General features: G+C 45.8%; 3 protein-coding genes across 5 annotated transcripts; 1 reads left to right on the top strand and 2 right to left on the bottom strand.

The window, feature by feature from the left end:
- Positions 1-69,067: 69,067 nt before the first annotated feature.
- Positions 69,068-88,270, bottom strand: DDX56 (DEAD-box helicase 56). Its single transcript, XM_088443205.1, has 14 exons — positions 88,134-88,270; positions 85,067-85,228; positions 84,067-84,221; positions 83,808-83,978; positions 83,427-83,517; positions 82,551-82,792; positions 76,207-76,341; positions 74,739-74,852; positions 74,549-74,643; positions 72,505-72,581; positions 71,998-72,087; positions 71,287-71,392; positions 70,607-70,701; positions 69,068-69,376 (listed from the first exon to the last, which is right to left on the bottom strand). The coding sequence occupies exons 1-14, from the start codon at positions 88,182-88,184 to the stop codon at positions 69,287-69,289; spliced, it is 1,674 nt and encodes a 557-aa protein (XP_088299331.1). The 5' UTR covers positions 88,185-88,270; the 3' UTR covers positions 69,068-69,286.
- A 2,074-nt stretch (positions 88,271-90,344) lies between these two features.
- TMED4 (transmembrane p24 trafficking protein 4) lies at positions 90,345-99,362 on the bottom strand. The gene is made up of 5 exons (XM_088443340.1): positions 98,944-99,362; positions 96,943-97,043; positions 95,940-96,065; positions 95,173-95,319; positions 90,345-92,178 (listed from the first exon to the last, which is right to left on the bottom strand). The coding sequence occupies exons 1-5, from the start codon at positions 99,089-99,091 to the stop codon at positions 92,029-92,031; spliced, it is 672 nt and encodes a 223-aa protein (XP_088299466.1). The 5' UTR covers positions 99,092-99,362; the 3' UTR covers positions 90,345-92,028.
- On the top strand, positions 99,046-215,604 carry OGDH (oxoglutarate dehydrogenase). Of its 3 annotated transcripts, none has more exons than XM_088443338.1 (23): positions 99,046-99,107; positions 161,303-161,558; positions 172,441-172,629; positions 177,609-177,711; positions 191,360-191,475; positions 191,600-191,754; positions 194,449-194,595; positions 194,819-194,909; positions 195,448-195,627; positions 195,709-195,837; positions 196,646-196,825; positions 199,043-199,195; positions 199,320-199,422; positions 199,683-199,811; positions 199,883-200,033; positions 200,932-201,059; positions 201,700-201,878; positions 203,574-203,645; positions 210,726-210,851; positions 211,307-211,379; positions 212,096-212,259; positions 212,600-212,754; positions 214,041-215,604. In XM_088443338.1, exons 2-23 carry the CDS (start codon positions 161,337-161,339, stop codon positions 214,159-214,161), a joined length of 3,066 nt encoding a protein of 1,021 aa, XP_088299464.1. In that variant the 5' UTR covers positions 99,046-99,107; positions 161,303-161,336; the 3' UTR covers positions 214,162-215,604. The 3 variants fall into 3 exon arrangements, with proteins under 3 accessions (XP_088299464.1, XP_088299463.1, XP_088299465.1); XM_088443337.1 differs by lacking the exon at positions 99,046-99,107 and adding an exon at positions 150,152-150,257; XM_088443339.1 differs by lacking the exons at positions 99,046-99,107; positions 177,609-177,711 and adding exons at positions 150,152-150,257; positions 177,279-177,372.
- Positions 215,605-288,358: the final 72,754 nt, after the last annotated feature.

The raw sequence follows: 288,358 nt of genomic DNA, 5'->3' as shown, positions 1-288,358 counted from the left end.
GGCTTTCAGTGTGTGTAAGTGTGTCTGTATAGGCTTTCCTTGTGTGTGTAAGTGTGTCTGTATAGGCTTTCAGTGTGTGTAAGTGTGTCTGTATAGGTTTTGTGTGTGTGTCTGTATAGGCTTTGTGTGTGTGTTTATAAATGTGTGTATAGGCTTTCAGCATGTGTCTGTATAGGCTTTCAGTGTGTGTAAGTGTGTGTCTGTATAATGCTGACTGAGGAAGCCGCCGAATTGAGAGGCGGAGAAATGCGTTTTATATCAAGCATTGCCAACTATTACATATCCACTCTGTTCATTTGTGTTCTCCAAGGAGACATACATCTCCAATCTCCGGAGATAAGGTGATCCAACTCAGAGCGGTATTGCGGACTTATTGTCAGGATACCAGGTGACGTCGATAGAGCCTGCCAAACACACGCTCAGAAGGTGAAAACGAGGCACAACCTCCGGGGGAGAGCGATTTAGCCACAGACTTAGGCAGCGGACTGACGGTCTATTGGATCGTATACACCTGCAGGCTCACCATCCCAGCTGCCGAACACATGCTAAGAAAGAGCTGATGAGGCACAACCTCCGGAGGAGAGCAATTTAGCCACAGACTGGCAGCGGGCCTACGGGCTGTTGGATCATCTTAACCCGCGGGTTCACCATTCCGATAAAGGATCTAATTTTTCTTTTTTCTTTTTATATATAATTTTTCTTTTCTTCTTTTACCACATGGCCATGGGGGATAATTGTTAATAACTGCACACTGCAGGAGCTGGGAAAGAGACCTCTGACAAATGCACAATTAAGCAATTTTTTACTGGACTGATGATTTCCCTGCATAATGAATAATGTGTGTATTTATAGTTCAATAAGAGCAATATTAGTAACATCATAAAAATCAAGTTATTTCAAACCTAAAGTTGCTTTAAAGTCGATCACAGGTGAAGCAGTTCAATTATCCAATACAGAGAACAAGTGCTATTGGAAAGCTTTGCACTAGATTGACATTTTTTCAATACTACGTTTCAAATCTAAAGAGGATTTTATTTACAAAGTATCTGCTTAAAATTACTGCTTAAATATTAGATACAATTCTATTGGTGACAATTTTTGAAAGGATAGTATTCTCCCTTGCAATAAGAGAGATCTAACTTTAATAACAATTATCTCTGGTTATTGAAATAATCTTATAAGGGAATTTTTTCACTATTGTTAATTTTTAATTATATAATTTTTTATTTTTATGTGTGGTGTATGATGGAATTATTAACTAAATTGTATTAAACATTGCTGGCCGGCAGTTGATGTATATGTATGTATGATTGACACTGATAATATATTTTTTATATAAATATTGTTAATAAATATAAATTGCTAATTTCAGCCCTCTCTCTCTTTTTTTCTTCTTTTACTTATTCAAGGTCAAGAGGTTTTTTGAGTAGACCCCTTATAGAGAGCTGCAGATTCAGCAATATATATATTTATTTATTTATTTAAAAAAAAAAAAAAATTATTTATTCTATATTAGATTAGCGCCGGGTACTATATATTTTTGCTCTGTGTCTGTATAGGCTTTGTATGTAAGTGTGTGTCTGTATATGCTTTCAGTGTGTGTGCAAGTGTGTCTGTATAGGCTTTCAGTGTGTGTGTGTGTGTCTGTATAGGCTTTGTGTGTGTGTGTGTGTGTCTGTATAGGCTTTGTGTGTGTAAGTGTGTGTCTGTATAGGCTTTCAGTGTGTGTGTATGTGTCATGGTGTATGTGTGTATATGTTATGGTGCATGTGTACATGTGTCAGAGTGTGTGTAAATGTGCCAGTGTGTGTGTAAATTTGTCAGTGTTTGTGTGTATGTATATGTGTCAGTGTGTATGTATGTGGTGACCCCTTAGAGTATTCGGTGAGTGCGCAGGTAAGTATATGTGAATGGTGGCCTTACATTTGACTGCCTTTCTCTCAACGGTTGCTTCACTTGGTTACTACTTGTAATGTGGTTAGCACTTACAGTATTACAGCAAGACACTTTATACCATCAACACGGTTTATTTTATTCACAACTGAAACTTTTGCATTCAAATCGATTAGAGTACTAACAATGACAATTATTTGCAGGTGTTATATATCCTATACGTATAGAGTAAATACACCTAACAAGGCTTGGTATTTTATTTTGCTGGAACCGCCTCTACTTTCGATAGTAATATCTGCGGAAAAATGGTTAACACAATGCAATATATACGGTTCAAAACATAACCTGAATACTTGACCCCTAAAAATAGTGAGTAACCCTGAACAGCTGTTCAATAATTAGTCAATAGTTTACTTAAGTCTGCAAATGGCTGGCCAGCTAACTCTGGGCCTGATTCAGACCCGCTCGCAAGCGGGTCGATGTTGGCCCAGTGCGCATGCACACGACGGAGGCGTTCCCAAGGGCAAGCCTACCATCTGGGGCCGGCCCCACTGACATCACAAGTGATGTCAGTGGGTGGACTTCTTACTCTGTAAGAGCAAGAAGTCCACTGGGACTTGCGGCAACGAGACCCTACCACAAGGGTCTCGTCGCAAGCCCGATGGTCGCGATGGTCTTGACCATTGCGACCATCATCCTGGCCGCTCGCTATGCGAGCGACCAGGAGGCCACTCTAAAAAAAGAGAAGGACGGCCCTGATTCAGATCGAGTGCTCTGTCAGAGCGTCCGGCTCTGAATCAGGGCCTCTGGGTCTCATTCAGACCCGCTCGCGAGCGCAGGACGCTCGCAAGCGGGTCGATGGTACCCAAATGCGCATTCGCACAAAGGAGGGAGCTCCGTCATGCGCATGCGCGAGACCCGGCGAGCGGGGTCTCGCACCAAAGGGGGCGTGCTGTCGATGTTGAGTGACAGCACGCCCCCTTTGGTGGGCGGGCTGGGGGCGTGGCTCCCAGACGGAGGCGTTCCCATGGGAACGCCTACCGTCTGGGTCCGGCCCCACTGACATCACTAGTGATGTCAGTGGGAGTGATTTTGGCTCTGATAGAGCCAAAATCACTCCAGGGTTTGCGGTTACCGAGACCTTACTGCAGGGTCTCGTCGCAAGCCCGATGGTCGCGATGGTCTTGACCATCGTGACCATCATCATGGATGCTCGCATAAGCTGTGGGTGGTAACCCACAGCTATGCGAGCGTCCAAGAGGCCGCTCCAATATTAGGTAGGAGGGCCCTGGTTCAGAGCGAGCGCTCTGGTCAGAGCGTCCGGCTCTGAATCAGGCCCTCTGTACGATGGTGCACTTTTGATGACTAGCTGAGGTAATAATGGTGTAAGTAATTTTACTTTGCAACTGTACTATATCCTGTAGCTTTCCCTTTCTCGCTTGTAAGCTTCCTGTTCATTAGAGGTTTGGTTGAACACAGCAAGAGTTAGTTCGGCTCTGTGTTGGTTAAACTGTTGTTCCCTATAATATTGCCAACTCTCCCTATAATCTCTTGCCTTTTTAAATGTTGCATTTTCTCCTGTATATTTCATTTTATTCCCACCTGTGAGATCACATATGAGTCATTTCATGTGATTATATGTTTTTAAGTATTTCTGTTGCTGCACTCATTCTGCAGCATTACAGATTGGCATCTCCTATTTTTGCATTTTTTATCTGTTTCTACTTATAAAGTTGCAATCTATGTGACCGCCCAATCACACTTGTGATTTATATGCATTCACGTTCCCGATGTTGCTGTAATCACGTGACAGTATAGATAAGCATTTTATTGTCATTCCAATGTTCTTATATTATTATCATTCTCATTGTTTTAGATCTACTTGTGAACACTGTGTATTAAACTGTATTTTTTCATGATATAGTGTACAGAATTTTTGGTTTACTGGGCAGCGACAATTTTTGTGACATCCCTTTCATACTTACACACACCCACTGAAAGCCTATACAGACACACACTTACACACAAAGCCTATACAGACACACACAAAGCCTATACAGACACACACAAAACCTATAAAGACACACACTAAAAGCCTATACAGACACACTTACACACACACAAAGCCTATACAGAGAGACACACACACACAGCCTATACAGACAGACACACACACACAAAGCCTATACAGACACACACACACACAAAGCCTATACAGACACACACACACTGAAAGCCTATACAGAGACACACAGCCTATACAGACACACACACACAAAGCCTATACAGACACACACACACACAAAGCCTATACAGACACACACACAAAGCCTATAAAGACACACACAAAGCCTATACAGACACCCTTACACACACACACACACACTGAAAGCCTATACAGAGACACACACACAAATGCAGCCAGCAGCCCCCACATAAAAAATTAACACCCCCCTCCCCTCCCGCGGCAGTTTAGCTGTCCAATACATCCCACCCCGAAAACTTACCTGTGGTGAGCGGGCAGCGGCGATGGAGAGCACCGGGGAGGGAAGAATCACTCCTCACCTGGCGCAGATGACAGCTCTAGTCTGGAGGAGGATAGAGCTTGGTAGGAAGTCTGCCTAGGAGGTGCTGCGAGCCTCCGCTGCAGCTCCCCCTACAGGCAGCCAAGCCAGCGGCATGCTAGCAGACACACTTGCCTGCTCATTAAAAAGCATACTCTGGACAGAATGGATCCTCAACAAAAACAAGTAAATAAAAATAAAAATTATATAGATAAGTCTAATATTTTTGTCTGTAAATACAATAGTTGTGCATGACGGATTAAGAGTAATTTTAGTCAGAACTTGAAGACACTACAGAAGGACCCTCTTTTGAAGCCCAAATTGGATTAAATGCAACTGTTATTTTTAAAAGAGCAAATAACTTAAAGAACATACTAGCCCCAAGTTTTTTTTTTAAATAAAATGAATAAACAAAGAGCTGTGAGTGACTTTTTGAGTTTAGCCCCAAAAGCAACTGGGTGCTTCAAAATAATGTAATCATACTCGTTGCATCAAATGCAATTTTATTGGACATAGAACTATGGGCCTGATTCAGACCCACTCGCAAGCGGCTGTCCGCTCGCAAGTGGGTCGATGTTGTGCACTGCGCATGCGCTCGACGGCGGGAGCTCCGTCGTGTGCATGCGTCAGACGCGACGAGCGAAGGACTTTCCTTCGCTCGTTGTGTCTGATCAAAGGGGGCGTGCTGTCGATGTTGATTGACAGCACGCCCCCTTTGGTGGGCGTGCCGGGAGCGTGCCTCCCTGACGGGGGCGTTCCCAAGGGAACGCCTACCATCAGAAGCCGGCCCACTGACATCACTAGTGATGTCAGTGGGAGTGATTTTGGCTCTGATAGAGCCAAAATCACTCCGGGCCTTGCGGTTGAAAAACTCAACTGCAGGCTCCGGCTCGCAGTGGCGATGGTCGCGATGGTCAAGACCATCGCGGCCATCAAACTGCACGCTCGTATAGGCTGTGGGTGGTGACCCACAGCTATACGAGGGTCCAGGAGGACGCTCCATAATTATGGAGGGCGGCCCTCATTCAGAGCGTGCGCTCTGCTCAGAGCGTACGGCTCTGAATGAGGGCCTATGTCTTTAAAGCTAAAGACTCGGAGAGAACATTTCCAATTAAATCATTTATAAATTGCAACAGTACGTATATTATATATTTGCTTGAATGTTCATGTAAATTGCAATATATTGGACGCATGACAAGGTCCCTGGATCAGATTTTGTGAACACAGGAGGACTATCTTCAACTGGTATGATAAACACAATGTCTCTAGACATTTTAGTCTGGTTCATTCTCAAAATCCTGTAGGTTTCAAAATTGTGGGAATTGAACATGTTGCCCCAACCCCGAGAAGGTTCCGTAGACTTTGCATGCGGGAAGCGTTCTGGATACATACACTACACACATACTGTTCCCAGAAGGTTTCAACAAAACAATAGAAATGGATTTCTAAACTATAAGGGGTTGGAATGCGAATTTGATATATAATTATTGTTTTGAGCTTCAACCATAGGAGACCTATGCAGTACATGGATCGTGATATGATAATTAGTGTTAGGTCCTATAATTGTTCTTTGTTTTGAATTTGATTATGCGATTTGGAACTGAATTTATTGTCAGTCTAGAGTTACTATGATTACTATTATATTAGTATAATTTTTATACTTTTATTTGTTATTTTTTACAGTGAGAGATTCTTGTGTCTTTTCACCAAGAGATATATGGAGTAGATTCTATCATACCTTGGAGAATGGGTTAAATTTGTTAGAGAATTAGGTTTGATCGAATGAAATGCTAGAATGTGAGTTAATTGGACCATGAGGGCTTTAATTAACCATCATGTTAAAATTGTATTCATATATCTATTTAATAGTATATTTCTATATATATTTTATGTTTTGAATATTGTGATGATTATTGAGATATAAATATATATATATATATATATATTGTGATAGGATCACTGGTAAAGTGGTCTGTGGCAGGGACATTTATCCCAGATTCCTGTCCTATGTGTTTAAAATCCCCAGGAGAAAGTCTGCAGTGTAGCAGGCTTGAGTTTCGGCTTTTTGAAAAGCCAGTTTGGGACCTGGGGGTTGTGGGTGAGAGGAGAGGGAGGGCTCCACCCACGGCCACACCAGGTTTTGGTTCTCGCAGCCTGGTAACAGGTTGTTAGTTTTCCACCTGAGAGTGGCCAATATAAGCCTAGTGTGTTTAGGGCTGATTGTCTCACCTGGGAGAGCAGACAGGGAGTTTGCTCAGAGACACTTGGAAAACCTATCTGTGAGTACTGTGCTGTGCCTTGGTTGCTGGCGAGGGCATTAGGCCCTGCCAGGTTCTGGTAGTGAGGGAACTACGTGTGAAGTTAGTGCCCCGACAGGGCTAGGATTTACGTTTATGTTTTCTTTGTGTTATTTCTGACATTGTACAATAAAGACTGGCGCCGACCAGCTTGTACTTGCATCCAGACTGGTGTGCTGCTTCCCTGCTGCTGTGGGTGTGTGTAAGGAAGGAGACCTCTACCCAGGAGAGGGACCCCCTAACCTAAACTGTGTCACAATATATATTCATACTTGCTTTATATATTATTTCTGATTCCCAAGGCTGCTTTGTATTTTTATCTCAGGTAATGCTGCACATACTGATGTGCCCATTTGTAATTGATTGATTGACTAGGTGTGGTATAAATTAGCTGGTCTCATGAGGGAGAAACATCACACTGCCTTTTGAAAAAAAAAACCTGGGAGAGGGGAGAAACGCGTCAAGGTCCAACCTTGTGGATTGCTTTGTCAGCCTGTTTGCCATTTGTCACTCGAACATGCAATTGTGTGGATATTTGTGGCCTTCTATATTTCCCGGACTACGCTTTACAGGGAGCAGCAGTACAAGTGGAGCCGCTGGAAAGTATTATTTCATCACTTCCCTCTGGTACCTGGGGTCTCTGTAGGTGCTAGATATACTGTGCTGGGCACTACATTTCCCAGCATTCACATACCTAGCGAGGTCTGTGGCTGCTGGTGCAGTGCGACCATAGACAAGACGCCAGAGCGCAATACAAGCCGGGATTTTCCATCATTGTGCAAGCCACACAGAAGACTCAGGGCCTGATTCAGACCCCTTCGCGAGCGCTGAGCGCTCAAAAGAGTGGGTCGATGTTGGCCCAGTGCGCATGTGCACGACGGAGGCGGCTCAGTCGTGCGCATGCGCGAGACCCAGATAGCGACAGGCAAGCCGTCACTCCGGGTCTTGCTACAAAGGGGGCGTGCTGTCGATAGTGAGTGACAGCACGCCCCCTTTGGTGGGCGTGCCGGGGGCGTGGCTGCCCAGACAGAGGCGTTCCCATGGGAACGCCTACCGTCTGGGGCCGGCCCCACTGACATCACAAGTGATGTCAGTGGGAGTGCTTTTGGCTCTGATTGAGCCGAAAGCACTACAGGGCTTGCGGCAATGAGACCCTTCCACAAGGGTCTCGTCGCAAGCCCGATGGTCGCGATGGACTTGACCATCGCTACCATCTTCCTGGCGCTCGCTATAGCTGTGGGTAGACACCCACAGCTATACGAGTGGCCAGGAGGTCGCTCTAAAAATGAAGACGGGCGGCCCTGATTCAGAGCGAGCGCTCTGTCAGAGCGTCCAGCTCTGAATCAGGGTCACTGTGCCGGTCTATACAAGCATTAAGGAGCCTGACGATTTGGAACTTCACACAGGACACTTATCAACAGTCTCTACAATTGGTGTATATATGGAATACGGTTGTATTAATGCACAGGTTATAATCCGATACCATCCGACATATATGTCCCATATATCTATCTGGGACGTTAATTGTGCATAATAATGTATTATCTTTCATCATATTATTACCGATGGAAATATTTTATACTGATTATTAATGTGTTTTAAAGGGATGAACTGCAGTTCACATGTATGTTGAATAAATTATTCTAATTGTTTATATCCAACAGCCTTGGGGATCATTGTATAGTTGTTGGCGCAGACACTTTCACTATTTTGCTGGCTAGTACATGCCCAGCAAACGACCCCGACATGCCCGCAATTTGGCTGGAACTCCCTCTAACCACCCACAATACCATGTGGCTGTGACACATGCGCACACCACCGATATAATCACTCAACTGCATAAACATCGGAATAGCTTTCACCTCTGAATCAGGCCTACTATACACATTTAGTTCTGGTCACACAATGACCCATTACTTTTCTCTAAGGGCCTGATTCTGAGCCGCACACAAAAACACACACAGTAGTGTCTACTGACGGTCGCCCATCTGCAAATTAATGCAAATGCTATTACAAAATCTTTCCCTTGTGTATATCCATTCAGCTGTGCAAGGACTAAGGTTGCCAATTTTAGTGCCCGTGCACACTGTAATACCAATTACTGCATCCGTACTCCACCATCGGTCACACCATCAAAACTTGTACCAGCCCCATGGCAGATGCAGTTTTTCGGACTCTGGCCTCCTGCAGTGTCTCCTCCTGACCACGGCCCCCTATGTCTGCACCTGTGTGTCTGGGAAAGCAGCTGCTTGCAATGACACGCCCATGACACAACCAAAACACGCCCACTGAGTGGCCCATTTTTGTGTGCACTACCAGCCACCATAATTTTTCCGCCACCTTTCTGATACCATCTGACCCAAACGCAACAGCACCTTTGACTGTACACTCTGTGTAATGTGCGCACCATGGGGGTTTTCAGAAAACTGTCCACATGCGCAAACAAATCGCTCAACTATGTGACAATCGGCATCTCGCATGAATAAGATTCAGGCCACAGAAAGCCACTGTAGCTTATGGAATATCCAGGATTATTTGTCTATACAAATTTATAAATTTATAGCAAAAATAGTAGGAAAGAAACCCTTATCCGCAGGTATATATGTCTTATCGGATATAGGCCCTGATTCAGACCCACTCGCGAGCGGCTGTCCGCTCGCAAGTGGGTCGATGTTCTGCACTGAGCATGCGCACGACGGAGGGAGCTCCGTCGTGCGCATGCGCCAGACGCGACGAGCGAAGGAAAGTCCTTCGCTCGTTGTGTCTGATCAAAGGGGGCGTGCTGTCGATGTTGATTGACAGCACGCCCCCTTTGGTGGGCGTGCCGGGGGCGTGCCTCCCTGATGGGGGCGTTCCCACGGGAACGCCTCCCGTCAGAAGCCGGCCCACTGACATCACTAGTGATGTCAGTGGGAGTGATTTTGGCTCTGATAGAGCCAAAATCACTCCGGGGCTTGCGGTTGAAAACCTCAACCGCAGGCTCCGGCTCGCAGTTTCGATGGTCGCGATGGTCACGACCATCGCGGCCATCAAACTGCACGCTCGTATAGGCTGTGGGTGGTGACCCACAGCTATACGAGCGTCCAGGAGGACGCTCCATTTTTATGGAGGGCGCCCCTCATTCAGAGCGTGCGCTCTGCTCAGAGTGTACGGCTCTGAATGAGGGCCTTAATCTTGAAGGAAATATAAACCCCTATGAGTACTTTGATCTAGTGGTATTTACCATTGCAATTCTGAAAGAGAAAAGGGGGTGCTATCGCTAACAATTATTACAAATTATAAACAATTAGACAAAGACAAGAGAATTGTCATTAATGAATGCACATTTATTAAAACATAACTTTATTTGTATGTTAATTAAAATATAACCTAAGGAAACAAGACAGTGAAATATAAAAGAAAGTATATGTGTACATTCAAAGAAGGAAAATAAGTCCTTTACGGGACTTCTGTGTGAATTGGACTAAAATCTTGGAGTGATATGCGATATTCCAACAAAGGCTATATTAAATGAACAGAACTTATACCCAATATATATATATTTATTAGAAATATATATGTGTGAGTCTCAGTTTTAATAATTTGTTCATGGGACCGTGATTCAAATCATCTCAGAAAAACACACAGTCAGATGTAGACATAATAATAATGGATACAGTTTTGTCTGATTCAGGTTCACAATGATTGTTACATTTAGAATTATCGGTAACTTTTGAATCCCCAGTTTGCATTCAAATATCTATATCTGTTTATTTGTCCAATTAGGATTAGATTCTCCACCTGTCTGTCATATGTATTTATACATACAGAACTATGCAGCTTAAACGTGCTATTCACAGTCAGGTAAAGGGTCAAGTGAGAGACTTTCTGCAGCTCAGTTAAGATCATTTTTATTGCATGAGTCGCTTGAAAAGTTATAAAGTTGCAGTTTTGTCTGACAGGGTTGATGTAACAGTTAAAAACTCTTCTCAGTGTCATCTAAGCGTAAACTTGTGCCAACAAGCAAATACTTTGCTTCAGAGAAACGATGGAAATAGTTACTGTGTGAGAGTACTGTGTACCTCTTTACCTCTCTGGATCTGGAACAATAGTGGAACCTGTATCGATCAGACCATTCATTCACCTGGATCCGGTAAGAGACATAGCACAGGGCATATCCCTACTTACCTGAAACTCTTGATTTTCTGATACTTACCTTTATCCAAAAACCTACACTATACTTACCCGAGTATCACAAATGGAAATAAGTATACGATGCTTAGATAGAAAAAAAAAATAACTATAAAATAAACTTGATATGGCAAAAAAACACAATTTCAGCTGTTGTTTAAAAAAATATAAGTTATTTTATTTTATTTATTTCAATGGGACTTTAGAAGAAAAAAAATATCAATTATTAATTTAAAAAAAAAGAGATTAGACATCATTTTAGACAAAAATTACTTTTGTAATAGTAGATTTTTAAGTCGCGGTGACTTCTTAAGATGTATACGCAAAACATTATTGTCACAAAACCAAAAATCACTAAAAACTTTATTACAACTGCCACATTTTTTTTTACTAATGGATACTAAGGGGGCACTGTATAAAGGGCACTGTATAAGTGGCACTACTGGTGGCACTGTATAAGTGGCACTACTGGGGGCACTGTATAAGGGGCACTGTATAAATGCCCCTTATGCAGTGCCCATTAAAAAATAAAATTAAATGAAAGATAAAGTTATAGTTGTCAATTTTTTTAATATAAAATATATTATTTTTCTGCAAGAGAACATTCTTAGCAAATACTGTATTCACTTGAGAAGTACTGATATCCAGTGTTGTAACTAAGGGGGGGGAGGGTCGGCCAGCTCGTGGTACACTGGGGGCACTGTATAAGGGGCACTACTGTGGGCACTGCATAGGGGGACCATTACTGGGGGCTCTGCATAGGGTGACACTACTGGGGGCACTACATAGGGGGTACTGTATAAGTGGCACTCATGGGGGCACTGCATAGGGGGACCATTACTGGGGGCACTGTATAAAGGGCTCTACTACAGGGGACATTGCATAAGGGGCACTGCTACTGGGGCCATTAAGGTGTATAAGGAATGGAAAGAAATGTTCCCAGAGTGACAAGTGTCATGTTGACATGCCCCAATTTTTCAGTGGCCACGCCCATTGTGGCATGGGGCCATACCCACTTTTCCGGCGCACTTGCATATTTGGGTAGTGGGGCTCAGTTTTTTAACTTGCCTTGGGCTCCCAATACCCTAGTTACGCCACTGTTGATAACATTTAAATGTGCATATGTGCCATGTTCTCCCAAATCGTGGCGTTTCATTGTCAGTTCAGTTCTAACTCCTTATTACTATTAGTAAATGAATTTTCCAGCTCAAAGTGACCTTAAACCGTACTTGCAGACTGGATTTTCGGGATATACTCTAGTGGCAGCCTATGCCATCACCCTAGCTCCTGCTTCACTTTCTCCTGCAATGAACGGGACAGGTCCTTGGTGACACAATACATTGTTACCTTCCTCAGAGGGGGTTGGGCTCTGATGCCGCAATTTGGATCATTACGGTTCCTTAAATGTCCTTTGGACTTCCCCTTCTAGACAGTGGCGTCCCTACCTGTTTTGACACCCGGTGAGGGTAGGGATGGGCAGCCTTGTAGTGCGCATAGTTGGAAAAGAGGGAATGGACGGGGTGTGGCATCGCAGGTGGGGACGTGGCCTGGCGACCCAAACCCATTTTTTGTTACCTTGGGGGTACCGGAGATGCAGACTGTCCATGGAGACCTTTTTGTTTTGCAATGCCGGCTCCCTCATTGTTTCAGGAGCCGAGTGCTGCACGTAATGCTACACTGCAACACCCGGCTCCTGTCACTGAGGAGTCGGCACTTTGGTGACACCCGGGTGCGGTCCGCACACCCCGCACCTCCTTGTAACGCCGGAATTTCAATCCCATTCTGATACAACACATAAGTGTAGCCTTAACTGACCAACAGCTTATTCACTAAAAACAAACTACATCACGAGGTATGAGGCACAGAGTGTCTCAGGCCAAATACAGTGTATGCCTATTGGGTCAGACCACAGACGAGTCCATTTGATGTAGAATGTTTATCTAAATACTAGAAATCTAAAAAAAATATCAAGCCAATATTAAGGATATTGTAATTATAGTATCTATGCTACATTATTTTACAATTATCATCACAAATCATTATCACTCATGTTATTTTAAATTTAGTGCATGAAAACATAAAAATGCACCTTAAGTTTCCGATGACATCTGTAAATGACCCCACATTTATGATTGTCAGTACCACAGAGTACCAACTTCTTCTGTAGGATAGCATCCTGCTTTCAAAGTGTTAATCAGCAGCAGCCTGCTTCTGTGATGTCTCAGTTCTGGGCGTGTCCTGTTGTAAGGTATTGTGATTTGCGAGCTGTGATTGGAGGTCAGGTAGGGTAATATTGGGTGACGTTGTATGGGGTGACTGTTATCACCTCCTAGAATTCTGTTATTGCTGATTGGAATGATATGTATATCCCCACCTCCTGGTTTGTGACACACAAACACTATCTGTCGCTCTCTCTTTATCAAATTGAGTTTCTCTGTTACCAAACACAGGCACTATTGTGTATTAATATCTCTCTGGATTCCAATACCTGATATTAGCTGAATTGTCAAGGTCAATATGTGCAAAGGGCACCACAGCTTTAAGACAGTTTGCATTTAGCCCATGTTATATAATACATATATATGTATAGAACTGTAGATATATATATATACACAGTATATATATACATACACACACACATATATATATATATATATATATATATATACACGACAGGCTTAATCCACGGCACTCAACCATCTGGGGTGCCCTTGGCATGTGACCACACCATCTACATAAAAAATATCATACAAACTCGGCACTCACATGCTTTTCAAACTGCAACTCCTTTGAACATAGGGAATGTTGGTCCCAAAATATTGCAATAATTTGTTAAGCTGACCACCGCTTCACGGTCATTCCCATCTGGCCAGCCCCTACACTGATTCTCAGATAAATAAACTTGATCTGCCACCTTTGGCTCAAGCTTGCATACATTTTAAACATGAAACTGGGTCCTGCCTTAAAGAGACAGGACCACACCCAGGGCTATCAGTTAATAAGCACCTGGAAAAAGAAAAAAAGTTTGTCTTACATTTGAAAAACAGGGTGCCCTAGCTAGTGTGACCACAAAATTTAAATAAACGACTGGCTTAATCCACGGCACTCAACCATCTGGGGTGCCCTTGGCATGTTTCATGTTTAAAATGTATGCAACCACATATCCAGAACCTCTTGCAGTCCTGTCGTCTCCATCTTAAAAGTATTTCCAAGATCAGACACTATCCCACACAGGATCCTACTAAAACCCTCATACACTCGCTGGTCATCTCTAGATTGGATTACTGCAACCTCCTCCTATCTGGCCTCCCCAACTCCCATCTCTCTCCTCTCCAGTCTGCCCTCAATGCTGCTGCTTGGCTCATCTTCCTCTCCAAATGCTCTACATCTGCCTCCCCTCTCCTACAAGCCCTCCACTAGCTCCCCTTCTCTTTCAGAACACAATTCAAGGTTCTCACACTCACTTACAAAGCCCACACCCAATCTTCTCCCACTTACATCTCTGATCTCCTCTCGGTTCGCTCTCCTGCCCACCCTCTTCGTTCAACTAATGCATGTCACCTGTCATGCCAACTGATTACTTCCTCCCTCTCCCGCCTCCAGGATTTTGCCCGTGCTGCTCCCCACCTTTGGAACTCTCTCCCTCTCCCCATCAGACTCTCCAGCTCTCTACAATCATTCAAATGGGCTCTCAAGACCCACTACTTCATTAAAGCCTTCCAGCTCTCATCTTGACTTGCTGCTACATGTTCCTTCCTCCCCATCTACCCCATCTGTGTCACACCTGTTTGTCTGCCCCTCCCTTTTAGAATGTAAGTTCTTACGAGCAGGACCCTCTACCCTCTTGTGCTTCTCCCTACTTTACTTTCATCTAATTCTCACTCCCCACTAGGGCACCACTTGGTAACATTTGGCAGCTTACGCTCTGCTGCTTATGTGGGTGTTATGGGCGCTAATACAGCAATGTATATTTTCCATGACTTTGTCCTGCATTGTGTTGTATTGTACTGTAAGTCACTGGTCACCTAGTTGATTATGTACTTTGTAAGGCGCTGTGGAACACTTGTGGCGCCATATAAATAAATGATAATAATAATTGTCCCAATTCTCAGACCCTGAAAGGAAAGGTTTCACATATACAACTAGGCTCAGTACATTACTTAAAAGAATATATGCTTATTAATATACATTAAAATATATCTCCTTGATATCATGATAAGGTGAAATATATTAATATTACAGAAAGTGAATAAAGTTTGAAAAAATGTGCTTATTTAAAAAATATATTAAACCTTTCAATGCTGTGACTTCTGTCTTTTAATTGTCATTTCTTGTTGTTATATTTATTTATGATCAAAATGGCCTTATTTTGTTTATATGAGTTTCAGTGTGTAATATCCTTCTATATAAACAGTACTCTTAGATCTCATATACATGGGAAGGGTACTTCAGTTTTTTCATATAAAAGCTATGGTCCTATTTATACAATGTTGCAAAATTGTTGCCCATACACTTCACATTCATATGGGCAACAATTTTGCAGCATTGTATAAATATTACCATAGATTTTATATGAAATAACTGAAGTACCCTTCCCATGTATATGAGATCTAAGAGTACTGTTATATAGAAGGATATTACACACTGAAACTCATATAAGAAAAATAAGAGCGAGGAGGAGGGACCCGTCTGCCTTCACAAAGTAGGAATTAGGCAAACGATTCCCCCCCCCCCCCCCTGTAAAATGTTGCTGACATAAATAAAGGATAATAAATCAGTCATCTTTTTACTGCTACTCAATAATGGTGAAACAAGGAAACAGAAGAATCAGAAACTGTTGTTGAGCACGTATATTGCTGATTCAATATCTATCTATATCTTATACACTGATTCAGCATCAGACTAAACAGTAACATGCCAGGTTTTCACCCATTAACTCCTTCTGTATGTAGTAAGCAATTGATTAATTCTGTGGACAGAGAAAGGATATATCCCTAAACTATTAACTAATATACAAGCATTTTTATTATGCTGGGTACACACTATACAGCTGCTGCTGTATGTGTACACCCGTACATGCTTGCCGATGGACAGATATGACATATCTGTCCATCGGCTGTGCAGCACTGCCAATGCGATATGTCTGTGAATGACATATCGCAGGTACACACTGGCCGATGGGCAGCAGATATATTGGCCGATCAATTGATAGGTCAATATATATGTCAGTGTGTACCCAGCTTTAGGCTCATAACACTGTCCCCAAGGCCAAAAACATGATAACAACAATAATAACTGTATCCAAGTTTAAATATTTAATTGCTTAAAAGATAAAGAGCAAATGATAACAGTTAACAATAATCATCAAGGACACTGTACTTCTGGGCTGGTGCATCTAACTTTGTACTGTATTACTCAACATAATAATACAATCGCATTCTAAAGTTTCACGCAGGAATAATTAATTACTATTACAACATAGTGGAAAAACTGAAATTTTAGGGTAATTTTGTCAAGTGTGGGGTAGGTGTATAAATAAATAAATAAAAATGCGGCTTTAAAAGTTCACTTAAAGAAATGAGACATGTTCAGGGTTATGCAGTCATTATGTTGACGTTTAACATGTCGGTATAGCTAAACTGTCGTCAGTGAAAATGTCAGCATTCAAAGTGATGACAGTCCCTGTTCTGCTGATGGCAGGGTCAGCTAATGCGGGAAGTTCAACATGTTGGGAATCCTCGATTCACAAAATATGGTTGGGATCAGCAAGTCAGGGATATTAAACATGCATTTTTTCCCTGATCAGCTGATGGATCGCCGATTTGTGGGTTGGAATGGTAGAATGGGGAATTGTGGCGCTGGTGTATGGAGCGCATTAGGTTTAGGGCTAGGCTGTAGTTAGGGTTAGGCTGTGGTTAGGATTAGGCTGTGGTTAGGGTTAGGCTGTAGTTAGGGCTAGGCTGTAGTTAGGGTTAGGCTGTGGTTAGGATTATGCTGTGGTTAGGGTTAGGCTGTAATTAGTGTTAGGCTATAGTTAATGTTAGGCTGTGGTTAGGGTTAGGCTGTAATTAGTGTTAGGCTATAGTTAATGTTAGGCTGTGGTTAAGGTTAGGCTGTAGTTAGTGTTAGGTTGTAGTTAGGGTTAGGCTGTGGTTAGGGTTAGGCTGTAGTTAGGGTTAGGCTGTGGTTAGGGTTAGGCTGTAGTTGGGGTTAGGCTGTAGTTGGGGTTAAGCTGGCCACACACTAAACCAACTTTCATCCAACCAGTCAACTAGTTGATTGGTTGGAATGAAAATCTAGAAAGGTATGAAAGCAAATGAAAATCATCAATTTGCTCCCAAACGCCGGAAAATGGACAAAAACTGTTGTTTGAACAAATTGTTTAGATCAAACATTTAACAAACTTGTCTGACGACCATTTTCATCTGTTTTCTGGCATTTGGGAGCAACTTGCTGATCATCATTTACTTCCATTCCTTACCAGATTTTCATTCCAACCAATCAAATAGTTGGATGGTTGGATGAAAGTTGGTCTAGTATGTGGCCAGCTTAAGGCCTGTGCCCCCCATAGTACTGTCAGCCATCTTTGCACTGTGCTCCCCCTAGTCCAGCCAGCATTCCCTGCCCTGAGCCTTCCCCTAGTCCAGCCTTCCCCTAGTCCAGCCTTCCCTGCCCTGTGCCCCCGGGTCCTGCCTTCCCAGCCCTGTGCTCCGCATGTCCAGCCTTCCCTGACCTGTGCAAATCCCCCACCATGTCTAGCCATCCATGTGCCCCTAATAGGCCCAGTCCTCCCTGTCCTGCACTTCTCCTTCCTTCTGGCTTTTTATGTGGATCTGGCTATTTCAATACTTTTTATGTGGATCCGGCCTTTTCAGTGTATATTGATACCATGCGCATACCACCCTTACCTGGCATGCGGCCTACTAATTGGTGACTATGCGAGGCATTCTGACAATCCCCCACTTACCATGCCTTGTGTACCGTTCTTTCCCCGCGTACAATACTGTGACAATAAAATACAAAAGACAATAAAATACACCATCACAAAAAGCTTACTGTACAGAGAAACAACCATTCCATGTTTCTTTCTTTCTTTATTTTTTTACGTCTCCAAGCCAGAATATATCCACAGATATACAGAAAAACAAAACAAAGACAGACCCTCACCCCCTCTGTCACCATCACCTATTGGAGTTTCCCCTGCCCACTTGGGTGCCCCTTGAACCGTACTCACCTAAGACCTTTTCCTCTCCCGCTAGGATGGGTGGGTGGGTGTCCCTGGCTGCGGGAGAGAGGTAATAGCGCTCTACCGGTTATGGACACTTCTTTTTAACCCCTTCTCCGCCCCCCTCCCCTGCTGCCAGCCCCACTGCCTGCCACTGGCCAGCGGGGCTAGTGAGGTGCTAAAAGAGGAACCGGTCTGGTCCCCCGTCATCCCCCCCCCAGGGATTCGCGCCTAGCGACCCTCCCCCCTATCCCGCTGCGGTGGACATTTCCTGGCGCCTTCGCCCCTGAAAGATTTTGTTTTGCAGTGACATGCAAAAAGGGCCACGTAAAGTTGTCCATGAGAAAAACTGCCTCCACTTAGGTCAATCCCAGCCTCATTAAGTGTCTGTCCCTGTGCTTTATTTGTTGTCATGCTAAAGCAGACTCTAATGGTGCATACACACGATCAGATTTTTTCTTCAGATATGGACGATAACGATTTAAAAATCGTTCAGTCGTTCAAATCGTTCAAATCGTTCAAAACTTTGATCAAATCGTCCAAATCGTTCAAATCGTTTAATCGTTCAGTCGTTCATCTGACAAATCTGACAAGTCTGACAAATCTGACAAATCTGACCGTGTGTACGCTCCATTATGGAGCATACACACAGTCAGATTTGTCAGACTTGTCAGATGAACGATTGAACGATTGAACGATTTGAACGATTTTACCAAAGTTTTGAACGATTTGAACTATTGAACGATTTTTGACTGCATTAAAATGAATGGAATCGTCCAAGTCTGACTGCAAACACATCAGATGTCAGATATCGTTATCTGACAAACGGGAACGCGCATCGTTGATCGGCCATCGTTCAGGCATGTCAGATATGAACGATTTTCCTTCAGATATGAACGACTGAACGATTTTTACATCGTTATCGTTCATATCTGAAGGAAAAATCTGACCATGTGTATGCACCATTAGTGGTAATTGGACTCGTTTGAAATTAAAGAATCATTTTTCATATACTGTAAATGACATAAGAACGGTAAAAAGAAGGGAAAAACTTACATTTTGTATCAGTAAACAAAGCTTATGTCAACTTTTCTGAAGCAATCAGATAATCAGGCCCGTATTCAATTTGAGGTGAAAAGCCGGAATCGGCGAAAAAGTTTCGCCGATGACGTCATTTCCCCAGGCAGAAAAGTATCGCCGTATTCAATTTGAAAGACTTTCCGCCTAGGTGGAAAGTCAGTGCAATGTAATAGGCAGAAAAGTTTCGCCTATGAATAGCAGGCGAAAAAAAGTGCAGAATTGGGGTTTAGGGGTGCAACGATGAGGGAACCCCCCTGGAGCCTTCAGACAGTCCCCCAAAGGTAAACTGCATCAAACTTTAAAAAAAAAAAAACACTTAAGAACACCCCAAAAAATCACTTTCATTTTGGGGGTGAAAAAAAATGTTGGGGGACAAAGTTAAAAACTAGCGAACTAGACTGTGGGGGGTCCCCAAGTATGCCCCAGGTGTTTTTTTCATTGCAGGGGCTTGCGGCAGGTGGATTTTTCACGATTTTTTTAACTTAACTTTAACAACTTTAAAATATGCTGACCCCCATTTTCAAGTACCCCAAATTTGCTGGGATAAGTTATTTTCTGTAGAAAAAAACCCTCCAGAATACTATTCTGCACCACTTATACAAAAACGCTATTTATCAACTATTGAGGCCGTTTAAAAACAAAAAATAACCTCAGCAAGCCAAATCGGGGGTAATCATAGCTAACCCCATATCAGAGCATCTTTTGGGGGGTGTCAGGCTGATTTTCCCAAATCTGACAGGACTTTCCGCTTGTTGAAGTTTCGCCGGGTCCCGTTTTCGCGTACTTTCAAATTGAATACGGGGCTACGCGGGCACGCGCTCGATACTTTTCCGCCTGCAAAACACGCGATGTAGGTGAAAAGTCCAGGAGGCAGAAAAGTATCGCGGGTCCGCTCAAATTGAATACGGCTCTCAGTATCAATCTTTAATGGTTTAGGCAGTGTAAGCCAAGAAAGCGCTCGGACGTCCATTTTTTCATTGGCTTGCTTCACTAAAATCGTCACTGCTCGGCTCCCTTTTGTCTTACATTAATGTTTCATACATCTAAACCTTCCTCGACAAATGTTCTATAGAATAGTTGAAACTGCATCAGAATCCGTCCAGTGGTTCTCTAGATTAGCCCAAACAAACAGACAGACGCCTGCCAGATTTATGTAGAATTGATGCTGCTCTCTCTCTCTCTGGAGCTCATTCAGAGTCGGTCGTGAGCGCTGAGCGCTCACGACCGACTCGATGTTGCCCCACAGCGCATGCGCATGACGGAGCCGGCTCCGTCGTGCGCATGCGCGAGACCCGGCTAACGACGGGTGATCCATCGTTAGGGGTCTCGTCGTAGACGGGGCGAGCTGTCGATGTTGAGTGACAGCTCGCGCCGTTTTCTGGGCGGGCCAGGGGCGTGCCTGGCCAAACTGAGGCATTCCAGTATGAACGCTTGCCATTTGGGGGCGGCCACACTGACATCATCAGTGATGTCAGTGGGGAGCTTCCTGCTCGATCAGACCAGGAAGCTCCCTGGGGCTTAAGGTTGACAAGACCCTACCTTAGGGTCTCGTCGTAAGCCCCGATGGTCGCGATGGTCTTGACCATCACGACCATCACCCTTGTCAGTCGTTAGAGCTGTGGGTGTTAACCCACAGCCTAACGACCGTCATGGAGGCGGCCGTTCAGGATGCAAGCGGCCGCCCTGTTTCAGAACGACGACCGCCTCTGAATGAGGCCCTCTATATTTAGTATAGATTGTGTGTGTGTGTGTGTGTGTGTGTGTGTGTGTGTGTGTGCGTGTGCATGTGTGTGTACGTGTGTCCACCTCTGCCCCATCCCCCCGAGTTAGGCGGGGGCTGCCTATTTTTTCATTACCAGAAACCGACAACATTCTGATGGCAGCCCTTGCTGCCAGCGCCAGTATTTCTGCTTGCAGCCTCTTCAGGTGGCGAGCAGAAATGTGTACATCTCTGAACCAGGGCCATAAGTGCTGATTCTGAGTTGGAGGCAGCAGTGACGTTCCTCCTTTGGTTGGCACCCCCCTTGTGACTCCCATGGGAGGCAGAGGCAGCTTTGCCGCAGTTCCGTCTGCATCTTTATGCTAATGCTGTGGCCAATTCTATTCATACCGAGATGCCTATTTGCAGCAGCACTAAGCTGCCTTGGTGCGTCTTTGGACGCAACATTGATCGCATCATCAAAGCTTGTACCAGCCCTACGGCAGGCGCAGTTTCTCCATCAGAACATGGCGCCCTGTGCCAGAGCCGCTGCATTTATTAGATGTGCCATGCCACATTACCTCCTATGAATTCCCACTGTAATCTACAGCTCTTGTTTCCAGATTCATTTTGCATCACCCTGCGATGACCATCGGGGCTCAGACGCATGCGCAGACTTACAACAGCGCCCGTTTGCTTGCGTATTGACACTACCTCCACCTCAGCATCAGGCCCATAGATTGTAAGCTTCACACGGAATGGACTGATGTGAATACGTAAATATTCTCTGTAAAGAGCTGCGTTATTAATATGTACAGTGCATCCAGAAAGTATTCACAGCGCTTCACTTTTTCCACATTTTGGCCCTCATTCAGAGCCGTATGCTCTGAGCAGAGCGCACGCTCTGAATGAGGGCCGCCCTCCATAATTATGGAGCATCCTCCTGGACGCTCGTATAGCTGTGGGTCACCACCCACAGCCTATACGAGCGTGCAGTTTGATTGCCGCGATGGTCTTGACCATCGCGACCATCGCCACTGCGAGCCGGAGCCTGCGGTTGAGTTTCTCAACCGCAAGGCCCGGAGTGATTTTGGCTCTATCAGAGCCAAAATCACTCCCACTGACATCACTAGTGATGTCAGTGGGCCGGCTTCTGACGGTAGTCGTTCCCTTGGGGACGCCCCCGTCAGGGAGGCACACCCCCGGCACGCCCACCAAAGGGGCCGTGCTGTCAATCAACATCGACAGCACGCCCCCTTTGATCAGACACAACGAGCGAAGGAAAGTCCTTCGCTCGTCGCGTCTGGCGCATGCGCACGACGGAGCTCCCGCCGTCGTGCGCATGCGCAGTGCACAACATCGACCCACTTGCGAGCGGACAGCCGCTTGCGAGTGGGTCTGAATCAGGCCCTTTGTTATGTTACAGCCTTATTCCAAAATGGAATAAATTAATTTTTGTCCTCAAAATTCTGCACACAATACCCCATAATGACAATGTGTAAAAAGTTTTTTTTGTGATTTTTGCAAATTTAATAAAAAAAACCCCACTAAAGGTGCATACACATACCCGCTTTTTTGGAACGATTATCGTTAAACGATATCGTTTAACGAGAAAAAAAAATCATTCACTTTCTGAGTCAAACGATGAACGATTATCGTTCATGCATGTTCACGTTTGTAGTTTGTAATTTGTAGTTCAGTCAGACTTGTCAACTCAATGATTTTCATTAAGGGAATATGCAAAAATTGTTTGTAGTTCCAAAAAATCGTTCATTACATTGACAGATAATCTGACAGAAAATCGTTCATAACATTGTTCATAAAATCGTTGGTAACAAAATCGTTGTGTGTGTATGCAGCTTAAGAAATCACATGTACATACGTCTTCACAGCCTTTGCCATGAAGCTCAAAATTGAGCTCAGGTGCATCCTGTTGCCACTGACCTTGAGATGTTCCTACAGCTTAATTGGAGTCCACCTGTGGTAAATTCAGTTGATTGGACAGGATTTTGAAAGGCATACACCTGTCTATATAAGGTCCCACACTTGACAGTGCATGTCAGAGCACAAACCAAGCATGAAGTCCAAGAAATTGTCTGTAGACCTCCGAGACAGGATTGTCTCGAGGCACAAATCTGGAGAAGGGTACAGAAAAATATCTGCTGCTTTGAAGGTCCCAATGAGCACAGTGGTCTCCATCATCCATAAATGGAAGAAGTTCGGAACCACTAGGACTCTTCTTAGAGTTGGCCGGCCGCCTAAAAGCGAGCGATCGGAGTAGAAGTGCCCTAGCCAGGGAGGTGACCAAGAACCCTATGTCAGAGCTACAGCATTCCTCTGTGGAGAGAGGAGAACCTTCCAGAAGGACAACCATCTCTGCAGCAATCCACCAATCAGGCCTGTATATTAGAGTGGCCAGACGGATGCCACTCCTTAGTAAAAAGCACATGGCAGCCCTCCTGGAGTTTGCCAAAATGCACCTGATGGACTCTCTGGTCTGATGAGACAAAGACTGAACTCTTTGGTGTGAATGCCAGGCGTTATGTTTGGAGCAAACCAGGCACTGCTCATCGCCAGGCCAATACCATCCCTACAGTGAAGCATGGTGGTGGCAGCATCATGCTATGTGAATGTTTTTCAGCAGCAGGAACTGGGAGACTAGTCAGGATAGAGGGAAAGATGAATGCAGCAATGTACAGAGACATCCTGGATGAAAACCTGCTCCAGAGCGCTCTTGATCTCAGACTGGGGCGACGGTTCATCTTTCAGCAGGACAACGACCCTTAGCGCACAGCCAAGATATCAAAGGAGTGGCTTCAGGACAACTCTGTGAATGTCCTTGAGTGGCCCAGTCAGAGCCCAGACTTGAATCCGATTGAACATCTCTGGAGAGATCTGAAAATGGCTGTGCACCGACGCTTCCCATCCAACCTGATGGAGCCTGAGAGGTGCTGCAAAGAGGAATGGGTGAAACTGCCCAAAGATAGGTGTGCCAAGCTTGTGGCATCATATTCAAAAAGACTTGAGGCTGTAATTGCTGCCAAAGGTGCATCAACAAAGTATTGAGCAAAGGCTGTGAATACTTATGTACATGTGATTTCTTAGTTGTTGTTTTTTTTAATAAATTTGCAAAAATCTCAAAAAAACTTTTTACACGTTGTCAGTATGGGGTATTGTGTGTAGAATTTTGAGGACAAAAATTAATTTATTCCATTATGGAATTTAATAGCTGTAACATAACAAAATGTGGAAAAAGTGAAGCGCTGTAAATACTTTCCGGATGCACTGTAGGTGTTATGTGTAATAATAATAGTCATATAGAAGAAATAATAGTTAATAAAAAAATAAAGCATCTGGAGCACCTGCAATACAATAGAACAAGGAGTAAGGAGGATTAGTTAAAAAATGCGATGAAGAACAGTATTGGGTACCAACAGCTGGTAATGACGATTTCTGTAATGACTGTCTCCTTTTTCATGTCTCCACCCATCCATACTACACCTCCGGTGTCTGCAATTGCTGTCGTCAATGGCTGCTTTAATAACGGTGGCTGACAGGGTCAGATTGGACCACAGGGGGACAAGTAAAATCCCTTGTTGCCTCCACTGTCTGAAAGCTACTCCTCCTCCTTTATGGCTTAGGGCCCAGACTGTGGACTCAATTAATACAGTGTTACTCTATTAGTAGGTCAGTTGCTTCGCGGAGCAGGACCACGAACTGGTGACTGACATGGGTCCCTACCACTGCATTCCCCCCAGTGGGCTGTACATCGCCCAGTCTTACACTGGTGGCTGACAATGCTTCTGCCTTATAGTAGTCCTTCACTCTCCTTCCAGTAGCAGTAGCAATTGTTATTCTACTACTTTATATATCAAATTGCAAGATCATTTGGGCAAAGCCCTGATGCCCTCAAAGTACAGCAGTGCATAATATGTTGATGTTCCAAAGAAAAGATGAAAATAACTATATCTTCCAGTATGCACTGGCAGCCACTGACTGGAATGACATTTGTGGTTCAAGTGGTTATGGCTGCCAATAGCTGGCAGTAGTTTCAAATTTAGGTTAGGCAAATCAGCTGTATAATCCGCAATCAACCTGTGAGCAACCTCAAGACAGCAGTTAACACTTATTTCTGCTAGACCCAGTGGACATTTTACCCAGGAGAACAGACCACGTGGCACAACTCAGTGGCAAACGCAGGATTTCTAGAGTGAGTGTGGCCTGTCCATGAAGAGGGCAGAATTACCACTTATCCAGCTTTAATATGCATCATACAAAGTGTATTGTGTGTCATAATTCCAGCATATACAGGACCAGCAATCACAGTAAGCCATTAAATGCGGCATTAGGGCCATCCTGCCTGAGCTGAATGTTTTTATTTTAGATGTGGGCACCATTACAGGGCATGGGAGCAAGTCCGGGAGTCTGGGGGAGCAGCAGAAGAACCTAGCACTGTCCTGGACATATATGTAAATATTGGGCTCTATAGCAGCACATCCCTAACAGTGCATGTTTTCCAAATCCCCTAATTGGTGCACAGGTGTATTTATCACTGGCTGATACATGTTAAAAGATCCACAGGTGGTGCTAATTATTTAATTTATGATACTGAGAAAAACATACAGTGCTAGTAAAATGCCATTATAATACTATTTCCATTGTGGTCATGGTGTGGGCTGGGGACGGGGGTTTCCAGGCAGACGGACCCCCCCCCCCCCCCCCCCTGTGTTTGCCTATGCAACTACGGTTAATTGAATTTTCTGTTAGTTTCACATACAACTTTCCTGCTCAACAAGCCTTATTCTGTTTGCACAAGGTGTTGCTGTCAGGTCTAAGCGATTAGCAGTGACAGTTTTACACATGCCAAACAGTTAGGAATGCTTTCAGAGTTAACTGAGATTCCAGTACTGAATCCACAATGCTGGGATTATCTGGCCATTTTATCTTCCTGATACTGGAAAATTGACTGTTATACATTGATCCTGGCCTTTCCAGTAGCTTTATTTGGTTTAAATAAATAAACTAAGCAACTAGTGGGTGAGAGGCACACCCTTTTATTATTAAGGTGCACAACCCCGGCTGCAGACTCTTCACTCCTCTACCTTACCTAGTGTGTACTCGCCTACTCTCCTGGAATGTCTGGGTGACTCCCAAATCTTGGTTGACTTTTCTGTAGGCCCAAAAAATTATGCAGGTCTCCTGTGAGGGAAAAGGGGTGACTCGGCTTGCTTAATGACATGGTTGCACTAAATTGCATTATAGTTGCTCCGCCCCCCACTTTATAGTGCCGCTACCCACAGCAATTGTAGCACCATGCACAGCACCTCCCAGTTGGCTGCACCATGTCTCCCTACACCTCCCACCTGACTGCCCCCTCCCAGAGGGGATAGCCTGGATGTCAGTACGTAGGTCTCTACCTCTGTGGAAAAGACTGAGCTCAGTGTATGCTTTTGGAGGGTATATACAGTAGTGAATCCAAATCTTCAACAAGCCAGTAGTGGTCAAACTTTTTCTGCCCTGCTACCAGTCCAACTAATGCTGAAACCCTGTATCAGCACTGTCAAGGAGAGAAAGCCAACACTGTCCTGTATCTTCACCTTTTTAAACCCCTCTCACATTCCCACAGGTGGGTGGCATCAGATGTATAGTGTCTTACACTAAGGGCCGGTGCAAGGTTTCTGGGTGCCCTAGGCAACATTTCACCAACCGCCCCTGCTCCCTCCAATTCGTAATATGCCACTCTTCAGTCTCCCCAGTTAAATAACATGCCACACAGCAGTGTCCCAAATTCATAATATACTATATAGAATATTACACACAAGAGCGCCAAAATCATAATGTACCTTATAACACTGCCGCAAATTCATAATATGCCACACAGCTGTGTCTCAAATTCATTATATGCCACTCAGCCATGAATTATGCCATTCATTTTTTTTTTGTAGACTCAGCGGCGCCCTTAGGCGACTGCCTGAGCTTGCCTAATGGTAGCACCGGCCCTGCTTACACTCACCTTTTATTTGTATTTCCACTAATGTGCGGTTGCCTCACCAATACTTAGCCATCTTGCAGGCATCCTACAAGATGTGGCTTCAGCATATCTGCTACAGCAGGAATTGAATCAGTGGGACACCTGTTGCCAGTGTATAGGCGCAACATCCAGGACGCATATTATACAAGTAATAGTACACAAACACTGGGCATGTTTACACAATAATAACAGTGTGTGCGACCCAGCCTGGCATCATTTTAAAATTATACAATGAACATAAAATCTATTGAATTATGCTTCTAAGCATGTGTCTACAGCCTGCCCCTCTCTACCCTCACAGCAACCCAGCCAATGGGCGGAAGAAAGATGTAATACCTACCACTGATTTACACAGTTGCCACACACACAAAATTGAGACCAATCCCCTCCCTCCCCTTATAACTCTAACCCACCACCACTCTTCTGTGCATCCAGCGGTGAATGTCCCACCACTTCTGTCTGCCCCTGTCAATCCTTCCAGCCTGTCCGTTTGAACGCCGTTTCCTGGGCGTGCATAAATTAGCCACTGAGACGGCATACGCAGCTTGAGTACTCACTGCGTTCAACAAGACTTGCAGTTTCTGCGTCTGGTCAGACCTGCTGTAATTCTGCATGGGGGGCCGATGTTACTCAATGTTACTGATGTATATGCAGGACTGAGGGCTAAATTAAGTAAGGAACACAGTTGCGTATATGCATGCAATCGGTCGATTAATTAGCACTGCACATGCATATGTATCGTAGCTTGCGCGCGCGAGCCAGGCACTGCGTTCAGAATTGCGTACACAGAATCTTTACAGAGTGATTGACAGGAAGTGCCAATTGTGGGTGGCAATGGGGGGGTGGTCGGGCAAACGCAGGAGTGCCAGTACGTTTCAACGGTTTTACGTGGGCATGCATAAATTAGCCACTGCACTACCAGACGCTGCCTGAGGACTCATAGCGTGCGCAGAAGTTAGCAATTCTTGAGCAAGGTCTGTGCTTCCTTAACTGTGCCTATGGGTCCGATGTTACTCGATGTTACCGATTGTTTCGCTATGTTCCCTTAGTATAAGGATGTGAGTAAGGGGAAGTGGGGGTCCTTATGTCAGGCTGTGTACGCAATGTGAATGCACACATTTAAATATAACCACTGATATTAGCAACTGTGGTGCGGGCGTAAACGCAGAATTGCGCTACTTACTGAATCAGGCCCTGAAGAAGATAGTGGTATTGGGCGTCTCTGTGCGATGGCTTTGCGATTGCATTCATTAGCATATTTTCGCAGCAGACCTCCGTGCAATACAGGCCTCTTATACCCTGACTCTCTGTTATTTCTAAAAAAAACTTTTTACCAAATGGCCCTTACCTAAATATGATGAGATCATGTTGATTGTTAGAGATTATTACTCATTTTTCTCCTTTTGCTTAATTAATTGTTCTCATGTATTTGCAAGGATTCACTTTATTTAAAACAAACTACCTCAGCATAAACTTTGATACAATGACCACACAGTGAATTACTAGGAGTTAATTTTGATGTATTAATATTTATATCGAATCAGTTACTCTCTGACACCAGAGACATCAATTACATTTTCATTCCTATCAGACTCCTTTCGTGTCCCACCTGCGATCTAGTAATTTCTTTGTTCTCTGTCCTATGCACTTTGGTGTAAGACGGTGAACAGGGTAAACGAACGGTGGCAATAGGGGCGCATTACTGGTCTTTTGTCTCTAAGGGTTACTGTGGGGTGCATGTCTCTCCAGGGGCAGAACTAAGGGAGACAATGGAGGCGCTTGCCGCCGGGCTCCAGCTATGAAGGGGCACCTCCTCCATTGTCCACAACATATTCATCCTGTAACTATGTACCCGGAGTATACTGTCACGGCCACCCAATAGAAGACACACCTTCCCGGCACCTCAGAAGCCACCATACACTAGTGGAGAGCTCCATGTCCGACCACCAGCTGCTGCCTTCCTCTATCTATAGCCTGTCTGCATTATATTACAGTGTCAGTGGCTGTGACGGGGGGTACCAAATTATAACTTGCTTCCGGGCGTCTGGGATTAATTTACCCCACTGTGTCTCTCACTCCCCACCCTATGCCCTAGGTAAGGTGGGCAGCAGCAGAACTGTACAATACAGGTCTCTCACACCCTGACTTTCTTATAATCTTTTACAACTATCTCTTTATGCATTATCAATTGGTATTAACCATTTGTGAATAAATAACCCCTAAGATATCGCTAAGAGAAGAATCAATCTCCTACTTCAGTCAAGAAAGCAATAAGAATATCTTAATATAATAATTTTTCTGTTCCTGTGTGTATTTTATTGTCATTGTTGTCACGACCAGGGTTTCGCGGCGTGGAGGTTTGCGGTCATTACCGTTGAGGGCGCTGTGGAGCGGACCTTCTGTCGGGGGAGCTGGAATGTGGAGACTGGCATTGGTTGTACGCAGAGGTCTGCCAGCATTGGACCATCCTGGCAAGGGTAAGTCTAGAGGTATCTCTGTGTCACAGGTGTCTGGGCACCGCCATGTTGTCTTTGGCCATGTGACATAGCAGGCCAATCGTCTGTACGTCACCTGCTCTCTCTGGCCTATCACGTTCCGCTACTGGGTACTTAAGGGTGTTTGGAGCTCCCTGTAGTTGCCAGTGCAACATGTTCACAGCGTAGCTGTGAGACAGAGTTCTCTGCGCTTCTGTACCCAGACTGGTGTTCCGGTGCTAGCTTTAGCTCCTTGTCGGTCTCTGGCTCCCTGCATTGCCTTGCTCTCCGCTCAGTTAACCCACTCCTGCCTGCACCACTCTCCTCAGTTCACGCATCACAGCATTTCTGGATCTCCATTTCAGCCAGCATCACTGCATTACTGGATATCCCCTTCAGTCACTATTCAGCAAACCAGGATTTCCACTTCACTCCCACAGTTCATCTGGATTCATCTCTGCCACTGATCTGGACATTTGTTACTCTCATTCCCTGCAGCTCCCTTCAGCCACATATATCAGTTTATTTATTACTGGACTTTAGTTTATCTTTATTCATATCTGCAAACAGCCACATTAAAACAACCCAACTTTCAGTTTAAACCTGTGTCTGCTCCTGTTTCCACCCCGGGTCTACAACAAATACAGACTCTGACAATTGTTATGTGTTATATGTATTTGTATATGTAATTTTCTTATGTTTAAGTCTATTATCTTTGCACATATTTCACCATTTTGAGGATTAACTCCTGTTAGCGTGGAATGCTTAATTGTGTATGTCACTTTAAGAGTGATTTTAAGAGTTACATAGACCCTTGGACAGTCTGAAGATAACAAGATAGAAGATGTTGACCAAGATGGCAGGCGAGGAACACAACAAGAATATGCGTCATAATGTCATATGTTTATCTTATCTATATGTCCAGCCAGTATTGGGGGGCACAAACAAGTTGTTTGTGCACATGCATAAAGCTGACTCATGGTGACTAACCTTTTCAGACCCCTATAAATAAAGACGCACAAGAGACCATTCTCCAGAACGGTCTACGCAGTGCTATGATGTGTAACTACATCGTTATCTGTGTCTGGTTTGTTCTCCAGCCATGGTTGTCTGTTTGTCTGCTTGCTTTTTCTTGTAACGTAAGCTACTGCTGATTCCAGATACATTGAAGGAAGTAGTACAGCTCTCAAAACTACGCTCACACTTTTCTTTTAAACACAATATATGTACTTATCTAATCTTTATTTATTTTGTAAGTCAATTTTATTTAATTCTTTGAATAAATTAAAAGTTATGTTTTATTCCAAGATCTATACAGACTATAAGAGAGCTCCGCAATAGTCTTGTAGGTCATTAATTTGATCCTTTGTTTGTAAAACTGTTGTCGCCAACTCTGAGTAGCACCACCAATTATCCCACTATATTTTGATCCTTAGTACATCTTGAGGAAAAAATTTTTGAAACCATTTTGAATCCTTGTAGTAGCTATACCAGTACGGTGGTATATCCCCTGGACCTCCGTCCATTCCCCCTCTATCTCTCCTTTTGATTATAGTATAGCACAGTTGCACAAGCTCTGACCTTACTCAGGAATTGCTAACTTCATCGTACGCTATGAGTGCTCAGGCTGCGTACGGCATCGCAGTGGATAATTTATTCACGCCCCTGTAAGGGCGTTCAAATGCACTGGCATGCCTGCGTTTCGCTGACCACCCTTCCGTCACCACCCACAAATGGCACTTCCTGTCAATCACTCTGCAATGGGTCTGCGTAGTCACTGCGATCGCAGTCCCGGTCGCAGTGGCCGGTTCACGCATGCGCAGTATGCAACAATCGGACATTTTTTGCTTGGGTCATTGGCGTTGCGATCGGTAGTGAATCAGGCCCAAATTGTAGATGCACATAAATATGCCTCTTAGGTGCTATTAATCATACCTAAAAAATCGATGGAGGTAATTAGGTTTAGAACTTGCATGGAGTTCTACCTAATTACAAGAGGAATTCATCATTCCTCCTCCCTATAACTATCTATTTCGAAAAGCTGTCATTTTTGCGATGACAGCTTTTTGGGAAATAGATACTTTTCCCTGTCTACACTAACTTACCACAGATGGAATCCGTGCTGCGCAAGCGCTGTTACATCTGTAAAACCAGCGCATGCGCAGCACTACCTACAGATGTGGTAATTTTGTGTCCCCTCCCTTCTCCGCATTCCTCCCCCCCATCCCCGACTTACCTGCCCACTGCAGCGCCTCCGGCTCCGGTGTCTGCTCTGACACGTGGCCTCCCAGCAGACCACAGTACAGTTTAGAAAAAAAACTTTATTGTGTTCTGCTGGGAGAACACAGTGTCCGATCAGACACCGGAGCCAGAGGACGGACCAGAGCGCCGGAGGGAGCTGCGGGGGACCTGCACATGCTGACACAGGTAATGTTACCTGCTGTACACCACCTCGCAGTGGCGGATAGTAACTCCATCAAATTCCGAAAATACATAATTTTCGGAATTTGATGAATAGCATAATTTCCACATCCCCATACTAATGTACTAATGTATGGGGAGTGTGGAAATTAACGCAGGGGGACTTAACCAGGAGATATCAGTGATATCTCCTGTGTTAAGTGTCATCATGAATACTAAAATAACGTTACTTAAGGAAAATGTCCATAAAATAGTTATTTTAGTGTTGATGAATAGGCCTCTAAATGTTTTAGAATTGGGACGTGGCCAATTTCCAAAAAGATGCGATGACTTCATCAGGCCCGGCCAAAGCCTAATTTTTTGGGTAATCGAATATAAATTTTGAGGCCCCTCAGTGGAATAAACAATATTATACACAGATAAAGCTAAAGTGCTATGAGGCCTATATATCAAGGCGATTTCTCAACATATTATGCAGAAACTACTAAACTAGTGTATGGTATTGCACAGCCGCAAGGAAGAATGTCAGTCATGCTGCAGCTAAGGGGAGACTGCAAACGAGCACGCGAGCCACGTACTGCGCACCATCGGAGATGTACGCAAACCATCAGAATTAGGCCCTAAGTGCCTAATGCTAACTATTGGTGCAGATCGCAGTCCCCGTCATTCATTAATTATCAATGTGAACTACGATCTGACCCTTACGTACCAAACTCCAAAAAACAAAGTTTACGATTCCTTTACCGTAGTCTTTGAAGAAAGGAGAATGGCACTGTGCAGAGAGGCAAAACAGACAGGCAGTCAGGAATATAGAAGTTTTATTAAAAGGGTCAAAGGATAGTGGACCTCATTAAGACCCGGTCGCAAGCGCTGAGCGCTCGCAACCGGGTCAATGTTTTGGTCCTGCACACGCGCAGCGGCCGCACTGCGCGTGCGCAAGCCCCGGAGCAAGAGAGAAACTCTCTCGCTCCGGAGGTCACTACAAAAGGGCCGGCTGTCGATGTTGATGTAGGCGGGGTGGGGGGGTGGTTTCAAAAACGGAGGCGTTCCTTAAGGAAAGCCTACCGTTTTGTGGGTGGCCACACTGACATCAGCAGTGATGTCAGTGGGGAGTTTCCTGCTCGATCAGAGCAGGAAGCTCCCTGGGGCTTCCGGTTACCGAGACCCAACCTTAGGGTCTCGTCGCAAGCCCCGATGGTCGCAATGGTCTTGACCATCGTGACCATCACCCTGGTCGGTCGCTAACTGTGGGTGGTAACCCACAGCTTAGCTAGCGACCAGGAGGCCGCACTAAAAAAAAGAATGAATGAGGGCCAGTGTTGTTATTCCTATCACCCCTGCACCCACCTTGTCTATCTCTCAGACCTTCTTCTTTGGGGCCCCCACCAGGACACAGATCATCAGGAACCTGGTGGGCAGTGGGGTATCCACTATTTCCTGGGGTGGAAGAGACCAGAGCTGGTACCAAGCAAGCACGGACACAAGGGTCTCACCCCCCATTGTGCTAATGGCCAAGACACCGGGCTGTGTGACAGGGGACAATGTGCTGTGGGGCTGTGTGACAGGTTGAGCACCGGGCACTGTGACAGGGGGCGGAGTACAGGGGCGCACCAGGATGTGTGACAAAGGTATATTACAGTGAGGGCATGATATTACAGACAGAGTGGCATTACAGATGGGGGTATTACAGATGAGCTGATTTCCCAGCATCAAATTCTCACCACCACCACTACTGCTCAGTCCGACCACAGCGCCAGGACCCATCCGTACAGCAGCCCCTTTCTTACTGTAGCATACTAATCATCCACGTACCCAGCACAATGGTCGGGCCAGCCCTGGATTGCATCACAATTGGGGCATGGGTGCATCAGATTATTGACCCCTCTTTTCACCCCAACTTCTACTACTGTCCCCTACATAGGGATGTAGTTAATAAGCCGGCAGTCAAAATACCGACCTCGGGCTTCCCGACTGTGAAATCCCGGCATGGGACTGATGATAGGCGTCCAAATACAGATGCTTATCATCAGCCCCACGCCGAAATCCCGACGCCCGACATAAAGATTGCAGGTAAGCCGGGCGTCGACAGAGTCTAGCCGCAGGGGGGAGGGTTAGCATTAGGGACACCCGGGGGGACTTAGGTTAGACCCCTCCAGGGAGGGTTAGGTTCAGGCTAGGGAAAGGGTTTTTTTTTTGGTCAGGCACCACCGGGGAGGATGTTAGCTTTAGTGCCCCCCCGGGTGGGTTAGGTATAGGGTGCAAGGAGGGGGGGTTAGGTTTAGGCACCCCTGGGGGAGGTTAGGGTTAAGCACTGTGAGGATATGGGGTTCTCTCAATCACCCAGACACCGAGCAGATGAAACAAAGTGGTGGTTTAGTTTTCACGGCACACAGAGATAGGTAATATGCAATGGCAAGGGGTAAATACAGCGAACAGGCAATATGCAGGTAGCAGTCCAGACTGAGCCAGTCTCAGTAGGGGATAAAGTTCCAGGACAAGTCCACCAAATAGCTAGAGACACCCAGTCTCGCACAGTAGACACTATCGCAGTTCACACAGAAGTGATAGAGTATACATCCACCCAAGCATTTCCGGGATATCACACAGTCGAAACTACCACAGTTCACACAGCAGTGATAGAGTTCAAGTCCACACCAGAGAACAAAGATCTCCACACTGGAGTTTCCAAATGTATACGTCCACACAGGATTGGCGATGCGTTACACTAAGCACCTTGGCAGAAATTCCCTTCTTAGCCAAGGTCAGTGACTAACATGCGGAGCTCCCTTCGGTGACCTCTTTTGAAACCTTCCAATTTCCCACGATATTGTGACCACCCAGGGGAGTTGCACTGTTTCCTGATTGGTGCAGGTCCCTTATCCTACAACTTCCTCCTACCTCCCCCAGATATTACTTCCCTGACAAACACCTGCTTGGTTGGCTCCATACAGTCTGCCAGACTACAGTGAGAGACAAAGGCAGGCAAATGGAAGGAGGTGTAAGTCCTGAGTGTCCCCTGCGGAAGTGGAAATTAACCTTTTGTTCTGTGAGGTGTTACATTGCTCTACTGCAGTGGTTCTCAAACTCGATCCTCAGGACCCCACACAGGTCATGTTTTCCATGTCACCCAGCAGGTGCACAGGTGTATTCATCACTCACTGACACAGTTTAAAAAATCCACAGGTGAGCTATTTATTTCACTTGTGATTCCGTGAGGAGACATGGAAAACATGCACTGTTTGGGGTCCTGAGGACCGAGCTTGATAACCTGTGCTCTACTGGTTATGAATAAAACAGGCATATGGACAAGGCTAAATATCAAGGGCTAAACAGTATTAAACATTACATTTCCTCACATTATTACAGTATATAATATACCTACTAATGCAAAAGTATAAGTCCTGTGAATGAACACACATACACTAGCAGCTGGATAGGGGAACAAAACGGGTTAAAAAGTTCATTAATCACTGCAGGGAATGAGATGCTGCAAATACATTTTTAACACTCATCTCATTTCGTCACATGCACTAAGGGGGGAGGTTAGGGTTAGGCACCCCTAAAGGAGGGTTAGGGGGGGAGAGGGTTAGGGATAGACAACTTACCTTCCCCATCAGGATCTTTATCTGCTGGCCTGGCATCAGTATTTCATCCCCCGGGCTCAGGTCCGGTGGTAATTCATACCAATCCCCCTACATATACTCCTGTGTTCCTTCGCACCATGCATAGCAGTGCAAACTTCCTGCAGTATGTGATTTCTTTTTAATGAAACAGAAGAATCCATATGAATATTATATTAGTTTGTGGTGTGAGCTCACTCGCTAGTGAAGGGGGTAGTAGGCACCCTCCATGGTGGTGCATGATAATAATCGTATTGTCCTCTGTTTAAGCTGATATAGATTGAGTTTGCAGAATATCAGAATGTGGTCTTTATTAGTTGCTGTAACATTTGGTCCATATTTGATTAATTAGTAAAATGTCAGTATCACCTCATACTTAATTGATTGCATAATCAATAAAGAGTATTTTGGCCATTCGAATAGCCTTTCTATTTTTTATAGCATTGATAGATTAGCACTGATTGTAGTAAAGGATAAAGTTTTACTATGCAAATAACAAAGATAAAAAGTCTCTATCAACAATAGGGTAAGGTAAAAATAATAAACTGTATACACCAGAATAATATAGTAAGAAAATAATTTAAATGATAACTGCACCCAAATAGAAAATGTAATGTATGTATAATACTAGCAGCTGATGAGCTGGTTATTCTGGGCACGCGACATAAAAACACAGTTCTCTAGAACACACAGTGCCAACATACAATTCCCAGGAATTACTAATTACACCACATATATACAATACTCCTCCCCTCCTAGAGAAGAAACACAACATGACAAACACAACACAACACAGGGCTTGATGCACAGATGTAGGATAATTTCGCCGGTGCTGCATCTTTGTACACAGCGGCCATGCAAAATTATGCAAAAGCCGCAGGAGGCGTCTTCAATAAAAAGATGCCCACTGCCGGCTTCTCTGACCCACTGTAGGGTCTGAAGATGCAGCATCGGATCAACTACTGAGGATATCCGGAAATATCACGCTGCCAGGAGCAGGTAAGTTGGCTTTGGCATGCCCAGAAAACGGACCGATACTTATGTAAATCTTCAATGTTTAATGATCTGCATATGCGTAGGAGCTGCACTACGCTTGTGCAGATCTGATCCTATGACGTTGGTCGCAGTGCCCTAAAAACGGCAAATCGCTGCTCCATTGTAACCACCGGGTATAGACACTAGGGTGTCAGCTTGATTTCCCTGGCGGCTGCTCCACCACCGGGTATATACATTTGGGGACTGGCTGATTTCCCCCCGAGCTGCTCAATTGAATCCGCTGGCTAAACACACTAGGGGGCCGGGTTGATTTCTAAGGGGATTGGCTGGAGGTGGAGAAGTGCCGCTGTAAGTACCTTTACCCAACGGCTGCTTCATTCTGCAGCTGCTGGTTACAGTGAGGGGACAGGCTGGATATGCTGGGGGCTGCTTCTTTCTGCAGCGCCGGGTAGGGGTGTCACTGGGCTGCCGATCAGTGATTGCCACATCCGGAGGTGCAGACACAGGGAGTTTCAGGGGGCCCATGTGCAGACTCATTGCGAGCCCCCTCCTCTCTCCGGCAGTCCCACGGCGCAGCACTGGCAGTAGATTCTGAAATAGTGACAGAATCTACTGCGCATGTGCGAGTCTCCGGGAAAATGGCACCCACGATGTTTTCCCGGGACAGTGGAACTGCGCATGCGAGAGTCACCAGGAAAATGGGCGTCATCACTTTCCCAGTGATTCTTGCTGCTCTGCAGCACCTGCTCCGTGCTGCAGAGCAGCACTATGGACAGGTAAGTATAAGACTCTATGGGTGCATCCATTATAGATACGCCCCTCTGCAGAGGGGCCAGGAGTTCCTTGTAAGAGGGGCGGCTACTGGAAGATTATCTTCCAGCACCCGCCCACTGGGAATTTCTGACTGGTCGCATCAGATGCCCAGCCTGGTGTGGTTGCATCCAATGCACCTCCCCGGTGCCTAGACCTAACCTCCCATCTAGTGCCTAAACCTAACCTCCCCCTCCCTGCACCCTAAACCTAAATCTCCCCCCTTAGTGCCTAACCCTAACCCTCCCCCTAGGGAATCAGTATGATTTACCGCCGGCCGCACGCGGTTCTAATCCCAACAGCGGCAGCCCGGCAGAGGTCAAAATCCAGATCGTTCTTTCTGGTATCGCTAACCTAATTCCCTACTCTAACCCTAACCCTCCTTTAGGGGTGCCTAACCCTAACCCCCCTTCCCCTAGCTTAGCCCTAACCCTCCCGGGGGGGGGTGCCTAACCCTAAATCCCCCCCCTGGGAGCCCCTACCCTAACTCTCCCCCCCCACGGCTGTCCGCGCCTGGCACTAGACTTACCTTTGATCGGTATGCCGGGTGTCGGGCTCCCGGTGGAGGTCTAATGACAGGCATCAGGATTTCGACGCCTGTCATTAGTACCTTGCCGGGATTAGACAGTCGGGAAGCCGGCGGTCGGGATTTCGTCCAATGGCTTCCCGACTGCTTCCCCCCCTAGTGCCTAACCCTAAACCTAACCCCCGATACTTTGGAACATGACACTGTCTGGACTCTGGCGCCCATAGGCAAACGCAGAGGGAGTTTCTGGTTGCCTGGAAACCCCCACCTCCCTAGCCCATGACCACAATACAATTTTACTGGAGCTGCATGTATAAAAGATCCCCTCAGTATCACAAATGAAATAATTAGTACCTCCGATCTTTTAAAATGTGTCAGTAAGTAATTAATACACCTGTGCACCAACTAGGAGATCTGGAAAATATGCACTGTTAAGGGTGCACTGCTATAAACCTTTTATAGGGTTAATTATAATTATTGTATAACATACACTATCCAGTGCATAAGGAGACCAATGTGTACATGTATGTCCAGGGCTGGTGCTAGGTTCTACTGCCGCTCCCCCAGACTCCTGGACCTGGTCCAATGCTATTGAATCGTGGCTACATTTTAAATAAAAACATTCAACTCAGACAGGATGGCCCTACTGCCGCATATAATGGCTTACTATGATCGCTGGCCCTGTATATGTCAGAGTTATGACATACACCGCACTTTGTATCAGACATATTATAGCGGGATAAGTGCTAATTATGTCTTCTTCTCAGGGGTTAAAGTGGGGGTCACTGAATAAGAGACACTACCACTGTGGGCACTGCATAAGGGGCACCTCTCCTGGGGGCTCTGCATAAGGGGCATTACCACTACTGTGGGCTCTGCATAAGCAACACCACTACTGGGGGCACTGAATAAGGGGCACCACTACTGGGGGCACTACCACTGTGGGCACTGCATAAGGGACACTACCACTACTGGGGGCACTGCATAAGGGGCTCCACTACTGATGGCACTGCATAAGGGGCACCACTATTGGAGACATTGAACAAGGGGCACTATCACTGGCACTGCATAAGGGGCACTAACACTGTGGGCACTGAATAAGGGCACTTCCACAGTGGGCACTGCATAAGGGGCACTACCACTACTGGGGCACTGCATAAGGGGCACCACTACTGAGGGCACTGCATAAGGGGTACTACCACTACTGAGGGCATTGCATAAGGGGTACCTCTACTGGGGGCACCACTACTGGGGGCACTGTATAAGGGGCACCACTACTGGAGTCACTGCATAAGGGCACTACCACTACAATGGACATTGCATAAGTGGCACTATTGCTGTGGGCATTACGTGTAAGGGGCACTACTGCGGTGGGCATTGTATAAAGGGCACTGCTACTGTGGGTATTATGGGCCTGATTCAGAGCCAGACGCTATTTGCGCTCGCTCGTTCAAATAAAGGGGCCGGCTATTTAAATTCAGCGCTCGCTCTTTGCGGTCTGTTGACGCCTCTATGTCTGAACGAGCGAACGAAACATGTGCTCGCTATTTTGTAAAGACGCCCCCTGGCCAGGCGCATCATACGTCATCTCCGCAATTTATTAGAGTAATCGAGTACATCGAAAGGCGTCTGAACTGCTCGCAGTGCTTGTAGTTGGATTTTCCTACCACAATCATGTGAGCAGTTCAGGCTAAAAGACAACCAACTGACGTGGTCGATGACGCTGCTTTGTAAATTATGCACACCCTTAAAACGCCTGTTTTGACCGTTTGGCACGCCTGCGTTCGGATCTCCACTCCCCATTTTCAAGCACCTTCCCCTGTTACCACTCACAAACGCCTCATTCTGTCACGCAAATTAGTAGGCATTCGCTATTTTGCGAGCACACGATTTCCGAAAGCACTGACTGGTTGGCGCATGCGCATTACAACCCATACGCATGCGCAGATGTGCGAACATCGCTCGGAACGAACGAGTGGCCGCTTACGAGCGGCTCTGAATCAGGCCCTATGTGTATTAGGGGCACTACTACTGTGGGTATTGTGTATAAGGGGCACAAATGTGCCATACATGACTAAGGGACACTACTATGTGGTGTAATGTGAATCAGGGGTGAATCAAGATTGTGCTACTGTGTGGCGTAATTTGTATTGGGAATACTATTGTGTGGTCATGCCCCTTTCTTTCGAGACACGCCCCTTTTGTCGCCGCATGCCTATGGCGCGCTGTCCCTTTTTTTAAAAAAAAGCGCTGTGGGGGTGAGTTCCTCCACTTCTCTAGGACCACTTTAAGCACTGCCTCTTCTGGACTGTCCACGCTCACTCTAAATCAAGTATTTGGAAACCCCTCCCTAGAAATCCTGTGTTTGCCCCTGGCACCGGTATTTAGACCGTCGGTATCCCGGCTGTACTTAATAAATACTGTCTAGAAGCTCTTTGTTCAATGAGAGCCATGCGGATCTGCAAATATTTGCCAATGCTCCTGTTTGGAGGGGTATCTTTTGCAGTGCTATAGGGAGGCATAACTATGCGCTGATGATGATGATGACCTTTGGAAAGTAGCAGTATATAATGCCTATGGAAGGCGAATACAATTGGTGTGTATCTTGTGAGCCAAAATAAGCTTTTATTTTTATATTTTCAATCCTCTGCCGACATGCACTACTCCCTCACGCCTCACCCATCATTGGAGTGCAAGCTCTCCGGGCTACCAGCGTGCTGCTGGCTTATCCCTCAGTACACATCATTAGAGTCTCTGCATCCAGTACACAGAGCCTCCATGCCTTGATAAAGGGACAGGTGGTCCCGAAACGCGTTGGAAGGAGAGGAGGCACCAGACTGCTGTACCCTGGACAGAAGAACGTGGCAGGGAGGTAGAGGAGGATTCTGGATTAATCTTCACCCATATTTACCTTGCACACTTACCTCCTGGATCTGGTAAAGCAGCCGCCTGGCAATACATTATATTTAATTACCCAGAGATATTCTGCTGCTATTACGAATGTGATATACATCTATTCATTGTGAGACCGTTTGCTGCTATTTGAATATCTGAATATCGTGGATTATAACTCATTTTTTAAACATTGTATTTTAGTCCGTTGATTTTTTATTTAATTTATGCAATTTATGCATATTAACCTTTTTCTATGTGTTTATGGTATTATACCATCACAATAAGAAGATGCTCTTTTAATTAAGGGTAGCGCTTGAGATTAGATACATATTTTTTTATATCGATTTGTCTTTAGGTGTGAGTACACCTTTTTTCTAATCTTGAGCTGCTCTCCCTTACTACGCCTGCAGCGCTTCTAGGTCACCTTCATATATATATTTTTCATGTAATCATCTAAATTCTGCCTGGTCTTATTGCACAGACATGCACAATAGCACAAAGCAGCTAACCTGCATTAGGATTCACAACCATGCTCTACACGAGACACTGATGCAAACAGCCTGCATTATAAGTTGTCACAGTTTGAGAGATTTTATATATATTTATAGTTATTGCTTTCTTTATTTCTTTATGTACTTATTAACTTTCTTTACAACCACTTAAGGTGGTGTCCTTTAAATACACTATTCTGTGTGTCATTTAATACAGTAGATAGGAATTAAATTGCATCTCATTATACTATTTATTAATTTTTTAATGAATAGCATTGCAATGAAGACTGGTTATTTGTATTAGACTTTGATTTGTATTAGATCGCTGCCAAAAGGCCACTAATTATTAATAAAAATAATTCATTTACCAGCAGGCAATTGCAAGAAAGGGTAATACAATGGAAGTTATTTGCTATGTGTAATATCAGTATTTGATTAGTCTGATGAACCTGTCACATTTTAACCACTTTTATCTGCAGAAATGAACATATTTGGGATAAGTAGAGACCATACGATAAGTAGGGACTATAGAACATGATCAGTAGGGAGTGGACTATAGAACATGATCAGTAGGGACTATAGAACAGAAAGTAGCATTGTAAATGTATTGATGGACACTGCGGGGAACTTCTGTATATTAAGCCTTTCATGGTAATTGTTTGCCCACATTGTAGATTATTTCTAATATCACAAAGTTCTGCAATGTATGGACCATTTAATATATGTTTGCAATTTTATTTAAATTACTTTATAAGTTATTGGAATATGATGTTTTCCATGTGCCATAGTTGTTTTATGCAGCTCTGATGCTCAGCGTAAATAGGGTGCTTAGACCAACCCTTCCTTATAAGCCGCGTCCAAGTCTTGGGTTTAGCAGATCTGAACAGAGGGTCCCCAAATACAAGAGTGTTTAGCACATACATGTGCAACAGCCGGACACAGATGCTGACCTGGTGCCATGCGGATGTTGATACAAGTATCGGGCACCAGACCATCTCTTATGCAAAATAAACAACTTTATTTACAGGACTCTTCCTCCAGCACATGAACCTGGATGGATGCATAACATATTTACATATATACCACCATTTTCATCCTGTATAAATCATGGTTTCACTTTCAAGCACATCACCAGTGATTCTAGCACAATACTTTAGCAGATGTTACTTTGTACAATAAAGTCTTAACTTTGGATGTCACTTCTGCTAGTGCCACAGTTGGTTTACTAATATTAAGTCCTAAGATGTAGCATTACCCATCACTAGTGACATGCCATGGCATACAGGTTGGCTTTTGTTGGACCAAGTCACTGAAAGGTCTCTGTGTTAGCCGTGGTTTCCGTGCCCTGTGATCGTGGAATAACATCGCGTGTATTTCGTGGGATATTTTCATGAAGCGCGCTCCCGATTCCCTGCAATTTAGGCAAATCGTGGATGCTCTGCGTTAATTCTGCAATGTGCGGCTTATGTAAAGTGCATGTAAGAGTGGAGAGATCATCCTGAACCCCCATAAAGGAGCACAATAGATAGCAGGACAGTGTAGAGGCTGATTGTGGCCATATTGGAGGCAGCTAAATGGTTTCAGATTATGGATTTTTACAACTTTTAAAAATGATGGAAAAAAATGAGAGCCAGCAACTGCATTTCATCAAATAAATGTGTCCAGGGTACATTAAAGTGTCTCTATAGTGATTTTTAAGGGTCTATATATAATTGTGTAAAACAAAAATGCAAAAAACACTTGTAGCTCCCATCTTCATGTTTAAAAACCCCTTTCCCATCAATACAACACCTCATCATACATGTCCCACATACACAGGCGTGTGCAGGTGCCATGCACAGGGGGTGCTCCTTTACTTCTTCCCCCTCTGCCGGGTCATGGACTACCCCTCTCCCCCTCTCCCCAGGACATACACTTGTCACCTGGACTCACGTGGCCGTCCAGCTACAGTGGCAAACGCAGGATTTCTAGAGGGGGTTTCCAAATGCTTGATTTTAGAGCGAGTGTGGCCGGTCCATGAAGAGGGCATAATTACCACTTATCCAACTTTAATATGTTACATACAAAGCATATTGTGTTGCATAATTCCAGCATATACAGGACCAGCGATCACAGTATGCCATTAGATGCAGCAGTAGGGCCATCCTGTCTGAGCTGAATGTTTTTTTTCAGCACCATTCCTGAGCATTGGAGCAAGTCTGGGAATCTGGAAGAGCAGCAGAAGAACCTAGCACTGCCCTGGACATATATGTACATATCGGTCTCCTTATGTACTGGATAGTGTATGTTATACAATAATTATAATCAGCCCTATAAAAGGTTTATAGCAGTGCACCCTTAACAGTGCATGTTTTCCAGATCTCCTAGTTGGTGCACAGGTGTATTAATTACTTACTGACACATTTTAAAAGATTGGGGGTACTAATTATATCATTTGTGATACTGAGGGGATCTTTAAAACATGCTGCTCCAGTAAAATTGTATTGTGGTCATGGGCTAGGGAGGTGGGGGTTTCCAGGCAACCAGAAGCTCACTTTGCGTTTGCCTATGGGCGCCAGAGTCCAGACAGTGTCATGATCCCGGGTCCAGTATCCCGACCGAAGGTAAGTATCGGGGGTTAGGTTTAGGGTTAGGCACTAGGGGGGGAAGCAGTCGGGAAACCGACGGATGAAGCCAGGTGCCGGGCGCGGACAGCCGCGGGGGGGGGGAGGGTTATGTTAGGGGCTCCTAATTAATTATTAACCCTATTGATGGTCTATAGCAGTGCACCCCTAACAGTGCATGTTTTCCACATTTCCTAGTTGGTGCACGGGTATATTTATTACTGGCTGACACATTTTAAAAGATCCACAGGTGATGCTAATTATTTCATTTGTGATACTGAGAAGAACATGCAGCACTAGTAACATTCTATTATATTACTATTTCTATTGTGGTCGTGGAGTGTGCTGGGGAGGGGGGTTTCCAGGCAGACGGATAAACCCCCACTGCGTTTGCCTATGAGCTATGTCTGGTTGAGAGGTGTGGAGGGGGACGTGCCGAAGCTGCACTCCCTGTGCCGACGTCTGCACATACCTATACCAACATTATTACACCCATTTTTCTGCTTTTTAGAGAAAATCACTTGAAAATGACCTGTCTTTGTTTGACAAATTATGCTATTTAAAACCTCTTTGGGAAGGCTGTCCCATGGATACTGCAATGTGTCCCAACATTTTTGCCTTGAAATAAGACTCTTTGAAAAAGCCCCCATTGAAAGGGGTGAAACGCGTCAGCGGATTTCCCCTAACTACACGGCACCACCTACTTGTGGACAATCCTTATTGGATCCATCAGCTGCTCCATTGGCAACCGTACATTTCTCCGCACAGCGGCACTACAGGGAAATACTGGCCTCAATAATCCAGCCGAGTAACGCTATTGGGTAAGCAGAAACGAAGGGAGACTGAAGGACTGCTGATGCAAAGTTAGCCCTGCTCTGACACCCGCTCACCCTGACTGGAGAAGCCGGCTCTCACTGCACACAGCGGCGCTGTATCGCTGGACTTATATTATGGACAGCCGAGCATTCTTAATAGCATAGCAGAAGCCAAGGGAGTTTGTATGGTAGTCTGTTCTCAGCCAGCCCAGCTGTAGCATCAGCTCACCCCGACTGGAGAGGCCAGCTCCTATTGCACATTGCGGCGCTGTACTGCCTGATTTCTACCACGGACGGGTACAATTTAATTACAGCGATATACAAATATCCAGCTGGCAACATTTTGTATGACATCTATTTGTCTTTGTGGTGGACACATCATTACCATTCCAATTGGATTGCTTTGGGTATCCAACCTTTATATTGATTTCAACTATTGATGTCATATTATGCACAAGTAGTTTAGTGGTTTCTAGTGTAGATTTATATGATCAATAGAGGTTTATTGTTTCAATGTATTTTACATTTTATTTATTGTGAGATATCTCTGTTTTTATATTAATGTGTATATTTTATTATTATTTATTAATAATAAAAGACTAAAAATTTAATAAATAAATTAGTTTATATTTCCCAGTTTGGAGCCATGACTGGTTCTTGTATGCATGTGAATTCTGCTACCTCGCAATAGATTTTTTTTATATTAGCGCAGTCTGATACAAATTGTATTTTTGAAATAAGGATTTTTACCTAGTTTGGAGGTATGCACTAAAATCTGGTTTATCTCCCATTGAGTCCCTTGGAAACTTAGGCCCTCATTCAGAGCCACTCGTTAGCGGCAGTACGCTCGTTCCGAGCGATGTTTGCACATCTGCGCATGCGTACGGTTTTTAGTACGCATGCGCGAACCAGTCAGTGCGGCCAAAAATCGTTTGTACGCTATATAGCGAGTGCCTGCTATTTTGAGTGACAGAATGAGGCGTATGTGGGTGGTAACAGGGGAAGGTGCTTGAAAATGGGGAGTGGAGATCCGAACGCAGGCGTGCTTAAAGGTCAAAACGGGCGTATTATGGGTGTGCATAATTAATACAGCAGCGTCATTGACCACGTCACTGGGTTATTTTATAGCCAGAACTGCTCGCAAATTTGTGGTAGCAAACACCAACCACAAGAATAGCGAGCAGTTCATACGCTGGTCGATGTACTCGATTAATCTAATAAATAGCGGACATGACGTATGGTGCGAGCGGCCAGGGGGCGTTTTTAACAAATAAACGAGCGTATGTTTTGCTCGCTCGTTCAGACTTAGAGGTGTGAACAGACTGCAATTTGCGAACGGATCATTTGAATAGCCACCCCTTGTTTTTGAACGAACGACCGCAAATAGCGAACGGCTCTGAATGAGGGCCTTAATGTGGATTTCTATTTTAATAGCAAAAAGTTGTGACAAAGTGCAAAAAACCTCCACGCAATATTAAGCCCTTTAAGTAGATTCTATACCAATCTACCCCCTTACTCACACCTCAGGGCTGCTGGAAGGCAGCTTTTATCTCAATGCCTATTTCTAGGTTCCTAGGTGAAGTGACACATTGTTCCGCAGTACTGTGCCAAGAGTGATCTGCGTTGGATAGCAAGGGCACTGATTAGCCATTCTGATTAACTTATATTTCCACTTGTGGTATGTGCCGCATTGGTATTCGCTAAATTTGGGCTGTTGCTGCATTAATTGGTGGCTTCTCCCAATACAACAGCGAGTATACTAGTTACACTTGAGAGAAGATGGTGTGGGTACCAAAAGAAACGTATAGGTGCCAATGCACAATTAATATGCATTTTGCAGTGTACTTAATAAATGACCTCTAAGGTATTTTGGACCTACACCAAGACCAAATACAAAGGTTTATTATGCCACATGCAAAGTCTAGAAACTCTGGAAACATCAACATTTTTAAATATGAAAACAGCAACCTCATGAAGAAAATGAGATGTGATTTTTAACATAAATCAGTGTGGCAGGCTATATATAAGAAGGAGCTTTGTAATAACCAATTTCCGCAGTGTCATGTGACTACAAGGGTAACCACAGTAACATGGCACATGAGGTAGTGAGCAGAGAGGCTTTGGAACGCCCCTTTAAGCTTTGCATGTAAAAGCATCCCCTCTGTCTTCACATGACATGCTGAGAGTCTGTCCAATGTGTCTAACTGGCAGCCATAATTGCCTACCACCCAGAGTGATTTTGAAAAAGAGATAATGATAAGTAGGATGACAGCTAAGAACAAGTACAGTACATGATTAAAAGGTACATAATTGCTGTTTAAAGAAAAATAATCTTCTATGTGGGATTGCTGCTTTAAAGAGCTGTATAGTATATATTTTTCTTATTTTGAATTTCTGTTATCTATGTATATTTCCTGCATATTCTAAATTAATAAATACAACAATAATAATAAGCATGTTCAGTGAATGTATCTAGGTGAAAGTCTTCAAGACCCAAAAGACCCAGAATTCTGCCTACAATCTGCCATGCTTAAATAAACCTGCACAGCAGCACATATTGTTCCTGTATGATATATTTAATTTTGGCTGCCATACTAAATGAATGGGGAAATGTATAGACACATGCACAGTGGGCTGGCTCATAGAGGTTTCAAACCAAGAAAACAAAATCTTGGATAACTGGACACAACCAGGCCCGCTGAGAGCCGCAGAGGGGCCCGGGTAATAGGGGGCGTGGCCTAATCGTGGGAGGCGTGGCCACGCCCCCTGCCCCCCAAAAAAAGATATGCAGCTCCGCGAAGAGGCGCAGGGGAGGGGGGCGCTCTGTGCCCCCTCAGCCCTGCTCAAAGCCAGGGGAGGCGCGATCAGTGTGATCGCTCCCCCCCACAGGCATAGGAGACTGCTGTGGCTGCTGCTCAGCACGCACGAGCAGTCTCCACTGCAGCTCAGCACACGCTGTGTGCTGGGCTGCTGTGAGGGAGGGGGAGCGGCGCCGGACCCGGGCCCCCGCCGGGCCCCTCAGGAAGCCCGGGCCCCGGTAATCTGTACCTGCTCCCCCCCCCCTCTCGGCGCCCCTGGACACAACACTACACACACGTACTATACACGTACTATACAAAACTATTTTCTTTGTGATAGCCAACAAATTATTTGTCACGCTTTAATATTGAATAATCATTACGTAATCACTGAGGCAGTACTTTAGGGGATCACTAGCCATGACTAGACATGTATATTATTACAGTATAATCATTACATTTGTATGAACTATAATCAGGAACATCTTATCTTATCCCACACCTTATCAGCAGCCCTGAAATCTGATCTATACTGAATACATATACTTATACATACGCAGTTAGAATCTTAGTACCTTGCATCACGGAACAGTGTATTTCGTTGTTTTCACTAAAGCGATTTATGAAGAAAAAAAATCTTATAAACTATATATTGCTCATAGGTGATACAATACAAAATGGTCATGCATAAAGTAATGGTCTCACTGTACAGAAATGTATCCCATAATTCAGACACAATATGGAACTATAACCGGCTTGCAAATATCTCATATATGATGATCATCTTAAAATCACAACATTTGCCCAGCTTAGACTAATTGTATAGATTTTTGTTATTGTGTAATAAATTGGTTTTACACGCACACACAGATAAACAATTTGTTGAACTGGTCATTCTGTGGGTATCTTGCATTTGAATTCCATATTTTAGATTAATCCACTGAAGTATTGTATTGCACCTAAGATGGCAGCCTCCTGTATAATATGGTGTTGACTGTAAATGTAAAGCAATAAAACTTTCTATCGTCAGATGATAGATGTGACCCATAAACTTAAACTAAACTTAACTAAAATAAACACACAAGACCAAGTTATGCCATTTAAATTAATTGGTCAGCTTTATTTGGTTACATAGTAGGTAATGTGGCAGGAGAAAGAGCGGCAACTAACCAGCGTCCACTTGTCATAGGCCAAAAGTATATTACAACTTGTGAGGGCCAACTATCCCAGACAAGGGTAGGTGTGATCTTAAAACTTGCAAGGGCCAACTATCCCTTCCAGAGCAAGTGATGTGGCCCCAACACCCATGCCAATGCACTATTCATCCTGCTCGGTCGAGAGGTGCCGCTGACCCCAATAGGGTGAAATCAGCCTATCGGTGCATTGAAGGGGTGCGCACCGCTATTACTGCCGCAAGATGGACGCTTCAATATTGCCGGTCTTTCCCTGCTATGAAATAAAGCCGACACAAGACACAATAGGGGAGGGAGGGTGGGAGATCAAATTCAAAGAGGCAGATTTTACCACAGCAAATTCCCTACACCCTCTCACTTAAATACGCCCCTTAACCTATCGCCCTATCACATCTGCCTACCTGCTGTCAAACAAACAAATAAACAAACAAACATCTTTAACTTTATTAACCCCCTCTATCCCCGACTAGAAGTTTATGTGCCGTCGGTTCTAGCCCTAACCTCAGTTATATATTTTGTTCTCTAGGAGAAAAGCGCTATATAAATAATAATAATAATAATAATAATAATTATTATTATTATTAATATGATAAAATACTACGCAGTATCCCTTTAAAATAAACATTAGAGCTCTGTGATAAAGTCAATGAAAGCTGGAAAGAATAACCGGTGGCCAATGCAATAACTTCTTAATTAGACCATAAATATGGTGTGATTCCATGTAATGTGCAGCTATTAGAATTTGCAAACACACAATTATGAGCTTGATAGAAGCCAAGGTCCAACAGACACAAATTTAAGGTCAGACTGACATTAAAAGCAAAATGGCACATACAGTATCTTCTTATTGCCGTGAAGCTATGCGGTATTGGTACGGCCATACTCTTTATTGCTTAATTATTATATAACCTTTATAGTGATGTGTTAGTATGGGTCTAGAACTTTTATAACCTTTATAGTGATGTGTTAGTATGGGTCTAGAACTTTTTATAACCTTTATAGTGATGTGTTAGTATGGGTCTAGAACGTTTATAACCGTTATAGTGATGTGTTAGTAATGTATGGGTCTAGAACTTTTATAACCTTTATAGTGATGTGTTAGTATGGGTCTAGAACGTTTATAACCGTTATAGTGATGTGTTAGTATGGGTCTAGAACTTTTATAACCTTTATAGTGATGTGTTAGTATGGGTCTAGAACGTTTATAACCGTTATAGTGATGTGTTAGTATGGGTCTAGAACTTTTATAACCTTTATAGTGATGTGTTAGTATGGGTCTAAAACTTTTATAACCTTTATAGTGATGTGTTAGTATGAGTCTAGAACTTTTATAACCTTTATAGTGATGTGTTAGTATGGGTCTAGAACGTTTATAACCTTTATAGTGATGTGTTAGTATGAGTCTAGAACTTTTATAACCTTTATAGTGATGTGTTAGTATGGGTCTAGAACTTTTCTTTTAAACATATTATTTACAAATCAGTAGTCACTGAAGTCAGAACATAACATACTTGCCTACTTTTGAAAAAGCATTTCAGGGTAAATTGTGAAAGCAGCACCTATGAGCGCGGCGATAAAGTGGGCGTGTACTGCTACATCTGAGAGGCGTGTCATAAAATTGATTTAAATCCAAATGTAAATGAGCCCCCAACACAGTTAGCAAAATCTATTTGTTGATTAAAACACACTGATACTTTTCAGAAAATGCATGTAGCCATTGGGATCATTGTGCCTTATAACCAGTGCAGGGAAATGATACTAATGATCCCATTTGAATGTGCATATCTCTGTTTATTTGATATAGCAGCTTTATAATGGGGGTAAGGTTCAATCAGGGAGATCGCTAACCCCTCAAGGGAGTCAGGGAGATTTCTGCTATTTCAGGGTGTCTCCCTGACAATCAGGGAGAGTTGGCAAGTATGTAACAGACACAGTGATATATGTGATTAATCGGTCAACATGAGCTGATATTCTCTTACTCAATAGTGTGCAAAATACAACAATTATTGAAGTTTGCATTAAATTTACAGCAATACTTACCTTTTTTTCAGCTTTTAGGTTATCTATGCTTTATTTTCAGGCATTTACTATTCAATGTAAGGAAGACAGATTCAGCACCATTTTAGTAATATAAAAAGATAAGTGCCTGCTTGGGTCCAAGTCAGTAGACCAACACACAAACTTGTAATCCTGTCTGACCTATTTGCAAAGGTAGAAGTCTTGTAGGTGGGAATGAGAGGTGGATAACAGAGACTAGGGCCCCCATTTATTAATGATCGCTATTGCAATGCGATCTGGGGATGACATTACCGCCCATGATCACAATGCAATATGCGATCATAGCGCCCGGATGTATCATCCGGCACACGCAGGGAGAGGGATTTCGACAGGTACCCGTCCCTGCGATGTGCCCGGAGAGCTGCGAGGACAGCTGTGCCTGCACAGTCACAATGACTTCACACGCACGGGCGCCAGAGCCGGGGAGAGTTCTGGTGGAACCTTCCGCCGCCGGCTGATTATGTGTGGTGAAGCCCATAGGCTACAGCGGCTAATGCCATCTTCAGATGTTGGTAATTTTGGCAGCATTGCATCCCTTATAGAAACCTATAGTGGGTGCGGCTGCCTGCGGGAATGGAGGAATCACAGCAGGCTTGCTGACAATCTGGCTGCTTCTTCCAGGAGGAGGCAGCCAGCACGGCACAGCGGTGGGGGGGAAGAGGCGTGATACGATTTTGAGAGCAGGATGGGGCTTGGCTGCGTGATTGCATCATTGCGGTCCCACCACCCCGCTACACAAGCCGAAGATTACCGGCATTGTGTAGCCGGGGGCGGGGCCACGATGACACAATTCAGCGTGAATCTCATCATCAGCTCCCCCGAACCAGTCATTTAAACAAGGTGGGAGCGGATGCCGACGGGGCGGTGCGGGCGGGTAGCGCCGGCCGGGAGACTTTCCCACTCTTCCAGGCAGGGGTCGTGAGTGACACCCAATTTTCGGGAGGGTCCCGACCATGTCAGGAGGGTAGGCGAGTATGGATCACAGAAGGTGTCGGAGATACCTGCTACGGTCCCTTAACTTAATATTTGAGGTTAACCCCCGAAAAGGTAAATACATACAAGAGAACGGTAGGATGAATTTTTTAAAATGAGATCTGTAATGTATGAAGGGGTGGTATTGCTGACTGCTTTGCAGATGTGGGTAAGTGATTTGAATCGGATTCTTGAGGACTGGGAGACCAAGTGTAGGAAATTGCAAAGTGATGCAGCAAATGTTGAATGTAAAGGTGCCTACACACATAGCGATGTGCTCACAATCCGACATCGTGCACGATTTCCCTTGAAAACTCTCCTCGGCGGCTCTGCACACGATTTGGTGTTTGCAGTGTCCAATCTTCAAACGATCTATCGTGCATCCAGACATTTCTCCAGTGCATTGGGTCCCAGATTGGCAGATCTGCCCTACAGCATGGCAGATCTGATGATGCGATGTACGACCAGTGGGGACGCGCATCGCATCGTGCGCGTGAGTGGGGACTCATGATTTATTCACGATTTGGGCATATTTTACATGATCGATCATTCCGATGCGTCGGAATCGGCCAGATCATGTAAAATATCGCTATGTGTGTAGGCACCTTAAGTCTTCCAAAGGTACTTAAGATGGATTGAAGCAAGGATAGATGGGCGATGGAAATGCCAGTTAACAGGATGCTGCAGTGGACAAGGCGGTTTGTTAGCATATTGTGGAATAAAAGTGGCGGATTCTGGTAATGTGGAAACAACAGGACTGAGGGGTCTATTTACTAAGCAGTGTTAGGAGACAGAGTGAAAAGTGAAAAGGTGCCAGCCAATCAGCTCCCAACTGTAATTTTTCAAACACAGAATGTGAGATGGCAGTTGGGAGCTGATTGGCTGGCACCTTATCACTTTTCACTCTGTCTCCTAACACTGCTTAGTAAATAGACCCCTGAGAGAGAGACTGGATGAGGGGAATAAATCAGAGGGCGGAGTCAAGTGTGACATCAAGGCAGTGACCTGGGAGACTAAGGAAATTGTAGTGTTATTGATAGTGAGAGAGATTTGATGAGAGGAGGTGACTCTGGGAGGAGGCAAAATAATAAGCTCTGTTTTGGACATGTTGCATATCTCCCAACATTTTAAGATCCTAAGGAGGGACAGGTGTTGCGCGTGGCCTAAAAGGGGGCGTGGCTAGCACAAAAGGGGTGGATCCTATAGAAAACTGTGCGGAGCCTCGCAACTTCCCCCGTTTTTGTCACTTTGGGGGAGTGCCCAGCACTCTCCAAGATGCTGGGCAGCGCCCAGGCAGTCCGTACACATGAGAACAGATGCCGTGAGCACCCTGCGCCGGCCCGGTACATAGAGCCCTGTCATCGCACACGGCTGCGCCGCACACGCCCGAATTTGGGGGCGTGGCCTCATTTCCATAGGCCACGTTCCCTGCGTGACGTTATTTGGAGGCGTGCCTGCATGGCACGCCTCTAAACAACGTCAGGCTGGGGGTAAAGCCCAGCATTCCGTCACTGGCTAGGCTTCCCCCAGCCCTCTGCCACCAGTGCATGGATGCCGCGCGCAGCATCCATTCACACTCCGAGGGTCCGGCACCACCACACAGCTGCGGCGGTGGGGGTCCCCAACCTCCCGATTTGACCACCCATGGACCACTTCGGAACAGCGGGACAGTACTGTCCCGCTGAAATCAGGATATTGGGGAAGGGTGCGCCCTCTATGAGTGGCGCCCCTGTGCGACCGCACTGGTCGAACACCCCTAGAGCCGGCCCTGTGGCATCTGTCCTTCTCCTGCACACCTGCTGCTCTGCTAAGCAGAGTGGCGGTTTGTGCTCTCCCCAACTTCCCCCCCACCGCGGGACACTGCGGCCCCCGGGTGGGACAGCGGGCCAGACAAATGGGACTGTCCCGCTGGATGTGGGACAGTTGGGAGGTATGATATTGAGCTATAACTGGCACTGGAGCATTCAATGGAACTACATTTCCTCCAGTGGTGCTCAGCAGTGTGGGAACATGTTTGCAGCTAGCATTATGTGTGCTGTGCACTGGCTGTGGTTTGGATTGTCAGAGATTATAGGCTTAATACAGAGTTGGATGAAAATTGGGTGGATTTTGTTCAAAAGAGGCATGTATAGGATAAAATGTATATATACAGAAATGTATGTATCTCCAGATGTAACCGCATCAGGGTGTGCCTCATATGCTAACACTTACACCTGCAATATAATGGGCCTGATCCAGAGGTGGACGTATAACTGTTTAAATTGGTTTATGGAATTAAAAAAAAATAAATAAACATATTTATTAACTATGCAGGTGCCTCTTTAGCTGTCTTTTACTTGGACTGATATCTCACATCCAGGGGAGTAGCGAGGGTGGTTCTAGTGGAGCATGTGCTTCGGGTGCCAAAATGGACAGAGGGCGCCATCCAGGATTCTGGAATTCATGGGGCACTGCACAGTATTTTGGCCGCCTGTTAGTTTTATCTCGGTTTGCTTGCTCTATATCGTAAATAAATTACGTTTCTGAGATCCGTGTCTACATTTTATGCTCCCTCAAGCTGCCCTGATTACCTCCCCTCCAGCTCTCTCTCCTCTGTAATCGTCTTCTGTCACCTCCTCTTTCCTGTCACATTGATTACATTCACTTCTCATCTCTTTGATTGCCTCCCCTCTCCTTTCTTATTGGATTTTGTCACCTCCCCTCTCCTCTTTGATCCCCTCCCTCCTTCTCTCCTCATTCATTCATTGTGCTTCAATGGATTTAAAAGTGACATATCTGAGGTAAAGTCCTAAACTTCAATTATTAGGTATAAGATTAAACCAAATGTTGTTTGAAAGGTCTTTTAAAACATATTAGGAGACTTAAAATAATAATAATAATGGTGGTAGACAGAACATGGTTAGTAGTACTCACATTAATATAGGTGCAATGTATATTTGTGAAGTAGGAGCATAGCTAAGAAGGGAGCTTCCTATAGGTGTTCCCACTCCAGTGATAGCTGCTTGTGGGCAGTAATTGCAGTAATAAGCTGTGCACCCTGTGGAATCTCACTCTAGCACATGTATTCTGTCAATTTAAGTTAAATGACCAGAATATATAATACAATCTCCTCTATTGACTAATTACAATGATTCAAAGGAGATAAAAGCTAGATCCTAGGTGCTATACATAAATATAGCAGTGCCAAAGCAGTGCTAAAGGAGCTACCCCTTAATGTAGTGCATCACTGAAGCATTCTATTCCCCAATGGGGCCTCAATGCCCAGCATAATACTGCCACTGCGTTTTTTCTCTTCACTTCAATATTCCCCCGCAGGCTTGTCATACCCCACTGGCGCAGTTCATTACAGGGGGGGCGGGCCCTAATACATGCACTTTCTCCAGGTGCTATGGTTCCACGTTGCTCCTCTGCTCACATCACCTGCTGCCTGGCTGAACTAAATGGATTGGGCATCATGTCAGCCGGGCAAAGTAAGCCCGGGCAGAGTAAGCAGATTAAGCATCACGTCAGCCGGGCAAAGTAAGATTTGAAAATAGTGGTTTAAGTGAAAGAAGCTGCGCAGTGTGAATGATTATTGGCATCAGTATGATTAACAAATACCAAATAAACCTTATTAATATGTTTAATTAAAATTAAATAAAACCATTTATAAGTGATAAGTTACATTTATTTAACTAACATCTGTCCCTTCTCAAGTAAACTTTATTTTTGAGCATTTGTGTTGTGTGGATGAGTTAGGGCCCAGCAATGATGCTATTGATTACCAGTCCATGAGTTGAGGCACAAGAATGCAGGGGTCATATGAATGCATACCATCAGGATTCTAGTGTCATTTATTTATAGACACACTTGCCTTCTCTCCCGAAACAGCCAGGAGCATCCCGAAAATTGGGTGTCGCTCCCAGCACCCCAAAAATGCACACTGAAAGCAGAAATAGACTTTTGTTTCTTCACTGTGCCACGGTGTCAGGGACTCTCATCACCAGTCCAAAACATTAGTACATCTGGTAAAAGGAAATCCCTGATCAGTACACAGGCTCTATTTTTCTATCTTTTATACCTCTTTTCCACCAAAAACCCGGGTCCGACCTGGGTTTTCAGAAATGGTTCCAAACCCAGGTCAGGCACGGTTTACACAGCACCATCGATCTGGGTAATTCTCAGGTCAGCCCCGTTCACACTGAACCTTGGTCTGCCCTGCTAAACTTGTGAGTTCATAAAACGTGGGAGGTGACTGCTCCACAACCACCAATCAGCTCATTTTAGGCATGACCCAGGCAAGATGACCCGAGTTGCGCCATTTACACTGCACAATTACCTAGGTCCATCCTCAGTTCGACCCTGGTAGCTACCTGGGTTGGATTGCCGGGTCACTTGACCCGGGTTATTTTTCGGGGACCCTTTTACACTGAGCTGCGACCCGGATAGACCCAGCAATACCCAGGTATTCGCTTTGGTGTCAAAAGGGTATAACTTACCTGGAAAATGAGTACCTTTATCTATCTTCCTGCATACTGAGGGACGCCTCAGTTATAGTTTTCTTAATATATACTGTATTCCATTAAAGGATTGGTTGGTTCTGTGGTGATTCTGAATTGTCTAAGCATTTTCTTTTTATTTACTACATTGGTAGGCTTATGTATTTAAAATTTTCACCATTTGAATAAATCAATTACTTGCATTACAGCATAAGGATTGGGTCTACCTGCTAGAGATTTGTGCTCATATTGTCATTGAGTTTGTCCATACCTGCGTGCTTGGATATACACCCCTCTTATTATAAATCAAGGTCTCACTGATTGAATTATACTAAGAATCAATACTAACTACTGGTTCAATTTTCGATATATGTGCTCTATATTTGGTTTATATATATATATATATATATATATATATATATATATATATATAAAGTAAAGGATGCCCCTATTTTGCGCTATGGTGTCAAGAAATTACTGTACCTCCAGTGGAACCCCTGTTAGTGGGAACCTAACATATTAGATAAAACAAACAATACTTAGAGGGTGCAATTATCATCCGGATATTATTACTCAGTTTATAAAATACAGTGGCAAACGCAGGATTTTGAAAGGGGGGTTTCCAATACTTGGTTACAAAACCAATGGCGAAAAATCTAACCACATACAGGCAGCACTCCTCGGGTACTCAGTAATCAATACTCAATAATCCAAGTTTGTTAATCCATTACTGTGCAACGTTTCAGATGAATTTATTACATATTTCATCAATGCCTTGACGAAATATGTAATAATTGCATCTGAAACGTTGCACAGTAATGGATTAACAAGATTGGATTACTGAGTACCTGAGGAGCGCTGCCTGTATGTTATTGTATGTTCAAGACTGAGCGGTCTGCTTAGTTCTTAGGATCTGCACCCCGGGTGTTGAACATTTTTATTTGGAGTCTACTTGACTATATTTATATGGAGCTTTTCAGCTCCTTGAAGAAATAAAAAGGCGGCACCGCAAACATATACAGTGACATATACACGCACACAGATGCACACACTGACACAGACTGCACTGACACAGACACACTAACACACACACTGCACTGACAAAGCCTATACACACAATGCACTGACACAGACACTAACACACACACACACTGCACTGACAAAGCATATACACACACACTGACACACATATACACTGACAAAGCCTAGACACACACACTGACAGACACTGCACTGACAAAGCCTATACACACACACAGAGACTGACACACACACTGACAAAGCCTGTACACACACAGAGACTGACACACACACACTGACAAAGCCTATACACACACACAGAGACTGACACACACACTGACAAAGCCTGTACACACACAGAGACTGACACACACACACTGACAAAGCCTATACACAAACACAGAGACTGACACACACACACTGACAAAGCCTATACACACACACACACACACACACACACACACACACACACACACACACACACACACAGAGACTGACACACACACTGACAAAGCCTGTACACACACACAGAGACTGACACACTCACACTGACAAAGCCTACTCACACACACACAGACTGACAAAGCCTATACACACACAGACTGGCACACTGACAAAGATCACCCTCCCCCCACATGTAAAAACATTACACCCACCTGTGGTGAGGCTCTGGGAGAGAGCGCTGGTCACTGTCACGCAGCAGGCTCCGATGTCTCAGCCTCCAACAATGCTGGTGTGCTGTGCCCTATGGGAACTGCCCGGGAGGAGCTGTGCGCAAGCACTGCAACTCCCCCTACAGGCAGCTCAGCCAGGGACAGTTGCCGGGCTCACATGTTTTAAACTAAAAAAAATTATTGTTAACAGGGCTGCGATGGAGTGGCGGGCAGGGGGGGTTTCTAGGTACTCGGAAACCCCCCCTGCGTGCACGGGTGAAATAAGTGTCCAATTTTGTCCTTTTTAAAAAACCAAAATCTCTTCTTTTTAGAGGAATTATTGTCCGATATTGTCCTTTTTGATGGACCTCTTCACTTTAATAGAGACTTCAAGCACAGTTGATAGTAGATTCCATAGGCTCCCAATAGTAGCTTTTCTAAAAAAGACCCACTCACTAAAAGAGAACACCCAAGTGCGGCAGTTCCGGGTTCAATGCCCGGCAACTAACTGGCTTGCGTTCCAGCGATCACATGCTCGAGGAAATCTCCGAAGATATGTCAGAAGGGAGAAACCTGCCGTGAAGTTTTACCCTATAAGGGGAAACAGCAGGACAACTAAATGTTATCTTCCACTGCTTAATCTTTAACTGTGTAAGCAATTTTACATATTTATGTAATTTTTATGTCATTTGGACAGTCAATTGTTTTAATAAACACACTATTTATCATACCTAATAGTAGGCCATTGGGACATCTCTTCGGTGTTCTCTTTTGGCAATTCCTCTAAAAAGAAGCGGTTTATTTAAAAAGGACAAAATTGGACATTATTTTATAAACTGAGTAATAATATCCGGATGATAATTGCGCCCTCTAAGTATTGTTTGTTACATATATTTTTTTTTATATATATATATTTTTTTTATTTACATTTTTTGAGTGAGATGTTAGGTATTGACCCTTCCATATTTATTTGCACTGCTATGATTTATTTCTCATATAATTAGTTACTGATTGATTACATAATTAGACACTGATTGTTTGTAACACCAAACAGTGTTGTCATTTTGTACTGCCCTGGTTTTGTTTGTGACAGATGATTATTACCAATATTTGTATTTATTTGCGCCAGCACTTTATAACTATTGTTGTAATAGTTTATGATCCATATTATATAATTGCTTATTGAACTGTACCCATAGTAGCAATTCATTTGCTGAATTTTTGGTTTTATTTATCACAAACTATAGTCCCATATATTCTTTTGTATGGACTAATTTTGCAATTAACATCAGAACTAAGGGCCATATCCAATTAGCCCCAAACACTGTTCGGGCGCTAATTGATCCCCGCGATCGGCGAAAAACGGGGATTTTTCGCTGATTATCCCCGATTTTCGCAGATATTTTTTTCTCCCTATCCTATTATTTTGGGTGAAAAAATAGGATAGTTCACCCGTTAACAGATAGGAGCCGCGATAAGCTCGCGGACCTATGTGTTCTCACCCTATGTGTTTTTGGGCGAAAAATCGGCACTTATCGTGGATTATTTCTTAGGACACATCTGGTCCCGGAAAAAAAACCCTGATAAGTGCCGTTGTCAGGCCGACTTCGGGGCTAATTGGATAGCACCGAGCGAGCTAATTAGCTGCAGTAATTTACCGCGGCTAATTGGATATGGCCCTAAATATTTTATGGTATATGCTGCATGATGTGAAATAATTTTTCATTTATTTATTGAACATTTGTCGCTGTTTAATGCAAGTTGACAACTTTCTCAAGGACTTTGTATTTTGATCTTATGATTAGACTATTTAGACATATTTTTGCTCATATGTACTGTATTTGTATAATTCTCTATTATTTATTGATTTATTATTCCAATAATTTTAAAATAATGAATTAAAACTTAATTTTAACATATTTTCTTGCAAGGTGTGCCCCATACATAGGAGTATTCTTTTTATTTCTCTGTGTTTTTTCCTTATCGGGTAATTTGACTCCTTGGGAGCACCCTTACAGTTACCCATATTTTTTATATATGGTACTGGGATATTATTCTAATTGACTTCCCTATAATCATCTTCATCTAACGCTTCCTTGTGCTATGGTTTCACAACCTTTAATCCCTTTACCCACACACAATCTATATTCCCTACCACATGTGCATACATACACGCTATGGCTAATAATATGTCAGAAGCTAATTAACCCACCAGTAAGTTTTTAGAGTAATGTTGTCAACCGAATCACCTGGATAAAACCCACGCAAACATAGGAGAATTTACAAACCCCACACAGATAGGGCCTTGGTCAGGAATTTAGTTCATGAACTCAGGACTGTGAGGCAGTAATGCTAATCACTATGGTAATCATGCTGTCCATTATGAGAACGTTGTGAGGAATTAATGACATATTGAATTAGAACCAATAAAATACGAGGTATGTCTATAAAATAACGAGAATGTGATTCCACCTAGTAAACAAAGCAATCAGAACCGGTTCTAACTGCATACGTAGTAACCTTGAACTTGTCTGAACCTGCATGACAAGCAGCAACACCATATGACGTTCAGTTGATTGTCAGTCGCCATTTAATTTCGTTGTGTTTTCTGTAGAGTGCCGAAAAAATGCTAAGTTTAAAAGTTGAACGTGTCAATTTGAAATTCTTAGTAAAATTGCACAAAACACCAACAGAAGGTTTTCAAATGCTTACTACGGCCTATGGGAATGACTGCCTGTCTCGTGCGTGTGTGTTTGAGTGGCACAAAAGATTCAGCGAGGGACGTTAGAATGTCGAAGATGATGAACGCCCTGGATGACCTTGCACTTCAAGAACCGAAGAAAATGTAGAAAAAATCAGTCAGATTGTTCGAAAAGACAGCCGACTCAGTGTTCGAATGATAGCTGAATCTGTGAACATTGACAAAGACACCGCATGGAAAATTTTGTGTGAGGATCTTAGCTGACGAAAGTTTGTGCAAATATGGTTCCAAGGGTTCTCACATCAGAGCAAAAGGAACGTCGCAAGGAAAGTTGTGTTTACATTCTGCAGCAACTTGACGCGGATCCAAACCTGTTTCATAAAGTAATCACTTGTGATGAGACCTGGATCTTCCAGTACGATCCTGAAACCAAGAGACAGTCAATGCACTGGAAAACACTGTCATCACCAAGAATGAAAAAAGCTCGTCAAAGCAAGTCAAAATTCAAAGCAATGCTTATTGTTTTTGTCGATATCAAGGATGTAATTTTGCAAGAATGGGTTCCAGAAGGCACAACAGGTAACCAGCATTATTACAAGGGAGTTTTGAAAAAGCTGAGAGAGAGAGTCAGAAAGAAACGGCCGCAACTATGGAAAGATGGTTTCATTCATCATCAGGACAATGCGTCTGCACACACAGCACTTTCTGTGAAGCTGATTTTGACCGATAATCACATTACTACACTTGAACATCCTCCATATTCGCCCGATTTAGCACCTTGCGACTTCTATCTTTTCCCAAAAGTTAACTCAGTGCTTAAAGGGACACATTTTCAATCAGTTGATGCTGTAAAGAAGAAAACGGCAGATATGTTGAAACAACTGACAGAAACAGATTTGCTCCATGCCTTCGACCAATGGAAAACAAAACTACAGCGATGTATGAGTGTAAATGGGGAGTATATTGTAGGGGACAAACATTAAATTTGTAATACCAATAGTTAAAGAGAAGTTATTTAATCAGTCTCGTTATTTGACATATCTCGTATATTCGTGATTAATTCAGATGTTTATTGGCTGCTGACTTTATCTGGTTTGGATGAATGCATCTGGGTCGGCAAGCCAAGGACAGAAGAATATTATCTTATCTCCTTCCATCCTCCTTATTGCCTGTGGGATAGTACAAGGTGAGAAAGCTAGGGGTGAAGCCAGGAGACTGACATGATCCACAGAGATCTGAAAGGGAGCAGATAACTTGTTAGCAATGACCAGCTTATCAACATTAAACTGAATAGATAGCAAATGCTAAGGCCTCGAAAGGGGCAAAGTGTGATATTATTACATTTTATTTATAGGGCGCCACAAGTGGTCCGCAGCGCCATACATACAGTAAAGGGTACACAGAACATTACATTACAATACAGTAACCAAAATATAAACAGAACACAAGTAACAATTAGCAACACAATTCTCCATACACAGTACAGCTCTGAAGGTGAAGGCTGTCATAGAAGTGCTAGAGAAGAAGGCTGTGAGAGAGTGGGGAGGAGGACCCTGCTCCTAGGAGCTTACAATCTAGGGGAGAGGGGAGACAGACAGATGACATGAGGCATGAGTGTGTAGAGGGGGACCTGAGTGCAGGAAGTAAGCAAGGTAGAGATGGCTGAGGCAGGAGGGACAGAGACCTGGTAACATGGTTATGTGGTGGAAGGGTGTGCTTTGGTGAACAGGTGGGTTTTCAGTGCACGTATGAAGCTCCGCAAGGTCGGGGAGAGCCTTTTCGAAGCTCATTCCAGTGGAGGGGGGCTGCACAGGCAAGTAGAAATTAGAACTAGAAAGCATTGCAGCTTGAGGCAGTACCGGGGTAATACCTGGGAAATGAAACACTGTGGCTGATACATTAGCATATGGTATGGCAGCACGGTCATCATAGTCATGTATAAGGACACTGGACTGACCATAATTTTGGCTAATGGTGTGTTAGGCATATATGCTAATGTAGGGACTTGCAGAGATCGGAATCCCTTGATGACGGACACCAAGATTAAATGTTTTGATCAAAATATGAACAAAATCCCCATGCTTATATTCCCTAGACCAGTGGTTCTCAAACTCGGTCCTCAGGACCCCACACAGTTCATGTTTTGCAGGTCACCCAGCAGCTGCACAGGTGTAGTCATTACTCACTGACACATTTTAAAAGATCCACAGGTGAAGCTAATTATTTCAATTGTGATTCTGTCAGGAGACCTGCAAAACATGCACTGTTTGGGGTCCTGAGGACCGAGTTTGAGAACCTGTGCCCTAGACACACACAGATATGCAGTACTAGTGACAGCGCCAACAACAACTATCTTTTAGTTAGGACCAACATGGCTACTAGAGGACAGTGATTATTCCTGGATAGCGAAATCTGTGCACTGACGGGAGCAGACAGCTTCATAAAAGAAAAACCTCACTGAGCGCGATATCATTATAGGCTGTTGCTGTGCACACTCATCACACCTGGTAATACTAATTCATATTTTTGAGTTCCTAGGTGCAAAAAGATGAGGGATGATCAATCCGTGCAGGAAGGTGATATGGTCAGATGAATCATCCTTCACTATGTTCGTGACGAACAGACTAAGATAGAGAAGTAGATAGGAAAATGAATAAAATCAGTGTAATGATAATTTATCTATCAAAGCACCAATTTGTTAATAGAAGTCCTAACAGAATTTGATTTCCATGACCATATTAATCAATGGCAAAAACTAAGAAAACCTCATTTAAACTTACGTATAAAATACAGCATGATTCTCATTCCACAAATTCTTACCACCTTTCTCCCTTAAGGCTCTGTTTATCACAATCCGCGTCTCAGATGTGGCTGGGATGTGATAATATCGCCCCAAACTCGCATTGCGATATTTTAATACATTGCAAGGATGTATCAAAGATCGCACGCAGGGACAGAGCTTGCGAGGAAACTCTATCCCTGCGAATCCTCCCTGCACTTCTCAAGGTACTTTTCCCAAAAATATCCTTGAGACTGTGCTTGCGCTGCTGCCAGCTACTGTTACCCCCCACCCCCTGCTTGTACTTACCTTGGTGATCAGTGATCTCTGGCAGGGCCGTAGCTAGGGTAGTGCGGCCGGTGCCATCACACAGGGCACCACAGGTCAGGGGGCGCTGTTTGGGCCTGTCAAATTTCTGTTTATTATCATTCTTGCTTGTAGCTTCCTCTTATTTCATCCCCAGCATCTCCTGGCCTCTCCTATCTCTTCCCTGGCCCTTCCCCATGAAGCCATGGCCCTTTTTTGGGTGCATTATGTCCCTTTGAAAAATGAGGGGGGCGCCAATGCTCTTTCTGGCACAGGGCACCAAAAAGTTTAGTTACGGCTCTGATCTCCGGGCTCCTGCTCTGTGACCCCGGTCAGCTGATGTGTGTTGTAAACTGAGATGCTGGCTTCCAGCACACATCAGATGCAGGGTCACAGGGGAGGAGCTCACCAGATCAGCTGACAGGAGTCACAGAGGAGCTCACCAGATCAGCTGACAGGAGTCACAGAGGAGCTCACCAGATCACTGGACCCTGGATGTAGGTGTTTTTTTTTCTTTTCTTTTAATATATATATATATATATATATATATATATATATATAGTATTGGAATCAGCTTGTGGGCTATTTAGACACACAATGCTGATCACAGGAGTCGGTAAAATGGGGGAATGCCCTAATTACGCCATCTCCAGGTGGTGTCATTATCACAGGGCTTCCCCAGTTATTTTTTTACATTTAGTTAATCTGAGCAGATCGCATTTCCCATTACACTTATGGGAAATGCGTTCTGATTACTAATATATAATGGTATATTTAGGGTTTGTAGGAGAACTTTGCGAATTCTCCTACAATTGTCTTTCAGTACATTTAGGTGGAACTAAAATAATGTGAAAAGGGTGGGAAAACACTAGTTTTAACAAAATTTTAGTAAAAATAATATTGATAAATATGCCCATATATTAATTAACGATTTACACCTAGTGAGTTATGTAGCCACAAGTCGGGGAAATGTATTACCGGTTACCGAGGATTACAGCACATTTTTACTCTTACACTCACCGGTCATTAACTACATTTGCCGGCTGGACAAGGTCGCAATTCAATTCTGAGTGATGCTGGCCGTGTGCTGTTGGAATGCTTCTAATGGTGGACCTCCCACCACAATAGGATGTGCACTTCTCATTGGGGGCAGTCAATATCATCCAGGGTATCCATTGGGGGCACATGCCTGTCTAAAGCACAGAGTTCAAAGTACAAATGGCTATTGACGGTGTCATGACACGGCGGGCCAATCAGGAAAGAGGTGGAGCTAAACAGCGAAACAGGGGGCAGGGCTAAGGGGATAATACTATTGCTGCTTCTGTGCCATTGATGGTGGAGTATCATCAATCTTTAGCTCAGTGTATGATGTCTTCAACATGATCGGGAGGTCAGGGAATGAAATTGTCAAGCCGGACATCAAAACCCAACCTCCCCATGCAAGAGCATTTGAAGCAATTCATTGGCTAATGCTCCTGCATACAAACTATGAGATTTCCAGACTGATTATACAATTATTGGCTAATAGGCCCGATAATTGTATATTGTGTACCAGGCTTAACTCGTTACCAATATGTCAATTTTCATAATACATGTTAACCCACTTTCTATATTCTTTGAAGATCTGTGAATGTACATATGCACACGTTGATCAATATGAAACCTTTCCATAGCCCGAGAGGTTTGACTTTGTAATTGCATTTGATGTAGAGTGAAGCATAAGCTACTGCTGTATGTTATCAGCAACATCAGACTTTGGGGGGGAATTCTCAAAGTGGATGCAGAGAACAATCTGGCGCAAGTGTTTGATGGTTTACCTCTGCACATGGGTCTGATCCGTATCGATGGTTACCGGACAGAGACGCAGATTGATATTACCTGGCGATCCCTGCAATTTTGATGGGCCTGTATGGGTGGTTACTGGAGGGGTGGTCAGCAGTTTTGGGCATGTCGTTGTCAGCATCTAAAGACGCAGTTGTACTGACACCGGCTGCCACGGTCGGACAATCTGCACTTGCTATAGTCGGGTGCAATGTCCGATTGTGTGCCTTTATACTCACATTGGCAGCATCAAGCTGCAGCTGGTGCGCATCTCAATAGAACGCCAATCGACCACGGCATTTCCACAAACTCGCAGTAGCAGCTGCACCAAAATATGCAGCCAATACTGCTTCCACATCTAATACCACTTTCAGACAAATTCCCGGCTTCAACCCAGGACACTGAGAATGGGTTTACCCTTTCGCACATGGGTGACGACCTGTGTTATTCCCTTCACACCGGACCTGGGTCTTGCAGTGACCCGGGTCTTTGGCATTCAGTGGGCGTTTGGAGATGATCTCATATTGTCCCCGGCCAATCTGTTTGGTTTAGGTGTGACCTGGATCATACCTTTCACACTTGAGCAGTCAACGACCCGGGTTGCAAGTCCCGTGAAAAACTCTGCTAAAAAGCGGACTGTCAACCTGGATCAGACCCGGGTCTTTGGCTTATGTCCGCAAGGGTTATTAATCACCCCCTCTGAGAGGATGACTGTGGTCTCCTTCAATAGTTATCTAACCCTCGCAACCAGAACTTTTACCTAAAATGTTTAAATGCACAGATGTGGACAAATGTGTTGGTATCCTTACAGCTTCATTCCTCCTGAAAACTAATGTAATTAAAAGCTATTGTCTCAGCTATACTTGCTGCCTTTTCTGATGCAACGAAACTGTGAGGAGAAATAGATTGCTTATTATCCAAAGATATACTAAAATTGCTTGGACAGATTTGTTGGTACCCCATAGAAAGAAGGAATTGGTTATTATAATGATATTTCAAACTAATTTCTTTATTAGTTAGCATCGCACGTTCTCAATCTTCTAATCAGTCATTCAACCAATTAAATGGAGAAAAGTAGTCACTCTGCTGTTTGGTATCATTGTGTGCACCACAGACACGGAACATGGCCCAGAGGTAAAGGCTATAAGATCATCTCCAAGCAGTTTGATGCTCCGGTGACTACAGTTGCAAATATTAAGAAGTTTGGGACTGTAGCCAATCTCCCTGGAAACGGCGGAAAGAGGAAAACCGACCCCAGATTAAACAGAAGGATAGTGAGAATAGAAAAAGAGCCAAGGAAAACTTACAAAAGAGATACAAGCTGAACTCCAAGGCCAAGGTATGTCAGGGTATGATCACCCCATCAACTGCTTTTTGAGCGACAATGAGCTCCATGAGAGAAGACCCAGACGGACTACACTTTTGGAAAAACATAAAAAAGCCAGACTGGAATTTGGCAAAATGCATATTGACAGGCCACAATGCTAGTGAGAGCATGTCCTTTGGACAGATGAGTCAAAACTGGAACTTTTTGACAAGTCACATCAGCTTTCAAAGAAAAGAACACTGTGGAACATGGAGGAGGCTTGGTTGTGTTTTGTGGCTGCTTTGCTGCGACACAATGTGCAGGGCACAAAGAAATCTCAAGACTATCTAGTCATTCTGGAGCGAAACATACTGCTTAGTCGTAGGTCATGGGACCTCCAAAAGGACCCAAAACACACATCTAAAATCACTCAAGAATGGATAAGAACAAAATATTGGATTATACAGAAGTGGCCTTCTATGAGCCCTGATCTGAATTCTATGGAACATCTATGGAAAGAGCTGTAACATGCAGTCTGGAGAAGGCACCCGAGACAGGGCCGGACGGATTTGCAGAGCCGCACACAAGCGGCTGTGCAAATCTGTTCATCTCAGATGCAAAAAGATGCGTCAGACACCCCCTTGCTGCATTTGCGATGCCAGCACTGCGACAGACGTCGCAGGCTTGCATCACCATCGGGACCAATGGTCGCTCTTTCAGAACCTGGCCTGGTCCCACCCGGAAAAACGGAAGCGACACGTCTGTTTCCAGGAACGACAACCAGGCATGCCCCCGCTCCACCCCCCCCAAATGCCGCAGCATGTCAATCCTCGGATGAACGTACATCTCTGAATTAGGCCCGTTGTTTGATCAGGAAGAATGGGCCAAACTAACTGTTAATATACTGAAAAGAAAAAGTGAGAATTCTAGGTGCACTCCAGGAGGGTATACAGTCGGGAAGCCGGCGGAACTAATCCAGACTGCCGGCTTCCTGTCTGCTTAATCTTGGCGAGGGTTAAATGACAGCCGTTAAATCTAGACGCCTGTCATTTTACCGATGCCAGGAGACCGGCGCCCCGATCAAAGTGATGCAGAGCACGGACAGCCGCGGTTTAGGTTATCAGTTTCATTCCCTAAACCTAACCATGGCCGGCGGTTCGATTCCCGGCAGTGACAGCCCGACAACAGCAGAGTTTCCTGGAGGAAACCGGTATGATTTACCGGCCGGCGGTTCAAATCCCGACGGCGGCAGCCCGAAAAGGATGAAAATCCTGATTGTCCCCAAGTAAGTATTCACTAACCTATTCTACCCCCTAATCCCCCCTTTCCCGCTGCCTAAACCTAAGTCCCCCCCGGGGGGTGCCTAACCCTAACCGCTCGCGGCGCCCGACATCCCTTCGATCAGGATGCCGGGCGCCGGTCTCCCGGCGTCGGAGAAATGTCAGGCATCTACATCTGTGTATTCCTTTTTGTTACAATATGTCATTCTTTTTAGATAGTGTTACTAATAATATCCAAGCAGGCTATTGGCACAATCTACATAATAATATGAATAGTAAATTATCCATGAGCAATATAGCCTGCAGCATAATATAAGATTATGTAAAAATGATACTGATTGTCATGTACAATACTAGGCTTTTTGAATGATTGACACAAACACAGTCCATGGAGATTTTAATTCACCAGTTTCTTACGTTACTCACCTTTTCTTGTTTTAACATTTTCACCAACATGTCAAGTACATTGGATGTGATATCCTTTAACAAATAAATATTAAAGGTTATGTTTTAAGACATGTAACAATACTCACTAAATATTGACAGAGCATATTTGTGATAACCCTGGAGTGCTCCTATAATTCTCATTCTTTTCAGTGTATTATGAGGATTTAATGATTTAGGTGGCACCACACACTGCTACAAATGGCATAAGTAAATATTGAAGCCATAAATATCAGTATCCCAATACATTATTAATAGGGAAAAGGAGTTTCTGAATTAATAACGATTACTTGTCAGTGCAGGACAATTTTCTTGCTTGAAGTGATTGCCTCTAAAGGTTGTGCAATAGATAAGGGTCCCATCATTTGTGTCCATGCCATTTTCGTTTTATTATTTAAAATATTCTGCTAATGATGGCTAACAATTACTTTTATCACTTTCATTCTGTCAGAAAAAAATATGTGGGTTCTTTTTTTCTTTCGTGGAAGGGTACCAACAGGTTCGTCCACGTCTGTATACTATACTGTATATACTTCTGAATGTTCTTACAGCTGTATAATAGACGACAACTTGAATTTTAGGGATGGCTAAAGGCACCAAAAATTGTATATTTAGGAATGACATTACTAAGCAGAGGGAGAAGTCACAGAAAATTATATATATATTTATTTACAAGGCACTTTACAAAGTGATACTAAAATCTTCTTTGTCCGGCACTTTAGGGTGTTCTTCGGCCAGAACAAAAACCATGTACCCCATACAATAATGAGCGCACTCAGGGGTTTTACATCCGAGTACAGACAGAAGTCCTGCAACAAGTCCTGTATCTCATCCACCATTCTGATGGCCGACGATGGGGGAGTTTACTCAGGACTGCCCTGTGCCTTTCTTGGTGGCCGCCTTTCTGTTCCCCTTTGCGTGTTTGAAGGTTCGCAGCGGGTTCTGTGTCTTCTTGAACTGTGAGATGCAAAGAAAAGAGATTTTAAAGATTACAAAAAAGCCCTCATTTTAAGCAACTGCAGTTGTCCCAAATCTTAGTTCTCATTAGTAATGGGCGCACCCACAGCAGGTAATTGTCAGACACACTAAGCAAGTGGCTGTGATTTCATAAAGGAGTAGAATATCTATCACAAGCAACACTGGCACAATGTACTTTGGTGATAGTATGTATACTGCGCCACCTAGTGGTTGGACGACAACAAATTACATGCAAAGACATTCTAATTATTTCCAATGAACTGCAAGATGGAATCTATTAGAGCAGTGGTTCTCAAACTCTGTCTTCAGGACCCCACACAGTTCATGTTTTCCAGGTCACCCAAGCAGGTGCACAAGTGTATTTATTACTGGCTGACACATTTTAAAAGAGCCAGAGGTGGAGCTAATTATTTCACTTGTGATTCTGTGAGATCTGCAAAACTTGCACTGTTTGGGGTCCCGAGGACAGAGTTTGAGAACCTGTGTATTAGAGTGTAAACAAAAATCTCTTTGTGACGATACATCCAATTAATCGTGGAAGGTGTTAACAACTGTGTAAACAGACCTGACCAAATTTCCCCTGCTGGGATGTGTCTATATAAATAGGTTTATTTCTTAGCCTAATGTCATGATTGTTCTGTGTTCAGGTGCAGAGACACCCAGTTATTTATTCTCAATCTAACCCACTGGACCCCAACAAGACGTAGACAGCCATTATTTAAGGTGGGAATATTTGGAAGAGAGATGAAAGGGGGCCATTGGCAAAGCCTCGTTCCTTCTACTTCCTGCCATTACACCATGGCAATTGGTTATTCATTGTAGGCCCCAATAACTAATGACTGTGTTGGCTAGCCCCACCCACTTACAACTGAAGGCCATAACAACTAATGACTGAGGTGGCCCCATCCACTTACAACTAGCTTATAAACATTGAAGCAATGAAAAAAAACAAAAAACAAACAAAAAAAAACACCTCTAAATATGTTTTTTCTACATCTGAATGTAGTCATAAAACAGTTCTGGGTTATTTCCATGGTTTCCATATTAATTGTTCATGAAAACCTGGTAAAATATATGTTTTTCCTAAGTTCATGCCCTTGGAACATAACCAGATCAAATAAACGATCTCCCCTATTATAGCTACACACAAGATGGATGTAATGGTCACATGACTAGGGAGAGTGCCTGTGAGAAAAGTTACGCTCCCACCTTTTTAGCTGGGGCTTTGGAGGGTCCCGGCTGCATTCTCCTCCTTTTTCTTTTCCTCATCAGAGGGTCCACGATGGAGCGTAGGGAAGGTGGGACTGTGTGAGGCAGAAACAGTCACATCACAGCGCATGAGGAGGAGGTGGTGGTTTTAGGCAAGAATATCATTTAATACAAATAAAAACAATGATACAATGAAACAGGAAGTGGCAGCGTTGGGGATTGAACCAATATTCATGAGAATGCACCTTACAAATTCACCAGTGACATCTGGGAGGCTCCCAATTCTATATATAGACCGGTGCACGCTACAGGTGCTTTATACCTCAGTGATGTCCCCATGTCCTACAGAACCGAATACTGTAAGCCAGTCTATCACCTCCATATAAAACCACATTGGGGTGGGGGGAAAACTGGTGCATTATCTAGAATCTGCAACCCATGGCAACCAGATGTCTCCTCTGAATGATACTAGAGGAACTACAACCTGATTGGGGTAAAGCACCTTTTGCAGTTACATGTACACCAGTTTCCATGGGTGAACCCTCTATGGTGCACTGATGCAAATTCAAGATGCTTTGCTCTACATATCAAGTAAATAACATAAATTAGGCCACTGTGCTTAAACCCGAAGGTTCGTGAATGGGGACTATAAGTAGCACATAATAGAAGCCCGCACATACTCAGATAGTCAGGAACATTTTTCAGGTGAGGCTTGACTACTGCAGGGTGTAGTGCTTTATCATGCCGTAGGAGATTAAAGTCCCGGGGGTTGTCCTCGAAATATGTCTGCAGGAAAAGGGAGACAGGAGTTAGACGAAAATAAACCAAAGCTATGCAATACCTGGGAACCTGGAATCCCTGCCAGCATTGTGTATATACTGTACCAGGAGTTAGGTCATGTGATTGTGTGGATCTGTAAGTCTGTATTATGCATTTATAGGAAGTTACCAACCACACTGGACAGCACAAGATCATAGGAAGTGTGTGAAAGCTGTGTGACCGCTCACACGAATACAATGGGTCGGCTGAGGTACACAAACATGGAGCTGTTCCATCTCGCATCACTCACTGTGTTCTGCTGATAAAAGGAGAGTGGTGCCAGCATTGCAGGAGGAAGCAGGTGTAATGTGCTGCTGTGTAAGGTCAGAGTGACTGAGTCAGGACTTACAGCCGTGAGTCACCAGGTAAACTCAGCTGCTCCCTGTGCACAGGACGTACAGAGGTGTCTGACCAGAGGCTCCTACATCCGTGTGATGTACAGGAATAGGTCAGTGTATATGCTGCCTCCCATTGCACAGCTCCATTGATAAATACAGAACTGGTGTCTGAGGTGGTAAATTGGGCAGACAGAAGATGTGTGCAGGGGTGGGACACTAAAAGGTGGTCCTGACCTTTAGTTTCTCAGAGTTCAGCAATTCTTCCTTTATCTCCTTTAGACGTGCCTCCTTTATGGCTTGCTTGGTCACTGACCTCATTGCATCCTATGGGAGAGACATCGCATGAACAAACCAAATCTCCTAATGCAGTCACTTAACTCCTACGTGGTACATGTGACTACAGCTGTACACTATAGTGGTGTAACTTCCATCCCCTGTCCTGCATATACAGTGGGAGAAGTGACAGGCTCAAAAGGAGGAGTCCCTGCCAGATATTACTGGTAATAAATGGCTTATTTTTGCTTGCAATGTACCATATTATTCAGAAATGTGCACAAAGGGACCTTGTGCTCAACTGAATCTGCCCCAATGACTACAATATAAAGGGAGATTCTCCATTACACAACAGTATTCCCTAAAGTACCTGTGTTATTAACATTGTTTGATTTCCACCTAAACAAGCCCCACAGAACCGGAGTATGTTATGTTCTATAGATGATCCTTGTTTTCGGTCATACTCACCCTACAGCGGTAACGGAACCCTTCCACCTCCTCCATGCGGAACCTGTAGGAGCTGAGTACACACTCCTGAGAGGCACCTGTCGAAGGAACAATAAGGAGAAGGGATTATGTGATGGGATCCGAGGTTAGGGAACAGGCCTCATTTTAAAGCGGCAATCTGTTAGAAGGCTGGTTTTGCCTTATAACTGATTGCCTCTTTAAATTTAGTGGCAAACTCCCCAAAATCACGCTGGTTCCCTAATCTCAAAACCTATTACATAGCCCCCATTTTGTAAATGCTATATGTTTCTTTATGTGAGCACTCAAGATATAGGTAAAATATTTATCAAATCTTGGAGACAGATAGTTGTTCATAGCAACCAATCAGCTTCATGTAAAAGGAGTTAGAAGATGATTGGTTGCTATGGGCCATGTCTCCACTTTCTCTCTAAGGCCCGTATTCAATTTGAGGCGAAAAGCCGGAATCCGCGGAAAAGTTTCACAGATGACGTCATTTCGCCAGGCGGAAAAGTATCGCCATATTCAATTTGGAAGACTTTCCGCCTAGGTGGAAAGTCAATGCAATGTAATAGGCGGTAAAGTTTCGCCTATGAATAGCAGGCGGAAAAAAGTGCAGAATTGGGGTTTTGGAGTGCAACGTTGCGGGAACCCCCGTGCAGCCTTCAGACAGTCCCACAAAGGTAAACTGCGTCAAAAAAAAACAAAACACTAAAGAACACCCCAAAAAAATCACTGAATTTGGGTCCAAAAAAAAAAATAAAAATGTTGGGGGACAAAGTTAAAAACTAGCAAACTAGACTCTGGGGGGTCCCCAAGTATGCCCCATGTGTTTTTTCATTGCAGGTGTTTGCGGCAGGTGGATTTTTCACGATTTTTTAAACAACTTTAGCAACTCTAAAATATGTTGACCCCCATTTTCAAGTACCCTAATTTGCTGGGATAAGTTATTTTCTGCAAAAAAAACTCCTGAATACTATTCTGCACCACTTATACAAAAACGCTATTTAGCAGCTATTGAGCCCGTTTAAAAACACCAAATACCTTCAGCAAGCCAAATCGGGGGGTACCATAGCTATCTCCCATATCAGAGCATCTTTTGGGGGGTGTCAGGCTGATTTCCCCAAATCTGACAGGATTTTCCGCTTGTTTAAGTTTCGCCGGGTCCCGTTTTCGTGCACTTTCAAATTGAATGCGGGCATGCGCGCGATACTTTTCCGCTTGCAAAACACGTGATGTAGGCAAAAAGTCTGGGAGGCAGAAAAGTATTGCGGGTCCACTCAAATTTAATATGGTCCTTGGGTTTAATAATTATCCTCCATAATCTTAATTAACAGGCTGCCTGTTTGTTCACAATTCAGAGCTAATACTAACACCTGTACAATCTGTCTCAATTGAGGATTTTGCAAGGGTCCAGGATAAAATATAAATTGCAGAAAGTTGTAAAATTAACAAAGTCTAAAAGCATCCTAAATTAGAAGTAATGTAAGAAGGTGAGGGGTGCCTACAAGAAAACTTTAAATTAGGGATGTGCAGGCTCGGATAGGTTCGAGTTTGCACGTGGAGTTCGGATTTTTCCCTCCAAAAAAACGGAACTCAGAACGAGGCAAAACGTCATCTTACATGGACGAACATCATCATTCCTGGTCTTTTGTCCAGGAATGATGATGTTCGTCCATGTAAGATGACGTTTTGCCTCGTTCAGAGTTCCGTTTTTTTGGAGGGAAAAATCCGAACTCCACGTGCAAACTCGAACCTATCCGAGCCTGCACATCCCTACTTTAAATAAACCATTGTGTTAAACTATTGCATTATAATTGCGATTAATGGGAAGAGATTTCTTCAGAGTAAACTTCCTCTTGGCATAAGATATATAATAATAATAATCAGTAAAGGCTGCACATTACCTAAATGGGAAATTTAGTGTAGACGTAAAGTTGCAAAATTGGCTTTTTCATTATGGGTTAAGTGTGAAGACAAGAGAACTGGAACTGTACACTAAGATAGACAAAATAATTATTCCCGTTTGTGCACGCATCATACTAACCTCCACCTAGTGCCTCCTCTATGTCGGTCAGCAGGGGGAGCTCTATGTGTGCCACGAATGTAAGAACCACACCTGGGTTATTAGCACGGGCTGTCCTGAAATGAGAAGGATTAGTGAGACAAGGGAAAGAGAAAGGTAGGAGGAATAGGAGATACAGCTTACATAGGCAACTGGCCTCCCTTAGACATACCTTCCAGCACGGTGAATATAGGAATCAACTGACTGCGGGAAGTCAAAGTTTAATACAGTAGAAACGTTTTGGAAGTCTATTCCCCGGGACACGCCGTATTCACTGTCCTGACCTCTGAAAAGAAAGTAAGTTGCTGAGCAAGTGAAGAACGATGTGTACAGGACCACTAAACTTAATATACAAGTTAGCTATTATTAATCAGCTACTGACAACATTTACTATTATATGACCAAAACACCTAATAGGAGACAGTATCCCAGACTTCATGTCAGTAATCCCACTTAATTGGATGAACAATCAGACATTTCTAGCCATAGTGGGGAGAACATGAGGGATTAAAAAAAAAAAAAAAAAAAAAAGATTGCGGCACATGTTTGATACGAATAAAAACTTAATCTAGGTAAGGTATGGCAGCTGCATGGCAGGCTCAAGGTTAGATGCAGTGTGAGAATAGGTACAGCAGAGAGGAGGGCAGGACAGGATAGAGGTGGCATGTATAACGTGTGCAGTGTGAGAATAGGTACAGCAGAGAGGAGGGCAGGACAGGATAGAGGCGGCATGTAACACACATGAAGTGTGAGATTAGGAACAGCGGAGAGGAGGGCAGGACAGGATAGAGGCGGCATGTAACACACATGAAGTGTGAGATTAGGAACAGCAGAGAGGACGGCAGGACAGGATAGAGATGGCATGTATAACGTGTGCAGTGTGAGAATAGGAACAGCAGAGAGGAGGGCAGGACAGGGTAGAGGTGGTATGTATAACATATGTGCAGTGTGAGAACAGGAACAGCAGAGAGGAGGGCAGGACAGGATAGAGGTGGCATGTATAACGTGTGCAGTGTGAGAACAGGAACAGCAGAGAGGAGGGCAGGACAGGGTAGAGGTGGTATGTATAACATATGTGCAGTGTGAGAACAGGAACAGCAGAGAGGAGGGCAGGACAGGATAGAGGTGGTATGTATAACATATGTGCAGTGTGAGAATAGGAACAGCAGAGAGGAGGGCAGGACAGGATAGAGGTGGCATGTATAACGTGTGCAGTGTGAGAATAGGAACAGCAGAGAGGAGGGCAGGACAGGATAGAGGTGGCATGTATAACGTGTGCAGTGTGAGAATAGGAACAGCAGAGAGGAGGGCAGGACAGGATAGAGGCGGCATGTAACACACATGAAGTGTGAGATTAGGAACAGCGGAGAGGAGGGCAGGACAGGATAGAGATGGCATGTATAACGTGTGCAGTGTGAGAATAGGAACAGCAGAGAGGAGGGCAGGACAGGATAGAGGTGGCATGTATAACGTGTAGTGTAATAAAAACAGTGGAAAGGATTGCAGGACAGGATAGAGGTGGCATGTAGCACACGTGTAGTGTGAGAACAGGAACAGGACAGCAGGATAGGACAGGAGTGGGATCTATCATAGCACTGACTGAAAAGCACAATGTAAATTATATAGGATTAAGCTCTCACTTTACTCCTCTTCCTCCCTTTTTCTTGCCAGCCGACTTCTTTCCCTTCTTTTCCGTGGGGTCAGATAATGATTGTTCATCCGTTGCAATAATGTAATCATAGAAGCCCTGGTTAAACTGGGCAATGATGTGACACCTGCAGGACAAAAACATTCATTGACATTACACCACCAAAATGTAGAAAGAGACTCTGCCAGCCACCTAGAACCTCATTAAATAGTCTAGAATTAAATAGTTTCATCCAAAAATGAAAATTCCATTTCAGGTGGTGTCATTTGAGTAAACGTTGGACGCACTCAGGGCCGAATTAGCAATGGGGTGGATGGGACTACAGCTTAAAGTCATCACATAAAAAACAAGAGATATGGTAAGAACTTACCTTTGTTATCTCTGTTTCTACTAAGTCCATAGGGTCCACAGGGTTGACTTTGGGGGTATAGCTGGATCTGGATCCACGGGCACCACGCAGTTAAAGCTTTGCTGCTCCCAGGATGCACTTGGGTCCGTCCTCCTCTATACTTCGCCCCTGAGCCACAGGCACCTCAGTTGGTAAGCAGCCAAGGCCGGAGGAGGAGACTAAACAGAGAGAAGGAAGACTGGAACACAAGAAACCATACTCACAGAAATGGGAGACGGAAAACCGGTGACCAGCCACACAGCCCATATGAAGCCAGGTGCGTCAGGGCAGGCGCCCTGTGGACCCTATGGACTTCGTAGAAACAGAGATAACAAAGGTAAGTTCTTACCATATCTCTTGTTTTCTACTTCAGGGTCCATAGGGGGTCCACAGGGTTGACCTTGGGGATGTCCCAAAGCAGTTCAACTAAGGGCGGGGACGCTCCTGTGCTGAAAGGAGTACCCGGCGCCCAAAGGATGCATCCTGAGAGACGAAGGTGTCAAACGCATAAAACCTCAAAAACGTCTGAATTGAAGACCAAGTGGTCGCCTTACACAGCTGAACAGACGAGGCGCCACGTCTAGCAGCCCAAGAGGGACCCACAGAACGAGTGGTGTGAGCCTTAACAGAGGCTGGCACAGGTAAACCCTCCTGTGCATAAGCCTCACAAATAACATAACAAAGCCAACGGGCCAACGTTTGTTTGTTGGCAGGCCAACCCCTCTTGTGAAAACCAAAGAGGACAAACAATGAATCAGACTTCCTAACTGAAGCAGTCCGGTCCACATAGATTCTAGGCGCCCGGACTACATCTAAGGAAGCCTCACCAGCAGAAAGATCAGGTGACTGAAAAGCTGGCACAACAAGTTCCTGATTGATGTGGAACTTTGAGACCACTTTAGGCAAAAACTCAGGACGAGTGCGGAGCACCGCTCTGTCCTGGTGAAAAATCAGAAAAGGAGGGCGACAGGAAAGCGCCCCCAATTCTGACACCCTCCTGGCAGAAGCAATTGCCAGGAGAAAAACGGTCTTAAACGTCAGCCACTTGAGTTCCACTGACTCAAGAGGCTCAAAAGGAGGACCCTGCAGAACCCGTAGCACCACCGCCAAGTCCCAAGGAGCCACAGGAGGCACGAAGGGAGGCTGGATCCTGAGAACACCTTGGAAAAAGGTGTGAACATCTGGCAGTGTAGCAATCCGTCGTTGGAACCACACGGACAAAGCGGACACATGAACCTTCAGAAAGGCAAGGCGTAAACCGAGGTCCAAACCTGATTGAAGAAATTCCAAGATTCTGGAAACTCGGAACACCTGAGGATCATAGCTTCTGGACTCACACCACTGAAAGTAAGTGCGCCACATCCTGTGGTAAATCCGTGCAGAAGCAGGCTTGCGTGCCCTGAGCATGGTACCAATAACCGAACTGGAGAAGCCCAGAGACCTCAAGACGGCTGTCTCAAGAGCCACGCCGTCAAAGACAGCCGACCCAGATCCGGGTAAAGGCAGAGCCCTTGAGACAACAGGTCCCAACGCTGAGGAAGAAGGTACGGAGCGTCGATGGAGAGGCTCCTCAGATCGGAGTACCAAGGATGTCTGGGCCACGCCGAAGCCACCCGCACGAGCGTGCCGCTGTCCTGCTTGAATTTCCGCAGGACCCGAGGAAGCAGGGATATCGGAGGAAACAGATACGCCAGGTGAAACGTCCATGTCACCGACAGCGCATCTACCAGACATGCGCCTGCGTCTCTTGTCCTTGACCCGTAAACAGGCAACTTGTGATTGTGACGGGAGGCCATCAAGTCCAGCTCCGGCAGCCCCCATCTGTCCACGAGTAGCTGAAACACCTCTGCGTGAAGCGACCATTCCCCGGGATGTACGTCGTGACGGCTGAGGAAGTCCGCCTCCCAATTGAGGACTCCGGGGATGAAGACCGCCGAGATCTCTGGAATGCGAGACACCTCCGACATCGCTGCCCAACTGCGAGTTCCTCCTTGGTGGTTGATATATGCCACTGCGTATCCGCAGCTGTAGGGAGGAGACCTTCTCCGGAGTCAGGAAGATCCTTTGCTGACGAGAATCCAGCAGGGCTCCCAAATGAACCATACGCTGTGATGGAATCAGGGAGGACTTTCTCCAATTTATCAACCACCCGTGTGCTTGCAGGCAAGCGATCGTTAGGTGGAGATGTTGAAGCAGTACCTCCGGGGAGCTCGCCAGCAACAGGAGGTCGTCCAGATACGGCAACAGCCGTACATTCTGGTTCCGAAGATGTGCGGCCATAACCGCCATAATCTTTGTGAATACCCACGGTGCCGTGGAGAGGCCAAAGGGTAGCGCCCGGAACTGATAATGATGTTGAAGGATAGCGAACCTCAGATACCGCTGGTGCGAAGGTGCTATCGGAACATGGAGGTAGGCGTCCTGGATATCCAGGGACACCATGTAATCCCCAGGTTCCATCGCCAGAATGATGGAACGTAACGTTTCCATCCTGAATTTGGGAACTCTGAGGAATTTGTTCATAGACTTCAAATTGAAGATAGGGCGATGAGAACCATTGGGTTTCTGCACCAGAAACAGAGAAGAATAGTACCCCGTCCCTCGTTGTAATTGAGGAACGGGAACAATGACCCCTGCTTTCAGCAAGGACTCTATAGCTTCCTGAATCTGTAAATTCTTGGTCATGTCCTGAGAAGGACTCGTGCAGAAAAACTGGTGGGGTGGTCTGTGCCGAAAAGACAGGGCTACCCCTGGGAGACCACTTCTCGAACCCAGGCATCCGTGGTGGTATTGTGCCAGCACTGGGCAAAATAGAAGAAGTCGGCCTCCCACTCTGGGGTCCCCCAGAGGGAGACCCGTCCCATCAGGCAGAAGGCTTATCTTCCTGCTTGGAAGAAGGGCGCCTGGCAGTCCAAGCCTGCTTCTTTGGCTTAGAAGCGGCCTTGGTCGCCAACTGCCTCGGCAATGACTGACCTTTGGCCTTGCCCTGAACCCGAAAGGCAGAGCTCCGTACCTTGGTAGGTGCAGAAGCCGAAGGGAGGAAGGCTGATTTAGACTTAGCTAGAGTATCCACTATTTTGTCCAAGTCTGGACCAAAAAGCAACTCTCCATTAAAAGGTAAGGCCTCCAGGCCCTTTTTGGAGTCTGCGTCAACTCTCCAAGACCACAGCCACAAGGACCAACGCGCCGACACAGCTGCAGCCAACACCCTACAGGTCAGCAGGCTTGCATCCAACGATGCTTCCCCAATGTAGGAAGCCGCATCCCTCATTTGTCCTATCAACGCTCTCTGAATCTCCGGAGCATCATCCGGAAAGGTATCCTCCAAAGCGCTGGCCCAGCTCTCGATGGCCTTAGCCACCCAAGAGATGGCCATGGATGGACGGGCCACCGCCCCAGAGAGAGAGTAGATAGACTTTAAACAAGTCTCCACTTTCCTGTCCGTGGGATCCTTCAGAGAGGAGATAGACGGTAAAGGCAATGTAGCGCTTTTAATTAAGCGGGTGACATGGGAATCCACCGCAGGCGGAATTTCCCATTTCCTGCAATGAGCCTCAGGAAAAGGATAGTTAGAGGCCAACCGTTTCTGCGGTTGGAATCTCTTGCTGGGCAACTGCCAGGCCCCCGCCATATGATCAGTCAACTGGTCGGACAGGGGAAAAACAGTCGAAGCTACTTTGGCCTTTTTAAAATTAGGGTACTTCGACCTGGGAGCCGGCGCATCCTCCTCTATATGAAGGATGGCCCGCACCGCCCTAACCAATGCCGGCACATTAATGGAGGACTTCGCCTCCACCTCCTGGGCCCCGGCATCCGAGTCAGAGTATTCATGGATCTCTCAGTCATCTGAAGACACATCCGTGTCCGTGAACTGCGCCGCCAGTGAAGCCGAAACGGGTCGTTGGACACCTTTGGGGGCAAATCACAGTGCAACATCGACTGAAAAGCCGATGACGAAGCCGCCAAGCTCTGAACAGAGCTGGAAAGGACATCCACCCAGGGAGGGGTACCGTTTGAGGATACTCCTGAGAGGGTACCATCGACTGCTGCGTCACCGTGGGAGATGGCACGTATACAGGAAATCCCGCATAAGGACCCACAGTCTGAGACCCGGGAGGAGACTGCACCAGACGCGTAACACTCGGGGAACGAGGGATGGTAGGCGGGGGCAACGCCCTAGAAGGGACCGCAGTCGGGACCGCAAGCCGGTCCGCGATCGACGCCAGCACTTGTGTAAACATCACCCAAGGAGGATCCTGCGCCACCGGGGGTTTAGAGGGACCAGGTACCAGCTGGCACCGCCCGCACAGACAGTCCTGAGACAAATCCGCCCCATCAACCCCTGCCGAACAGCGTTGGCAGGAAAACAACAAAGGAGCCACGGAGCGCTCATTCTCCTCATCAGACATGACACAAAACTTTTGCAATAAAAGCGTATCACCGAAAAGAGGTGAAGCGTATAACACCCACGCACTCCCAAGTATGCAACACAAACAGCCCACAATATGGTACTGCGTAGCACACCACTGTATGTGACGGACCTCACAAATACGTAGATCTATAAGTGAGGTACACAGAAAGAACACCCCTCCCCCACACACCTGCGGGCCGTAGGAGAAGGAAAGGGATAGGTATAAGCTGACAGAAAGTAGAAATAAGTCACAGACAGGCAGCACTAGCAAAAGTCACATACCATGCAGGAAGTTATACGCACTGCACCTACAGCTACAATCAACCTCCCAGATTCCGTGTCTGGGAGGGCTATAGCGCTGCGAACACTGTCCTTTGCAGGGGGAGAGGTACGCAGGGGGACCGGTCCACTGGATACCGCCTCGGAGCTCTGCCTTGCTGCCTTGAGAAGATGGCCGCCGGAGAACTCTGAGGAGGAGTGACAGAGAGAACAGCCCAGCGACGCCAGCACGCATGAGAGAAGGCGCGCTGGGCTGAGGGGAGGAGCCGCTAAAGCAGGGAAGGCTGCCTCCCCTGGCTAGTAATAAACCCCAAGGGATGCCGGTTCCCTGCCGGTACTCACACCCTGGTGGTTCAGCGGTCACGCGGGGTATTCCTGAAGAGGGGGAGCCCGCCGCCGGTCTGTCCCCAGAGACCGGCGGCTAAAGACTGCATTTGTATCCCCCGCGTGCAGCGCTTACCTGGCCCCGTGCGTCCGGCAGCAGTCTGTGGGAGGTCCCGGAGCCACGCTAGTACTGACTCCGGGGTCCCGCTGCAATCCCCAGATCAGTACTGGCGTCACAGCGCCAGTGGGGCTGTTGGAGCGGCAGCGTGGACGTCCATATGGACAGTCTGATGCTGCCGCTCTGAAGAAGTAAAAATAAATAAATAAAATCTTCTTGTTAAAAATAAAGCTTAGGGACTGCTATGCAGCCCCACTGCCCAGGGTGACTCGACTCCGGCCGGGCACCAACTAAAACCGAGGTGCCTGTGGCTCGGGGGCGGGGTATGGAGGAGAACGGACCCAAGTGCATCCTGGGAGCAGCAAAGCTTTAACTGCGTGGTGCCTGTGGATCCAGATCCAGCTATACCCCCAAGGTCAACCCTGTGGACCCCCTATGGACCCTGAAGTAGAAAGAGGCCCATAATCATGACAGCATAATGACCAGCTGTCCACATGGTGGACCATAAATCATGTGTATTAAAATTTTTCACTCTCAAAATGGTGCATTTTTTTTTTACTATTCTGTATTTAGAAAGACATTGGGCTGATAGTGTAGGTGTGTACACGCCCACATGACTCTGGCCACACCCACACAGCGCTGGTCATGCCTCCTCCCCTTCTCACAATAAACCCATGAATCATTTTCAGCCCAGGTCCATGTGGCCCTTAAACTGCATGCACTAGGGCCAATATGCTAATCTGACACACAAATGTACCATATAAAGCCTTTTTAATAATCCTGAGAAAAGAGCGTGCAGCAGCATACAGGTCTCACCTAGACTGCACAGGCAGCTCTGAGTTTAGCACACAGGCCGGGATACTAAACTGCTCCAGGAAGAGTTTCAGCCGATAACTCCTCTCCACATTATTCACAAATACGATGGTTTTGCCACGGACTAGGGAGAGTTTAAGCAACGTATACAGCAAAAGAAATTTGTCTTCCTCCTCACACTGAATCTGATACTGCGTGAGCTGAGAGCTGTCCGGCAACTGTGACTCCTCCAGCTTCAGTGTGACCTGGGGGAGGAGAGGAACACGGTGACTGAAAACCAGTCATGACGCTTCTAGTCACTCACAGAGTATAGCACATGTACACCCCAGCACATCTCATTTACTAGCTTCTATAGAAGGGATGTTTAGACTGCAGAACGAGAAAAAAAATAATCAGCACTAACTCATCTAAGAGAGGGACATACAGCACCAGATGACATCTAGGGGAATATTTAGTGAAGGTTGATTTAAAATCGATTTTGTTTCTGGGGCTAAATTACACATTTACTAACACTTTAAAAAAAACAACAAAAAAAAAAAAACTCAAAAATGATTTGCTAGCAAATGTGTGATTTGGCCCCAGAAACACAACATCGATTAAAATCGACCTTTAATAAATATACCCTCGTGTCCAGAGAAAGGACTATAAAAAAAAAAAAAGCTGCTCTTTTACAGGTGAGGTCATAATTCAGCCATTCCTCACGCTCTCTGTCACAGTGCTGGGATCACAGATGCAGCAAGGGGTGTTAAACACCTCCTGCTGCATTCGAATTTTAGCAAAGACGGAATTACAAAGCTGCTTGTGTGCGGCTTTGCAATTCTATCCACGGCTGAATCACCCCCACAGTTTACATTTAATTATGTACAAAATAAAACTCACTGGATTGTGCAGAACAAGCTCCTTCAGTGCCTGCACGTCCTCATTGAATGTAGCGGACATCAGGAAAGACTGGAAAATCTTGGGGAGTTGGCTAAAAGAGATAAGAAATTGGTAAACCAGATAATTCAGCCCAGCATGTACACTCTCCGTCATTGCTACAGACCAGCACTGGCTGCCAAGACCTCATTGTATCCTCTTTTCTCAAAAATGTTCTTTTTCTGTATTTTGTTTTTTGAATATAGTCTTCAGCCCACAAACACAAAGTTATGAGAAGTCTCTTTTAACAGTATGTCATACATGCTTAACGCACGGCAGCACAAAGCCAAGTAGCCCTTATATCCATTACGTCATTAAATGTTGGTCCAGATCCAATGTACTCACCATAGCAAATTCTTCAAATCTTCCTCAAACCCGAAGGAGAAAATAAGGTCGGCCTCATCAATTACCAAAGCTTGGAGGGTTTCACGAACACACAGTGTCTGCTGCTTCATGTGAACCAGTGCTCGGGATGGAGTGCCGACCACAATGTCTGGTTTCTCCATCAGGATCGGTCTAAAGGAGGCAGGTGCCCTGTTAATATACTGTATGTGCCTCAAATTCTGTGGCAGCTTGAAGTTACTGGTCCATCCATAACACTTACCTCTGAGCAGAAATGTCCGCCTGGCCAGATATGTCTGCCACTTTAACATCGCGGGCACAGTAGGTGGTCAGCTGTCGGATCATTTGGTGAACCTGGTGGCCGAGTTCCTTGGTAGGTACAAGAATCAGAACCTGGACAGCCTGCTCAGAGACAGACTGTATAAAAGAAAGAGGGGAGAGAGGTCTACATTAATACAAGCAGATAATGGACGTAGTAAGGGAAATTGTCACAGTGGTTTGCAAAATTGGAATATCAGATGGACCCACCATCACCTAATTTAGTTATCATTTCCAGGAACAATGCTTGTGTAGACAACTCTTTACAGAGTATAGGAGTTAGGGAGACCTTCTTAGTTATATACTATACATATATAGCACAGAAAGCTACAGAGAGCCATCAGCAATTACTCTATAGCTGTAGCCCAGAGGTTCCCAAAGTCCGCCATTACAGTCCACGTTTTAGGGATATCCAAGCTTGAATCCAGATGGTTAAATCAAATGGATTAAGGTACTAATTAAGTCACCTGTGCTCAAGCATGGATATCCCTAAAACGTGGACTGTAATGGCGGACTTTAGGAACCTCTGCTGTAGCCGATTACAGCAAGGACTGCAAGGGGTAACTTGTAAAGTGCTATTGTAAGCTATGCCATAAATCAGCATTTCCCAAACTCTGCCCTCAATGCACTAACAGTCCAGGGTTTAAGGATATCCATGCTTGAGCACAAATGATTAAATCAAATAAGCAGAGGCACGAATTAAGTCGTGTGTTCAAGCCTGGATAACCTTAAAACCCGAAGAGTTAGGGTGCCTTAAGGACCACTGCCAGAAACTATATACCAACTATATAGCAGAAATACAATGGTTGCATTTCATAGATCTCCTACAGATGACTATTAAGATGACTTTTTGACCCAAATCTTAAACTGAGAGAAAGCTGATAGACATTATTACATTACCTTCACCACAATGACTGAAGCACAGATCACTAAGGTACACATACCATCTTAGACTGAAGAAGATTCTGTATTATGGGAATTAAGTAAGCTGCAGTTTTCCCCGAGCCTGTCCTCGCTCGCGCCAGGAGGTCCTTGCCGTCCATGGCCAGCGGAATGGCCTTCTCCTGGATTAAGGTTGGCTTGGCCCATCCTAAATCTGCAATGGCCTAGAGAGACATCAGAACACACTTGTACAGCGTATGAAAATGTATACAGCTTATCAAAACTATGTAGAACATCATGTTGTACTTTGAACCTTTATTTAATAAACTATCAATAGTAAAGAGCGCAATCTCAAATTACAGTAAAAGTAGAGTTACTATGTTTGAGAACACTATGGGGGCAATCCTATTAGCCATAAGGGGGCGAGTTGCCATTGCAACGGTATTGCCCCCCATTGTGTATTTTTGTGCGCAGCCCTATGACGCTGCGAAAAAAAAAATCTGAGGCCAGAGGTACCGTAAATTTGGAATATATGCGCGGCTAATAGGATTGACTCCTATAAATGTGACCGGCATTCTGAAATAATACCACTGCTTACTCCAGTTTATCATTCTTTCACATTATTCAACTAAACATTTAAATGCAATATTTAGGCATATAGAGCAATAGACACACAAACAATGACCTGACCACTGCACATCACACATTAGTACATCATGTACATCCAGAAGGTGCCCACAGCACTGTACAGTGATAACATAATTACATAGGCTAACCATAACCCCAGTGATGTAACTCTAGACAGTGATGGGGTAGGGCAGTAGAGAGTAGGATAGAGGCTCACTATGACTTGTATAAACAAGTAATGATGGGTCAAAAAGGAGGAGGGAGGAGAAGTAACCAGCACGCAATGAGCCTGTGGACAGATAAGATCAGAGTCACCGTTGGGATAGATCAGGGATGGGAAACCTTTTTTCTGCTGAGGACCATTTTGATAAATACAACATTATTCGTGGGCTGGGTGCAAGGCACGCGCCCTCCATGTGACATCATACAGGGGTGGGGCCACAGTTGACACTGATTACAGCAATGCCCACACCGAGAGCTGTAAGGGCAGCGGTGTGACCGTCTGAAGCGTCCCAAGGACGCTCCAAGCGGCACTGCTGCATAGATTATGGCTGCAAGGTGCCATTCTAGGCTAGCAGAAAAAAGCTCCAAGGGCCTGACCAAATGATTCCGCAGGCCTTATATGGCCCCCAGGCCTGAGGTTCCCCATTCCTGGTATATTATGGAGACAGGAAAAAATGCAACTGATGGAAAGAACGATGGAAAGAACGTTGTACATCTGGACATGATCATAATACAGTTCTATTACACTCCATACAGAAACAGGAAACTACACCTCCCAACATGCCCGGACCACTGGACATGGTCCTAATACAATTCTACTGCACACTCTAAAGTTATACAGGTGTGTCATTGCTGTAGCCGTGCCAAACTGCCCCTCTCGGGGCACTTGGTCCAGCGAGATCCTGCTAGGGCCGGCCGTCTTTTTCCAGAAAATGCTATTTGTATATCTGTGTGCGACTGGGTCTCTCAATCAGCTGCAAAGTGCTACGATGCAGCTGCCGCAGATTTTTTTTTACCGCAAGTTCCGTTTACAGTCGCACACAGATATACAAGTGTCACATATCAAAATAATCAGCAGAGTCTTCTGGCGCGCCCTAGTCGCATCGTAACGCATTTTGGCAAAAGAGAATCCCGAGTTAGCAGAGTTGCATGGGACCTGACTGCTCCCCCACACCAAGCATATTGCGCTGCATGGCATACTGAGGCTAGATGAGCAAGGACACATCTGTTGGACTCGCACTACTCAACACGACTTGCCCACCGGATATAAGCATAGAACATTTGTGTTCACTTTAGATCCAGCGCCAGGCAGGGTGCCGGACCCAGAAAGGGACGTCTGCACGTGCCATAGGTGCCCGCGTGCATCCAAAAAGGGGGAGTGGCCATGAGAAAAGGGTGTGTGTCTTTAAGCTGCGCCACCTTTTCACCACTCTTCGGGGCATGCCCGGCACTTACGGACGAGCAGGGCTGCCCCCAAGTTCTCCTGTCTCTGTGAATAGATGCCGGGCGCATGCACAGGCGGTGATTGCTGCACCGCTAGTTTTTCCACCTTCGGGACACAGCTGCCTGCGGGTGGTGATGTCACCCGGCAGGTTGTTTTAGCGGGGCGCCGCCAAAAGGACAGGGTGCATTCTGCCCCTTTGAAATCAGGCAGGGCGCAACACCCCGCTAAAACAGTCTAGCAGGAACAATACATTTCTATTACATATTGTATATAAATATGGTGGCCTGTCTTCAATTCCCCCTTCCACCATCACAGCACTAATGTTTTTAATTGCAACAATTAAAGCTTGTAATTCTGGAAAAAACAAAAAGGTCTGCAATAAAGTTCCACGAGCACCAATAGTAAAATGACTGCTTCACCCGGTCAGTCACAGTGGCTGCACATGTGGGTGAGCTGGCTTGTAATGGCATAATAGTATTACATTAACAGAACACGTTAAATCGGATTCCGCAAGTAAAAACCTATTTGGATCCCCTTTAAGAGTTATTGAGCAATGCTATCGCCAGTGAAAACACCAATTTTCCCGACCATAGTGCTCTCTGCCACTTAATGAATGGACCACGCAGATCACTACACCAACACAACATATAGCACCGGGACAGGACCAGAACATCATTCTGTTTTTATCTCCCTGCCCATCTTGGGGACACTATATTATAGGGCCACCAGCTGTCACAGAACCTCAAGCAGCAATGTGACCGATTAACCTCTCACATGGCATGCTGGAACTTGTAGTTCTACAAATGTGGGACAGACTCAAGTTGCCCAAGCTTGCACTATATATATATATTTTTGCTGAGTGCACCATGCTGGTACTTGTAGTTCCACAGCAACTGGAGAGCAGTAGAATGTCCATATATTATCTACAATCACTGATTAATGGTTAGCAGACAGGGTATGCTGGAATCTATAGTTCCACAGCAGCTAAAATGCCTTTCCCCGCTGGAGATATATACAGCACCCATCAGCCTGAGAGACAGCCAGACGTTGCTCACCTTCAGCAGCCGGTCATCTATGCCCAGCTCATGGAAACGCAGAGCAGCCATATGCACGTGTGTAACCGAGCCAGGAGGACCACTTCTACCACAGAGACTAGGACAGGATAGACAGACCTACACCGCAGATCATAGAGCACGGAAAGCTAGCTAATATAAACTATAGAGTTCCAAGGAGGATAGATAAAAGGAATTTACCTACCCAACTACGACAGAGCCATCTAGTGGTAGATCTAGGAATGTGCGTACTCATAAAACCAGAAGTGCAATATAGCTATAGTTCACTTTCTTGTTGCCAATTGAAGTGTTAAATGATGAATCTACCAAAAGATAATAGGGGAAATGTATCAAACCTAAAGAGTGGAGAAGTTGCCATGGCAGCCAATCAACTTCTAGCTATAATTTATCTAGTACATTCTATAAAATGATTGGTAGAAGCGGATTGGTTGCTATGTGCACTTCTCCACATTTTAGAAGGCTTGATATACATATATCTCTCCCAGTGTCACATAAAAGATGACACTGATACAGAGTAGTGAATGTAGGCACAGATCTAGTGACAGTAGAGTGTATCTCAGTAGTATATATTATCCTTTATTTATAAAGCTCTTAGTACATAGCAGTGTATTGATGGTGTCAGGATATAATTAAATTACATACAATGACATAGAACAGGAGGTAAAGATGGCCCTGTCCAAATGAGCTTACAATCAACAAAGTGCAGGGAATGACTAGAGTAACAATGGCGGGGAGAGTGTGTGTGGCTGCTGTAAGACAGAATAATGCTCAGACACTATTATTAGAGCAGCCATTGATGGTGTAGGAGAGATGGAAGAAGACACAGTGGAAGGTGGAGACATGAACTAGCCATTGCAGAGATCTTATTATAATTAGCTGCTGGCAACCATGATGACTGTCCTTTGATATTTATTCTGACCAGGCTTTTGTGTTGCACAGGTACTTGATTTAGGAGCCTGGTTAATGGCACTAAAGCCAAGAGCCTTCTGTGTTCTCTAATCCTCTTGAATGTGACATTACACAAGGAGCGAGTGATTACACTGTATGGCCATCAGTGAGTTCCTGACCATCTTGAGCTTTTTTCTGCATTCTCCTGCCCTCACCTTGTGTAGATCCTCCAGCTCAGAGTAGATATGTGACTGGTGATTTTCTTTAGCTTCGTACTCACTGCTGGACAGATCCAGGACACTTCGTCCTGGTGTTTGCAGATATTAAAATCTTGTGATGCCCCTTCTGCACCTTGTCCTATCCAATGCCACGGCCTTCTCACATTTTTTATCACTTTCATATTTCCAAGGTGAATTTTTTTTTGGAGGGGGAGCCCAGAGCTGACCTGCAGTGCAGTCATCCCAAAATCATCCCACAGTGCTTAAAACAGTTTTAATAACCTCTCATGTGAAATTACCCCAATGGATTTAACAACAGTATTCTTTTTGAAAGTGCGTCCTTTAATTACAGTTCCCTTCTCTCTGGTTTCTATATGTTGGTAGGCAGTGGCGGCTGAAGGCACAGACTAGCAGGGCCGCTGCCTGGAGCGCCATAGCCTGAAGGGAGCAGCCCTGCCTGAAGATTATTGTACTTACCACCAGCCGGCTCCGGGGTACGGGATCGCAGTGGTCAGGATGCCAACAGCGGCATTGCATAAGAATTTGGTAAGTAATCCTAACCCCGCCTTTCCCGCAGCCTAACCCTAATACTCGCCGTGGGGATGTCATCGGTCGGGATTCAGAATGCCGACAGGGTTCTGACTGACGGCATCCTGACCATCGGGATGCCAACTACTTCCCCGGGTTAGGCACTCTGGGGTTAGGGATAAGGGACAAATATCGGAACTCCACTTCTCAGACGACTGCGCAGGAACTGCTCATGTGACCGCTGGGATTCAGCAGACAAGACTGGAGCCGCCTCCGCCAGGAGGTAAGACTCCAGTAGACCACCAGGGACGGTTTTGTCAACAGTTCATCATGTCAACATATCATTCATGTAGACACGATAAACTTCAACATAATCACTGCAAGTCAACAGTTTGACATTCTCACCTGATAACGGTCGACAATACATACCACACTAACCACATACTGCATGCTCGCGCACATTTTACAGTTATCTGGTCACAAACCCTCCCGCGCACTTCACAGGCATCTGGGTAATGACCTCTCACCCTGCATGAACGCTGATCATTATACTACCATAGACATGGAAATAAAATTCCTTTTATTACAATTCAAAATACTCACAGAATTGAAACATTATTTTTTAAAATCCCAAACATACAAAATAAAATATATTAGAATCATCATCTTGGGAGTCTGTCGTGGCAGAAAAATACAGGGAAAAAGCATTAATGTAAATTTTTTAAAATATTTGTAAAAAAAAAACAAAAAAAAAAACCTTGAAACCATTAGTGTTCAGCAATGCATGACTGTGGGTAATGGAAATTAGTGGTAATACCACAACAGCCCTTCCAGATGTTCATCTCCCCCCAGAAACAGTAAGCTCTTATCCCCTGCCAAAACCATGCTACACCGGATAAATAGTCACTAGTAATCTCTCTGGCAAATTGCTACTCCTGTTGGACCTTGGGCTGGCTGACTGTGGAACAGCTTTGTCCTGAGAACAGCAGAGATAGGGAGGAGGACAGGATTGTTTTAATTTAATCTACCACTCATATATACAGGATTTCAGACAGTGAATTTATAGACAGAATTCCGTACCAGTTGCACTGCCCAATATCGAAAATGTTCAACTGTAGGCAGTTTTGTGGGGTCTGAGGTACTCCAGCTATCAACTTAAAACACATTCAACAATCAGGACTAAGGACATAGAAGACAACATGAGGATAGCAGACTAGTGGGCTTATTTAATAAAAAGTGCTGCGACCAATGAAGTCTTAGCTTTTAGCAATCCAGCATTATCTAATAAAAGCTATCACCTGATTGGTTGTTGTGTGTTGCAGCATGTGTTTATCTTATTAAGTAAGTCCTAGAGAGGGGACGCAGTAAATAAGAACAAGCTACAGTTTACAGGTCTTCATTGCAAATAATCCATTCTTATATGCAGTTATTACATATATTGAATTTGAACTATTACAGGCTGCCAGCAAGTATCAGATCAGTAAGTATAAGACATGTAACCCCTAAAAGCAGACAAGATACAAATCACTGTATGCTCTGCAAGAAAAAGTAGGTACATGTAATTCCACTACAGCTGGGAGATGCTTATTGCCTATTCCTATACTATCTGTTCTGGCCATTGCTAAACTGTGTGTGTATGCATAAAGTGAATAATTAAAAAAACAAGGTAGTGGGCATTGCTGGGTATTATGTGCACTCTTGCTACCTATCAAAAATTCTCTATGCCTTTTCAATGAGAATATGAAACATATAGAAACAGTTGTCAAAGAAAGCTGTATGTAAAGTCTGTACAGGGTTTTCCTCCTTTACTCCAGAGCGATCATTGGCTGGAGTCAATGGGAGAGGACGTCCATGTAGTTTAGCACATTAAATCCAGATAGTTGGAGCCAAGCTATCTTACTGCTGCACTTGCTCTTTACATTGAGGGCAGATCATATATTATACATCACCAGTATATAAACCCCAATTACACCTAATCTCCCCACCTCTCTGTGTCTGCCAGCAGGAAAGGATTGTCCCATACATGAGAAACGTAGAGAACAGGAGGTGGGCCCTGAGTAATGATGGGTTTCAGCCCACAGATCTTTGTTCTGCTTACATCTTATGTAGGCATATGAATAAGGTACGTATACGGAGGTGGGCGAGCCAGGGGTGTGGGGGAGGGTGGGGATGAGAATTGAAAGACAATTTGTTTCTCTTTGTGTGAGGAATACAGTATACCAATGGGGACCGAGGTAGACATTTCACACTAATTTCTTGGCCTCGAAGAAGCTCTTAAGGTGTCTCATTTGCCAGATGCCAGTGAGGATAAGGATGAGAGTCTGAGTAATGGACCACCAAAGGACGCGCTGATTAGTGCTCTCGCTCGTTAGTCGGAATCTCTCTTCCCGGTACTGGGGAGGGAAAACACAGCATGATTAAAGAATGAAAATGTAAAAGATGAATAGGATCACATCTCCTATATCTTGCAATACATAAACATACTTTCATTTTTAGTTTAAATTATAGTTTGTTTATTTCTTACATTAAAAAATCAAACAGTCACATAAAGAGAGTAATGGGGTAAAATATGACCCCTGGCTTCTCCAGCCTCAGATGCACGGAGCAATAATAGAAGTGATGGCGATGAAGTGGGTTCAGTCTCTACATCAGCATATAGTAGCAGCATTAGGTCACTTCATCCCTTTATGACATCAGTGGTTTGCATCTAAATGGTCATTCTGCACTGGTTATGCCAAGTAGAAATGACCTCTTACCTCTCAATCTACTGAACCAAGATTAGTATAGGTAGAGATATAGATATATCTGAATAGAATATGGCTTGTTTTGGTACCATATTGCAATAAGTATCTTTATCCTGTGTATACTAGATAATGAAAAATGAGATTTTGTTTCCTGAATTAATCTCATGGTTACTTACACATTTAATGCAACAGTTCAGAGCAATCCCCTATTTCTCTTAGATAAAGGAATACATGGTAGGTGTGCTGTATTTATGATGCTACAGATGTGTCCGCATATAATACACCTTCGCTCCAATCAAGCCAAACAGCCCCATTTGCCACGTCATAGACTTTGCAACTTAGCCGCACCAAGCATCACGTCAGAGACACTTTCACAAAATATGTATCTTAGTCACAATGCTAATGCGATAAAAGTAAAATGCAAAGCAAGGGTACACAGACTGCCATATGTTATGCAATTCTGCTTGCGACTTAGTCACTAATCTTCATACTAAAGGCAGAAGATAGGGATGTGATACAGCGACCAAGCCACGTATTGTTATGCTTTATATGCAACTTTATACCAAACCCTTTGCAACAAAAGTATCAATCTAGTGTGACTGGCGCAATAGGCGACTTTGCGTGCGGCTACTATGTGAATAAGATTTTGGAAAAAGGACTTAGGCCCTCATTCAGAGCCGCTCGTTAGCGGCAGTACGCTCGTTCCGAGCGATGTTTGCACATCTGCGCATGCGTACGCTTTTTAGTACGCATGCGCGAACCAGTCAGTGCGGCCGAAAATCGTTGGTACGCAATATAGCGAGTGCCTGCTATTTTGAGTGACAGAATGAGGCGTATGTGGGTGGTAACAGGGGAAGGTGCTTGAAAATGGGGAGTGGAGATCCGAACGCAGGCGTGCTTAAAGGTCAAAACGGGCGTTTTATGGGTGTGCATATTTAAAACAGCAGCGTCATTGACCACGTCACTGGGTTATTTTATAGCCAGAACTGCTCGCAAATTTGTGGTAGCAAACACCAACCACAAGAATAGCGAGCAGTTCATACGCTGGTCGATGTACTCGATTAATCTAATAAATAGCGGACATGACGTAGGATGCGAGCGGCCAGGGGGCGTTTATAACAAATAAACGAGCGTATGTTTTGCTCGCTCGTTCAGACTTAGAGGTGTGAACAGACTGCAATGTGCGTACGGATCATTTGAATAGCCACCCCTTGTTTTTAAACGAGCGACCACAAATAGCGTACGGCTCTGAATGAGGGCCTTAAAGTACAGAAATCACCACACGACTGGTCGTCTAAGTCATGCCATATGGCACAAAAAAGCTAAGTGAATTGAGAACACATCTGTAGGTCCAATAACTACTATTGTTTTTCTAATACAGGAGAAACCTACAGAAATCACTGGAGACGACAGTACAATGCAATCTCTAACATAGGTTACTATTAAGACCCGGTATACAAAGTTCTATCAGGTCTCCTATGCATCTAACAATGTCTGCTAAGCTTGAATTGGAAGAACTGTATTTCTCTATGGTTTCTTATTACAAATGTGAAAGCACACAGCACTCCATTTAACAGACAGTAAATTTGGATGGTCCCTGGCCTCTCCTCTTTACAGGTGTCCTGGACAGCCAGAAAGACATAGCAGCACATTGTGAGGTACAGGACAGTCATAAATGGTTTAAATACAGCCACTGTACTAAGGGCCTGATTCAGAGTTGGGAATAGAGGCCCTGACTCAGAGCCGGACGCTCTGACAGAGTGCTGGCTCTGAATCAGGGCCGGGCTATTTTTTTTTTTTTTGTTTTAGAACGGCCTTCTGGCCGATGGCATAGCTGTGGGTGACCACCCACAGCTATAGCGAGCGGCCAGGAAGATGGTCGCGACGCTCAAGACCATCGGGCTTGCGACGAGACCCTTGTGGTAGGGTCTCGTTGTCGCAAGCCCCAGAGAGATTTCGGCTCTAACAGAGCCGAAATCTCTCCCACTGACATCACTCGTGATGTCAGTGAGGCCGCCCCAAACGGAGGCGTTCACATGGGAACGCCTCCGTTTGGGCAGCCACTCCCCCGGCCCGCCCACCAAAGGGGGCGTGCTGTCACTCAACATCGACAGCACGCCCCCGTTGGTACGAGACCCGGAGCGACGGATTGCCCGTCGCTATCCGGATCTCGCGCATGCGCACGACGGAGCCGGCTCCGTCGTGCGCATGCGCTCTGGGCCACCATCGACCCGGTTGCGAGCGCTTGCGACCGGGACTGAATCAGGCCCAGAGTGAGATATCTCGCTCAACTGTGAACCTGAACAAACCATATTGCAATGCAAGGGGTGTAAATACATACATGTAGGGTAAATACTGGCTGATTTTGCAAGTAGCCCACAAATACTGCACAGCTTTATTATTACTCTACAATTTAGATGTCATGTAGAACTCCTCCCAAATCTAAATCTCTCTGCACATTTTATATCTGCCCCACCTGCAGTGCAGCATGGTTTCACCAAGATGATCAGTTGAGAGAGATATCTCTCTCTATTCCCAAATCTGAATCAGGCCCTAAGCCCATAAGGTTACTCCGCTGTATCAGAGAACCATCCATCATGGAAATACCCCCCTCCCCAGCACACAAGCCTCTCCTCATCTTACCCTCTGATAGTTTTGCTCTTTTTGAATTTGCTCTACTTGATCCAGGAGTTGTCTAACGCGGAGCTGTAGTTCTGTCAGTTTGTCCTTTGCTGCAATCTCCGGATAATTGTTGGTGTGTTCTCCGATCTGGATGTCCAAGTGAACTCTCTGAGGGAGAGATAGAGGGTCAGGTCACAGCATTAAGAAACCCATCAGGTCTACCCACCTGCTGTCATCTTCCTGCTACAAACCTCTGCTTAAAATGCTTACATATTCCTGTCAGATTAATTGTCCTACTGTTTACCAATCCTTGTCTACTATGAAAGAATGAGTCTTCTGGAAGCACAATGAAAATATCACATGAAGTGGCCATTAACCCCAAAGAGAGGGTTGATAGGAAAAGGCAGATGTTCTAGGATATAAATCAGAAATAGCGCAAGACTTAAGCTAGGTAGACAGCTGGACGACCAGGTGGCCCTGCAGCGTGGTGGAACGATATGTCGCATGGCCGTACACACTGTATGATCCGCTGTATGATAGGTTGATATATCGTTACGTGTCTAATGTAAACTATACTGAATCGTCCGTGGCATCGTCACATCTGATGTGCAGATGGGAAGATGCTACCACCAAATTCACTGTACGATAAATGGAGTGCTTTTCTTGGTACACACTATATGATGGCTGTTCCGACCAACTGCCAACGATATATCGTATAGTGTGAACCCAGCTTTACAGTTTAGAAATGTGGTAAGAGAGCAATAATTGCATGGTGCGAGTCCTCTTACCAGCTTGCCTCCGGCAAAGAGAGACATTCTCGTAGAGTTGGAGTGGAGACAGATCTGGTGTTCCCCTGGGGTGTGAGATGTAAAGGTAAATCGCCCCTCTGACCCATACTGCCTGGAGAGGATGATCTGATGGATGCAAAAGATTTAAACCTTTTAAATATTCAATAGTACAAAACGTCAATTACATATAAAAACTTTGTGTAGCAAATATACAGATAGTTGTGTTTTCTTACAGTAAAAAAAAATATATTAACATTTGTTATTGTAAAAAAAAAAAAAAAAAAATGCCCCAAAATAAAAAAAGAATATGTTGTCCCTATAACAGTGTGTGATTGCTGATATTTCCCCCTTTCCATGTATAAAACAGTGTTACCAGTGCCATTTTGTTTAATTTTTCTCAGTTAAATTAGTGCAAGTCCAGTGGGTCCATCCAATCAATCAACAATGAAACTGGGTGGCCAAATTACAGATACAGCTGATCAGAGAGCAATCATGTAGAACTGAGCAATACGCATCACTAGGACTGGGTCAGTTGGTGAAAGTCATTAGCCAATCAGATTGCACCATTGCACTGTCTGAACAGAGCCGCAGGTGGTGCAACGGTTGGTCAATTTGGTCAAGAATGTTTATAAAGCATTTTCTCCAGAGAATGCGAATGACCAAATCTATGGGTGCATAGCCAGCTTTAATGTCTATGTGGTCTGCCCTAACACCCTTCCATATCAGAGCAAGACAATATTCAACAAGCTAGACCAAATTCTAGCTGGAAACAAATAAATGGTAGGAGTACACACTAGACTGGATAAACCATTTTATTTAACAAACTTTCGGTGTCGTTAATTTTCAAGTGACTACTTCACAATACTTACAATGTGTGGCGCAAACCACACGGAGCTAATGCAGCTAATCTCTCAGCCACTAAACCCAAATCTACACTGAGAAAACATGGTTGTCATACAGTATAACTTGCATAAAAAGCACATAAACAGTGGTCACAATTCACCTTTCCCTCTGGGTCTTTCACCTCCACATGCATGCCGAGACCTGGCGTAGATGGCAGAAAGGTCTCAGCCTGTTTATCCCAGAGCTGAGTCTTGTAGTTTCCTAAATTGAAAACAAGGAGGTGATATAAGGGAATAAAGTTAAGTGTTTGTCAGTACTGTCAGCACCAACAGGTTTCATGAAGTGAAAATAACCTGGAGAGATGAGACAGGCTTAGGGCCATATCCAATTAGCTGCGATAAATTACTGCACCTAATTGGCTCGCCCGGGGCTAGCCAATTAGCCCCGAAGTCGGCCTGACAACGGCACTTATCAGGGTTTTTTTTCAGGACCTGATGTGTCCCAAAAAATAATCCACGATAAGTGCCGTTATTTCGCCCAAAAAAGGGCGAGAACACATAGGTCTGCGAGCTTATCGTGGCTCCTATGTGTCAGCGGGCAAACTATCCTATTATTTAGCCGAATTAATAGTATAGGGAGAAAAAAAATATCTGCAAAAAACGGGGATAATCGGTGAAAAATACCCGTTTTTCGTGGATCGCGGGGATCATTTAGCGCCCGAAGAGTGTTCGGGGCTAATTGGATATGGCACTTAACCTTCATATGTAACATATTACATCTTAATGAATATCTACTCACTAGTACTTATGCAGAGTTGAAATCAAAATGGCTGAATTTTTCCTTAATTTCGTGCACAAAACTAAGGGCCCATTTAACAACTATGCTTATTACACGTGGCACATTTAGTTTAGTATTGCAGTGGTACTAATAAATATACCACTGGTATTTAACATTACTTACCTCTCCGGCAAGGTCCAGTGACTTCCCCTCATTGACGGCATCCTCTGCTCTGTTGCTTGCATCCTATTGCTACCAACAGGCTGTTGTGACATGTGTGACGGCCAGTCTACGAATGTGCATTACATTATCAGCGGGGACTCGGCAATGCCTGGAAGGCTTCGCTAAAGCCGGAAAGGCTGTTGCTGGGTCCCCTTTGCCAGCAAGCTTATCTGTTTGGGAAATACTAAAAGTAGGACATAACCCCTTTAGCGAGTGATAATAGGGTTATGTCTCCTTGTTAAATGGGGCCCTAAATGAATGAGTATATTCGTCTATATGCACAATTGTTTGCATGTCGGCAGCTGGACTGCCCCATAACCTTGGTTTATTAGCCTTCATCATCAGTGCACGCATGCACCAGCCCAGTCTTCTATGCATATGTCATAAAACGTATACTTCTGCCAACTCTGGGCATGATTCAGCGAGGATCGCAGTTGCTAATACGCATGCAATTGGCCGATTGTTGCATACTGCACATGCACCGCAGTGCACGAACTAGCCACTGCGATCGGGACTACGCAGACCCATCGCAGAGTGATTGACAGGCAGGGCCGTTTGTGGGTGTCAGCCAAATGCAGGCATGCCAGTGTGTTTCAATGCCTTTGCAGTGGCGTGCATAAATTAACCACTGAGATGCCCTACGCGGCCTGATAGCATGTGTGGAAGTTAGCAATTTCTAGTAAGGTCAGGGCTTGTGCAAGTGTGCGTGAAGCTGCGATGGTACTCGATTGTATCGATGGTTTCGCAGTCTTGCTAAGTATTACAGATGTGTGTAAAGTAAGGTGGGCGTCCTTATGTAGTGCTGCGACGGCATAGCGAACAGAATGAATTAGCATACTATCGCAGTTGAACTGCATGCGCAATCGCTATTGCATTCCGTTGTGTATCAGGCCCATTGTTCACGACTTCTACCATGATTTACTAAAGTCTATCTTTTGTAGATGTTCCTGTTCTATACTGATTACAGTAGGTCACTGATTACAGTAGGTGCACAGTTGCTAGGGTGACCCGCCCGCTGTGTGTACAGTCAGGCCCCGGTACACAGCTGTTGCTATGGTGACCCGATGGGTAGGTGTAGAACAGCACCCGGTACATGGCTTTTGCTATGGTGACCCGTCGGGTGTGTGTACGGTCAGCCCCCGGTACCCGTCAGGCCTCTCACCTATCACCATGGTCTCATCCGGGATCTCCTCTATAAAGCAGCGCTTCTCCGTCTCCCCGATGTGGAAGTAGAGGCCCCAGGACAGGCCCAGGTCTTGCAGTAGCAGCAGCAGCACCGGCAGCAGGAGCTTGGGGCCGAGGGGAGACATGACTGGCTGCGGGCAGGTACAGCAGGCCGCCGGGGGAGAGTGCGCTCAGCTGCCGCCTCCTGCGGGTCAGGCCTCGGTCTGGAGAGCTGCGGCCTTACTGGATTGGCTGCACCTGACGTGGCTGTGTCAGAGCGAGGCCTGGGCCGGACACACCGGCAACGTCAGCACTGGCTGCTGGGTGTGTGTGTGTGCGCGTCACCCTACAGAGAGGCGGTGGCGGCCATGTTACTACTGCTCACATGGTGACCCTGCTCCTGTCATCGTTAATGTGCTCCTCCTCAGCACTGTATTCAGTGTGTGTACACAGTGACTGCATCCTGCACAGCGAGCCTGACATCACCATGCAGAGACGTACTGCCCCTGGCCCATTATATTATTGGTATACTAATAGTATTAGATCGCTTTTGTTAATAGATCTTTGAATTACGAAGGCAGAATGTAGCATGTGTAGGCAACCTAGAAAGCTATGTGAGTGCATGGAGCTGCAATCTAATGGTGTGTAATGGTGCCTACACACATAGCGATGTGCTCACAATCCCACGATGTCTACGATTTGCCCCTGAACTCTCCCCGGCAGTCGTGGGCACGATTTGGTCTGAAAAAGCTGCCAATGTGACACACGATCTATCGTGCTTCCTAAACTACTCCAGTGCATCGTGACTTGAGATTGTCAGATCTGCCCTACAGCATGGCAGATCTGAAGATGCGATGTGCGACCTGCGGGGACGCGCATCGTGAGTGGGGACTCACGATTTGGGCATATTTTACACGATCTGTCGTTCAGATGCGTCGGCATCGGCCAGATCGGGTAAAATATCGCCATGTGTGTAGGCACATTTAGGCATATAAATTAGTTGTGTAGGAACTTGCAGAGACTGAGGTCCCTTGATGTGCTTCAAGCTTGAATGTTTTGATCAAAATGCGAACACAATCCCTGTGTTTCCATTGCCCAGATCAGGGATGGGGAACCTCAGGCCCGGGGAATCATTTGGTCTGGCCCTCTGAGCTTTTTTCTGCTAGCCTCATCTGGCTAGCAGGGTGCCTAGAATGGCACCTTGTAGAGATGGCTAGTGAGTGAGTGTCTCAACACACTGACTCGAATCATTCAGATGAGTGAATGATTCGAGTCACTCAGTGTTTGGTGAGTTGAGACACCCACCTCCCCTAGCCTCTCTGTCAGTGGTAGCTAGTGAATAGCAGCTCCGCCCCCTACACTGCTGATCCGACCTGATCATACTTCTCCACTGTGTCAGATCAGCAGTGTAGGGGGCGGAGCTGTCAGCGACTCACTGAGTCGTGCAGCTACTGCCATGGCTCAGGGCAGTGCATTAACTCACCTGAGTCAGTGCAGAGGCTTGAGCTGGGCTGCAGGGGGCGGAGCTGTCAGCGACTCACTCTGAGTCGCTTGCTCTATCTAAAGAGCCGTGTCTTGAGACACTTCACTGAGTTGAGCCATGAGGCTCAACTCAGTGCAGTGAATCGATCTGCCCAGCCCTAGCATCTTGCAGCCAGAATCTATCCTTATGATGCTTCAGATGGTCACATCGCTGCCCTTACAGGATGCTCCGGGCATTGCTGTAATCGGCTATTGTGGCCCCGCCCCATGTGATGTCACACAGAGGGGTGTGACCGGTACTGGGCCCGCATATAATGTAATATATATCAAAATGGCCCTTGGCAGAATAAAGGTTCCCCACCCCTGGCCTAGATGCACACAGATGTACAACAACATATTTAACTTCAACTATAATTTCTGTTTAAATTCAGATGTATTTCTAAATGCCTGATGCTGATACTGCCACCTACTGTCTCTCCTTACTGACCCATCATGGACTCCACCTCAGCTGTTCTTTTTCTTTTCTCTAATTCCCCACCACATGTTACACCACTGTGAATTGCTCATCTTGCCCACTGTAACCTATGTAGTGCGTCCTAGATAGCTGCCTTAAGTGGTACTGTCAAGGGCAGAATGAGCAACACACTGAATTATTTATGCAGTGGTATCCTGTTCATTCATTGTTCTATTTATCCTTGTACGTCTTACATCCACATAGTTCTTATTCACACATTATAACTAATGTAGTGCTCTCAGGGCTGGATTAAAGGCCACATGGGCCTGGGGCTGAAAAAGTTAAAAATAAGCTTATTTTAATAAAACATATATTATAGATAGACAGCAATGGCAAAATGCATGCAGGAGGTGATTTTCCACCTTCAGTATACTGACCATGTGACTTGTTACATCATAAACAGCCTTTGTGATGTCATTCAGCTTTGGTAGCAATGTCACCATTTTGTTGAGAACTGTTATCAACAGTATCTGCTGATATGACATGTCACAATGTAAGTATGCTTATTTTAACCTAAATATTATATGAAAATAATTATTGATAGATAGCATTGGTGAAACACAAGTAGGTTGTGATTTATAACCTCAATAGACTGATCATGTGAATTGCGATAGAACTGTCAGTTATTAGCTGTATTTGTTAATATGTTTACTGACTATGTAGTGTAAGCTTATTTTAATATAAATGATAGAGTATAGATAGATAGCAATGGCAAAATGTATGTCAGAGGTGATTTTTCACCTCAATGTAGTGACCATGTGACTTGTTACATCATAAACAGCCTTTGTGATGTCACTCAGCTTTGGTAGAAAGTTCACCATTTTGTAGAGAACTGTTAGTTATTAACGGTATCTCCTGATATGACTTGTCATAATGTAAGGTGTGCTTATTTTTACTTAAATATTTGAAAATAATGATAGATAATATTGTTGAAATGCAGGTCAGATTTATAACGTCAATAGGCTGAATGTGACTTGCTATAGAACTGTTAGTTTTCAACTGTATCTGTTAATATGCCTACTGAGGGTTCTATTTACTAAGCTGTGTTAGGAGATAAAGTGAATGGTGATAAGGTACCAGCCAGTCAGCTCCTAACTGCCATTTTTCAAACACAGCCTGTGACGTGGCAATTAGGAGCTGATTGGCTGGTACCTTATCACCATTCACTTTATCTCCTAACACAGCTTAGTAAATAGACCCCTGACTGTGTTGTGTAAGCTTATTTTAATAATAATGATATATTACAGACAGCAATGGCAAAATGCATGCAGGAGGTGATATTTCACATTCAATATACTGACCATGTGACTTGTTATATAATAAACAGCCTTTGTGATGTCACTCAGCTTTGGTAGCAAGGTTACCATTTTGTTGAGAACTGTCAGTTATCAACTGTATCTGCTGATATGACATCTCCCAATGTAAGGTATGCTTATTTTAACCAAAATATTATATGAAAATAATGATTGATAGATAGCATTGTTGAAATACAAGTAGGTTGTGATTGATAACCTCAATAGACTGATCATATGAATTACTATAGAACTGTCAGTTATTAGCTGTATCTGTTAATATGCCTACTGACTGTGTAGTTTAAGGTTATTTTAATATAAATGATAGTTCATAAATAGATTATAGATAGACAGCAATGGCAAAATGCATGCAGGAGGTGCTTTTTCACCTCAGTATACTGACCATGTGACTTGTTACATCATAAACAGCCTTTGTGATGTCACTCAGCTTTAGTAAAGAGGTCACCATATTGTAGAGAGCTGTTAGTTATCAACTGTATGTGCTGATATGACACAATGTAAGGTATGCTTATTTTAACCTAAATAATATATAAAAATGATAGAATTGTTGAAATGCAGGTAGGTTGTGATTTATAACCTCAATAGTCTGATCATGTGAATTGCGATAGAACTGTCAGTTATCAGCTGTATTTGTTAATGTAGTGTTCACTCTATGTCCAGCAGCATGCAGGGCGCCGGACCTAGAGATAGGGCACTTTTGCGCGCGCAAGGCTGAAAAGGGTGTGTGGCCTTTTCGTAATTCCTGGGGGCGTGCCTGTCACTTACGGACATGTCGGGCAGCCCTGAAGCGCTGCGGCATCCATTCCCCGGCGGTGACTGCAGTGCCGCCGTTTTGACCACCCGCGGGACACTGCGTCCCGCGGGAGGAGACAGAACCCGCAGGCTGTCTCAGTGGGGCACTGCGCTGGAGGGCAGGGTGCTTTCTGCCCTTCAGAATTAAGGCAGGGCGTGCCGCCCAACTGAAACAGCCTAGCGGGAACGCTATTAATGTGCCTACTGACTATGTAGTGTAAGCTAAATGATAGATAGCATTGATGAAATGCAGGTAGGATGTGATTTATAACCTTAATAGTTTGATCATGTGACTTGCTATAGAACTGTCAGTTATCAACTGTATATTTTACTATGGGGCTAATTCAGAGATAAAGCTAACCCAATAGTTAGTGCACATCTCCGATTGTAGCTGTCTGCATTGGCGTAAGACCCGCCCGCACTGCGCATGTGCAGTACCGGTCTGCAAACCCACACGCAGAGCGGCAGCAGACTGTCAGTGATTGGGGCCTATACTGAGAAGGGGAGGAGCTGTAACCAGGGCCAAGTGCGTATAGTGTTCATTCTAGCACCCTGCTCCTGTCATAACCCATGCCTGGGGTGTCACCCTCTTCTGGTGCTTCTAGCACACTCTGTTCTATATATATATATAGGCTATTAATTGCCTTTTCTCTTCCATGTGATTTAATATTGGATAATGCTGAATATATTATATGTGTACCTTCTGACAGGGGTTAATTACAAGGATACAAACAGTGTTGTTATATATTAACAATACTATATATGTATATGGACGCAATAACATAGATCATTAATTGCCTGGTTTCCCATGTAATTTAATATTGGATATTGCTGATTGCATTTTTTGCGTAGTTCCTGACAGTGGTTAAATTATGAGGATGTGAATAGTCTTGCTATATATAAATCACACCAATAATTGGATTATTATCTAAATCCTATATAGAAGTGATGTATTAGATTGGTTTTTCTACTGATATATTTCACTTTCTACTGTTTCTTGTTCAATGGTCTAACACTAATACAATGGAAAATGGTGTATTTAGCGATTAGCTAATTATTCTCAACTTAATGGTGTAGTAATAGACCAATTTTAACTATTTCTTGAGCCAGTTTTACATTCAATGCTCCAAATGGGAGTAAGTGATCTGCAGCATTATATGCTACAATTGCGAGCAGATTTAGTGTATACGTCTTTGTGTGTTTTTTTGTTTAATTAATTAAAAGTTAAGTTTTATGCTGTATTAATATTTAATGTAATAATTGTCTGTAATTAAGAGTGCATCAACTAAGGAAAATTCTCTTTTTTTGAGTCATTTCTTTTATGACTCAACACAAATTACTGTATCCTTCATGGGTAGGATGAATAATCCTTGTAAATGATGACCCAAAATGGCTGCCACACCCTTTATATTATTTCCATGGTCTCTGTAGTCCATGCAAAGCTAAACCTTTTTATTATGTCCATAGTTTCTGTACTGTATTATGGGGATGATTCGGCTGCGGGCGCAAGAGCTATCACAGCTGCTAACCTGTTAGCAGTTAGCTGTAGCATGGTAATGCAGAAGTTGGCGTCACGCCTCCTGCATGCATTACTGATCCCAGCTGCGTGTCCCTCGGTCGGCTAAGTGACCATGGGATCATGCAAGCCGGTCATCGCAGATGCCCAAAAGAGACAAGGCAATCTCTGTCTGCCGACGGAGATCCTGGCCCAGAGTTGCCTACCTTTGAAGATCTCTTCCCGGGAGAAGCCCGGGTAAGAGAAGCAGGAGGGAGGCAATGGGGGGCGGGGCCTGACGATTCACGTCATTAAGCCCCGCCCCCTCACGGTTTAATTGTCGCGATTTGCTAGAATTTGCATAGGGGGCAAGGCCAAATGACGTGATTCATGTAGAATCACATTTTAAGCCCCGCCCCCTACCGGGAGACCCGCGATCGCCGCGGGTATTCTCCTCATTCTGCCCACTTCACTAGGAAGTGGGCAGAATGCGGGAGAAATGCCTACCCTTCCGGGGGTGCGGGGGGTTACCCGAAAAATCGGGAGCCTCCCGCGAAAACCGGGAGGGTAGGCATGTATGTCCTGGCCTCTTCCCTCCCCCCCAACGGCGGAGACGCGCCTCCGTTTTGGGAAATGGAGGCTGTCGCCACTCCCTCCCCGCTCACAATCGGCAGCAGACTGTCAATCAATAACATTCTTCTGCCGCTCTGCGTGCGAGCACGCAGGACCCGTTCTAATCGGGTTTCTGCGTTCAGCAGTGCACTTCCCTACACTGCTAAATTAGCCCCTATGTTCATAAACGCCTTGAGTCCTATTGGAGAGTGCTATATAAATACAATTATTATTAATGTTGGTAACACTGAGAGCGGGCATATTTCACCCGATGGCGATGATTTTACTAGCCGTTGGTGAAAATTTGCGCACTTTTATTTGCACATGCGATGACCTGAATTGTCACCTGGAACAGTGGACAACCCTAGACCGCACTTTAATGGGACAGTATTATTTAGAGGAAGTCACTATTCAGGGGACAGGTCTATCCCGAGGGCAGCACTATACATAGATTTTTACTCATTATATTTATTGTTTTCCTGTCTTAGGGCCTGATTCAGACCCACTCGCGAGCGGCTGTCCGCTCGCAAGTGGGTCGATGGTCTGCACTGAGCATGCGCACGACGGAGGGAGCTCCGTCGTGCGCATGCGCCAGACGCGACGAGCGAAGGACTTTCCTTCGCTCGTTGTGTCTGATCAAAGGGGGCGTGCTGTCGATGTTGATTGACAGCACGCCCCCTTTGGTGGGCGTGCCGGGGGTGTGCCTCACTGACGGGGGCGTTCCCAAGGGAACGCCTACCGTCAGAAGCCGGCCCACTGACATCACTAGTGATGTCAGTGGGAGTGATTTTGGCTCTGATAGAGCCAAAATCACTCCGGGCCTTGCGGTTGAAAACCTCAACCGCAGGCTCCGGCTCGCAGTGGCGATGGTCGCGATGGTCAGGACCATCGCGGCCATCAAACTGCACGCTCGTATAGGCTGTGGGTGGTGACCCACAGCTATACGAGCGTCCAGGAGGACGCTCCATAATTATGGAGGGCGGCCCTCATTCAGAGCGTGCGCTCTGCTCATAGCGTACGGCTCTGAATGAGGGCCTTATTTCCTTATTTTGTGACTTAGGGGAAATGTACAACTTGCAGGCATCTGCGATGTCCCAGCGAGTCTGCCCGTTGTTTTGAAGTGGAAATCATTTAAAAGGCTTAATCAACCTGGTTTACATGTCCTCTTGGTCTCTACCAATCAAACGTTTTTCTAGTATAAATAATGGTATAAATAATAGTATTAGAAAGACATGAGCATGCAGCAAACAGCAGTCTGGGCTGTGAGCATAGTATTGCGTAAGTGGCAGTACTTTGCCTTACATTACATACTTAATGCAGATGTTTGCGGAGTTGAGCAATTCTTTTGCTACTGCGCTAAAATCCCTAATAGCTCCTACGGTGCATGTATTACACAGAGTGTACACACCAAGGCGCTGCTGCGCTATAATCCCTAATAGCTCCTAGGGTGCATGTATTACACAGAGTGTACACACCAAGGCGCTGCTGCGCTATAATCCCTAATAGCTCCTAGGGTGCATGTATTACACAGAGTGTACACACCAAGGCGCTGCTGCGCTATAATCCCTAATAGCTCCTACGGTGCATGTATTACACAGAGTGCACACACCAAGGCGCTGCTGCGCTATAATCCCTAATAGCTCCTACGGTGCATGTATTACACAGAGTGTACACACCAAGGCGCTGCTGCGCTATAATCCCTAATAGCTCCTACGGTGCATGTATTACACAGAGTGTACACACCAAGGCGCTGCTGCGCTATAATCCCTAATAGCTCCTACGGTGCATGTATTACACAGAGTGTACACACCAAGGTGCTGCTGCGCTATAATCCCTAATAGCTCCTAGGGTGCATGTATTACACAGAGTGTACACACCAAGGTGCTGCTGCGCTATAATCCCTAATAGCTCCTACGGAGCATGTATTACACAGAGTGTACACACCAAGGCGCTGCTGCGCTATAATCCCTAATAGCTCCTAGGGTGCATGTATTACACAGAGTGTACACACCAAGGCGCTGCTGCGCTATAATCCCTAATAGCTCCTACGGTGCATGTATTACACAGAGTGTACACACCAAGGCGCTGCTGCGCTATAATCCCTAATAGCTCCTACGGTGCATGTATTACACAGAGTGTACACACCAAGGCGCTGCTGCGCTATAATCCCTAATAGCTCCTACGGTGCATGTATTACACAGAGTGTACACACCAAGGCGCTGCTGCGCTATAATCCCTAATAGCTCCTAGGGTGCATGTATTACACAGAGTGTACACACCAAGGCGCTGCTGCGATTGAGACGCACATTATTAGAAACTGTCTTGGAAAAGTGCTGGGCGATCCTGGGCAGTGGCTAAACAGATGCACGGAGACGGTCCGTCTTATGGGCGTGTTATGGGAGCGTGGTGGGCGTGTCACGGAGGGTGCTTGCATACACAGACGCTCAGTCGTTCACTTTGGAGGCCGTACTCAGACAGGAAATCTGCGCCTGCCATAGGGCTGGTGTAAGTTTTGATGGTGCGACTGATACAACAACAACTGGTACAACAGTGTCTGCGGACGCGGAAAGTGGGCGTCTCCGTCCTTGCACATTCATATGCACAGGTGTACATCAGGGAAGGACTTTATAGCGGCATTTGCATAAAGTCGTAGACGAGCGACCTCCAAAAAACACGTCTGCATCCACCTCTGAATCAGGCCCTATGAGCCACATATGTATGAGGTTGAAGCACCCAAAGTTGTACAACAATCTTATCCTGCAGATTGGTAACACACTGCAACAAACCATAATTCATGGTGAAATGTGGAAACGATTTATGATCATCTGGCTCCCTGACCACCACACTTACATTCCCCTGAGTCTTCGCCAGAGTACGGTCCCTCAATTGAGTGGTGCCAAATTATCGATGAGCTTTCTAAGTGAGGTTTCGTTTTCTCAGAAGTGGGCTCTCTGGGGTAACTACAGAATCACTCTCAGCTTCTTCATATTCTATCATTTCAGGGGTAAACTACAACTTTTCCGTGAAAATGATTAATTGAAGATCTAGTAAAGATGGGTACATTGGTAGTACCAAAGTAGCGTAACTGACCGTTTCCCTGTGGAGAAACCCATCAGGTATACTACTTTGGGGCTACCACTGGACCGATCTATACAATATCCTCAACTTAGTAATTACACATTCCCTATAAGTGCCTTTTCATTAACTCACAATTTCTAGAACAAGGGAATAAAAAAGTCACACTATAGTGGGACGCTATACCGATATTCACGCAAACATCCGCATGCGTCTGAGTCACACCAGGCATGCATCCCGATTTTGTACGTACGGATTTGGACACACAGTAGCAGAAATGTTAGAAGTGTTCCTGGTCGGTTCATTGGGTGGCTAAAAAGATGTACAGAGATGTTGCGTTTTACGGGAGTGTCGTGGGTGTGTTGATGTAGCGGCATTAGCACACAGAGGCTACTGCAGCAAAAGACAGGCCATGGCCACATCTCCGTCCAAATCTGCCCCGTGAATACAGAATGCTCACATTTTGTCTGTCGCTCTAACATTCCCCAGTGATACAAGACATCCAGGGGCTGACGCAGACTTGAACACAAGTCCTTTTTGTGGACGTATCTTACAGGTCATCGCACTGTGCATACTCGGGAGCCGAGCGCACACGAATACGGATGATGCTGAGTCACCTGTAGCTCAGTCACATCTACATTTGCAGCTGAAGGGGCAGAACTGTGTGGAAAGAGGACGATTGCACATAGGCTAATTTCAGTGAGGGTGCGCCAATGGAATTGCACACTCTAATTACTCTTGTCTTCAGATTGATCTTTTGCATCAAGGATAGGGCTAGTGCATGTGCACATTGATAATTAAGATGCTATAAAACAAGAAGAACTTATGGGGAGGTCCAGCCACAGAGATGCTTACCACTCTGCATACAGGCTAATAGACACATTATTTTCTGTGCACACAATGTGGGAGCAATGACGACCAACTTGCATTCAGCTCTGCATGAGCCCCCAAGTCCTATTACGTTTTTTTAAAGAAAATCTTTGGCTGTGACTGGGAATTTCTGCCACTGTGTTTACATGGACCTGTTCTGAAGAGCCATCTAGTGGTTGTATAGCATACTGCAAGTCTACTCTCACTTATACACCTTTCAGACATACAGTATAGCAAACACCCAGGTTTTTGGCCGTGAACATGCATCAACCCAGGTTTTTGCTATGTGTGAATAGAAAGGATGAGTTTTGAAGTCTTGGATCCACGACTCTGCTCTGTACCAGGGTTTTTCCCAAGTTCGACCCGGGTCGCCTCTAGTGTGAACGCATCCGACCTGGGTTTTAAGAACATTTTTTCATTGGCTGTTTGGTGCACCTGCACATGACATGAACCTCCGGTGCCTAGACCACATGACTGGAGAGCAAACTAATTTAAGGGTGTATTATTTTATGCTCAACATTTTTATGTGAAAATTTTGTCTTTGTATAGGAAAAATCTTTCTAGAGACTATACTCTTTATTTTCTTATATTGTTGTAATATAAAAAATTGACTGAGACCTGGGAATTTCCCGGGTTGATTGCCCTGGGACGTACCCATGTATATACCGACATACGACGCGGGAATTTCCCTGCTCAGACCCGGGAATTTCTCCTGTGCAAAATCCCGGGTATTTGGTCGAGACTCCTTTTCACACTACACCCAAGACCCGGGAAATCCCCAGGTCGGCCCCTTTCAGACATAAGCAGGGTTTTTCAGTGTTTAGCGTGATTCACTCCGCGGTGCAGCCCACGGGCACTGGGCACCCTACACCCTACGATAACTCTGCACCAGCCATAAGCCCTGTCTCACCGATAACACCCGGTAACTGTGCAGCAGAGGAGGAATGCAGGTCACCCCAAACACCCTCAGATTGTGCTTCAATAGTTACACATAGTACAGGTCAACCTACAGTGCCCACTGGTATCTCTGCACCCCGTGCCAGCACACACACTCCTCTACAGCACAAAAATTCTCTCTCTGCATCATCATGCAGCAGGCAGCCGTAGCCGACCAATCAGAAGCTGCTAGGTGCAGCCCGGGAGTAAAATCCAGGGTTGCACCATTCAGACTAGAGCAGGGTTGTCTTCCCGGGACTTAAGTCCCAGGAAATACCCTGGTCAATTGCAGGGGTGGCCACCTGGGAACGTACTCCCGTGTAGATGCCTTTCAGACATATACGAGAGACCTGGGAATTTTGTCCGAGGCAGGCAAAAACCCGGGAATCTCAGGATATCTGAAAGGGGTATTAGAGGTATATTTACTAAAGTGTGGGTTTTTAGAAGTGGAGATGTTGCAACCAATCAGATTCTACTTAGCATTTATCTAGCACCTTCTAGAACATAATAGCTAGAATCTGATTGGTTGCTATGGACAACATCTCCACTTCTAAAAACCCACACTTTAGCAAATATACCCCTAAGATTCCAGCAGATTCAAGTACTTATTCAATAAAAATTAAATAAGTAATAAAAACTTCAATGAACTTAAAAATACACATATATGAGTGATTTTGCATACTGTTCCAACAGTTCGTTATTGTGCAAAAAAACACAGAAGGTGGAACCGTACCTTGATAGCTCCAAGGCTCCTTGCCTTTTTTGAGTACATTGAAGTTTTTATTATTTCTTTAATTTTTATTGAATAAATCTTGTTGGTTTGAAAAATACTGCCCCATATACTTTTCTTCTTTAAATATTGGGGGATCCATCGATGTACAGTATATACTGCAAAGGAAGTTCTGGGAAGTACCGATTTGACCAATCCCGGGTCCTCCTGCAAGCATCGACAGGAGAAGTCTCTAAGGATTGACTTTTATGACACACCCACTTCAAGGGAGGAGAAAAAATCCATTTCTATATGGACGTAAAGTAAAAAACTGCTTTCTCAGAGATATTTTCTCTTTGATTTAAACTATTTTTTGTACCTATAGCGCCTTCAAGACGTTTAACTATCACTGGAGGATACTTGTATGCCTTTCTTGGCGGCCGGGAGCAGGATCTGATTTTCAGCATTTCCACCCGTCTGGGTGGGGAAGACCAGTATATCTGGTTTGGTAGGTTATGGTTTCTTTGATCTATATATATATATATCTTGTTTGCTAGCACTTGCTGTATTGTGTATGTCTGACAAACAAGTATTGATGTAATGCAGAGAGGGTACAAGTAATCCAGTGCAGAAAGACCAGCCAAAGGCCATGAGTAGTCGTAGTCACAACACGGGGCGTGGACGGTTTTGTCTCAATTCTCTTGTAACAGCAATAACAAGTCTTCCAGGAACTTTATTCAAAATAAAAGCAAGTGGCAGTACTTGTCCTGTTCAGTAATTGAAATGACCATGTGTGGTGACATGGCACTAAAACAATGGACTAAAATAGCCTTGGAAATAAATTCTACATGGAATTGATCATTCGTGAGTTATATAACAGTCCTGCTATTATATTTGTTTCTCTCATTACTTTTTTCTTTGCTGCCCCTTATCCCACCCATATATTTCCTAATAGATGGTTTCATCCCATCTACTTACAATAGACACATTGCAATGATTCAGCCCTATTTAAGAATTTTGTTAAATCCGTAATCCCATAAAAAAAATTAGTTACATGATATAGTGAGCAGAGAGGGTTTGGAACATCCCTATCAGATCTATTTTTACAGTGGCATCTAGGGGTCCGAGGGGAGTTTGGGCCGTGTGTTGTGGTGCCACTGCCGGCATTGCAACTGCAACTTGCCCCCTTCATAGCTAATAGGATTGAGCCCTTAGATTCCCAGACGGGTCGTGTCCAGTGGGCATAATCAGGTTGTGGCCAAAACCACAGTACAGTTACAACATTTTTAAGGAAATATTTACTAAAGTGCAGGATTTTAGAAGAGATGTTGCCCATAGCAACCATTCGGATTCTACTTATCATTTATCTAGCACCGTTTAGAAGATAATAACTAGAATCTGATTAGTTGCTGTGGGCAACACCTTGTTAAGCCTCAGATATGACTACATGGTATTAGTCCCGCAACAGCCTTGAGGGCTGGTATGGTCTTGCAGTGTTCGCAAAATACGCACAATAGCTTGTATTTACGCGCTATAGGCAATGAGGAGCTCACTTTTTTAAAATGTGTGGGTCCCGAAGGACGCACTACGAGCGCGCCGCAGCAGCAGGCCAGTGACTTCCCAAGCATCTCTCCAACCAGTCAGCGTGGGCGGCAGCGTCTCCTTGTCCAATGAGAAGGACGCCCGCCCCATTCCCAGCTCGCCGCCCGCTAGACACTCATTATACACTACAGCAGCCAGGAGGTTCTGTGCAGGAGTAGCCCGGAGGAGAATGAGATCCAGGGAGGCGGAAGCCGCAGCATGTGCTTCCCTGTCCTGACCGCAGCTGTCTGGGGAGGAGGAGAGGAGGGAGACAATTGCGGCGGCAAAGTACTCCTGTCTACAGTCAGCATCGCACCTGTCAGCATGCCGCCCTCAGTATAATGGTGCCCGGACCCGGGATACAGGGTACAGTAACATACTCCACCTCCTGCTGCCTGTGTCAGCCACAAGAAAGACACTCGCAACGCACACCCCCCCCATCCCTATAGAAACCATGACAACCATCTCTGAGTGACTTCTCTGAATTACTCCACCTGTACAGGGGCCACAGCACGGGAGAGTGCTGGTTACAGGGTGCAGTGCACTAGGCTGTCACTCTCCACGATTATTATACAGTAGCTCATTGTGTGCATGCCAAACTCACTATGGCCCTCTTGAGTCCTGGTCCTCAATGTGACCTCATTTGAGTTGGATTTAGTGCTGTAAACTTCCAAAAGTAGCACCCAAAGGTCTTTTTTATATTAAAATTGAGATCTCACTGGTGGAGAATTACTAAAGCCGTAGAATCTCTGAAATTAAGGTTTAACCAATTAAGTGTATACATATGTGACACTCGCAGTAACCCCGAACTCACCGATGTTTGCTCACAGCCCCATATTGTAGCGCAGAATGGCCACTGGAACTGAGACGCCAGATTCAATTTACTGCGTATGTGGGCTAAAGAGGGGAGGACCGCTGGGGTGGGTGCAAGTGGCAAAGGATAGAGTTAATATCCTCTCCTCATCCTGCACTCAATAGCTGTATGTGTACTGTAAGTGAAGTCTCAGTGAGGAGCGTGGGGCCAGTATGTACCATTGTGAGGAGGGGAGTTTCTAACACCTAATACACCACTTTCGCCGATTTAAAAAATATATGCCCTTACTCCCCTCTACCCCCAGATCTATCCCAACGTCTTCCTACCTTTTACCCCCAGTTCTATCCCAACTGCTGTTTGCCCTTAAACCCCTCTACCCAAACTGCTACCTGCCCCAGCAGTGTTCCAACTGCTGCCTGCCCTCACCCCCATTAATATGTGATGGGACCCAAAAACCATGGAGTAGGACACATATTTTTTAAAGTAAGGGGTCCCGGGGACCCACAAATTTTTTCGCTCAGCACGATCACTGGTCTTGGCTGGATGCGGCCGTGGAGAAGCCGAGATGACTTGGCTGGCTGTGGCCTGTGGGCCTTAAAATGAGATGCGGCCTTTGGGCCATGTAGCAGCCTTGAGGGCTGGAAGTGCCTTGGCTGGCTGTTGTAACTGAAGACTGCTGGAAGTACGTGGTTTGTGTACTGAGAACGCTGAATAGCAACCTATGCCGCCAGGTTGACACAAGTTCGAGTACGATGGCTTGCGTACTGAGGACGCTGGAGTGCGGCCTGTGCCGCCGGATTGACACAAGCAGCTGATGCTGGAGTGCGGCCTGTGCCGCCGGGTTGACACAAGCGCGAGTACGCTGGCTTGCGTACTGAGGATGCTGGAGTGCGGACCATGCTGCCTGGTAAATGACAGGTAGATGGTATGCGGACCGTGCTGCCCAGATGACACAAACGGCAGGTATACAAGACAGGCAGGAGGACTGGATACTCGCCTGGAGTACAGGATACTATGCCAGAACCGGAAACACGTGAAACGCTATCACCGACATCGGAGCAGCATTCACAGCAGGAGGACATAGATGCAGGAGCCAATCTGGATCGACCCCAGAATAATGGACAGGAGGTAGGAGTTTCAGCGAACGCTCGCCCGGCATTCGCAGTGCGGCGGCTTGTAACACACCTCCAGTAAATTTACCCCTTAGTGTTAGATTTCAGCCCATTTTCTGTCCATTCTAATAAAGACAGAAAAATGGACTTATGCAATCAGATCCACGGATTTATTCATAGATGAAACACCTGTTTCCTTGAAACAAACGTCATGTGCTTGACATTACACGTGTGTACAGAAATATTCATTTATTATTTTGCAGTAAAATGTCTTCTTTAAATGCCATCATCCTCCTCCAAATTCCCTTTATATGACATCGGACTCCTCCAAATTCCCTTTATATGACTTTTTACGTAAGAAAAGGGAAGTGGGGATATCCTAAGCACTGGTGATGAACGCTTCAGAGATATAGTTAGGAGGTAAGTATGTTCCAATATTTATTCAATTATGTTGTGAAAAGATGTCTATGATATTCTCATTCATGGAGGTGCACCCTAGAGAGTTTTATTGAATACGTACAGAGAAAACAGGGGTAAAGAAGTACTCTCTTTTGTGGGGCACTCAACCTACCTCTTTAGTATAAAAATTAACTTTTCATACTATGCCAGTAAAAAAAATTTTTGAGATGAAATATCAACAGAAAAAAAATCTATACATACATAACATAGAACAAAAAACAAACATTGAATCTGGCCAGTTGTAGGTCCAGTTACTAAATAAAAAATTGCCTGACTGTAATCAGAGAAAATCTCTTAATTCCTGGTTATGGTAAATTGGACACAATAGTCATAACACCAAACGTCAGATAGGTGGCGAAAATTATTATCAGAGAATATATACATATATATGTGTAGATCAGGAAAAGGGGGAATTTTTCCTCTTTGCTAGTAGCATTGATGACCACCAATTCAAGTAATAGTCCTGTATGTACAGGTTAAATACACTGTTATGTATCTGTGAATTGAAGCAAGTAACATTTGAAATAAATAGGTATAAAAGTATAAGATAGTGTTCTGATTAAGTATATATGACCTATACCTCTACATTCTCAGAATAACAGGTAATTGAGCAGGCCACCCACTGAGAAAACCTGCGGCAAAACGCGCGTCTGGGCGACCACAGGGTGTCCCTGGTGCACAAGGGAACCCTGTCTACTGATGACCACCACGAGCAGCTTACATCACTATCAAACAGGTATTCTGGGAAGTGTGTTGAACGCGCTCCCCCTCTCTGTCCCTGCGCTGACTAATCTCATCAGGGCACATTGGGGATAGCCCTCTACACAGATTCCCTCATCCCTCCTCCCCACAAAAGAGAGTACCTTTCCCCCTGTTTTCCCTTTATATGACATCAGACTCCTCCAAATGCCCTTTATATGGCATCACACCCCCTTATGGCCCTATTTATGCCTGAGCCCCCTCATGAGTCATGCCCCTTTATTTGTCTTCAGAGCACCCTCTTGAGTCATGCCCCTTTATTGGTGTACAAATTCAAAGTCTACCAGGCAGAAGTGGCTGAATGCGGTCATTGATCTGTATCATGTGGATCTTACTGCAGCCCAGTTGTTTTATTAAGCTATAACGTAGCAGTGCTGCTGTGTAGAAATCCCACCCTCTGTCACGATAGGTGTGTGATACCTGACTTACAAGGGTTTGTAGTTCAGAGTCGGTGTTCTGCTCTAAATAAGCTGTCCACACAGGGTTCAGTGCTCCCTGGCAGGGCATGTATTGCAAAGCACTGATCATTTGAGTGAGGTCTCCAAAGTGTTTCTACTGCAGTCACACAGCTGTTGCAAAGAGGTGGGCCTAAGAGAGCCGAGGTTTTCGGACACTGCCTGTCTGGGATTGCCAACCCTCCGGACTAAAATCTTGTGACTGCCCGGAGAAATCTCAGACGGGTGGTAACCCTAGTGACTTCCTCCCACTCCTCACATCTCAAGTGGCGCTTACATGTCCAGAAGTAGGATCTGTCTCTCAGAGTAAGGGACCTGGATCCTCTGTGTCCATGCAGGAAGCGCCTGCAGTAGCCTGGCTCCTCCCCCCGTGACTTCACCGCTGATTGCAGAAACAGAATTGTGCTGCTGATGCACACATGGATCCCACTACCCTCCGCCGGGTACGTCAGCAGCCTCTGATGGCTGCCCGTCATTGTAAGCAGCTGCACTGTGCATTTCAGTGGCCTGAGCTAGGCCCTGCCCTTCCACGATAGAGGGGTGTGGCTATAAAACAGCGGGGCCCACTAGGGATCTACCCGGCAGCCCAGTCTGACCCTCTTTAAATTATTTGATATTTGCATTAATTTATTTGGTTTGAAAAAAGGTTTCCATTTTGTTTTTGAAATATTATTTATTAGAAGAATCACAAAAAATAACAGACCGTAGTAATCAGTAATCTCAAGATTATCACTTAAAAGAAAATCTGTTCCTCAGAATAAAAGCAGAAATTGTGATCCATTTTTCATTTTAACACAAAAATAAAACAAAAAATTATAAATCGTACATTACTGAATAAAAAAAGAAGAAAAAGATAAATAGAGAAATAGAAAAATCCCTGGAGTGGGTCCCAAAAACTAAAAATAAACATACGTATATATGTATATGCAAATCTTATAAATACATATAGATACTCATACATATACCAATATAAATAACTTGTCACAGGGCAAAGGGGGAGGGAGCAGATTGAGAGGCTAACCATTAATTTTATCAAAAGATTTAGAGGAATGATTAATAATACTAGTCATATACTCCATATGATAAATATACCAAATACGGGATAAAATGGATTGCATGGAGGGAGAATCAGGCTTTTTCCAATCTGAAGCTAGCTGACATTTTGTTGCATTAATAATATGGCGCGTCAATTTGTTTTGGTGCCTAGTCAGCGTGGGAAGATCTAAAGGGAGAAGAATGTACTTAGGATCATAAGGGATAGGTATATTGAGCAAACGATTTACAAGGCCAATTACTTCCTTCCAAAGATCTACTATCTTAGGGCAAGTCCACCAGATGTGAAAAAAGGTGCCCTCAGCGGCACAACCTCTCCAGCACCTATCTGACGTACCAGGATACATTCTGCTCAATCGAGAGGGATCATATTACCATTTATATAATAGCTTAAATGTTTCCAATTTGTTTTTAAAAGGGAAGACAAATGTGAATTATTAGTTATTAATAACACTTTCCTGATAAAAACTGTCTTATGTATATGATACTTCAATAAAGTAATATAGTAGTGTGTAGAAATTATGTGCTGTAACTTACTTACAAAACTGCCAAACCACATCTCTTGGCATAAGCCAGACACATATGCTAATGTTTTATCCTGGTGTAAACCCGGCATATTAACTGCGTTTTCTCCTTGAGTAAACCTGGTGCATATACTACTGATTTCTCCTGGCGGATTAAGGACCAGTTGGGCCTGGAGCTGAAAATTAAAAAGGGCCCATTGTGAGAAGCGGAGGAGGCGTGACCAATCCTGTCTGGGAGTGGCCAGTGCTGTGTGGGTGGGGCCAGTGCCATGTGTGTGTGTACATCACCTACACCATCAGCCTCAAAGTCTCCCTAAGTACGTAACAGTAGAAAAACAACCGTTTTGTGATGTAAATAGAAACAAAATGTTCACTTTTAAATAAAATAGGCCAGGAGCAAATGGCACATAGACACAACGATGTTGGCTTGTAGAATAAAACACCACCCTTGTCTGCACTTGGGACCTGATTCAGACCCGCTCGCTAGATGCGTACGCTCGCACCCAGCGTATGCAAATCCGGTGCACACCCAGCAAGGCAGGCGATCGAAAGGCATAAGCACGCCCACTATGTCTTGGCGTGTGATCGCTTTGTGTATATAGACGTCCACCAGCCTGTCTTAAGACGCCCACATGCACACGTCATCTCCAGGAAGTGTATGCAACCATCGGTATATAGGGTACCATCGGAAGCGAACGCAGTGCTTGAGGTTGACTACCTCACTTCAGTGTGAAATACAACCAGGTGGCGTGTACTATGACGCTGCCTGTTAATTATGCACGCCTCTGAAACGGCGTTAAGACGCTCAGGCACGCCTGCATTCGCACCTCAACTCCCCTGTTGTTAATTGCCAGCCCCTGTCTCCACCCACAAATGGCTTCTCCTGTCACTCTGCTGGGCTGTCCATGCGCAGCGAGCAAACGTTTCCCGATCTCTCGCACTGGTTCAATCACGCGCACTGCTATGCGTACATATGCGCAAAATGCAAAAATCTGCCAGCTATGAGCGAACGCATCCTAGCGAGCGGGTCTGAATCAGGTCCTTAGTCCCATGCTTGTCTCTTCCTCTCATGTCATTAAACCTCTACATCCAGCATTACTGTCTTTCAGTGACGTTGATAGTTGCGTGTAACTGCATCTGTGCAGAGTACGGCGCTTCATGTAAAATCAGTTATACTACGCATGTACAAAACTGCTGTAGATATCTTACACTTGCAGCCCCTTTAAGCACGTCACGTTGAAACGTGACTAATTTTGGGTTAAACAAATCTTGGATTTACGCTCATCAGCAAAGTAAATTATTATTATTTTTATTATCCTTTATATGGCACCACAAGTGCTCCGCAGCGCCTTACAAAGTACACAAACAAATAATTTGACAACTGACTTACAGTACGAAATAGGACAAGGACATGGATACTATACATTGATACATAAGTGACCATAACACCTAGATATGCAACAGAGCATAAGCAACCAAGTGTTAGGTGCCCTGGTTGGGGGTAAGAAGTAGGTGAAAGTAAAGTAAGGAGAAGCACAAGAGGTTAGAGGCCCTGCTCGTAAGAGCTTACATTCTAAAGGGGAGGGGCAGATAAACAAGTGTGACACAGATGGGGTAAGTGGAGGAAAGAGCATGTTGCAGCAAGTTAGGATGGGAGTTGGAAGGCTTTGATGAAATAGTGGGTCTTGAGAGCCCGTTTGAAGGATTGTAAAGAGGAGGAGAGTCTGAGAGGGAGAGAGTTCCAAAGGTCGGGAGCAGCACGGGCAACATTTTGGAGGCGGGAGTGGGAGGAAGTAATCAGTTGGCATGAGAGGCGGCGTGCATTAGTTGAGCGAAGGGGGCGGCCAGGAGAGTGGAGGGAGATGAGGTCAGAGGTGTAAATGGGTGAGGGCTTTGTAAGCAAGTGTGAGAACCTTGAATTGGGTTCTAAAAGGGAAGGGGAGCCAGTGGAGGGCTTGTAGGAGAGGGGAGGCAGATGTAGAGCGTTTGGAGAAGAAAATGAGTCGAGCAGCAGCATTTGAGGACAGACTGGAGAGGAGAGAGATGGGAGTTGGGGAGGCCAGATAGGAGAAGGTTACAGTAGTCCAATCTGGATATGACCAGTGAGTGTATAAGGGTTTTGGTGGCATCCTGGGTGAGAAAGGATCTAATCTTGGAAATATTTTTGAGATGGAAACGACAGGACTGTGAGAGGCTCTGGATATGTGGTTTGTAGGAGAGGGAGGAGTCCAGGATAACTCCAAGACAGCGCACTTTGGGGCTAGAAGAGATAGTTGTGCCATCAATTGTTAAAGACATAGTGGGAAGTGAGGTTATGTTGGAGGGTGGGAAAATGATCAGTTCAGTCTTTGACATTAAGTTTAAGAAATCACTGGGACATCCAGGAAGAAATAGTAGAGACAGTTGGAGATACGAGTGAGGAGAGAGGGGGAGAGGTCAGGGGAGGAAAGGTAGATCTGAGTATCATCAGCATAGAGATGATAATGGAGGTCAAAAGAGCTGATGAGTTCACCTAGAGAGGACATATAGAGGGAGAATGGTAGAGGTCAAAGAACGGAACCTTGGGAACACCTACTGTAAGAGGCTGTGGTGGGGAAGAGGAGTCATGAGAAGAGACAGAGAAGGACCGGTCTGAGAGGTAGGATGACAGCCAGGAGAGAGCAGTGTCACGTAAACCAAGGGAGTGTAGGATTTGCAGCAGGAGAGGGTGGTCAACAGTGTCGAAGGCAGCAGAGAGGTCAAGGAGAATAAGCAGAGAGTAGTGGCCCTTGGATTTGGCAGCAAGGAGGTCATTGCTGACTTTTGTGAGGGCAGTTTCAGTGGAGTGGAGAGAATGGAAGCCAGACTGAAAAGGATCAAGGAGGGAGTGGGAGGAAAGAAAGGTGGTAAGGCATTTGTAAACAACACGCTCAAGGAGCTTGGAGGCAAAAGGGAGGAGAGAGATGGGACGGTAGTTGGAGTAAGTGTTGGGATCAAGGGTAGGTTTTTTTTAAAAATGGGGGAGACTATCGCATGTTTGAATGCAGAAGGGACAGTGCCAGATGAGAGGGAGAGATTGAGGAGGTGGGCAAGATGGGAACAGGCACAAGGAGAGAGGTAGCGGAGGAGACGTGACAGGATAGGGTCAAGGGAGGAGGTAGACGGGGAGGACCGGATGAGAGCCATGACTTCCTCTCCAGATACAGGGGAGAAGGTTGTCAGAGTCGGTGAAATGGATGGAGATGGGTGATCAGGGAAAGAAGGAGGTGTAGAGCAGGGGGACTGGTGGGATGTGATGTTCTGACGTATGGAATCGATTTTGGATGTAAAGTAGGTAGCAAAGTCAATGGCAGTGAGTGAGGGGAGGGGGTGGACAGAGGAGGGAGTTGAAGGTGGTGAAGAGACGCTGGGGATTTGAGGACTGGGAGGAAATGAGGTTCTTGAAATAGGACTGTTTAGATAGGGAAAGGGCAACACTGTAGGATGAGAGCATACATTTAAAGTGGAGAAAATCTGCCTTAGAGCGTGATCTCCACTGTCGCTCGGCAGTTCTTGAACACTTTTGCAGATATGTGGTGCATTTGGAATGCCAGGGTTGTAGTGTGGATCTGCGAGGGTGAGTAGTGATTGCCGGCGCAACAGAGTCCAGAGCAGAAGTAAGGGAGGCATTGTATAGGGAAGCAGCTTGTTCAGGGCAGGAGAGAGAGAGGATAGGGGAGAGAAGCAAGCAGGGAAGATAAAGAAATGGCATTGATAGCCTCAATGTTACGCTTAGTGATGGAGGTAGAGGAGAGGAGGGAGAGAGAGATAGGTTAAAAGAGACAAGCTGATGATCAGAGAGGGGGAATGGGGAGTTGGAATAATTAGAAATATTACAGCGGTGAGTGAAGACTAGATCAAGTGAGTGCCCACTCACATGTGAGGGTGAGGAGGTCCATTGGGAGAGACCAAATGAAGATGTGAGGGTAAGGAGTGGAGGCAGAGGATTCTGAGGGGATATCAATTGGAATATTGAAGTCACCAAGGATAATGGAGGGGAGGTCAGAGGAGAGAAAGTGAGGGAGCCAGGAAGCAAAGTTGTCAAGGAACTTAGAGAGAGGGCCAGGGGGAGGGTAAATGACAGCTACTCGCAGGTGTACTGGTTGGAAGAGGCGTATAGCATGAACCTCAAATGTAGAGAATGTAAGGGATGGTTCAGAGGGTAGGAGTTGGTAGGAGTAACCTGGGGATAGAAGGACCCCCACACCACCACCATGGCGACCCCTGGGGCGAGGGGTGTGAGAGAAGGTGAGGCCCCCAGAAGAGAGAGCTGCAGGTGAAATGGTGTCAGAGGGTGAAATCCAGGTTTCAGTAATGGCTAGGAGATGCAAGTTTTTGGAAATGAAAAGGTCATAGGTGGGAACAAATTTATTACAGACTGATCTGGCATTCCAGAGGGCACGAGATAGAGGGACAGTGTTTATGGGAGAGATGTGAATGAGATTATCAGGGTTGCTGTGACGAGAAGGTGAGATTAATTTGGGTGACCGGGATGAATGTAGTGGAGAGATTGTGCGGGCACCATTGTTGGGAAGGGAACCTGGAGGTGGTGGGCAGGGAGGGAGTTTAATGAGATGTGGATGAGATGGGGTGGCATGGTGTGGAGAGGAGGCTTGGAGGAAGGATTAGGGGGGGTAGTAGGACCCAGGTGGGGTAGAAGAAAACAAATGTGGAGTAATGGGAGAGGAGAGGGAGGAAGGCAGACAGAGGAGGGGAGATAGAGGAAGGAGAAGGTGGAGGAGATAAGGGGGAAATGATAAATTCGAAATGGGAAATTCTGCACCTACACAAGGCTGGTGCATTTTTCAGTTTTTAATGATGTTTGCCACATATTGGACCTGATTCTGTGTTGGACGTAAAGCAAAAAAGAGCCATTATTAACTTTGCTCCTTGGAAAAACCATTTAGCACTGCAGGTGGGGCAGATTTAAAATGTGCAGAGATTTATATTTGGAAGGGGCTTCATAGGCAAACACAGGGGAGGTTTCCGTCTGCCTGGAAGCCCCCCTCCCCAGCACACACCATGACCACAATAGAAATAGTAATATAATAGAATGTTACTAGTGCTGCATGTTCTTCTCAGTATCACAAATGAAATGATTAGCACCACCTGTGGATCTTTAAAAATGTGTCAGCCAGTAATAAATAGACCTGTGCACCAACTAGGAGATGTGGAAAACCTACACTGTTAGGGGTGCACTGCTATAGACCATCAATAGGGTTAATTATTAATACTGTATAATAGTACACTATCCAGTACATAAGGAGACCAATATGTACATATATGTCCAGGGCAGTGCTAAGTTCTTCTGCTGCTCCCTCAGACTCCCGGACTTTCTCCAATGCTCAGGAATGGTGCCCACATTTGAAAAAAAACCATTCTGCTCAGACAGGATGGACCTACTTACTGTGGTCACTGGTCCTGTATATGCTGGAATTATGACACACAATATACTTTGTATGTAACATATTAAAGCTGGATAAGTGCTAATTATGCTCTCTTCATGGACCGACCACACTCACTCTAAAATCAAGCATTTGGAAACCCCCCTCTAGAAATCCTGCGTTTGCCACTGGGCTTGTCCAAACTCAGATCTAAATTGCAGTGTAACAATAAAGCTGGGCGGCATTTGTAGGGCTGCAATGCAGGAGCAGCCAGTATTTATCCGGCATGCAAGAGAAAAAACTTGCAGCATTGCACCAGGCACATCTATGTGCTAGGTTTATTGCATACTTGCCTACTTTTCAAAACTAGTTTCAGGGAGACTACAACCAGGAGTTCTTAGCGCCGCATGGCGAGTCGTTGAGGAGGTGTGTCATGCTCCACCCAAAGGGCAAATCTAGATCCACCTAAGTGTGTATCTATTGCCACTCAGGGGTGTGTTCTGCAGCGGAAGGTGAAAACTAAAGTACTTAGTGCAGCATGCTGCCAGTGGGGGTTTGTGTATGGATGGATGGCATGTTCAGCCACAAAAAAAATCGCTAAATTATACGATTGTAGACACTGTGTACAAGTCAGAATCAGCCCCAGTATGTGACACTGATTGACTCAACCAAAATGAGTCCTCAGACATAATATTTTTAAAACATTGAGTGTTTGGGCACACAGAGGGCAGTACCAGCCTATGCACACAGGAGACAATTAAAGCCTATACACACAAGAAGCAGTGCCAGCCTATAGAGCTCCTGACACCGGGCACTCCTCACAGCTCCAAGCTGCCTCCTCAATGTCACTCTTCATACCAGATCTGCTCTCTGTAACATTTGAGTCAAAGCCTGCTGCTTGCTAGCTGGTCCAGTTCAATGTGCAGGGCCCCAGCAGCACACACATCCTTTCCGCACCAGGCCAGCAGCTCCACCAGTCCGGACAGCTGCTGCCTGACATGCGGCTCCACCTGCTTGGCCTGGATCAAAGTCTGTGCCCCACCTCCCTCTCACATATATACCCCAGCCAGCCCCAGCCACCTACCCCTCACACATATATGCTCCTGCCCCAGCCACCTCACTCTCACATATACCCCAGCAATGTCCCAGCCACCTCACTCTCACATGTACCCCAGCAATGTCCCAGCCACCTCACTCTCACTTATACCCCAGCAATGTCCCAGCCACCTCACTCTCACATACCCCAACAATGTCCCAGCCACCTCACTCTCATATATACACCCCAGCAATGTCCCAGCCACCTCTCTCACATATATACCCCAGCAATATCCCAGCCTCCTCACCCTCACATATATACCCCAGCAATGTCCCAGCCACCTCACTCACATATATACACAAGCAATGCGCCAACAACCTCACCCTCACATATATACCCCAGCAATGCCCCAGCCACCTCACTCTCACATATATACCCCAGCAATGTCCCAGCCACCTCACTCTCACATACCCCAACAATGTCCCAGCCACCTCACTCTCACATATACACCCCAGCAATGTCCCAGCCACCTCTCTCACATATATACCCCAGCAATATCCCAGCCTCCTCACCCTCACATATATAGCTCAGCAATGTCCCAGCCACCTCACCCTCATATATATACCCCAGCAATGTCCCAGCCACCTCACTCTCACATATATACCCCAGCAATGTCCCAGCCACCTCACTCTCACATATACACCCCAGCAATGTCCCAGCCACCTCTCTCACATATATACCCCAGCAATGTCCCAGCCACCTCACTCTCACATATATACCCCAGCAATGTCCCAGCCACCTCACTCTCACATATATACCCCAGCAATGTCCCAGCCACCTCACTCTCATATATACCCCAGCAATGTCCCAGCCACCTCACTCACATATATACACAAGCAATGCCCCAGCCACCTCACCCTCACATATATACCCCAGCAATGCCCCAGCCACCTCACTCTCACATATATACCCCAGCAATACCCCAGCCAGCTCACTCTCACATATATACCCCAGCAATGTCCCAGCCACCTCACTCAGATATATACACAAGCAATGCCCCAGCCACCTCACCCTCACATATATACCCCAGCAATGCCCCAGCCACCTCACTCTCACATATATACCCCAGCAATACCCCAGCCACCTCACTCTCACATATATACCCCAGCAATACCCCAGCCACCTCACTCACACATATATACCCCAGCAATGTCCCAGCCACCTCACTCTCACATATATACCCCAGCATTGCCCCAGCCACCTCACATATATACTCCAGCAATGCCCCAACCACTTCCCTAACACATATATACCCCAGCAATGTCCCAGCCACCTCACTCTCACATATATACCCCAGCATTGCCCCAGCCACCTCACTCTTACATATATACTCCAGCAATGCCCCAACCACTTCCCTAATACATATATACCCCAGCAATGCCCCAGCCACCTCACTCTCACATATATACCCCAGCAATACCCCAGCCACCTCACTCTCACATATATACCCCAGCAATACCCCAGCCACCTCACTCACACATATATACCCCAGCAATGTCCCAGCCACCTCACTCTCACATATATACCCCAGCATTGCCCCAGCCACCTCACTCTCACATATATACTCCAGCAATGCCCCAACCACTTCCCTAACACATATATACCCCAGCAATGTCCCAAGCACCTCACTCTCACATATATACCCCAGCAATGTCCCAGCCAACTCACTCTCACATATATACCCCAGCAATGCCCCAGCCACCTCACCCTCACATATATACCCCAGCAATGCCCCAACCACATCCCTCTCACATATACCCAGCCCACCCACATCCCTTTCACATATACCCAGCCCATCCACCTCCCTCTCACACATATACCCAGCCCATCCACCTTCCTCACACATATACCCAGCCCATCCACCTCCCTCTCACACATATACCCAGCCCATCCACCTCCCTCATACATATACCCAGCCCATCCACCTTCCTCACACATATACCCAGCCCATCCACCTCCCTCTCACACATATACCCAGCCCATCCACCTCCCTCTCACACATATACCCAGCCTTGTCCCATCCACCTCCCTCTCACAAATATATTGACCCTGCCCCACCTTCTGCTCACCCACATATGCCCCAGTCACCTCCTGCTCACACACATATACCGCAGCCCTGCCCCATTCACTTACTCCACACACATATATGCTCCTGCCCCAGCCACCTCGTTCTCACAAATATAACCTAGCCCTGCCTCATTCGAATACCTCTTACAAATATATGTCAAGTCACTCTCACATGTACCACAGCCGCCCTGTCACCTCTCTCTCTTCGTCTCTCTGCCCTAGTAGCGCTAAAGGAGGGAGTGCAGTGGCCGGTGGGGTCTGTCCAGCTCCATTTCTGTGTTGGATGTGGAGGTGCATGTGGGGCTGCCGGCTAGCATGGGTCGGGAGGCGTGCAGCAACAAGATCAGGTGCACAATTACACAGTAGCTGGCCCCGCTCTGGCACCCAGGGGAGGAGCTGTCACTTGCGGGGACACACCTCCTCCTTACAGTCATAATACATACTAGCTTGTGTTAGTACTGTAGGGACACTCTCCCCTCTTCCACTCCCAGCTGGCCGCCGCCCCCATCCCATCCGGACTTGCGCATGCGCAGTCCAGATTCCTGATGGGGTACTGGGGAATCCGGGGGATTTATTTAAGTTTGCGGGGTAGCGGGAGACTGCACAGCGACCCGGGAGTCTCCCGCAGTAATCGGGAGGGTAGGCAACTATGCTTTAAAGTTGCACATATCTCAAGATGCGTTTTAAAGGGCACATACACCTAAGGACAGATTGCGCAATCCTGCGATGGGAGCAGAAACGCCGATCTGACAGGAATGTCCACCAGCGGCCATCAATGTTCCGCAATCCGTCGGAGGATCTGTGAAATTCTCCATCTTGAATTTCACCAATTTGCTAATCAACATGTTGGATTTTACCGATCCTGCAACTCTGCATCACAGGATCGTGACGCTGGTATATAAGGGGCCATTATGCAAAACACACGTGGAAACGTGTATATAGAATACTTGCCTACTCTCCCACACCCCTGGAAGGGTAGGCAGATCTCCAGCTACCCGCTCACTTCCTACTGAAGTGGGCAGGATAGGGAGATTTTACGGGAAATTTGTGGGTCCGCGCGGAGGGAGCGGGGTTAAATGGCTGCTCCCGGAGAGGAGTTTTGTAAAGTAGGTAAGCATGGTGTATATGCATATTTTCACAAGCACAATAACATACTATCCCTTTAAACCGGGACACTCCTGAATTACACAGGTTCTGTGACTGGCTGACTTGGGCAGCCATGCAGGCTAATGAAGTAATTAGCAAGAAATGATTGAGAGCTTGAATGATCTAGGAAGCAGAAACTGTAATTAAACTCACATCACATCACAAGGGTGGTGCGGGCCACACTCTGCTCCTGACACAGTGAGGGAGCCGCCACTGCACACAGGTTGGTCCCACGAGGCCACGCTCCCTACCTGCGAGGCCACGCCCCCTTGTTTTACCAACGTGCAGGTTTGCCGCACACACTACTATCCTCTCCGGGACCCGCACCAGGTGTCTCCAGGGTGAATGACGCCACTGCTGAGCAGTGACATTAAAAGCTGGCTAAGCATATGTGAGATGAATGCTGCGTGCCCTGTATTCCAACAGTCGTCCTCATTGCCGCTCGGACTGGATCTGCTTCTTATATGAATGTGTCATTCTGCTCTTTGATCCTACCTGTGTGACACTTAACTTATGTTTATTGCATAACCTCTGGCTAGCTGTCACCTTGAATACATTGTTTTCCTTTATAGAGTCTTATCAGCCAAGGTTAGACAAACAACACACACAATAAATGTTCATCCAGGAACACAGTGTAATGTAGCAAAGATCTGTACTGCAAAATTCTCTGTATAATGCATATCATCCTAGTGTCAATAGGGAGCAGTTCAACCTGTGTACACTCTCCTGCAATCGAAAACAATTTCCAGGAACATTTGTCGGGCAGGCGAATCTGCTGTGTGCCGTTTGTAATTTTCAATATTGACCATCTGTGTAATGAAGTTCTCCTTTTTCCTTCTTAAATGCAGTTCTTACCACTTTTCCTCATACCTCTCTCAGCATACCACAACCACACATCCCCATCCCGATTCTAAACTACCAAAATGACTATTTATTGACACAAAGAGGGGTATTCAATATGGGAGCGAAAAGTCTGTGCTGGACTTTTCGCTCCACATCGGAGATTTTCCAGGGATAAAGTATCGGGCGCGCGCCCGCCCGCTTTATCCCCGTATTCAATATAAAAGCTACGAAAACGGGAACCTGCGAAGTGGGATCTGTGTAAAAATACGAAATTATCCTTGAATAAATTGTAGGACTCCCCTCAAAACTGTAAAAACATGGGGGATCACTATGGGTACCCCCATTTTAGCCTGCAAATGAAAGTCGGGGATTTAAATAGCGGCTGCAGGTGTTTTTTTCCCGACATTGAAGAAGTGTTGCAGAAGAGCACAGGTTATTTTTTTCGTTTTTTTTAGTGGTCCCATCAAATTTGGGGTACATGAAAATGGGTACTAGCATATTTTTAAGTCCCTAAAGTCTTTATTTAAAAATTCTGCAACTATGCACCTGCCGCTAATAGCCTATTCTAGAAAACATCTGCCTCATACTTGCAGAATAGCCCTGAACCTATTTCCCTATTTTTAAACACTTTTTTCCCATTTTTTTTTTCACCCCAAATTTAAAAGAATTTTTTTGGGGTGTCCCCATTTTTTTAAAAAACTTTTTTTGACAGTTTATTTTACAATGACATTCCCAGGGATGCAGGCTTTTTTTTTTAAGCCTGCACCCCTAAACCCCAATTCTGCACTTTTTTTCGCCACCTATTCAATGGTGAAAAATTATCCCCATTTTTTTTCAAAGACTTTTCGAACCTGCGAAAAGTCTTTGAAATTGAATACGGTGTAAAACCAAAACCAGCACAAATGACGTCATCGGTGCGAAATTATCGCAAAAAATGACTTTTCGCTCCATATTGAATACCCCTAAAAGTCTTTGAAATGGAAAATCTAATTATTATTATATTTTTATTTATATGGCGCCACAAGGAGTCTGCAGCGCCTTACACAGTACATATACAGAAACAGTATGAACAAAACAAGACAAAAGTGACTTACAATACATTACATTGCAGGACATGGGCAGGGTTTATAAACATTGCTGCATCAGTGAGTGCTGGTCAGCAAAGGTAGCAAGTGTCTGATTTACATCAGGCGCAGGTCACAGACACTTACATAGTACCCAAATAAGCGGCAGATCCCAAGGGGATGCAGTCGAAATCCCGACGCCTATCATTATCCCTACGCCGGGAGCCCGACGCCCAGCATACCGAATGAATGTAAGCCGGGCGGCGGGCGCGGACAGCCGCCTTAGATTAGGGCTTCCGGGGGGGACTTAGGGTTAGGCACACCCCCGGGAGGGTTAGCCTAGGGGAGGGGGGGTTAGGCACCCCCTGGGAGGGTTAGGTTTAGGCTGTGGGGAAGGGGGGTTAGGTTTAGGCACTTACAGGGGAGTTAGGGTTAGGCACTTTAGGGGGGGGAGACGGTTAGTAATGGTAAAAAAAAACGTACCTGTCGGGATCTTCTGTTGCCGGTCATACCGATCCCATCCCAAGGCTTTGGTGCCATTGCCAGCAGTGGGGAGAAGATGATGGTATAAGTGAGGGAAGGAAAAGCACGAGGGAAGAGGGCCCTGCTTGTGAGCACTTGCAATCTAAATGAGAGCTTTCTAATCAGAAAGCCTTGTCATGAAGGTGATGGTAGTGCCCCAGGGTCCACCATGACACCATTGCGTGTGAGGTCCTGCGATGCCTCAGCTAATTTTTCTCTAATACTGTACCATTTTAAAATGAACTGTGTAATATTGTAATTGTATTGCTCTGTATAAAACTATCACTATCAGTTGTCAGTGAGACTTCTCCCCCTGTTGTCCTGTTATCAGCTGGCCCAGGCCTGCAGTTACCATGATGTCATTCTTCCATGGAGGGTGTGTGTATGCGTCCAATTACACTGTGTAATGTAAGCTCAGTGCTCTGGGTGCTCCTGAAGCTAAAGTCTCTATTTACCCAAAGTGTATGGTATCCTGCCTTAAAAAGTATATTTTCACTGACTCCCTGTTTTGTGTGCTCCACACTGAGGCTAATACAGAGTGCACCTTAAATCGCAGGAGCATATTGCATTCACTAAATAAAGTTGCAACTGTGAGCATTTGCAAATCGGAAACGTTATTAGGATGTGTGCTGGTCAGCAAAGGTAGCAAGTGTCTGGTTTACACCAGGCACATGTCACAGACACTTACAAACTACTTGAACCTATGTTTCAATCCATTTCTTTTAAGTGAAACAATCACATTTGCTATTAAGCGTCAATTAAACTTTTACACACTCACAACATCATAAAATATGCATTAGCAATAAAGAAAACACCAGTAAGCGCGAGAAGGGCTTTGCCAGACAGCCAATCACCAGTGGTTTCCTACAGCCTGTGGCCATCATCATTATTATACGCTATATGTACCTTTCCCTGACTACCCTCAAATAACACTGCTTCCTCTGGCAATACAGTGTGCATCTTTTTCCTAGCCTACATCTGTTCAAATTCACAAACACATCGTTATTGTACTATGTGAGAATGCCCCTGTCCCACCTATCCAATCACAGTTAGGCGTAAGCGGCAGAATTGCACAAATTTGCATGGCACATATGTGTGGACACGCGCAGTGCAAATTCATGCCAATCAGTGCAGTACTCACTCGGCACCAGGTCCTGTTTTTCTCCAGGTGCCTTCCTGCGATTTTAGGATAATACACTACTGCTTATCTAGCAGGTGCACTGTTTAGGTGGGTAAATAAGATGAGGTTTACCAAGGAGACCTGAGTGGCGTGCATTTTTTCTAAATGAACTAAATACTCTTATGGGTATCATGTAGAGATGTCTATAATAAAATACTTACTTTGGCGCCCAAGTGCCAGGTGGAAAATGTGTGATATCTTATATCAAGGTGAATATATTATTGTTACCGGATCGTCTCTTCTCATATTTCATGGGTGCCCTGGTCCACCGCTCTTAGATTTGCGTGCTCACCTATACAGTCACAACCAGAGCGACCTGCTTCATCACTCTCTATGTACATTGGAGCATGCATGTGTATAATCTTCCCATTCCCTGCTTTGCCTGAGTGACTAATGGATATTACTAAGTAAAAGATCGAGAAAAAAAATTCTGCTTGAATATCTGACATTTCTTTAAACTTTGCTTCTTTACCCGTCTGCCCCGGCCACAGCTTGTTTACTGCTTTAAAGCACTTGCTGTATGCACCAAGAACTGTTTTCTGATTACCTCTTTCATCAGCTGCTTCCTATTGGGATCCACTTTCCTAACTGGTATGAAACCAGTTCCCGTCATTAAAAAAAGGTTTTACTTAAATACAATTAAACGACCAATGAAAATCATGTTTTAGTCAACAGAAAATTGCTTGTGCTATATACTTTTATATTTTAGGTCTCTGACATATCAGTAGCTGTTTAGCGTAAGCTCTCTTATAGTAATTTTGAATATGAAAGTCTACCAGATTTTAAGTGACCCTGTTTGGCTATTTGAAATATTGGAAAGTACGGACATGGGTGGTGGCAGTGCTGGTAACTGGTGTATTAAGGACAACACTCCAGTTGATACTCCTGGAGAGAATCAACACTCCTGGAGAGAATCGATGGTGTTAATGTAGAGCCAACTGATGACCGCTTTGAGGGCTGCAATGTATTGTACTAGTCGTGGCCAAGGGTTAAGGATTTGGTTGCAGCCGTTGGGCTGTCGATGTTGCCTTGGGTTTGCCTCCTGGTTTGCTTTGACTAGTTGTGCCGAGGCAAGAGGGTGATGCAGCATGTGGGCTGTAGGAGCAGCCTTGAGGGCTGGTTGTGGCCAAGGGATTGTTGGTGTGAAGCAGCCTTGGGGCTGTTGGAGCGGGCTTGGAGGCTGATGGTGGCCTTTATAGCCATGGCCAAGGGACTGATGGTGTGAAGCAGCCTTTGGGCTGTTGGAGCAGCCTTGGGGGCTGATAGTGGCCTGGGGCCACAGGACCGTTGCAGCCCTTGGGATGATGAGACTCAGGTATGCAAGAAGAACGTGGGGCTGCTACCAATGCTGCCGGGATGACACTGGCGATGGTGTGCTTAATAGTGCACCTGGAATGCAGAGTTGCTAGCAGTGCCGCCAGGGTGACACTAGCAACGGTGTGCTAATTTGCGCACCTGGAACGCAGAGTGGCTACCAGTGTCGCCGGGATAACACTAACGATGGTGTGCTAATTTGCGCACCTGGAACGCAGAGTGCCTACCAGTGTCGCCGGGATGACACTGGCACCGGTGTGCTAAGTTGCGCACCTGGAATGCAGAGCTGCTACCAGCGCCGCTGGGATGACACTGGCAACGGTGTGCTAGGTGGCGCACCTAGAACGCAGAGTAGCTACCAGTGCCACCGGGATGACACTGGCGACGGTGTGCTAGATTGCGCACCTGGAACGCTAAACTGCGACTGGTGCCGCCGGGTTGACACAAGCCATCGGATGGTGACAGACGCTTCTGGGGTAGGAATCGCTCCGTGCTGCCCAGATAGTACAAGCAGCACGTGTGGATGAGATGCAGGTGGAGCTGCCTGGATGGAATAAACGGCACACATGAAACACAGCTCGACTGACTCAGGAACTCGACTGACAAGCAGGAGACAAGAACCGGAAGTATGAAACAGTCTGTCACCGGCATGGAGTGAAGGGCTGGCTGGAATTTAACAGAGACAGAGCCCAATCAGAGCAAGTCTCCCTTAATGACAGACTACTGTGGACCTGGGCTGTGCACAGACAGGAGAATCAATTAGTGCACCTGATACTGCACATAGACAGGCAGTAATTAATGCAGTGCCTCAGTAGCAACAAAAGGCCCCCATACATCAGCAATTGATTGTGGCAATTCTGTAATTTGCAATCAATGGGCTTCACAGATTACAACCAAAAAGTGATTGGAATTGTTAAATCAGATTGTCCAACATGTTGGATTTCACAGATCGATTGGGGCTGTAAATTGCTAGTGTATGGCCATGATCAGCAGATTTGCAGACCGTTACCAGTAAAATTATGGGCCTTTCAAGATTGGCAGATCTGTGTTTGCTGCAATCGATCTGCAAATCACTGAAAAAGATCTGTAATGTATGGGTGCAGATTGCTAGATTGGGAAATCCTAAGATTGGGCAATAAATCTTCAAATTGTTCAATTGTGGTTTTCGGTTTACTGATTTGTTCTGCTCTTAACAGATAGATGGTAATGAGAAGGATGGGTATCGTGGTGTGCAGAGGTTATTAAGAAAGAGTGAATATGGGAAAACTACATTGCTGACCCATATTAGTGTGTATACGTGATAAGAGATATCAAGTTACTTAATAAAGTTAAATCAGGAACCCAAGTTATACAAAATTACAAAGACAAAAGTTGTTCAAGAATCAACATGGAGAGTACAAGGGTTTGTTTAACATGACTCTGATATGTTATTAGTAGGGGTGTGCACCGGCCACTTTTCGTGTTTTGTGTTTTGGTTTTGGATCTGGATCTTTCTTCGTGTTTTGGATCTGGATTGGTTTTGCCAAAACCACCCTTCCGTGTTTTGGGTTCTGGGTTTTGTGTTTTGGATCTGTATTTTTTTGAAAAAAAAGCATAAAAACAGCTAAAATCACAGAATTTGTGGGTTTTTCTGCTCCTATGCTATTATTAACCTCAATAACCTTAATTTCCACTCATTTCCAGTCTATTCTGAACACCTCACAATAGTGTTTTTATGTCCAAAAGGTTGCACCGAGGTAGCTGGATGACTATGCTAAGAGATACGAGTGGGCGGCACAAACACGTGGTCCATCTAGGAGTGGCACTGCAGTGGCAGACAGGATGGCAGTTTGAAAAACTAGGCCCCAAACTATACATAATGCAAAGAAAAAAAAGAGGTGCAAGATGGAATTGTCCTTGGGCCCTCCCACCCACCCTTATGTTATATAAACAGGACATGCACACTTTAACAAACCAAACATTTCAGCGCCAGGGTCTGCCACACGACTGTGGCTGAAATGATTGGTTCGCTTGGGCCCCCACAAAACAAGCTGGCAATTAATCTGTCCCTGCACAAACTGGCTCTACGGAGGCAAGATGTCGTCCTCATCCTCCTCATCCACCGATTCCTCACCCTCTTCAGTGTTGTGTACATCCTCATCCTCACAGAGTATTAATTCGTCCCCGCTGGAATCCACAACCACAGGTCCCTCTGTACGTTCTGGAGGCTGGTCTCCCTGGAAGAGTTGATAATTCATTTTATGAACATCATCTTCTCCACATTTTGTGGAAGCAACCTCCTACGCCTTTCGCTGACAAGGTTCCCGGCTGCACTAAACACTCTTTCGGAGTACACACTGGAGGGGGGGCAACTCAGGTAAAATAGAGCCAGTTTGTACAGGGACCTCCAAATTGCTTCTTTTTCCTGCCAGTACAGGTACGGACTGTCTGACATGCCTACTTTGATGCTGTCTCCGATGTAATCCTTTAACAGACAGAAGCAAGCTTGTCGCTGCTGCTTTGAGGATGCAAGTGCGGCTACAGCCCACACAATTCACAAAGACAGAAAAAAAAGAACAATATTTTTATTGTTTGTGTAGCACACTTTGAGGGTGTCACCACCCTTTAACAGACAGACGCACGCTTGTCGCTGCTGCTTTGAAGATGCAAGTGCGGCTATATCGCACACAAGTCACAAACACATTAAAAAAATAGTTTATTATTTTTTGGAGCACTTTGAGAGTTACACCACCCTTTAACAGACAGACGCACGCTTGTCGCTGCTGCTTTGAGGATGCAAGTGCGGCTACAGCCCACACAATTCACAAAGACAGAAAAAAAAAGAACAATATTTTTATTGTTTGTGGAGCACACTTTGAGGGTGTCACCACCCTTTAACAGACAGACGCACGCTTGTCGCTGCTGCTTTGAGGATGCAAGTGCGGCTACAGCCCACACAATTCACAAAGACAGAAAAAAAAAGAACAATATTTTTATTGTTTGTGTAGCACACTTTGAGGGTGTCACCACCCTTTAACAGACAGACGCACGCTTGTCGCTGCTGCTTTGAGGATGCAGGTGGAATCTAGACGGGATTTGGAACCGGGGACACACTACCTCCATCAATTGTCTAAATCCCACTGCACTAATGGCGGATACCGGACGCACGTCTAACACCAACAAAGCAGTCAAGGCCTCAGTTATACGTTTTGCTTCAGGATGACTGCTGTCGTACTTCATCCTCATCGCTAGGGACTGTTGGAGGGTCAATTGTTTAGTAAAAGTAGTGATGTTCCTACTTCCTCTCTGGGATGATGAACAACTCCCAGCAGCAGCAACAGCACTAGGAGGAAGTGGTTCTTGATCTTTCCCTATTTTATTTTTATCGGAGAAAGTTTGGTCCTCCATTTATGTTATATTGATATATACGTGCGGCTAAAGCGCACACAAACACAGAAAATATTTTTTTATTTTTGCTGGAGAGTAGTGCACTTTGTGGGTTACACCACCCTTTAAGAAATGAGCCAGCCGGCTCTTTACTTATGGGACACAGGCGTACGCTTGGCGCTGCTCCTTTGTTGATGCACGTGCAGCCACAGCGCACACAATTCACAAACACAGAAAATAATTTTTTTTTTGGTTTGGACTGGAGTGTACTTTGGGGGTTACAGCACCCTTTAACGGTCAAGCCAGCCGGCCCTTTACTTAAGACACAGGCGCATGCTTGGCACTACTTTGTTGATGCACGTGCGGCTACTGCGCACACAATTCACAAACACAGAAAATCATTTTTTTTTTGGTTTGGACTGGAGTGTACTTTGGGGGTTACAGCACCCTTTAACGGTCAAGCCAGCCGGCCCTTTACTTATGACACAGGCGCACGCTTGGCACTACTTTGTTGATGCACGTGCGGCTACTGCGCACACAATTCACAAACACAGAAAAAAAAAGAACAATATTTTTATTGTTTATGTAGCACACTTTGAGGGTGTCACCACCCTTTAACAGACAGACGCACGCTTGTCGCTGCTGCTTTAAGGATGCAGGTGCGGCTACAGCCCACACATTTCACAAAGACAGAAAAAAAAAAAAGAATATTTTTATTGTTTGTGGAGCGCACTTTGAGGGTCACACCATCCTTTAACAGACAGACGCACGCTTGTCGCTGCTGCTTTGAGGATGCAGGTGGAATCTAGACGGGATTTGGAACCGGGGACACACTACCTCCATCAATTGTCTAAATCCCACTGCACTAATGGCGGATACCGGACGCACGTCTAACACCAACATAGCAGTCAAGGCCTCAGTTATACGTTTTGCTTCAGGATGACTGCTGTCGTACTTCATCCTCATCGCTAGGGACTGTTGGAGGGTCAATTGTTTAGTAAAAGTAGTGATGTTCCTACTTCCTCTCTGGGATGATGAACAACTCCCAGCAGCAGCAACAGCACTAGGAGGAAGTGGTTCTTGATCTTTCCCTATTTTATTTTTATCGGAGAAAGTTTGGTCCTCCATTTATGTTATATTGATATATACGTGCGGCTAAAGCGCACACAAACACAGAAAATATTTTTTTATTTTTGCTGGAGAGTAGTGCACTTTGTGGGTTACACCACCCTTTAAGAAATGAGCCAGCCGGCTCTTTACTTATGAGACACAGGCGCACGCTTGGCGCTGCTCCTTTGTTGATGCACGTGCAGCCACAGCGCACACAATTCACAAACACAGAAAATAATTTTTTTTTGGTTTGGACTGGAGTGTACTTTGGGGGTTACAGCACCCTTTAACGGTCAAGCCAGCCGGCCCTTTACTTATGACACAGGCGCACGCTTGGCACTACTTTGTTGATGCACGTGCAGCTACTGCGCACACAATTCACAAACACAGAAAATATTTTTTTTTTTGGTTTGGACTGGAGTGTACTTTGGGGGTTACAGCACCCTTTAACGGTCAAGCCAGCCGGCCCTTTACTTATGACACAGGCGCACGCTTGGCACTACTTTGTTGATGCACGTGCAGCTACTGCGCACACAATTCACAAACATAGAAAATAATTTTTTTTTTGGTTTGGACTGGAGTGTACTTTGGGGGTTACAGCACCCTTTAACGGTCAAGCCAGCCGGCCCTTTACTTATGACACAGGCGCACGCTTGGCACTACTTTGTTGATGCACGTGCAGCTACTGCGCACACAATTCACAAACACAGAAAATAATTTTTTTTTGGGTTTGGACTGGAGTGTACTTTGGGGGTTACAGCACCCTTTAACGGTCAAGCCAGCCGGCCCTTTACTTATGACACAGGCGCACGCTTGGCACTACTTTGTTGATGCACGTGCGGCTACTGCGCACACAATTCACAAACACAGAAAATATATATTTTTTTGGTTTGGAGTGTACTTTGGGGGTCACAGCACCCTTTAACGGTCAAGCCAGCCGGCCCTTTACTTATGACACAGGCGCACGCTTGGCACTACTTTGTTGATGCACGTGCGGCTACTGCGCACACAATTCACAAACACACAAAAAATATTATTTTTTTAGCACTTGGGGGGAGCACCCCTGATGGACAGAGCACCCCCTGGACAACACTACAGCACCCCTTTAGGACTGGGACACTGCACAGGACTTTGGAGTGGACACAGCCCCTATGGAGAACTGACTGCACAACACAGTCCAGCCAGCCCCTATGGACTTTGAAGTAGTGGACACAGCCCCTATTAACAGCAGCACAGCACAACACAGCCAGCCCCTATGGACTTTGAAGTAGTGGACAACAGCAGCACAGCACAGCACAACACTACTCTGCACTACACTACACAGCCCAGCCAGCCCTAACTCCCACCCTCCCTCTTCACTGTCCACAGCCGAGTGAGAAAATGGCGCCGACGCGGGTACCTTATATAGGATCCAAAACCCGCGAGACTCGGAATCTGGGATGATGACGTTTTGCCTCGATTTCAGATCCGAGTCAGGCGGGAAAAGTCGAGCCTGACTCGGATCTGCCTCGGATCGGGGGGGTTCGGATTTCAGAAATCCGAACCCGCTCACCCCTAGTTATTAGTCATACTTTCCTGCTCTGTGTCAATGTTAATGCGGATAAGACTAGGCAGGTACCAATGTTTATGTAAGCCTGCTTCTAGCAAGTCAAGCCAGATGCCGAAAAAAAAAAGTTTTTTCCACACAAATGTAATTAATATCACCCCCCTATATGTATTCCCAGGAGAATATGTGATGGGAGTGAGGACTGTGTTGTGTTGGCAGGCAGTGGCAGATACAGTCATTGATTATAAAGGCAATTAGTCTGCATGTTTGTTGCAGGGCCAGGATGGCATTTGCCTGGGGTGCCAGTTAAAGGGGGATGTCGCCTGGTTCAGTCACCCACAAATTTAACCACAGTGGGGCCAATGGCTGTCTGACACCGGGAAAGGCTGTCCACAATTACCCCAGCTTGGCCTTTTGTTCTGAATTCCTGGTTCTGGGCTCCATCACGGAGCCTTCATGATGTTGGGACCCAGAAGTGCAGCGTATGATGTTATGACAATCTAGCGCAGCTGAGTAGAAGTTTTAGTTAGTCAAGTCCTGCCAGTGGTTACCATCAGGGCGCATGCGACCTGCTACTCAGATGCATGCGCAGACTTAAGCCATTTACCAACTACGTGCAGCACCAAAACTGAATGCAGGGGCGCCTGGAGGGGCCCCTCCCTCTTTCATTACAGCAGCCCAGCACACGCTGCTGTGTGCTGGGCTGCACTGAGAGACTGCTAAGTATGCCTGTGGGGGGAGTGATCACACTGACCGCGCCCCCCCACTGGCTATGCGCCAAGCTCAGGGGGCTCAAAGTGCCCCCCTCCCCAGCGCGCTGCAAAATATATATATTTTTTCCCTAAGGGGACGTGACCACGCCTCCCGTGATTAGGCCACACCCCCTTCACCAGGGCCCTGCATCGCTCTTGGCGCGCCTGACTGCATGCACCTCTGAATCAGGCCCTATGTCTTGTTATGTTCTCTGCTTTGCATATTTACATATATTCTTTGCAGATGTGCATTGATTGATATACACTGAACTGCCAAAAGTCATGGTATAGGTGCTTAGTATCGTATAGGACCCCCTCTAGCCTGGCGAAGTGCAGCAACTCAATGTGGCATAGATTCCACAAGTGAACGGAAGACCTCTGGAGAGATGCTGACCCATGCTGTCTGGATATCTTCTCACAGCACCCTTGGGTGTGAATGGACCTCTCTACCACGTCCTATAAATGCTCGATTGGGTTCACGTTGGGCAAAAGTGGGGGACATACCATTCGTCAGAACTCTCCCGAATGCTCCTTGAACCAATTCTGGACAAATTGGGACTGATGACACGGTGCATTATCCTGCTGTAATATTCCATAATTGTGGGGGTACATGAAGTCCAAATGTTCATCAAGCAATGCAACATAGCGGTTACCAGTCAATGACGAGTTCATGCAGACCAGCAGACACCATCCATGCCACTTGACCACACCCCACATCATTATGGAACCACCACCTTCCTGCACAGTGCCTTGTTGACAACTGGAGTCCATGGCCTCATGGGGTCTGCGCCACACCCGAACCCTACCATCAGCCCTAAACTACTGGAACCATGACTCATTGGACCCCACCATGTGTTGCCAGTCCCCCAGGATCCAATTAGCGATGTCACGATCCCAGGTGATACGTCTGGCGTCGTAGTGTTAACAGGGGAACTCTGATAGGTCTTCTGCTCCCATATCTCGTGGAAGCTAAAGAGCGCTGCAGGGACAATTCTGGTCATGATCAGTAAGCACCAGTGGTAGGCCACTGTGCTGTCCATGGTGGGTGGTAATGTCTTCCATGCAGTATTCCCGGTACACAAGCGATGCCATAGATCAAGGAATGTTGGATGTCCGCACAACTTTGAAAATAGTATGTCACATCCGTCAGGCACCCACTATCATGCCCCATTCAAATTCTGACAATTCACGCCGCTTTGCCATGAGCAGCCTAGCCGGTGTTCAAACTGACTCACAAGATGTCAGATTACAACTAATGTAGGTCTGGTCATTTCCAAGATGTCATAGTACTGTGGGCTGGAGCACTGTGAGGCACTGTAATAGAAAACTGCATTAGCAAGCCATCAGGGCGCCATTAGAATTCGGTTAGGATAAGTAAGGTTTAGGAGTTTAAAAGGTAGATCTGGAGACAGGGGTAGGTGTCTGGGAACTTAAGCTGGATACACACTGATAGATATATCGCTGCTCATTTGAACGGGCGATATATCTATAGTGCATTGTCGGGTGTGTACAGTGGATATCCGATCTGCTGAGTAGCACATCAGATGGGCGACATATCTGAAAGATATATCGGCCATCTGCTAGTGTGTACGGGCGACCCTCTTTGTTTTGATTTTTTTCCCCAGTTATATATAAAAAAAATTGCAAACAAAATATTTTTACCTGTTTAACTGTAAAACAAATAAAACCTGCAGTCTTTTCTAATTGAATTTAAAAATTATATTGTGTATTTCAATAAGTGTGTGTTCAGTTCAGACGAGTGACACAGCAGATATTACTATTCTGTGTGGTGATGTCCCACCCTTAATCTACACTCAAAAACAATTCTCACAAAGACCTATTGCTCCAAGTGCATGCAAACAATTTCCAGTGTCTTATTATTTTTTTAATGGCATTAGTAAAAGCGACAATGGGCCTGAATCACTACCGTACGCAATGATTGTTTCACTTTGCGCATGCGTATGCATTGCAGAGCGTGAACCTGCCACTGCAATGAGGACTGCGATCACAGTAACTACGCAGCGCAAAGTGATTCACAGGAAGTGCCATTTGTGGGTGGTGATGGGGGTGGTCGGACGAACGCAGGCGTGCCAGTGCGTTTCAATACCGTTGCAGGGGCGTGCAGAAAGTGGCCACTACGATGCCATACGCAGTCTGAGGTCTCATAGCGTGCGTGGTTAGCAATTTCTGAGTAAGGTCAGGGCTTCTGCAAGTGTGCATGAGGCTGCGATGGTACTCGATTGTACAGATGGTTTTGCTATTCTGCTAAGTATTACGGATATGAGCAATGTAAAGTGGGCGTCCTTTGCATTGAGATCGCAATGGATAAGCATACTATCGCAGTTGAACATAGGAAAAACCCTTCTATCTAATATATATATATTTATATCTATATATATATTTATACATACATACATAGAGGTGAGAGAGGTGGTCTCTCACCTGAATTACCCAAATTCTGGTGGGATCAGCTCCCTCCAAGGGAGATAAAAACAAGACCGGCACATTCTGCAGTTACAATAGAAGTTTGGAATTCCGGGTTTTCTGGGCTGCACAGGCTCAAAGTGGAGATATGGAACTCCTTGTTTTCCAGGTCACCCAGAGCCAGCAGCACAGGAAGGGTTTAAAACTCTCACACACCTGTTGCTCATTGCCATGATGCTGTCTAGCGGCCAGGTAGTAGGAGACAGTGTTGTAGTGCTAGAGTCCAAGGGATATGCTGGGAAAGCATGACCAAATTGTGGTTGCAAGCCACTACTGACTATTAAGCACGAGGAGTGCTGGGACATTTTATGTTATTTGCTTATTTTCTGTTATGTGCCTGTGTGTGTCCAAGCCTAACCTCATGTATGCTATGGTGTAGTGTCTGTTGCCATTAAAAGACTCTGCTTTACCGAGTACCTGCCTGTCTGGATTCCTCATTTCAACACCCCGGGTTACTATATATATCTCCATATCTACTGGTCATCTCCAGATTGGACTACTGTAACCTCCTCCTATCTAGCCTACCTGCATCCCACCTCTCTATTCCAATATGTCCTCAATGCTGCTGCTGCTTGGCTCATCTTCCTCTCCAAATGTTCTACATCTGCCTCCCCTCTTCTACAAGCCCTACAGTTGCTCGCTTTCCCCTTCAGAGCCCAATTCAAGGTTCTTGCACTCACCAACAAAGCCCTCACTCACTCCTCTCCCATTTACATCTCTGACCTCATCTCCCTTCACACTCCTGCCCGCCTTTTTCGCTCAACAAATGTACGTCGCCTCTCCTGCCAACTGATTACTTCCTCCCACTCCCGCCTCCCAAGATTTTGTCCGTGCTGCTTCCCACCTCTGGGACTCTATCCCTCTTCCTATCTGACTCTCCACAAATCTTCAAACAGGCCCTCAAGACCCACTACCTCATCAAAGCCTTCCAGCTCTCATCCTAACCTGCTGCTACTTACTCCGTCCTCCGTCTACCCCATTTGTGTCACACCTGTTTGTCTGCCCAGCCCCTTTAGAATGTAAGCTCTCACAAGCAGGGTCCTCAATCTCTTGTGCTACTCCTTATACTGGCATCTACTCCTCACTTGGGCGCCTAACACCTGGTTGCTTACGCACTGTGGCTTTTGGACTGTTATGATCACTAATGCAGCGTTTTATGTAAACCTTGTCCTGTATTGTACTGTAAGTCATCTCTTGTTTGTTCACTTATTTGTCTATGTACTTTGTAAGGCGCAGCGGAACACTTGTGGCGCCATATAAATAAAGGATAATTATATATATATATATATATCAACTCTGCAAATAGGCGGCACTCAGAGACTTGTAATCCAGTGATTACAAGTCTCCGAGTGCCACCTATTTGCAGAGTTGATCTATGTTGAGGGTGCTGTCCTTCTTGGGAAGGCACCGGAGTGCCGGGTTATACAGAGTGTGTGTATGTATATATATATATATATATATATATATTAATTAGTCAAGAAAGTCCGGCACTCACAAAAGAAGGTAGCTTGGCCCGGTGCCCTCACATAGCGATCACGCATGTAAATATATCCAATAGTGCGGCACTCACAGCGCTTGATAAGAGAAATAAATAGCACATACACAAGATGTATATCAACGTTTCAATCTATGTCCTGAAGAAAATCGAAATAGATTGAGACGTTGATATACATCTTGTGTATGTGCTATTTATTTCTCTTATCAAGCGCTGTGAGTGCCGCACTGTTGGAGATATATATATATATATATATATATATATATATATATATATAATGAGAATTCTAGCATAATGTCCCCATATAGTTTAGATGGATCCACTTTGCACAACGTTAAGGCACAGTTGATATGTTACAATGCATGCTTAGTGCAGGATCCGTTTGCATTGAGCACAGTAGTTGAAATTGTCATTATTACATGCCATTATATTTAATGATACCAAAACAGGGTTATATAAGTCCATAACAATCTAATCTAAGTTTTATAGCACAAACTGTAATGAGCTTTGGCAGAACACTGACCGTCTCCATTCCTGTGAGAACCAAGGTCATTACTACAGCTGGGATTTTTCTAAGACACTACTCTCCCATGCAAGTTTCTAGGGCACCTAACTCTGTGTTACCCTGGGGTTTACTTCCTGATGATAGCTCAGCCTGTGTTTCCTTAGGTCCTTGTAGGTGATTGGGAAGGTTTAGTAGCAACAAAGGTCATGTGTGGCAGATAAAACGAGGGTAGTGGTGTACAGCCATTAAAAGACACAATAATGGCCGACAGACCATTTCTCTCTGGGCCTGATTCTGAGTTGCACACTGCTGCAATTGCATTAGCGTATTTTGCTGTAGGCACATCTGCGACTTTATGTTAATACTAGTATAAACCATACATGCCTACCCTTCCGGTTTTCGCGGGAGGCTCCCGATTTTTCGGGTAACCCCCCGCACCCCCGGAAGGGTAGGCATTTCTCCTGCATTCTGCCCACTTCCTAGTGAAGTGGGCAGAATGAGAATACCCGCGGCGATCGCGGGTCTCCGTGAAGGGGGCAGGGCTTAAGATGTGATTCTGCATGAATCACAGCATTTGGCCTTGCCCCCTATGTAAATTTTACCCAATTGCGGCAGTTTTGCCGTGAGGGGGCGGGGCTTGATGACGCAAATCGTTAGGCCCCGCCCCCATCGGCCCCCCTGCTGCTTCTCTTACCCGGGCTTCTCCCGGGAAGAGATTATAAAAGGTAGGTAAGTATGGTATAAGCCCTTTACCTGGGGTATAACCGTGCATATGAATGTGCAAGGGCTGAGATTTGCACTTTGCTAGATGCAAATTTTCCGTCTCAGTATGACCTCCAATGGGAGCAATAATGCATCTGAGGGCCTGATTCAGATGTGGGCGGTATTGCACAGTCGCAAGGAAGTGGCTTTGCAATACCGTCCAGCTAATATGCTAATACAGCGGGAGGTGTCCTGCATGCATCTGTGATCTGAGTGCAGCATCCGTAGATGCTGCCTCAGATCACCATCACGACCATAGGTCACCATGGTTGCTGTGTTGGCCAGGCTGCTGAAGCTGGAACTTTCTCAGCCTGGCCGCATGCGAGGCCAGGAAATCTACATTCTACGACGCAGACCTGGGCCTCCGCACTCCCAGGAAAGTAGCCCGGCACCGCTCCCTCCGCACCCCTAACCGGACGCAGTCTGTCATCAGGCTGCAGCTCAGGGGGTACTGTGACCGGGATCGCAGGACCCGTTCTGCACATATCCACCATCAAATGTGTATGTAAACCATCGGGTTTACGTACATAGCTGAATCAGGCCATGAGTTCGCAACCAATCCTGTGACACTCCCATAAAAAAGAACATCTCCATACATCTGAATAGCCACCTCCCAATATATTTCCAACACATTTTAGTGTCCATACGTCTTAGTCGGTACTGCGAGTCTGTGTGTATGCGCCGTGCAAGTTTTTAGGGATTTACACGCATGCACAGTAGCAAAATATTGCCAATTTACATGAACATTGGCACTGCGTTAAACTCATACTTACCAACATTCAGCTCCCTCCTTCTGGGAGGGATATTAATGTCTGGGCACAGCGGGGGCGTGGACGGGTAATAATGCCGCATTGGGGGAGGGGAAGCCCTGCCCCCTCACAATGCCGAAAATAATGGCATTGTGAAGCAGGGGGCGGGGCCATGATACAATTCAGCGCAAATCGTGTCTCTGCCCCCCTCTGCTGCAGGGGTTTCTATTAGTAGTCAGGGGGGGCAGGCGGCAGCTGGGAGGCTTGCCTGCCTTTCCGGGGGACCGGGAGCAACACCCGATGTTCGTGAGGCTTGCCTGCCTTTCCGGGGGACCGGGAGCAACACCGGATATTCGGGAGGCTTCCGGCCTAATCGGGAGGGTAGCCAAGCCTGGTTCAACCCAGAATGAGGCTCCTCTGTCTCTTAGGGATTAAAGAAGGCAAATTGATTACATCACTTAACATTTCACTGTAGCCCAGTTTCTGGGTATGATGAATAATAAAAGTACTTTGCTTTTTAGGCACCCTGCATAGCATTCTCACATAATGGATCTGTTCTCCTCCCACACATCTCTGCTTCTAACTTTGCAGCGGTCACTCCAGTTTTGTCTCTAAAACCGGTCTCCAGCAACACTTGGTAACTAGTAAGTGAAGTCCTGTTACTTACAGGTGTCTCTCAGAGCAACACCCAGGCTCTCAGGGCCTGTATGTGTGAGTGGTGCTGTGGCGCAGGCCCCTGGGGTGGCACTGTCGCTGCCCCAAGGCACCTGCATGTGCAATGTATTTTAGAATCAGAGTCACTAGTAGAATGTTCCTGACCTGCAGGTAGGTAAAAGTGCATATGAATTACAGTGTCCACTTGAATAGTCCAAAGTTGCTGACAGGAAGATACCCGGGTTGGCGGATTCGTGCCTGCAGCAATGTGCATTCCCTTTTTGGTGATTCCTGTATTTTGTAGAATCAGGACTTTAATAGACCCGAGATGGTGCTATGTCCTTGCTGCTCAATGTTCTTTATCCAAATGTGACAGCATAAAGTGACCAAGAGTGAGTGATTTGGTCCAGGGTACGTGCATTTCTCTGTGTGCTACAGCTTCGTCAGAGGCATAGTTTTTTCACTCCAGGCAGGCACCCTGTGGAGCTGCCTGGAGCATCTTTAGTCCTCTACTTTCCAGAGCCGGCAGCCCCTTGCCCTAGGCACTGCCGCTCTGTTACTGCTCTGAGAGGTCAGGTGAGTATCCCCTCTCCTGGGCTTTCCCCATTGACTGCCCCAATGGAACTTACAATTTATATTCCCTACCACATACTGTATACACACACATACACACTAGGGTTAAATTATTTTGTTGGGAGCTAATTAACCTACGAGTATATTTTTTGGATTGTGGGAGTAATTCGGAGCACCCGGAGGACACCCATGCAAGCACAGGGAGAATATACAAACTCCACACAGGGCAGTGGTAGAAATCAAACCCAAGACCTTAGTGCTGTGAAGCAGTAATGCTAACCAAACACTTTAATTTAGAAGTTGTAATAGAAACCTATTCTTTGTTATAGGTAGGGTTGGGATTTAGGTATATCTTAGAGAGAATAAGTCCAGCAACAGCCTTTGAGGGCTGGAACGCTAGCTGCGGCTGTGGAGCAGCCTTGAGGGCTGGTAGACTTTGACTAGTTGTGGCCCGACGGCTGAAGAAGTTGATGTAGCCTTTGGGCTATGCAGTAATCTTGAGGGCTGGTAAGTCTTTGACTCGTCGTAGCCCGAGGGCAGTGAGATAAGATGCGGCCTTTGGGCCATGCAGCAGCCTTGTGGGCTGGTAAACCTATGACAAGCTGTGGCCTGTGGGCCATTGAATAGGATGCAGCCTTTGGGCCATGCAGTAGCCTTGAGGGCTGGTAAGCCTTGGCAAGCTGTGGCCAGTGGGCCATAGAACAAGATGCGGCTTTTGGGCCATGCACCAGCCTTGAGGGCTGGTAAGCCTTGGCAAGCTGTGGCCAGTGGCCCGTAGAACAGGTGCGGCCTTTGGGTCGTGCAGCAGCCTTGAGGGCTGGTAAGCCTTGGCAAGCTGTGGCCAGTGGGCCGTAGAACAAGATACGGCCTATGGGCCGTGCAGCAGCCTTGGCAACGGTGGTCTGCTGAGAGGCCTCTGCCACCGGGTTGGCACAGACGGTGGTACACAAGATTGCATACTTTGGACAGTGGATTACGGTCTGTGCCTCCGGGTTCACACAAGTGGTGGTACTCTGGATTGCGACCTGTGCCGCTGGGTTGACAAAAGCCGCTAGACTGTGCACTCTGGACACTGAGTGCTGTCCGTGCCGCCTGGATGACACAAACGGCAGAGCGTGGATATGCGGACTGTGCCGCCTAGATGACACAAACAGCAGGTAGGAGATATGCGTACTGTGCCGCCGAGATTAAAAAAAATGGAAGCCTCACACAGTTGGTCAAAGAGAATGGAGATGAGCGGCAAGGGATACGCGTTCTTGACTGTGATCTTATTCAGTCCACGGAAGTCAATGCAGGGTTGGAGTGATCCATCCTTCTTCTGGACAAAGAAAAAACCTGCTCCTGCTGGGGATTTTGAAGGATGAATGAATCCCTTATCCAGAGCCTCTTGAATATATTCCTGCATGGCTTTATCCTCCGGGATGGACAATGCATATAATCTGCCTTTTAGAAGCCTGACACCTGGTAACAAATCAATGGCGCAATCAAAAGAACGGTGAGGCGGAAGAACGTCAGCATTTTTCTTGGAGAATACCTCAGCTAGGTCACGATAAGGAGCTGGACTAGACGAGGATCCAGATGAGACGGCAGCAGCAATAAGAATAGGTTGAGACAGACACTGGGAAAAGCAAGTCGATCCCCACTGAAGGATTTCACCGGTTTGACATTGAATCACGGGTTATGTTTTTTCAGCCAAGATAATCCCAATACGACTGGAGCCAGCGGACACTGAAGGAGAAATGGCAACTTCCCGTTGCAGAGCTCCAATGGACAATTGCAAAGGAGGGGTCCGGAAGACAGCTGAACTTTGGAAAGACTTGCCCTGTCTAGACCAATATCCAACACAGGAGTAGATAAGGACTCGGGATTCAGGCACAAGGTCTCGAAAAAAAGACAGGTTCATAAAATTATCCGCATCTCCGCTATCTACGAAGGCAGGAACAGAAATATGAGCGTTGGGTAAGTTGATAACTGTGGTGATAAGGACAGAATTTTCAGGGGAGGTGGATGCAAGGCCTAGATGTACCTCCCCTAGCTCATCTAGACCTTGCCTTTTCCCAGACAAAGCTGGGCTAAATGTCCTTTACCACCACAGTAGAGGCAAAGACCCAACGAACGTCTCCTACATTTCTCTTCTGCCGGAAGACGAAATGCTCCCAGTTGCATCAGTTCTTCAGGCTCAGACAGGGCCACCCATACCGGAGATCGCGGAGGAAGAGAAGGTAGATTATTTTCTACTCTGCACTGCCGGAGTCACCGGTCAATGCGAATAGCCAATTTCTTGAGGTAGTCTATAGAATCCGGAGGATATTGGACTAGGGCAGTGTTGGCTAACCTTGACACTCCAGCTGTTATGGAACTACATAACCCAGCATACACTGCTACAGTTTTGATATTAGGGCATGCTAAAACTGTGGCAGGGCATGCTGGGATATATAGTTCCACAACAGCTGGAGTGTCAAGGTTAGCCAACACTGGACTAGGATATCCTTTATTTGATCAGACAAATCCCCAGTGAAACTGACTTCGTAAGGCCGGGTCATTCCAACCCGCGTCAACGGCCCATTTACGGAATTCCATACAATAGTCCTCGGCTGCTCTGTTCTTATGTTTCAAGGACCAGAGACTCGCCTCTGCCATAGCCGCTTAATCGGGGTCATCATAAAGTAAACCCAATGAGGTAAAAAAGGAGTCCACAGTCTGTAATGCCGTACTAGTGGAGGGAAGACCAAAGGCCCAAGTCTGAAGGTCTCCCTGTAATAGGGAAATTATGATCCCAACTTGTTGGACCTGTGAGCCTGAGGATCTGGGCCGGAGCTTAAAATAGAGTTTGCAACTCTCCTTGAAATTCAAGAAATCCTTACGGTTCCCTGAAAACCGGTAAGGCAGATGAACAAGATGCGGCCTTTGAGCCGTGCAGCAGCCTTGACAACGGTGGTCTGGTGAGAGACCTGTGCCGCCGGGTTGGCACAGGCGGTGGTACACAGGATTGCTTACTTTGGATGCTGAATTACGGCCTGTGCCGCCAGGTTGACACAAGCAGTGGTACGCTGGATAGCGGCCTTTGCGACCGGGTTGACACAAGCGGTGGTACACGGATTATGTACCCTGGACACTGGATTGCGGCCTGTGCCACCGGGTTGACACAAGCAGTGGTATGCTGGATTGCGGCCTGTGCCGCCGGGTTTACACAAGCTGCTGGACTGCGCACTCTGGACACTGTGCCGCCTAGATGACACAAATGGCAGGTAACAACAGCTGACAGGAGGACTGGGTACTCGACTACATAACAGGAGACAATGCCAAAACCGGAAACACGTGAAACGCTATCGCCGGCATCGGAGCAGTGTTCACACCAGGAGGAAATAGCCAGAAGGAACCAATCCAGAGCAGAGCAGGGATGATGGACAGTTGATAGGCATTTGCATGAGCGGCTTGTGACACTCTGGGACCCTGGCCACCAGGGATGAAAAAAAACAAAAACGCTGCCGCCTGTTTTTGATCGAAGTCAGGGATCCATCAGAACTCCGCCTTCGTTGGCAAGACCATCAGTGGCAATCCATCGATGGTTGCTAACCATCTATGGTTGATGGCCATCCCTAATTGTAATTGGGACAAAAAGCAAGCTGCAGATTCAACACGGATTACTAACAGTACTTAAGAAAAGCCATAACAATGCATTATATTTAATATATTAACTGATCTCAGAATAGAACACGTGGGGCTGGCCTAAGTAACCACATGGAAGCCCCACCCTAGGTCCTAGGGTGCACAATCATGCATACTGGGGCAGTCCACAAATTCCCAGCCACCCCTGTAAGGAGGTGTCAACTTGTAATATACATAGACTGCACCGGTACTGTACACAATGACAGGGATCAGAAGCTGCTGGTCATACCGCGCATGCGCCAACTCAGAGACAGGTGTGAATGTGACACTCGTAATAAAGTTTCACTATTGAAGGAAGAGGAGGGCGGGTGACGCAGTGCTGCATGGGCGGGGACAGTGCGCAATAACCGGCAGGGCATGAAACTCTGGGCTGTGGCCGCGCCCTCCAGCTTTCCCAGCCAGTCGTCGGGCGGGAGCCGGACGGAGCGGACGGCTGTGGCTGTGTTCTGCGAGCCGAGGTGAGGCAGGCCCGCCAAGTGGGGGGACGGAGTGAGGGCAGGAGGGGGGGAAGAGAGGTGTTGTGACGTCACTTGCGGGGTTTCGGTCAGCGGTTTGGGGTAAATTCAATGCCGGTATTATTCAGACGTGGGGCCAATCAGGAGGCTCGTTGAAGCCGTCGCGAAGTTACGGCGTCGGCAGTTGGCTCGCTGCGGGACCCGTGGGCGGGTCCTGTACTGCAGCAGAGTGGGCTTCACGTCCAGGGCCGCAGCGAGGTCAAGATCGGTGGGCTGGCGCACACAGCTCAGCCCTGCTGGGGTCACATTGGGGTGACCCAGGACCTGGATGTAGCCATGGCTGTATATGGACGTGCTGGAACGTGTAGTTCTACAGCAGGGTTAATCCAATGGTTTGCCTCAGCAAACAGTTCATCACCTCCCCGATAACTTGTGGGATTACTGTGGGAATGTGCGAGTGCTGGAGCTTTCCTTCTAACCAAAAGTTACAGACCTGTGATGTAACTCCATAATTACCTCATTTACATTAGATCTCCCTCTGACACACCTCCCTCGTTTGATTTTTGCCTTTATTATTAACCACCATTGAGAACAGTGTGTGTCATTGCAGATCTGGTCATACTGTTACTAGGTGACTGTAAACTGGGGCAATATTAACCCTCTAACACATTTACAGGACATGAGATGTTGCCTTCTAAAGCCGCATATCCACTACACGCTATAAATGGATGATTGAACGATAACAAAATCATTCATTAATCATGCAGTGAATGTGCCGGCAACGACCAGCGATGCACGATCCAACTGGTTGTTGTCGGCATATCTCGTTGCCTGAACATACTGCCCAACCTGATGATGATATTGGTTGTGCACGATCAGGATTGATATATTGATCAGTGTGGGCACAATATCCACTGCACAGTCTAATGAACGATGTCGTGTAGTGGGTATGCACCTTAAGGCCTTTAACCAAATGTTAGACATTTAATGCAACTTCATAATTACTTAATTTACATTAGATCAATGTATGTATGTATGTGTATATATATACACACACACACACACCCACCCACTCCTCCACATATAAAGTTAGTGTCCTGGGTGCCAGTCCTTGACAGATCATATGTAGCAAGATGTTGGATGGCACTGCAGAATATAAATTTATAAAGAATGGAACCCATTTAGTCAACATTTTAGAGGTGTTACCTCATTTATCAAGACATCACATTATTAGCCATTGATAACAGTTTGTGTCATTGCAGTGACTATAAACCGGGACAATATTAACCTTCCAACACATTCAAAAGACATGAGATGTTTGACATTGTACATTTGGCGTGTAGTTGAGTGTTTGCTGCTGTTCTGTTATTTTTAAGAGATTGAATGCATCGCCCTTAAATCTTTACCAGCAAGGAGTCTGATGTGCATAGAAAACTTCCCACCAGGATAAAGACTTTAGCTCCGATGTCATCTGCTTTGATAAACTTGTGAGATCTTTTGTACACATAATATAGATCTACTGTAAAGGCCCCCACACATGGATTTGCAAATGATCCAATCTCCTTTGCGATTTCCCTTGAACTCCTGAACACTCCCGGCCAAACGATATTGTGCCTACACATGGAACGATTGTACAAACAATATAGATTAGTCGTTAACGATATATTGTTTGTGGCAAACAACCTCACGATGCTGGAATTTAAATAATGGGAGGAAAAGTGAGAACATATCGGTCATCGTGCACACATAGGTCGATTATCTTTCTGCAGGTTCAATTGATCAGTGACCACGGGAGCGCACATCGACATCGTTATGCCCACGCATGGCACTTTTTAAACAATTTGTCGTTCCAATCGGTCTAAAACGGCCCAATCGTTTAAAAAAATCGCTGTGTGTGTGGTGGCCTTAAGTCTTTGTGTAGTAGATTATACTGGACAGCATCCGTTCTGGAATCTCCCATTACTTTTTATTGTGATTTGAGCAAATCTAATCATGCTTTGCTGGCCTGTGTAGAAGCGAGGTCATGAACGTTCCTAATGACATACATTGTCTGCTTGGGAACTTTAATAAACTAAACAACACACAGCTATACACTTATCAGAGCAAAAACCTGACCAATAATGAAAAACCCTCTTGATATTTTTTTTACAAGTGTCCCCGATACAGCAGTGAGCTACCTCTGGCCTGGGTTTTAGGGGTTTTTTGAGCTACTGGTAACGCTTTTTTTTTTTTTTTTTTTTTTTTACATTTGTTAGCTCTGCTCTTTTTGCTAATTGTCTGGGTGGTGGGAATAACCTTTCCCCGTGTGCTCTGTGTTATACCGAACATTTATTCTCAATTTCTGTGGTCTTTTGCAAAGTACTTATTTTATATTGGAAGTAAAACCTATCTTGGCTGATGTATCATTTGTCTATGCAGCCGAAGGTCAGTGCACACATATTGCATTATTAAAAGTAAATAAAATACATCTGAATAGCTAGTTCTATACCAGGCATGGACAATCCCTGGCACTCTAGCTTCCTCTGTTTTGTGTCCTTATTCAAGGGGAAAAATGTGTAAAGCTATTATACTGCTGAACAGAAACAGGTAGAATTATCTATCGAAGGGAGAGAGTCTCTATTGTGCTCAGGTGTTGTGGGAGAATAAATATGTATTTCAAATAATGCTTTAAGGTGCCTACACACTTGGCGATGTGGTCACAATCCGACAATGTGTCCGATTTCCCCTTGAACTCTCCCCAGCAGCTCCCCGGCGGTCGTGGGCACGATTTGGTGTTAAAAACTGTCCAATGTGACCAACGATCTATCGTGCCTCCTAACTACTCCAGTGCATCGTGACTGAGATTGTCAGATCTGCCCTACAGCACGGCAAATCTGAAGATGCGATGTACGACCTGCGGGGACGCGCATCGTGATCATGAGTGGGACACATGATTTGGGCATATTTTACACGATTTGTCGTCACGATGCGTCTGAATCTGGCAAATCTTGTACAATATCGCTAAGTGTGTAGGTTTTAGTCCACAGGTAATCAAATGGCACTGACCTGAAAATGTAATGATGTACTAAAATAGTTTGATGAGCTAGGTGTTACCTTGTGTCAGGTGTGTGACCCTAATATTAAGGCAGATGATTCCTAGGATAGTTTTCAAACTGTAATATGGTGTGTTTATATTCCATTTAGTTAGATGCCCCCCCTCCCCCCCCCCCCCCCCAGGTATATGGAGTCCCACCTAAAGAAAGTGTTATGTCTGCTGTGTAGTTTAGTCTTTTCAGTACCCGGATACATTGTTCATACAGCTGTACTTTTGTGGTGACGATGCTCACATGTCTGGGTAGTGTTGGGTCTTACCAGATGTTACAGGGAACTCCAGAACAGACTCGTTACATTGTGTCTCTTATTAGCTGTTCCATACACTCACATCCCTTCTTGAGAAGCTGGGTGAATTCTTGAGCTCTATCGGGACAATATAGTATTTTTGTAGGTCATGGTGTATTGTCGGCATATGCCTGAGCTTCAGTTTGTCCCTCAAAAAACTTCATGTGGCTTTTCCCCCTGATCTCCATAGTTTGTATAATATCCCAGTTTCCTTTTTAATAAATCTGTTTCATGAGCATTTAGTTATCAACTGGAGTCCTAAAATCTGAGCAAAAGAATAAAAAATACAGATAATCCCACAACCAATTTGTAATTAAAACTCGTTCAGTTTCTGAGTTATAACGATGAACGATAATCGTTCAAGCGTTCTCCCATTTGTAGTCCATTTCAGATTGTCCAACATAACAATTTTCATTAAGGGAAGGAACATTTTTCGTTCATCGTTGTAAAAATCGTTCATTACACTTCCAAAATCCTTCACTTTTTCAAGGGAAAATCTGACAGATAATTTGACAGATAAGCATCCACAAAGCATTGCTTCCATTATCCGATCTGATGTTTAAGACCGAAAATCTCAAACCCAATTTCCTGATATCGAGCAGTGAGAATTATGAGTAGAATTCATAAAATTCTACTCCAGCCCCTAATTATCACTTATTTGTTTTTTTATTTATCTCAAATTTTTATTAGAGAAAAGTGTTTCCAAGCAGATCGCATTTCCCATAATTGTAATGGGAAATGTGATCTGGCCAAAGTTACTAAAAAATAAATTGTGAAAAAATACCGGGGAAAGCCCTGTGATAATAATGCCACTTGGAGATGACGTTATCCAGGGTCTTCCCCCGGTTACTGGACTCCTACTCTGCTCTAACATGCAGAGCCCAGAGCTGGCCCCAGTGATCAGCTGTGTGGTCTAAACAGACCACACGCTGACACACTGTAAAAAAGAAAAACTTACCGGAGATCGGTGCTCCGGTGATGTCTCCCATCCTGCACTGTGACCCGGTCATCAGCTGACTGGGTTCCAGTGCAGGATGGGATGTCAGCTGACCAGAGCCACGGAGGACATCACCGGTCGGCGCATGCGCGGGCACTTGTCACTTTCTTTTTTGCGAAAGTTCTGTGAGAAGTGTGCGAAGGGTATTCGCAGGGACAGAGCTTTATCACAAGCTCTGTCCCTCCAAGGGATTTTTAGTAAATCCCTGTGATATTGGCTGAATTCGATAATATCACACTACAATCTGCATTCAAAATGCGGATTGTAGTAAATAGAGCCCTATGTAATCATCCTTGTGGGCGTACATATGCAAAATTAGTGTGGTGGAAAATCAACAGCTTCTTAGAATAGATTGCATAATGTGTAACACGGGTATTGGGGCTTTCAATTTGCCAAAACAAATTGCCCAATTCCTCGTCCCGATCAAAAAAAGGTGACCGTGTGTAGTTAGCTTTGTCACTTGTAGGATTATAGTCTAATAATGGTAACATGCACTATGATATCATTGGTGTGCCCTCCTAATAACTAATGCTTATCGTTAACCTTTTATAAACAATAGGCTTGGAGATGACCACTAACAGGCCCCAGTGAGGGCAGTAGTGATCCAGCTGCTCACATAATGATACATAAGAATGTGTCCAAATTGTGCGCCCACCATGATATTCCAGATCAGTACACTTGTCCAACACCTGAAATGTTCTGCAATAATAATATTGATCAGCTGATATAATAAGTGTTTAGATGACCTGTCTCAGGCCTTTTCCTGTAAATCAAGGACAAATCTTGATTATGCACTGGGGGGGTATATTTACTAAAGTGAGAGTTTTTAGAAGTGGAGATGTTGCCCATAGCAACCAATCAGATTCTAGAAGGTGCTAGTTAAATGTTAAGTAGAATTTGGTTGCTATGGGCAACATCTCCACTTCTAAAAACTGTCACTTTAGTAAATATACCCCTAGGAGTGCATCAAATTTAGGTTACAGATTTGGTTCCGGAGTTATCAAAGTCTTAAGGATTTTTGGCAAAGTTTTGGTTCAGTCAGATTCTTTTAACAAACATATGAGACTCCAGTTTTCTGGATATGTAGATATCACTCACAACAGTTCTTATTAGAGGAAAACTGTTCTGCTTGGTCCCTGTTAATCTTGCAAATTAAGATTAACATGTTGTTCAGTGTGCCACCAAATTGCTTGTGAAAGCATACCATTAGTCTAACTGATAAAATATATATGCGATGCATAGGTTCATTATTCCACAAGTCTCAGGTTTGTCATTTCCTCATTTAAGACTATCTATCTGGGTCATCGGTACAAAGGAGGAATGCACAAGACAATAACCTCTTTCCCAGCAAAGCATTCTGTAAGGTCTGGTCTATGTGATTCAGTTCTGTGTGTCCTTTCCTGAAGGTCAGAACCATGTTCCCTGCACATGTACAGCCAGAACAAGAGTAACAGGTCTCTGAGTTTCTTCCCCAGCTTCTAGCCTCGTGCTGCTAATAAACCTGACATTTTATCCCAAGAGAGACCTGGTTACACCCGACTCCCGATGTGGAATATATAGTGTGCCTGGTATAAAGTCGAATAAACTATGGGTTAACCCTTCCATGTAATCCAGGCCAGTCACTTAATGTCCCTAACTCTTCAGTTTGAGTCATTTGTTGACTTGTCTACGGGTTGAGTTTCCCATATCCAAAATGCTTGGGACAGGGGTATTTTGGATATTGGAATATTTGCATACCATAATGAGATAACTTGGAAAAAAGACCCAACTCTAAAAGCAGAATGCATTTGTTTCATATACACCATATATACACAGTCAGCAGGTACTTTTATACAATATTTTATTTTGTGGCTCAAACAAAATTTGTATATATACATGAAATTCATTTATGTTTCATATAGACTTTATACACAAAGCCTGAAGGTAAGTTTATACAATATTTTTAATAATTTTGTGCTTAAATAAAGGTTGTGTACTTTTTAACCATCAAACAGCAAAGGTGTCACTATCTCAGTCATGCTAAAAATATTCCGTATTTCAGAATATTTGGATATGGGAGACTCAACCTGTATATCATTAACCAACATATTTAGGGATCTTCCTGAGGAGCTAGCTAGTCATTGAAAACTGCAAAGTATAGACCTAAGAAAATGATTCTGGATCTGAACACAGCCATGAATGAACGGCGGCATTAAGTAGGCATTTGAAACAAACAATTTGAAGCTTTAAGTCCGGATCTGCGTTAAGTTTCCGCTGATGACGGCATTATCGCATGTTTTGGTTTTACCTCATATTCAATTTGAAAGACTTTCCGCCTATGCAATGTAATAGGCGGTAAAGTATCGCCTATGAATGGGAGGCGGAAAAAAGTGCAGAATTGGGGTTTTGGGGTGCAACGTTGCGGGAACCCCCGTGGAGCCTTCAGACAGTCCCCCAAAGGTAATTTGTGTAAAAAAAAAAAAAAAAACTTTAAGGACACCCCAAAAATTGACTTTGAAAAAAGGGGGCGAAAATAAAAAAAAATGTTGGTGTGCAAACTTAAAAACTTGACTCTGGGGGGGGGGGGTCCCCAAGTATGCCCCAAGTGTTTTTTTGATTGCAGGTGTTTGCGGCAGGTGGATTTTTCAGGTTCACTTTTCAACTTTAAATATGCTGACCCCCATTTTTAAGTACCCCAAATTTGCTGGGATAACTTATTTTCTGGAAAAAATACTCCTAAATACTATTCTGCATCAGGTATAGAAAAACGCTATTTAGCAGCTATTGAGCCCATTTAAAAACACCAAATACCTTCAGCAAGCCAAATCGGGGGGTACCATAGGGAACCCCCTTGTCAGAGCATCATTTGGGGGGTGTCGGGCTGAGTTTCCAAAACTGACAGTACTTTCCGCCTGTTCAAGTATCGCCGGGTCCCTTTCACGCGTACTTTCAAATTGAATACGGGGTAAAGCGTGCACGTGCGAGATACTTTTCCGCCTCCAAAACAGGCAAAGTCGGCGTTAAGTCCAGACCAAGTTAACTTAATGTGGCTCGGCTCAAATTGAATATGGCTCAAAATTGGGAAGCATAAGAAACAGAAGAGGTCTATCACACACACAGACAACTGCAGGTTTGTCCATAGTGTGTCACTCTGCGAGACTGAGCTGGATTTGTACATGTGACAGCACGACTCAATATGCATTCACTTAAACACCTGTATAGACGCTCCTGTCCCATGAATCTGATTGGTTCGTCCAATCTTGTGTGTAATATATATATATATATATATATATATATATATGTAAGCTCCACGGGAATGTGGCTCTCAATAAATGGGCTTAACCTTCACAAGAGATGATACCCGCTACTAATCCTATATGACTTTATTTAACACTGAGCAAAGATCTGGGAATTTATTATTGGCGAAATAGTCTGCTACCCTGGTATTATAATCCAGCTAAACCAGATGTGATAGATGTACTACACTCACCGCTTATATTTCCTCCTGACGTAAGTATGATGACTAAATACATTCCAGGAAACCAGTTTATTGTTGCCTGGAACAGCCATTGCATGTTCAGAGCAGACAAGGTAACCTACAGCCTAGGGATCAGTCGATTTGGGACAGGTGAACATTTGGAATTTACTTAGTTCTACTAGTTTTAAACAGTTACATTGAAGTCTGTCTTTTTCTCCATTGCCCTGGCTTAAATAGCAAAATAAAAGGAAGGCTTTCTGTCCTGCTGTAAAATTCGCTATGAAAATAATGACATTGATTAATAAATGAGCAAACATTGACACTGGTGTTTATAATGGAAGTGCAGGCAAATAAGAGTTTATCACGTTCTAATGTATGCACTGAACAAATACCCAGAAAATCAATATAGCACGGTTACTCTATAATTAGCTGCAATTTACTAAAGGTTGTGTATCCGTGAATGTTACTAGTTCCTGGTGAGTTGGCAGGTTGCATTAACACTCAGCAAACAAATTGGCTGCCTTTACTGTACATTTTCAATGTTTAATAAGTAAAAAAAAAAAAAATTACAATTCTATAAGTGACTTTGGAATAGACAAATGTGTGCAGTTATTTTGGTGCAGTGGCACGTGGGTGTCTTGCATTCTGAAGGGATTAAGGCTGCCTTAGTGCGTGGTAATGTTAAATGAGGAGCATGTTCCCATGTCACATGACAGCAATTCCACTATGAAACCATTGCAAACAGGGCTCTTACAGCTGAAGCGCTCTTGTGTGACAGGGACAGCACTCTCATTCATTGTAATGTCACACTAAAGGGGCATTTAATTACCTCACAGCACTGCGGATCTCTGCTTTAATGTCATGCGACAGCATAGGCCTTCAGTACCGAGTAAGAAGGAATCGGATGGCCTTGTGAGTTTTATTTGTAGTGGTACTGATTGTGAAATTATACAAATGAAAGAACACTTTTAAGCAGTTATAATTTTTACAAGCTTCAGAAATACATGTATCGAAACCAAAGGCAGCAAAGTCTTGAGGCAGCCGTAGGAAAGCCCTGTAAATCTAGTGTGAGCTTCTATTAAAGGGAGAATGGACTGCTTTTTCTCTGGTTATGGTCCATAAGTCCATACTTGGGCAATGGGCCGTCCATGAGATCTCACCCTTTAGTTCATGTTTGGGGGCCTGCTTATAGCTGCCAATAGTATAGTGTAGAAATCCTGTGTTTAATAGTCTGCAATAACAAATCGCTTCAAAAAGTGTTAAGGGTCCTGAAATTTTCTTCATTTGGGAGCAATTACTAAAGTGTTTAAATTGGTTATATTCAAAGGATCCTGATTCCCTCAACTCATATGTTGTATGACGGTCATAAGAGAACATGAGGCTCCCCCTAATACATCTGCCAGTATGCCAATGCCCTTATATTTCCAAGGAAAAAGGAGACGGCAGTGTCCAATGGACAAAATCCATAGTGGAGTGAGGGGATGTACAAGGGTCACCTGTATTGGTTCTAGATCCAGAAAGAGAACACAACTGGGTGGATATACGTTTCAGCTGGTCCGTTTTTGCTGGGTATGACCTAGAACTGAGACAATTGAAGTTACTTCAGTAAGTGATGCCATCAGGTCTACCCACCTGAAAACGGGTGATGGGGGGAGATCGCCTGGCAGAGATGGAAGGCCAGGCATTAACAGCTGATGTAGGAAAAACTTCTTTTATGGTAGGGTGCCGAACAATGTGAAATCCAGTTTGGGTTTTATACCGACCATTTCTGAATTTGAGCGAAGGTTGAACTAGGTTTTTGCTCCATGAATGTCTGAAAGGCGTAAAGCAGTCTTAAGGGGCCTATCCATTAGCAGATAAATATGAACGATTTATCGTTCAGTCATTCAATTTATCTGCTAATGGATAGGCTCTGAACGATGAAAATGTGCACTCCCGCGGCCGACAAATTTTGTCTGGTCTCCAACATGTTGGTTAATTATCGCTTATTGCTGACAGATATTAGAAATATCTGTTACGGTGAACGACGAACGATATGGATAGGCCCCTTTAGGTACATTATCGGTTTATGGCTCTTACCAATATGATAAGTAAGATTCAAACCTGGGAGATCGCAGGAAGCAGCTGTTTTGCTTGACTAGAACCTGAAGGATGTTTAAAGTTAATAATTTGCCTATACTGTAGTAAAATGTCATTTTGAAAGTTTTTTTTATTCTGTTTTTTTTCTGTAGTTTCTTCCTGACATGCCTTCATAATACTACACTATATAAATACTGTACTGTGCTGCTTAGAAAGGAAGTTCAGCACTTCCATGTGTAAACCATTACCAAGGCAGGCAGAACTCACCACACACACGTCTGTGGTGTGACAGGCTGGGAACTGGGCCTTGTCTGGGCAGTTTGGTGTTTGCCAAGACTCTGCGTGCTTTTACCTCTCTCACCGGGATCTCCTTTACTACCGGTCACTGACCAGCAGCAAATATGTGCCTAGATAAAAGCTCCCTAGTAAGAACGCAATAGGCGGGGTACCCACCTTCGTCAACGTGACACGGCATGTGAAAAGTGAATGCGTTTTTGGCACGTTGCTATTATCATTTGCTTGTACTTGCATTGGTCTTGCTTGGACCTCAGAATCCAATAAACCACAAGCAAACCAAGCTTCCTTGTTAATGTGAGCGTGTACCGTGACATGGAAACAACATGATCCAATGACCTGCATATTTATTTTGTGCGTTGCACTAGTAGTAATACCGCATGTAAAGTGACCCCAACGGCCTTGAGGACTTTTAAATAACATAAAAAGTAAAACTTTACGTTTAACTAAACGTCTGAGGTTTTCAGCATAAACACTTTTATTTTAATGGTGTTTTAAGAGTTACGTGTTCATCGTTCTTTTTTTCAAGCCATTATTGGGTGTAAGCTTTAGTTGACGCTGATGTTTACTCCTGTACAGAGCGTAAATGAAGGGCTTTAATCCCTTTTATCATATATTGACTGTCCAGCATATCCTCCAGTGTGACTGGCACCTATTGTTCACTCCCTTTATCACCACTACTGTTGTAAAAAGTGCTGTGCATACTGTTGTCTCTTCAACAAAGGCCTTGATAAAGGCATACATAGTACAAGTGTTGTAATCAGTGTTTATAATGATACATTTGCATATGAACACAGCGCTGTCATTGGCTCTCTCTAATAACATGTTTCACTTGTTCCCCAGGTTCAGGTAATCGGTCTCCCACAAAGACACAGACATGTTTAACTTAAGGACTTGTGCTGCTAAACTCAGGCCTTTGACGGCCTCTCAGACTGTTCGATCACTTAAACACAGTCGACCTGCGGCCCCAAGGACGTTTCAGCCAATCAGGTGCCTCAGTACACCTGCGGCCGCAGAGCCTTTCCTCAGTGGGACTAGTTCTAATTATGTGGAGGAAATGTACTATGCATGGCTGGAGAACCCCAAGAGTGTCCACAAGGTAAGGAGGGAACGGGTGCCCCTATGGCTGCTCTCTGCCTACAGGAATAAGCCCAGTATCATTGGAATACCCTGGTAACAGTGTTTATGAAGAATGCCTGGATACCGTCCACTGGGGAAGGATGTTCTCATTGCAGTCTCTCACCTGGATTATTTGCTGCTGATGCAAGGGCACAGGCTGGTGTTTGAGTGAATACAGATGGCAGAATATCTGAATGCTGGTTTAATGATCAGTTTCTCTTAAGTTTTGCTATGTGGGTGTAATGAATGTCCCATTTTAGAAGTCATTGCTCTAAATTTGTAATGTTTAAATTTAACTACTAAGAACCATATGATCTTGGTCATATCACGACTGATAATTATACCTAACACTTGGTACACGCCTATACAATCATCGGGCTGTTAAACGGCTTAAAACATTTTAGCAAATGATTGGATAGGGAGGTCGAATCTTATGTGCTGTTTAATAATTAAGATGTCTGACCTCCAGATCCACTGAAGAACCTGCACACTGACCTATAGGCTATAGGTCAGTGTGTATATGGGGTTCACACTAATGGATCGTGGATCTGATCTGCTGAGGGATCGGCATTCTGTGTACCCAGCTTAAATATTGGTCAGTATTTGCTAGAGAACAATGAAACAATCTCTGGAGGAGGAGCTGTAATTTGTGCCCTGTAATTTACTGACGTGTCTGTGGCTTCAATGGTCTTTCCACGGCAGTGAGCCACGTTCTGTCACCTCACACATTACGCCAGCTGATCCTCTGTAGATAACGGCAATTGCTGAGCCGCTGGTGACACTTACAAGTTGTGCTTTCATGGACGGATGGAGGTAGTTAGTTGAAGCTCTTCCTGCAGTTGACTTTAACATAAGACATAACTGCTTATATCCCTGCCATGGCTAGAACAAGCTCCATTTATTCAATGCAAAAGTAGTTATTTTAATGTCATATGTGTCTAGTTAAAGGGATTATCCACTTTTGGAAAACTGTGTCTCTATGGTCCACCCCCATGTAGTATATAAGGGTATCCCTCCGTTCCCTGCAGACAGGTATTGAACTGGAAATGTGAAGAATACCATTGCATAGAATTTGTCTAGCCTTGTTCAATGCAACAGACATATAAACATATAAACATTGTCCACTGGTCTCGTATCTGCACGTTTGCACTTGTTTACTTGATTGGCTTATTATTTGTCTGAATAGTACAACTAGTGGGCCAAAGATCTTACTATCATTGCTTTACTGGGCCACACATTTTCATTATGTGGCTCAAAAATGTTTTTGATACATTATCCGCTAATAAATAGGTAACTCACACCAAGCTTCCGTCCTGTTCAACCCACAGATAGATATTACACCCGTTGTAATACACTTCATTATTTGTGTCGCCGCCCCCTCCCCCCCAAATCATTAACACCATCGTCCTCATTAACTTATGTAATCCTCTGGAGCTAATCAATCCAGCGCACTGTTAAGCATTTCTTCTCGCATCTCTCCAGGGGTGCGAGCAGAAATCCGATAAAAGTACAGGCGCAATGCTGTTTTCTTGCTTTAGTGCCGCGGAAACAGCATCGTGCAGGGAAGTTTAGTCAGATAATGCCCGTTCTCGCGACTAAACAACCTGTTTAAGGGCATTCTCCGACCTAACAGCGCACTGAATTGAATAGCTCCGGGAGCTCCCTCCCGGCACTATTTAATTTGCGTTCAATTGAATCGAGCCCTCTATTATTAACACTCCCTCACTAACCTGTCTTCCTATCATTATGTATTCTCTTATAGGTTATTATGAGTAGAGCCGTAACTAGACTTTTTGGTGCCCTGTGCCAGAAAGAGCATTGACGTCACCCCCCCTATTTTTTAAATAGGGAGATAACACACCCAAAAAAGGGCCATCGCCTCATGGGGAAGGGCCAGGGAAGAGATAGGGGAGGCCAGGAGATGCTGGGGATAAAATAAGAGGAAGCTACAAGTGAGAATGATAATAAACAGAAAATTGACAGGGCCAAACCGCCCCCTGCCCTGTGCCATAGCACTGGTCGCACCACCCTAGTTACGGCCCTGTAGGTTATTATGAGCCCCTCACTCTCCTCCATACTGCTTCTCCACAGTTAGTCATAGGGGAACTGTTCGGCGCTCTTCTATGAGTACTGCCCTGCCACTGAGAAGCCTGAATCCACTTGATCTGTGCTCCTTTCTCCTCTGAGCAAATTTAATTTTGTCTCCAGAATGCCAGGGTATGAGCACAACAATCTTGGACACTAATTAAATTTTGTTGGCGGTCAAAGCATAGAGCTTAAACCAGGTCTCTGCTGCTGCTTACAACAGTCCTCAAGCTTCACTGAGGAAGAGAATCACATGTCCTAATTTACGCATAGCACAGGTTCTCATAAGTACGGTTCCGTGGCCCAGATTGTAGTAGTCCCATTCATTCATTTACTCCCTCTTACATCTCATCCTGTCAACATCTATACACCTTTCCCACAGTTCCTAAGACCAGGACTTTTGTAGTTTATAAAATGGGGCGAGGGGGGGGGAGGAAGAGGTGGTGTTGCTGATCACAGCTCATTTATAGGCTTTGTTTATTAGTGATAAATCTAGAAATCTGCCAGTCGTGCACCAATTTTTCACCACTGTGTTTAATCATTTTGCTTCACGCCGTCCACTTCTAGTTCCCCCACCACCATTTATCAGCTGTTCCTCTAGCATCAGTGTTTGGTAGCAGTGGCATTCTCCCAGTATTTGGAAAGCCCCATATTATCTGTCCTGGGACATCATGTGCTAAGCAGGGATCTTGTGGTTTGCATATACAGTGTAATGAGACAAAGTGAAAGCATGGGGGAAGGGAAGAAGTTGGAGGTTAGAGGGTGGAGGTCGCTTTGTATTAGAAACTCCAAAGTAGTTTGGAGTTTCTATCTTTTGTGTTTAAAAATGTGCTTTTGTAATTATCCACTATATTCTTACTTTGCAAATGCCGTGGAAAAAAGTTTGTAAAGGTTTCCCAGTAAGTACAGTATAAGCCCAGATGACCAGATCTTGGTTTGCTTAACCTGTGCCACCTCATTGTACGGGGCTTTGTCAAAGGGTTGTGTATCTGTCTGCATAACGGTTATAGGTTATTGGCCGCAAGGTGACAGCTGATCGATGGTCACAGGTTATAGGTTGGTGGCGCGCTGTTTGGAGTTTTAATCTGCAGTAATGTCTCTTATCTCTCCTTGAACGTCCTCTTGCATTGTACCTCAGCAGCAAGGTAGGAAACTGGTTTGGACAAGCTGGAGCACAGCGACTGCAGCACGTTACTTTGTTCACATTGTAGGGAGGAGTTATCGCATGTCTTATAATAGTTCCTAAGCCCAATAATCTGATTTTTTTATCTTTTCTTTTTTTGGAATGGCTGAGGACTTCTCTTTATTCAAGGAAGTTATTGGTAAAGAATTCCAGTCTTCAGAGAGGTGACAGGACTCTTCCCATTGGGAGCTGCCATTTTGTGGGGGATTATTAGAATACAGCCAGTAAATGAACTAGGACACATCAGTGCCTCATGAGTAGCACTTGGGACGTAGTGAATAGATATTCTCATGCTCAGAAAACGGCGGCCTCTGTGATGCCAGTAGTTATGTTTCTAGGCTGCGCTTTGTGACGTTTGTATGAGAATAGAAAGGGGCGCGTTCATCAGGGACTTTGATGCAGGGCTGTGCTGTCAGGAGTACACATTGCGGAGTCGTCACTTGGACTAGTAATGGAGGAGTCTCACGCTAAAGCTTTATATCTGAAATAGAGAAAATTGTTTTATTAGCATGTGGACACAATTATTGTAAGTCAATACACCTGCAAAGTAATAATCACGTTATGTCAGCACCAGAGTTATAGCATTGGTATTGTCACCTTATTTCTGACTGTATTGTTAGGTAGCCTTGGTGTGCACCTTGGGGTTCCTGTGCCCGTCGGCTTAGAACACTTTCCATACTGAACCCCATCTGTACAAGTAGCTGTGCCCCTGAATTCTCTCCTGCACAAACACTCTGAGCCCCATGCATCACAGAGCTGGGGAGAGCAAACTGATGGCTTAGCTTTATGTAATACCACTTTGTACTTCTGGATCACATGCTCAAAGTACAGTATAAAATAGTCTTATATGTTACCATTTATATTCAAAATCAGATTTAGGCTGGCTTCCGCATCGGAATAATGGCTAATCCACAGGGACATGCTGTAAAACAAAACCATGCTCTTTAATTCAGTACTAGTTAGCAGTCTGTCAAAATGACGGGACATTATCGTGGCCACGAAAAGTCCAGTTTGAGCGCTCGAATGGGTCACACTTCGGGAATTTCTGCTCACCAGCTTGGGGGGTACTGTGAGTAGAAATGTCAGCATCGGCGGCTGTGCACGCCTGAATGGAGCAACAATTGAACTGCTCTGTCGGGCGCCATCTAGTGGCTGCCATCGCGCAACACACTTGAATTCCCCCCATAGAGATGGGGAGTAGCTAGCTATATATATATATATATATATATATATATATATATATAAGTGTACTCATTACAGGCGTGAAATATGTTGCCGTATTAGTTTTTTTCTGCTTTATGTTGCTACTAGTTTTAGCGTAGTTATATTGCACCTTAGTCATCTATAGTCCACGTGCTGATTTGTGAGCAGAGTTCGGAAATGTGTCTGTTTCGCAGGTGGCTGGAAGATAACCGATGCCAGCAATCTCCCTGCTACATTTACTGACACCCCTGATGGCAATCTTACTTTTTCCAGTAGGGTTGTTAATTGCTCATTGTGCTTTTTTGAGTGTTTCCTATTGAGTTAACCAACTCCCTTGATGCTGAGCTTTTTTCATCCTATTAAATATATATTAGCCATTTTTTAAGTAGTCCATCTAATGAAGGAGTCAGGGCAATGATATTGTATATTGTCAGTCTAGGGGGCATATGCATCAAAGCTTGATGTGAAATATGTATCACCAACCAATCAGCTTCTAACTTTTGCAGGCTGTGTTTAAGAAATAGTAGTTTGGACCTGATTGGTTGGTAATATATATTTCACAATTTTATCTCACATCAAGCTTTGATACATATGCCCCTAGATCTGTAATACACAGCTCCTTTATGTGACACACAGTACCCACTGTTTGATGGTTTGGAGCGCTTCCTGCTGGCCCTGTGCATGCGGAGGGTTAAAAGTCGCCCTGTGCATGCCAGTTCTTGCTGGAATATAGCAGGTCACAAGGCTCCAGTCTGAACAGGGAAAGCCTCTCAGAGGAGGGGTTGGGTCATTTCTTTTAACATGCAGACTTGAACCGCTACTTTTGTAGTGACTTCTGCTGTTCTTCCACCCACCATCCCTGCTGGGTCTGGAGCGAATCCACCAGCCACACTCTGCCGTCATTGCTGCTGATATCAAACTGCAAACCTTTTGTTTATTCCTCCATCAGAGATCTTTGTGCATACAGATTGCTTTCTGTGTCCGATCAACAAAATATTCTACATAACAACAGTAGAGGGTAGTGAGGTAGTGCACACAGATGTGCAAGGAACAGATAGCCAGAGAAACCAGAAATATGGGTGTGGGCTAGGTAGTCCGTCACCCCATACTTAACTAAATAATGATGATGGTTTCAAAAAGTGTGTTCCTGTAAAGGTGTCGACATTATAGAGAAAATAGGAGACATGCCATTCTTCTTACTAATGTAGTGATGAATAGTGTTTTACTGCAAAAATAGGAGCTTGGTGGGCCACACCCCATGTGTTACATGGCTCCCACACATGCGTGTGTGTGTGTGTGTGTGTGTGTGTGTGTGTGTGTGGTGTACAATGATCTCAGCATGTCCCTGTGTTTGTGCTTATTGTAATGTGTTCCTTTTCCATACTGTGGTAGACCTCAGGAGGGTTAACTACACCAGTGACGTGTGCTGGAAATACTGTAAGGGGTACATAGGGATTCACATGGTAGCCGTTTCACAACTCTGGTAGAGGACACACTGTCCCCGGAGATATGACGTCACTTGGTAGCACTGACTGTACAGTGCCACAAGAGAACGGAAGTGTTTTTCATATAACCCTTCCTATGCCCCCAGACTGGCTACATAGAGTTCCCTTCTTGCTGAGAGAGAGAGAGAAACTGTGTTATTTATTACTGCTTATCCTTGCAATGAGCCGATTAATCACTGATGTTTAGACTGACTGTAATTACAGTCCCAGTATGAATCCTTCATCTTAGAACCTTGCCCGTGTTTCCCTGTAGCTCACACGTTTCTTAAAATAGTCTTTACTGAGGGTGGAAACATTCATCCTTTAGTTGACCTCTGGGTCTGTTACTTAAGATTGTAGTCTGAGTTTAGCCAGTGTTTATGGACTGATCTGCCAGCAAAGTTGGATGCCTACATACCAGATAGGTAATAGGCTTATGGGCCTGTAGTTTTGTGTCTTTTTTTACTGCTATCACAGATTCTTTTTTTTTTTTTTTCTTTTTTTTTTTACTCCATGGCTTCTTGGTTATTAAAGTAACCCGTCACCTACACAAAGCGTGCCTCTTTTATTAAGAACATAGGCTTTTACTTCAGTGCACTAGTCTGTGGAACAGGATGGCATTTGCAGAGTATGAGACGTTTGTAGACACCGATGTTGTACTTTGCCATGTGTAAAGTAGGATGGGGCTCAGGCTTGTTCGGAGCATTGTAAAAATTATATTATTCAAAAGAGAGAATGTGATGGAGAGGGCACACGTTTTTGGCATCCTTGCTTTGAAGAATGGCGCACAGCCTGCGGTTGTATCTTGTCCATTACTTTTAATATTGCGCATTTTGACCTTTCACTTTGGTGGAGAAGCGCGTTTCTAGAAGCATTTTCCCAAACATAAAATAAGCCTTCATACAGCAGCTACATGTATTAAAGACCATCCCGATGTTCCCTCAACAAACGTTTCTCTTGTGATCTGCGTTTTTATAATAGTCATAGATTGGACTTTGATGTGATTTGTTTTTCCCACAATGCACTTTGCTCATGTTACCGTAAAGTAGAAGTTCACCTTTGGCAAGGCCATAGAGGTGCAAAAAAGAATAAAATTAATAATAATTTCAGGTGCACTTCATTAATAAGGTCCAGTGTTCATGAGGCTGCAGCCAACCCAGTCCACAGGGACTGTGGCTTTCTTTAGTCCCTACTGAATGCATAGACCATGTTGTGTGTAGATGTTGGGCACACGTTATGTAATATGGACATGAGATGTGCCCCTTTAAATCCTGTCCATCAGGAGTCCAGAAATACATCTTAGCATTACATATTCCGTACCTGACACCTACAATATGCACATATGTCCTGGCAGTATATAGTATACAGTCTGGCTTTTTACTTTGGACGAGATGTTATTTTGACATTCGTTTTCCTTTAACGCCTCCCCTGGGAGGTTACTGCACAGATTTGCCAGGACTTTGTGTTCTCAAACAGAGCAGGAAATAGTGTTTAGCTGACGGCATCACCTGCAGACAAAGTCCTGCCTGGGTAAAAGTCTCCAGTTTCCCTGCTTGCTGAGTGCTCAGGCGAGGGAAAGACTATTTGTGTAAGACAATGCGGTATGGGGCTAGCTCTGTACCTACACAAGTGTACTATCCATGCGCAGAGTGCTACCTCCTCCTCATAGATCAGGAGTAGTATGTAATATGAATGACTGCAGAGCTGCCATTTCCAGCAATACACAAGGACCTGGCTCAGCTCCTCTCTGCTCTGTTGTTTGTGTTATTTCCATTTTTATAATTTGTATGTTTTTTTTGCAAATCTTGTGCTTGTTACGGCATGTTAGAAAAAGAAAATAATAAAGCATTAAGTTATTGGAAACTTGTGGGGGCGCTTAAAAGGGGGTACACAGATGGTCTGTTATATTCCACAACCTATTAGCATCTGAAAGTCTGTTTTTGCTTGGGTGGCAAAAGTTACTTTAAATGAGCTGGAGCAGCTTTCAGAGGATCTATAGAATGGCATATTGTCTTGTTCAGTGCTAATGAAGTTGACCTCCTACATCATAAGCTTGCCATCATGTATGGAGATGTGGCATTTCAAGGCTATTTTCAAGGGCTTCTGCTATTGTTGTAGAAGCATTGAGATTTGTCATAAGCCTTGCTCAGCAGACAGCACATTCAAAATGTCTTCCTCTGCCTTTGGGTCTGAACGGGAAAAGATAGAATAGGGAAGCCAGGGCAGGCAAGAGAGTACCTAATTTCCGAAGATTTAAACATGCCAGCCATGGCATAAGTGTTCCTCTGGGTGGAAATAATCATGGGACCAGACTTCAAATTCTCAAACCGCTCCTCAGGAGTATCACAGTCCAACAAAAATGTGGTGCTATGCCAGGTTTATGTGTCATCAACTGTGACATGGAGAAAGGCGGGACTCCAGGAAAGTAGGGCATACACTGATAATAGGTATATTCATTCAGATTAAGGAGAGGGTTTGGGAAGGATGATTTTTGGGGAACATTGGCATCTCACAGATAATATATTAGTAATAATCTATCAGGCTCGGTATTATTATACACTCTACATACTTATGACTCTCTAGTTTAATTTTATCTCTACCTGTTGAACATCTGGGACAAGGACCATCCAAGTCTAGAGCCCAGTGAGTGGTTGATTTAATCCAAAGTTTATTGTGATCTCGCAGATGTCTGAAGGGTGCAAGAAAATAGAGATCTTTTTAGCATCACTTCTAAATTAAAATCACCCACTTTGCTGTGCCAGTACTCGGGAGTACGTCTTGCCAACATGCATGCTTGTTGTCATTTGGATGTATTTACCTTTTTACACTCTACTCCGTTGTCTCCTTTGATTTAATATGATCAGACGTGAGTGTAGTCTGGAACTGTTTATCCCTGCCACCTGTTGGGCCTAAACTATTCCAGTACATTCATTATTATTATTATTACTATTATCCTTTTATATGGCGCCACAAGTGTCCCACAGCGCCTTACAAAGTACATAAACTCCGGGAATTTACTACTCCCGGGCTGCACCAAGCAGCTTTTACATTGAGTTGGCAGCGCAGAGCGTCCTCTAGGATGCTCAGTGCTGCTGCTTTGAGTTGGCAGCGCAGAGCGTCCTATAGGACGCTTAGCGCTGCTGCTCACCACCCCCTGTGCCGGTGGCTGCGTACTGAGAACCCCAGCTGGATGCATGGGACACCCGCCGGCAGGTCTCTGCCACAGCGGGCCGCCCGCACTCCTGCAGGACCATCAGGGCAGATTTAAATAATTTAATATTAATAAAATGGTGGTAGTGATTGATCGGCTGCCTGCTGCATGATGATGACATCATCAGCGGCAGCCGGAGATGGGATAGGCTAGGAAGGGCAGAGGAGAGGCAGGTAATATTAAAAACTAAAAAACCCTGCTCTTATCTGAAAGGGGTCTACCTGGGAATTTCCCGGGTAGATGCTGTAGTGTGAAAGGGGGGTCTCGACCAAATACCCGGGAATTTGCACAGGAGAAATATCCTGGGTCTGAGCAGGAAATTTCCCGGGTCGTATGTCTGAAAGGGGTATAAGTGAACAAGAAAGCAGTTACTTAGAGTACAATACAGTGCAGGACAAGGACATGGTTTATACACTTTGTTGCATTAGCCATTATAACACTCAAAATAAGCAACAGGGAGTCAGCAACGGGTGTAGCATTGCCGGCGGTTCAAATCCAGACAGCAGTAGCCAGCAAGGGTGAAGATCCCGATCGTCCCTAAGGTAAGTACCACTAACTTAATTCTACCCCCTAACCTCCCCCCCAAGTGCCTAACCCTAATCCCCCCTTCCCCACTGCCTAAACCTAAGTCCCCCGGGGGGGGGGGGGGTGCATAACCCTAACCCCCCTTCCCCTAGCCTAAACCTAACCCTCCCAGGGGGGTGCCTAACCCTAAGTGCCCCCGGGAGCCCTAAACCTAACCCATCCCCCCACCTTCCCCCCGTGGCTGTCCGTGCCCGGCTTACCTTTGTTCGGTATGCCGGGCGTCGGTCTTCTGGGATATGGTCAATGACAGGTGTCCAGTTTTCAACGACCTGTCATTACTACCACGCCAGGAAGAGAGAGTCTGGAAGCCGGCGGTCGGCATTTAGACCGTGGGCTTCCAGACTACATCCCGTCAGCAACCAAGTGTTAGGAGCACTTGTGGGGAGTAAGGAGTAGAAGAAAGTATAAGTAAGGAGAAGCACAGGAGGGCAGATGGCCCTGCTCATGAGAGCTTACATTCTAAAGGGTAGGGTCAGACAAGCAGGCGTGACACAGATGGGGTAGACGGGGAGGAAAGAGCATGTAGCAGCAGGTTAGGATGAGAGCTGGATGGCCTTGATGAAGTAGTGGGTCTTGAGAGCCCGTTTTAAGATTTGTAGAGAGGTGGAGAGTCTAATAGGGAGAGAGTTCCAGAGGTAGGGAGCAGCACGGACAAATCTTGGTGGAGGGAGTGGGAGTAAGTACTCAGTTGGCTGGAGAGACGTCATGCATTTGTTGAGTGAAGTGGACGGGCAGGAGTGAGAAGGGAGATGAGGTCATTCATCTGATTGACCTCTTGGTTATCCAGCCACAGCGTCTTTTATAGTGACCAGATCTCATCCCTCAAGGGCCCATCTTTTCATCAAGGCTTGCAGGAACTGGATTTAACACCATGACTGTTGAAGTGCTGATGGTCTTGTTATTAGCAGACGACTGAAGATGTTGGTTTTAAATTTATTAATTCTTAGGATTTGGGCAGATTTGAGCTGCATTTATGTTTTACTATTGAACACACTACTGAAATAACGTATATAATGATCTTTTTAGGTTGAAGAATGTGTTCTTGTCATACTGTTTTATTAACCTTATTTTTGTCTTCTTCAGATAAATATATATATATTTAATTTTACAGTCTTGGGATATCTTCTTCCGAAACGCCAATGCTGGAGCAACGCCTGGGACAGCTTACCAGAGCCCCCCGCCCCTCAGTAGCAGCCTGTCCGCATTCACACAGGCACAATCTTTAGTTCGGGGTCAGCCAAATATAGACAAGCTGGTAGGAGATCATCTTGCTGTGCAGTCCCTCATCCGGGCTTACCAGGTATGTAAAGTCAGTCCTCATAAAGGAAGTGCCCTTCTCCGCAGTCCTGTTTGTATTCAGTATTGAAACATAATGATCTATTCATAGAAAGAGAGACAACGTTCCACTGCTGCTACGCCCTCTTGCTCTGCTCTCCATTCACCACTTGTTGCTGGGGTTCAGAGCCAGCCTGCTGTGTCTGTGTGTGTTGGGAAGCCCATTGGACAATTGCCGGCTCCCCCCGACACACTGACTGTGAGCCTGATTCAGAGGTGGATGCAGAAGCGACGCGGCTACATCTTTTGGCGTTCGCCCGTCTACAACTTTAACCAAATGGCGCTACAAAGTCCATCCCTGTTGTGCAATCGTGTGTATGAATGTGCACGGACTGAGACGCCGACTTTCATCATGTGTACACGCTAAAATACCGCCTGGTGCGTTCTTTAGAGACCATCATTGATCGCACCATCGAAACTTGCACCAGCCCTATGGCAGGTGAATATGTACCGTCTGAGTACGGCCTCCAATGTGAACGACTGAGCATCTGTGTATGCAAGCACCATCCGTGACACGGCCACCACGCTCCCATAACACGCCCATAAGACAGACCATCTCCGTGCTTCTGTTTAGGCACCACCCAGGAATGCCCAATACATTTTCAAAACCCTTCTGTGTGCATGTGTCGTAAATCGCAGCTGCGGCTCTGTACTAACAGGAGACGCGGGCGGTTCGACTTTGATGCATGCGCAGTAACAAATGTGCCACTCCGAATCAGGCACGCTATCTGCCAAAAGCTTTGTGAGTGCAAGCTGTGCGTACAAATAAACTATGGTGCCTCTCAGCCATATTTTCACCTTACAGTTATATTTTCCATATTCACTCTGTGCACAATATATACCAATCCGCCCGTGTGATGTCTGCCCTTTTGCAATGACAGAATGTTTATATTTAGCTGTATTTAGAGTGAGCGGCCTAGCTCCAGCTCTCTGTCAGTGAGAGCGCCAGGTGTTGCAGGGGGCTGGGAAGAGTCACATTACAATGGGTTTTTTGCTTCCTGTCTCTGTGTGCGTGTCCTGCTTCCTATAGTGCAGCTCTATACTGACTATAGGGGTGATTCAGCAGAGGACGCAGTTGCTATCGCAACTGTAATGTAGCAGGAGGCTTCACACTTCCTGAATGTATTACTGATCCAATCTGCGTCAAAGAATGCAGCATCGGATCGTCTCCGTGTCCATCGGCCAGCTGAGTGACCATGGGGTCGCAGATGAGTAAAACAGGCCAGGAAATCTCTGTTAGCTGACGGAGATCCTGGCCTCTCCCCTGCCCTGAAACGGCAGCAGACTTAATCACTGACAGTCTGCTGCCACACTGCATGCCGGATCGCAGACACGTTCTGAACATGCGCAGAATCGGTACTGCGCATTTGCAGATTCCCGATGATCGAGAATCTGCATGGGACTGTTTATCTGCATCCTCTGCTGACTCACCCTGTATATGTGTGCCCTCACCCTGCTTCCTATAGTCCAGATATGTACTGACTATGGGCCTGATTCAGCAGTGGACGCAATGCCGATATTTACGCAGAACGAGCGATTATGTGCCATTGCGCATGCGTGAAAGTCACACTGTGCACGCTTCGCAATTGCTTTGTGATTACACTCACACAGAGGATTCACTCACAAAGTGAGTGTCATGTGGTCAGCGTTTGGGGGAGGTAACGGGTGGTGGTCAGGTAAATGCAGATGTGTCTGATCGTTTAAGCGCCGTTTCATGGGTGTGCAGAAATTAGCCATTGTATTGCAGTCGCAGCATGAGAGCTCTATGCAAGCGGGGAGAGCTACTGTGTTTGCGTCTGGTCAGACTTGCCTTAAATACTGCTTGACCGGCCGATGTGCGTCTATGTTGACACAGAAAAGCGACATTGGACAGATATGAGACGGTAGCAGTGGGCGTCATTATGCTCGGGAAAACTTACAACCATTAGCATATTATTACAGCTGCGTTCCGTGCGAAATCGCAGCTGCAGTCGCATTATCGTCCTCTGCTGAATCGGGCCCTATAATCCTTACTGTATCTGTGTGACCTTACCCTGCTTCTTATAGTCCAGCTCTATACTGACTATGATCTTTACTGTATCTGTATGCCCTCACCCTGCTTCTTATAGTCCAGCTCTATACTGACTATAATACTGTATCTGTGTGACCTCACCCTGCTTCTTATAGTCCAGCTCTATACTGACTATGATCTTTACTGTATCTGTATGCCCTCACCCTGCTTCTTATAGTCCAGCTCTATACTGACTATAATACTGTATCTGTGTGACCTTACCCTGTTCCCCTATAGTCCAGCTCTATACTGGCTATAATACTTTCTGTGTGCCTTTACCCTGTTCCCTATAGTCAGCTCTATACTGACTATAATACTGTATCTGTGTGACCTTACCCTGCTTCTTATAGTCCAGCTCTATACTGACTATAATACTGTATCTGTGTAACCTCACCCTGCTTCTTATAGTCCAGCTCTATACTGACTATAATACTGTATCTGTGTGACCTCACCCTGCTTCTTATAGTCCAGCTCTATACTGACTATGATCTTTACTGTATCTGTATGCCCTCACCCTGCTTTTTATAGTCCAGCTCTATACTGACTATAATACTGTATCTGTGTGACCTTACCCTGTTCCCTATAGTCCAGCTCTATACTGACTATAATACTTTCTGTGTGCCTTTACCCTGTTCCCTATAGTCAGCTCTATACTGACTATAATACTGTACCTGTGTGCCTTTACTCTGTTCCCTATAGTCGAGCTCTACACTTACTATAATACTGTATCTGTGTGCCCTCACCCTGCTTCTTATAGTCCAGCTCTATACTGACTATAATACTGTATCTGTGTGCCCTCACCCTGCTTCCTATAGTCCAGCTCTATACTGTATAATACTGTATCTGTGTGCCTTTACCCTGTTCCCTATAGTCCAGCTCTATACTGACTATGATCCTTACAGTATCTGTGTGCCCTTACCCTGTTCCCTATAGTCCAGCTCTATACTGACTATAATACTGTATCTGTGTGCCCTCACCCTGCTTCCTATAGTCTAGCTCTATACTGACTATAATACTGTATCTGTGTGCCCTCACCCTGTTTCCTATAGTCCAGCTCTATACTGACTATAATACTGTATCTGTGTGCCCTCACCCTGCTTCCTATAGTCCAGCTCTATACTGACTATAATACTGTATCTGTGTGCCCTTACCCTGTTCCCTATAGTCCAGCTCTATACTGACTATAATACTGTATCTGTGTGCCCTTACCCTGTTCCCTATAGTCCAGCTCTATACTGACTATAATACTGTATCTGTGTGACCTTACCCTGCTTCTTATAGTCCAGCTCTATACTGACTATAATACTGTACCTGTGTGCCTTTACCCTGTTCCCTATAGTCGAGCTCTACACTTACTATAATACTGTATCTGTGTGCCCTCACCCTGCTTCTTATAGTCCAGCTCTATACTGACTATAATACTGTATCTGTGTGCCCTCACCCTGCTTCCTATAGTCCAGCTCTATACTGTATAATACTGTATCTGTGTGCCTTTACCCTGTTCCCTATAGTCAGCTCTATATTGACTATGATCCTTCCTGTACATGTGTGCCCTTACCCTGTTCCCTATAGTCCAGCTCTATACTGACTATAATACTGTATCTGTGTGCCCTCACCCTGTTTCCTAAAACCCAGCTCTATACTGACTATGATCCTTCCTGTAGCTGTACTGCTTACATTGCTTCCAATAGCCCAACTCTATACTGACAATGGTCATTCCTGCATCTGTATTTACTCACCCTGCTTTTATTTAAGGTTATTCATTTAGTATAGTTCAGTGGTTCCCAAACTGGGTGCCGTGGCTCCCTGGAGTGCCTCGGGTTGGTGGTTTGGGATGAAATTTTATTATTTATGATCAGTAAGATTGGCCACAAGCACTGGTTTTGACTCTCAAATCTGTGTAGAAACAGAAGCACAACCCTGTCCACCACCCCAATACTGAACCTTTTGATGACACATAAGCACAATTTACTTAATTTAATAATTTTTTCTGAATTTCTCAATAAGAAGTTTTTGGCCTAGGGGTGCCGTGAAAAAATGCTGATACTTTAGTGCAACGTGATTGAAGAGAGTTTGGGAACCACTGGTATAGTTATAGTGTCAGGATAAGAGAGTGTAATGTATGCTAATTTTGTTATTACAATCACAATGTAAATTCGATGTTAGGAGGGGTTTATTTTATTTTTTTAAGCTTTAAACAGGAAGAATTTTGACTAAGGCTATTCTCTGCATTGCTGTGCCTCTTATGTGATACCACTGTATAAGCATGTACACAAATCATTTCTGCTGCTGGTTGCACACACACAACTCCTTAAATGAATGTTCTCATTAGTGGTTTTGTGTCTTTATTGAATGTACGTACAGTTCTCTGTAAAAGGAGAAATGTTGCTGAGTATTCACAATAACTATCTGACTGTGGCAGAACCCTCAGGATATGACCTGCGCTAATGTCATTACCTATAAGTGGTATATGCTGAAGCAGCCCCTTCCATCCACATACTGATTACATAATGACTGTCTGTGGAGGGGAGGAGTCATTAACCAGTTTGTGTCATTGTTTCTAGGTAAGGGGTCACAACATTGCAAAACTTGACCCTCTCGGGATTAGCTCTGTAAATTTTGATGACACTCCAGTAGTTGTCGGTCCTCCATATGTCGGTGAGGATTACTGTATCAAACTCATTGTAACTTTTCTCTTCTCTGCTTTCCTCCTTGTCTCCCTCCCTGTCTGTTATTATTTTATGTGGTGCCTCTATACTCTTCACCCTCTGTATTTCCTCCATCATCCACTCTCTCTCCCTGTTATTTATTTCCCAACCCACCTCCACCCTTTTATTCTTCTGCATTTCCTGTCCCCTTCCACCACCCTACTCTGGCACCTCTCCTCTATATAGATCCGCGGGCACCATGTTGCCCAGCTTGACCCACTTGGCATTCTGGATGCAGATCTGGATTCCTGTGTGCCAGCTGACATTGTCACCTCCTCAGACAAACTCGGTGAGGGCCAATAGCTCTACTAGTATGGTCACTGCTTCTGCGCCTCCCTCTCACCCCCCAACATGTATGTCTGTCCCCCGCTCGCTAAATCTTAGGAGCAGAGGTCACAACTAACAGCTGTTTTCCTGTGGTGTAAAAATGACAGCTGTACCTTTTTATGTATCTGCCACGTAATCCTGAAAGAGTAGACCAGCTTCCTAGGGAAAATGGTCGTCTGGGGGCTAGATGACGCAGTGGTAGATCTTCTCTCTTGCGGGGTCTGGCAGAGAGCACCGAAAATTTGGGAGTCTCTGGATGTTCCAGGAGAGCAGGCCTGTATGGTGTTACTACATTTAATTGTAGTGGTCATCCTGACACCATATGTCTTTCCAATAATTGTTTTTGGAGATAATAAAGCAAATCACTTCAGATGAAGTAAGATCCCCACTGTTCTGTCCTGAACCTAAGGAAGCTGTTAGTGTGGCCTCTGGGTGTAGAATGGATGATAATTACTTTGTTAGGCCGCAAAGCTCCTGCTGCCGTCACAGCCAAAGCTGCTATTGTAGACTAGTTCACTTACTGTAGCTAGTACAACTAACCGCATATGGCATGTGATGGGTGTGTGCGGGCATTAGGCTGGGGATGAGATGGTGCCTGCTTGGGATTTAGAGCATGTGGTGTGTGGGCATGAGTACATAATATGTTCTGCAAACTGATCTGGGAACTTGTAATATGTAAATTTTTGGTCAATGTAACTTTTCCTGGTTGTAGGACTTTGTATTAGTACAACAAATTGTTATTTTATTAGTTTGGTTTAATCTTTCCATTTGCAGTTTTCTCATCTGAGTCTGCTTCCCTCACCAGTGCATCTAGCGATTGACTTACCCCAACATATTCCCTTAGCACAAGTTTTCTAAAACTCAGTTCTCAAGTCACCCTAACAGTCCAGGTTATAAGAATATCCATGCTTGAGCACAGATGGTTGAATCAAATGAACTGGGGTGCTTACTAAGTCACCTGTGCATATGCATGGATAGCCTTAAAAGCTGGGCCCAGTTTTGGAAACAAAACAAATTTAGTTTATGTTGCCCTGGGTCAGTGTTAGGACTATTGTTCCCCTAAACCAGCTAGATTGGCATTAATAGTATCATGTTCTCTATTAAATACTGTTCATTTAGATTAGCAAGTTTTACAAATCAGTACATTTTAATTACTGTGCTTCTCACATTAACACTGAAGCCTCTTCTAAACCTCTGCGGGTGTTTTTTTGATTTAAAAGAGATATTAATGTACAGACCTTGGGAATCGGACAGAATTCTGTTGCTGCTACTCCGGTACTGGAATATTTGCAGGATCATGCACGGATCATACTTTTTACAGGGAGATTGACTAAACCATTAAGGGGGGTATTTATCAAAGTTGGTTGGTACTTTATCTCTCACAATTTTATCTATATCCAATCAGCTTCTAACTGTCATTTTTCAATCAGTCTGTAGTGTTCACTCTAGCTCCGGCGCGCGACCGAGAAGGGGGCGTGGTCTTTGAAAAGGGGGCGTGTCTATAAGACGCTTCCCCCTTTTCGTCACTCTTGGGGGCGTGCCCGGCACTTACGGACACGCCGGGCAGCCCCCAAGCCCTAAGGACAGTGAGAATAGATGCCGGGCGCATGCGCCCGGCGTCTATTCTCTGGGGGTGACCGGGTCACTGCACATTTCTTCACCCGCGGGACACTGCGACCCGCGGGTGAAGACGGCTCCCGCAGGCTGTTAGGGCAGGGCGCTTTTTGTCTTCCAGAAGGAGGGCAGGGCGCCGCGCCCCGCTAAAACAGCCTAGCGGGAATGCTAAGTCTGTAAAGTGTAAGTTAGAAAACTGATTGGTTAGTACTTTATCTCTGTCACAATTTTTTCTACTTCAGGGTCCATAGGGGGTCCACAGGGTTGACCTTGGGGTATAGGTTGGGAACCAAATCCGGGCACCACGCAGTTAAAGCTTTTAGCTCCCAGGATGCACTGGGTCCACTCTCCCTATAACCCCACCCCCAAGCCAGAGGCACCTCAATTTAAGTTGGTGCCCGGCCGGAGTCGGGTCACCGTTAGCGCAGGGGGAGCTGATTAGCAGCCCCTAAGCTTATTTTATTTTTTTAGGGACAAAGTTTTTTCCATGGACTTTGGACTCTTCAGAGCGGCAGCGTCGGACTGTCCATAGGACGTCTAAGCTGCCGCTCCGTCACCCCGCTGGCGCTGAGACGCCAGTACAGATCTGGGGATCTCAGCGGGACCCCAGAGTCTGTACTAGCCGGACTCTGCGGGCGCCCAGGACTGCTGCCGGATCCACGGGGAGCAGGTAAGGTCGCGGATCACCGCTTGCGGTGATCCGCGCATTTCAAATGCAGTCCTGTGCCTCCGGTCTCAGGGGACAGACCGGAGGCGCCGGCAGTGGCGGCGGGCCCCCCATACCCCGTGTGTCCACTAGACCACCAGGGACTTAACGATCGGTGCAGGGAGCCGGCGTCCCGGGGGTTAATAGCCGGCCAGGGGAGGCAGCCTTCCCTGTTACAGCGGCTCCTCCCCTCAGCTCAGCGCGCCTTTCAGTATCCATAGTCTGGCGTCGCTGAGCTGCTTCCTCCGCGGGCCACGCTTCCTCTGAGGTCTCCAGCGGCCATTTTATCTCTGTGGTGCAGCAGAAATCTCTCAGGATGGCAGTGAGTCCAGTCCCCCTGCGTACCTCACCATCAGGTCAGTGTACACAGCGCTGTAGCCTTCCCAGACACTGAATCTGGGCAGTTGAATGCAGTGTAATAGTGCAGTATATTATATGACATGTTTATGTATATATGTATATATCTGCATTGTATGTGACTTATGCTAGTGCTGACTGTACTTTATTCTCTCACCTGTCAGTGTATATCTATCCCTTTTCTTTATCTGCCCTAATACAGCTGTACTTAGGGTGGTTCTGAGACCTCACATTTATATACTTGTTAATATTTGTGTGGTTTGTCACATACTGTTGCGTGCTGCACGTTGCCATATTTTAGATGGAACTGTGTGTTGCATACGCTGAAAATGGGTCCCTGCAGCTATTTTTGGCATCAGTCAGGACCAGTATAGTGCTGCTTAATATTTCCGCCAAGATGGGTCAGATATGTCTGACCAGGAGATAGAGCGTTATACTGCACCCATTTTTACTATCCTGCAAGTCATGTGCTGCAGGTGTTAGTGCGGAGGATTTGACTCATAAAGGGTTCTGTATGTGGCGTCATCTGGTGCCGGCCTCTTTCACGACCCCCTTGGGCGGTTTGTTTTCTCGGGATCCTCTCAATTGCGGATCGCCGGGCGGGCCCCATTGTTGTACCTCACTTGGGGTTACTTCACCATACTGCCCTTTTCATCTCAGGGTATCTCGCAGCTTCTTGCACTCTTCCCCTGTGACACAGACTACCGCTCCCTGCAGGGGTTTTTTGCAGTATATGAATTCCCCCTGGTGCCACAATAGTCTGTCATTCCCCTTGCAGGGATTACCACAACAGCCACCCTGGGTGGATGTCGTTTTCTACGAAACGCTAATTGGCGTGGTTGACGCCCTGTGGTTACTTCCCAGTTGGCTCTGCCGTGAACTGGGTACTGTTCGGGGCTCTTTCCCTCTTACACGGGGGGAAGCCTATTTCAGGTATTATTATCCCTGCTTTAGGGCTGGTAGCAGGTCCATTCTGGTTAGAGTGAATGTTGACCTGCACCTGTATCATACACCCTCAGTATTGCGTGCCTTCGGGTTACCTGTTGCTGACTAGCGGGTGGATCGCATAGCGGGACTCTGGCTGTTGCCAGATAGGAGGTGTTACAACAGTGTTTGGCCTCCTGTCCCAAATTCCCTGAGGGCATCACGAGCCCCTCCTGGGGGGGATGGGCGTGTTACTCGTCTGATTACAGACGTTACTACGCCTCCCATTCCTGCGTGGTCGGATTCTTCGGATCCGTAGGTGGTAACTCTGCCTGAAATCAGTATACTTGCTTTCGGGAGTTGTTACCCATCCTACCATGGCTATAGCATGGTTGGTTAATACTATTGCATATTGGGTTGATGCATTTGTAACGTTTTTTCCCCTCCAACACGTCGGGGGTTCAAATGTATTTGGTCGCTCATGTAATATATGCAGTTGTCATAGGTGGACATGCCTATATTGGATACCAGTCTCCTAACTTTCAGAGTTCCGGCTGCGACTGTATCCTCCGTAATACCCTATGGCTGCGCTCTGAGAATGCAGAGGTGCAGATACCATCTTTAGGGTTGATATTGTTTGGTCCTGACCTTGACAAGATTGTAGTAACATTGGCAGTATTACTAACGACAAGTTTACCGCTTTCAGCTATGCACACTACAAGGCCTCAGACTAAGTCTGTTAAGTCTTTTTTGTCCTCTCGGTCAGCCTAAAGGTCTGTTTCTTCGTAGACTGTCGGCATCTACAAGGGCCGACATATCCAGTACCGAGCAGGCCTGGACTGCCAGCCGATCCTGCTTCTGAACCTACGGATATCTCTTCAGTCTGACGGGACAGGCCTACAACTGGGAGATACCGATTTTCTCAGTTCGCCCGGTATTAGTGTCAAGTTGCCGCGGCTACGTGGGTAGGAGGGTACGCCCTCTTTACAAGGGCCTTACAGATCCAGAAAGCTATGCAGTTGTTGCGGTAAGCGGAGCTAATTGGGCCATCCCCACTATCTCAGTGAGGGACTGGTTGTTCTGTTTTCTTTCTGGTGCGGTGGCTGAATGGTCCTCTTTGGCCTGTTCTCTGTCTCAATTCCCTGAACCAGTTCCTAAAGCTACCTGGGCTCAGGAGGAAATCCCTATGCTCCATCATACGATGTTTGGAACCTGGGGACTTTAGGGTATCACTGGATATACAGGACGCGTGCCTACGGGTACTTACAGAGACCTTTCCTCAGCATGGGCTGTGGTTTGCTGTATCACAGCAACACTTACAATTTTTCGGGCTCTGCCTGTTGGGACTGTCCTCAGCCCCACAGGGGTTTACCAGCGTTTTGGATTTTCTGACAGTTCTTCTGTTCAGTATATCCCAATGCTCCTGTACCTGGACGGCCTCCTGCTCTTAGCGGGATCACCGGGGTACTTTACGGCCAGGTCAGGATGACTGTGGCTTCTTCAGGGTGCAGACGTTTAATCAACGGGGAAAAAGTCCTCCCTGCATCCCTCTCTGGGTATTCTTCATCTAGGATCCCTGCTGGATTCTCAGAATCTGAGAATTCTTCTGGCGTAAGACGGAATCTCCTCTCTTCCATTAGGAGTACATGGTTGTCTGCGCAGTCGACAGATGTCTTTACACTCTGGGATGCATGGTGGAATGGGCTCAGTTCCATTCCAGGCCTTTCCATAATTGGCTCATCTCCAGATGGAATGAGTTTTTTCTGTCGGATAACTGTTCAAACGATGATGCTCTCTCCGGAGGCAAGTCGGTCCCTGTCCGGGTGGCTATGGCCATCTCGTCCAGGGTTTTCTTTGCTAGGGACAGTGTCTGGACCGAATCCTTTTCAGTGCAGTTGGACGTCTGTCGATTCCACCCTGTCAATTAACTTACTCTGGCATAACTCTTGTTTCCCGGTGAACCTGAAAAGGTTCAGTCCGACAGGGTCAGGACAGTGGCTTCCTTTTTAGCAACACTGTTCGTTGGGTGGCAATGACAGGTATGTCACATATTCGGACATAGTCCGAGGGTCTCCTCCCGACCATCTCGGCAGCGTTCATTTCAGGAGCTCTCCATTGGGAAGCGGGAGTCCTCAGCCGTCACGACGTGCATCCCGGGGACTAGTCTCTTCCCCAAGAGAGGTTTCATCTCCTGGTGAGCAGGGGGGGCCCCCCTGAGGTGACCCTCATGGCCTTCTGACTTTATCACACTAGGGTGTTACAGTTCAGCTCTGGGGATTCTGAAGCAAACTTCAGCGACTCTTTGTCGGTGAAGTGGTCCTTCCACTTTGTGTACCTGTGTTCTCCGGTCTCCCTTCTTCCTCGAGGTCTTTGGAAGTGTTTTCAATCGAGACGGAGATGCTTTCCTGCTGGTGGCTCCTGATTGCCCCAGATGTCAGGGGTACTTGGATCTTCGGAGTCTCTACATCGATACTCCATCCCTGATGCTTCACTGCCCGGACCTGTTGTCTCAGGGTCCTTGGTTTTGCCTTGGACCTGGGTCGTTTGTCTTTGACTGTGTCCTTACAGTGGTCTTACGGCTTCCCTGGCTTTGTCATCGTTGGAATGATTAGAGCACATGGATCAGCTTTTGCTGGGACCTACCACAAACTGTGGCAGCCATAAATCTTATGGTATTGTACCTGTCGATACAATCCTCCGGTGTCCAGGATTTCCAGATATTCTGGCATTCCTTCCGGCTGGCTTGGGTTTCACACTTGGCCTGGTCTTCCTGACAGTGCGGATCTCTACACTGTCAGTATGGTTAAGATATGGAATTGCTTCACTCTGGTATCCAGTTCATCCTTTGGAGTGTTTTCTTGATTATGCCTCCATTTGTCCTCCCTAGGGACTCCTTGGGAGTAAGTAGTGGTTCTTCGTTACCTCCGGGGACAGTCAATGGAACCGCTGGTTGTGATAGCCATTACATGGTCTATTGCTTAGGCTCTCTCTTTCTCTCAGGGTGTTTATATCAACCAGGAGAGTGTCTGAATTGGGAGCGTTCTCATGTAGCTCCCTCTTCTGGAGGGCATCATGTCAGGGTGGGAGTTGCTCTCGCCCTGTGTTTCTTCTTAGTGGTTTTCAGGTTCCATATTATTCTGGAACTTATGGTACGGCCATTCTGTCCCCAGTCCTCTCGGCTGGTGTGGCCTCATTGACTGTGGTCTGGCCTCTTTGGATTTATGTGATCCGTTCAGGTTCCTTACGGAAATCGGACTCCTTATTGGTGGTCTGAGATTTCTGGTTTTCACAGGAAAGGATGGCCGGCCTATAACCAAATGTTGACTTGGATGGCCTCGTAGGTCTTCCTCAGGGGCCTACCCATGGGTAGGCCTTCCTGTTGTTGATGCTTGTTTTTTCTCGGGCCATGTGACCCTCGTGTGCGGCTCGCTGTGGCGCCTCGGCTGTTTTGCCTTACTAGGTGGCCACGTGGTCTTCTGTCCACACCTTTTTAAGGTTCTAGGCATTGGTTTCCTTTGCCTCTCAGGATGCTTCCTTTTTGGCGACGGATTCTCCTCTCAGCACAGGAGCGTCCCCACCCTTGGTTGAACTGCTTTGGGACATCCCCAAGGTCAACCCTGTGGACCCCCTATGGACCCTGAAGTAGAAAACAAGAGATATGGTAAGAACTTACCTTTGTTATCTCTGTTTCTACGAAGTCCATAGGGTCCACAGGGCGCCCGCCCTGACGCACCTGGCTTCATATGGGCTGTGTGGCTGGTCACCGGTTTTCCGTCTCCCATTTCGGTGAGTATGGTTATTGAGTGTTCCAGTTTTCTCTCTCTTTTTCTCTCCTCCTCCGGCCTTTGGCTACTTACAAACTGAGGTGCCTCTGGCTTGGGGGTGGGGTTATAGGGAGAGTGGACCCAGTGCATCCTGGGAGCTAAAAGCTTTAACTGCGTGGTGCCCGGATTTGGTTCCCAACCTATACCCCAAGGTCAACCCTGTGGACCCTATGGACTTCGTAGAAACAGAGATAACAAAGGTAAGTTCTTACCATATCTCTTGTTATCCCTCTCCAAGCTCAGATAAATACCCGCCTGAATCACCAATTAGGAAAGATACAAGGGTGGGTAGAAAAACACACTTGGACTTATTGGTTTAATCGAGTTGGCTATGAAATACCGACGGCTTACAAGCTACTGGTTCAAATCCCGACAAGAGAAGCCCGACACGCCGGCTCGTAAGTATCTTTAACCCTCCCTTGGGAGTTTATAACCTAAAACTCGGGGGGGTTGTGCCTAACCCTAAGAACCAGCATTCTCCGACTTAACAGCGCGCTGAATTAAATAGGTCTGTGAGCCCTCCCAGGGCTATTCAGCATCACTTTGAATTGAATTGCGGCCTATAGTGTGTATCCCAGCTCCATTACCGGATGTGTTAAAGATGCACTTCCAAAGACAGTGTGTTACTGGGGAGCTCTTACCCATAGCCAGAGCCCCGGGAACTGCTTTATGCAGTGATTGTCTGTTGTCATTGGTTCTCCTTCTTCCATCCGTATTACAGCCCCAGGAATAATGGCTGCCCTGGGGCTCTGGTCGTGGGTAGAGGGAGGCCTTAGTCTTTCAGTAGGTGGTGGAGTAGCTTTATTCTGTGTGCAGGTCGGTTTGTCCATCAGCAGGCTTGGGCAGTCTGTGCTCCTGTAGCATGCAACATAAGCTGAAATCCTCAGAGGTTGCCACCCCTTGCTCATAGGAAGGCATTGAATACTGACAGGGGGTACACAGTGCAAGCTTATTGTACATGGTGAGATGAGGATAAGAGATTTGGGACATGGACTGCTACACTGGTGAGTGTATCGGACAGGACAGCAGTCCCCTCTGCTGCAACTTCCTATTGAATGCAATGAAATCCCTGGAATGCCACGTCAGTGATGCTACTGTGATGTACACGTACAGGTGGGGAACACCATGGAAACAACAAGATTAGCAGCAGATCATTTCCCATGTAAGGCCTCCATTAAGGTGCGGCCTGATAGTGATACTTGGGGTGTGTAGGACATATCACCATTCAGGCAGCAGCAGCCGCATCCAGCTGAGTTGCTTTGGTCCATGATGATCCAGTGAAATGCATCCAAATCCCCTTTATCAGACCTCTGAACATTGTGCCGCTCCTGTGGGGAAACTCTAGCTTTACATTTTCTTGCACTGTTGTTTCTGTCCCCACATGTATGTGTATATACAGTATGTAAGTGTGTTTGGGGGGGTTTGTTTATGAGCCTGTACCGAAACACATAATTCACTGCAGAGCTATGTGTTTTACTATGCAGTGTGACTATTACAGATAGGGGCCATGGCCACGTGCACGAACACAATGACATGCCCCATGAGTGCTTTGTTTCCTCCAGATTATGTCGCAGAGATGGTCCCCTCCCCCCACTCCTTCCTATTTGTGGTGTTGAAATTCTAGATTTAAAGACTCCTCTCTGTTTTTCCCCATGCTGCAATATTCTTCCCTTATCCCCCTGACCCCTTGTGCTGCAACCTCTTCTCCCACTCAGACCTGCCAGCATTTCTGGACCGTCTACGAGTTCTCACTGTGGGAGGTACGGAACATTTTCAACAGCCCTCCCCTGCTGCCTTCTTTTTCTCCTCCTTCACCCAGGCACTTGTCTGTATTTTAGTCTCGCCTGCTGCTGAGGTGCTGTAGGGCTGGAAGGTAGTTTAAATAGGTAAATATAGGTTTTGGTGTTTGCAGGAAGGGTTAAACAAAATGCGACTTTCAATGCTTATCAGTGGAGTCTTACGACAACGATGATTTGTAAATGCTGCAAGTACAACATTAGTACTGCTGTCCTTTATGTCTCAGCCGCCTACTGGTTCTACGTTATTTTCAGAATGTGGATTAAAGATCATGTTATAAAGTTAATGGTTGTAAGATCATCCACTCTAAAGCTGGGTACACTCTACAATTATCTGTATAATGTGTACAGATGTACAATCTCTATTTATCTCATTAATCGGTGTGATTGCATCTTCTAGGATGCTGATGAGACGCGATAGATCTGGTCACGGTATTGTCGTCATTCTGCGGTGTGTACGCTCTGCCGACCGATCTACTGACAGATTTTATATTGATTATGTGGCCACTATACAGATAATCTGTTCAGTGTGTATAAGGACAGGATATTTCCTTCCGATCACTAGGACAGATAAATACAATTTTAGTGTGTACACGTGAGTGAAAATTGTACAGTGTATACCCAGCTCAATTTGAATTCTCTGATACCTTATACTGGTATTGGACAGACCAGATTACAGCTCTTATGTAGATGTAGTTACATAGTTCTTAGTGGTTAGTACTTAAAGTATTTCGAAGGTTGAGATGGTGATAATCCACCCTTGAGCATCCTTATGTGACTGGGTTCATATGTGATTTTCCACATAAGGGAGGACTGTAAGACACTGTTTGTAAATGGGATCTGATGTATTGTACTGTAAAGGTGCATACATACGGAGCGATATATCGTTACGATATGAACGATAACGATATTGTTCAACGATATATCACTCCATGTGTATATGACCAACGATGCGTGCTCCCGCTGGACGGTAACGATATCGTTCATGCAAGCAGGCCAATCTGGGCGATATCGTTATATTCCCTATAGGGATCATTGGTCGTTGGTAATATCGTTGGTGTGTGTGGATGAACAATATCATTCATCCAGCACGCCAGGAATTTCAAGAGAGATCGTTCAGCGATATCGTTTGCTGAACAGATCATCCCATGTGTCTATGCACCTTAAAGGTGCATACACACGGAGCGATATATCGTTACGATATTAACTATATCCTTAAACGATATATATCGTTCCATGTGCATGTAACCAGCGACCAACGATGCGCGCTCCCGCTGGACGATAACGATATCGTCCCATCGGCCATGCAAACAGGCCAATCTGGGCGATATCTTTATATTCCCTATAGGGATCCACAATCGTTGGTTGTTGGTAATATTGTTGGTGTGTGGATGAACAATATAATTCATCCAGCACACCAGGAATTTCAAGGGAGATCGTTCAGCAATATTGTTCGCTGAACAGATCGTCCCGTGTGTATGCACCTTAAGGCACTATATGTAAATGGGATCTGATGTACTGTACTGTAAGGCACTATATGTAAATGGGATCTGATGTACTGTACTGTAAGGCACTATATGTAAATGGGATCTGATGTACTGTACTGTAAGGCACTATATGTAAATGGGATCTGATGTACTGTACTGTAAGGCACTATATGTAAATGGAATCTGATGTACTGTACTTTAAGGCACTATATGTAAATGGGATCTGATGTACTGTACTGTAAGGCACTATATGTAAATGGGTTCTGATGTACTGTACTGTAAAGCTGGCCACACACTAGACCAACTTACATCCAACCAGCCAACTTCTTGATTGGTTGGAATGAAAATCTGGTAACGTATGGGAGTAAATGATGATCAGCAATTTGCTCTTAATTGCTAGAAAACAGATGAAAATGGACGTCAGACAAGTTTGTTAAATGTTTGATCTAAACTATTTGTTCAAACAGTTTTGGTCCATTTTCCAGCGTTTGGGAGCAAATTGCTGATTGTATTCCTTACCAGATTTTCATTCCAACCAATAAACTAGTTTGCTGGTTGGACAGAAAATCTTTAGATGTGTGGCCAGCTTTAGGCACTACAGGTTGAGTCTCCCATATCCAAATATTCCGAAATACGGAATATTCCGAATTATGGAATAATTTTGGCATGACTGAGATAATAAAACCTTTGATTTTTGATGGTTCAATGTACACAAACTTTGTCTAAGGCACAAATTATTAAAAATATGGTATACAATTACCTTCAGGCTGTGTGTATAGGGTGTAAATGAAACATAAATTTATTTCATGTATGTACACAAACTTTGCTTGAGCCACAAAATTATTGAAAATATTGTATAAAATGAGCTGCAGGCTATGTGTATAAGGTGTATATATAACATATATGCATTGTGTGTATATTGGGGTCCCATTCCCAAGATATTTCATTATGATATGCAATTATTCCAAAATACGGAATATTCCGTTATCCAAAATACCCCTGGTCCCAAGCATTTTGGATATGGGAGACTCAACCTGTATATGTAAATGGGATCTGACGTACTGTACTGTAAGGCACTATATGTTAATGAGCTGTGAATGTATTGGACTGTAAGGCATTTTATGTAAATAAATTGGTGTGGCTACAGGTACAACATGGCAATACTCATGGATTTAGCTTTACCCTATACTATGAGGCTAGGATATCTGTCCTGACAAATAGTTGCCCCATTTGAGAAATCTCCATTGATTTTAGTAGAAGCTGCTACCGTTTACATTATCATAGTAACAAGATGTGCCCCTGAAAGGCAATTTTGGGAAGTTTCTTGTGTTTTATAAGTATATTACTATCACTTTGTATCGCTACAAATTTGTTTAGCCCAGGAAAGTCATCTAAATCAGTGTGTGACGCTTGATACACAATCCCTATTATCCTGACAATGGTAATTCTGCCAGTTTATTATTATTATTTTTTTTTTAAGAACATTCTGTTCTCCTTTATAGTTGCCAATGGTGTTTAGTTTCCTGTGAAAGTCCAATGATTTAAATGTGGAATGTGTTTACCTGCAAAGGATGACTATTACCCAACTGGTCATTAGAGTTCCTATATGCTGCATACTGTATACAATTCATACTATATTCCTGTTTGCTAGGAATTATAAGCCATTATTAGGTGCAGTGATTAACAACATATAATTGTCAAGTTCAGTAAACATATACTGTCCGTACGGCCAGGGACACCTGACGGTCCCAAGTAATGTCACTGTTGTAATATGTTGCCAAATACTGTATGTTGACTTTCACCCAGAAAGAATTACTGTAGGCAAGGATAGTACGTAGTCAGATTTTCATGCTTTCCATCTCAAGGGATTTATTCCCATCAGTGGTATTAGGATGGATGTATCAACCAACGATATGTACGGGTGACCCGCCGAATGCTTGCTGCAGGGACAGCTGGCATCTGAACTGGATGGGAAAATTTAAATGCCCACCCAGTTGTGATGTCAGCCCAGATACAGTGTGTATGGCTGACCAATCGGCCGTCCTGATGGCGGATCCGTCAGCAGACCGATCCATCGTCCTAGTGAGTACCTAGCATTAGGATTCAAAGTGATTTACATTTTTATTTCCGTGTACATCCGGTAGCTAAGCATGCTGTAACATTAGCTTGTCCCGAGATGTCTAGAGACAGTGATTTACCATTTGCTCCTTGTGACAGCAAAGCATCAGAGGGAGCTGGAATAAAAGGGAGCTGTGAATGAATATAATTATAATGTAACGTTTCCCCCTAGTGTGGCAGGCAAGTTGGCATTAATGTAGCAGATGTAGAGGGTGATGTGTTTGTACATTGTCTTCTCCCTTGCGTGGTGGCTACAAGGCTGGTAATGCACTTGCCAGGTTTGGTGTGTAATTGGTTTAGTCTGAGTATGTGAGAGGTTGTGCATTATAATGATTTTACTGTTGCTGACTCCCAATGTAATGGGAAACATTGAAAAACTAAAACTAGTACTCTGAGGTCATGTGTAGACTAATATCTGTCTTTTACCCTTCTCACTATCTACCATTCTGTTTGTCCTCCTCATCTGCTTCCTCTCCTTTCCTTCGTGCCACCTCTGTCTAATCGTCGCTGTCTTCCAAACATGGACAACATGTAATACATCTATTGGAACCATATATAACATAACTCCATGTGATCTGCTCCTTTACCTCTCTCTCCTCCTGTCCTGTGTGCTGGCTGTATCCTCCTCCTACTTGTGTCCTCCGGTCCGTGCCATCCACCTGCCCTATACCGCTGAATATCACACCCAACGCCATTGTACCCTCTCTGCATGGCCGGCTGCATTGTGTTTCTCCTTCTGTAACGCTTCCTCCGTCTGTCTGTCTCTGACCACTGCCCTCCGCAGGGTTTTACGGGCTGGAGGAATCTGACCTGGACAAAGTCTTCCATCTGCCAACCACTACATTCATTGGAGGGAATGAGACGGCTCTGCCCCTTCGAGAGATCATTAAGAGGCTAGAGGTGAGGAGAGCCGACCTGCTACTGTTACCCATTGATAAGAACATATTCCTAACCTTTCCATTGTCCTATGTACTGGGTACCCTGCATATTCCTGCCTTGCTCCATCTTCTTTTTATGTGTGCAGACTGCTTACTGCCAGCACATTGGAGTCGAGTTCATGTTTATCAATGACCTGGAGCAATGTCAATGGATCCGGCACAAGTTTGAATCCCCGGGGATCATGCAGTTCACCAATGAGGAAAAACGCACACTGCTCGCCAGGCTGGTTAGGTCAACCAGGTGCGGTGATTTAACATAATTGTGGGTGTGTCTGGGTCCTTTTGCCCAAAGTACTGATTCCCTATGCCAGATCAGGGGAGTGTAAGCATATAATAATATCATTGATGTTTGGGTTCCCACTCTCCCATGATAATGATTTGTTTCAGAAGTCCAGCTTTCCACTAAAAGAATATATAATAAATATTTTACTATTTAATAATTGTGGTTCCAGGACTATGCAAATTCCTTTTTTAGGGGCCCATATATCAGCGCTGCAATTCCACAATCCCCCGACGCTGATCACGCGGTCAGCTATCAATAGTCCCGATCCATGGTCATCGATGATCAGCGATCCGTCGGCTAATCGGGGGAAATTCTGCATGTTAAAATTCCCCGACTTACCGATCCCAATCATTTTTTGCCGGGGATGGACAAATCAGGCTAATGCCCCAACCCAGGCGTCAGAGGATCGGGGCATTGCAGCAATCAGTCACAGATGTATGGGGCCCATTACTCTGTCACACCGACCAATCGGTTATGTATGGTTTTCTTTCATTCATCAGTCGTTTTTTATTGAATATATTCAAAAGAAATAACTTGAAATATAAGCGGGAAAGGGGTCAGAAATGAACGGGGAAAGAAGGGAAGGGTACATTAGCCGCATGTCATTAAGCATGATACAGAACAGTAGCCGTACATAGGGCCTGATTCGGTAGTTCACGCTAGTGTACTTCTGATCGCAGATTCCCGATTATCGGAAATTAGGGTGTGCCGCCCTCGTTTTCTGTGAGTGGCAAGTCCAGGATTTGCGTCAATGGACGCTGACTTCCCGGCCTCGCAGGCTAACGAACCAGCCAGGCTGGAGGTAAGCTTCGGTTTCACAGCCTCACCAAAGTGGCAATCAACGCGACCGATTTTCGCTATGGTGATCCCAGGCTGTGCCCTCGGTCGCAGTGCTGGGATCGCAGATGCAGCAAGGAGGTGTCAGACACTTTCTGCTGTATTTGCCTTTTTGCAGGACGAAATTGCACAGTCACTTGTGTCTGGCTTTGCATACCGTCCACTGCTGAATCAGGCCCATAATGAATAGGGAACAAAACATGTAAAATAGTAAGCCTAAAAATAGAAACATGATATATAGGCAACAATCTTTCAAAAGCGTGAAGGAATCCCTCGACAATAAATCTGCCCCTTCACAGTCAGTGGTAAATTTGACAATTGAACCATTTCTTCAATGGCGAGGAGGCAGATGTAGATTATAGGACATTGAGGTTTTCCATCAAAAATGCAAACTGAATTTTATGAACAATCTTACTCATGGAAAGAGGGAGAACATTTTTCAGAACTGGGCTATAGCAACATTGTCCCAATATGTAGCCGTCTGATATATGTAGGTCACGGTGATGGTCATGGAAAAGGGCAAGCGAGGGGGAGGGTTCTAATCGAACATTTAGCACTTTATATACTTTATATAAGTCAAATACCAAGCTCCATAAGGGTTTAAAGGAAAGATACCCTCAGAAAATATGAGAGACTTCACCCACCTCATGGCAGTTATGCCAACAAAATTTGGGCTGGGCAGGCCTAATAACATGTAATTTGGCCAGGGTTAGTATGACCGATTCATTTTTTTATATTGGAGTTCTAAATGGCTATAACATTTAGACAGCTGATGGGCTATTCAGTAAAGGGATTTCCACTGCTGGGGTGTGAAAGTGGTATGAAGGTCAGTCTCACATGAAAGTTGAGGTTTGGGGGTATATTTACCTAAACGGAGAGTTTTTAGAAGTGGAGATGTTGCCCATAGCAACCAATCAGTTTCTCCTTAACATTTAACTAGCACCTTCTAGAAGATAATAGCTAGAATCTGATTGGTTGCTATGGGCAACATCTCCACTTCTAAAAACTCTCACTTTAGTAAATGTACCCTTTGGTCTTACCTTACCTTACACAGAAACTCTGGCACTGGCCAACGGAGAGGTCCGCTTACCTTTACCAAACTAGTTACCCAAAGCCAAATATGGTAGTAAGAAAACGGTCCACAGTAAGGAAGGTGGAATTGGGATTGTACTGTAGATGGGAGAAAGGGAGTAAAGTGGTCAAACCCATAAGGGCCGCAATACAAGTAACATTATGTATGTTTTAGCTGTATTGAATTTAACAAACTTTTTTCTTTGTTACTTATATACAACCAAGTTCCTAATTCTGGCACCTGCAGCCACTTTTCTTTGTGTGCAATCCCGACAGTCAGCAGTCTTTGTGCTCTACAGCTCATATGGGTGATTTAGGAATAAATGGCTTTCTATACTCCATAATGTAACATCATTACTGTCATCACTTACAGAGAATTGCTTCACTTTTTCTAGTTTGTCGAGTCCTTTCTCTTTTGCGATAACTGTCCTGGAAATGGATATCTTGGAATTATTATTTCTTTAGGACGTAGACCCCTGATGCACTTAAATGACCCAAATTATAGACAGATGGATCCAACAACTGCCTTGCTGCAGTTGGCAATTAAAAGTAAGCTAAGGTCCCTTTGATAGAAGGATAGGGATAGGATAATATAGCGCTATGGCAATAGTACATAGTGGTAGTAAGCGACGACTTCTGGACCGTTGTGTGCCCTATGTGGCTTTTTGTTTTCTCCTAGTATTTCCTATTGACTTTTCTCTTTGTGTTTAAACACCATAGGATAATAATCATTCTCATGTGCAGGTTTGAGGAGTTCCTCCACCGTAAGTGGTCCTCTGAGAAGCGTTTTGGATTAGAAGGCTGTGAAGTCCTAATACCGGCCCTGAAAACCATCATCGATAAATCCAGTGAGAATGGTGTGGATTATGTAATCATGGGGATGCCGCACAGGTACCTTTTTGCTCCATGGGATCTACATGTGTAGCCATCTCTCAGCAGTCTGTGGTCTTCTTTCCCATGTCCTCCAACTTTCTCAGCACTTATGTCCCACATTAACCAATTTTACTGCATTGTCTGCACCTTCCCACTTTTGTTTCTCTTCATACATGACTCATGTACCCGGAGTTCTCAGGCATGTGTTGGTATAACACAACCTCTGTTTTCTGTCCCACAGAGGTCGTCTTAATGTCTTGGCCAATGTGATCAGGAAAGAGCTAGAGCAGATTTTCTGTCAGTTTGACTCCAAGCTGGAAGCTGCAGATGAGGTTTGTTTTATAAATGCTGACATTGCATATAGTAAACATGGTGATGTGTCCTTATTTCATAGCCTGGCGGATTCTACCTAGGGGCTGCAGGACTGAAAAGTCCCCAGTGAGCTCCGATCCTGGGGACCACACTGGCTCCGAATTAGCGCAGCAGCAATCACCCTTAGCAGGGCAGGCACAGGAGGGAGCAGGAGACAGGCCCCCTGTGTAGACGTGCACTGCATGTCACACACGGTTGGCAGACTCAGGGGAGGAAACTCCTCCACCTGTGGGACTGCCAGTCCAGAGTGTGATAGCATAGTAAGAGCTTCCAGCAGGAAGTCTCTTCTGTGCTGATCGCTGGCTGTAATGTGCTTCTAGGGGCTGCACGCTGTGCAGCTCTGGAAGCTGTTATACTCCAGCTATACTCCCCCGGCTTCTCTGGAGTCCGGGTCAGCACTGACCTAAGCTGCAGCTCCCCAGATAGGTAAAGGTAGGAACCGCCACTGGTTGTAACATAAGCAGAATAGAGTATGATATGCTCATGTATCTATTGTAGGGATCTGGAGACGTCAAGTACCACCTGGGAATGTACCACAGAAGGATAAACAGGGTAACTGACAGAAACATAACCCTATCTTTGGTTGCAAACCCATCCCATCTTGAGGCTTGCGACCCTGTCGTCCAGGGCAAAACCAAAGCTGAGCAGTTCTATTGCGGTGATACTGAGGGTAAAAAGGTGAGGAGCAGGAGATGGAGGAGGCAAGCTGGAGTTTTCGGTGGCTGACTCCTTGTACTTAGATGTTTCCTCTCTATACAGGTAATGTCTATCCTTCTACACGGAGATGCCGCATTCGCTGGACAAGGGATTGTGTATGAGACCTTCCACTTGAGTGACCTCCCGTCTTACACTACACATGGCACTGTACATGTGGTGGCCAACAACCAGGTACAGGGCTAGCTGCCCATTCCGCAGGAAATGTATGTTGCTGAAGTCTCGTGCACTTTATATGCCTTCCACCTCTGTGTATTTTATGTGAGCTGAAGTTCCTGTGCTTCTGCCCAACCTCCCACTATGTCCCTAAGTTACCACCAGTCATTCAATGAGCTAACAGGAAGCAAAGTACAACGCCTTCATATTTGCTCTTTGAAAGGTAAAACCCAGCAATAACAGGTTTGGGAATAGCACCCACTGTGACTATTTGGCAAAATGCTGATTGCTATATAGGTTCAGTCTATTTTTTAGCATTTAAGTATTATTAACAAACCACACACAAATTGCTCTTCCCACAGTCTTATTGCCTTTATTATTATTATTACTATTATTATTACCAGTTATTTATATAGCGCACACATATTCCGCAGCGCTGTACATAGAATATTCGGCCATTCACATCAGTCCCTGCCCCAGTGGAGCTTACAATCTATATTCCCTACCAGATGATCACACACACACACACACTAGGGGTAATTTTTGTTAGTAGCCAATTAACCTAGCAGTATATTTATGGAGTGTGGGAGGAAACCGGAGCACCCGGAGGAAACCCACGCAAGCACAGGGAGAATATACAAACTCCACACAGTTAGGGCCGTAGTGGGTATCGAACCAACGACCTCAGTGCTGTGAGGCAGTAATGCTAACCATTACACCATCTGTGCTGCCCTTTACCTGTTTGTGCTCATCCTGAATCTGCCATGATGTTGTTTTATACGTAGCAGACCTACCACTAAATGTAAGTGTTTTTCTGTATCCTCAGATTGGTTTTACCACTGACCCCCGAATGGCACGCTCCTCTCCTTACCCGACAGATGTGGCCAGGGTTGTCAACGCTCCAATCTTCCACGTCAACGCTGATGACCCCGAGGCTGTCATGTATGTGTGCAATGTGGCTGCGGAATGGAGGAGCACGTTTCACAAGGACGTGGTGGTGGACTTGGTACGTGGCTCTCCTGTATTCGCCCCTCCAACTATCCAGAGCCACTCGCACTTCAGGCACCTGTAAACTATGATTGTGTATTGTGGGCTTGTGGAAATGACTCACTGGGCCACTAATTCTATGGCCACGTATTTTCCCATCTGCACAGAGGAGTGAGTGGCTGTCTGCGCTGCAAGGTGACTTTGCTCTGCATCTCAGATGACTCATGTTATTATTGTTGTGCTAATGATTGTGCCTTTTATCTGCAATGGCACCGCTACTTACGTCTCACGTTCTATGAGACTTTCTGTTCTGGACAAGGAGCAGCTCATTTATGGGAACCTTGAATGCGTTCCCAAGTTCTCGTTGTAGTTGCACAAAGCAGAAGGCTGTGACGTGGTATTATTAGCTGCTTTCTATAAAGTGAGTAGTGTGCTCAGGCTAGTCCCAAAACATGCACGTAGTCCATTGTCTTTTATTACAAGCCACACAAAGACATTAGAAAAGGCTCTTTACAATCTTGGTTATTGAATACCTTCTGCAATGTTCAAACATATAGTATATTTAACAAAACAAATAACATTCACAAACATACATGTAAAGGTTCAATGCCATGTCAGCTTAAGATGTCTGATATTGTATTTACATTTTCTGTGCTAAGAGCGTAAGCTATCGTTCTCTGTTATCCACAAAAGGTGAATGAGGAATGTTGACTACACCTGAGTTTTTCATATAACATCTTTAACAATCATTGCAGCGCTGAAGAGTGGGGAAAACAGGACATGTATAAAACAGGGACATACAAGGTAGACAAAATAAATAGACATGGAAAAAGGGTAGGGAGGGCCCTGCTCATAGGAGAGCTTACATTATTGTAATTGGTAAAGGGCACATCTGAAATAGGTGTGTGACTCAGAGGGCAGATTTGGGGCATTACTGTGTGAGAAGTACAGACGAGAATATGGCAGGCACAAATATCTACTTAGGTTTTCAGAGAGTGTTGAAATATGATAGATTATGAAAGATTCTAATTGGTTATGGTGGGGAATGCACTCAGTGGGTATCTGCACAGGAGAATTATTGTAGGTAGGATGGAGCAGTAGGTGCCAAAGATACAAGTCTGAGGTAGATCTATGAGGACAAAAGGGAGAGTTCTTTGATATGAGATGGATGACCAGGGGTGTGGTTGCTGAAAGCTTTTATCTTACTGTTGAGGAATTTGAACTGGATTTGGAAGGACATAGAAAGCCAGTGTAGGGATTTGCACAGTGCTGCAATGTTAATGGTAGATTGAAGCGGTGATAGGTGAGCAGATGCCAGATAGGAGGAAGTTGTAGTGGGTCAATGCAGGACGTTAGCATTGCCGTTTACAAATATTGCCAGAATATGCACATTTCTTAAGTGGAGTCAACAGGACTGGGATGTGTGGAATAAAGAATAGGGTGAGTCAAGTATGACCCCATGGCAGCAGGCTGGGGAGACTGATGCAATTGGGGTGGTGATGATGAGGAAGATTAGAAGATAGGGGTTGATTATTTTTAAATGGATAGATCATGGATGGATGCGAGTTTGTGACAAACAAATCTTGTATTCCAAAGTGTATATAAGAAACAGGAGATAATGTGGGTAAGATTGGAGGCATTGGAAGTACGAGGTGGTTGGAAAGTGTTGGATGGAAGAGTAGCGTCAGCAGATAGGGGCCCAGGGGTAAATGTCAGCAGCAGCCATTAGGAGGAGAAGGGGAAAGAGATGTCATGAGAGGATGGTTTAGGGTTGTGTAGTCTGGTGAGTACGGTGGGTGCAGGAAACATAACAGGTCATAGGTGCAGACTAGTGAAGGGGGAATAATAATTGGGGAGGGAGAAAGAGGATGCTGGAAAGAGCAAAGCTGTTTAGAGAGAAGTCTGTGGATAAATGTGAATTGCCTTGGGTAGTTAATGAGAGATTGGGGAGGAACAACTGACCCAAATTTGATATATAAACCAATCTCTGTGTTTGAGGGCCCTTTAATAAGGGGTTGATCCATACCATGCTCCAAGTAAAGTTGACTTTTTTTAATCTTTCAATCCCAGTGCCCATGTCCCACACTACGGTGCAGCCAGCGAGCAAGCACACATGGTTGGTAAATGACTCCACTCCCCAAACAGCTGCCCATTTGATATGCTTATGTGATAATGTCAGCAAGGGTCATGGTGCAATTTTTATCTGTGTTTCTCAGCTGTCATTTGTCCTGTGCAGGTGTGCTACCGTCGGAATGGACACAATGAGATGGATGAGCCCATGTTTACACAGCCTCTGATGTACAAGCAGATCCGCAAACAGAAGCCGGTGCTGCAGAAGTATGCAGAGACTCTGGTATCACAAGGAGTGGTCAACCAGCCGGAGTACGAGGTAAAGGGCTCTGCAGTGTACCGGGGAGAACTAGTAGATTTGTAGTGTGGTATGATAATAACAAGCGGTGTATGTTTCTAAATAGGGAGTGAGGTGTCGTTCTAACTACATCTGTATATTACAGGAGGAGATAGCAAAGTATGACAAGATCTGCGAGGAGGCTCTCGCCCACTCCAAGGATAAGAAAATCCTTCACATTAAGCACTGGCTGGACTCCCCATGGCCTGGTCTGTATTTTAGCTGCTGCCCATTCACACTGCCCAGCACTATGTATACAGAGCGCAAGGCTATTCCATATCTGACGTATCTTTAAGTTTAGTGTAACTTATAAAATATTTGACATCTTGTTTTACGTTTTTAACATACACTTTATAGTGAGCAGTGAATTGTGCAGCAGAGATTCTGTAGTCCTGTGTTATCTATATACTGGCTGCATTATTGTAGATGTGATTAGGATAGCGGTACCATTTCCTCCATTGCTTTGCAGGTTTCTTCACTCTGGATGGGCAGCCGCGCAGCATGTCCTGTCCCTCCACGGGGCTCAGTGAGGAGGAACTGTCACACATAGGGAACGTGGCCAGCTCTGTCCCTGTAGAGGACTTCACTATTCATGGAGGTAAAGTTTGAACCCGTCAGCGTTTACATGTATGTTCTCTGTACATGCAAACTAACACTGTCTGTTCCCAGGACTTAGCCGCATACTGAAGGCTCGAGGGGAGATGGTGAAGAACAGGGCTGTTGATTGGGCCCTGGCTGAGTATATGGCATTTGGCTCACTCCTGAAGGAAGGCATCCACATTCGTCTGAGCGGGCAGGACGTAGAGAGGGGCACTTTTAGGTATTGGAGCAATGTTCCTTGTCATTCTCCGATTGGTGGTGTGGATGGGCTGTGTAGTATCGGTATGGTGGGGTCTGCTTCGATATTCATGGGACTGCAGCTCATCTCTGATGCTCTTTGAGGAATATTGGTTCATCCCACAGAATGGAAGCTTTCATTGTGTGTAGGTAATGGGGGTGCTGTGCACCGCTCTCCCTGACGCCATCATTACCTGGGGGCTGTCACGTGTGCGTCATCTGCTAGCGCACTGGGAATAACTTTTTCATTACTTAGTCTACACAAGTAAATGTTATTTTTCAGGACAGATAGGATTTTGTTTTGATAGCATACGAATACATATTTCATTTATATGGGCAATGGATATGAATGCTTTCCTGTAATTCCTCCCATAGTTACTTTTAATGAGTTGGTGCCACACAGAATTCTTACATCACAATGTAATTTCTTAGTTCTTCTGAATGTAGCAATACTCTGTAATAATCACAGTACTTTCTATCTGACCTTGTTATAGGGCCCAGGGGCAGAGGCGGACATATATGTTTTATTTTCCCTTATGCTATGTTCCGTTCACATATATGTACGGCAGATGCGTGTATCGTTTCTTAGCCTGCAAGGGTCGGGCTAGGCAGGTTTTCGATACTGGGGCCAATTTGTCATGTTTAAGGGAAACCATCACATTTACTCATTCGTACACACGTCTATGTTATTGTACAGGCTGATGATCTCAGAACCACCTTTTATTGCAGCAGACTGACCATGCATATACCCGCTTCATCTGTAATTGTTATAGTGTTGTGTCTGCTATTAGATTAATACATTGATGCAGAAAGTACCTGAGTAACGCCATTTTGGAACGAGTTGTATATTTTGCACTCATACATGGGGCTCTCTCCCACAGCCATCGTCATCACGTCTTACATGACCAAAACGTGGACAAGAGAACGTGTATTCCCATGAACCATCTGTGGCCCAACCAAGCTCCGTATACCGTCTGCAACAGCTCCCTGTCTGAGTATGGCGTGCTGGGTGAGTGTGCCACGTACACCTGGCAGCAGGACGGTCATGTCGGGAGCTGTGTTATCAAATAGAGTCACAATTATTTCCATACTCACATTTGAGACAAGACAATTGATAATGGTTAGTGTACATAGGAGGCTAATATAAGATTATGCAGACAGTACAAGGTTTGGATGGTGTCCGTACATAACTGTTACTATAGGAATAAAGGCTGGTGTTTGTCGGATATAATGCTTAAGGTGACTGCAGTGTCTGGATAGCATTTACTATAGGAAATGAAGGGACACTTGCAAGGGCTGACAGAGTGAGTTCTATATAAATAGGGCTTTGTGCACTGGTTTTTCCTATGAATCGCCACTGGGGGACGGCACAATGTGCTGACGTGCCCTATATGCTGGCATCTGCGTGGGAATGCTTGTTCTTGGCAGGTGTGCTCCCGCATCAGAGCTCTCGGCCTGGCAATAGCACAGGGCCCGTCACAGGCAGCTGCTCAGGGTCTGCATATAGTGTATTCTCTGCTGCTGTACGGACAGAGGGAGTGAGGTGGAACTTTGACGTATAAGTGTACAAAGTATTAATGAAAATGCATCTGCACAAGTCCTCTTGGATGGAAATAGGTGATGAAATCGCACTGTCTGTGTCTCCCCAGGATTTGAGCTTGGGTTTGCTATGGCCAGTCCAAACGCACTGGTTCTCTGGGAAGCCCAGTTTGGAGATTTCCACAACACGGCTCAATGTATCATCGACCAGTTCATTTCCCCCGGGCAGGCTAAATGGGTACGACAGAATGGAATCGTTTTGCTACTACCCCATGGCATGGAGGGAATGGTAAGGGATTGATCTGTTGATTATTACATATTGTTAAACCTTTGTGCATATTGACTGTGTGTGATATTTATGTTTGAATCAACATTTACCAAGTTGCTGGCCCTGGCAGGAGGCCATTCTGACTAAACTCACACTTAGGGCCATATTCAATATGGGGCGAGAAGTCCGATGATGTCATTTTCGCCTCTCTCCAATATCCCCGTATTCAATTACATTGACTTTTTGCCGGTGCGAAAAGTCAATGTTAAAAAACGGGGATAATTTTCGCCAGCCTTTTGCTGGCGAAAGAAAGTGCAGATTTGGGGTTTAGGGGTGCAGGCTTAAAAAAAAAGAGCCTACACCCTTGGGAATGCCTCCTTTAATATGATCTGTGTCAAAAAAAAAAATAGGGACATCCCAAAAAAATTTTGTTAAATTTTGGGATTAAAAATAAATAAATATGGGGAGCAAATTTTAAACTAAGAAAATAAATTCAGGGAGTGTTCCCAAGTATGCGGCAGGTGTTTTCAAAAATGCGGGTGGTAGCGGCAGGTGCATTTTTGAAGAATTTTCAAAATGCACCTTAGGGACTTAAAAATAGGCTTGCACCCATTTTCATGTACCCCAAATTTTATGCACCTAGTTTTTTTTTTTGTTAAAAGTGCTCTTCTTCACCCCTTCTTCCCTTTCGGAAAAAAACACATGCCGCGGTGATTTAAAAAACATACTTAACTTCTGCAGGCCAAAATGGTGGTACCCATAATGATCCCCCATGTCAGAACATCATTAGGGGGGTCCCTGGATGCTTTCCAGAAAATTCCCGATTTTTTTTTTCCAATACTTACCTTTCTGCCTGGTCCAGTTTTCGCAGCGTTCAAATTGAAAAAGGGGTAAAAGCGGGCGCGCGCCCGATACTTTATCCCCGTCAAACCTCCGATATGGAGTGAAAAGTCCAGCACGGACTTTTCGCTCACATATTGACTACCCCCCATAGATGGATGATGACTGCTACCATTTAGACCGATGATTGCCGTTGGTGATCAGACGCTGCATCTTCGGTACTGCACTCAGATCGGCGATGCCGGCTGGAGCCGTCTTTTTATTCAGGTGCCTCCTGCGCCATTTGCATATTTTAGCATCGCTGCTACGATCAGAAACACCGCCGCCATTCTATGAGGCACCACTCTGAATCGGGCCCATTGTGTGGTTGTGGTCCTGCAGGCTTAGGTAGGTTTCATTAGATGCCAGACATCCTAAGCATGATCAGTGTCACAGGCCACACAGGAATGGTTCTTTTCTCCTGCTCTGTACATAAGTTTGTGGACCTGTATGTATACAGAGAGTCCAGGTTTCAACCTTTTGTTTTAATCTAGCTGCTATAACATGTTTAAAGCAGCTACATTACAGAGTATAACTGTGACCATTCCCAGCTTGCTCTGATTGGCTCAGTGCGGTTTCTGCAGCCAGCTGTCTCATGCCCCTATTACATGCGATCTATAGAAACCTTTATTGGTATGGCATCCCTCTCTTTAGGCCTCTCACATGCCGGCAGGTTAGGACATGTTGTGTTGGTTGCAGCGGTTAGCCTGAGGAGAGTGCCTACTGGGTGCTTTCTCAAGACATGGTTAGATATGGTGATGAGCGTGTAATGTGATTACATGCATGAAGTTAGACTGTATGTGCCTGTGTGTAACTTTTTGTGTGTCTGTACCTCAGGGTCCTGAACATTCCTCTGCTAGACCTGAACGCTTCCTGCAGATGTGCAATGATGACCCAGATGTGTGCCCTGTAAGTCACTAGATAGACGTAGCTGCATAATATTACTGGGGGATAACAGCCTGTATCACACTGCTGAAATAATGAGATGGGGGCCTGTATCACACTGCAGGAATAAGGAGATGGGGGTTCACTTTAAAACACTGCTGGAATAAGGAGAAGGGGTAACCAGTATCACATTGCTGGAATAAGGAGGAGGAGGGGGACCTGTATCACACAGCTGCAATAAGGAGGAGAGGGAGGGGAACCTGTGTGACACGGCTGGAATAGAGCACTTTGGAGTAAGGAGGCGTTGGCCCCTTTATCACACTGCTGGAGTAAATAGGAGGGGGCCCTGTATCAATCCGATGAAATAACGAGGAAGGGGGCCCAATATGACACTGCTGGAATAGGAGAAGAGGGGCCCTGTATGACACTGCTGGAATAAACAGATGGAGGGGCACTATGACACCTTTTCAGTAAGGCCCCCCCTGTTTAACACTGTTGGAGTAAATAGGAGGGAACACTATGTAACACTGTTGAAATAAGGAGGAGGGGGACCCTGTATCACATTGCTGGAATAAAGTAGGGGGGGGTGGGTACTGTATGACATTGGTGGATTAAAGAGGGGTAGACACTATATCACATTGCAGAGGAGGGATGGGGAGTGGGCTGAATAACACTGCTGGAATAAGGAGGAGGGGCAGTATCACACTGCTGGAATAAGGAGAAGGGGCAGGGGGCAGTATCACACTGCTGGAATAAGGAGGAGGGGCAGAGGGCAGTATCACCTTGCTGGAATAAGGATAAGGGGCAGGGGGCAGTATCACACTGCTGGAATAAGGAGAAGGGACAGGGGGCAGTATCACAGTACTGGAATAAGGAGAAGGGGCAGGGGGCAGTATCACACTACTGGAATAAGGGGCAGTATCACACTGCTGGAATAAGGAGGAGGGGCAGAGGGCAGTATCACACTGCTGGAATAAGGAGAAGGGGCAGGGGGCAGTATCACACTGCTGGAATAAGGAGAAGGGGCAGTATCACACTACTGGAATAAGGAGAAGGGGCAGGGGGCAGTATCACACTGCTGGAATAAGGAGAAGGGGCAGGGGGCAGTATCACACTGCTGGCATAAGGAGAAGGGGCAGGGGGCAGTATCACACTGCTGGAATAAGGAGAAGGGGCAGGGGGCAGTATCACACTGCTGGAATAAGGAGGAGGGGCAGAGGGCAGTATCACCTTGCTGGAATAAGGATAAGGGGCAGGGGGCAGTATCACACTGCTGGAATAAGGAGAAGGGACAGGGACAGGGGGCAGTATCACAGTACTGGAATAAGGAGAAGGGGCAGGGGGCAGTATCACACTACTGGAATAAGGGGCAGTATCACACTGCTGGAATAAGGAGGAGGGGCAGAGGGCAGTATCACACTGCTGGAATAAGGAGAAGGGGCAGGGGGCAGTATCACACTGCTGGAATAAGGAGAAGGGGCAGTATCACACTACTGGAATAAGGAGAAGGGGTAGGGGGCAGTATCACAGTACTGGAATAAGGAGAAGGGGCAGCATCACACTACTGGAATAAGGAGAAGGGGCAGGGGGCAGTATCACACTGCTGGAATAAGGAGAAGGGGTAGGGGGCAGTATCACACTGCTGGAATACGGAGGAGGGGCAGGGGGCAGTATCACACTGCTGGAATAAGGAGAAGGGGCAGGGGGCAGTATCACACTGCTGGAATAAGGAGAAGGGGCAGTATCACACTACTGGAATAAGGGGCAGTATCACCTTGCTGGAATAAGGATAAGGGGCAGTATCACACTGCTGGAATAAGGAGAAGGGGCAGAGGGCAGTATCACACTGCTGGAATAAGGAGAAGGGGTAGGGGGCAGTATCACAGTACTGGAATAAGGAGAAGGGGCAGCATCACACTACTGGAATAAGGAAGAGGGGCAGTATCACACTACTGGAATAAGGGGCAGGGGGCAGTATTTACACTGCTGGAATAAGGAGAAGGGGTAGGGGGCAGTATCACAGTACTGGAATAAGGAGAAGGGGCAGCATCACACTACTGGAATAAGGATAAGGGGCAGGCGGCAGTGTCACACTGCTGGAATAAGGGGAAGGGGCAGGGGGCAGTATCACCTTGCTGGAATAAGGGGCAGGGGGCAGTATCACACTGCTGGAATAAGGAGAAGGGGCAGTATCGCCTTGCTGGAATAAGGATAAGGGGCAGGGGGCAGTATCACACTGCTGGAATAAGGAGAAGGGGCAGGGGGCAGTATCACACTGCTGGAGTAAGGAGAAGGGGCAGGGGGCAGTATTTACACTGCTGGAATAAGGAGAAGAGGCAGGGGGCAGTATCACAGTACTGGAATAAGGAGAAGGGGTAGCATCACACTACTGGAATAAGGAGAAGGGTCAGGGGGCAGTATCACACTGCTGGAATAAGGAGAAGGGGCATGGAGCTGTATCACACTACTGGAATAAGGAGAAGGGGCAGTATCACCTTGCTGGAATAAGGATAAGGGACAGGGAGCAGTATCACACTGCTGGAATAAGGAGAAGGGGCAGTATCACCTTGCTGGAATAAGGATAAGGGACAGGGGGCAGTATCACACTGCTGGAATAAGGAGAAGGGGCAGTATCACCTTGCTGGAATAAGGATAAGGGGCAGGGGGCAGTATCACACTGCTGGAATAAGGAGAAAGGGGCAGGGGGCAGTATCACAGTACTGGAATAAGGAGAAGGGGCAGCATCACACTACTGGAATAAGGAGGAGGGGCAGGGGGCAGTATCACACTACTGGAATAAGGGGCAGGGGCAGTATCACCTTGCTGGACTAAGGATAAGGGGCAGTATCACACTGCTGGAATAAGGAGAAGGGGCAGGGGGCAGTTTCACAGTACTGGAATAAGGAGAAGGGGCAGTATCACACTGCTGGAATAAGGGGCAGGGGCAGTATCACCTTGCTGGAATAAGGGGCAGGGGGCAGTATCACACTGCTGGAATAAGGATAAGGGGCAGGGGGCAGTATCACACTGCTGGAATAAGGAGAAGGGGCAGAGGGCAGTATCACACTGCTGGAATAAGGAGAAGGAAGGGGCAAGGGGCAGTATCACAGTACTGGAATAAGGAGAAGTGGCAGCATCACACTACTGGAATAAGGAGGAGGGGCAGGGGGCAGTATCACCTTGCTGGAATAAGGGGCAGTGGGCAGTATCACACTGCTGGAATAAGGAGAAGGGGCAGGGGCAGTATCACCTTGCTGGAATAAGGATAAGGGGCAGGGGGCAGTATCACAGTACTGGAATAAGGAGAAGGGGCAGCATCACACTGCTAGAATAAGGAGAAGGGACAGGGGGCAGTATCACAGTACTGGAATAAGGAGAAGGGGCAGGGGGCAGTATCACACTACTGGAATAAGGGGCAGTATCACCTTGCTGGAATAAGGATAAGGGGCAGTATCACACTGCTAGAATAAGGAGAAGGGGCAGAGGGCAGTATCACACTGCTGGAATAAGGAGAAGGGGCAGGGGGCAGTATCACACTGCTGGAATAAGGAGAAGGGGCAGTATCACACTACTGGAATAAGGAGAAGGGTTAGGGGGCAGTATCACAGTATTGGAATAAGGAGAAGGGGCAGCATCACACTACTGGAATAAGGAGGAGGGGCAGTATCACACTACTGGAATAAGGGGCAGGGGGCAGTATTTACACTGCTGGAATAAGGAGAAGGGGTAGGGGGCAGTATCACAGTACTGGAATAAGGAGAAGGGGCAGCATCACACTACTGGAATAAGGGGCGGGGGGCAGTGTCACACTGCTGGAATAAGGGGAAGGGGCAGGGGCAGTATCACAGTACTGGAATAAGGAGAAGGGGCAGCATCACACTTCTGGAATAAGGGGTAGGGGCAGTATCACAGTACTGGAATAAGGAGAAGGGGTAGGGGGCAGTATCACACTGCTGGAATAAGGAATTGGGGCAGGGGGCAGTATCACACTGCTGGGATAAGGGGCAGGGGGCAGTATCACACTGCTGGAATAAGAAGAAGGGGTATGGGGCAGTATCACACTACTGGAATAAGGGGCAGGGGCAGTATCACCTTGCTGGAATAAGGATAGGGGGCAGGGGGCAGTATCATACTGCTGGAATAAGGAGAAGGGGCAGGAGGCAGTATCACACTGCTGGAATAAGGAGAAAGGGCAGTATCACACTACTGGAATAAGGAGAAGGGGTAGGGGGCAGTATCACAGTACTGGAATGAGAAGGGACAGCATCACACTACTGGAATAAGGGGCAGGGGGCAGTATCACACTGCTGGAATAAGGATAAGGGGCAGGGGGCAGTATCACACTTCTGGAATAAGGAGAAGGGGCAGAGGGCAGTATCACACTGCTGGAATAAGGAGAAGGGGCAGGGGCAGTATTACCTTGCTGGGATAAGGGGCAGGGGGCAGTATCACACTGCTGGAATAAGGAGAAGGGGCATGGAGCTGTATCACACTACTGGAATAAGGAGAAGGGGCAGGGGCAGTAACACACTGCTGGAATAAGGAGAAGGGGCAGGGGGCAGTATCACACTGCTGGAATAAGGAGAAGGGGCAGGGGGCAGTATCACACTGCTGGAATAAGGAGAAGGGGCAGGGGGCAGTATCACACTGCTGGAATAAGGAGAGGGGGCAGGGGGCAGTATCACACTGCTGGAATAAGGAGAAGTTGCAGGGGGCAGTATCACAGTACTGGAATAAGGAGAAGGGGCAGCATCACACTACTGGAATAAGGAGGAGGGGCAGGGGGCAGTATCACACTACTGGAATAAGGAGAAGGGGCAGGGGGCAGTATCACACTGCTGGAATAAGGAGAAGGGGCAGGGGGCAGTATCACAGTACTGGAATAAGGAGAAGGGGCAGCATCACACTACTGGAATAAGGAGGAGGGGCAGGGGGCAGTATCACACTACTGGAATAAGGAGAAGGGGCAGGGGGCAGTGTCACACTGCTGGAATAAGGGGCAGGGGCAGTATCACCTTGCTGGAATAAGGAGAAGGGGCAGGGGGCAGTATCACACTGCTGGAATAAGGAGAAGGGGCAGTATCGCCTTGCTGGAATAAGGGGCAGGGGGCAGTATCACAGTACTGGGAGAAGGGGCAGGGGGCAGTATCACAGTACTGGAATAAGGGGCAGTAACACCTTGCTGGAATAAGGAGAAGGGGCAGGGGGCAGTATCACACTGCTGGAATAAGGAGAAGGGGCAGTATCACACTACTGGAATAAGGAGAAGGGTTAGGGGGCAGTATCACAGTACTGGAATAAGGAGAAGGGGCAGCATCACACTACTGGAATAAGGAGGAGGGGCAGTATCACACTACTGGAATAAGGGGCAGGGGGCAGTATTTACACTGCTGGAATAAGGAGAAGGGGTAGGGGGCAGTATCACAGTACTGGAATAAGGAGAAGGGGCAGCATCACACTACTGGAATAAGGAGAAGGGGCAGGGGGCAGTATCACACTGCTGGAATAAGAAGAAGGGGCAGGGGCAGTATCACCTTGCTGGAATAAGGAGAAGGGGCAGAGGGCAGTATCACACTGCTGGAATAAGGAGAAGGGGTAGGGGGCAGTAACACACTGCTGGAATAAGGAGAAGGGGTAGGGGGCAGTAACATGCTGCTGGAATAAGGAGAAGGGGCAGGGGGCAGTATAACTGCTGGAATTAGGAGAAGGGGCAGGGGGCAGTATCACACTGCTGGAATAAGGAGAAAGGGCAGGGGGCAGTATCACACTGCTGGAATAAGGAGAAGGGGCAGGGGCAGTATCACCTTGCTGGGATAAGGGGCAGGGGGCAGTATCACACTGCAGGAATAAGGAGAAGGGGCATGGAGCTGTATCACACTACTGGAATAAGGAGAAGGGGCAGGGGGCAGTATCACACTGCTGGAATAAGGAGAAGGGGCAGGGGGCAGTATCACCTTGCTGGGATAAGGGGCAGGGGGCAGTATCACACTGCTTGAATAAGGAGAAGGGGCAGGGGGCAGTATCACCTTGCTGGAATAAGGATAAGGGGCAGGGGGCAGTATCACACTGCTGGAATAAGGAGGGGGCAGTATCACACTACTGGAATAAGGAGAAGGGGCAGTATCACACTACTGGAATAAGGAGAAGGGGCAGGTGGCAGTATCACAGTATTGGAATAAGGAGGGGCAGTATCACACTACTGGAATAAGTAGAAGGGGCAGGGGGCAGCATCACATTGCATCCCCTCCCTTTGTTCTCAAATCAGCAATCGGGAAGCCGGCTGACATTATACCGACAGCCGGCTTCCCGACTGTCATTTCCCGGCGAGGGTGAAATGACCGGCGTCTAGATGTAGACGCCGCCCATTTCACCGGCGCCGGGAGACCGGCGCCCGGCATCCTGATCGAAGGGATGCCAGGCGCCGCTAGCAGACAGCCATGGGGGGTGAGGGTTAGGTTTAGGGCTTCCGGGGAGGGACTTAGGGTTAGGCTAGGGGGGAGGGAGGGTTAGGGTTAGGCACCCCGGGGGGAGGTTAGGGTTAGGCACCCCCCGGGGGTGTGGTTTAGGCGACGGGGAAGGGGGGGGTTAGGTTTAGGCACTTAGAGGGGGGATTAGGGCTAGGCACTTGGGGGGGAGGTTAGGGTTAGGCACCCCTATGGGAGGGTTAGGTTAGTTCATACTTACCTGGGGACGATCGGATTTCCAGCGCTGTCGGGTTGACGCTGCCGGGATCTGTTCCTCTGTCGGCCTGATGCTGCCGGGAATCGAACTGCCGGCCATGCGGCCGGCGGTATTACATACTGATTCCCAAAGGGAGTCCCTGTATGACACTGCTGGAATAAGGTGGAGGAGGCCCTGCATGACTCTGATGCATAGAGGAGAAGGGGAACCCTGCTGGAATAAGGAAAAGAGGGATCCTATATAACACTTACATTGCTGGAATAAGGCAGTCAGGAAGATGGCCCTGAATGAGTGTCGGGATAAAGGTGCTGTCTTACACTGTTGGAGGAAGGCAGTAGTAGTAGTGAGTGGACAGAAGTGTGTACAGTAAGTGCCAGTGGGATGAGTGCGATTTCTCACTTTTACTGTCTGTTTCCCCAACAGAAAATGTCTGAGGACTTTGCCGTGCGTCAGCTCTATGACTGTAACTGGATTGTTGTGAATTGCTCCACCCCAGCCAACTACTTCCATGTTCTCCGCAGACAGATCCTTCTGCCTTTCCGTAAACCGGTATGGTAGTCCGCATGTCCTTATCTCTTACTGTTTAGGCTTAATAAACCATGTAATCTGAATTTCTCATTCTATTAAAAAATAAACAGTAGTGAATGCTAGAAACTAGATTAAGTGTTATCCGCCTTCAGATTACATTTGTTTATTGGCTTGTACATGCCCGTCTGCAACATTCACTAAATAGATTTTCTTGCCATCTTCCATCCATGATTTGTCAGCTTTTTAATTTGCATCTCTTGTCTGCTTAATATATTTCTATCTTGTGAATGGTCTGAGCAATATATTTGTGGTCATTTCATCTCAGTCTTGTATAAATATTCCTACCTGTCCTCCTACAGCTCTGCTAACGCTGCTTTCCTGTGGTTTACTCAGTAGCGGTGTATGTATAGAATGTTACTCAATGATTGATCACTTATTGCTCCCTGTTCCACCCTTATTTTGTCTCTGTATCACAGCTGATCGTTTTCACTCCAAAGTCCCTCCTGCGTCACCCTGAAGCCAGGTCAAGCTTTGATGACATGCTGGCAGGTAAGAAGCAATGTCCATTTCATTAGGGAATTACAATGGTATTATGCATGTTTACTTGTATTCATGGTAATGATCATTGTGATATAACACTGGACCCTCAAAACATTTCTCTTAGTGATAGACTTACTCTGACCGTCGGGTGGCGAGCTCTCCTTACTCTGACCGTCGGGTGGCGAGCTCTCCTTACTCTGACCGTCGGGTGGCGAGCTCTCCTTACTCTGACCGTCGGGTGGCGAGCTCTCCTTACTCTGACCGTCGGGTGGCGAGCTCTCCTTACTCTGACCGTCGGGTGGCGAGCTCTCCTTACTCTGACCGTCGGGTGGCGAGCTCTCCTTACTCTGACCGTCGGGTGGCGTGCTCTCCTTACTCTGACCGTCGGGTGGCGAGCTATTTGAGCAGTAAATATATTACCACACATGCCATGCTTTAGAAAGACAGAAGATCCTTTGACACTCGTATCATGTCAGGACACCAGTCACATTGATTGGACATATTACACTATATGTCTTTTTAGATTTTGTTTCATATTGATCATCACGTGATGTGCTACTGCAGAAAATGCTCAGCGCTGAGTACCAGTTACACAGGGTTGCTGGTTATGTGACTGGTATCTTGTTAGCCAGCCTGTAGTATTAGAAATGACACCATTGATCTGATGTGTTCCGTCTATACCTCTGACTATGAAGTAACGCAGGCAACACATTGTCTTGCCGCAGGCACTCACTTTGAGAGAGTAATCCCAGACGCTGGGCCGGCCTCCCAAAATCCTGCTGGGGTGAAGCGCATCCTCTTCTGCACAGGGAAAGTGTACTATGACCTGACCAAAGAGCGCAGCACCCGAGGAATGGAAGCCGAGGTGGTCATCACTCGTGTGGAGCAGGTGAGAATTTTTTGCAGCTTTATACTGTATACTACAGCAGGTGTCACTTCTATTTATAATGGTTAAGTAGCTAGGGTGCAGTCTGTGATCTTTCCTAAGGCAGATGTACGCACCATTTTGGTCGGGATCTCCAGTTTGGTGCCAGACACTGTTCTTGGTGTCCATTGATTGCCAAATGATCAATACATTCCATAGGGATCTGCCCCCTTTGGGGCACCCTGAATAGTGTTACACTGACACTTGGGAGATAAATAAAACTTTGCACACCACTGCCTTATGGTATGTGATAATGTTACCTGCTCTGAGGTCTGTATCTTGTCACTGCCTCTCTCCCCTCTAGCTGTCTCCATTCCCCTTTGACCTTTTGGAGCAAGAGGTGAATAAGTATCCTAATGCCGATGTTGTCTGGTGCCAAGAGGAACACAAAAACCAGGGTTATTATGACTACGTGAAACCAAGATTACGTACCACCATACAGCGCACTAAACCTGTCTGGTGAGTACCGGATTCCTCCTCCACCTACATCAAGTACTTTAGTAGGTTTCACATACCTACTACTTCTAGATAAAGTAAACTCTTTTGTGTATTAATATGCATCTAAGCTCCGAGCTAAATAATGAGATACCTAGTGATATACCTGTTTAACCCGGCCTACCAAGCCAGCTGTCATGCTGACACTTCTCTTTCAATACATTCATATTCAGCATATACAAAGCAGGGTATACGTTTAGGAAGCCGGCGGACGGAATGCCAGCCGCCGGCTTCCAGACAATTTAATCCCGACGAGGGACAAATGACAGGCGTCTAAATCTAGACGCCTGTCATTTTACCGACGCTGGGAGACCGGCGCCCAGCATCCCGATCGAGCGGATGCCGGGTGCTGCAGGGGAGGGGGAGGTATAGATTTTGGGCTCCCAGGGGGACTTAGGGTTGGGCAACCCCCCAGGGGGTTAGGGTTAGGCTAGGAGGAGGGAGGGTTAGGGTTTAGACAACCCTGGGGGGAGGTTAGGGTTAGGCACCCCCCGGGGGACTTAGGTTTAGGCGGTGTGGAAGGGGGGATTAGGATTAGGCACCCTAAAGGAGGGTTAGGGGGAAAAATAGGTTAGTTTATACTTACCTAGGGACAATCGGGATTTGCTCCTCTGTCGGCCAGCCGCTGTCGGGATTTGAACCGCCGGCCAGGGGTCCAGCGGTAATTCATACCGATTCCCAAAGCAGAAACCACACAGAAGTAAGTAGTATCTAGTGACTTGTGCAGGTTAATGTTTTTTCATGTTATAAAGGTTGAGGTGATCACTGAAACTTAACACTTAAAATAACTGACTTGCTACACTTTGCAGTTTAACCCTTTTGCCTTGTAATGGCAGGGTATGTCTTATGTTCCTATCAGCACAAAATCTTTCTCCAATTGATAACCTATGACCTGGCCGTACATAGCCCGAGTTTCAGGTGGCGTGTGATGCTGCTGAGTGAGACAGTGCTGTAGTCACCTGAGTTGTCTGTTTATTGGTTCATTTGACCTCTGTTACATTAATCAGCTGACTGCTTATGAGTGATGTCAGTCATGTGACTAGTGCACTGTGCGTTGATAGGCTGTATAGTGGGTTTATACTGTAAATGGCTCTCTGGATGCAGTTAAAAATGCTAAAGGAGTTGCTTGTTTTATCTGCATGCATTTAGTGATTTATCACCCGACTTATTGGTGATGAGCACATTCTGTGTAATATACAACATAAATACACCTATTGCTTAGACCCTCCTGTCTCTTTCCATTGCTCCAGGTACGCTGGTCGTGACCCGGCAGCTGCTCCAGCCACCGGCAACAAGAAAACCCACTTGACAGAACTGAAGCGATTCCTGGACACAGCGTTCAGTCTGGATTCGTACAAGGACTTCTCTTAGTCCGGCCCCGGTGTCTTCCCTACATCTGCACTCCCGCCTTTCCATCCATGTACACTCACAGAGGACACCCCTCTCTCCGTCTCCCCTTGCCACCTACATGATTACAGCAGCTTTTTGCTGCTGGAAAACTGCCCACCATTAAATCTCATTAATGGGCCACAATGAAGCAGTTTTGTTTAGTTTATTTAAAAAAAAAACAAAAAAAAAAACGAGACAGATAATCAAAGTACACCTAAAGAATACGTGTATATACATATGTCCTGTTCTGGGGCTCTAGTTTTTTCCCTTAAATAATGAGAACCGCGAGATGATTGGCGTAAAACCCTCGTCATTGCTGGGCGGCTCCTGGTACGCAGCTGATACAAGAACCCAGCTAGATCCTGGCTGCAGGATGGGTGTCAGGCTGCGGATTTTTTTATGTCTAGGTTTTATACAAGTAAAGAGCTTTTATTTCACCGTTCTGTAGTAAACACAGAGTACTCTGGGCTCAAAATAGCAGTGTGGTCATATTTATTCCATATCGGGTGACTTGTGGTTCTCTGGCCGTAATTGGGCTACAGTGGCTGGACAACAATAGGTTACCTATCTGTGATCTATATATGAATTGGTAGAAAACCTCTCCAGCACCCCCACTGTAAATAGGTTTCCTCTGAATGAGCCCAAAGAATGACGGGTAGTAGCTAAGGACTTGTAGACCCACAACGTCTGAGGAGCTACTGGTTGTTAACCTCTGGTCTATATATTAAATGGGAAGAATTTGATTTTTCTCCTCAAAGTATTGGTGCATTCTGTTTGAGGAGGAATTCATTATATTGAACCACTTTTTGGCATCCAAATAATTCTAGAACTCCCTCAGCCGTGTTTTCTAGAGACCACTGTAGTTTATTCATAAACTGACAGAGAGCAATCACACAGCTTCTTTGGGCACAGCAATCCTTATCGGTAATTTTACTTATTTTATTACTTTTACTTTGGAACATACAATGGAGAATATTTTATCTGCCACCTTCTTCCAAAATGCAAGTCACTTAATAACTATTTTCAGCAATAATTTGCCTCCCATGCTATATGCAAGTTACGGGCAGTTAAATATAATTTTTATGGTAAACCACTATTTCCCATCCTGTTTCTCATTCACAACCATGCTAATATTTAAGCTTCTGAATGCACATGCAAGTGATTCACATGTTAGTCACTCATCCACAGACATTCGAACATGGCCGCTTTACCCAGCATCCTTTGCTGTTTGTATAAAATTACCTATTCCCTGACACTCTCTGGTGGCATAATGTTCATTTGGTTGAATTGAAGACAGCTCACCCATCTAATTGCATGTGCCAAATTCTGACCCCCACACAGGAGCGGGATGGCAATGAAAAGAGTTTTTCCTTGAAACAAAAAGGGCAAAACAAATCTATATAATAAAGAGGCCACTGACTTAAATCGATCTTATTTATTTTGTTAAAATAAATAAAAAAATATATATACATAAAAAGTGTAAATCTTTAATTGGACACATTATGCTTCTTGGGACTATCCCAAGAGGCATTTACCGGTAGGTTTTAATGAAACCATTTCTTCGTTTAATTCTATATTTTACACAGTTGGTATTTGCAAGTGTTCTCTCCAGGTGGACGTTTTGGCAAAGCCTGATAAGGCGTCTCTGTCCAGGTGGACGTTTTGGCAAAGCCTGATAAGGCGTCTCTCTCCAGGTGTACGTTTTGGCAAAGCCTGAGAAGGCGTCTCTGTCCAGGTGTACGTTTTGGCAAAGCCTGATAAGGCATGTCTCTCCAGGTGTACGTTTTGGCAAAGCCTGATAAGGCATCTCTATCCAGGTGTACGTTTTGGCAAAGCCTGATAACGTGCGTCTCTCCAGGTGTACGTTTTGGCAAAGCCCGATAGTGTACGTTTTGGCAAAGCCTGATAAGGCGTCTCTGCCCAGGTGGACGTTTTGGCAAAGCCTGATAAGGCGTCTCTGTCCAGGTGGACGTTTTGGCAAAGCCTGATAAGGCGTCTCTGTCCATGTGGACGTTTTGGCAAAGCCTGATAAGGCGTCACTGTCAGGGTGGACGTTTTGGCAAAGCCTGATAAGGCGTCTCTCTCCAGGTGGACGTTTTGGCAAAGCCTGATAAGGCGTCTCTCTCCAGGTGGACGTTTTGGCAAAGCCTGATAAGGCGTCACTGTCAGGGTGGACGTTTTGGCAAAGCCTGATAAGGCGTCTCTCTCCAGGTGGACGTTTTGGCAAAGCCTGATAAGGCGTCACTGTCAGGGTGGACGTTTTGGCAAAGCCTGATAAGGCGTCTCTCTCCAGGTGGACGTTTTGGCAAAGCCTGATAAGGCGTCACTGTCAGGGTGGACGTTTTGGCAAAGCCTGATAAGGTGTCTCTGTCCAGGTGGATGTTTTGGCAAAGCCTGTCATGCTGGCAGTTGCGGAGTATTAACCACTTGCCTGGCATGGTCGTATCCGATACGACCATACCAGACTGGGCTTTCCCTGACATGGTCGTATCTGATACGACCAGTCAGAAAAGCTCAGTGGGCGGCTGCTGGAAGATAATCTTCTAGCAGCCGCCTATCCCAGAGGGACCTTCCGGTCTCTCCGCACTCTTCGATCATCCCCGTGTCGTCCTCTCCCTCCCCCAGCCCTGCTAGAGCCTGCGGCTCCCACACCCGGCGGCTGCAGAGAGGAAAGAGCAGCCTGCGGGAATATACAAACAGCGCGCTGTCGGCGCTGTTATCGTCTCCCTCCCCCCGCACTCTAGCCGGCAGCCCTTTGGGACTCGCACCCGACAGATGCTGAGGTCAGAGCAGCCGCCGGGAAAATACATACCAGCGCGCTGTTATCGTTTCTCCCCCCGCCCTGCGAGCGACAGCCCGGCGAAGCCTTATCGGCGGCTGCAAAGTGTACAAAGCAGCTGCCAGGCGGGCAAGGAAGCCTCTTCCTCCCCTAGTCCTGCCTAGAGTCAGCCCAGGGGACAGCCCAGTGTAAAGCTCCACCCCTCAATGCATACCCTGTCCTCAGCAGGAGCTACAGTATAAGCAGCAGAGCCCTGGCCTATACATACATATATTATGCATGTGTGTGTGTGTATGTATATATATGTATGTGTATATATGTATCGATGTTTCTATCGATTGTTGAACCATCGGCCATCGAAAGTACAGTCAATGGCCATCACTACTATATACCATAAAATTGGTATTTTTATGGTGTATACAGCATTCAAAAAAATATTTTTTACAAAATCATGTTGGATAAGTTTTAAAAATATGTCCTTGACCTAATTGAATCATAAAAAAAAATAAAAAAATTTCAGAGCGGTTTTTGGAAAAAAAAAATTAGTTAAATGGTTAAAATGTGCGGAGCTGGATAGATTGGGGCTCTCCTTGTGCTTTACATTCCAGCCGAACTAATGCTTCTAATTGATTCTCTGCCAATTGCACAAACTAATGATCTCAGGAAGCAGATTATGGCCCTCATTCAGAGCCGGACGCTCTGAGCAGAGCGCTCGCTCTGAATGAGGGCCGTCCTCCATAAAAATGGAGCGTCCTCCTGGACGCTCGTATAGCTGTGGGTCACCACCCACAGCACATACGAGCGTGCAGGATGATGGTCGCGATGGTCTTGACCATCGCGAGTGCGACCAGAAGCCTGTGGTCGGGGTTTTCGACCACAAGCCCTGGAGTGATTTTGGCTCTATCAGAGCCAAAATCACTCCCACTGACATCACTAGTGATGTCAGTGGGCCGGCTTCTGACGGTAGGCGATCCCTTGGGTATGCCTCCATCTGGGAGGCATGCCCACCAAAGGGGGCGTGCTGTCAATCAACATCGACTGCACGCCCCCTTTGATCAGACACAACGAGCGAAGGAAAGTCCTTCGCTCGTCACGTCTGGCGCATGCGCACGACGGAGCTCCCTCCGTCGTGCGCATGCTCAGTGCACACCATCGACCCACTTGCGAGCGGACAGCCGCTCGTGAGTGGGTCTGAATCAGGCCCTATGTCTGTAGGAGGGCATTCCTTATTAAGTGGTGTCCAATATGGTTTTATTCATCCCTGCAGAAGGACTTGACCTTTACACCACTGTGGGGGTGATTAAATTCAACGCGCATAGAATAGCGCCGGGAGCAAGCTCCCGGAGCTATTCAATTCAGTGCACTGTGTGGTTGGGGAATGCCGGTTAACAAGGGTGTTAAGGCGCGTTAACCGGCATCCTCTGACCAAAGTGCCGGGCGCACGGCTGTTAGCGCCGCGCTAAGCAGAAAAACAGCTTCGCGCCTGGCACTTTGGTTGGATTTCTCACATCCCCAGGGGGGTGAGAGAAGAAATCCTTAGCGTGCCCAAACAGCGCAGTGTATTGAATAGCTGCGGGAGCTCCCTCCCGCGGCTATTCAACATCGCATTGAATTACCCTATGTGATGGAAAATGAAGTAGCTCCTATATTCTTTACTGTTACAATTAGACGTTAATGAAGTTCCAACAAGCAGTATTTTTTGGGGGAAATAAAACATTTGATCAATTTTGTGGTTTGAAAAGTGCAGGGTTTTATGTGACCTTTTTATAGTACTGCAATCGGAAAACGATCACACAAGGTGTATGCCTGGCTATACTTCAGCATGATGGGTAAGGTGGGCAGAACAGGGGTGGGCACAGTGGCGGGATTATTATTTCCAAGAATTAAGCACTGAATGCCCTAATTTCTTTCAGTTTGTCAATTAATGTGTTTTGCAGTACCAGGGATTTGATTTTCCTTTTGATTTAAATATAATTGAAATGATACATTTACATAACTTTTTCTACTTCAGGGTCCATAGGGGTAACAATATTGGATCAGAACCTCTATATACCCCTGCCTGTACCTTCTAAAATCCTTCTTATAAACCTCTAAGGATGACGCTAATTTGCGTACGCAGTCACACCATAAACAAAGACTTAGACATAGAACCTGTGGTTCCAAAGCACAAGTGATATTCAGGTAAAAGTTCAGACAGTCAAACGCAATTGATCAAGACACAATTTAGGCGCAAAAGTAAATCATACAGACCACAAGTACAGTATACTTACGCAGGCGCTTCTGGACCCAGAGATAGGCTTCAGCAAGAGACCCCTCATCATTCAGCACGAAGACCCTCAAATAGTGTCCGTGAACCCATACTTATAGCCCCCCAGTATAAACAAGACAAAAGGTATGTCTGTTGCTGATGTCATTGGTTCTCAGAGGTGAAGCATCTGTTACAGTGCATCTAACAGGCTTGTTCAAACAGACTTTCCCTGCCTCTAACAGCTAGGGGTCTTCCTCCTCACGCCTTCGTCAGCATCCTAACAGTTGAATCTAAAATATACATTTTGGTTGCTTGTAGGTTCTGCGGTCCATAACTCGAGAATGCATAATGCGATCTCCTCACCGATAGCACCGGGAAACTGTGGAAAGAGTACGCATCAGAACAACTCCAAGAATGACGTGTTTATCTTGTATAATTCCTTAGTTAACAAATATCTTTATTTCTTAGCATTTAAACTAACTGAACCTTCTTGAATCATACACTTTAAAGCTTATTGAACCTTATGTATGAATATGAAATGTGTGGGTATTCGGGGTTTGATATAATATTTTAGCAGCGTGGCATGCTGAGCTAAGTAGTTCTACATGTCCTGTCAGCAAGCCCCCCCCCATCTTTCCTGTGTTCAAAGGAAAGATATCTCTTTTGTCCTCCTAGACTCTTGTGTGAAATGCAAAATGTATTATCACCTCAAGCTGTGAAGTTTTTGGGACCATCCTGTCTAGAGTTCAAACAGATCCAATTGTGTATATAAATGCATGGATTATATTACAATTGTCACCACTTTACTTTATCTGCATCCAGGGATTCCCAATTTGTATGTAAAACTACCCATCGTCTATTTCTATTTACTTTTACTCAGAATGCTTGTTTTTTCCAGTTGCCCTTGGTCTTAGCTCCTGAGTTATAACTTGAAATGACGTTGGTCATAAAATGGCGTCTTGCAGATTCTTGTTTCTAAAATGGAGTCTAGTTGCCATTTGCAAGATGGCGTCACGCACGCTTCAATTTTAAACTGATCTTGTCTCCGCTAATAATCCAGTTTTGACAGGGGGTCCACAGGGTGACCTTGGGGTATAGGTAATGCAGAGTCATCGGGCACCTTACGCAGTCAATTTTTCTTTCCAGGATGCACTTGGGTCTCCTTCTAATACCCCGGGGGGGGCTCAGAGGCACCTCAGTTTCGTTGGGTGCCTGGCCGGAGTCAAGTCACTGACACGCAGGTGGGGCTGTTGACGCAGCCCCTGAAGATTTTTTTTTTTAATTTTAAAAAAGCTTGCTTCTACATAGCTACAGCAAGGACAGTCCAGGGGATCTCGGCAGGCCTCTGTGGTCTTCGCTAGCAGGGACCCCGGAGGATCCCTGGACTGCAGCCAGATGCTATGGGGACGCAGGTAAGTGGTGTGTCACTGCGGTGGTGCGTGTCGAGTCGCAGTCTTTTTCCCTCAGGGTGGGGGACTCCCTGGGGTTGACAGCAAGTGGGGCCAGGCACTGAGTCCTACGTCCCCACTAAGCCACCTGCGACTTTGGGCTGGAGTTCTGCAGAACGCTCCAGTGTCCCACGGGTTAAATGCTGGCATGGGGAGGCAGCCTTCCCTGTCTAACAGCCGGCTCCTCCCCTCTGCACAACGACCCTTTCCACAGCGGTCTGGCTGGGCTGTGGCAGCTTCCCTCTGGCTCCGCCCCCTCAATGATCTCCGGCGGCCATCTTACTGGCTGTGTGTGGCAGAAAGCAGGCAGGCGGTGCGAAATCCGGGTCCCCCTACATACCTCTCCTCCTGGACAGTGGTCAGTGTATGTAGCACTTTTGTCCTACAAGACGCTAATCTGCGTAGTTGACCAGTAAAGTGCGATTTACTGCAGGTATTTTTATTCTGCATTGTATGTGACTGTATGCTAGCGCTGTCTGTCCGAGTTTCACTTTCTTACTGTCAGACATTTTACTTTCCCTGTACCTGTTCTCTCTCTGAGCCGTAACACAGGTGTTGTCGGGGTACACCCTCAGTCTGCTAATTCTGTGCAGGGTGGTCACATACATTATATTGCTATCCTCTTCATTATGTCTGGCAGTGAAACTGATGTGCCTAATTTGACTCCCGCCCAGCTGTCCTGTAAAAAATGTACAGCAATTTTAGGGGTGGGAGACATGGTACTTGGAGGGATTATGTTTGAGGTGCTATGCTCCCCCAGGTCCCTCTACGGTTCCTGTCACTCCGCAGGAGCCTCCGTGGGCGTGCTTTGCACAAGCACTTACGGCCATTGCGGGACGTTTAGCTGCCCCTCCTGTGTTTTCCCCTCTGGGGTTCACACAGCAGCAGCTTTTGCCCTCTCAGAGCCTGCTTCAGGCGGCTGCACCCTTACAGGTGCTATCTCCCCAGTGGGTTAATACAGTTCCCGCTGCATTGCAAAATGTTGCAGAAGTGCGACAGGAGGAGGCCCCTCAGGGCAGCCCAGCTAAAAAATTTTGCTGTCGCCCCATTCTACTCTGTATGATGATGACGGTGTCATCTGAGAATGGGGCGATCCTGGCTGACTCTGACTCCGACTCTTCCATACGTAAGAGGGAGTCCATGTCTAAGATATATATATCCCGGGTCTGATACAAGCTGTCCGTGCGGCCTTGGTCATAGAGGAGGACAATCCTCTAGCACCTAAGTCCAGGCATGCTTTTTTTAAACCTGTAAAGGCGGCCGCAGCTATTCTTTGTCCGACCATCTGGAGGTGACATGGAAAAATCCTGGGAAGCGTTACCAGCTGCAGAAGCGCCTGGCCCATGCTTATCCATTTGCTGAGGACTATTTCTCTAAATGGGAAACTTCACCGGCGGTGGATTCCCATGTTACGCGTTTGGTTAAAATTGCGACTCTCCCTATGCCTTCCACATCGTCTCTGAAGGATACTACTGATAGGAAGGTGGAGGTTTGCCTGAAGTCCATTTATTCCCTTTCAGGTGCCGCATGCAGACCAGCTATGGCTATCTGCTGGGTGGCTCGGGCTATGGAATGTTGGGCAAACACCCTGGAGGGGTCCTTATCTTCAGATACGACAAGGGAGCAGTTGAATCTTGTGGGCAACCTGTGAGATTTGGCTACTTATATAAATGAAGCGGCCTCGGATGTCAGCTTATTGAATGCCAGGATCTCCACGGTGGCTATTGCAGCTCGCCGCTCCCTGTGGCTTCGTTCTTGGAGGGCAGATGCAGACTCCAAGAGGGCTTGGAGTGTTTACCTTATAATGGTAAGGTACTGTTCGGGCCGGATTTGGACAAAATTGTGGATACACTGGCAGCAGCTAAGTCGGCTTGTCTGCCATCTGCTCCTGCTCCCTCGGGATCTCGGACTTCATCCTTTCGGACCTATCGGGCCCCAGGTAATGCCAGAACCCAGTCCTTTCCTAGGCCATCCTCCACCACGAAATCTACCAAGCCTAAAAATCAAGCCTGAAGTGCGAGATGTTCAGCTGCCAAGCCTGATGACAAACAATCAGCCTGACGGGGCGAGCCTCCCCCTGGGGGATCCCAGGGTAGGAGGCCGACTTCTTCAATTCACCCAGTGCTGGTGTCAGACTACCACAGACACTTGGGTGAGAGAAGTGGTCTCTTGGGGGTACGCCCTCTCCTTCCGCAGACGGCCTCCCCATCAGTTCTTCTGCACAGGCCTCCTGTCCAACAAGGCCAAGGCTTTGGCCATTCAAAAGGCAGTACAATCCATGCTCCAGGCTGGGATCATTGTACTGGTCCAGTTATCCCAGAGGGGAACGGGTTATTCCAACCTTTTTCTGGTTCAAAAACCGAACTGATCCCACCAAACTATCCTCAATCTCAAGTTCCTCAGGGTACCTCGATTCAGGATAGAAACTGTACGTTCCATTATACTAGCTATGGAACCTGGGGATTTTATGGTGTTTCTTAATATTCAGGATGCATACCTGCATATTCCGATTGCTGCGGCTCACCAGCGTTTTCTCAGGTTTGCTGTCACAACAGCATTTCCAGTTTCAGGCCCTGCCGTTTGGCCTTTCTACTGTACCTCGGGTGTTTACAAAAGTTATGGCGGTAATGGCAGCCCATCTGCGGCTCCAGGGGGTCCGCCTTTTACCGTACCTGGACGACTTCTTGCTGTTGGCAGGGTCTCCAGAGGTACTTCACCACCACCTACAGCTGACTATCTGTCCTACAGATGCACGGATGGTTGATCAATTGGAAGAAGTCCTCCCTGATCCCATCTCAAAGGATGCTCCATCTGCGAGCTCTGTTGGATTCCCAAAAGCAGAGGATTTTTCTGACAGCAGACAAAATCTCTACTTTGCAGATGCGAGTGCGCAGATGCCTCCACAGTCGCTGAGTGTTCATACACTCAGCCATGCAGTTACTGGGATCCATGGTGTCGACATTCGACATGGTGGAATATGCCAAGTTTCATTCCCGGCCTCTGCAGAAATTGATCCTCTTGGTGGTGCGGATTACCACGTCGGATAAGGACACAAATGATGGTACTCTCTCCGGAGGTACGTCTAGCTCTGACTTGGTGGCTGCAGTTGGTCCACCTCACCTAGGGGTGCCCCTTTTGGATTCCAGGCTGGGTCCTTCTAACAATGGACGCCAGTCTCCGGGGGTGGGGCGCTGTCACGGTTCCACACTCTTTTTAGGGGAGGTGGACACCAGAAGAGTCTGCTCTACCGATCAACATATTGGAACTTCGGGCAGTCTTCAGGGCCCTACAACAAGCAAGACTCATACTTCACGGGAAGCCCGTGCAAGTTAAGTCGGACGCCACGACAGTGGCTTACATAAACCAAGGAGGAACTCGAAGTCCGGCGACTATGTCAGAGGTATCACACATCCTGACATGGGTGGAAGGTCATCTACCAGCCATACCGGCAGTGTTCATTCCAGGAGTTCTCAATTGGGAAGCGGACGTCCTCAGCCGTCACGATGTGCATCCCGGGGAATGGTCTCGTCCACTAGGAGCTGAAACACCTCTTGGTGAAAAGTGGGGCCTTCCGGACGTGGACCTCATGGCCTCTCGACAAAATCACAAACTACCTCTGTACGGGTCCAGGACAAGAGACGCCAAGGCTCTCTTGGTAGACGCTGTCGGTCAAGTGGACCTTCCGGTTTGTGTACCTGTTTCCTCCCATTTCCCTCCTTCCTCGAGTAATTCAGAAGTTCAAACAAGGAGGCACTGCCCTGCTGGTGGCTCCAGCGTGGCCCAGACCTCACTGGTACTCAGATCTTCAGAGTCTCTCCATCGACACTCCGTTGCTGTTGCCTCAATGTCCAGACCTGTTGTCTCAAGGTTCTTGCCTTTACCCAGACCTGGGTCATCTGTCTTTGATGGCGTGGCTCTTGAGACATCCCTCCTAAGGTCCAAGGGGTTTTCCGGCTCTATGGTTAACACCATGCTCTGGGTGCTGTAACCTGCCTCTGCTAGGATATACCACAGGGTGTTGCATACCTACTTTGAATGGTGTCTTCCCAGAGGTTACGACCCCCAAGTGTTTAGGGAATCCAGAGTTTTTGCTTTCCTTCAGGCGGGTTTGGACCCTGGTCTCTGCCTTGCTTCCCTGAAGGTGCATGTCTCTGCCCTTTCAGTGTGGTTCCAGCGAAGGATTGCTCCTCTTTCTGATATCTGCACTTTCCTTCAAGGGATCCTTAGCATTCAGCTCCCCTTTGTCCCTCCTGTGGTGCCTTGGGATTTGGCTGTTGTCCTTAAGGCCCTCCATTTGAACCCCTGGACTCAGTGGCTCTCAATTGGCTTACTGCTAAGACCGTTTTTCTTCTGGCTATTGCGTCTGATTTGGGGGCTCTCTTGTCGTTCCCCATTTCTGGTTTTTCACCAGGACAATGCGGTGCTTCAGACTCGCCCTGGTTTCCTTCAAAGGTGGTCTCTAGTTTCCACTTTAATGAGGAAATTATTGTGCCAGCCTTTATTTCCCGAGACCTCTCGGCAGATGAGGCCTCATTGGATGTGGTAGGTGCCTCTCAGGATTTATGTGGACCGTACTAGTTCCCTTCGGAAGTCAGACTCCTTTTTTGTCCTCTATGGATTCCACAAGAAGGGATGGCCAGCCAATAAGCAAACTTTGGCTAGGTGGCTTCGCATGGCGATCTGAGGCTTACACTCATGAGGGCCTTCCAGTGCCGCCCTCTGTTACTGCTCATTCTACTCGGTCTGTGGGGCCTTCGTGAGCAGCTCGCCGTGGCGCCTCGGCTGTTCAGCTTTGTAAGGCGGCCACGTGGTCCTCTGTCCAGACCTTTTTATGGTATTATGCATTTGATACCTTTGCCTCTCAGGATGCATCCTTCTGGCGGTGGATTCTCCTCTCTGCACAGGAGCGTCCCCACCCTAGAGGACACTGCTTTGGGACATCCTCAAGGTCACCCTGTGGACCCTGAAGTAGAAAATGAGAGAGATGGTAAGAACTTACCTTTGTTATCTCTTTCTACGAAGTAAATAGGGTACACAAGGCACCCACCCTGACGCATCTGTGCTTCAGATGGGCTTCGTTCTGGTCACCGATTTTCCATCTCCTTCTGTGTGAGATTGTGATTCTAGTGTGTTTCCAGACTTTCTTCTCTCTCTTTGATCCTCCTCCGGCCTTTGGCTTGCTATGAGACTGAGGTGCCTCTGGCCTGGGTGCTGGGTATAAAGGGAGACCCAAGTGCATCCTGGGAAGAAAAATGTACTGCATAAGGTGCCCGGATGACTCGGCATCACCTATACCCCAAGGTCACCCTGTGGACTTCGTAGAAAGAGATATAATAAAGGTAAGTTCATACCATATATCTCATTATTTTGTTTTATTATGATGCTTCTCCTTTGTACTTTACCAAGTAGAATGTGTTCGGGGTGCACGGCAAACATTTCTGATTGGTTACCCAAGGGGATCAATCATAGCTTAATACAACGAATGGCTTTGGTGGATGTTCCCTGCATAGACAGCGATATACACTACCAGCAACAAAGGCTTGTGAGCAATCGCTCAATTCTGTCATCACAGCTTAGTTGTAATGCTATCACTCTTGAAAGCAATTCCCAGCCGGAACTTGGCTATTGAAATGTAGAGATTTAAATATATATTGCACTATACTCGTGGGTCTGTCATCAGCCCTGGGGTGGGGGCTTAAGTAACGGACTCCCACTATGCATTTTCTGCTTGGTCACCCACAGAAACACCTAAATCTGTAATATCCTCTCTGGGCGCCTTATGTGGCAACGTTCATTAGTGCACACAGCGCTCCCCTGTACCCATTTATAACATGCAGCCTCATGCTGTGAGCATTTTGCAGGACATTGTCGTTGATTTATATAGTGCTCTGCAACGCCGGGCCATTGGGAAAGCGGCATACATAAACAGACTTATACCAAAAAGACAAGAGTAGGGAGTGCCCCGCTAACAGGAGAGCTTACAATCTAATGGCAACATCTCTTATATATGAACCTTCGGAAGCCTACATTATGCAGGAATGGGATAGAGGGCCTGATTCAGAGCCGGACGCTATTTGCGCTCGCTCGTTCAGAAAAAGGGGCCGGATATTTAAATAGAGCGCTCGCTCTTTGCGGTCTGTTGATGCCTCTATGTCTGAACGAGCAAACGAAACATGCGCTCGCTATTTTGTAAAAAACGCCCCCTGGCCGCTCGCATCCTACGTCATCTCCGCTATTTATTAGATTAATCGAGTACATCGAAAGGCGTATGAACTGCTCGCAGTGCTTGTGGTAGCATTTTCCTACTGCAATCATGCGAGCAGTTCAGGCTAAAAGAGAACCAAGTGACGTGGTCGATGACGCTGCTTTGTTAATTATGCACACTCTTAAAACGCCCGTTTTGACCGTTTGGCACGCCTGCGTTCGGATCTCCACTCCCCGTTTTCAAGCACCTTCCCCTGTTACCACCCACTAACGCCTCATTCTGTCACTCAAAATAGCAGGCATTCGCTATTTTGCGAGCACACGATTTCCGACCGCAATGACTGGTTCGCGCATGCGTATTACAACCCATGCGCAGTTGTGCAAACATCGCTCGGAGCGAACGAGCGGCCGCTTACGAGCGGCTCTGAATCAGGCCCAGAGTTTGGCCCTGGGCTGCACCCTTGGGACACACCATTAGCACTTGTCAGGCTGTTACAGGGCTCAGTCCTATATCTATCTTTTGGAGCTTTATACAAATGGCCAGTATCTGTGTTTCTAAAAGTGTTATTTATAGGTGGAATCTGATGGGGGAGAGGGGATATTGTTATTCCCTGATAGTTATAAATAACATCTAGCCATATGTACATTGCGTGGTAAATGAGTGGAGCAGCAATAAACTTGCAGTAAGCATAGCGGAGTTAGGTGGAGAGGGAACAAATCTACCAAAGCAGGATATTTGCTTAATATAATCCTCCTTTTGTTACATTCATGAACAGGACTCATCTACATTTGTCAATTGCTTGTTCACAATGTCTTGGATTTAAGGTTGTGCCATTGCAATAGGGCCCAGAGGCTTAGGGGGCACGACTCCCCTGCACCTAGGTCATTTAGTTGTTTTCCAAATTCCTGGAATTTCCTGCTAAGCAACTGGGTCCGGCCCATTGCCTGGCCTGTAAAAGGGGACCCAGCGCTCATATAGTTCTCTTCTGATTCATCTCTCGCACTCCTATTCCACCCTCACAGGCACAGCTGAGCTAGTCAGTGAGCCCAGCGCTGTAAGAGAGTAGGCCTTCATGAAACGACCTGGGGGGCAGGGACTGTGTGCCGAATTTAAGAGCTCAACTCTGTGGAATTACCTGCATTAGGAATACTTCCCCTGTCCCCCTGACCCTCACAGGTCCAAGCTGGTTGGTTTTCATTCCCTCCTCCTCTGTCTTTTACACGGGGTGCGGTCAATATCCCGACCGGATCCCGGCGGTCAGAATGCTGGCACTGGAATCCTGACACCTTTCAGAATCCCAGCATCCCAATCGCTGGAATCCCGAAGCTTAGTGGGGTTAGCATTAGGGGTCAGGCACTAAGGGGGGAGGGTTAGGATACCGACCGACAGGTGTCTGTATCCAAACCCTGTCGGGATGCTGGCGTCTGGATTCTGACCGCCGGCATTCTGTACCCAACCCTTTTACACACAGCAGTATAAGATTCAAAAGCTAGTAAGGTGGGTGGTGGGGGGTTCACTTGGACCACACACCCTAATTTTAAACATAATAGGAGGTGCTGCCATGCTGAGACTTGTAGTACAATGCAGGGGACACAGAATGCAGGCGCACACTCTAGGTACTAAGAACAATGATAGAAAAAAAAAATCCTGATAAACTACAATTAACATGGAGTATAAGTGAGGTTCTTAGTACATGTTTGCCCATCCACCTCGTCTAGGTGAACCCCATAAGATGGGTCCCTAACATCCCTAATACAACACATTTTGTTAAATGTATCCAGGACTTACCTGTAATAGTGCCCATTCTAATATGTAGACCAGTGATTCTCAACCACGGTCCTCATGGCACACTAACAGTCCTAGTTTTAGTGATATCCATTATTGTGCACAGATGGTTAAATCAAAATAACCGAGGTACTAATTAAGTCACATGTGCTCAAGTATGGCTATCATTAAAACCTGGACTGTTAAGCTGGCCACACACTAGACCAACTTGCATCCAACCAGCCAACTAGTTGATTGGTTGGAATGAAAATCTGGTAATGTATGGGAGTAAATGTTGATCAGCAATTTGCTCCTAAATGCCAGAAAACATGAAAATGGTCATTCAGACAAGTTTTTTTAAATGTTTGATCTAAACAACTTGTTCAAACAACAGTTTTGGTCCATTTTCCGGCATTTGGGAGCAAATTGCTGATTGTCATTTGCTTTCATACCTTACCAGATTTTCATTCCAACCAATCAACTAGTTGGCTGGTTTGACAAATAATCTTTAGATGTGTGGCCACCATTAGTGTGCCTTGAGGACCGTGGTTGGGAACCCCTGATGTAGACAGAAATGCAGGAACCTGGGATGGTGATTAAAAACACCTGAGGGCAGATGGGTGGGGTGCAAATTCCAAATAGGAGGAGTCTCAGCCTTCAAGTGTACAAATTATACACAAATACAGTAGTAAGATTCAAAAGTTGCCAGTAGGGATGGAGCACTTGAAGTGTTGCGCTTGGTAAATAAGGTGATATAATAGGTCAATTCGATATAATCTTATACCAGACTTCTACGGTATGTAGGATAAGGCTGCCTAATATTCCATTTTCAGTGATTATTGTGTGTAGTGGATGTTATACTGGTTAGGGGGTTGTGTGTAGTGGATGTTATACTGGTTAGGGGGTTGTGTGTAGTGGATGTTATACTGGTTAGGGGGTTGTGTGTAGGGGATGTTATACTGGTTAGGGGGTTGTGTGTAGGGGATGTTAAACTGGTTAGGGGGTTGTGTGTAGGGGATGTTATACTGGTTAGGGGGTTGTGTGTAGGGGATGTTATACTGGTTAGGGGGTTGTGTGTAGGGGGTGTTATACTGGTTAGGGAGTTGTGTGTAGGGGATGTTATACTGGTTAGGGGGTTGTGTGTAGGGGATGTTATACTGGTTAGGGGGTTGTGTGTAGGGGATGTTATAATGTACGGGAGCACTGTAATGTGAATCTGAACTTGGACACCATGAACTGTGGTATAATATGAACTAGTTCACTATTATGAGGCATAAAACAGCCACTGTGGATAGAGGTGTCCCTAGATGCATTGAGGTAGGAACCAGGGGCGTATCTACCCCTTGGCCAGGATGGCACTTGCCAGGGACGCTGAACCAGGGCCAGAGCTATTTGCCCGGGTGCTGATCTTCCCTGCAGCCAGGTTACTGGACCTGGAAAATATGCACTGTTAGTGCTCCCTGAGGAATGAGGTTGGGAAACACTGGCATAGAGTAATGAGCCAAAAACAATGTACTTCATAAACTGTGCTTGGGATGGTGAATGCCATAGGGCAGAGGTTCCCTAACTCCGCCATTATAGTCCATGTTATAGCATATCCATGTGTGAGCACAAGTGACTGGGCCTCATTTATCAACGAGTTTATCACTCGAAACTAGTGATAAATATCACTATTTATGATAGCCAATCAGCTCCCAACTGTCAACTGTTAGAAAAATGACAGTTGGGAGCTGATTGGCTGGAGCACCATTTATCATAAAAAGTGATATTTATCACTAGTTTTGAGTTATAAACTCGTTGATAAATAAGGCTGTTAGGGCCTGATTCAGAGATGTTTGTTAACCCGATTATTAGTGCTCATCTCCTTGCGCAGGACCCGTTCTGCGAATTTGCAACCTCCGCACGGAGTTCCCCCAAGACCCTGCTTGATTGACAGGCAGAATCGTTTGGGGGCGGTGCCAGAGCATTTCTGGACAGCGTTCCCGGAAATGGGGGTGCACCGACCTGTTTCCCAGGTGGGGCCAGGGTCTGAGTCTGTGGATGCAGATTTCCTGGCCTTGCAGCTTCCCAGACCCTGCCAGGCTGCGGTAAGCTTCAGCTACCACAGCTTGGCCAAAGGGGCAACTATCGGCTGCGAGTGCAGATGCAGCAAGAGGTGTCTCCTACAGACAGTTGCTTCTGCATTAGCATTTGAGATGGATGGAATTGCATAGCCGCTTGTGTGCCACTCAGTCCGTCTCTGAATGAGGCCCTTAGTACCTCAAGTCAATTTGATTTAAACATCTGGACTCAAGCATGGATATCCTTAAAACCTGGAAATAACTTATTTTTACACCATGTTTTTCTGGGACAGGGTTTTATTTTGTGTAATTTTTTCATTTAAAAGTTATAATTTTAATAATTAGGTAGGGAAACACAGGCCAGGTAAAATAGTGTTCATATAGGATTTAGCTCGGTCCCATGTGAGATAAACGGAATGGGATTGAAATGCCGGCGGCTCAAATCCCGACAACGTCAGGCCGAGAGGATGAAATCCCGACAGCGTGAGGTAAGTTACCTTAACCCTCCATCCCCCCCTAACCCTCCCTTAGGGATGCCTAACCCTAAACTCCAGGGGTGGTGCCTAAACCTAACCTTCCGCTCCCCACACCCTAAAACTCCCAGGGGGGTGCCTAACCCTCCCATCTAGGGGTGCCTAGTCCCAATCCCCCCCCCTCCAAACCTAAACCCCCCCCCCCCCCATCGTTTGGGCTGTTGTCCTTGGCTTTCCTGCATCAGGATTAACATAGGCATCGGTATTTCTACGCCTATGTTAAATTCCCTGTCGGGATTGAGACCGGCGGCCATGCAGCTGCAGGTCTCATAACTACATCCCACGATAAACAGCCAGAGTACATGCTGCAGAATTGTTTTAATTAACAATAATTTTAACCCTTCCCCTGTGGTTTGGAGATGTAGAGCTCTCTGGCAGGCAAGAGAACTAACAAAATCTATAAACTAACATTTATTCCTTACATTATTATACAGGGTGGTCAATAAGTGTGGAAACGCCCTTATAAAAGAGGAAATTAGTAAGGAAATATTAATCCACGGTATACACATATTTAGGGAATGTCACCAGTATGGAGGCCATCTTTATAGTTGGCCATCCTAGAGGCAACTCAGAAGAAAAACAATGGTGTTCTTCGTTTTAACGCATCTTTATTCATTCTCGAGTTTTAACTGCGTTTTCTCTTGCAGGTAGTGACATTAATGACAATGGCACTAACACAAATAGAACATGTTGAAATTGTCTTGATAACTGCTATTGCAAATGACTTCAACCAATGTCACCCAAATAGGTCACCCAGTACTCACAGTGCAGTTGCCAAACTCCTTGCCAAATTTAAAGAAACCGTAAGAAATCAGGTGTAATGCTTAGCATTACTGCCTCAAAGCACTGAGATTATGGGTTCGATTCCCACTACGGCCCTAACTGTGTGGAGTTTGTATATTCTCCCTGTGCTTGCGTGGGTTTCCTCCGGGCGCCACGGTTTCCACCCACACTCCACAAACAAACTGGTAGGTTAACTGGGTCCCAACAAAATGAACCTTAGTGTGTGTGAGCATGTCGTAGGGAATATAGATTACATTTGGCAAGAAGTTTGGTCACTGCACTGTGGGTAATGGGTGATCTATTTGGGTGACGTTGGTTGAAGTCATTTGCAATAGCACATGTGCTTCATTTTCCAGATATCAAGACAGTCTCAACATGTTCTGTTTGTGTTAGTGCTATTGTCATTCATGTCACTACCTGCAAAAGAAACTCAGTTAAAACTCGAGAATGCACATTTAGTAAAAGAAAAACACCATTGTTTATCTCATGATATTCTGCATCTGCTTGATATGTCACATAACTACCTTCCCATTGCATCCAAGGTGGTTGACTTCAAGATTGCCGCAATACAGGTGACATACCCTAAAAAGTATTCTCCTACTCCCCTATCATATGTGTAGACACTGGATTAATATTTCCTTTTCATAATGGTGTTTCCACACTTCTGGCCCAAATGAATGAATAGTCTGCACTCGCTGAGACTGAGCAATGAAAGCAGAATTTACATAGGAGATATTATATATTCAGAAGGCGATGTATCCTATCAGAGGACGGGTGGAGATGTTACCCAAAACAACCAATCAACTGCCATTGATTTTATAGAATGCACTTGATAAATGATAGCTAGAAGCTGATTGGTTGCTATGAGAAACCCCTCCACTTGTCCTTTTTCAAAGAGTTTATACCATTTCCTCTACTACTCTTTAGGATAGATGTAACTGTGTTAACTGATATTTATTTATTACATCTACTCAAAGAACTTTGTGTACATTAACATTGGCATGGGATAATCACTGGGATCGGTGTGCGGATTACATATCGGCAGACAGACCCTCAATAGGTCAACACCAGATGGTCAACAGGGACAAAACAAAGACTGACAAATGGTTGATGGACAAATTGTCGACACAAATGATCGACTTTTTTTGTTCTTCATGTTTTTTCAACATTTTTAAGGTTATGGTTAAGCACTAGGGGGAGGGTTAGGCTAAGGATAGATTTAGGCACTAGGGGAGGGTTAGGCACAGGCACTAAGGGGAAGGATAAGCTAGGGTTAGGCACAGGCACTAGGGGGAGAGATAAGATAGGGTTAGGCACTAGGGTGAGGGATAAGCTAGGGTTAGGCACTAGGGTGAGGGATAAGCTAGGGTTAGGCACTAGGGTGAGGGATAAGCTAGGGTTAGGCACTAGGGTGAGGGATAAGCTAGGGTTACTAGGGTGAGGGATAAGCTAGGGTTAGGCACTAGGGGAGGATTAGGCTAGGGTTATGTTTAGGCAATAGGGGGAGGGTTAGGGTAAAGATTAGGCTTAAATTACAAAAAAAAAAAAAAGTGAACCATATGTCCCTGTCAACCTATTGTCTGTCTACCATCTGTTGTCAAGCTATTGAGTGTCTACTATAGCACACCCACTGGGACCATGTTACCAAATATAACTGACAAATGCCATGAATAGACATGGTTAGCAGTAGCACCTGTGGTAACACAATAGTGGGGGTGATCAAGTAAGCACCCGCAGAGGAGCTGGATCCTGAATGTAATGTACGCATTTCTGCCCATGCCAATTGTGCCTGCTCTATCTGACCACGAGGTGGCGCCACCGCCACACAAGAAAGTACAGACTAGTAAAACCTGGATTACCGCAGTGATGACAACAGCGGGGTGCATCAGGATTTAGGGGGAGCCGCAAACTGCTTTATGCCAGTACTTAAAAGCAGAACAGGCCACAGGCACGTTTAAAAAGCAAATGACCAGTGTATTAACTGCTGTTATAGCTGGAAGGAAGAAATGAGAGCTACACTGCTTGCTACATAAATTAATTAAATTTTACAATTTCTCTAGCAAACATTAACTATGATTAAAACCTTGGGCAAAATAAATATATGTGATGTGAGACCAGAACACTCAGAATCTCTGCATGTATAGCTTAATGCCTGGGGTGACCGGCGGCAGCAGCATGTGTACATGTGTACATGCTATGAGGAAGAATAGGGGTTATAAGCATTGCTGTCCAGGTATGTAGTAGTATTAGCAGCAGAGGAGGGGTTAGCCAGTGATAGGCGACCTGATACACTTAAGGGGCCACACTGGGTGTCCCTCTAACCTTTAATAGGGCCACACATTACCCTTAATTCAGTAGTAAGTTCGAATTAATACATTTAATCAATGAAAGAGACACCTATATGTAATAATAGATCAGCAGGCATTTTAAACAAGCATAAGGTATAACAAAGCTGTAAAGAGCTGGGGGCTGTAAGTGAAGGCTCTAAGGTCCGCCTGTTGCCCGTCACTGGTACAGGGTTAACCTGTACCTGGCTGACTGTCTCCATGGAAACCCCTGGCATTGCAGAGCGGGAGTTGCTGCCCCTGCCAGGCTATGCCCATGCACCTACCCCCACCTTCATCTCCCTCCATTTGTCATTGTGCCAGGGCTCTGCTGACCTCCCTTCCTCTCCACCATCTTTCGCTCTCCACCCTTCCTCTTTGTCTCAGCTGCTGCAACTCCCACCTCCTCCCCATTGTTCAGCCTTGTCGCTCTCCCTCATTATCTGCCCAGCTCCTTTCCACCCACCCTGTGATTATCTCCTTACCCTGCCCCCTCCCCAGCTGCCTCCTCTGCCAGTCACACCCAGGAACGTGTTAAGGTGGATTCCTGACTGACAAAACTCATCTGCATTTTTATTAACCCCTCTGCTCCCAGAGACCTTTCATGTGCTTGCAGGAGGTGTGCATACCCCCTCCCCTCACTGAGGCACCTGTGGGCTAACCCCTTACATGCTAATGATCTTATTAACTCATTGTATACCATTACTTTTTCCTAAGTGGCCTCCCTTACATCCTACAATTGTGCATATACTGAGAAGAACATAATTGCATTAACATTGCGATTACATGATATATATATATACACATGTTAAGTTATTTTACTTTTTTGGGTTTTTTTTTATTCTGCTGATACATTTGTAATGCCAGCAGGAAAAACGATTATTACATTGTCAAAACAGTACAAGCAGACTGCATTAGATAGTAATTATAAGATGCCCAGACAATGGGCGCCCTTAAACTGGCATCAGTCAGACTGTTCCCATCTACACTCCCCCTCCCATTATATAGAGCTGCATTACTGTCTGTATCCATGGCAACCTGAGTCTGTCAAGGCATGGAGGGGGTGAGGGGGCGGGAGGCAGCTAGCACTGGCAATGACATTCCATTTAGCTCTCCATTGCACCCCCCACCACCCATTCCTTCCTTCATTACCCACCTCCCCATCCATTTATCATATATTCCCCGACAATCACATATACCCACACTCCATCCGTAGCCCATCATTCAGCCCTTAAAGGCGCAGCATAACCTAAAGCCAAGCAACGATAATTAATTAATATTAACTAGTTATGATAATAAAATGTTCATACTATGGATAGAAAAAGTCTAGACACCTGTATTAAAATTGCAGGTTTTTGTGATGTTAGCCTGAAATCACCATAAATCATGTCAGGGGTTTATTTAATAAGCCCAGAAAAGCCCGATATCTGGTGAAAACATGTTGTTATTTTTTTAATGTTTAATAAAGGCCTATCTGCGTGTGCAGCCACCCCCGGCAAGGGAAGCCGACGGTCAAAATGCCGACCGCCGGCTTCAAGCATGGTGAAGCTATTTAACAAGTGTTAATACTGTAGGTGTTCGCCTTAATTAACAAGTACTAACGTCGTACACTGATCACTATGGCCATCTCAGGATAAAGGCAGGGTGGGGCGGTAAGTTTCCTTTGAAAAACAAATGACATTATTATTTTTATTTGTAATAGAACCCACTATAGGAAGCCCAAGTCTGGGCAATGCACGTGTGACCCAGCATTACACATAGGGTTCCTGGGCTGGCTATCAGTTTCTTCATACCTCTACCAGTCGATATCGCTGGAAGCCGAGCATTGTTCATCTGCTGCGGCACTTTATTTTTTGGCATAATTTGGCCTAATAAACTATTTGTATCACTGCCATATTTATAAATAGGTCCCTAAATGTGACCTTGCAGTCAACAAAATGCAAATGACAAATGATTGTTGTCGCATGTAGTGACACGAAATGCCTGGTCTTAGGCCTCTTGGTGGCCTTCCTTCTGGGTTTTCTTGTTGTCCTGTCAACAACCTTGGAGGTTACACTTTGTCAACACATTGGGGTCTATGTACTAAGTCTTGGAGAGAGATAAAGTACCAACCAATCAGCTCCTGTTACTTTATAGGCTGTGTTTGAAAAATGGGTTAGGAGCTGATTGGTTGGTACTCTAACTCATTTTTCAAACATAGCCTATAAAGTAACAGGAGCTGATTGGTTGGTACTTTATCTCTCTCTCTCCAAGGCTTAGTACATAGACCCCCCTAATATGTAGAGGGGACAATGCCGACGTCATTATGCCAACACGATTGTAATGTTAGTTAAAGCATTTTAACCATGACGGCAGTATAACTTTAAATATGTTTGTAAGGCACCATGTATGAAGTAAAGTTATATTTCTGACATGGTTAAAATGCTTTGCCATTCCAAACGTGTCGGCAGAATGACGTTGGCATCGGGATGTCTCACTAGGCTGCAACCAAGAAATATGCAGTGAAAGCCTACAGCAACAGCCGATCTTTACTTGGCGTTAATCACAATCCCTTTAATTGTTGGCAGGTGTTTGCTAATTATGCGCAAACATAATTTTGAATGGGATTGGTTAACCTTCAACACCACTATAACCTTGATGAAAGGATGTGCATACTTTCGCAAGTGGCTTATTCTACGTCTTGAATGTCATGTCTTTTTCCTAAAAGTTTACTATTTCTGCACATGTCTTGGCTATGGGATAGGGTGGCAAGACGGACACAACTTCTTATGAAAGAAAACCATGCATGCTTGTCTAAATTGTGCCAAACAATACATTCAGTCTCCCCAAACCATGTGGGAAAGTGTGTTATGGTTTGATGAGACAAAGATTGAACTTTTTGTCCTAAATTCTGAAAGATAGGTTTAGCACCAAAACTACACAGCCCATCACCCAAAGAACACCATACCTACTGTGACTCATGGTGATGGCAGCATTATGCTCTGGGGCTGCTTCTCTGCGGCTGGCAGAGGGGCTGAAGTCAGGATACAGAGTGTAATAGCGCCAAATATTTTTATTTATTTTTTTTTTTTAAATCACAAAACCTGGTGGCCTCGTCAGAAAGGTGAAGATGAATTTCACCTTCCAACATGATAACAATCCAAAGCAATCCATCCAAGTCACTCAAGGCAAAGGGGTAAATTTACTGAGATTCGTGTTTGGCCCGAGATGAAACATGATCAGCATCGCTGAAACATTCAAATTTTCCAAGAAACGTGTTTTGCTAAATCCTGTTTTTCGATGGTGTATCTGATCGTGTTTCTACCCGGATTTTATGAACCAGCACTGGACTCATGGGGAAAAAATGGCGTGGGGGTCCCAGTTTTCTTAAACCAGCACCAGAAACTAGCCAGGGTGTAATGCCACAGCCAGGGGACCTTTCACTGGGTCACCCTGGCCAAAGCATTAACACCCCAAGCTAGTCAGTCCAGGCAGGGGACCTCAGGGGAGGTGGGGAGGGGACCCCCCAATAAAGGAGTTTCCCCTTGTCCTAAGCAGCCTAGGCTGAAGACCGGGGCTCTTCCCTGCACCCTTAGCCGGTGAGTGCAGAGGTAAAAGTGGGTCTACTATTGTTTTTTTTACAGTGGGACTATAGATGCCAGCACCCGTACCCCCACTGTAAACAAAAAATATTAAATAAAACAACAGGACCCACAAATACATACACCTACCTCCTAGCACAGGTTGGTCATCTTCTCCAGGGGAGTCCCAGACCATAGCAAAATAAACACGGACACTGTAGAGATGTATGTGTTGTATGTATGTGTTTAGCTGCATACACACACAACGATTTAGTTAATGAACGATTTTAGTAAACTATTTTCTCCCTTGAAAAAATGAACTAAAATCGTTTACTAAAGTTGTTAATTTACTATGTTCATTTAAATGTAATGAACAAATTTTTTAGAACTGCAAACGATTTTTGCATATTCCCTTACTGAAAATCGTTGAGTTGACAAGTCTGACTGAACTACAAACTACAAACGTGAACGCGCATGAACGAAAATCGTTCATCGTTTGACTCAGAGAGTGAACGATTTTTACAAACTATTATCGTTAAACGATATCGTTCAAAAAATCGTGTGTGTATGCACCTTAACTCTACACCTCTAACCTAAATCATCTCCAATGCAGAAGAGACATCTCCCTATTTTATGCACAAAGAAAAAAAAAGTTTTACCAAAATAGTCATACAAAAGCGATGCCTGAGCGATGAAAAATGTAACAATCAGGAGTCGTGGGTCTTTCAAGAACAGCCGATCACAGGTAATTCCCTATTGCTGGTGAAACAATTAACAGTTTACTTCTATTTCACAGCTGGAAGTTCTTAACCCATTGGTTTCCAAACTCGGTCCTCAAAGCCCCCCATTGCAGCCCAGATTTTAAGTATTTTCATGCTAGAGCACATATGGGTAAATCAAAATGACTGAGGTACTAATTAAGCCATGTGTGCTTAAGCATTGATATTCTTAAAATCAGGACTGTCTGGGGCCTTGAGGACCGAGAGATTGGGAAACACTGTCTTAACCTGTATCAACCAATGTTTTTTTATATTAGATATCAGTGATAACTATCAGTTAAAATGAATAACCTGTTCAGTTAATGTGAGCAGCCAATCAAACATCTGCATAGAATCCTACTATAGCGAATCTTTGGCTTTCTGTAGACTGCTAGCATCTCTCTCAATATACAAAGAGGTAAGGTATAATATTCAGTGGATATTATAAAATCTTCATTTAAACTAATATCTAGACCAGGGGTAGCCAACCCTGGTCCTCAAGAGCTACCAACTGTTTTCCGGGTCTCCTCACAGAATCACAAGTGTAATAATTAGCTCCACCTGTGGATCTTTTCAAATGTGTTAGTGAGTAATGAATACACCTGTGCACCAGCTAGGTGGTCTGGAAAATGTGAACTGTTAAGGCCGCCATACACATGCGAAGGATCGTCGCGATGTGACCGGAAATGCTGATCCGCCGGTCGGAAATGCCGACCAGCAGCCATCAATGTTCCATGATCCGTCGCAGGAAATTCAAAAAAATTTTTTATCGTGATCGGCATATCTGTTACATCCAACATGCTGGATTTCAGCGATTCTGCGATGCCAGGTTGCAGGATCTCTACATTGCGACGATCTGTCGCAGATGTATGGGGGCCTCTAGTAGCTCTCGAGGACCGAAGTTGGCTACCTCTGATCTAGACTATGCAGATTGTGGCCATTATTTAATTGCCTGTGAGTTGGAGGCACAGTGCAATTCTGGGAAATGTTCCCGTAGATTTAAAACAGAAATGAATTAAAAGGCAAAAGAAACCTAAATTCTACACACCCTCCTATTGAAACACAACACGGCCCATGGAACAAAGAAAATAAAATGGGGATTTGGAAGCAACAGGTCTGTGAACCAAGAGGGGATATGGCCCTGATGCAGGGGTTAAAGTGGGCCGGAACGGGGCGGAACTGCATTCCATCACTTCTATTTGGAGACGGAACCGGTTCCGCCTCCTCCGACCCACCTTAGGCCGGCGCCGCAGGGAGGCTCCATTCGCCGGGCGCCAGCTGAGATTTTTGTTACCAGCGGGTGCCCGGCTCCCTCTCCGAAGCATTAGCGGCAGCCGGAGGCTGGAGCTCACTCTTAAGCTCCTGGACCTGGGCGCATCTTCACCCCAGCAGCGGGCAGCGTCTTAACCTGGACAGCTTGTTATTGCTGGGGTGAAGATACGCCCAGGTCCAGGCATCCAGGAATAGTGAGGAGCACAGGGGAGGGGAGGGGGGGGGGGGATGATGAATTGGTACACTGCAGAGAATGGGGGTGCCCTGCAATTCGGGACAAGGGCTGGATGCTGGGGCATGAATTGCCAGCAGCAGTTCCAGGGATGAAAGGGCTGGCTGGGACCTGTAGTTTCCATGGTTTAAAATAGCGGCTGGGGATGCGCTAGTGGGGCAGCATCTAGGATGTATACCTTTTAGTATTGTCTAACTGTAATGTGTCGATCATTTATTTGTCGATCTATTAACTGTCTACCTTTTTATTGTCGTTCTATTAACTGTCAACCTATTTAGTTTCAATCTATGACTGGTCAATCTTTGATATGTCGATCTATTTAGTTTCGATCTTGGACACGTCGATCTTTTGTTATGTCTATCGTGTGTTGTCGATATTGTTGGTATGTTTCAATAATTTTTAGTGTTGATCTAATGTCCGTGTCAATCACGTGTTTGTCGATTTAGAGGTGTGGTCAATCAATGGTTTGTCAACCGAAGGTAGATGTCGACCTAGATGATGTCGATGTTTGGTGATCGATGTATGTCTTGTCAGTCTACCACAGGTCGATCTGACCAGTCACCAGAAAGGCAAGGCCAGACACTAGAGTAGCATGGTCAGCCTACAAAATATATATATATTTATTTTTTGAGGGGGGAGGGGCTGTTAATTATGTGGTTGCCACTGTAGCTCCTTAATTTGAACCACTTTTTATTTTTTTAAATACCCCACTGTCAGCTAGCAGTAGGTTTAAAAAGAGGATGGAAGTATTTTAGCACTGGTGACCTTCAGTGATGCCTGTATAATTACAAGTGCACAAAAAAAAAAATAATTTAAATAAGTAAACTAAAAAAAACAACACTGTATACTTTTATTGTACACATATTTATATTTAAATAATTTGTACCTATTTTTATTTCTAAAAAATAAATAATATTAATATGTAAAAATATTGAACATAGTCACAGTCATCCAGAAAGAGAGCAAGGACCCCACACAGTGATTTAGCTGCTGCCCAATATCTTTGTTAAATATTGATGTGAAGCTATTAGCGAAAATGACTGGAACTTGTCTCCACTCACTCCTAACTGACATTTTACTATACTCCAGTGATATATGGTGAGGTCAGTGGCTGGGGAGGCACCCATCAAGATGGGTCTGAGTGCTGGGAGCCAGTCTCACCCCCTACTCACTGTAACTCTTCCCTCACTATACTAAGCTTCAGTGTCCATTGATTCTCCTACCTGCATCACTGTGTCTTCTCTTGCTTCTGCTGACTGAGCCCCGATCTCTAAATACTGCAGTGCACTTCCTGGTCACATGGCACATCCAAAGTGACAATCAGTGCTCAATGCACGCCCCTCATACTCAGAGGCATGCCTCTATTAGCTCTCTTTCTGTGCAGCTTAATGCTCATGGTGAGGCCCCACCCCCAGCTCTGCAAACAGTGTCTGACTATACAGAAGCAAGGCTGAGCTGTTGCTGCCTCATCTCTCGTCTCCCTGCAGTCCCAGGGAGCTCCACAAAGCTGGTGAGTGTTAACTATAAAAATTATTACAATAAACAAAGAAGATGTTTCAAGTTATAATTATCAATTATCTTCTTTGTATTGTTCTAATTATTTTTATATCAAATCTCATGAGTATGGCAGGGGAGGCACTGCCTACCCTGACTGCATGTCCCTGCTGTACACCAAGACCAGGTGGGAGTTTGTTCTGCGTCGAAAGGCGAGGGACAACACCACTAAGGTTATCAACCTTATTCACCATGTTTCCAGCTCCTCTGCCCCTATGAAACTTTTATCCAGAGATATAGAAAAAGCATTTGATCGAGAGGACTGGCTATTCATGGCTAAGGTGTTACAACGACTTCTTCTGGGCCCTGCCTCTCTAAAATGTTATCCCTCTATCAACATCCAAATGCTAAAGTCAGAGTGAATGGGACCCTCTCCCACTCTTTCTCTATTTCGATTGGCACCTGACAGGGTTGCCCCCTATTTCCTCTGGTAATCATATTGTGTATGGAGACCTTAGCTACAGCGATTCGGATGAACCCAGACATTGGTGTCATACAGATTGATTCCAGTGTACATAGGCTTTGTCACGCTTGCCACTGAGGTGTTGAAAGCCGAAATCCGAGGTTGAGGAAGAAATCGGAGGCGAGGGGCCTGAATGTACGATCTCCTCATCCACAGGGTTTGTATGTTAACGAGACCTTACCAATGGTGCGGAGTCTAACCTGCTGGGAGGTATTGACCAGTGACCCCTACCAATCGGGATATGGGTTTTAGCTGCACCCAGCAGGCAGGTCGCGGTCCTTTGATCTGGTATCCAAACCCCATGGGAATAGAGAAACACACAGACGGTGGCCCGAGGAATAGGTCTCGCTAGGAGGCACAACTGCACTAGACATTGGTACAAGGGGTACCCACAGGTAGAAAGGTGTACATGCACTATTGCGCTGAAGGAGGTTTCCATGGTATAGAACAAAGGCAGAAGTGATATGACGCACTGTTGCTCCGGGTGGAGACGCTAACTTGTACACAGGCTGAGGTGTTATGACGCACTGTTGCGCTAAAGGTAGCGCAGCATTTGCACACAGGCTTGGAGATGTAGAAACGCACTGCTGCACTGAAGGTTGCACGGAGTTGGCTCACTGGCAGAGATGGTAATACAGAGTTGCACACAGGCTGGGATGGAATAACGCACTGTTGCACTTAAGATAGCACAGGGTACCACTCCGGCAGAGATGGTCAAATGCACTAGAGAAGCTGCGGAGGTGATCTCAGAGGAACCTGGAACGAAGACTCAACTAACATGCACTAGGAAATGACAAACGTTCAGGCAACTTCCTGGAGTCCTGGAGCCGGTCATATACCCACGGGTAGCAGCTGATGGGAGAACAGCGTCAGCTGACCGAAGCCATGCTACCATTGGTTGGAGATACTGTCACATGAGAAGGACTGTCATGGCGGCACCCATGACGGCACCCATGACAGAAACCACGATTCCCAAGACATAGGGCCGACCATGGCAGTCCGCGAGCGCCTAAGGCAGAATACTCAGCGCACCACCCGCCGCCGCACCAGACGTCTGATCACACAAGAAGTCAAAGGAAGCCGGTGCGGACGTAAGAGACGGATGATCCTAGGCTGAACCCTGACAGGCTTGCTCTTAATTCTTCTGACCACCTAGCACTGGTTACTAATCCCACTATATATATTCAAACAATGTACCCTTTACCGGTATGAACACCAATGTGGTCTTCAGCTCCCTAACTTTTTGAACTACCTCACCGTCCTTCTTAGTTGTATAGCTGAGTGGACTAGAGGTACAGACTTCAAACAGTTTTTTTTGCCTATCCCTAACATAGTAACACTTGGGTGCCCGCTCTTCCATCCTTGACCCACCCAACAATCTCTCCCACGCTATCCCGCTGGAAAAACACAGGACACTCATGCACCATTCTTCTTTGGTTTCACCACTTCTGCAACTCTGACTTCTCGCCTAGACTACACCCTCACTCATTCCCACATTGGTGCACATCGAGCACACTTCATCTCGGTCAGCTGGTGGAAAATGAGTCAGTGTCTTCTTGCACCACCCTTCAGGTAAGGTGGGCACTTGCCAAATGGAGAGCTCTGGCTTTATTAACAAGTGAAACATTTCATACAAAAACAGCTCAGAGAGACCTCACTCTCCAGAGCCCTCACCCCCTTTTAAATCTATATGCTCCACTCTTGTACTGCCACGACACATTCTCTCCTACATATATAAACTACTGGCTGAAGTACAGTTTTGTGCTCTACCCACTTTTACCACAATCTGGCATAGGGAAGTGGGACTCTCCATCTCTGACTGACAGTGGGAAAAATCTTTTTATATACTCAATTCTCCTCACACAGCGTCTCAGTTGTCTAAACACACACATGTTCAGTTTCTTACAAGATGATATGGGTGCCTAAATATTCTCTGTAAAATGTTCTCAAGCTTCCCTAACTGCGAAGGTACACTGGGGTACCCCCCCCCCTCAATATATGGTGGTAATGCCCTAAGATTCATAAGTTCTGGATTACAGTTATCCAGATAACCAAGGAGAGGACCACCTCTGACCCTGGATGCTGGCTGTTAAACTTCTAGACCTGCCCATTTCTAGACATAACAAATCTCTGCTCAAACATTTTATTAATGTAGTGAAAGCTGTAATTACAGATTACTGGAAGCCCCACCCTCCTTCGATCTCTGTATGGTTTCAAGAATAGATACTGTATGTACATGAATATGGAGGATATATCCCTTTCCAGCTAGGATAGATACCAGTGGGTAAATTTACTAAGATTTGTTTTTGGTCGATTTGGAGTTTTTCTGCGATTTGGGTGTGATACTGCAAATATGAGATTTACTAAAGTCCAAACTGGCAGCAAATCGCAGGTGAAACATGACTTCACACTTCAATACACCATCGGACTGAACATTGTATGGTTAACATTGACAAATATAGAAATCACGGATTTACTAAGAATCATGTTTGTCAAATCAATCAAAATCATAACAAAATCACAGCACAATGCACAAAATAATAAAATTGCCTGTGGCAGGCATGATTGTCCAAAGCACTGAACAGATCACTATGATTCTGAGATCTAGGTAGGAGATACTAGTCCTGCTGCTATTATATGTACATTTTAGATTGTGATCATTGCAGTTGAGGAATTTTATGAATTTGTCAATTGCTTCTCGAGTTCCATCCCAGATGATCAGGATGCCATCAATGTACCGTATCCAAGAGATGATGTGTTGGGTATGTAGGTCCTGATCCTCATGGAAGACAACCTCCCTGTCCCACCAACACAGGAAGAGGTTGGTGTAAGTGGGGGCACAGGCTGCACCCATAGCTGTCTCTCTTAACTGTATGTGGAAATGAATGTTGAAATTAAAAATTGTGATGTAGAACAAAATCCAAAAGAACCTCCTGAAACATTTTTCTGCACCCCAGTTCCTATGTTTTTGTGCATCGTTCCACAACGAAGATTTGGGTATTTGGCCACAATTCTTCTATGAAGACCACTTCTAGCCAGACGTCTCTGAACAGTAGATGGCTGTACCTGTGTCCCACTGGTTTCTGCCAGTTCTGAGCTTATGGCACTGCTGGACATCTTCCGATTTTGAAGGAAAGTAAGCATGATGTGTCTTTTATCTGATGCACTAAGTTTCCTTGGCCGACCACTGCGCCTATGGGGCCTGATTCAGACCCACTCGCGAGCGGCTGTCCGCTCGCAAGTGGGTCGATGTTATGCACTGAGCATGCGCACGACGGTGGGAGCTCCGTCGTGCGCATGCGCCAGACGCGACGAGCGAAGGAAAGTCCTTCGCTCGTTGTGTCCGATCAAAGGGGGCGTGCTGTCAATGTTGATTGACAGCACACCCCCTTTGGTGGGCGTGCCGGGGGCGTGCCTCCCTGACGGGGGCGTTCCCACGGGAACGCCTCCCGTCAGAAGCCGGCCCACTGACATCACTAGTGATGTCAGTGGGAGTGATTTTGGCTCTGATAGAGCCAAAATCACTCCGGAGCTTGCGGTTGAAAACCTCAACCGCAGGCTCCGGCTCGCAATTTCGATGGTCGCGATGGTCTCGACCATCGCGGCCATCACAATTCACGCTCGTATAGCCTGTGGGTGGTGACCCACAGCTATACGAGCGTCCAGGAGGACGCTCCATGAAAATGGAGCCCGGCCCTCATTCAGAGCGTGCGCTCTGCTCAGAGCGTACGGCTCTGAATGAGGGCCATGGTCCTCAACGTTGCCCATTTGTGCTTCTTCAAAAGAGCTTGAACAGCACATCTTGAAACCCCAGTCTGCTTTGAAATCTTTGCCTGGGAGAGACCTTGCTGGTGCAGTATAACTACCTTGTGTCTTGTTGCTGTGCTCAGTCTTGCATCCTACACAACTGCAGGAACTGTACTCTAATTACCTCCCCCAAATTTACATCACCATCAGGTATGTCAGGTTCAGTATTACTCATCAGTGACGGTTCAGGGTACCGGGGCATCTGGTGCTGGGTTTGAAGTGTTAGGAGTGTTGGAGGGTTCTGTTCCAGTAGCCCAGGCTTGACTGCGAGTGATAGCACCCACAAAGTAACTAGCCAACCCTTGCTTGGTCCAAGTCATTCCTTAAAATCACCAAGGTTGGCAAACCATCCAGCAAACCCACATTCACCTCTCCAGAATCCTGGGGCCTCGGGTCATGGGTATAACCGTCATCTGGCCTCCTGTCATTAAAATTTTGATCTTCTGGTGGTTTAGCCATTGATCCAGTGGAACTAAACTGCTATAAACTAGTTTAATAGGTTCCCCCAAGCCCCAGTGCCCCTGCTGGTTTGGGTCATTATCTTTGCATGGCTGCAGGTAATCCTCCATATTTGCCGGGGTAGCCTTCCCAAGTGCCGCTACCACCTCCACCTCCACTACTTACTCTGCCTCTGGTGCATCAGGATAGTAGTACCCCTGTCAGGGCTCAGCCAGGGATCTGCTCCCGCTTACCGCGCCGCCGGCTTCCCCTGTCATCCTGGGTGGTCGGGCAGCTTGCGCGACGGCGGGGGAGAAGCTGAGTATTCTCCCCGCATGCAGTGGCTTCCTGGTGGGCTGGTGTCCGGCATCGCAAGTCTGGACATGGGCGCCGCCATGACAGTCGGCCCATGTGACTGTATCCTTCTCCCTGATAGGTCCGTGATCAGCTGATGCTGTGCACCTGTCTAAGGGTTCCCCTGGGTATAAAACTGTTCCACAGGTTCCAGGAAATTGCCTGAACATCGGTTGTCTCCTAGCGTGCTATAGTGAGTTCCCGGTCCAGGTTCCTAACCTTCCTTGTAGCAGCAGTGTTATCATCTCTACCTGTGTGCCTTCCGTCTCTGTAACATCCGTGCAGCAGTGTATACCATCTCCACCTGTGTGCCTCCCGTCTCTGGTGAATATCTGAGCAGCAGAGTATACCATCTCTACCTGTGTGCCTCCCGTCTCTCTGGTGAATATCCGTGCAGCAGTGTATACCATCTCTACCTGTGTGCCTCCCATCTCTGGTGAATACCCGTGCAGCAGTGTTACAGGCTTTACCTGTGTGCCTTTACGTCTCTGGTGAATACCCGTGCAGCAGAGTTACCATCCCCACCTGTGTGCCTTACGTCTCCAGTGAACATCCGTGCTACAACGTATACCACCTCTACCCGTGTGCCTTCTATCTCTGGTGACGTCTCAAGTAACCGTGAGTTGCTGCCCACTTGAAATCCTTATTGACATTTGATCCTCGTGTCAAGGTGTTTTTCTATATAGTGTTTTAAGGGACTGTTTGGTGCCTAGCAGGCATCTCCTCGCTGGGCCACGGGTGTAGTGTCTCTATCCCTGCAGGGCTTGGGTACCTGGTCAAAGGACCGCGACCTGCTCACGGGGTGCAGCTAAGCCCATATCCCAATTGGGGGGGTCACTGGCGAACACCATCCTGTGGGTTAGACTCCGCACCTTTGCCCAGGTCTCGCCACCACTCAAGACCTGTGGATGAGGAGAACGTACATCCAGGCCCCTCGTCTCCGCTTCTTTCCCCAACTTAGGCCCACCACGTCCTCTTCTCCAGTCTCAGACGTGACAGTTTGTTCAGGCCCAATGGAGGCTGCAGGATCCCAAGGTACTGGGTCTCTACAAGAGTTGACCTCTCGGATGGACAACCAAGAGGCGGCTCAACAACAAGTGGCTCAGTATTTACAGGAGCTCTCGAGGCAACTGGTTTCTATACAAACCACTTTGGCCTCTATTCTTCCGGCTCCTCCGGCTGCAGCTCCCGCAACTCCTCCATCAGTTCCCCCACTGGTGGCTCCTACCCCCAAACCCCGACTCCAGTTAGCTACTCCAGAAAGGTTTGATGGTGATCCCAGGCGGTGCCGCGGATTCATTAACCAATGTGAGATCCAATTTGAGTGCCTTCCCCAGAATTTCCCCACGTCTCGGGCAAAAGTGGCATATGTTATATCCCTGTTAACAGGAGCAGCGCTAGACTGGGTCTCCCCTCTATGGGAACGGGCTGACCCCATCGTATCTACTTACGAGGAATTCGTTTTAGCATTTAAGAGAATTTTTGATGAACCAGGCCGTTCTGCATCTGCATCTTCTGATCTTCTCCGTGTGCGTCAGGGCGCACGATCCGTAGGGCAGTATGTAGTCCAGTTTCAGACCCTGGCATCAGAATTAAAATGGAACGAGGAAGCTCTTAAGGCGTCCTTCCTTCGTGGACTCTCTGAGAGGATGAAGGATGAACTTGCCTCCAGGGATTTGCCAGAATCCTTCGCTGACGTGATCTCTCTTTGTATCAAAATTGATCTTCGTCACCGGGAAAGGTGGGCTAGTAGGGGAAGAGGTGAATGTCTACCTGTCCGTCCTTCTGCTGCCAGTCCACCTATGCCGACCTCAGCTATGGAAGAGGAACCGATGCAGGTCAATAGAACTAAACTCACCCGGCAGAGCGCAATAGACGCTTCCAAAATAAGCTGTGTATTTATTGCGCTGCACCTAACCACATTTTGAAGAATTGTCCTCTACTTGCGGGAAATGCGAGACCTTGACTGAAGTAGGGAGCATTCAGTTGGGGGTCATTCTCAAGCCATCCCAATTATCTGAAAGTCTTCTAGTAGTGTCGCTTTCCCATAAGTCCAGGACAAGAAAGGTCCATGCTTTAATTGATTCTGGAGCCGCTGGTAATTTTATTGCAGAGAAATTGATCCACACTTTGGGTGTTCCAGTTGTTCCCCTACCTAATAAATTGTTACTGTCCGGACTTGATGGTAAAACGCTGGTGGGGCTACCCATTTCTTCGCTTTCTTATCCTGTGACTGTCCGAGTTGGATGCTTACATCAGGAAATGTTAGAATTCTTTGTATTACCCGAATCCTCCTATGAGCTGGTATTAGGATTGCCCTGGTTGAAAAAACACAATCCTGTCTTCGACTGGGATGCTATGCAAATCTTGTCCTGGGGCTCACATTGTTTTCAAAACTGTTTGGCCAAGGTCATTCCAGTATGTAACCAAGCAACGGTCTCCAACCCAGCTAAGAAGTTCCTCCGTCCTGAGTCTCTTAGACACCCCTCCCAGACGGGGTTGCCCGAGGCTTATCAAGAGTTTGCCGACGTATTCTGTGAACAAGCCGCAGATGTACTTCCTCCGCATCGACCATGGGACTGCGCTATCGATTTACTTCCCGGGAAAAGTCCTCCACGTGGCCGTGTTTACCCCTTATCCGTGCCAGAGACCGCGGCCATGGAAGAATACATTAAGGAAAACCTTGGTAAAGGGTTCATTCGGCCCTCTTCTTCTCCTGCAGGGGCAGGTTTCTTTTTTGTCGGGAAAAAGGATGGAGGACTCCGTCCGTGCATAGACTACCGAGGCTTAAATCAGATCACCATAAAAAATCAGTACCCCTTACCTTTAATTTCTGAACTTTTTGACAAAGTCCAAGGGGCTCAAGTCTTCACCAAGCTGGATCTACGTGGCGCGTATAACTTAATTCGAATTAAAGCGGGGGACGAGTGGAAGACCGCGTTCAATACCAGAGATGGGCACTTCGAGTACCTTGTAATGCCCTTCGGTCTTTGCAATGCACCAGCTATTTTTCAAGGCTATGTCAACGAGGTCTTCCGGGATATTCTTCATAAATTTGTTGTGATTTATCTCGATGACATCTTAATTTTTTCCGACATTTGCAGAACCATCATCTTCATGTACGGGAGGTATTGTCCCGCCTTCGTGCTCATCACCTCTTTGGGAAACTATCCAAATGTGTGTTTAATCAAACGTCGGTACCTTTTCTGGGTCATATAATCTCCGGGAGGAGTCTCCAGATGGATCCTGATAAACTAAAAGCAATCTCCGAGTGGCCCCTACCTACTTCTTTAAAAGGTACTCAGCGTTTCTTAGAATTCGCGAACTATTATAGGAGATTTATTCCACATTTTTCTACACTGGTAGCACCCATTACCTCCCTCACAAGGAAAGGAGCCAACCCTTCTAAATGGTCTGTTCCAGCAGTACAAGCCTTTCAAAACCTAAAAAAAGCCTTTTCTGGAGCTCCAATTCTCTGCCAGCCGCGAATTGACAAACCGTTCATTGTGGAGGTGGACGCATCCTCTGTTGGAGTAGGGGCGGTATTATCTCAGACTGCTGAAGACTGGAAGACTCATCCCTGTGGATTTTTCTCCCGTAAATTTTCTCCTGCAGAAAGGAATTATATTATTGGCGACCAAGAGCTGTTAGCTATGCGTTTAGCCCTGGAGGAATGGCGGTATTTTCTTGAAGGGGCTAAGTTTCCTGTTACGATTATTACAGACCATAAGAATCTAATCTATCTGCAAACTGCACACCGGTTGAATGCCAGGCAGGCACGATGGTCACTTTTCTTTTCTAGGTTTGATTTAAAACTTCAGTTTCGTCCAGGTGTGTTGAACAAAAAAGCTGATGCATTTTCTCGCTCCTTTATGACCAAGTTGGAGGAGGAGGAGTGTTCTCAAGTTCGTCCCATTTTAGACCCAATGGTGTTTGCTCCTACTCAAGTAGTATCTCTACCACCTGGGAAAATTTTTGTACCTCCTAATTTACGTAAAAAATTGCTGGTTTGGGCTCATGCATCCTTGTTCGCAGGTCACACTGGAATCGCCAAAACCTACCAGTTCTTACTTCGATCTTACTGGTGGCCGACCATGAAGAAGGATGTCACAGAGTTTGTCCGCTCCTGTATCAAATGCGCCCAACATAAAACTCCGCGTAGACAGATGGTTGGTCCTCTTCATCCCTTGTCTATCCCAGCTGCTCCATGGACCCACATCTCAATGGATTTTACTTCTGAATTACCTCGGTGCAAGGGGCATAACACGGTATGGGTGGTCGTGGATCGTTTTTCTAAAATGGCACACTTTATCCCGCTCGTTGGCCTTCCTTCTGCTCCTCAATTAGCAAACATTTTTATTCGAGACATCTTCAGATTACACGGTCTCCCCAAGGAAATTGTCTCTGATCGAGGTGTTCAATTTACAGCCAAATTCTGGAGAGCCCTGTGTAACACCTGTGGAATTAAACTGAACTTTTCCTCAGCCTACCACCCACAGTCGAATGGTCAAACGGAAAGGGTCAATCAAGAGCTGGAGACCTTCATTAGGCTCTTTGTGTCATCTTCCCAGGATGATTGGGTGGACCTCCTACCATGGGCAGAGTTCTCTCATAATTTTAAATTCCATTCTTCCTCTAAATCCATTCCTTTTTTTACGGTTTTTGGTAGACACCCACGAGTTCCAGATTTCCAGAAGCTTCCATCTATAGATGTCCCGGCTGTGAATCAAGAGATCCAATCCTTTTCAGTTTTATGGAATAAAATTCACCTATCCCTAAAGCAATCTTCGAATTACAAGAAATTTGCGGACAGAAGACATTTGGCTGTTCCACTGTTGAGAGTTGGGGACAGGGTTTGGTTATCTTCCAAGAATATTCGCTTAAGAGTCCCGTCCATGAAACTTGCTCCACGTTTTGTTGGGCCATATCGTATCCTTAAGATAATCAGTCCAGTAACTTATAAATTGGAACTTCCTCCTCAAATGAAGATTTCTAATACTTTTCACGTTTCTCTCTTACGACCCTTGGTGCTCAATCGTTTTCAGAATTGTTCTCCTAAATTGCCTCAAGTCAAGACATCACAAGGCACTGAATTTGAGGTGGAGAAGATCCTGGATTCCCGGCACAGATTCAACACCCTTCAATATCTCATCGATTGGAAGGGCTACGGCCCCGAGGAAAGGGCCTGGATCAGAGCCTCTGATGTACATGCTCCGCGACTAATCCAGAGTTTTCATAGGAGATTTCCATGTAAGCCTGATGGGTGTTCAGTGCCCACCCTTAAAGGAGGGGGTACTGTCAGGGCTCAGCCAGGGATCGGCTCCCGCTTACCGCGCCGCCGGCTTCCCCTGTCATCCTGGGTGGTCGGGCAGCTTGCGCGACGGCGGGGGAGAAGCTGAGTATTCTCCCCGCATGCAGTGGCTTCCTGGTGGGCTGGTGTCCGGCATCGCAAGTCCGGACATGGGCGCCGCCATGACAGTCGGCCCATGTGACTGTATCCTTCTCCCTGATAGGTCCGTGATCAGCTGATGCTGTGCACCTGTCTAAGGGTTCCCCTGGGTATAAAACTGTTCCACAGGTTCCAGGAAATTGCCTGAACATCGGTTGTCTCCTAGCGTGCTATAGTGAGTTCCCGGTCCAGGTTCCTAACCTTCCTTGTAGCAGCAGTGTTATCATCTCTACCTGTGTGCCTCCCGTCTCTGGTGAATATCTGAGCAGCAGAGTATACCATCTCTACCTGTGTGCCTCCCGTCTCTGGTGAATATCCGTGCAGCAGTGTATACCATCTCTACCTGTGTGCCTCCCGTCTCTGGTGAATACCCGTGCAGCAGTGTTACCGCCTTTACCTGTGTGCCTTTACGTCTCTGGTGAATACCCGTGCAGCAGAGTTACCATCCCCACCTGTGTGCCTTACGTCTCCAGTGAACATCCGTGCTACAACGTATACCACCTCTACCCGTGTGCCTTCTATCTCTGGTGACGTCTCAAGTAACCGTGAGTTGCTGCCCACTTGAAATCCTTATTGACATTTGATCCTCGTGTCAAAGTGTTTTTCTATATAGTGTTTTAAGGGACTGTTTGGTGCCTAGCAGGCATCTCCTCGCTGGGCCACGGGTGTAGTGTCTCTATCCCTGCAGGGCTTGGGTACCTGGTCAAAGGACCGCGACCTGCTCACGGGGTGCAGCTAAGCCCATATCCCAATTGGGGGGGTCACTGGCGAACACCATCCTGTGGGTTAGACTCCGCACCTTTGCCCAGGTCTCGCCAACACTCAAGACCTGTGGATGAGGAGAACGTACATCCAGGCCCCTCGTCTCCGCTTCTTTCCCCAACTTAGGCCCACCACGTCCTCTTCTCCAGTCTCAGACGTGACAACCCCTCCCTACCTCAACTGGAGCTTCTTCGCACACCGCCACTCTGGCACAGCTGGTCTTACTCCTGGGTGAGTCCCTGCTTCCTGACATAGTCAACAACTTAATACGGTAAGATTCGGGAGTGACAGCGTATCAAGCCAACAATACTCTTCAAATCTCCTGGTGGTCTCTTCCTTGTTCTGGGCTCAGAGCCTCCACAGCTCGACCCAACAAGCTCAGGACCAAATAGTTTGCCCACTCAATCTCATGTATCTCATGCATTGCCATCGTGGACTCAAATACCTGAATGTGCGTGTCGATGTCTGTGGCCAATTTCACAAAGCGCAGTACTTTGTGAGATGCCAGCCACGGTGTCAGTCTTCTTTCCAATCCTGATGCCAATACCGTTGTTGGTACCACGACTGGTTTACCAAATGCGGCTTTCAATATTGCTACCCTCTCATGGGTGGCAACTCCTGGTCCCAGTATGTTGAACCAAATCCGCAGCTGTTACATGTTGCCAATGGTTATTGCAGCTGCCAGGGTGGCCATCACCCAAGTTCCATCATTGGCACCCCACAAAAGGGTCCTGAACTGCATCCTCTTCTTTCTCCTCACAAAGGTGCTCCAAGTCCCATTGATCTAGTTTTTCAATTAGGGAGCTCTGGTACCCACTGAGTTGCATTCAATTTTCCTTGCCTGACAAATTTTATGCAGGGCTCGCTTTTTGAAGATTTTGTAGACTTGTGCCTTTGCCTCCATTGTGCTGTATTCTCTGGTACCGTGTTTGAGACTGAGAGATCCCACTGCTACCACCAAATGTGCGTATAAAGGGGCCACAGATCACCCAAACATAGTAGAATATGAACAACTTGAAATTTGAAGATAGCTTCATGTACAGTACGGCACACTGAAGCATTCAGTATGTGAAAGGATTAGTCCAATAACACTGCAGGGCTAGCACATACTGCCTACGCATTACCAAGATGTCCAGATTGATGTAAAAGAAAGCAATACAGGGTCCCAGATGAGTAACCTGGGTCAATATCCCAAATAATCCAATACAATGGGTTCCACAGCAAACCCTTGGCAGCGCCTCAGGTCAGTGATTCACTCCCTTCAACTCTCAAGAGTGTCCCTTTTATTACCCCCTTAATCCTACCATGGGAATGGTCTGCCCAGCAAGGTTACCAAAGGTCTAGATTTGTGGGTTTCACATATAGTCAAACCCCCCTTTTCCTCCCTCAGGTATCCTTTCCTAGGTGACCCCCTGCAGGTTCTTGCTCCTGAATAGAATAGTAGAGCTTGCAAGTGGACAATAGAGATTAAACAGCAGAGACAATTAAAAAAAAAAAAAAAGGTGAACAGTGCTGATCTTTGAGGCCTTGTTTTAAAATCACATTTCCTCATTTGTCATCCATAGATTTTCTAGAATCCAGTACATAAATATGAGGAGAAAGAAAACAGTACCTAGTACAGACTATTTTGATAGGTTTTTTTAAGTTGTTATACTGTAAATACCAGTGGCTAAAGTAATATAAATTATTTCTTTAGGATCCAATCACAGGTTCCAAACATATGCCAGGTATATACAAAAAAATCAGATAAGTATATTTCAAAATAGTATGTTTATTACATACAAATCCAAATAGCTGTATAGACAAAATAGTAGGTCATCAAATGTACTGGAAAATAAATAACATGCGCTTATCTGTCCATAGGTGAGGTCCAGTAGGTAAGTACACTCCCAACGCGGTTCATCTTAGTCAGGGCCGGCTCCAGGGGGAGCCGCGCCCTGTGCAGGACCTTAATTTGTAGCCCCTTCCGACTGAAAATGGGACATGGCCTCATTACCATAGGCCATGCCCCCTAAATGATGTTAATGTCAGCACTATGTCAGTAGCTGGGCTGCCCCCAGCCCTCTTGCGCGTGGCATCCATTTCCCTTCTCCAGGGCCGGCACAGCTGCGGCAGTGTAGGTGCCCAACCTCCCGACCGCCCGTGGGACACTTCGTCCCATGGGTGAAACAGTGGGGCAGTGACTAAAACGGGATTGTCCCGCTGAAATCAGGAATGACGGGGAGGGGTGTGCCCTCTATGGGGTGGCGCCCCTGTTTGACCGGTCGAACATGCCTCGAGCTGGCGCTGATCTTAGTATAGTAGAAACTTCATTCCTTTGATGAAGTCTATGTAGTGGCTTGGGCCATGTTGCTGTTAATTGTCCACTTACCTCTGAACCTACGCAATATGATACTGCTTATGTAAATCGCAGAGTATCTTTCTTTGCTCGGCTAGCCTGTATTGCAGACCAACAGGCTGAGACAGATGTGTATAATTACTGTAGAAGACAAATGGGTAGAGGATCTGTTAGATGCTGGTAGCACGGTTACTATTGTAAAAGCTGAGTTGGTGGACCCAGGGGAAAACTTTGTGTAACCTGTATACATACTCGGCATTAGGATACTGCTGAAGAGAACATAGAAACGCAGTGTGGTCCCATGCGAGTCACTGTGGGATTAGTTCCTTATTTGACCTTTGAGGCTATTTTGAAGAGAGATTTTCCCACTACTGCAAGCTGTGGGTAACTCGACTGGTGACAGAAGTGAATAACCCAGACTCATTTGATGTTACTGATACAGTGGCAGTGTTCCCTTTTTCAAGCTTGAATGGGGAATCAAAAAATGACGAGAGCAGTAGTGGCCACAGAATTATATATCTCCTACTGAAGTAGGAAATGTTGTTGAACCAGTTGACAGTATGCCTGATACTGAAGTAATAAAATATATATTTGCCTCAGAACAGTTAAATGGTTGATGGAAACCCAATTGAGCCTGATGGCAGGTTGTAAAACCCTCACATAGCAGTACATCAAGATTTGTTGTATCAAGTGTCCAAGAAGCGAGAAGATATATTTTTATCTATTCCCCCAGCTTACTAGATACTATCACTCTAAGGTTAAACACCATTTCTTTCACAGACCCTCATGACGATCAAAGCACTTTACCTTAGAGGATCATCAAGATAAGGTCTAATTTCCCTCCTGTATTCTCAGTTGATCAAGGCGTCGCAACCCCGTGTGATGGCATGGGAAGCAGACTTGGGAGACGCACTGGATGAGGATGACTGGTAAGAGATTTGGGAAAACGCAGCCTCCAGCTCATTTTGGCAAAATGTTTCCAGAAACATTGAGTAGATTTTGGAGAGGCTGCACATCTGAAGGCACTTTCCTCCACATTTGTTGGACATGTCTCTCGAATCTCTGGCGAGAAGTCATCGATTTAGTTTCTCACATTCTCCAAATCTCCATTACATACAAACCTAAATTCTTTATTCTTCCGCTGGGTCTCCCAGCTGCAACTTGGCACTAGAATAAGTTAATACGCCACATAGCTTCTGCCACCACCTGTCGTAGCTGTCTGGAAACAACTCTCCTCTCCATCCCGACATTCAATAATATACAGAATATAGTACATACACCAAATGGAAATCATAACTAGTATAATTTATAGCTCCTCTAAATATTTTGATAAGGTCTGGAGACCCTGGCTCATATCACAAAACTCTACTTCCTAATTTGAGTTAGGTTGAGTCACCCTGTTTGAGCCCATCCACATGAATCTCTTCTTTTGCCCTCTTCTCTTCTTTTTTTTCTGTATATGATCTTCTCTTTACTTCATAACACAGGGTGCCATGCCACTATCTCTCCCACCTACTCCCTCCTCTCTTCTGCTCTCTTTTCATAAATTGGTCACTATGCTGTATCTTTGGTTTTTACTGATATAAGCTTTGTTCTGCTCATGTTATTCACTGTATTTTATTTTGCTTCTCCCACTTATCGTGACCTTGCAATAAACTTTATGATAAAAAAAATAAAGGAGAAGATATTGCGAAACAATTGATAGTTCCTAAAGCACATACAAGAACAGTGTAGACCTGGCTCATGTTAACAAAAAAACCTCTAAGAGAATTTTGCATCAGTTTTTCTGGCCAAGAGTTTAAAAATATGTAAATTAATACTGTGCACCCTGTCGAGTGTCAGTACCATGCTACCCAGCCTCATTAAAGAAGTACCCTTGTCCCTTTACCCAATATTGAGGTTCTGTTTGAGAGAAAAGCTATGGATTTGGTTGGACCTCTAATAAAGTCTGCCTGGGTTCATCAGTATATTTTAATGGTAATGCATTTTGTTACCAGGTACCTGGTAGCGACATCAACAAAGACAACTGCTAGAAAACTAGTACATGACTTTAGCAAAGTGGGAACACCTAAGGAAATTCCTAAATGGTCAGGGTACCCCATTTATTTAAAAAAAAGTCATAAAAGAGTTGGGGCCACCTGTTTAAGGTTACTCACCTGGGGGACCTCAGTGTATCACCCTCAGACTGATGGTTTAGTGGAGAGGTTTAACAAAACTCTAAAGAATATGCAAAAGGAAGTGAATAAAGATGGGAACGATTGGGATTATTTGTTAAACTATTTATTGCTGGCCATTAGAGAGGTTCACGCAATCCTCCATGGGATTCTCGCCTTATGATTTTTTTGTGTGGGAGAAACCCAAGGGGATTGCTGGATATTGCAAAAGAGACATGGGATGGGCAACCCAGTCCTTATAAAACTGTTATTGAGCATGTTTCTCAGGTGCAGGAAAGAATAGCTGCAGTGGTGCCGATAGTGAGAGAGCACATGGAACATGCCCAACAAACACAACAGAGGGTGTACAATCACAATGAACAATTACACACCTTTGCTCCTGGGGACAGAGTACTTGATTTGGTTCCTTCGGTAGAAAGTAAATTTTAGGCAAAGTAGCAAGGACCATTTGAAATCATAGAAAAAGTGGGTGAGGTTAATTATTAAGTGTAGCCTGTCAGCTTGGGAACATAAAGTCAGAAAAGATCTGCCACGTAAATCTTATAAAACTTGGTGTGATAGAGTACCTCTGTCAGCCACCCCATTCCTACTGGCATCTTTGGTTCCCAAAGTACTAATAGCCAAAACCCTCTCAACTATTCAACAGTATAGGCTAAAAAATTTCTCGTAAGAAATAGAGATTTGTTTTCTGACATACCTGGTAAAACAATAGTAATTAAACATGACATATATAATCACTGAACCAGGGGTTAAGGTTAACATAAAGCCCTATAGAATACCAGAAGTCCAATGGGAATTGGTGTCTAAAGAAACTTCAAAAATGTTGGCATTAGATATAATTGAAGAGTCACATAGTGAGTGGTCCCGATGGAAGCTTACACTTCTACATTTATTTCCGTACATTGACTAGTGTGTCTAAGTTTGCTGCCTACCCAATACATTGTGTGGATAAACTAATTGACAGTCTGGGAACAGTGGCAGATGCAGGATTTCTAAGGAAAGGGGGGTTCTATATATATATATATATATATTATATATACACACACACAAGCATGCATGTATATATGCACACATAGCATACACATGCGCACTTAGCAATATACACACATGGCATATATACACATATAGCATACATACACACACAGCATATACACACACATAGCATACATACATACACACATATAGCATATAACTAATAAATAAATTCATTAATAAATACATAAATAGCATATAATACTTACACAAACGAAGGGCTGAGGAGGAGGAGGCTCACTGCCGCGGCTACCCTAGCAGATTGTAAGTGAACAAAGCTGCTGCTGCTGGGCATGTGCATCAGCTCCCTCAGCCATCTGTATCCATTGCAGAGAGCCCTTCCAATCACATAAACACTTGTGCAGTTCATATAGGGAAGCCTTCACTGGCGACAACTGGCAAATTTTACTGCAAATAGGGTTTTCAACAATTATTTAAATACATTTTTATTGAACAGATCACAATAAACAGAGACCAAAAAAAAAATTTGAAAGCTCAATAATGAAATAGCATAGACAAAATAAATGTCAGGTCTACACAAAAAAAAAAATTATTTTGTGATCAATTCAATATAAACTCTAGAGATAAAAGAGAAATCTCCAACAAATACGTCAAAGGGTGAAGTCGTACAGGAGAAAGAGAGACAGAAAAAAAGAAAAGAAAAACAATAGAAAGAAACAAGAAAAGAGAGGAGGACCTCTGGGGTGGGTCCTAAGGATAGAAACTTAAAATATTGCTAAATATATGTGGCTATTAAAAGATAAAAGGGGAAGGAGAGTTTTGAGAAGCTAACCAAGCACTCCATATTTTGTCACATGATTTAGAAGAGCGACTATTAATGCTAGTCATGAATTCACTTTGAAAAATATACCATATTTGGGATATAATAAACTGCATAGAAGGGGGAGCAGATTGCTTCCAGTCTGCTGCCAGTTGGCAAGTTGTGACAGTGACTATGTGGCGCTTTAATTTATTTTGATACCTAGTCAACGTAGGGAAGTCTAGGGGTAGAAAAAGATACTTAGGATCATAGGGAATAGAGACATGAATGAAGTATGCAAGTTATAAGACCAATGACTTCCTTCCAAAGATTTACTATATTTGGACAGGACCACCATATATGAAAAAGGTGCCCTAATTGGCACATCCTCTCCAGCATCTTACTGGTGTGTCAGGATATATTCTATGTAGTCGGGAGGGCACATAGTACCATCTATATAATAGCTTGTAGGTATTCTCCTTAATTTCAACATAGAGAGAGCTAGCGGCCGCATTATCACAGACCTTGGCCCACTTCTCATCTTCTAAAGTGGAGCCTAGATCCACCTCCCAGGCCCTTTCATGAGGATCATGTGGAGGAGAAGAAGACTCCTCAACAAGCAACGTGTACAAAAGAGAGTTGAAACCTTTACTTGAGGCACGTCTCATACATAGAGCCTCGAAGGTGGAAAGGGGTTTACCTGAGAGGAGGTGTTTCACTTTAGACTTAAAATATTGGAGCTGTAAAAATTTTTAAAAATGCATAGAAGGGATAGTTGTGATTTCCTGAATCTGAGAGAAATGAGGAGTTATTCCTACCTGGAGGAAAATCCTGGTTATGAAGAATCAGGATAACAGGTGAAGAGCTAGGGGCCAATTTAAATTTCCTGTTAGCGTAATCCCATATAGATAACGAGCGGGAGATTATTTGATGAGATGTGACAATTTTGGGGCTTTGAGACCGTGGAAGTCAAAGGAGAGAGGAAACTGTAGATAAACCCAGTTCATCGATTGTGGACCAAACCTTTAGAGCACCAGGGTTGCATCGTTGTACACAGGGCCTGATTCAGACCCGCTCGCTAGCGGGCCGATGGTCCCCCACTGCGCATGCGCCGCATCCGGCGTGCACATGCGCGAGACCCGTCCAGCGACAACAGCTCCGTCGCTATGGGTCTTGCTACCAGACGGGGCGGTTGACGATGGTGAGTGACAGCTCACCCCATTTTGTAGGCAGGGAGGCTGCACAAACGCAGGCATTCCCTTAGGAATGCCTGGTGTTTGTGGGCAGTCCTACTGACATTACTAGTGATGTCCAGTAGTAGACTTTCTGCTCTATTAGAGCAGGAAGTCCACTCGGGCTTGCAGGAGCCGAGACCCTACCACAGGATCTTGTCGCAAGCCCAATGGTCACGATAATCGTGACAGACTCCAGGCCGCTCGCACAGGTCACCCACAGCTTTGTGAGCGGGCTGGAGAAAAAAAGAAATAAAAAAACGCCCTGATTCAGAGCGAGCACTCGCCAGCAGTGTAAAAGTTGAGTGTCTGGATAATACCATTAAAAGTCAGGAATATCTAACCCTCCACTACGCGTAGCACATTGAAGTAGCTTCAAACGCACCCAGGATGTTTATTTGCCCAGACAAATCATGAAGTAGAAAACTGTAAAAACATAGACTGGAACAAATATTGGAAGGGTCTGGAAAAGATAGAGGAGCCAAGAAAGTAGGCTAATCTTCACTGAATTTACTCTGCCAATCCAGAAAAAAAGTGGCTGGACCATGAACGCGATTTTATGTTCAGAAGGGCCAGTCATCACTCCAAAAATCCCAGGGTTGCTGGGAATCCTTGCCGCAAGAGGTTCCATGACTAGAGCAAAAAGCAGAGGGGAGAGTGGGTATCCCTGTCTGGTACCGGTGGAAATTCCGAAAGAGGTAGAGGTAATGCCGTTAACAGAAATTGTGGCTGTGGGGGATCTATATAAAGCTGAGACAACATCTAAAAATGTTCCCACCATACCCATCCTTTGGAGTACTTGGAAGGCAAAAGACCATGAAATATGGTTGAAAGACTTCTCAGCATCCAAAGCTAAAAGCAAGGAAGGTAATTTCTGCCTGTGAATGGAGTGGATGAAATCTATAGCCCTTCTAGTATTGTCTAATGCTTGGCGACCTGGGATAAAACCCCCCTGGTCGGACTAGATCAGATGGGTAAGAAGGGGCGCTAAGCAATTAGTTCGAATTTTAGCATCAATTATGAGATCCATGTTTAGCAGCGAGATCAGCTTATAATTACAGCACCGTGTGGGGTCCCTTTCCGGTTTCAAAATGACCACAATATCCGCTTGTGTGGAAGCTGGAGCGAATTATGCACTTCCCAATATACTATTAAGGAGAGACGTAAGGTGGGGAGCAAGTTCCTTCACAAAGGTTTTAGAATATTGAGCTGTAAAGCCATCAGCTGAAGATCGCATAGATTTAATAGCAGCCGTTATCTCCTCTACCGAGATGTCTTCATTAAGCATCAAGAGCTGGGATTCTGATAAACACTGCAGGGGGATAGTCGACAAATACGACCCAGATCCACTAAAGGCAAAAGGGGGTTCCGGTAAATTATAAAGTGCGTTTTAAGGGGCATATTCAATTGAGTGTGAGGTTTAGCAAGGAAAAAACCTTGCGCCCAATTTTGGGTATGCGCGCTCCCGATATCCGCAGTATCCAATTAAAAGAAAATAAAAACAAATTACACTTACCTGCCCCGGGGTCTCTGTGGCTCCCGGTGGCCTCCCCTCCATCTTCTCACTGGGGAGGGGGCTGCTGGGAGGCTCCGAGGGCTGCAGGGAGGCACAAGGGCTGCTGGGAGAAGTAGTTCTCCAAGCGCTCATTACGGGGGACATACATACACTTGGGGGGGTGACACACCGGGGGTCACACACACGCATTCATACACACTTTCAAACACTGACACACACTGCATACTCACTGTTGCTGCAGACCCGACGCTGGATGCAGACGACAGCACTGCAGAAGGTAAGTAATTAAGGACTAATTAAGCTAATTGGAAACTACCAATTGCTTAATTAGTCCTCAGGACTGGTTCCGCCGGGGTCTCAGAGCAAGTCCCAACTGATTTTTCCTAAACTTAAAGATTTTAGGAAAAATCAGACTTACTCTGGAGGTGCGAGAAAAAAAACCTCCCGGCGCTCAAAATAGAAAAAAACATGCACCTAATTGAATAGCAAAAATCCCGCACCTGCAGGAAAAACCTCGCAGGTGTGGGATTTTTGCTACTCTAAAAGTCTCTAAACTCCTCGACCATTACTTTAGGGCCATATGTAGTGGCTCCTAATTTATGAGAATATAGTTTATCAATCACATTTATAGTTTGTTTATGTCTCAGTTTATTTACTAGAAGGGTATCAATATCAATCTTGTCAGCTTTATCATAGAACCGCTGATGCAGCCTCTGCAAAATGGCCAAGGACTGACTATCACAATCCTGACTAATTTCTCTCATATGCTATTAGTTTGTCTTGTGACTTACCTCTGCCACCTGAGAGTTCTTCTGTCTGTAAAGTCTGCAGATTTCTGATAATAACAGTGTTTACAGTTGAGGTAGTAGTGCTGGAATGAACTGCAGAGATCATTAAGATGCATTTGATCTCAGTGCCTGCTATTCTCTCTACACTTCTACAGCTTGCTAGTACTCAGACTGCACACCAGAGATCCCTCCAAGACTCAGTATGGGCGCAGCCATGTTGGACTCAGTCACCTGACTCTCCTCCACCACTCAGAGCGCTGCTCCCAGACCAGCTGACCATAGCAGCCACTCCCCAATGGTCCAGGGATATATAAGGAACTTCCTGGAAGTCTGCTGGTGCCAGTGCTTTGTTGTCTATATTCTGCTGCAAGCTGATAGAGAGGATTTCTTCAGATTCTTCAGCACAGTGACTTCCAGCACAGTTTCCATCTCCAGCGCTCCTGGCTCCAGTATTTAATTTCAATCCCAGTGTCCAGCATTCTGGTTCAATCCCGGTGTCCAACATTCCGGTTAAAATCCAGTGTCCAGCATTGTGGTTCAATCCCGGTGTCCAACATTCCGGTTAAAATCCAGTGTTTAGCATTGTGGTTCAATCCCAGTGTCCAACATTCCGGTTCAATCCCGGTGTCCAAGCATTCCGGTTCAATCCAGGTGTCCAGCATCCCGGTTCAATCCCAGCATCAATCCGGTTCACTCCAGACACTCAGTATTCCAGTGAACAGAATCAGTCATTGCCACTCCTTTCTAAGCCACTCGACTGCATGCGGAAAAGTTACATAAGACCTCCCAGCTTCTGCCCAGACCTCTGAGACATCATTCCAGCCAGAACCCTTTGTCAGGGTCCACAACCAACCACATCCGTGACACAGATGAGATAGGAGGGCATACAGCCAGCTTTTAAATTAGGGATGTGCAGGCTCGGATAGGTTCGAGTTTGCATGTTGAGTTCGGATTTTTCCCTCCAAAAAAACGGAACTCAGAAAGAGGCAAAACGTCATCTTCCATGGACGAACATCATCATTCCTGGACAAAAGTCCAGGAATGATGATGTTCGTCCATGCAAGATGACGTTTTGCCTCTTTCTGAGTTCCGTTTTTTTGGACGGAAAAATCCGAACTCAACGTGCAAACTCGAACCTATCCGAGCCTGCAAATCCCTACTTTAAAGTGTTCTATCTGGGATAGAGAGACAGTGTGAGAAGCCTTATGTTGAGCTAGCAAGATCGATATTTGATATTCTATGGATAAAATGTCGCTTTTTTTCAGATGACTAATGCTTTTGCTATAAGATGGCCTCTAATGGGGCCTTGTGTGCTTCCCAGAGGATTCCAGGGGACATATCAGATGAGGCGATTTTGCTAAAGTAATACAATAGAGCGGTCTTAGAGTCTGAAAGGGTTGAGGGATGTAATAAAAGGGATTTATCTAGGCGCCACTTACGTGCTCTACAGGGAGAGTTAAACATATCTAAAAAGATATAAACTCCAAGTAAATGGAGTAATACCAGAATCAATGAAATGGGAGGAGAATGATTGAGAGATGTGGATCATGTCTATACGAGAATAGTGTTGATGTGGTGTGGAGTAGAGGGTACAGTCCCTAGCTAAAGAATGCCTAAGGCACCAGAAATCGCAAAAATTGAATTGTTTAAGGAATGGGAAAAATTTAAATCCGAAGATTCTGCTTATATGCCATGCTCAGGGTTATCCACGTCGCTTCTGATCGTCAGGCAGCAGAAGAGGAGGAGGAGGATGGTATGAGATTAAGAAGTGAGAAGTGGGAGATAAAATGGGATGAGGATCTGGGCAAGAGGAAAAGTGATTTGTGAAGGGGAAAGGTGGGTGGTGGTGGCAATATTTGGAAGACTAGTGATGTCTGGATATGGATAGGTGGGGGGGGCTGCAACCGGAGGGTCACAGGACAGAGAATACTGGACCTGGGGAATGTATGGCAAGGAGGGCTAGACCAAGGGGAGATACAGGGCAGGAAGGGTTGGACCCTGGGGACACAGGGAATGGACTTATTAGGGGCACATGGATGGCTAGACGAGCTGGGGGGGGAGGTTGGCACAGGGCAGGGAAGGCTGGATCTTAATAGGGGGGCACAGGGCAGGGAAGGTTGGACCAAGGGACATGCAGGCCAGCATGGGCTGGACCTGGGGGGCACAGTGCAGAGAGGGCTTGACTAAGGGGAAGTGCAGGACAGGGAAGGCTTTACCTAATGGTGGCACAGAGATGACCAGACATGGAGGGTAGGGAAGACTGGATCTGGAGAGGTATGGATTACCACCGGACCACAAGCTGGTTGTAGATTGCAGACCAGCAGCCAGCCAGGCATGTAGAGAGACCTGAGGCATTTAAAATTTGGCGCAGGGTGCGAGCCAATCTTAGCTCCTCCTGATTGCTTCTGTTCCGCGAGCTCCGATTGACTCTCGGTTGTCACCAAATTCAAAAATGACACTGGCGCTGTCTCTCCATGGCTGCTTGACGGTGCTGGAGGCCCAGCGTCAAACCGCACTGCTGCAAACCTGGACTTTTGCGATAGCAAACTGGGGAATGCAGCATATATTGCCAATATCTGCTGCATCCCCTGTACATAGATTCAAGAAATCCTTAATATTAAAACGGGTGTTTTCACGGGATATTCTGCAAATATTCTTTGATAAATATTACTGTTAGTATATAATTCTTATTGCAACAGTATATTCTTTAATATGAGTAATTTAACAGTTGAATTGAAGTAACGGTTCTACAAATAAGTGGTTTGGTTCATTAGGGAAGTATTTTGTGTCTATGGGAGGTTCTGGCTGCTCCTCCCCCACAGCGAAGGACCAGACAGAGAATGTCACATTCCTGGCCGATGAATGGGTTCAGGGCAGGACACAAGTACCACACCAATCCAGATAGATCCTGGACCCACCCTTATAAGTTTACATACAGATCTAGATATAGGAATACTTTATGAACTACTTGTTTTGTGTACATGTATCTATGTCATGCAGTAGTATTGTGTATAATGAGACAGTTGGGGTATTTTTTTTTTTTTACTAAAGTCTGGGTTTTTAAAAGTGTATATGTTGTCCATAGCAACCAATCAGATTCTACTAGTCATTTATCTAGTACCGTACAGAAGATAATAGCTCAGATCTGATTGGTTGCTATGGGCAACATCCCCACTTCTAAAAACCTGCACTTTAGTAAATATACCCATTAGTGTTATATGTATCGTTATGCATGTATTGTGACAAATTCTGACATTCACTGTCCTATACTGAATATGTCCACTTGTGCTGTGCCTTTAATATACACAAAACTTTAGTAGCTATAAATTACTATGAAAAGCAATTTGTTTTACAAAGTGCTTACAATCTAGATGGTACAATGTTTAGTATGTATTCAGAGATGGACTAAAGAAAGGGGTAATTGTCAAACGGCCAGCATATTATATTATGCGTCTTTATCAAACAGTGAGTAAAATGTTTTACTCCCCTCCAACAAATTAGCAGTGCATACATTTTTTTAACAAATATAAACTACTTATGTAAGCTTGAAGTTTACTATTTTATAACTAAAGTATCTCTAATTTCTTTCTTTTTTGTGTGTTTTGTGCCAGACAATAGACGTTATTTACCGATTTAATAGTATGTATTCTGTCTATGTATAAAGATTTACAGTATGTGTGGGAGACCATTGCTTTGTTTATATACAGCACTGGCACACCTCCTAACATGTCAGCTCAGGACAGGGGTGGTGACCAAGGGTCTATGGGCCTGATTCAGACCCACTCGCGAGCGCTAAGCGCTCGCAAGCGGGTCGACGTTGCAAAAGTGCGCATTCGCACGACGGAGGCGGCTCCGTCGTGCGCATGCACGAGACCCGAATATCGGCGGCCAAGCCGTCGTTATGGGTCTCGCACCAAAGGGGGCGTGCTGTCGATGGTGATTGAGAGACCTTTGTCGATGGTGATTGAGAGACCTTTTGTGGGCGTGCCAGGGCGTGGCTGCCCAGACGGAGGCGTTCCCATGGGAACGCTACCTGTCTGGGGCCGGCCCCACTGACATCACTAGTGATGTCAGTGGGAGTGCTTTTGGCTCTGATAGAGCCAAAAGCACTCCAGGGCTTGCGGCAGATGAAACCCTACCTTAGGGTCTCGTCGCAAGCCTGATGGTCGCGATGGTCTTGACCATCGCGACCATCATTTTGGCCGCTCGCTTTAGCTAGCTGGCCGCAGCTATGCGAGCGGCCAGGAGGCCGCTCCAAAAAGGAGGAGGGACGGCCCTGATTCAGAGCGAGCGCTCTGTCAGAGCGTCCGGCTCTGAATCAGGGCCTATGTACTAAGCCTTGGGGAGAGATAAAGTGTGCCAACTGATCAGCTCCTGTCACTTTACAGCCTGTGATTGAAAAACAACAGTTAGGAGCTGATTGGGTGGTACTTTATCTCCATCCACTTTATTTTTCTCCAAGGCTTAGTACATAAGCCCCCAAAGCCACAAAGGGGATGTTCTGGAGTCACGGTGGGGCATATATGCCTACCCTCCCAGAAGTCGCGGGAGGCTCACGATTTTTCGGGTAACCTGCCTGCACCCCCGGAAGGGTAGGCACTTCTCCCACATTCTGCCTACTTTCTAGTGATGTGGGCAGAATAAGGAGAATTTTCTTGGGGACCGGCGGATCCGCGAATAGGGGGTGTGACCTAAGGACGTGATTATTTGATAATCGCGTCATTTGCTCCGCCCCTTATCTAAATATGCGTCGTTCGTGGCAAATCGACATGATGGGCGTGGCTTAATGACGTGACCCGTCCGGCTTTGCCCCCAACACCTCCCACCTGCTTTTCCTCCCCGGGCTTTTCCCATGGAGAAAAAGGCAAATGTCGGCAAGTATGCGGAGGGGTTGTAGTAACATGACTAGGGGCGTGTATAGTGATGAAAAGCGTAAGGCTGCCCCTTATCCACTTTTGCTGCCTTCTAACCACCCATTCACTACCTCGCATATCATTGGGACATATCTAATAAATGTTTGGCCCAGTGGACAATACAGTCCCAATAGTACAGCGCAGGGGCATAACCAGAGGTATGGGGGCCTCATAGCAAAATTTCCTTGGGCCCCCATAGGTCTACCTATACAGTGCCCCTGTAGTTATGCTCGTTATGCAATACCCCCTGTAGTAGTGCCCCTAATGCAGTGCCCCATATACAATGCCCCCTGTAGTTGTGCCCATTATGCAATGCCCTCTGTATTAGAGCCCCTTATGCAATGCCCCCTGTATTAAAGACCTTTATGCAGTGCCCCCAGTAGTGCCCCTTATACAGTGCTCCCAGTAGTGCCCCTTATACAGTGCCCATTATGCAGTGCTCCCTATAATGCTCCTATGCTGTGTCCCCGGTAATGCCACTTATGCTGTGCCTCTGGTAATGCCCCTTATGCTGAGCCCCCGGTAATGCCCCACTTGCTGTGCCCCTGGTAATGCCCTTTATGCTGTGCACCAGGTAATTCCCCACATGCTGTGCCCCCTCCGTTGTGCAGTACTTACCTGTTTTCACGCGGGTCAGCACTCGCCGCTCCAGCTTCGCTCCGGCGTCTGTGTCTGCCGCTGGCCTGATCTAACTAGATCCAGCAGGCGCGCAGGCTCCTCACATGTCGGGTGATGCGGGTGACATCACGTCACCCGTACACCCGCGCACTGCATCACTGGGAACACTTACCTCTGAAGCGATCAGAGATGTCTTTAGTCTCTGATCACTTCAGAGACCAGCGTTCCCAGTTACACCAGCTACAGAGGGTGCAGGGGGAGGCTTGCTGGGCTGGCGGGCCCCCTAAGCTGCTGGGCCCCATAGCAAGCGCACCCCCTGCACCCTCTGTAGTTACACCACTGGTACAGCGAGATAGCGCACTCAATTGGGGGCTGTACTGCTTAAAACAGGACACTTAGGAGGTACGCAGCAGGTAGCTGTGAGTGTTTTTTTCTGTTCCCTCCTCCATATAAAAAATGTGCAAGGGGAGTGGAGCTGATAGAGTGGGGGTTGGGGTGAATGGTATAGCTATAAATGCATAACAATGCCACAGAATATATAGTGCCTTTCTATCCACAATTTTTAGCAGTGTATTTACTTACAAATCTGTTACATAACTGATGCGGGAAAGTTTTAAAAATTTGGGGTCTCTTCCTTTTAATGAAGCAAAGTACAGCAGCCACGTTCTGATTTCCAGCTCGGGGCCATTTGGTCTAATTCTCCAGACTTGTGTATCTGCGCTGTAACTGATTTTCTCAATAGATCAGGGAAGGAGTTAATCTCTTCCTTCTCCTATTAATATGCAGTTTGTGCCAGAAATACGTAGGAGAACACAGTGTTCTGAGCTCTTAGTAGACCACACTAATACAGCCCCTATACTCACACAAACTGATTCTAAATACGCAGAACCCCTTGCCCCTACAAAGCAGAGCTACTTCCTGATGGCAAGGCATTAAAGGGGACTTATCACCGTATATAGCACCCCACCTTGACAGAACTTGCTTAACTTTGTGAGGCTTAGGCAGAGTTTTTCACAACATGAGCGCACATTACTCTGAAAAAAAACAAATGCACTAAAAAAATATTGTATTTCTGCCCATATGCCGTACATGTCTTGAGAGGGACCCATCTTTGCAGCGCAGCATATCCACCTGTTTTACACTAAGGGGTAAATTTACTAAGATTCAATTTGGTCCCGATTTGTCCCGTTTTTCAACGCGGATAGGATCGATCAAAAATGGCCGTTTTTTTTTCACTTAAAAAATCGGGAATTTACCAAGGTCCCGGTTTTGACAGGATCGTTTTGATTGATGGTGTATTTGGTCGATGCTGTCCATTTTGAAGCCCCGATTTAACCTGCCAATTTTCTCTCCCGAACAAGCAGGCTGCACATATCAGTGAAATATGTGCAGGCTGCTTGGTGGTTTTTTATATCGTAATGTTTTTCTTTTCTTTTAAATAACGTGGGGTCCCCCCTAAAACAGAACCAGCCCCGGACTTTTCATAGCCAGTCCTGGTTGTCTAAGTACAGGGAAAAAATGCATAGGGTTCCACTGTACTTAGTACAACCAGCACTGGGCTCTGGGAACCAGTCCTAGTTCATTGGCTGAGTCAATGGAGAGCCGCAGGTTACTAAAGTTTATTCTGCGGTTCCCACCATTGACTTCAATGGAAGAGCCGTTCATTGGCTGAGAGAGGCATGGGCTGACCTCTCTCAGCCGATGAACGCTCAGAGACGGCTCTGCAAAAGCAGAAGCCGCATCTGAGCATTTAATTCAGGAGATGACAACCATCCTGGTTGTTATCTGTGCGTGGATCGGGATTTTCATTCTTTTTGTTTTAAGAAGACCGTGGATGCCTACTTTGGACAAGGGGACCCCTCCTTGTAATGTAGGTGAGTATGTGTGTGTGTATGTATGTAATAAAACTGTACTTTCATGGTGTGTGTGTGTTTTGTGTTTTTTTTTAGACATTTCTTTACAGGTGAACTACAGGTAACTTAATGTCCTGCATGCTGGTACTTGTGGTTCTCCAAGTACCAGCATGCAGGGGAGGTTTGCTGGGACCTGCAGTTTGACTGTAAAGACAATGTTGATACTTCTATTTTTTACACAACACCTACACTATCAACCCACCACCCACCAACCAGGGGTGGCGGGGATAGCCCCGGGCTATCAACCTAGGCCAGGGGTGCCCTGGAGAGGGGGACCCCTTTATTGATGCTGCGGCTGGGGGGGGCCCGGTGATAGGGCTTCCCTGGCTGTGGCATCAGCCCCCCTCTAGAAAGGGTGCGGTGCTGGTTCTGGGAATTACAGGGGCACCCTAAGCATTTTTCCCCTGTAATTCCAGAACCAGGACTGGTTCCCAGAGCCCAGTGCTGGTTGAACTAAGTACAGTGGAAACCCTACGCATTTTTTTCCCCTGTACTTAGACAACCACAACTGGCTATGAAAAGTCCGGGGCTGGTTATGATCTTTGGGGGGTACCCCATGTCCATTTTTTTTTAAATGAAACCTTATAACACACTTTCCATTAATAAACATGCACAAATCACTCGGATTTGCGTATGTTGGATGGCAACTCGCAGCTCAGGAGGTGGTGCATTTAAAACTTCTATGGAGTCCCCGATTTGAGTGTAAAACGCCCGACTTTAGCAAAACGAATAATGGTAAATTCCTGATTTAGGCAGAAATAAGTGAAAAGTACTTCTGAATTGAGCCGATGGTGATATCATTTCTGTTCAAAATGGCCGAATTTGCGGCATTAAACCACCCGATTTCAACCTGAAAAAATTAACAAATCACCCGATTTTAATGATCGTAAATTCCCGATTTCCAAAAAAGTTATATTATCACCCGAGAATGCAAATCGGGACCAACACGAATCTTAATAAGCAGATCTCCCGCATCCTGCCCACTTCCTAGTTAAGCGGGCAGTATGGGGAGAATTAATGGGGAATTTGTGGGTCCACGATGAGTGGGCAGGGCTAAACGATGTGATTTGCCTAATTACATCACCAGCTTGGCCCCATCCCCAAACCAGCCTGCAGGAGCAACTGTACAGTCTGCTCCCGGAAAGCTTATCTACGAAGTAGGTATGTCATGACGTCACTCTGGAGTTCAAAAACCAACCACAGCTAAGGCTGGGATTGCCGACCTGGGAACAGCAGATCTCCGCATATAATGCTCACTTCTGCACCCCAGGCATGTGATCCGGGCCTGGATCCATTCCTGACTGTCGATTGAGACTGGAGGTGTGGTTTCAGCACGCATATGCAAAAAGTGAAAAAAAAAAAAAAGCAATACACAAAGGAAACCCATACAGTTAATGGCCAGGTAGAGCAGATAATTAGTACCAAAGTGGATTGGCGTATCTGCAGGGTCAAGATGGTCCTGTGCCGCACACCCACAGTGTCCACAGTGCGCATGCGGCAGGTCTCCCTGTAATTAATCTACGCTTTGTGGCCCCATCTTCTTGGGCAACTGTGCCAGTGCTTTTGCTATGTTATGCACATGCAACATCTTTCTAAAAATCAAGCTGATGATTGTGCCATTGGCACAATGTAGAGAGGCCCGCTGTACAATAGATAGGTGGGATGCATCACACGGATTCCCCATCCCCGGTTTACCGTTGTACCGCGGCACCATTTTCACAGAGACCTACCGTGGCTAAACACCAATTTCAAATGAGACCAGTCCTAGATGCCATTTTCAAAGGTATTACCAGTGCTGCGTATTGAAATTATATATGCCCCAGCCCTGGATCACCTTAAGCATCTGTGGCAGGGTGATGGTTAAAGTCCCGGCACCAAGGGAAGTCAGTGAGGATCCGGGATATGTACAAATGTAATTTAATGACTCGGACACGCAGTAAGCTGTGGTGATGCAGGGGTTAAAGAGCCGCTGCAACCGGAACAATCGTCCCTGTTTGCAGTGTTATGAATTGCCGCATGCTGGGGGACCGGAAGAGTCAGATCCCAGTACCCCAGTGCGGCGAAAGGGACAGCAGCTGGGTGCCACAGCCTGGACTGAGTCTAGCGGCTGCGGCGATTTGGACACTTAACCCGTGACGTGCTGCACTTGAGAGAGAGTACCAGCACTTCCCAAGCTACAGGAGGGGGAGCCCAATGCTGAGCACTGGGCACTGTGTGTATTTTAGAGTTCTGAGTGTTGAAAATGTGTGTACAACTTGGTGTTCTAGCAGAGTTGTGCACACACAGGTGGATATATAAATAACCCAGGCAACTAGTCAGGTGGAACTTACCCAGGATGTGTGGTTACTGTGTAGAGCTATACTCACAGTTACACTCATTGGCCCTCATTCAGAGCCGCACGCTATTTGCGGTCGTTCGTTTAAAAACAAGGGGTGGCTATTTAAATGATCCGTACGCACATTGCAGTGTGTTCACACCTCTAAGTCTGAACGAACGAGCAAAACATACGCTCGTTTATTTGTTAAAAACGCCCCCTGGCCGCACGCATCCTACGTCATGTCCGCTATTTATTAGATTAATCGAGTACATCGACCAGCGTATGAACTGCTCGCTATTCTTGTGGTTGGTGTTTGCTACCACAAATTTGCGTGCAGTTCTGGCTATAAAATAACCCAGTGACGTGGTCAATGACGCTGCTGTTTTAAATATACACACCCATAAAACGCCCGTTTTGACCTTTAAGCACGCCTGCGTTCGGATCTCCACTCCCCATTTTCAAGCACCTTCCCCTGTTACCACCCACATACGCCTCATTCTGTCACTCAAAATAGCAGGCACTCGCTATATAGCGTACAAACGATTTTCGGCCGCACTGACTGGTTCGCGCATGCGTACTAAAAAGCGTACGCATGCGCAGATGTGCAAACATCGCTCGGAACGAGCGTACTGCCGCTAACGAGCGGCTCTGAATGAGGGCCATTGTGTCCAAGACAGAGCAGAGTTAGGCAACTCGCCAGCCAGTGACTGTCTTGTGTACTGCATCAATGGTCTCAGGAGCTAAGAGGAGGAGAGCCATCTTCCACTGTATTGCTCATACAGAGTGAAGCAAGATGTCGCCACCCATGCACAGCTAGGGAATTAGCAGCCATCTTAATAAGGGAACAGAAGTGTCCTTTGAGGAGCCATTTTGTCGGAGACTTTACAGTAGCGCACTCTACCACTAACTGTTATGATGACCTGAATTATAATTGCATAAGACCCCTAGAGTTACATGAGGTCTTCATGCCAATAACAGCCCCCAGTTGTTGCCTTAGAGCTTAGCATGCTTACCGGTACTTAGGTTGCCATCTGGACTTATGCTTGGAACAGTAGAGGCTTACACAGTAGTTCAGGAATCGCTGCAGATGTGTGCGGCTAGGGATTGGACCGGATAGTGAATTCAGATAAATATAAGAGTGACTGAGCCACTAATTGGGTGTGGAGCAAGGGTAGCTGGCTGGATTGCTACTCAGAGGGAATCTGAACAGCAGGGCTGTGGGAAGATGTCAGGGCACTGAGGTGGTTGAGCGGCTGGCCATAGGTTGATGTTGCTGCTCCGAGATGGAATAAGCAGCAAGACCCTGGGTGGATGTTGCAGCACTGAGGTGGTATGGGTGGCTGAACTGCAGGCTGATGTCGCTGCAAGATATGAGCGGCAGGGAACAGGCGGATGTTGCTGCACCTGAGGTGATATGAGCAGCAGGGCCGGAGGCTGATGCCGCTGTTCCGAGGGTACTGTGCAGCTGGCAGTGACTGCAACAATGGCTAGGACTACATCACCAGGAAAAAGGTTTGCAGGTTCCAGGCAGAGATTCTGGCAGGCATAAATTCTTCACAAGCATGAACAGGACAGGGTCTTACACAGAAGATATTAGCTATAATCGGAAGTGAAGCCCAGTCCTCACTGCCTAATAACTGGAATTGCAGCCAATCAGGGAGCCTGCTTGGTCAAGTCTCCCTGAACAATCAGTGGTTGCAGCTGCTGGGCAGAAGCCGCGGGTTCTGAAAGTTCCAGGACCAGCCTGCATTGCGGCAGGTAACGTAGTCACCCAGCATCCTGGTTGCCTAGCAACCAGCAGCCCATTCGGACCTTGTTGCCGGAAGCCGTGGCGTCCCGGTTGCTTAGCAACATCCGGGACCCCTGCCGGAAACAAGCTGCACTGTAGTTAAAGTTCCAGTACTATGCGCTGGCACTAGTGTTACCAGGGCCGGCAACAGAGATCTTGGGGCCCAGAACAATCAGGTTTTTGGGGCCCCCCATCCCTTCCTAGTAGATACGTGCAGGTCGGCATTTGGCTCTTCCCCTGTGTCTCTCCAGCCTCATCCCCAACTGTGTCTCTCAGCCTTATCCTCACCTGTATTGTACCAGCCTCAACCCTCATCTCTCCAGCCTCTTCCTAGCCTGTGTCACTCCAGCAGAATTCCCTGTCTACCAGCCTCATTCCCTGTGCCTCTCCATCTGCAGCCATCCACTCATATCCCCTGTATCTCTCAGCATCATTATACCCCACCTGTGTCCCTCAGCTTCATCTGCTTCACTGTGTCTCTCAGCCACCTTGTATTTCTGATTCATTCCCAAGCCCGTGTCTCTCAGCTTAATTTTCTCCACCCAGTGTTTCTCAGTTTTATTTCCCCAGCCCATGTCCCTCATCTACATTCCCAGCCGTGTCTCTCATCTTTTCACCAGCTCCTGTCTCTCAGCTTCATTCCCCAGCCTGTGTGTCTCTCAGCTTAATTTCCCCCAACCACTGTGTCTCTCAGCTTGATTTCCTCCAGCCTCTGTATCGGTCACAACCCCTCTCTTCCCCAGCCCCTGTGTCTGCCACCCCCCCTCCCCTCTTCCCCAGCCCCTGTGTCTGTCATCCCCCCCTCTTTCCCAGCCCCTGTGTCTGTCATCCCCCCCTCTTTCCCAGCCCCTGTGTCTGTCATCCCCCCTCTTCCCCAGCCCCTGTGTCTGTCACACCACCCCCTTCCCCAGCACTTGTGTCTGTCACCCCCTCCCTCCTCCCCAGCCCATGTTTGTCATCCCCCCCTCTTCCCCAGCCCCTGTGTCTGTCACACCACCCCCTCTTCCCCAGGTTGTGTCTGTCACACCCCCCCTCTTCCCCAGCCCATGTCTGTCCAACCACCCCCTTCCCCAGCACTTGTGTCTGTCACCTCCCTCCTCCCCAGCCCATGTTTGTCACCCCCCCTCTTTCCCAGCCCCTGTGTCAGTCACACACACCCCTCAGGTGGCAGAGGCAAGGCGGATACATTAATTGAGCTTCTGAGATCCTCTGCATCTTGGGGCCCAGTACAAGTGTTCCCTTTGTACCCCCCTGTCGCCAGGTCTGAGTGTTACACATACATGGATAATAAAATAAAATGTACAATGTATGTGCAGCACTGAGCCAGGAAAGCAGATTCTGAGCTTCAGTCCCGGGGTGTGTAACGCCTGTAACTATATAACATGTGGAACTATATATATATATAAGGGGTGAGCGGGTTCGGATTTCTGAAATCCGAACCCCCCCGAGCCCCCCCGATCCGAGGCCGATCCGAGTCAGGCTCGACTTTTCCCGCCTGACTCGGATCTGAAATCGAGGCAAAACGTCATCATCCCGCCTTCAATGTCTCGCGGGTTTTGGATCCTATATAAGGTACCCGCGTCGGCGCCATTTTCTCACTCGGCTGTGGACAGTGAAGAGGGAGGGTGGCAGTTAGGGCTGTGTAGTGTAGTGTAGTGCAGAGTAGTGTTGTGCTGTGCTGTGCTGCTGTTGTCCATAGGGGCTGTGTCCACTACTTCAAAGTCCATAGGGGCTGGCTGTGCTGTGCTGTGCTGCTGTTGTCCATAGGGGCTGTGTCCACTACTTCAAAGTCCATAGGGGCTGGCTGGACTGTGTTGTGCAGTCAGTTCTCCATAGGGGCTGTGTCCACTCCAAAGTCCTGTGCAGTGTCCCAGTCCTAAAGGGGTGCTGTAGTGTTGTCCAGGGGGTGCTCTGTCCGTCAGGGGTGCTCCCCCCAAGTGCTAAAAAAAAAAATATTTTTTCTGTGTTTGTGAATTGTGTGCGCAGTAGCCGCACGTGCATTAACAAAGTAGTGCCAAGCGTGCGACTGTGTCATAAGTAAAGGGCCGGCTGGCTTGACCGTTAAAGGGTGCTGTAACCCCCAAAGTACACTCCAGTCCAAACCAAATGAAAAAATATTTTCTGTGTTTGTGAATTGTGTGCGCAGTAGCCGCACGTGCATCAACAAAGTAGTGCCAAGCGTGCGCCTGTGTCATAAGTAAAGGGCCGGCTGGCTTGACCATTAAAGGGTGCTGTAACCCCCAAAGTACACTCCAAACCAAATAACAAAATATTTTCTGTGTTTGTGAATTGTGTGTGCAGTAGCCGCACGTGCATCAACAAAGTAGTGCCAAGCGTGCGCCTGTGTCATAAGTAAAGGGCCGGCTGGCTTGACCGTTAAAGGGTGCTGTAACCCCCAAAGTACACTCCAGTCCAAACCAAATGAAAAAATATTTTCTGTGTTTGTGAATTGTGTGCGCAGTAGCCGCACGTGCATCAACAAAGTAGTGCCAAGCGTGCGCCTGTGTCATAAGTAAAGGGCCGGCTGGCTTGACCGTTAAAGGGTGCTGTAACCCCCAAAGTACACTCCAGTCCAAACCAAATAAAAAAATATTTTCTGTGTTTGTGAATTGTGTGCGCAGTAGCCGCACGTGCATCAACAAAGTAGTGCCAAGCGTGCGCCTGTGTCATAAGTAAAGGGCCGGCTGGCTTGACCGTTAAAGGGTGCTGTAACCCCCAAAGTACACTCCAAACCAAATAAAAAAATATTTTCTGTGTTTGTGAATTGTGTGCGCAGTAGCCGCACGTGCATCAACAAAGTAGTGCCAAGCGTGCGCCTGTGTCATAAGTAAAGGGCCGGCTGGCTTGACCGTTAAAGGGTGCTGTAACCCCCAAAGTACACTCCAAACCAAATAAAAAAATATTTTCTGTGTTTGTGAATTGTGTACACTGTGGCTGCACGTGCATCAACAAAGGAGCAGCGCCAAGCGTGCGCCTGTGTCCCATAAGTAAAGAGCCGGCTGGCTCATTTCTTAAAGGGTGGTGTTACCCACAAAGTGCACTACTCTCCAGCAAAAATAAAAAAATATTTTCTGTGTTTGTGTGCGCTTTAGCCGCACGTATATATCAATATAACATAAATGGAGGACCAAACTTTTTCTGATAAAAATAAAATAGGGAAAGATCAAGAACCACTTCCTCCTAGTGCTGTTGCTGCTGCTGGGAGTTGTTCATCATCCCAGAGAGGAAGTAGGAACACCACTACTTTTACTAAACAATTGACCCTCCAACAGTCCCTAGCGATGAGGATGAAGTACGACAGCAGTCATCCTGAAGCAAAACGTATAACTGAGGCCTTGACTGCTATGTTGGTGTTAGACGTGGGTCCGGTATCCGCCATTAGTGCAGTGGGATTTAGACAATTGATGGAGGTAGTGTGTCCCCGGTTCCAAATCCCGTCTAGATTCCACCTGCATCCTCAAAGCAGCAGCGACAAGCATGCGTCTGTCTGTTAAAGGGTGGTGTAACCCTCAAAGTGCGCTCCACAAACAATAAAAAAAAATCTTTTTTTTCTTTCTGTCTTTGTGAAATGTGTGGGCTGTAGCCGCACCTGCATCCTCAAAGCAACAGCGACTAGCGTGCGTCTGTCTGTTAAAGGGTGGTGTAACCCTCAAAGTGCTCCAAAAAATAAAAAACTATTTTTTTATGTGTTTGTGACTTGTGTGCGATGTAGCCGCACGTGCATCAACACAGTAGCAGCGCCAAGCGTGCGCCTGTGTCATAAGTCAAGGGCCGGTCAGGACGTGCCAACAATTTCTGACACGTCTACTGTCACTGCATATGATACTGTCCTCAAAGCAGCAGCGACAAGCATGCGTCTGTCTGTTAAAGGGTGGTGTAACCCTCAAAGTGCGCTCCACAAACAATACAAAAATTCTTCTTTTTTTTTCTGTCTTTGTGAAATGTGTGGGCTGTAGCCACACCTGCATCCTTAAAGCAGCAGCGACAAGCGTGCGTCTGTCTGTTAAAGGGTGGTGTAACCCTCAAAGTGCGCTCCACAAACAATAAAAAAATTCTTATTTTTTTTTCTCTTTGTGAAATGTGTGGGCTGTAGCCACACCTGCATCCTTAAAGCAGCAGCGACAAGCGTGCGTCTGTCTGTTAAAGGGTGGTGTAACCCTCAAAGTGCACTCCACAAACAATTAAAAAATTCTTATTTTTTTTTCTGTCTTTGTGAAATGTGTGGGCTGTAGCCACACCTGCATCCTTAAAGCAGCAGCGACAAGCGTGCGTCTGTCTGTTAAAGGGTGGTGTAACCCTCAAAGTGCACTCCACAAACAATTAAAAAATTCTTCTTTTTTTTTCTGTCTTTGTGAAATGTGTGGGCTGTAGCCGCACCTGCATCCTTAAAGCAGCAGCAACAAGCGTGCGTCTGTCTGTTAAAGGGTGGTGTAACCCTCAAAGTGCGCTCCACAAACAATAAAAAAATTCTTATTTTTTTTTCTTTGTGAAATGTGTGGGCTGTAGCCGCACCTGCATCCTTAAAGCAGCAGCGACAAGCATGCGTCTGTCTGTTAAAGGGTGGTGTAACCCTCAAAGTGCACTCCACAAACAATAAAAAACTTCTTATTTTTTTTTCTGTCTTTGTGAAATGTGTGGGCTGTAGCCGCACCTGCATCCTTAAAGCAGCAGCGACAAGCGTGCGTCTGTCTGTTAAAGGGTGGTGTAACCCTCAAAGTGCGCTCCACAAACAATAAAAAAATTCTTCTTTTTTTTTCTGTCTTTGTGAAATGTGTGGGCTGTAGCCGCACCTGCATCCTTAAAGCAGCAGCGACAAGCGTGCGTCTGTCTGTTAAAGGGTGGTGTAACCCTCAAAGTGCGCTCCACAAACAATAAAAAAATTCTTATTTTTTTTTTCTGTCTTTGTGAAATGTGTGGGCTGTAGCCGCACCTGCATCCTTAAAGCAGCAGCGACAAGCATGCGTCTGTCTGTTAAAGGGTGGTGTAACCCTCAAAGTGTGCTCCACAAACAATAAAAAAATTCTTATTTTTTTTCTGTCTTTGTGAAATGTGTGGGCTGTAGCCGCACCTGCATCCTTAAAGCAGCAGTGACAAGCGTGTGCGTCTGTCTGTTAAAGGGTGGTGTAACCCTCAAAGTGCGCTCCACAAACAATAAAAATATTCTTTTTTTTTCTGTCTTTGTGAATTGTGTGGGCTGTAGCCGCACTTGCATCCTCAAAGCAGCAGCGACAAGCGTGCGTCTGTCTGTTAAAGGGTGGTGTAACCCTCAAAGTGCGCTCCACAAACAATAAAAATATTCTTTTTTTTTCTGTCTTTGTGAATTGTGTGGGCTGTAGCCGCACTTGAATCCTTAAAGCAGCAGCGACAAGCGTGCGTCTGTCTGTTAAAGGGTGGTGTAACCCTCAAAGTGCGCTCCACAAACAATAAAAATATTCTTTTTTTTTCTGTTTTTGTGAATTGTGTGGGCTGTAGCCGCACTTGCATCCTCAAAGCAGCAGCGACAAGCGTGCGTCTGTCTGTTAAAGGGTGGTGTAACCCTCAAAGTGCGCTCCACAAACAATAAAAATATTCTTCTTTTTTTTTTCTGTCTTTGTGAATTGTGTGGGCTGTAGCCGCACTTGAATCCTCAAAGCAGCAGCGACAAGCGTGCGTCTGTCTGTTAAAGGGTGGTGTAACCCTCAAAGTGCTCCAAAAAATAAAAAATATTTTCTTTATGTGTTTGTGACTTGAGTGCGATGTAGCCGCACGTGCAGCAACACAGTAGCAACGCCAAACGTGCGCCCGTGTCATAAGTCAAGGGCCGGTTTGGACATCTGGCCCGGACTGAAGGACGTGCCAACAATTTCTGACAAGTCTACTGTCACTGCATATGATACTGTCCTCAAAGCAGCAGCGACAAGTGTGCGTCTGTCTGTTAAAGGGTGGTGTAACCCTCAAAGTGCGCTCCACAAACAATAAAAATATTCTTCTTTTTTTTTCTGCCTTTGTGAAATGTGTGGGCTGAAGCCGCACCTGCATCTTTAAAGCAGCAGCGACAAGCGTGCGTCTGTCTGTTAAAGGATTACATCGGTGACAACATCCAAGTAGGCATGTCAGACAGTCCGTACCTGTACTGGCAGGAAAAAGAAGCAATTTGGAGATCCCTGTACAAACTGGCTCTATTTTACCTGAGTTGCCCCCCCTCCAGTGTGTACTCCGAAAGAGTGTTTAGTGCAGCCGAGAACCTTGTCAGCGAAAGGCGTAGGAGGTTTCTTCCACAAAATGTGGAGAAGATGATGTTCATAAAATGAATTATCAACTCTTCCAGGGAGACCAGCCTCCTGAATGTACAGAGGGACCTGTGGTTGTGGATTCCAGCGGGGACGAATGAATACTCTGTGAGGATGAGGATGTACACAACACTGAAGAGGGTGAGGAATCGGTGGATGAGGAGGATGAGGACGACATCTTGCCTCCGTAGAGCCAGTTTGTGCAGGGACAGATTAATTGCCAGCTTGTTTTGTGGGGGCCCAAACGAACCAATCATTTCAGCCACAGTCATGTGGCAGACCCTGGCGCTGAAATGATTGGTTTGTTAAAGTGTGCATGTCCTATTTATACAACATAAGGGTGGGAGGGAGGGCCCAAGGACAATTCCATCTTGCACCTCTTTTTTTTCTTTGCAGTATGTACTGTTTGGGGCCTAGTTTTTCAAACTGCCATCCTGTCTGCCACTGCAGTGTCACTCCTAGATGGACCACGTGTTTGTGCCGCCCACTCGTGTCGCTTAGCATAGTCATCCAGCTACCTCGGTGCAACCTTTTGGACATAAAAACACTATTGTGAGGTGTGAGGTGTTCAGAATAGACTGGAAATGAGTGGAAATTAAGGTTATTGAGGTTAATAATAGCATAGGAGCAGAAAAACCCACATATTCTGTGATTTTAGCTGTTTTTATGCTTTTTTAAAAAAAAATACAGATCCAAAACACAAAACCCAGAACCCAAAACACGGAAGGGTGGTTTTGGCAAAACCAATCCAGATCCAAAACACGAAGAAAGATCCAGATCCAGATCCAAAACCAAAACACAAAACATGAAAAGTGGCCGGTGCACACCCCTAATATATATATATATATATATATATATATATATATATATATATATATATATATATTAGGGGTGTGGACCGGCCACTTTTCGTGTTTTGGTTTTGGATCTGGATCTTTCTTCGTGTTTTGGATCTGGATTGGTTTTGCCAAAACCACCCTTCCGTGTTTTGGGTTCTGGGTTTTGTGTTTTGGATCTGTATTTTTTTTTTAAAAAGCATAAAAACAGCTAAAATCACAGAATTTGTAGGTTTTTCTGCTCCTATGCTATTATTAACCTCAATAACCTTAATTTCCACTCATTTCCAGTCTATTCTGAACACCTCACACCTCACAATAGTGTTTTTATATCCAAAAGGTTGCACCGAGGTAGCTGGATGACTACGCTAAGAGATACGAGTGGGCGGCACAAACACGTGGTCCATCTAGGAGTGACACTGCAGTGGCAGACAGGATGGCAGTTTGAAAAACTAGGCCCCAAACAGTACATAATTCAAAGAAAAAAAAGAGGTGCAAGATGGAATTGTCCTCCCACCCACCCTTATGTTGTATAAACAGGACATGCACACTTTAACAAACCAAACATTTCAGCGCCAGGGTCTGCCACACAACTGTGGCTGAAATGATTGGTTCGTTTGGGCCCCCACAAAACAAGCTGGCAATTAATCTGTCCCTGCACAAACTGTCTCTACGGAGGCAAGATGTCGTCCTCATCCTCCGATTCCTCACCCTCTTCAGTGTTGTGTACATCCTCATCCTCACAGAGTATTAATTCGTCCCCGCTGGAATCCACAACCACAGGTCCCTCTGTACGTTCTGGAGGCTGGTCTCCCTGGAAGAGTTGATAATTCATTTTATGAACATCATCTTCTCCACATTTTGTGGAAGCAACCTCCTACACCTTTTGCTGACAAGGTTCCCAGCTGCACTAAACACTCTTTCGGAGTACACACTGGAGGGGGGGCAACTCAGGTAAAATAGAGCCAGTTTGTACAGGGACCTCCAAATTGCTTCTTTTTCCTGCCAGTACAAGTACGGACTGTCTGACATGCCTACTTGGATGCTGTCACCGATGTAATCCTTTAACAGACAGACGCACGCTTGTCGCTGCTGCTTTGAGGACAGTATCATATGCAGTGACAGTAGACTTGTCAGAAATTGTTGGCACGTCCTTCAGTCCGGACCAGATGTCCAAACCGGCCCTTGACTTATGACACAGGCGCATGTTTGGCGTTGCTACTGTGTTGCTGCACGTGCGGCTACATCGCACTCAAGTCACAAACACATAAAGAAAATATTTTTTATTTTTTGGAGCACTTTGAGGGTTACACCACCCTTTAACAGACAGACGCACTCTTGTCGCTGCTGCTTTGACTATGCAAGTGCGGCTACAGCCCACACAATTCACAAAGACAGAAAAAAAAAGAATTTTTTTATTGTTTGTGGAGCGCACTTTGAGGGTTACACCACCCTTTAACAGACAGACGCACGCTTGTCGCTGCTGCTTTGAGGATGCAGGTGGAATCTAGACGGGATTTGGAACTGGGGACACACTACCTCCATCAATTGTCTAAATCCCACTGCACTAATGGCGGATACCGGACCCACGTCTAACACCAACATAGCAGTCAAGGCCTCAGTTATACGTTTTGCTTCAGGATGACTGCTGTCGTGCTTCATCCTCATCGCTAGGGACTGTTGGAGGGTCAATTGTTTAGTAAAAGTGGTGGTGTTCCTTCTTCCTCTCTGGGATGATGAACAACTCCCAGCAGCAGCAACAGCACTAGGAGGAAGTGGTTCTTGATCTTTCCCTATTTTATTTTTATCAGAGAAAGTTTGGTCCTCCATTTATGTTATGTTGATATATACGTGCGGCTAAAGCGCACACAAACACAGAAAATAATTTTTTTTTTGGTTTGGACTGGAGTGTACTTTGGGGGTTACAGCACCCTTTAACGGTCAAGCCAGCCGGCCCTCTACTTATGACACAGGCGCACGCTTGGCACTACTTTGTTGATGCACGTGCGGCTACTGCGCACACAATTCACAAACACAGAAAATATATATTTTTTTGGTTTGGAGTGTACTTTGGGGGTTACAGCACCCTTTAACGGTCAAGCCAGCCGGCCCTTTACTTATGACACAGGCGCACGCTTGGCACTACTTTGTTGATGCACGTGCGGCTACTGCGCACACAATTCACAAACACAGAAAATATATTATTTTTTTAGCACTTGGGGGGAGCACCCCTGATGGACAGAGCACCCCCTGGACAACACTACAGCACCCCTTTAGGACTGGGACACTGCACAGGACTTTGGAGTGGACACAGCCCCTATGGAGAACTGACTGCACAACACAGTCCAGCCAGCCCCTATGGACTTTGAAGTAGTGGACACAGCCCCTATTAACAACAGCAGCACAGCACAACACAGCCAGCCCCTATGGACTTTGAAGTAGTGGACAACAGCAGCACTACACTACACTACACTACACAGCCCAGCCAGCCCTAACTCCCACCCTCCCTCTTCACTGTCCACAGCCGAGTGAGAAAATGGCGCCGAAGCGGGTACCTTATATAGGTTCCAAAACCCGCGAGACTCGGAAGGCGGGATGATGACGTTTTGCCTCGATTTCAGATCCGAGTCAGGCGGGAAAAGTTGAGCCTGACTCGGTTCGGACTCGGATCGGGGGGGCTCGGGGGGTTCGGGTTTCAGAAATCCGAACCCGCTCACCCCTAATATATATATATATATATATATATATATGTATTAGAGATGAGCAGTTTGGATTCTGTGGAATCCGAACCGCTCCAAACATTGGGGATTGTTCTCCGCCTGACTCGGAATGCCGTTCGAGGCCGAACGGCGGCCTCCTGATTTCGGATTCTCGCGAGAGAATCCGACTTCAGGGCTCCACTAGTGTAGGGCAGACCGCAGTGATAGCGGTCTGCCCTACACAGAAACAAACACACAGCCGCCAGCGGCAGCTGTGTGTTTGTTATAGCAGCCAATAAGAGTCACACAGACTCTCATTGGCTGCTGCACGGAGGGAGCCGGGTGGAGCTCACTCATGAGCTCCATCTTCCGGCTCCCTCTTTAGTGGGTGACAGAGCATAGTGGACTGGCGGCAGGAGCGGGGATTCAGGTAAGTTTTTTTTCTTTTTTTCTTTGTGTGTGTAAGGGGGCACTACTGCTAATGGGGGCACTGCTACTGGGGGGCATACTACTAATGGGGGCATATTACTGGGGGCATTCTACTGGGGGGCATACTAATGGGGGCACTGCTACTGGGGACACTACTACTGGGGCACTGTGTAAGGGACACTATTGCCGTGGGCATTGTATAAGGGGCATTACTACTGTGGGCTTTTTGTATAATGGTTACTACTGTGGGCATTGTGTATAATGGTCACTACTGTGGGCATTGTGTAAAAGGGTCACTACTGTGGGCATTGTGTAAAAGGGGGACTACTGTGTGACATAACATAAATAAGAGACACTACATTATGGTGTAATGTGAATCAGGGGCACTATGGCCCTGATTCAGAGCCGCTCGTAAGCGGCCGCTCGTTCGCTCTGAGCGATGTTCGCACGACTGCGCATGCGTATGGTTTGCAATGCGCCTTCGCAAACCAGTCATTGCGGTCGGAAATCGTGCGCTCGTAAAACAACGAGGGGCTTGTAATTTGACAGAATGTACCGTTTGTGGGTGGTAACAGGGGAAGGTGCTTAAAAACGGGGGAGTGGAGATCCGAATGCAGGCATGCCTAACGGTGAAAACGGCGTTTAATGGGAGTGCATAATTAGTAAAAGAGCGTCATCGACCACGTCACTTGGTTGTCTTTTAGCCTGAACTGCTCGCAGTGATAGCGGGAAGTAAATCCTACCACAAGCACTGCGAGCAGTTTAGATGCCTTTGAATGTTCCCGATTAATCTAATAAATAACGGAGATGACGTGTGATGCGAACGGCAAAGGGGCGTCTTTACAAAATAGCGAGCGCATTTTTCGGACGTTCGCTCAGACATAGAGGTGTCAACACACCGCAAAGAGCAAGCGCTCAATTTAAATATCTGGACCCTTTTTAAGAACGAGCGTCCGCAAATAGCGTCCGGGTCTGAATCAGGCCCCATGTGCGGTGTAATGTGAATAAGATTGTGCACTGTGACTCATAGGGCTGTCGCCCACTTTGTAAACAAGTACTGTGATTCTGCTGGCCGTACCCCACTGGGTGAGTGCACTACTTTTCATTTCTGCCACTGCTGTGTCGCAATGTGTCATAGATGTGCTTTATACTGTGGTGTCTGTGCCGCTGCTCTGTCACTTAGTAACCAGTCAGCTCACTGCAACCTTTGGCCATTAATGGTGAAAACAATAAAATAAGCTGTGAGGTGGTCTAAATTGACTGGAAATTAATGTTATTGAGGTTAATAATACTCTTGGAAGAAAAAAAAAACAATTTATGTGATTTTAGCTTTTTTTGTCAATTTTTATAACAAATCCAAAGCCAGTCACCGCAGTTTGGCAAATCCAAATCCAAAGACGGACGGCGAATTAGAACCCAATCCAAATCCATATTCGGCAAAAATGGTCCAGCGCTTTTGACCCAGAACAACGTATGACCTCAGATAATAAGAAATTACTGTTGATTATGAGCGCGGCAGGCAGGAAAACCATACTGCAGGGTTGGTTGGATAGCTCACCTCCCCTAAGGTCTCTGTTTATGACAAAATTATATTTTATTTTCAAGATGGATTGGGTAGAGACCATGATACAAAAGGAAAAAAAGGTGAAACGTCTCTTCTCACTATGGGAAACGTACAAAGACACACCCACTTACCACAAGAAAACAAATACACCATAGTTTGAGAAACACCACATGGTATCTCACAAGGTTAGTGGTATGTGATCCTCCTATTAATATTATTTAGAATGATAGTTTGGTTGTTTCTCTCTCTGGGTCCCCAGGAAAAGAAAAAAACAATCACACATTAAATAATAATTTTTTAGTGGTTTATTATATTAAATAGATAAATGCAAAAGACAAGACTGAAGATTTGTTTTCCAGTTTGAAAGTTATATTTTAAATTATGTAATTGTACATTATACAAATGGAATTTGTTTTTGTATCATATTTTGTTATGTATGATTCTAAATTGAATGCTGTATGAAACAAAAAATGTCTTGTATTACATATACACATTGTCTCAATAAAAGAAAAAAAAAAAGGTCCAACGCACATCCCTTATATATATATATAGAGAGAGAGAGAGAGAGAGAGAGAGAGAGACGCAGAGCGAGCTGGCCAGCACAGCCAATTGTTTCACTGGAGCTCCAAAGAGCTTCTCTTTCAGTCACCAGGAGACTTTGCCTTAGGATCTTGTCTACCTGCCTCTTAAGGATTCTACCTTTGAACCTCTATATACCCCTGTCTATACCTTCTAATATCCTACCTATAAACCTCTAAGGATGACGCTAATTTGCGTACGCAGTCATAAAGTGTCACGCTTGGCGCTGGGGGAGTGGAAACTCTGGGTCCGGGTTGCGGGAGGAAACGAAGGCGAGGGGCCTGGATATATGTTCTCCTCATCCACAGCTCTCGAGTGTTGACGAGACCTGGGCAATGGTGCGGAGTCTAACCCACAGGATGGTGTTCGCCAGTGACCCCTCCAATCGGGATTTGGGCTTAGCTGCACCCTGTGAGCAGGTCGCGGTCCTTTGACCAGGTACCGGAGCTCAGTGGGAATTGGAGACACAAATAACCGAGGCCCTAATAAGAGATGCCTAAGGTTTAAGGCACTGTGGAGTGATTCACAAACAACGTAAAGAAGTCTGGCAATACTGTAGCACAAAGTTCACTAGTGACACGTTTAACACACAGGCAGATATGGTAATTCACTGTTGTATGAAGTTCACTAGAGGCTCGTTTAGCACACAGGCAGCTGGTAATTAACTGTTGCACCTGGTTCACTAGAGACTTGTTTAGCACACAGGCAGATGGTAATACACTGTTGCATGAAGTTCACTAGAGACACGTTTAGCACACAGGCAGATGGTAATTCACTGTTGCACAAGGTTCACTAGAGACATGTTTTAGCACACAGGCAGATGGTAATTCACTGTTGCACAAGGTTCACTAGAGACACGTTTAGCACACAGGCAGATGGTAATACACTGTTGCAAGAAGTTCACTAGAGACACGTTTAGCACACAGGCAGATGGTAACTCACTGTTGCACAGGGATCACAGTAACGTCTTGGCACACAGGCAGAGATGGAACACACTGTAGAGGAAATAGAACGCCAGGAACCTGGACCGGAACTCAACTAGGGACTAGGAGACAACTGCAGTTTGCAGAAAGGTGGAAGCAGGCTATATACCCCACAGAACCCTTTGATAGGTGCACAGCGATCAGCTGACGCTCACCTATCCCAGGCCAGAAGTACAGTCACATGGGCCGACTGACATGGCGGCGCCCATGCCGGGAACCCCGAGTCCAGACACCGGACCGCCCGCAGTCCCCTACGCACGGGGAGAATGCTCAGCGTCCTCTCAGCCGCCGCGCCAGCTGCCCGACCGCCCGGGAGATCAAAGGAAGCCGGCGAGGAGGTAAGGCTGCGCTGATCCCCGGCAGAGCCCTGACATACAGTAAATAAAGACTCCAGACCTAGAATCTGTGGTTCCAAAGCACAAAGTATTATTCAAGTAAAAGTACAGCAGTTACACGCTATGATCCTCATATAATCTTAGCGCAAAGAGATTATACAAACCCAAGTACAATTATACATACGCAGCGCTCTCTGGTCCAGATGTAGGCATCAGCAAGAAAACCCTCGTCAATCAGCATTCAACACAAAGACTAGGAACCCAGGGTCAGAGCACACATATTTATACCCCCCCAGAAATAA

The sequence above is a fragment of the Taudactylus pleione genome, unplaced genomic scaffold (assembly GCF_031769625.1).
Source record: "Taudactylus pleione unplaced genomic scaffold, aTauple2 ptg000329l, whole genome shotgun sequence".
Classification (NCBI taxonomy): Eukaryota; Metazoa; Chordata; class Amphibia; order Anura; family Myobatrachidae; genus Taudactylus; species Taudactylus pleione.
The sequence above is the reverse complement of the archived record's forward strand: the minus strand, read 5'-3'. Positions and strand labels throughout refer to the sequence as shown.

Excerpts from the sequence above, each read along its gene's own strand:
- DDX56 (XM_088443205.1), bottom strand. The coding sequence starts at position 88,184 with ATGGCTGCTCTGCGTTTCCATGAGCTGGGCATAGATGACCGGCTGCTG. Across the intron at positions 72,088-72,504 it reads GGTTCCGTTACCGCTGTAGG|GATGCAATGAGGTCAGTGAC; the intron begins GTGAGTATGACC and ends TCTCTCCCATAG. Across the intron at positions 70,702-71,286 it reads AAATGTTCCTGACTATCTGA|TCCCACCTTCCCTACGCTCC; the intron begins GTATGTGCGGGC and ends TGCCTCACACAG.
- TMED4 (XM_088443340.1), bottom strand. The coding sequence starts at position 99,091 with ATGTCTCCCCTCGGCCCCAAGCTCCTGCTGCCGGTGCTGCTGCTGCTA. Across the intron at positions 96,066-96,942 it reads TGAAAGACCCAGAGGGAAAG|ATCATCCTCTCCAGGCAGTA; the intron begins GTGAATTGTGAC and ends TGCATCCATCAG. Across the intron at positions 92,179-95,172 it reads AAGAGCAAAACTATCAGAGG|TACCGGGAAGAGAGATTCCG; the intron begins GTAAGATGAGGA and ends TTCCCTCCCCAG.
- OGDH (XM_088443338.1), top strand. The coding sequence starts at position 161,337 with ATGTTTAACTTAAGGACTTGTGCTGCTAAACTCAGGCCTTTGACGGCC. Across the intron at positions 199,812-199,882 it reads GGACTTCACTATTCATGGAG|GACTTAGCCGCATACTGAAG; the intron begins GTAAAGTTTGAA and ends GTCTGTTCCCAG. Across the intron at positions 200,034-200,931 it reads GTAGAGAGGGGCACTTTTAG|CCATCGTCATCACGTCTTAC; the intron begins GTATTGGAGCAA and ends TCTCTCCCACAG.